Source organism: Cyanistes caeruleus, chromosome 5 (assembly GCF_971803275.1).
Source record: "Cyanistes caeruleus chromosome 5, bCyaCae1.hap1.1, whole genome shotgun sequence".
Classification (NCBI taxonomy): Eukaryota; Metazoa; Chordata; class Aves; order Passeriformes; family Paridae; genus Cyanistes; species Cyanistes caeruleus.
In genome coordinates this window covers 6,394,098-6,682,455 of record NC_141705.1, presented here as the reverse complement: position 1 = coordinate 6,682,455, position 288,358 = coordinate 6,394,098, and the positions used below count along the sequence as shown (strand labels likewise).

General features: G+C 43.3%; 1 protein-coding gene and 5 long non-coding RNA genes across 14 annotated transcripts in view; 1 reads left to right on the top strand and 5 right to left on the bottom strand.

Moving 5' to 3' along the window:
* The window catches only part of LOC147652900 (uncharacterized), an 8,612-nt gene extending 5,072 nt beyond the window's left edge, over positions 1 to 3,540 (bottom strand). Inside the window, exons 1-3 of the long non-coding RNA XR_015286821.1 lie at positions 3,392 to 3,540; positions 2,412 to 2,627; positions 1 to 345 (exon numbers count right to left, since the gene is read on the bottom strand). The exon at positions 1 to 345 is cut by the window's left edge and continues 5,072 nt beyond it. This is a non-coding gene — a long non-coding RNA (uncharacterized LOC147652900). The remainder of the gene's footprint in view (positions 346 to 2,411; positions 2,628 to 3,391) is intronic.
* Positions 3,541 to 46,563: 43,023 nt separating this feature from the next.
* On the bottom strand, positions 46,564 to 69,612 carry LOC111928289 (uncharacterized). 4 transcript variants are annotated; one of them, XR_015286895.1, is made up of 7 exons: positions 69,469 to 69,612; positions 56,709 to 56,879; positions 50,477 to 50,646; positions 49,381 to 49,406; positions 48,499 to 48,622; positions 47,806 to 47,934; positions 46,564 to 46,937 (listed from the first exon to the last, which is right to left on the bottom strand). It is a non-coding gene; the product is annotated as an uncharacterized LOC111928289 (long non-coding RNA). The 4 variants fall into 4 exon arrangements; XR_015286894.1 differs by lacking the exon at positions 56,709 to 56,879 and having other exon boundaries at positions 46,566 to 46,937; XR_015286896.1 differs by lacking the exon at positions 56,709 to 56,879 and having other exon boundaries at positions 46,566 to 46,937; positions 69,525 to 69,608.
* A 39,748-nt stretch (positions 69,613 to 109,360) lies between these two features.
* FGFRL1 (fibroblast growth factor receptor like 1) lies at positions 109,361 to 277,551 on the bottom strand. Of its 6 annotated transcripts, none has more exons than XM_086888654.1 (7): positions 277,130 to 277,551; positions 275,700 to 275,809; positions 195,963 to 196,235; positions 125,404 to 125,484; positions 120,412 to 120,696; positions 116,974 to 117,327; positions 109,361 to 114,136 (listed from the first exon to the last, which is right to left on the bottom strand). In XM_086888654.1, exons 2-7 carry the CDS (start codon positions 275,758 to 275,760, stop codon positions 113,727 to 113,729), a joined length of 1,464 nt encoding a protein of 487 aa, XP_086744780.1. In that variant the 5' UTR covers positions 275,761 to 275,809; positions 277,130 to 277,551; the 3' UTR covers positions 109,361 to 113,726. The 6 variants fall into 6 exon arrangements, with proteins under 6 accessions (XP_086744780.1, XP_086744781.1, XP_086744784.1 ...); XM_086888655.1 differs by having other exon boundaries at positions 277,407 to 277,551; XM_086888658.1 differs by lacking the exon at positions 277,130 to 277,551 and adding an exon at positions 276,530 to 276,616.
* LOC147652899 (uncharacterized) lies at positions 198,728 to 206,027 on the top strand. Its single transcript, XR_015286936.1, has 4 exons — positions 198,728 to 198,857; positions 199,214 to 199,327; positions 200,250 to 200,476; positions 205,225 to 206,027. It is a non-coding gene; the product is annotated as an uncharacterized LOC147652899 (long non-coding RNA).
* LOC111928294 (uncharacterized) lies at positions 228,841 to 232,306 on the bottom strand. The gene is made up of 2 exons (XR_002864011.2): positions 232,091 to 232,306; positions 228,841 to 231,350 (listed from the first exon to the last, which is right to left on the bottom strand). It is a non-coding gene; the product is annotated as an uncharacterized LOC111928294 (long non-coding RNA).
* LOC111928292 (uncharacterized) lies at positions 254,438 to 261,121 on the bottom strand. Its single transcript, XR_002864009.2, has 4 exons — positions 260,953 to 261,121; positions 258,065 to 258,171; positions 256,947 to 257,033; positions 254,438 to 255,075 (listed from the first exon to the last, which is right to left on the bottom strand). It is a non-coding gene; the product is annotated as an uncharacterized LOC111928292 (long non-coding RNA).
* Positions 277,552 to 288,358: the final 10,807 nt, after the last annotated feature.

Here is a 288,358-nt window from a genome sequence, read left to right as displayed (position 1 = left end):
TTTTTAAAGATACTCCCAAATTTATGGCAATTCCAACTGATGAGGTGATGTTGATTAGCAGTGAGTGATTGGTGTAATATTTCTGCTCTTCCATTTCTGCATATTTGGTGTGTGAGGTGACCTCCCTGTCTTTTGCCTTGGAAAAGGTCTCTTGTTCCCCAAGCTTCTTCCTTGGGGTAGGAAAATGGGATATTCCTTCCCATGAGCTCTTCAGCAGGTGCCATTTCACAGAAGTTCTCATTTGAGGCAGGAAAAGTGTGTTTGTCACGCTTTTGTGCTGTTATATCCAGGTTTAGGTATTGATGTGGTTCCCAAGATGGTGAGGATCTCTTGCTTTCTGCTTTCCTAAGAGAGAAAGTCCTAAAAGAATTCCTCCAAACTGGGAGCTCTGAGGTGGGCCTGGTGCTGACCCAGTGGGAGTTTGAAATGTGATAAAACCTCCTTGTAAAGCAAAAGTTCAAGAATCATTTACAAAGAAGCTACTGGAAAGACTTAGAAAAATCACCTTCCAAATGTTTATTATTTCTCAAAAGGTCTTGATAAATTTTTTGTGTGGAATAATTTATTTATTTTAAAAATGCAAATTAGTTGGCCAAAAAAAACTTAGATATTTCAGCTAAATTTATCAAAGAATTGCAATCGTTTAATATTTGGGGAATTATTTTCAACAGGCAAGCACTCTGATGAAGTGATTAATTTCATCCCAAATTTAAAGCCTACATTTGCTTAGGTGAAACTTAACCTAAACCTGCCTATTGTTCCCCTCTGACTCTCTAGGAAACTCTAGTGAGTAGCTCAGGTGAACATATTGACTGTGTAGATGTCTGTAGTTACAGGGATAAATCCCAGCTGCATCAGTCAATGGGAAAATAAGTCCCTTTTGTTTAGCAGCACATAACAAGATCCCAGGAGCTTACACATTTTGTTGAAAAAAGTCACAGGATGAGACAGATTGGGACAGATGAGGTTAAAAAAATTATTCAAGGTCATTTAGCAGCTTAATGGCAGGGCTGAGAGTGGAGCGAGGTCAGTGACTCATTCTTCCAAGCCACATTTCAACCCCTAATTATTTAGGAAGTTTCTTGGTGTTGGGCACGACTGAGAGAGGGGAAAGGCAGCCCCACTGCAAGGGGCTGAACTCAGAGGAGACAGGGTGCATGACAGCATCAAAGAGGTGAACAACTTCATGGTGATCTTTTGGCCCATTATTTCTCTTTGTGGGCATTTTAAAAGGAATGATTTGTTAAAGGGGACTTGAATGAGGCTGAGATGTAAGCAGAAGAACTGGCAGGATGCTTTAGACACAGAAGAAACAGGGAAAAGAGACATAAGGAAGCAAAGAGAGCAGCAACATGGACCATGAAGGAGTGGAAGGAGAGGATGATAATGAATTTGGAAGAGCATGGTAGCAGTCCAAGTACATACAGCAAAGACAGGGAAAGATTTAAAAAGGCCATTTGATAATTGAGTAGTTTCTGTGTTAAAAAGAGTTAAGATCCTGGAGATTAGAGAAAACTACAACTGTAAACAGTTCTTTGGAGTGTCTTTGAAGGTACAGCCCTGACAATTCCTGCAGGCTCAGAGCCAGCCTTCCACCCATGCAAGGACATGGAGCCAAGACTGTGCTTTGGGCTGTGGTTTTGGCTTCAAACTGGCTAGGACCTCTGTATGGCTTATGTCTGGCCTTCCTAAATGTTTACATTGAGTACTTCATATATTTAATTCTTATTCAAGAATATTTTCTGCAGGATGGTTGGAAAGCAAATGCATCTGCAAATGAGGGTTCTGCACATTCCTGCTACGAGGAACACTGTCAGGAAAGGAGAGAGTGGGAGCCCATGACATGATTTTGAAACTGAAACATAAGAATCAAAACTCACCTACAAGAGAATTTTATGGGAGAATTCAGGATTTACACCCAGAAACCACAATTGCACACACAGAAAATGATTATTTCCTTTTCCCTCTCCAGGAGGCTGGCACTTGGCTTTGTTGTGTGATTTCCTGGCACCTTCACATCCAGAAGGAAGACTGGCCCAGGTTTAGCACTAGTGAAGCTTTCCATAGAGCAGCAAGTAACTTAAATATGAACTCAGAAGAAAAACTGGTTAAGAATATATTCTAAGGTGTAAAACAGGAAGAGAAGGAAAGGCCCTTTATATCACTGAAATGCTTTTTTTTCAGATGATTTTATAGGCATCAAAATATTTTCTCAACCTCTTCCTGGCTGCTACTTGAGTAGTGGAAACTTATTCTCTGTGCCTGCCATTCTCTTTTGTTACTTGTAGTCACAAATACAGGGGCTGGACCTGGAGGGGGAAAAAAGTCTTCCTAATTCCAAAAAAATATGGACTATCTGCCTGCAGGTAAATAATGACCCAGTTTTAAGGACAAAAAAGGCATTTTCTTACCTGAAGGGAGATGCAAGACAGGTGAGAAGCAGCTTGTCCTTGGCTGAACAGAAGGGCAGAGGAACAGGGCAGCACCTGGGCAACCTGTCTCTCCTTCCCCTTGAGCTTTGGCCTTGTTCTCCAGTTTAGCAGCTTCTGCCTATGATCATTCCTGAGCCTGGCACCCAAATCAGGCTCACTGTTGTACACTCACTTCTTGTCCCTGAGGAGGAGCAACTTGAACAGGGAAGAGAGGGTCAGGATTCAGAATAAACACTGTGGGGATTAGATGGCAGCAGGTGAAAAAGCTCTGCAAGGCTGTGATGGTCCCAGTGTTGCTGCCTTGCCTGGATTTTGGTTGTTACCCCACACTGCACGAGCTGCAGAGTTAGATGAGAAATGGAAAGAGCAGTGTAACCCGAAGTCTTGGCTAAGGCATGAGCAACCCCAAACTTTGAATCAATTCTGAGCCATGAGTCCTGCCTTAATCCAGGTATTTGAGAAAATAAAATGAGGTATTTGGAGACAATGTTGGAAGGTATTTCAGAGAAGTGTTTTAACCTACAGCTCTTCAATTCCTCTAAGGCAGGATCAGTTGTTTTCATGGACACTTAAATCATTCCTGCCTCAGCTGTTTATGAGACCCTCCTGTGGTGGAGGTTTCACAGATTCTTGAAAAAGATTTCCTAGCACAAAATTAATCACAACTGAAGTCTCTAAGGGCAGCCAACCTGAAGTTCTCTTAGTGGTGTTGAAACCAATTACTCCTTGTGCTATCATCAGTGCACATGAAGAGCTGTTTTTCTTTCTCTCTCATCTGCAGCTGCTTTGTAAGTTCTCTACTGCTCCATTTCAGTCCTCTTATGTGAAGACTGAATAAAACATATTTCTGCACATGTTGTTTACTACAGCTCTGACTGTGCTTTGTGTCCTTTTCTGAGCACCCACAACTGGTCCAGTTGATAAAGCTGATTTAGGAAAGAGGAGAAAGCAAATAATACCTTGATATCCTCTTGGGACCAAAATGGATTGAACAAAAAAATAGACAGTAAATTAAAGAAGTCAATACCAGGCCCCCCTCACTGTCCCCCTTTTCCTCCTGCCCAGACATGCTGTGTACATCCGTGCAGCTCCTTCTCCTTTTACTCCAGAAGCTGTGGGGTTTGTCAGGCCTTTTGTGGCAATTACTTTAATTTTCTGAAATCAATGCACCTGCCAGAGAAGTGGCTTGTTTTACAAAACCATGGCCTATTGAAACATTTTAAGGAAAACAGTTGTTTCATTCTCTAAAGATAGAGATCTTCTCTTGAGTCAAGGAGAAAAGATAAAGGGGGAAAGTTTGACATTTGACTTCACTCTGGAATGCAGGTAAAGGCTTGAAATATAAACTCTGAGATGAACAGGTTTGATTAAGATATCATTTTAAACTACTGTCCTTTTCCTTATTTATTTGTAACTTTGAAAGAAAGACAAATAGCTTTATCTTTGTCATTGGACAAAAAAAAAATGCAAGCTGGCAGCTTTCACTGAGAAAGTTTGAGTGACTTTGATGGCTACCATGAAAGCACCACAGTCTGTTTGATCTTTTGTTGACTAACTGCAGGTTTGGGGATGTTACAATGCATGTTTACATAATGCAGGCTAGCTGCAAAGCCTCACCTTGGCTGAAAAGACACAGCTGGTTTTAAAAGCAAGCTAGGCCGGGAGATAAAGAAAAAGAAGTTGCATAACACGTTATGAAATTTCAAAGGTAATGCATGAGCTGTACAGCCAGCATAAAAAAAGACAAAAAGATCTTGTGCTACCAGAAAGGAGTGCAAATAGACTGGGATTTTGTGGAATCCCTTGTACTTCAAAGCCAACTTAGTGTTCAGGATAGAGCCAAAAACTATTCCCTTTGAGGATTATTTGTTAAAGCTAATTCAAACATCATCACCAAAGTCCCACACTAATCCTCCTCAGGAAAATGCTTTTACAGTTCCTTTCTTATTGCACTGTCCCAGATCCAGGCTGCTTCCACCAGCCAGATTTTCTAATGCTGGTGCTGAGTGAAGCCAGCTGTGTCACAGGGTGTAAGCAGCTCATGTCCAATGTCTGTCACCTGGATCTTTCAGTTCCAGTGTCTGGCCACCCTGTGCCAGTGCTGTGCTCAGCTGTGAGCAGCAATGCAGTAACAGGTGGGTTTAGAGCAGATGACCATTAGGTGTTTTTGCTGCTTCAGGGAAGTCAGACTCCTGGCCCAGCTGAGGCACAGGGACCTGAAGGCTGGATCATAGGAGCCAGAAACAAAACTGAAGTAAATCTTCTACCAGAAGAAAGTGGTAAGGACAGAGCTAGACCTTCAGCCCTGCCCACAGTAGTCTGTGGCTAATGCAAAGGGACAAACCCCTTAATTAAGCTCCTACAAGATTGTTCCTACAATAGCTTAGCAGAAATGGGTTGGATTAGTATCTCCAAGGGGTTGCTGTTGAGGTCCTGACATCCACACTTGCCGGGGCTCAGGGGGGTTATTTCCTTTGATATGCAGAGTGGTTTCCTGCACAGAAAGGTGCAGTCAGGAACATGGGTTGAAGTAGTGTCCAGAGGGTGTATTTGGGAGCCTCACATCCCTGTGGGAGAACATCTGGGGCATGCTGTAACAGAGGGCTTGATTTTGACTCCCACAAAAGGAATCTAAGACCTCTGTGTGAACTGAGCAACCTCTGTGAACTCTGTGGTAAAGGAGCAATGGGGGGTTGATTCCAAAGTGCACAACTGTTCCAAACCAAAATACCCATCTAATGTGGCCAATACTTACAGAAAGGGAAAGGGGCCAGCCCACTTCTCTTCAAAATACAGAATGTCCCTTGAAACCACAGTGGTGAGGTTTCTTGCCAAAGACTAAGAGTTTAGGTTTTCCCCTCCAGCCTGCAGGGGGTTGGACTTGATTTTCCTTTGGGTCCTTTCCAATTCAGATATTCTGTGATTCTAAGATCTTGGTATCAAACTGCAGTGGAGTGGAAGTGTTGCTATTCCCATGCATTGGTCCATGGCTGGAAGCTGTGGAAATCAGCTCATGCTATTCTACTTCACATCAACTTTACTGCATTGATGTTATTCCTTAAACAGCTGGTGCCAGAGAAGAGCACCTAATGGGCCACTGGGTCTTCTTGATGGTTTTGAAATACTCACATCCTTTTGCTTTTGAAGATACAAACTTTTCCATTGACTCCAGAAGGTTGTGGGATTTAGGCTTCACTTCCTGAAATAACCAAGAGAAGATACTTTGATTTTTTCAGCATTGATTATAAGTCACAACTGTTTATTCCATGACATCTTATCATAACTGGTAAAATCTTGGGTGTCAGTGTCCTTGTGCTTAACTGAATCTTTTGTGGATATAAGCTGCCTGTTGGTCCTTTCTTAAAAACAACAATTAAATTTAACTGTGTTCTTTTGAGGAAAAGTGGAATTTCAGAGACATCATATACTTTGTCCAAGATTCATCCTGAATCTTGTTGTGCAAGCGCTGACACACTATGGTGGTAAATAGAGAGGAAACAATTTTCCAGTTTTGGTGCGGGTTATTTTCAAATTTACTGTATAAAGATGAACCCACTGCTCTTAGCTCAATGGAGATGGCTCCCCTCCAGATGAAACATTCATTAAGCTCCATATGGACACTGCCTTGTTTGGGTTTGGAGAAAACCATCCAGGAGCTCATCAGGAATGAGAGCTGAGCAGTTCTTAGTAAAATTTCAGCTTGATCCATGGGCCAGTACAGGGCACCCCTTTTCAGAGTGCTCTCTTTAAATACAAGTGTTTTAATCCTTTTGTTGAACCTCAGAGGAAGCAGCCTGATAGCAAAAGCTCCTACAAAGTCTGTTATGAAAGCACTTGTGCTTCAGCCTTGGAGGCAGGTGGTGTGGAGAAATGGGGGTGTGCACACAGTTTGGTATTCCTGACATTCCTGACAGCAAAGGCTGAACATGGAGGGGTCTGGGGGATGCTGAAATCTGGGAACCAACTTTTTAACGAGTGTTGGTTCTTGTTTCCCTGGTGGACTGAGTTTAAATGTTGCTCAGTCAATTTTTGGCATGATAGTTATCATTTTCAGTAAGGACTTGGAGTGCTGGTTAAAACAAAGGGAATATATTTGAAATCCCTGTGAGAGGTTTCAGTGGTCACAGTAGACAAGTAGAAGAGTAAGGACAAAATGAACACCCATGAAAAAGCCCTGAGAATTATTTAGTTGAACTAATTGATACAGGTATTTTAAATTAAAAAATTAGTAGAAATGCCCAGAAATCTTTAAGTAATGGGGGAACAGGCAAAGGAACTTTGTTAAATACAGAGAATTCCTTAACTTTGCCAAAATTTATTTAATATAAACTCAACAGAGCTGTAAGTGTCTGCGAGACATTTCAGAGTGCCTTGGCTCTGCTTTCCAGTTGCTACGCCTGGCTGAGTGTGGAAAATACACTGGGAGCAAGGATTTCTATGAATAAACACATTTGTGTGAATTTGCTCCCATCTATAACTAGCTTTCACAGTGAAAATTGAATTCCGTTTCATGAAACAAAGTCTTGTTGCCTCAGGGATAAAGACAGTTTTCAGATTGCATTTCATAATTCAGTCTGCAGTAGACTGGGTTTGACCATGAAGACCCTCCTGGGGACCATTTTTGTCTTCATGGTCTGTGGGTTCTCCTCTCTGGGCAGCAACTCTTTATTCAGTTTCTGAAATAAGTGAGGAAAGAGGGGATGGGACCAGTGTCCCTGAGCTGGAAATGCCCAACTGATGTATTGTGAACAGGAGAACTAATTTCTGCACACTGCTCTCACTGGATTCCCAGTGGGCTGCCTTGGCTGAAATGTAATACAGTCGTAGCAATTGTAAAAAAAACGTGTCAGAAAACACCGTTTAAATTAGGTTCAGTTATGGCTTTGAAAGCAAAACACATCTTGCAGTAGTTCCTAGGTAGTCTCCTGTTCTCTGCAAAGTACAGGCTGTGTGAGGGCTCTGATATTCAGGGTTTTTACAGGAGATTTACCCCCAGACCTAATATTGATATATTTATTTAGATTTACTGATCTAAAACAGTAGATTTACTGTGCTGAGCATCTGCTTCAATAGCCTGAACCAAAGCCTGTGGGAATCAATGAGGAACCTCTCCTGCCTTCAGTCAGCTGTGGTAGAAGGCCTAAGAGAGACATCATGGGAATTCCTGAGCATTTTAGGTGTTATTTACAGTGGTCAGCTGCTGGGGTAGTGCTAAATCACAGAGTTGTTCATCTGCAGGGGAACTGAAATGGCAGTCTGCTCTGCTGCTCACACAGCTACAATACCTTTCCTGTTGCAATGATTCATGGCAGGTCAAGGGAGCATATGCAGTGGAAATACACTCCATTGTGTTTTATCACCTGACAAGTCTTATAAACAAAGGTTTGGGTTTTGTGGTTTTTTGTGGGTTTTTTTGTTGGTTTTTTTGTTGCTTTGGGGTATTCTCATTTTATTTTGGCTGATAGTTGGGTGGAGAACCAGAGTGTATCTTCTTGTAAAAAAAAATAGTGCTGGATGCTCTTTTCATCTTAAAATTTATTATATTTTTCATTTGAAGGCTGTTCCTGCTTACCTCTCCGAGCCCTGGTCTCTCTGGGGATTATGCTTGGGAAAGGAATGCAGCACAAGCCTTTCCAGGTCCCAGCGGCCAAACTGTTGTGGAATGGGAAGGGGACAATCAACCTTGCCAATGAATTTGTTTAACTAAAAAAAGAGCTAGATTTAGGTTTCAAGAACAGAAATCTTCCATCCATGGGGTGTTTCCACACTACTCCTGCGGTGCTGCTGTCCCTTGAGCTGTTTTCAGTGTTTCCAAAGCATTTTTTCACTCCTGATTCCTACCTGGGACAGTTTCCTGACCCTGTGCTTACAGCTGCCTTTCCCCAGGGAGAAAGGTCACCACAAGCTGCTCCTCAGGCAGGTTTTGCTCGGTCCTTCACCACCTGCTTAACCTGGATGGGAGCATGGTGCAGTTCTGTCCCCTGGGCCAGAAACTGGTGATGAGCATCATTGCCTGGGAACCTGGTGGAAAAAGGCAGCAAGACAACACATCTTGTTTGCCAGGAACAGGGGCAGGGAGGACCTCCACCTGCTCTGCAGGCACTGCTGTGAGCCAGCTTCACCTGCTTCACTTTCTTCTTGGCAAGCAGCAGCCCGTGGCCGTCTTGACTGAGATTCCCATTCAGCACCACGAGCTGCAGCACAGCTCTTGTGTACAGCTACAAATTCTGCTGTTCCTTGGGGTCTGGTTGAAGCACAAAGTACCACATGATGATAAAACTCTTGTCAGACACCCTCAGCACAGACTCTGGGTTCAACTTAATGCCAAGCTTTGTTCTGCTGTCATCTCACAAGGCTCAAGCCCTTTAGGAACTCAAGCAATGCAGCAAAAACCCACAATCATTTTCTTAAAAAGGTTTTATTTTTCCAAAAAGCTTACTGCCAATCTCCAAGTTCTTATGGAATAATTCAGGCATAAGGGTTTTGTTTCTAATTGATGTTTTCACCTGCCTCACATCATCTATTCTTCCCCAGTTATGTAAAAAACATGGTTCAGGTATTTCTGAAATGGAGGGAGGGAGGAAAGAAAGCCCGACCCAATGGGTTTTTAGCAGCCTTGTGGCTGTCAGACTCAGCCAGAGATTGTCAGCTCCCTCTCGTGGGTAGTGGAGCACTGAGCAGAGCTGGCTGGGGTTTCTGAGACAGCTGCAGTCCCACATCAGGACTAATTCATTGTGCAATGGTTCATCTCTGTGTGTGACAGCACCCACAGAGCAGGGGCAGATACCTGTGAGCACACTGCTCTGGCTGCTTCAGCCTTCATCAGAATATCTGTCAGGATCATAATTCCTACAGCAACTCAGAACCTAGGAACACTTTTTGTGTTGAGAAGCATGGAGGTAAGCAGTGAGTTCACGGATGAGGAGGATGGAGCTTAAATTCCCTACCACCACATATCAGATAAAATGGAAGTTTTTACAGCTCACAATATTAACTTGTAGACTCCCAAAAGTTATAATATCTGAAATCTTGATGGACCTAAAATAGAGCTTTGTTGAATGAACTTTTACCAGAGGTGCTCTGACTTCTCTTCCTCTTTGAGTAAGGTGATAAATCTGTGGGTAAGGATCAAAAAAGAGCTGCAGAGACCCTCTTAAAACAAATACTCTTAACTTCTAAAGACATGAGGGGAAATTAGCGGGTGCAGCAGTGTCTCTGAGGTCCAAAAGATTTTTAGAAGGTTTGGGTGAAGAAGTGGAAAATGCTCTTTTGAAAATCACAGCCAAATATGAAGGAGTTTCAAGGTCCATAGCCCTTCATTGTTGTAATATGAATTTGTGCCCAAAACCTGTGCTTGCGCACGGTGCCAGCTCTTAAGCCAGGCAAGGAATGTGGTGCAGATGCTAATGACATATTTCTACTGAAGCAAAACTTAAATATAATGTTTCCCTGACAGGTGATCAAAACATCTCAGTGACTATCAAACCCCATTTCCTACTGTCAGAAGGAGCAGCCTTATCTAGACTGGGAGCTATTAACACAATGTTATTGCACTGCTATTCACAGAGCCCAAGGGAGGACATAGGGGTGTTTTTTTTCCTTAAATTGCAATCCATCAGGTGTGAATGAAGATCTTTATCAACTGAAAGATAACAGCTGATGTCTTCCCTCCTGCTCTCAGACAGAGAAAGTAATATCTTACATAATGGAACAAGGGAGCTGTAGTAGCTCCGGTGAGAATAAAGAGAGAGGGAGTGGATCGTGTTTCAGGTGTAAGTGTTGAGCTATTATGTTTCACGGAATAATGATGTCTTACCCTGTAAGACAGAGTAGAAAGAGGGTTTTTATTCTGCCCTCGGGGCACGGCAGGGCTGTGATGACATTCCCATTGTGTGAGGGGACCGGGGGATGCAGAAGCCACAATCTGTTTTCCTGCTTCAGCTTATCTACGAGAAGGGGAAAAGTTAACACTCTGATAGTCAAGACGAGCCTCTTTGAACGTGGTATTGTTTTGGCTGGGAGAAGTAGCCCCAGTTAACTAAAACGACAGAGTTATTAGAGAGGAATGGGGTGGGCAGGCATGTCTTGCTTCAGTCAAGGCTGATCTTTGAATAACCAGCATGTGGGGAGGCTTTGGAATAGCTCAGGTGTCCTAGAAATGTCACCACAGCAGGCTGGAGGACTGGGAGCTTGCAGTCTTGCTGTTCTTCCTAATTATGCTTTGGTATCTTTGCTGAGGTGCTGCTCCAAGGCCAAGACAAGTCAGCAGCAATACAGGTCATGCATGCACTGGTGTCACAAAAATCTCATGTGGTTCAGACTGGTGAAGGAGGAAAGTGTGAGTGACCTGGGTTATCAGAACTGACTGTAGTGTTTTGGGTATATTCTTCTGCCTTTCCTCTCTGAATCTTGCCAGAAGCCAAAAACACAAGTCACTGCTGAAGCACCACTTGTGTGTTCACACTCCAAGATCAAGTTGTACCTGTGCAACTACTGAAAGTTTTTTTGCTAGATATTAATTGCTCTACCTCTGGTACCTCTAGCAAATTCTTTCACTGAATAGATATCAAAGAAGAGGTTGTGTTTTTCCTCACAAAGGAAGTGATACAAGAATGAGAATTTGTTCTGCTCTTCCCCACATGATGAAAGGCTGAAGTCAGTTTAGTGCATTACTTCAAAATAGAAAGCTTTCTTTTTGTTTCCTGAAATACTTGACAATTACCTTTTGCTGTAATTTACCTGTAAAAATACCTTTACCTGTAACTTGAGACCCTTGTTCACTTACTGAAATGAGGTGCATTTAAATACCTTTCTGAACTGGAGCACAAAAACACGTTTCTTTGAAACTGAGAGATTGAAGAAGTTCAAGGTCATCAAGTGGGTAGGAACACCAAAGCCCTGCTTTGGCCTTTCATCCATCTTTAACAAAGACCTCAGAAAAACCGATTTGGGTGCTAAACATGACTGAAGTCAATGTGGGAGCAATACACATCCAGGGAGTAGTTTCCTTCACGGGGCTGTGGATGTCACGTTGTCTGTGCACCTTTCTCTCTGAGCTACTTTCTGTCAGAGTAGGTTTAGATTAGATATTAGCAAGGAGGGTCCCTTCCAAACCCAACCATTCTATGACTCTATCATACTTCAGGGTATCCTTTTCCATCAGAGCATCCTGAGATTATCCAGTGAAAATGGGTTGCATCCAGCATGGCCTCTGCAAGATGGGAGCAGACAATCCCCTTCAGCCTTTTTGCACAAAAGTGAATGAGCCAAGATGGGAATGTTGGTGACTACAAGTGCCATGTGGTTCAGTGGTCTCTATTTTTTGTGCCTGCTGTGTTCCTCTCACATGTAATAGAGTTTATAGTGTAAAAAAATCTATTTATATTTAAAAATCCATCACCTTGACACCTTGGCAGATGGGTTTGGGGGCTGCCTTTTATACTATGCTTCTTAAAACTTGTCAGATGCTGCTTCTTCAGTTTCAGCCTTCCCACCCTTTCTATCCCCCATTTACTATCATTAACTTTGTAGCTGAATTGCCAGACATATAAATGCTATTTTCCATTAAGGTTGCCACATTACCAAATAAGTGCAAGTTTTAAGGAGGGACATGAATTTAATTCCTGAATACCAGTGAGACAGATGTTTATCTTATGAGGAATTAGCACTCAGGGCTTCCTTTCTCTTAAAACAAATAGCGGTGTTGCTGACATTCTTCTGTAATTAGTAAGTATCTGCTTGCTCTGTACATTCTTTCTGCTGAAAGTTTTACACATTAGGGACTCTGTCATTTTTGTATTCTGGAGCACTGTTTAATAGAGGAGTTGGCTTGCCAATAACTGCTTGTAATTTCTAAAATAAATAAATTAAATTAATTTCTTAAGTAAATTTTGTGCTGTTCTAAATGGGGCAAAAAACTCTTCTGAATCCAAAGCATTAGATGATCTAAGGTCTGTGTGGCTAGAGGAGTCTGCAGAGCTTTGCAGCTGGCAGATGTGGCCATCTGCTCCAGGGCAGCTGAATCACTTGCCTGCTCCTTTGACTGTGCTGATGGCACCTCTGCCTGGCCTGCAAAGGCAGCCTGGACTCTTCATTCACTCAGACACCTGCCCTGCACACCTAAATTAGGTACAACAGCTGAATTCTCCCTTAGTGGAGTTATTTGGCTGTTTCAGTGAAGGACTTTTGCAGTGCAGTGGGTGCTGAGACCACGCAGGACTGGTGGAGGTGGCAAGGGATGTCCTGGAGACCAGCTGGGCACTGCAGGAGCGTCTCAAGTGACACAAACACTGATGCTTGGCACTGGAATGGAGTGCCAGGTGCCTGCTGTCAGTGGGAAAAATTATACTCTAGAGATGCCTCTCTCTGTTGGCCAGACTTTAGAAAGCCAGCTTAGATTAGACTTCTAGCTTTTAGCTGGTGAAATGATTCACACTTTATGAAAAACTGGAGGACTAATGGATCAAGTGTGTAATTTATATTTGCATTGTAGAGACTCTCAGCAGCCCAGCCAAGACGACTTTGTTTTACAGAGGCTCCCACAAATGAAAAATGAGTATTTTCTTCATCTAAAAGCTCTAATACATTTTTATATGCATTTGCATGCTCAAGAAAAGTAAGGAACCATTTTAGTCTTCATCCTAGAGACTGAGAGTTGAAAGAGAGGTGTGAAGTGATTTGCCTAGAAAGACATAGAAAACTTTGGAAAGAACGAAAAACTTCACCTGGATTTCCTGTCCTTGATTCTATGCCTTAATCTCAAAAATGTGTTTTCTTCAAATAAAAGAGTTCTTAAAGCAAAATCTGAATATGAATCTTCTGTGGGTAAATGCATGTTCTCTACAAATGATATTCAATCACCAATGTTAGGCTTCTAAGAATAGATGGGTAACAAGAGAGAACTTTCCTTTAGTGGCATTATATGCAGCATAGGAAATGCAAAACTGTGCAGAAGTTACATGTATTTGAGCCTGGATTTCAACTGAATGGTTTAGATTTAATGAAGAAGAGTCTGGCCACATGTATGTATGCAGTGCCATGACCATCCATGATAAACAGATTGTATGCAGTTACTAACCTCAAAGAACATGCCCTGGAAATCTTTTGTCATGGTTCTGGCAGGATGCTGTACACAGGCTGACCTAAGGCTTTTGAGAATTATGTGCAAAGGTGACCTTGAAAATGTGCTGGGTTAGTATCTGATTATTGCAGTAAATAGTCAGGCCCTGTTCCTTGAGGTGCTTATGAATTTTATGGTGCCTTTCCTTTGAATTCATGTGAATTTCTTGTGATATACTAAAGCATCAGAAAACCTATCTCTTTAATTCTACAAACTCTACCTGCTAGAGTCTGAGTAAGAAAGTTTCAGGCTTGTGAGATCATGGTGTTTTCTGTCAAAGGGCACAGACTTCCTATGGTGTTTTAATGGATTTTTTAGTACTTTGCCCATCAAGCTGTATTTATGTACAGAACCACATTGGGAAGAGATCTGCAATTACAGAAACTGCCTGGCTAAGACTGAAAGATTTTCCAAGTCTGGAATTGTCTGTAACAGATTTAACCCTAATTATTTGTGAACTCTGATGTTAAACCTGAGGTTTACAAAAGTCAGTGTCAGAAGACCATTGATTTTGGTCAGGCTGGCTTATATTTTCTTTGTCCCAGGACTCTCAGGTGAATAATTTCCCCAGTACTCTTTATGGTTCTGTCAATGATGTGATTGATATCTCTGTTATATGTGCATGTGTGGGCAGCCCAAAACTACCCAGACTTGTATACTTGTTGAGTTGCTTGTTATCACCCCCTTTGTCTCTCTTCCCTTGGTTGCTTTCCTGCTCTCTCCATTCTACTGCTATAACTTTAAAAACTGTGGAGAATTGCCTCATTTCACTAAAAAACCAAGCACGGCACGAAAACTTTGCTTTAAGAAGATATAATATTCTCTAGTACATAAAAACCCCTAATGTGCCCTATTTTTAAAATACTGGCATGTATTGCTAAGGGTTCTTTCAGTATATCCTGGCATGAAGTGGATGCTTAACGCTCATTTCCTCTCATGAATCTAAGTATCAAACCCAGATGATGAAAGTTTAATCCTTTGGCCCAGGTACTGCTCATTGCATCTTAACACAATAGAGCCCATTTTCTATGGAGAAGAGGGAGTGAAAAATGCCTTGAACAGGGCTTCAGTGCAGCATCTTGGGTTAGAAAAGGTGCAGTTCTGGCAGATAAAGTTCCATTTCCAAGGCTCACATCCAGCAGGCCAAGACATTGCTTAGCAGAAAAACTACACTGCCTTAAAGCCATCTGCACAATTTCTTAAAGCTTCACTTCCCTGATGGATAACAGATGGAGAAGGAAATTTATAAGTAAAAGATTAGAGTAACTCTGTTTATAAACAGGAGTACTAATCACTCTGCCTTTGCCCTGGAGACCAGATTTAATCCTGAGGTTTAACTTAATGCAACTGTCTTGTTTCTGCTGCCAACTGAGAGCATTCAAACACTGCCATGATAAGGAATACTTTGGGATGATACAAAGCTAAACATTGCTTTGCAATTGATGACCCAGCATTTATTCAGTGATTACTCTCAACAAAACATGGTGAAGTAATGGACTGGGTAATTTTTGCCTTTAACATTTATCTCCCAGTGTTTAATTCTATTTGCTCAGCAGTTCTCCATTGCTTTTACACTATGTCAGTAGCACCTGCACTTTGTACCCTCACCTGATGGTTGTATTATTGAAATGAAAAGTGAGATGATGCCTCCAAACCTTCAAAACTTGAAAGGGCTACAAGAGAGAGGATGGCTTTTGACAAGGGCAAGGGGGAATGGCTTTAAACTGAAAGAGTATAGATGTAGATTAGATGTTAGGAAGAAATTCTTTACTGTGAGGCCCTGGAACAGAAGCTATGGATACTCCAACCCTGGAAGTGTTTAAGGCCAGGTTAGATGAGGCTTTGAGCAATCTGGTCTAGTGGGTGGCATCCCTGCCCAAGGCAGAAGGGTTGTTACTGGATGATCTTTAAAGTCCCTTCCAAGCCAAACCATTCTGTGATTCTATGAATAAGTCCCAGGGCTGTAGATTTGCAGCATGAGTTATTGGGTAGCAGATTTTCCACTCTCTGTTTTCTATTTTTATACCCCAGTTTCTGTGCTGTGTTCTGGAGTGTTGGTTAAAAGAACACAGACAGAGCAATTAAACCTATGATGAGTATTGATTTTTCAATTTGCTGCCTGAAGTGGAAATTAAAAAGGAAAATTGTCCCAGTCTGACCTGAAATGAAAACATACTAATTTTTCTCATGGAAAAGAAACCAACCACTGTGCCTGCTGCACCCCTGTTAAAACAAAGTACCTCCAGCCTAAACAGAAGAATTCCATTCATAATGGAATTTTTTTAGTCTGCAATTGCCTGTTGGAGCAATTGGTGAGACATACATTTAAGAAACCTCAACCTTTCTATTCTCCCTAGAAATAGTATTTCTGTCCAATTAATCAAAAGGAAAAAAATAGTGCAATCTCTGCTTATTCTGTGTGTGGGTAATAGCATGCTGCCATTTTGCTTTTTGTTTGGTTGGTTTTGGTTTTGTTTATTGAAGAAACCAAGGTTTATGAATCATCCAGGAGTGTGTGAGAATGTGGACATTTGAGTCTTTTCAAGGTCCTGTGTCTAGAACCAAAAGGAGCAGAAACAGAGTTCTGTGTGAAAATAGCTGTCCCGGGATGGGACAGAGGCTGCAATGTGAGCATGTTCTTTTTACATTTTACACATTTTGGAAAAAATCTCACCACAGACTATCAGCAAGACTGTGAATCCTATTTGACTATTGAAAATCCAACTCCAAGGCACAAAATAATGAGAAAGCAGATACCAGTAGTTGTGTTGCTCATGGAATGTGTTACCTTAAATGAGATTTGGAACAAATTAGTGGCTTTTGCTTGATTCTTGGAGATTGGCAATACTTGGCTGATGGAGAATTGTTCATTGGTTATGCTATCCCCTGGTGATCACAAACCTTTAAACCTTTACCTGTTTTCTTACTTGTTTCTTAAAGGATGGTTTCAGAATAGTCTGGGATATCTATGAGAGTAAAAGGCAAGGAAAATCAGATTAAATCTCCATGTTACAAAGCCACAGAATAATCTAGGCTGGAGGTCTGCATGGATGAAAAGAGATGTGTCCCTCCTTGTAAGCAGGAAGTTAATGAGCACACCCTTCAGACCTTTTTTTCCTAGAAAAATGATGCAATTTCAGTAGTTAATATATTAATAGTAAGTGCATATCTCACTGCTAAGGATTTCAAATGTCTCTTTATCAGGTAAGCTTTCACATCCAGTGAAGGGAACCTTTGAGGTTTTTCTTTTTTGGGAGAATGGAAATGTATATAAATATCTGGCTAAAATATTTCCTTTCTAGACTTGGAAAAAAAAAGGAAAAAAATTCCCACAAAACCCAAGTATGTCTTTGATAATCATGTTTATACAGAGTCTGAAGAGTAGTAGTTTTGTAAGAGAGATTTCTTTTACTGGACTTTTTCTGTCTTGCACATTTTCTCCTTTTATGAAGTGTGTTTCTTTTAGACATCCTGGTCTCATAAAAGCAGCTTATTTAGAACAGACTTGGCCATCTGGGACTGCTTTGCTATAGGCTAAGCTTAACTTATTAGGTATTGTCATCCAAAGAAAAACAAAGGGGCTACTAATGCATTTTTGGAAGGAAGGAAGGAAGGAAGGAAGGAAGGAAGGAAGGAAGGAAGGAAGGAAGGAAGGAAGGAAGGAAGGAAGGAAGGAAGGAAGGAAGGAAGGAAGGAAGGAAGGAAGGAAGGAAGGAAGGAAGGAAGGAAGGAAGGAAGGAAGGAAGGAAGGAAGGAAGGAAGGAAGGAAGGAAGGAAGGAAGGAAGGAAGGAAGGAAGGAAGGAAGGAAGGAAGGAAGGAAGGAAGGAAGGAAGGAAGGAAGGAAGGAAGGAAGGAAGGAAGGAAGGAAGGAAGGGAGGGAGGGAGGGAGGGAGGGAGGGAGGGAGGGAGGGAGGGAGGGAGGGAGGGAGGGAGGGAGGGAGGGAGGGAGGGAGGGAGGGAGGGAGGGAGGGAGGGAGGGAGGGAGTGCTAAATTCTGTCTGTGGAGCTGCTCAGCTTTGTTTGTCTGCTGAGGGGGAAGAGGAAAAGGGGGACAGAATGTAAAGTCACCCAAAAATGTGCTGCCTGTGAGTACCAAAAGGGTGAGATACCACATCTGCTGGGATGTGTTTGACTTAAGAAATACTTCCCAGCATCTGGAGCAGCAGTGGCTGTTTAAAGGAAGCTGTGATGATAGTTTCAGACACAAAGCAAATTCTCTTCAGTGCTGCAGCATTCGGAGGACATGGAAAAGTGATTGCTACTGGAGCTTAAACAGCACTTTCCTGGGTATTAGTGTACTTCTTGGGGAGCTGGCTGTTTTTTATGGGCAGTTGCTTCAGGTTGCTTTCCATCACCTTGTCGTCTCTGAAAAATCAATCACAGAGATTTAAAACCCAAATACCCAAGAAAGCACCAATGTGATTTTTCCTAGAGATCCTGGGCAGTCAGTACAGACCCTGCTGGCAAAGCCACAGGCAGAGCTGGGGATCACATCAGTTAATTTTTCCTTCTCTTTGCAGGACAATAGTTGTATTTATCTTTTTCAATGTGCAAGCACTATTTTAGACAGTGTATCATCTAGAAACACAGTTATTTCAAAGTAGGAAGAAATAAAGCAGTTTATTATATTAAATATAAATATCAGGTTAAAATAATAACCTGTTATTTATTTATTAAAAATAAATATCAGGTTATTCAAGCAGGACTTACCTGTCACTGACCCATGCTGGCTGGGCCTGATGTCCTGGCTCTCCTGTACATGCTGTGGGATCCCACGCCCCATGATCTGCCCCATGAGCTTTCCTGGCACATCGAGGTCCCACTGACAGGCCTGTAAATTCCCAGATCCTCCCTTCAGGCCTTTCTGGTGGATGGGTGTCACATTTGGTGGCCTCCAGTCCCCTGGGACCTCCCCAGGGGCCAGGACTGCTGGTAAATGATGGAGTGTCTCAGTGAGCCCCATCCATGAACTCCCTCAGTCCTCTAGGGTGGGTCCCACCCAGCCCCACAGACCTGTGTGTGTCTAAGTGATGTACCAGATCTCTGACCATTTCCCCTTGGATTATGGGGGTTTCATTCTGCTCCCCATTCCCATCTTCTACCTCATGGGGCTGAGTACCCAGAGAACTGGTCTTACAGTTAAGGATTGTGCCAAAGTATTTAATACCTCACCCTTTTCTTCATCATGTGTCATTGTGACTCCCCCTCATCTAATAAAGAAGGGAGATTCTTCTTAACTCTTATTTTCTTGCTGATGTATTTATAGAATTAGGTTTTTTAATGCCTTATTGCACACAAGTAATCTGCTTATTGCAAGAGTTTTGTCCTCTCCTAAAACAGACAGTAGTTTCTTAGATTAAACCTGTGAGACTTTAGAGCTTTTTATTTTTATATTTTTTGCTAGCAAAATGGCCTAAGTGTATATATATATATATATGTTATATATATTGTTCAGCAAACCATCCAGCTTGTTCAACTCTTTACTTTATAACAGACTTTTGGCCTTTGATGTACTAAAATCAATTACGATTCACACTAGTGACATTGGAGACATTTTAAAAGTGTAAAATTTAATATATTTATGAGGCTATCTGCATTCAGGCACTTTGTAGAAGCATGGGTGTGAGAATCTGGTCAGAAATATATTTTCCCTGAATCTTATCAGGATCTCAGGCATAAAATTCCTTCATTTCTACTGGGACCTCTGTACTTCTCGCTGCTCTCCCACATTCCCTGGAATCATTTCCCAGCAGTTCAGAAACAAGGTACCATTTCCTGCAAAACTGACCTCGGTAAAAAATATCTTTTGAGAAAAATTAATTGCTTCTCCCTGATGAGCCTCCTGATCCCAACATTCATTGCCTTTAGGAAGTGGGAGGGTTGTGGAAGGAAAGTATCTCCTGTTGGTGTGTGGTTGCAGCTTAACATGCTATGTCTGAAATAAAACACCAAGGGAAGATTTCTTTCTGCTTTCTCATTGGGGAGGGAAAGTTTTTGAGAAAGTTAGAGACAATACTGAGATTAGGCTGCTGTTGTTTCAGCTCAGTGGCAGACGTTGAAGCTTTGGCTAAAAGCCCATTGACAGGACCAGATGTTTTAGTCTTGCACTTCCTTTGCAATGGGAAATAATGAAAACTGAGCCTTGTAAACGGAACGGGACTTTGCCGATTTAATTCTTTTGTCGTGTCATTTTGATTCATATAATTAGAAAATCTCCCTGCCAGGGGTTCAGCAGGGGTTCAGCAAAACAGGAGCTTGTAAGGGAGCTGCTAATGGGGTTTCACAGGTGCCTTCTCATCTTGTTTTCAGTTCTCCAATGTCATCTTTAGTAGCTCTCACCCTGAGAAACCTATGGGAATCTATCAATTTTCCAAAGGTAATTGCTTTCTGGGAGTTCATTTGGTGTGGTGTGTGATACATAACCCCTTCCAGTTTATAGTGCAGTCTATAAGAACTCACAGAGGACTGCAATTCAAAGCTCAATGCTCAGAGAAGCTGATGACCTCCCCAGAGCTCTGCCCTGGGTGTGACGTGGAGCATCACTGCGCTACCTGGGTGACCTGGGTCACTCTTCACCTATTTTAGCTACCAGAGCATTCTCTGTGCGCAGTGCAGAGAAAGATGCTTCCAGGTGTGACATTTTTTGTAGGGAATTCCTCTTTTGGAAGTGTCTGTGCTGCCTGTGTAAAGAGTGTGGGCGGCTCAGACCATAACAGAGTGGGATGAACTCGGGGTCAGCTGTTCTCAACAAAACACAAGCATTCTTTTTTCCCCTGTTCTGCCTTGCACCTGAATATAAGTAGTTTTCTTCCTCTGCCAGACACACTGGATTTTTTCATTAAGTGACCTCAAATATGAGAAGTGCAGTGAGTTTAAGCACTTTTTCTTTTCAAACACAACCAAACCAAGAAGTTACCTAAAATGGTTGGAAACTGAGTTGGCAGTGCAAAAATCCCTGAATTTCTCCCTCAGAGCAATGTTTGTAATTTGTCATGGCTTTCTGGGCTTAGTTGAAGCTGCAACTAGAAAGAGCCATCACAACAACCTGGTTGGATCCCTCTGCTCTCAGTTTTGCCCAGAGCCTTCTGCTCTGAAACATTTCACTGCTGGGAGCATCAGCAGTGCTGCTTCCAGAACCTTGGTCCCACCAGCCTGAAGCTGTCTGTGCCACCAGTGTTGATGCTCTCAACAAACCCATAAATTCAGCACAAAAACCTTGTGCACCCTGGAGCAACAGCAGCAAAAGCAACAGAGATAGGGCCATTGTGAATAATTGAAGGGTAATGTAAAGGTAACAGATGACAGACACTTCATACTTTGAAGCAAGTAAATTTCCTTCAAAAATATCAACATTGGAAGCAAGATGGAATTATAGATATTGCTTTATCTCTGAGAAACACGACTTGTTTTTTTTATGTTTTAATGACCCATATGTAGTTTTACCTCTATTTCACTGTGTAGTAAAACCATTTTAGCAACAATACATTCCTCAGTAATTCAGACTTTTGCAGGCTGTACTGTCATAACAGAATAAAAAATTACAGCATTTCACTGCTATTAAACACAGTTAGAAATACGTATCTATTTCATGAAGTCAAGTAATATGCTAAAAATATGCCTCAGAATAACCAAATTGCTAAAATCTTGAAATAGAGGCAATAAAATGTAACAGATTTGAAAGAGGGAAAGGGCTGTAAATGAAAACCAGAGAAGAAGGCCTGCAGTAAGAGTATATGAGCACCCCCAAAGCCAAGCTCTGGTAAATGTTAACCATAGTTCAGTCTAACAGGCTGTCTCTTGTGATCCTAAGCTCGGTAGCTTAGATGAGTTATTGGAGGGTATGCTCTGATTAGGGTCTGTTTTGTGGCAGATATGAAGAATGGGATTTCCAGCAGTCCTTTAGCTCCCTTCCCTGAAAACCTTCAGCTGGCTTCAGTAGCTGCAGCGTTCAGTGGAGACTGAGGCTTTTGCTGTCTGCATGTGTTTGGCCACAATGGATATTTCTAAGGAGAGGATGCTAAGGACAATCAGTTATTGAGGCTTTGGAGTTTCCCTATTCTACATTCACATTAAATACAGCAAATAGTCCTTAGGGTAAAAGGCAAATTCTTCCATTAGCTCTGTGTGTGATGATTGTATCACTCATTTTATTTGCCTGCTTTCCTAAACACTTATTTCTGCTTGGAATTTGACTGCAGGACACTCGGATTCTCTGTGGCATCCCCTGAGGTCCAGAGACAAGTACCACAGTTGAAGAGGGTTTTTCTCCTGGATGTGAACACAGGGGCACATAGACAGAGGCAATTTGGTTGTGTAAGGGTTAGCATATTGTGTCCTGCACTTTAGGCACTATCATAATAAAAATTAAATAATAATAAACAGCAGCATAGTGTTTGGTAATCAGCATTGCCAATTTCCCAGATGCTGGGGAAGGAGGGTGGAGAACAGAGATTGATCAGCCTTGTAGTTATGTGTTTTAAGGTTAAAAAGGATCCAGATTTGTTTCTCCTCTGTTCTTTTTCATGACAGAGCCATCATATTAGACTGAGTAACTTCTATACACATCCTAGTGCCTTGTTTCCATGAAGATTGCAACATCTGGGGCAACCACCATTTCCTTTTGTAATTTTTTTCCTCAGACTCCCTCACTCTGTTAGATGATTGTGTCATATTTCTGTTGGGATGTCTTTGTCTTTAACTTTCAGTCATTCTGTGTTATGTTAAAAAGTCTTCTGAGATCTGATATATACTGTCTTTAAAGAAAAAGTGGTTTTGGCACCGAAGTCACACTCCACCCTTGATCTTCTTGAGGACTTCAGAACAGTGAGTGTCTGACATTTCTCTGCAAGGCACATTTTCCCAGCTCTCCAACTATCAAAACTTGTGTGTGCATCTGTGCTCTGAATTTTTGTGAGTGTGGTGTTGAAAACATGTGTCCAAGATTTAGTATTATATTTCTCACAAAAATTTTGTTTCTGTACATGCATGTGTAAAAAAATAGAAAGCTAAGACACAATATGTGTTAGGGACATGAAGAGGAAGTGAACATATTTGTACCTGTTCTACATTAACTCTTTAGTCCTAGAACTAAAACCTTTTCCCCATCTTAATCTTGTAGCACTGGATAAAAAGGCATCAGGCACTGTTCATTTTTACTGAAATAAGGAAAGCAATACTTCTGTCACATTCTTTTCCCACAAAAGTGTTGATGTTTTAGGACTTGCATCTTTCCACTCTTCTTTCCCCCAAGCAATTTGCTTAAATGATGTTTTGGCAGCTTGTGGTATAATCCAGAGTTTTATTCGAGCGGCTGACAAACAGTTGGGAGAAAATGGGCCATTGTGAAATATTCTACATGGTAATGTGTAAAATGTTTTCCTGAAGAGCTGGGCACCTGCCTGCTGGAGTCCTCTGTGATTCCCAGGAGAAAGCCACAGAAACAGGAGTCAGACTGTCGATTAAGCAACATTTAAATAACAGAAATAAAATCCTCACATTTTCGCATTGCATTTCAAAGAAATAAAGAAGGCCATAAAACTGTCCTCATTGCAGTGAGCTAACCCCATGTGTGGGAGCATTACACTGTTCCTTACACACAGTTTGGGTTAGAACATTATTGAAAATTGCAAAGCCATTTACATCCTGTCTGGAAAAGAAAAAAAAAAAAGCCGCATTTTTCTCTTTAATATAATCCAAAACATTCCAAACCACAGACAAATATAATGGCAACACTGACAGGCATTTACTCACATTGTCACTGGGGCATCATTAATGATTTAACTGCAGCTAGAAGTGATTAAATATGCTGCTTCTAATAATTTCTCAGGGTATGGTGGCTCTATAATATTCCACACAGGGACATTTCGGCACGTGTAAAATCTTATCCCTATCCAGGGCGTGCCAAGGTGAAAGTGATTTCTTCTATACAGTGCTGTAAGAGATGTGATTCTCCTTGCCAAACAGGAGAAGCAAGACTGAATGGGGAATGTGACTTTACCTCCATTAAATGCTTTAATTAGACAGACCCTGCAATGCTCTGTCTGTGCTATCCATGTTTTAGCAGAGATATTAAGAGATGGGAAAGAGGTCAAGGGAAAAAAAAATAGAGAAGATTTTATTGCAGTGAAATGTTTTTCACAGCCAAAGAAAATAATTTGTGATGAGAGATTTATGAAGCAAGTTCTTAGGTTATCAGAAGAAGACTGAAAACAAGGGTCAAGAAATGAAGAATTTCAGTCTCTATGTTCTTTCACACAGAAAAGTACTGAGACCAATCATACTTCCACTCTTATGGACAGAGAGAGACATGGGCCAGTTGAAGCCAGACATATTTTTACAGAAGGAAAATTAACTTTTGTGAAAATTTCCCATGCAAAATGTCTGGTTTCTCCACCTCCTGCCATTCCTGGGAAGTGACTTAAGCCAGTTCCTGCTGGAAGACCTGCAGTGAGCAAAGACATCACTGGACCCACTTGTGGGACAAGAGGGCAAGTGTCTGTGTCATATGGACACACTGATACAGAGGTGTTCTGCTCCCAAAGCCCACAAATGAACTGCAAACTTACTGCCTCTGCAGAGATCCAACACTTTCAAGCCATGAGGGTGCCTCCAATGTGGTGGTCAAATCCAGCTCAGGTCTGGGTTCATTCCCTTTTGGGAGGAACTGCATGGGTCTCTCATCACTGCAATGGTTTTAATATGGAGACCAAACGAAACTCAAGAGAACTTTTCTGAATACAAAACTTGCACATGTATCCCACTCCTTCATGATTATGGATTAATTTCAACATGGGGCAAAGGTGCTGCATTTCATTTGCCACCTCTTTACTGATCAACAGCATCCCACACACAAGGAATATGACTTAATTCTTGACCTAAGGACTTCTGCAGTGGCTGAGGCAATGGAAGACACAAGGCCATAATGACCTGTTTATTCAGTAGAAGAACAGTAGTTTCTTTCTGTCAGCAACAGAAACAGAAAATCTTTGTAAGTATACATGTATACAAGGCAACTGCTTCCAACCAAACAGTATGAGTGCCAATATTTAGAGATGGGACACAGGGCTGCCTTTTATTAGTCTGTTAAAACACCAATGCAGCTCCTAAATAAGACTGTTATTTTGGCTGTGAGATCTAACCAGAGAAATGTGCAATGAATATGATACTCATCCAATTTCTACATATGAATAGGGAGTAACTATAGCTCGGAACGAAAACATCCATGTAAGTGTCTGAACTTTGCAAGTGCCTATTTTATTTAAATATTTATAGTACTTTGAAAAGTGTTGGACCAGTGTCACACAAGCAGTTTTCCATGTGTCAGCCTGGGATGTTTCTAGACTTTGCAATGTCAAGCAAACAAAGAACACTGAAAACTAGATCCTTATTCACTTTCCCCTCTGCTGGAAAAAAAATTAAATAATCTGAATCAGACTTTTAAATGACAAATGAGATCTTCTCAAGGGACTGTAATATCTCCTTTTCCACGTTCCAGTCTGGGATCAAGAGATCTGGAAGATCCTGCTTGTACCACATCTGGATGATGGTTATATTTAGTATTTGATGGGTCCCAAATAGAATATATTCATATTTTATCATCATATATTTGGCATTTGCTGGGTGTCCATGCTGTAGTACTGCACACTGTGGAGCTCCAGGGCAGGAGAAGGTTTGCAAGGATTCACATAGGATTGACTATGCCTTGTACAGCTGTGCTGGTATGACACTGAGAAAGGTTGGGACAAGTCATGTTATCACTGGAGACATGTCCTGGAGCAGAGGTAGCTTGGAGGTGCTGCCCTGAGATCTAAACTCAGCCTGCATTTGCTCTGACATGCTGTGAAGGAGGGAAAACACCCACTTAAATTGCCTTAAAGCCTCACAAGTCCATAAAAATCCTGTCATTTTAATTTGAAATACTTTGTGGAATTAGGTCCTGAGCTCTTGATGTTGGCATTCAAACACTGGGCACATCAATGTTATTCATGCACAGTGATCCCGAGTTTGGGGTGGAAACTTGCACAAATATATTCTTATTATAAATTTGATATGCACTGCAACCCACAGCAAAAAATACACAGCTTGAGAGACCCTTTGAAAATGTGGGCACGTGTGTATAACTTGGCTGAAAGATCACGAAGGTGTTGGTACAATAACTACTATAAATATTTGAAAGGTGTCAACATCAGGGTCTTGATTTTACACACAGATTTCAGCACAATGTTTCCATTGATTAGCTGTTCTGTAATATAAACCTGTGTATGGAAAACGTATGCTAAAAAGAGTCTTATACAGATCATGCCAGGATTTCACTTCCCCTGCTTTTGTTGTATCACTTTGAGCTTACTAAACCCACTGGAAGATACAGATATTTTTATTGCAAGTGAAAATCAGGAGCTTTATGGAAAAGAAAAGAAAAGAAAAGAAAAGAAAAGAAAAGAAAAGAAAAGAAAAGAAAAGAAAAGAAAAGAAAAGAAAAGAAAAGAAAAGAAAAGAAAAGAAAAGAAAAGAAAAGAAAAGAAAAGAAAAGAAAAGAAAAGAAAAGAAAAGAAAAGAAAAGAAAAGAAAAGAAAAGAAAAGAAAAATTTCTGGACTGACTGAGGCTCAGAACATGATCATTATTTGAGGCCATTATTTCCTGGATAATACTCACTTTTGATTAACAAGTCAGCAATCAGCTTTAACTAACCCAACACTATTCAGGGTGTTAATATGCCTCATATGTGGATCTGAGCTGGAGTCTGTCCTGTCTAGAGAGCTACTTGCATTGTGTAGGTGTGCTCAAACCTCTTAGGAACACTTAGGACTTTCAAATCTTGGTTGTTGTTCAGGCATTTGAGCTTCATTTGGTGCTGTCTTTGTAACACCTGTAGGTTCAAAAAGCCACCTGTCACATTTATGGCCAAGGCAGGAGCACAGATCAGATCTTCTGAGACTTTCTTATGCTCCAACTCAATAAAGCAGTTCACACATGCTGCCTGGTGGAAAAGGGTCCTGTTAGTCCCATTAACTTTGTGAAGTTCTCTGTTTGAAGTGAGCCAAGTGCCACATCTCATGCTGTCCCTAATGGAAACAGGTCTTCAGCTGTGCTGTCAATTATTTTCAGCCTGTGATGCTCACACATATCCTCACCATCAATAAAAAGCATTTTTAATGGAAAATGCTTTCCACATGCCTGTAATTAGTGTTCCCTTTATTATAAAAGGATTGGTCAGGGAAATTTGGAAGGAAAAAAAAATAGGTTGAAAAAGATGTAAAAATTAGTACCTTTCATAAAGGGAAGTCAATTATTTGCCTCTCAGAAAAAAAAATAAATCATTAAAATAGAAAAAATAATTAAAGCTTTCTATTTGTACATTTAGAAATTGAGCCCACTCTCCTTCCATTTTGAACCATCTTCAGATTTTTATTTTTTTTTTTACTTTGTGTACAAGTAGCCTTTAAAAGTTTAAATTAAATTAAGTTCTCTAAAAAATATATTGGTCAAAAAAAAAGGTAATTTTTGAGATAATTTTTCACTCATGTAAAATCTTACAATATTTGAGGGTTTGTTCTGATTTGGGCAGAAGCATGTCTGGAATTTCCTAACTGCTTCACAAAGTGGAAGTTTGGAGCTTCTGTTTCCATACAGCTTTATTACAAAATTACTTAGTAAAGCCCAGAAGGAGGAATCAATGCATTTTTCAGTTCAGTTTCCACTTGAATTGAGCCATGACTGAAGCTATTCCAGGACAAATTGAAGAGAACTTCATAATAATGGTTTTGGTTAAGGAAAAAAAAAAAAGAAAATTAGAGATTCAAACTTTTTTACAAGTCCCATCCCTAAAAGAGGAAAAAACTCCTTACTAGTAATTTTTGTGCTATCATTCAACAGTGATCTCCATCTAGTGTTGTGAAACTGTAGATGAGGTTGAAATAAATGCAGACAGTTTATTCAGCACTGAAATTATGTCCTTGAAACAAAAATATTAAAGAACTAGTGATTTCTTTTTCTTCTTTGTTTTATTTTATCTAATAGAAGTAAATACCCCCACAGATTTGTACCCAGCAGAAATAGCAACCAGGTTTTACACACGCAGGAGAAATATTCCATAAAAGCATTTAATTAAGTTGCAAATAGTCTAAGGGTTGTTAATATTTACCCTGTAGAAGACTGGCTTCCTTTGTTTGCAGACCTCGATGTGAAAATTATTTTGACCTCACTGGGAATAATGGGGGTGATATTTGGTTAGTGGTGCTGGCACAGGGACATAACACAGGTGCCCTTTTACTGAGCTGGTGCCTGGCAGGGTGATGTGGAGAGGTTGGGAGGGTCTGACTAGTCCTGGAGAGCATCCCTCTGTGTGAGGGGTGAGGGATCCAGGGACAGCCACAGGCAGATGCTTTGCAGCTGCAGACTGCAAACCTGCTTGGACCACGGTAGCAGGCTTTAATTTAATGGACTCTTTTGAGGAATGTTATTTGTCTGTTAGCAAGAACATTCTCAGCTGGCCTCCAGGTGAGACCATGTTGTGCCACAGCAGAGAAAACCCCAGGTAGGTCCCTGTACTTTGAGGTGCAGAAGACAAACTGGATTTGGCATTTTTATGTGTGCTGTGTGTTCTTTCAGGTGGTTTTATTACTCTTGGAAGTGCCTCACCTTCCCATAAAAAGCAGAACTCCCTGGGCTTTGTGCAGGTGTTGGAGGAGAGCAAGAGTATCCCCCTCAGGCACTTCTGCAGCCTCTGTGCCCAGGGATTCCTCCCAAAACTCCAAGTTTTCACAGCAGGAGGACATGCTCCTGGTCCCACCACGCCCTGGGGACTGTCCTGCCACAGCTCTGGGCTGCCACACTCCTGGGGCTGCCCTTTCAGTGGGGCCCAAGGCAGTGTTGTGGTGCTGCAGATGATGTGTGTACTCTGAGACTTGTGGAGAGATGGCACCAACCTCTTGTGTTCACTCCAAAAGAAGCTGAAGACTTTTCCTGATCATCAGAGCAAGGAGAATACCCTTCTAGTCAGGGTAAAACAGGTAAAACAGTCTGCAAACGAGGCACAGGAGGTAGTGGAAGATATCATGCATGGCTTGGACCATTCATCCAGAGATGAATGAATAAATTCCCTCTTATGGAATGCAAGATGAGGATAACCAGGTGGATGTGGCTTGCTGAAGGGATAGAAATCTCTGATGGCTGATGGCAGTAAAGCTGAAATGATGCCACATCTGACCATGGCTGAGTGCAAACCCAAGTGTGGAACTGGCATTTGCTTTGTTGTTTTTTGGGTTTGTTTTTTATGTTTTTTCAAAGCAGCTGAATGCAGTAATTCCAGTTTTTCTTCTAAATCTTCAAGATTGCTTTCTAAATCTCTACAGACTGCAACAGGTACCTGGAAATGGTGCCAGTCACCATATAATATATGTAGCATTTGCTCTACTGGAATCTGCTCAGAGCTTAGCTGTTAGGCAATCCAGATCTTAGAAACATTTTCAGAGAAGAATATTAGCCTCTTTCCAAAATTAAACATGCACTTAAAATGCTGCTTTCAGATGGTATTTTGTTCTGGGGTTGAACTCCACAGTTAAATATGGTGTATTCTCTAAATAAGCATAAAGACTGGACAAACTTGTTCTGAGGAGTGATAAATCCTGGCAATAAATACCATTCCTGAGGAGAAACCGAGACCTTGCTGTACTCCAGAGGAACAGAAAGAGCAGGTCACTGGAAAATGTAGTAGGAAAAAATACATGGGCTGCCTTGGGGGAGAGGGGAAGGTGGCCCCTTAAATCCCTTCCTACTCTTTACTTCTGTGATTCATCCAGACCTGCCTGTAATGGGCTGTTGCATCGCCACATTGTTAGTTTAACTTCTTTGTATCCTGAACAGCCAGTGGGTCGGTAAAAGAAACTCTTTGTGCCTTCGGTGGGAGAGAATGGCACAAGGGTTGTTCTTGGAACAGGCCCAGGGAAAGTGTGGGGTGAGGAGGGAGAAGGGAGTAAAAGAAACTCCCCAGTAAAGGGAAAAGAAGGAAAAGAAAAAAAAAAAAAAAAAAAGGTGTCTGTTTCACAAACCCTGACCTTCGGCAGAACTGCCATTTCCTGAGACTGCACAAAAGGTACTGTTCTCGGGCCTGGCACGGAGGGATGGAGCCACACACTGCCACTGCCCCAGAGCTGCCTTCCCCTGGTGCCAGGGAGGAGCGGAGGGGCAGTGAGTGCCTGATCCTGCTGTACCAGCAGAGCAGTGAGAGATGGGCTGCAGTGAGAGATGGGCTGCAGTGAGAGCAGAGCTGCAGTGAGAGATGAGCTGCAGTGAGAGATGAACAGGAGTGAGAAATGAGCTGCAGTGAGAGATGAGCTGCAGTGACAGCAGAGCTGCAGTGAGAGATGAGCTGCAGTGAGAGATGAGCAGAGCTGCAGTGAGAGATGAGCTGCAGTGAGAGATGAGCAGAGCTGCAGTGAGAGATGGGCTGCAGTGAGAGATGAGCTGCAGTGAGAGATGGGCTGCAGTGAGAGATGGGCTGCAGTGAGAGCAGAGCTGCAGTGAGAGATGAGCTGCAGTGAGAGATGGGCTGCAGTGAGAGCAGAGCTGCAGTGAGAGATGGGCTGCAGTGAGAGCAGAGCTGCAGTGAGAGATGGGCTGCAGTGAGAGCAGAGCTGCAGTGAGAGATGAGCTGCAGTGAGAGCAGAGCTGCAGTGAGAGATGGGCTGCAGTGAGAGCAGAGCTGCAGTGAGAGATGAGCTGCAGTGAGAGATGGGCTGCAGTGAGAAATGAGCTGCAGTGAGAGCAGAGCTGCAGTGAGAGCTGAGCTGCAGTGAGAGCAGAGCTGCAGTGAGAGATGAGCTGCAGTGAGAGCAGAGCTGCAGTGAGAGATGGACTGCAGTGAGAAATGAGCTGCAGTGAGAGCAGAGCTGCAGTGAGAGCAGAGCTGCAGTGAGAGCAGAGCTGCAGTGAGAGATGAGCTGCAGTGAGAGATGAGCTGCAGTGAGAGCTGAGCTGCAGTGAGAGATGAGCAGCAGTGCTTGGCTTGGCTGGGAGTGGAAGGAGGAGCTGCAGTAGCCATCGCCTTTCACATGGCAGCTGGAAAGGGCAGCAAGCACAGAAGCTGTGTTGTCTTTGAACCTTGTAGCAAACTGGCATGAAGAGCAATAGGACTCAAGGGATGGTGTGAAGCTGTGCCAGGGAGGTTTAGGTGGGATATCAGGAAAAGGTTCTGTCCCCAGAGGGTGGCTGGGCACTGAACAGGCTCCTCAGGGCAGGGGTCACAGCCCCAGCCTGACAGAGCTCAGGGAGTGTTTGGACAATGCTCTCGGGCACAGGGTGGAATTTTTGGGATTTTCCTGTGCAGGGTCAGGAGTTGGACTCAATGATCATGTTGTCCCTTCTTGTCCCTTCCAGGGTGGGATATTCTGTGTTTCTGGGATTCTTTAGTGCTCCATGGGTGAATCTGCTGCAGAGAGAAGGAAAAAGGTTAAACTACTTGGAGTATAGAGAAGATCTGGGGCTATTCCAAGAGGAGCAGCCAAGTCAGATGGGGACCATCTTTCTGGAAAGGGAGTCCAAGCAGTGAATAGTCAGGGAGGAGCCTTATCAGTTCAGAATAACTTCATTCTCCCTGCCTAGGGGAACAATGCATTTATTTGGGTCAGCAGCGATAGTGCTAACACTGGGAAGGAAAGGTGGGAGGGAATGGCTACATGCCATGTTCCAACAGCCCTTCTTCAGTGCCAACAACGGACAATAGTGAATTTTTATCACCAACACTTTTCCCAGAAAACTTTGAGGGATGTATTTAATCCTAAATAGAAATGAGCCCTGAGGTGTTATAGAAATTGAAAGCTTCATGACTGAGAGGGAGCTGGGGGTTATAATTACGGAACAAACATTATCCCCAGAAAGACAATGGGGCCGGAAGCCATTGCACCTTGAGGGCAGCTGGGTCTGTCTTTTCTCCTTCAATCACTGGGCAAAATAATGTGCTTGAATAAGGGCATGAGTAGAATATCATCAGGAAGATCTCTCTTTCTCTGTTTCACAGAAAAGTCATTCTTTTCTACAGAGAAGCAGGACATTTCTTTGAGGGAGAGACACAGGCCTCATCTTTCCTTGATTCTGGATAGTGAGATCCCTCCAGAACATGAAGTGTCTCTGTTCCACTTCCAGCTCTGACTCAGAAAAAACAAATTCCTCATTGCTTGCAAGACAAAGAAAACAGAAAATAGTTCAGATGTCTTCCATGTTCCATATTTTTTCTTTTAGTGTGAATCCTGCATTTTTCCATGGCTCAAATTAATGGTGAACATCTGCTTGGCTAAGTTATCTGGGACACTGCAGGAGAGAGGGAAACATCTTGAGAGGTGTCATAATCTGCATCCATCATGTATGTAGTGTTGCTATGTTGTAGTTTCATAGTTTTTGCCAACCTTTTCACCAAAACCCAGAAACTGAATGGATACACCCTAATGGTGGGATCCTTTCCCAACTTCTGGATTTTAGGCTGCACTTACCACATCCTCATTATGCACTAAAATGAGACATGTCTGATTGTCTGCCCTGGTTTCTGGATGAGGGTAATATGGATAACTAGACAATTCAGAATGGCAAAATGGTGTGGAGCTCACCCTCCCTGCAGCTGAGACGAATCCAAAGTCAGCACAGACAGAGACTTGCAAATCGTCATTGGCACAGATATGCTAATTGTTATGAGCAGCAAAAAGTGGATATGTCTATAAATGCCAGATGGGAATTTGCCTGATCCTTCCTCTATTCCTCTCCTCAATTAGAGATACTTTTCTCCTCATTTAAAGCCTCAATAAGCTGTTTCTTGAAGGGAAAAGCTCTGTGTGTATCTCTTTTTTTTTTTTCATGACTCCAGGGCATCTGGACAAAGGAAGTTTGGTGAAAGCCAAGCTTATTTTGCTATTTGTTTTCCAAGTGTGTTGAGTTGTTAGCATTGTGTTAACAGAATGTTGGTTCATTCAATCAGTCTGGGTGTCTTGGCTTTAGTCTGTTCTGCAGTGTGGGAGAATGCCTAAGGAAGGTGGGCAGTAACCTACAGCAAGGCACTCACATGGGATAGGGAAAACCTGGTCTCCAAACCTTATTCTCTCCTTTGGCCATATAACTCTTGCCTGACAGGCTTTATTGCAGCACAGGTTCTATAGGACAGATGGAGCATGATCTATTTTTCCTATCAGGCAGGCTATTCTGTGTCTTGACAGCTCCTGCCAAAAGGAAAATAAATGATGGTTTGAGTTAATAAGTTTAGTGAGAAAACTAAATTTCATACAATAAAACATACATGGCCTGGGTGATGGCTTTTTTTCCAGGTGCTCATCTGGAGTTGTGCACAAACTTTGATTCCTTTGATCTGGAGATCATCCAGACCTTCAGAAAGCAGGGAAAGGCAGGAGTTCAAGTATTTGAGTGTATTAAACATCTAGGTTGCTTCCTGCTCTGCATGTCAGTCTTTTGGGGTCCTAAATCCATAGGCACCAGGGTTTTTACTTGGAATGGATCAGTGACACCCTGCTGTTCATTAATAGGGTTTCCATTATCCAAGTCTGAGTTTTGATACCCCTGGTCTACTGTGCAAGTTCATGTCACAATGCCTCTTCTGCTCAGGTACCCATTCAGGTGCTCTGAACTGGGTTTTTGTCACTGCAGCCTGTGCTTCCTTTGCCCAAACATTGCATTTCAGCTGACACTGATGCTAGAGCAGAAGCATCCAGCTCAATATCCCGGCTCTTAGTTTGGGTCCTTGGCACTCTTCTACAATTGCACACTAAGAAGAACCAGAGGCTGGGCAGAGCTGATCAGTCCTCATGCCTGACTGTAGCTCAATCTGCTCTCACCAGTTTGCCCTGCTGGCTCAACAGCTCTATCAGAAATCACATTTTGGGGCCTCTTTCATCTCCAAAACACATCATGAACATTAACCATAACATCCCTGTTAAGTACCATTAGGTTCAGTGGTCAAAATGTAATAACTTGCAGACATTCTGTTATCCAAGATAGCAGTTTCCCACTGTGAAGAGCTGAAAATAACCTGCCACATAGTGGTAATATGTATTATATCAGTGTTACCTTGTGAGACAGATCCTGACCAATATCTTAGGACATGCAACAGTATGGTGTCAGTATCCAGAATTGTGTTTCATGTCCAGACTATTAAAACCAGGTGCTTGACTATGTGAAAGCTGAATTGGTGAGAAGACAATAATTAAAAAAAAAAGGTATTTTTAAAAAACTATACAGGTAGAATAATTATTGCTTTTAATTTATATTAATTAAAAAATAACACGATTACATGATTTCATGCAGTCTTACATGTGGAAAGTCGTTGCCCAGGACCAAAGGAAAGCTGTAACACCAGAAGGGTGAATGCAGCTGAATACCAATGCTCAGCCTGGTCCTCCTGTGAGGCTGAAGTCTGATCTGAGACAACTCAGGCACGTGTGCAGCAGTATTCCTCACCAGGGACTCCTCTGAAGCTAAAACAGACTTTTGGTGCAACATGTAGAAACCCATCCTGAATGACACTCCACAAAAAAAAAGGGGGTTCAGCACTTGCTGAACAGCAAAACATTCTCCAGCTGGATTCAGCTCACTTCAGGCTGGCTGCTTTGAAAACCACGGCTTCTTTGATCCCAGTCTGAGCATTTCTGTTGGACCTCTGCTGTACAATGAGCTCGAGGTCAGTAAAACATTTCTCAGTTGTGGTGGAAGCATTTAAGTTGGAATTTGTTAAATCAGGGGCACAATTCCATGGGTAGAAATTGAACTCTACGTGTGACATTTCTCTTCTTATTACACTTTAAAGTATTAAATTGTGCAGGTTTTTACTTCCATTAAAAACAAGTTGCCAGATTTAGCATTTTGTTACTTTGAAGTCCCTCTTTTATTCTTCCCCAAAGGGCTTTAACTTTCAGACATGGTTATCCTTAAAAATATATTTTAAATGTTGGTTTTGAAACCTTACAAAGGATATGGCATTGGAGAAATTCAGGATGGAATGACTTTCCAGGGGCAACAGTCAGGGAACAGCAAAATATCTCCATTTTTCTTCCACCCCCACATTTCCCTTCAGTTTCCAGTATATTTAATTGGCCGTCAGCTCTTTCTAACTCCTGTACAGAGTTTAATGCTGAACTTTTAGATAAGCTTTTCTTAGGATTAGTTTCTATTGAAACTGGTTCCAGAGGATTTGCCCATTCCCAGCAGCAATCTGAGTTGCTGCTCCTTCACAAACAAAACCATAATTCACATATTAGAGCAACGTTCCTAAAATATTGAAAAGCAAGCCAAAATATTATAGATCAAAGTGTGATTAGTGATGGATAAGAGCAGTGCAGGCTCACTGTAAGTGCAGAGAAATGTGAAGGACACTGCTACACCTGATTTGCCATGTCTAATGCTACTGTTTTCCCCTGTCCCAACCACACAGTGCCTTTGAATCTTATTCCAGCTTCTTCTAATTGTTAAGAGAACACAAGACCAGGGATGATCCTCACCTTGCTTGCGTTACTCTCTCTCTTCAGAGAAGAGAAAAATCCTTCACTCTGTTTTTCTTACAGATTATCCTGGTTTAGCCCCAAACGTCTTGCTTCTTCTGGAAGTTTGGATATGACTTTCATGGAAATGACTACCCCAAAAATCAACTGGAATATGTGTGTTTGTGAGCCAAGGCATTCCACACAGTCTGAAAATCTCAGGTGCCTTCAATGACATGAGCATAAAGCCAGTGAGAGAAGGCAGGAAGTGCCATGAGCACCTGGAGTGTTCCACAGTGATCAGCTCCAAGCAGAGATTTCCCTTGCAGAGACCTCAGTGCTTGTGCCCACTGGAAGATGACCTGATAGAAAACTTAACTGGAAAATTCTTACCGTCACCTTCCTTCCCATTTCCTTTTTTCAGCAGCCCTTAAATCTTTGGGGGAAGTAGAAAACTTTGAAATTATCTACCCAGTGACAGGTAGATAATTCTGTCTCTTTGAAGTTACCACTGTCATTTTCTGTGCAATATTTATGAAAAAAAAACAAACCCCACAAATAGTTTCTGGTTACACTAAAACAGAAGAAACATTTCTAGAATCATAGAATGGTTTGGAGATGTGGATGCTATAGATAGAGTTAATTTATATTTCTTTAAAGATGAAATAAGATTCTAGAAGTACATAATTTTAATTATTTTAAACTCCCCCAAGTAACATACTTAGGGTTGAGGGGAATCACTCTGCTTGTTGCCAGTTCTCATTTGTGAAATATCTTTACAGACTTATAGTGTATTGCCATATTTTTGTTGCTTCAAAACTGATATTTTCCACTGGTTGAAACTAACCCCCAATTCAGAGAGCAACATCCCTGCTGCTCAGACTTGCCAAATCAAATTCCTTTTTCAAACTCAAAATAATTATGTAATCTCCTTCTATATCCAATTTTCCTTCCTCTCACTAACGTCCTCGGTGAGGCTCTAACAATAAGCCTTTCAGTTTTAACATTGTTTGACATGCACAATGTGGCACATGCAGAACTGTCCCTTTTGCCTTGGCAGTCCTTCAAAGCCTGGGCTGTTCCCTGGCTTCATGTAAAGTTTAAGTCAAAAGTAAATATGCCACTAAGTGTGCCTATCCTGATGGGCTAATGTTTTTGGGGGGTGGAATTGTCCTTTTCATGATGTTTTCTCTTGCTTGATCTCTGAGATGTCACAGATTGCAGGAACTTCACTTAAATATGAGTCTTTGAATTTGGCAAACTCAATGTGATATTAAATATGGCCAGAAGTGCTAAAGGAAGGTACAGATTAAAACTGTGCAGAAGTAGTTCAGAAAACAAGATAACATTATTCATATTGTTTTGTACAAAGGCCCTTTACTGCTTTCACAGGGGAGATGTGATTATTAACAATATTTTTCCTTATCTGAATATCTGCAATGCATCTCTTTGCTCAAGACAGCTTTCTACATATGCAGGAAGTGGGGAGGTTGCTCCTGGTTTGCTCACATCTCTGTTCTGCTGACAAATATCCTGGTATGTCCTTGGTCTTTTTTAACTGATCCACAACAACAGTGCAAATGCCTGAAATGAGTTTTTCATGCTTAAGTAAGGATTTGAGTATTTGAGTGATATGGAAAATGAGAAGAGTAAGAGAACTGAGCAACATGGGGGGTGTGCAAAGGTATGAGCAAGAGGAAGAAGGTGAAATGTGGGTTTTCACAGGTGGGAGAGCAAACAGCCTGAGGAAGAGTACCAAATGTCAGAATTTTGCTCTTGGAAGAGAGGATAAAAAAACCCCATGGGAAGTAGTAAAGGAAGGAGTTAGAGTTAGGGGAAAGTTAATTTTGCCTGAAGATTTGGAAGAGCAGTCCCAGAAGCAGACAGAGCCTTGGCCAAGCCAAAGGTTCTTGTACCAAATCTAAAAGAGAAGGCCTCCTATCACGTGCTAGGGACAGCCCACACTCCTTTGGGGACAAAATAGTGCCATCTCATAGCAGAACTAAGGAAGATGTGCTGTTCCTACCCTGGGAATGTCTCCTGCACATGAACACATATGAATGGTGTTCTTCAACAAAACTGAACTTCCTGCTGCCCAAGGTGGTCAAGAGACCTTCCAGAAGTGTTGAATGAGTGTCCCTGACAGGAAAGGTAAATGCAGTTATTGCACCAGGATCCAAATGCAGCTGTTCAGCCTCAAGAACCAACTTTGGATGAGGTCAGAGTTTTGTAGGATGACATGCTGGTTGTTATCATTCAGGATATTATCATCAGCCAAGGAAATAACAAGGTCTTTTCTCTTCTTCTTATAGACTCTGAAGTTATGATTGTGTTGTTTGGATGGTTATCTAAGGAGCAACAGTCAAGATTTTTTCTGCTCCCTAAGACTCAATCAACACAGAATTACTCCTTAAATTTATAAGATGGTTGTGGGGAGAAAAAAAAAATCAGCCCTAACTTATTTTAACTGTGTCTGTTCTAGAGTCTCTGCATGCTTAAATATACGCTCAGAACAGCTGACTTAAAATGAAATTGCTCATGCCAAGCCTTCGACTATGTAAATCTGCCACTGTCTGTAAGCATGGAAATGGCAATGCTGACCTTTCTCTTCCCTGTGTCCTCAACTACCATAATCTGCCATGCAGGGGGAATTCCATTTGCAGTTGCTGAGGACAGTCCCCATCAGATAGCAAGCGCTGGCTAATGAGCTATTACATAATCTCATTCACAGACACCATGCCAGAGAGTGTGAGGAAATGCTTCTGAGAAGTTTTCATCCTCAAATGCATTGTTGATAAACACCTAATTGTACCTTGACACAAAACAGTTGATAAAGGGCAGTGGGTACTTTCAGATGCTGTTTCCATTTTTCAACATGCTACTTTTGCACTTTTTCAAAGGAGCAACCAGGGATTTTCTAACCTTTGAAATGAAAAATACAGATACAGCAAAGTGGCGGATTTAACCTCTGAGCCAGTATGTGTTAATTTCAGCTCCTGAGAGTGTGCTGCATTGAACTGTTCTTGACAGATTTTAATAGGAATTTTTGACACTGTACATTAATAAATAAGTATTACCTTTGTTATTTTAAGTGCAGTGGTTTTCCTTAGCTGAGAAAGCCTGGCGCTTTCATTTGATTTATATGATGCTATGTTAAAAAAAGGTAGTAATGATACGTGTGTTATTCATGTACTTGGAAGTCTCAAAGGATTTTAAATATATCTTGACATGTATGCTCATAAATTCTATCTAAGGTAGACATTTTGGCAAACTGGATATGGAATTAATGTTCTTGAGACTTCCAAACACCATTGATCAAAAGTACTTTCAAAATTCTCCAGAATGCCGAACTGATTTCTTTTGAACCATTCTGTGTGGTCAGTGCACCATCTATCAAATTGTCTTCAGCTTGGAGTCGTAGTCTGTGGGCCCAGACTGCATTTCATTGCAAATTCTTCACTCCACAAAGGCTCAATTCCATCAGTTTGAGACTGAGCAGTTGAGAGTGAGTGTCTAATGAAGAAGTGAAACGTGAGTACAGAGCTCATTGTTCCAAATGTGCATCTGTTTATGGGCTTCTCTGGGGTGAGTTTTTACTCTCAATCCAAAGTGTGAAATGTAAAAGCTTTGCAAACAGTGTGTTTACTTTCAGTGAAAGCCACATGGTCTTTGTGGGGTGGATTTGGACTTGAGTCTATCTGGGAGAGGCAGAATCAAACACAGCAGTGGGCTGAGAGCAGGATTTTGGGTTTGCTTCCCCCTCTGTGTATGGGCTTAACCCCTCTGGGACTTTTTCTACAAATCTTCTGTAACTGTTAATACCATAGACTGTTTTGGGCACCAAGATTAATTTCTCCTTACTATCAATGTGTGCTGACAGCTACAAACATGGCCTTCAGGTAAGGGTGTAATTCCAATAATCATTGCTGCATTCTGGTCTACACAGCTGGCTCAGGTGGGGGCCATGAAGGTTATTTACCTCAGGAAAAACACATGACAAACTAGTATTTCTTTGGCAGAAAGAATTACTCTGGATGCAACAATAACAAACCAGAAGTCAGTGGCTTGTGATTCAAAGTCCTTGCCAGGCTTTTCTCACTCCCAAAATGTGCCCTTGTTATCCCTCCAGGTGTGCTGCAAAGGCTTCCTCACCTACTTTTTGATGCTCTCTGCAGCTTTTGGAGACCAGTCTGCTACTGACCCCGGCTGCTCATGTCTATACCACAGCATGTTTCCCCTGTAATTTAGGAATGATAGAGATTTAAATATTTATAATAGGGTTTACTCAGACAACACCCCTCCCCCCTGAGGTCATTCTAGCTCCCACTGATCTGGCCAAATATCATTCAAGCCTTCTTTCCTGGTTATCTTTTCAATGTGTGGGATAAGTTCTGTCTCTGGTGGATCTCCTTTGTTTCTCCAAAATCTGCTCATTTTGGTTCCTGGATCTAGTTTCTTTCCAGCAAAACTGTTCTGGTCTCTGAAGTGATACTCTTGGCTCTTGTGGCAGAAACCTGAAATAGTGCTGTGACACTTTTTTGGGTGACCCCACAGCATTAAGAGTCATCTTCCAAGCTTTATTCAGCCTGTTCTTCCTCATAACTCTGCCCACACAAAGCAAAATACCTCTTCTGAAAGTTCACTGTTTGAATGCGTGAGAAACCTTCTATAAACTGAAAATTTCTTCTTCAGCAGAAATGAGCATTTTTTCAGTTTTGCCATGTAGAAAGCTTGATCAAGATCCACACTTCTGTGTTTCTTTTCAGGAACCACATATGAGAATTTATGAAGGACCTGACTTTACCCAGCACTTTGGAAAGTGTTGTGATATATTTTACTGTCTTTTTAGAGTGGTGGTGTGTTTTTTTTCTATTTGAAGGAATGGAATATGCTGTTCCCAGTCTTTTTTGGGAGGCTTGATGCACGTAAACAGATGAACTGCTATTGAACCTTACTACTACATGATCAGCTTGCTGGTACAGAGGGAAGCATGGAATTTCTAGAAACACAGAATTCAATAAACCCAAAGAAACATTTAGAATTCAAAGTTTAAAAGGCTCAGGGGCCATCTCCAGTATTAGTGTACCTGTGTTTGCCTGTTTCTTTCCAGAAGTACACATGCTAGTGCTTACAGTGAGAGGACAGCATCAGCATATGAACAGAAAGGACTGTGAGCAGAATTTGATTTTTTCTGGGAATAAATTTCCCAAGGAGAGCTTGTTACTTTACCAGGCAGTGCCAAAGTCTTTATCAAATTTTCTCTATGATTTGTATGTAAAGTCAAAACCCTGTGTAAGCAAAAAACTCCACAGAAAACTGTGTGGTGAAAAGCATTTGCAGAGCTGAATCTTCCGTAGAACCTTCATTTTCTTCCTGTAAGAGGAGATTTTTCCTTCCCATTGGGTTTCTTAGCAAATACCTTTTTATCCTAACTCACATTTCTTTGCTCTCACCAGCGCTCTTGCTTGGCCATCAGAGATAAGCAATGAAGATACAAGGTCTTCTCAAAGACTTTAGAAAGCTCTGTGGTGTTATCCGGATTTCAAAAAAATATCCTAATGCTGGCCGGCTTAGCCATCCAAACCTGATCCATGGGTTTCACAGATGGGACACCCTCCTCCCCCAGGGTTGACAGTTGTCACTTTACTTAACTACAGATCTTGTTATGGTGTATTTTCTCCTTGTTTGGGGCATTTTCTAGTTTAAGACCAACACAATACAACAGGCAGGGTGTTCCGTGTTTCTAAAAGTGAACAGGAATCCTGTACCATTCCCTTAGATGGACTAGCTCTGCTTCAGGCTGAGTTGAACTCTGATGCCTTTTCAAGCCAGCTCCTTCTTGAAATTTTGTTTTCCTCTGTCCAGCTCTCTGGGTAGAAGAGAAGCTTCTGCTGAAGACACATGATGCTTTGTCTGGCCAGCCAGAGATATATAATGGTCTTGGCCATGAAACAAAGACATTTCATAACAATAACTTTTATCTGGTCCGTTCTCTAAATTTACTGCACTTGCCAGTTTTTCTCTTCTCTCCTTCTCTCTCTCTCACTTAAAAAAAGGGAAAAAAATTGAGTTTCATTGTTTTCCTGTTAGCTCAGAAGAGCTGTGAGCCAAGTTAGAGTCCTTTTGCTGTAGACACTTCAGGGATGGAACATCAGAGCTCATGGATACCATCTTCCAGCTTCTTTGCTCTCTCTTCCTGCTAAGGGAGTGTTGGCTGGAAAGCAGGAGGACCACAGTAACTTCTTCCACATTCTGAGGTCTCCTGGGCCTTTTTCCTGATTTAAGAGACATGTTTGAGTTCAGGCAAGCATCCCTGTGTCAGTCTTTTGTATCTTACAAGTATTTGTCTGAATCCAAGCCCATGTAAACTGAGATTGCACAAGACTCCTTGGACATCCATCCTGTTACTCAAGGTCTTCTCTCGTGCTCCCCCTCCAGCTGTAACCCCTTACCTTTCTTTGAGCTCAAACAGATTCAGATGAATTTACAGCTAAAATCAGTTGCTGTGTGCAGTGACTTTCAAAGTGGGATGCTCAGGGTGATTCTGTTCAGACATAAACCCCAACCAGTCTTTTGGGATGTGAGGTGGGCTGAGGTGTGTGTGCCTCCAGAAAAACCTGACCCTGAGCTGAGTCATGGCTTCTGTCCCGTTTGATTTTCACAAATAGAAACTGGAGTAGGAAGAGTTACCTGTGTCCTCTGAGTGAAAGCCCTTTACATCATCTGAGTCCGTCTTTCACTTATTTAGAAAGCTGGGTTTCTATTTTCTGTTGTTTCTTTTCAGCTCCTTGAGCCCATGTGTCAGCTGAAGTGCATTTATAAATCCCAGCATTAAAAGGTTTCCCAGTTGTAATGAGAAGCTTTGTGATCCATCATTGCTCAGTGTTGTATCAACTCGGAAGTCCCTCTACAGCTGAGTGCCAGAATCTATGGCAGCAGAGCAGAGGTAGAAGAATCATCCTACAGGTTTAGTTTTTTTCACTCTTCTGCCCTAAACTTGTAATATTGGCTGTAGTTAGCAAAAGGATACAATTTGACATTAATTGTTATTTAGTCTTAGTGCAGTTTTCTGCAGGGTTTGTTTCACATGCATATCAAAACTGTATTTATGTTAGGAGGGTTTTCTATCTGCTCAGCCACACTTCATTCTGCCCCCAAAGACATGGTCATATTTCTGCCTTTTCTGGGAAGCTACAGAATTTTGACTCAGAATCTTTATAGAGGGCTCCAGCAATTGTTTAGATCTTGTTCTAATTATTTTCTGGCCATTGTTGAGCTTTGTGAGTACCTCCATTGTTTGTTCCAGTTTGATTGCAGATATCAGCTTATCTCTTCTCTTCTGGGAAACTTGATTCCTCTGGTGATATTCGCCTGCCTCATAGCCAATATTTGTGGTGTGTGAGTTTGTTTTCACTGGAAGGAGAGATTGGTGACCTGTATTTCTTCAATGCAGTCATGTTTCCTTGTGGAGAATGTTAGCAGAGACCTGCAGCAATGAACTTTGTTCACAAAGCCACGTTCCTTCTGAAGTAATTCCGCCCCTTTTTGGTGGTTTGATTTTATAGGTGTTCTTTGTGGTGTTTTCTGCCTGCCTGCCACTGGTTGTTTCTGTCACTTGTGCAGGCACATCCAGGTCTGCTGTGCCATTAGCAAAATTTAAAGTGTTAATTCAGAGCCCAGCCAAACCACCAAAGACAGATTTATATGACATGTAGATTAGTTACACAAACATTAACTTCTGTTGTTAAATTAAAGAGCTTTTTTTTTCATCTCCCATTTATCTTGAATAAAATGTTTCTACCAAACCCATCATCTTCAGACAGGTTTGGAAATATGCATGTACCAAACATACTAGACTTTGAGACTGAATCTTCAGCCAAATAATGAGATATTTTGACTCCATCACAAGCCTTTATGCAGACCTATTGGTTGTTTGATAGTGCCTAAGGCTTAATATGCCTGATTTTTCCCACTTGGAGAAACTGAAATAGCAGTAATTAATTATTCAACCATCATTAAACTAGAGATGTTAGTGTCTTTGAAGTGCATTTGGGTCTTTCACTGTAAGTAATCCAAATGGCAAAACTAAATTAATTAATCAAAATGGTGATAGGTACACTTTTTAGGTTATAAGCAAATGTAGGCCTGGGTTTTGTTTGGTTGGGGGTTTTTTTCCATTTTATTTGAGCTGGAGGAGACACTGCAGACTTCAGTGGTGGCCTCTTCTTTCTGAGCCTTCAAGTCTTTCCTCACTGAGCTTGTGGGAAATCTGTTCATCCATTCATCTGGAAGAGAAATATTCAGGGAAATAAGATTTCAGGGACGTTTCATGTCTTCCCCCTTTTAAAAATGAGCAGATCTTCTCTGTTCAGGATATGCAGGATGATTATGCAGCTATCAAAGAGGAATTAGTTAAAGCAATTTAGCCAGGCAAGAGGTGAACAACAGCATCTTTAAATGATGGGGAGGTTTAGGAGTTTGAAGTAATATCTTTCCTTTAGTGCAAATGTGTGTGTCTCTTTGTAGGCAGGGAAACCAGGGGTGCTCTCTCAATAGTGTTTTCTCATATGCCAGCAAGAATGAAAATAATTAATGTATGGTTTATTTTCTAATGGCAACAGGAGTTATATTAAGCTTTGCATCTCTGAGCTGACCTGAGGGCTTGGACAGATGTCTGCTGATCCTTGGCAGATCCTTGATTTTGCAGAAAAGCTGTGGTGTGACTTCCCACTGGGTGGGTGGTGCTCGCTGGGGTCAGCATGACCTGGGCCACACATCCCTGCCCATTGGCCACACAAAGGCTCTTTGTCACTACAGCTGATGGGCTTTGTGCTTTTACCTGACAGCTCCTTCTCATGATCAGTCTCTCTAATCTTGACACTTGTTTTCTGTCTAATCTGAACAGACATTTTTTGTGCAGCTAGAGAAATACGGAGGATGGCGTTTTGCCTTCAGTTCATTGACAGCTCTGGTGCCACCCTTAATGATCTGCTTGAGGCTCTAAACTTCTTCTCTAACTTCTCTCCTCTCTCCTGTGAATATTTTAAATATACTTCCACTTATTTTTTGTCCCAGACTTTCAGCTTTATGTCTTTTTCCTTTTCTAGGATGTTCTTTTTCACTGATCTGAAAACTCCTTCTTTGCCTCTACTGTTCTCTGTTACTCCTTCATGCCCACAAGGACTCACTCACTTATCTGTTACTGGGATGTCTCTGAAACATCTTTCTTTATCCAGAATTATGTTTGAAGGAAACTGGCTCTGAACTATCACTGATTTTTCCCAAGGGGCTGGGACACATCCTTGAATTTCAGTCCATTTATTTCTCTCTCTTTCAGTGACGTTTTTTGCAGTAACGTCTCCCAAAACACTGATAAGTTTCTCTAAACTGCCTTCCCTAATTGTTTTCAGATATAAATTATCCATCTTAAAACTCACAAGTCATTATTAATTGAAGGAACTTTTGGCATGTAAAATATGATGTTTAAATGCTTAAAGGAGTCTGGCAGAACATTACTGCCCTACCTTTCCAAATGTTGCAAGATATTCTTGGCTTATAGCATATTATACAACAGAACCTTTAAACACAGATTATCTTTAGAAAGAAAGTCAGTGATTGTTGTCAAACCACAGTGATGAATTAGCTGAAGCTGATGAGATGCATTTGCAAAAGGAGCTGAGCAAGACTGGTGAGAAGCAGTCAGCCTGTTTGGGGAATAACAATGTTCCTAAAGAGAAGTAAACAATGCATGTGGTCCCACATTTATTGTTCTCTTGGAATGAATATTCTGACTTCAGAGTAAACAGAAACTCTATTTACATTATGGCTGTCTGCTTTTAATAGGGCTAACTGAGGACTTCTGCCTGTCAGTATAGCAAAGCAACTGGCCAAAACTGGGATCATGGCAAGATAAAATCAGTTTTCTATTGGAAGTCCTGCCATACAAGCAATTTCTGACCATTTCTGAGTGTTGCTCATGTTTTTCTAGGACTCTTACTGGCATCAGAAGACCTGTCCTGGGAGCAAAGTTAGAGGAACAGACTTTTTATGCCTTGGTTTGCTCATGTATTTTAAATAGATACTATCTCTGAGCACTAAGATTTTAGGCTTCCAATCCATGAAGAATGTGTCTTGGATGAACATTCCCATGCTCTTGTAGGGATATTTGTGAAACTTAAATAGACTTTAAAAAATTGTTTCTAACCTGTTAATGCTTTCCCAAATTTCTTACTTATCATTATAGTCTCATGATTTCTCGAAGGAAAAAGTGACAGCCCACTTCTCTTGCGAGTATTTAACAATTCTACGTTTTGTGTGTATTTAATCTGTAGATTAAATATGAGTCCAGACAAAAATTCCATTCCTGTTGGTGAGATTTTGCCCTATTGGTAACTAGCAGCTTGCCAAAGAATGTGGTGGATTCTTATAGTCTTTAAATCAGACTGAATGTCTTTCCGAGAAGGATGCCCTGAGTCAACCACAATTTATTGGAAATAATTTAGGAATTGCTGGGCAGCCTCCTCTGGGCTATGCTCTGCAGATGTCAGAGTAGGTGACTGCAAAGTTTCCATATGATCTTAAAATCTACAAATACATGGCTGATCTTTGAAATACCATGGTCTTAAAGAAGTTTTTCTTTTTTTCATCTGGGATGTTTTAAGATCTTTGATGTGCTAATGGTCCAAGTTGTCTGGCTAGATGATAAATCTCAGATGAAAGGAGTAGATGGTGAGTTAAGACTTCTTTCTCACCTCTGCTTGGGAGCTATGGCACATCTTAGTAACTCCCTTAATAAACAGTACGTGTTTTCAAGGGATTGGGCATGGTTTTAATTGCAGCTCTGTAGGAAACTGTTTTTCTGTTTCATGAAAGCGCTCTTGATTTTTCAAAATGTTCTCATCTCCACATGGCTAAATCGTTCTCACTCACACCCCCTCCCAAAATAAGGCTGAAGTTTAAGGCTCTGGGATTATAATGTGGTGTCCCTGTTCTGGGTCAACAGCAGGAGACTCACATTTTGTCTTCCTAAATGTTCTGAAAGAGATGGGAAAGGGACTATGGAGTCTTCCTTGGAAAAAGGCAACTTCTTGTTTTGAATAGTCGTTCAATTCTGGACCCTGAAATTTTCCCTGGAGAAACTGGCCCTTGCTTTCTGGTGAAAATGTGACGTCTGACAATTTGATATTTTGTGGAAGACACCTTCTTTCCCAAATATTGAAGTATATTGTCAGAAAATTCATGTCAAATCTACTAGCAATGATTATGAATAAAGCTATGCTTGGATATAGAGATCACTGAAAGCCATGGTGCTTCAAGAATCTCAAAAGCTTTGTGGACTACCAGAGATAACAAATCACAGCAACTCTGAAGGCCAGGATGAAAACACTACCAAATAGAATACAAACTGTGTCTTCTCCTTTAAGTGTTCACCAGTTTTTTAATGAGTATGTTTACATAATTTGAAACGAGTATTTTCTTTCAGTGCTCATGTATACATAGGAAGAAAAAAGAAAAGAGCAGAACTTTTTCTTCTCAAAATCAGATTTATTAAGTGTAAACAAATTTCCTTCTCAATCTTTCTGAAGCTGGCAGTGCTAAATTTTACCTTTGCAAAAAATATTTAATATAATGTGTGTAAATATTATGTTAAAGGATTCATGTCCTGTTTTAAACAGTGGCAAAAAATTTCCTTTCAGCCTTTAGGTTTTCCACTAATTTATTTCATATTAAATCAGAGCAGGCTAAAAAACTGCTGATCAGATCTTTACTGAGCTTTATTGTAATGTAGTTTAAGTGGATGCAGACGGCTGGTTTTTCCTTTTCTTTATTTCTTCTTTTTTTTTTCCCCCTCCATGTCTGAAATATTATACAGGAGACTGAAGTTCTTGTGGCATTAACATGAGAGTCTCAAAATGGGCTGAAAAATAAATATTATAAAAACATGTCATCCAAATCAAATACTGTGTGAATAAGGGAAACTGGAGAGGTTACAATTGCGGTTCAAGATTTAACATGCAAGGTACCTCAAAAGTTAGCTAAATACATTTCAGATGGATGTAAAATGCAGAGGAAATGTGTTAAGTATCTTCCCTTGGTGAGATCTGGAGCATGGCTCAAATGACACGTTCGAAGGTCAAGTCCCCACATGGTAGCACATGGGGTGATGGGAATAGGCTCAGATCCTTCTCTTGCTTCAACAACAGCATCCCCCTGGTAAAAAGGCCTGACTGTGCTCCACAATCCCCCTCGTGCTCATCAGCAACCAAAACCCCAAGGGTGCACAGGAACAATGCATGGAGCCTTTAGGTTTCCTTACACTAGGGCAAAATCTTTGGCTACTGACTGCTCATGGTGCTTAACTGTGTAATTGTCTTAATTATGCTAAATTGCACTGTGTAGTCCCTTAACAATTATGTGGGTTAGCAGCAGTATTAAATAACAAAAATGGTATAGTGTAGTCACAGCATTGTCTTGCAAAAGCATGAAAGTCAGAAAATAAGGGAGTCTGCATGGGTTTCCCTTGAGGAACCTCCCTCACCACTGCACACAACTGGCAGCTGCAGGAGACTTTAGCACAGAGGGTGATCATAATATCACTGATTTTGTTAAAAACTTTTGCTTATGGGACAGCTCTAGCAAAATGCTGACTTTGAAACGTTCACTAAACAGTGAATGTTTGGGCAAACAGTTCTCAGCCTGTGGTTCACCTCAAAGGGCTGATGCTGGCTACCAGAACTTGACTGAGGGGGCTTCAGCTGGTTTGGAGTATAACTGTGAAATCTTACCATGACCATCACAGAGCTGGCCCAATCCAATATTCCAGGATAGTTTCCATGAGCAGATTACTTTCAGGGTGCAGTTCTGTTCATCCATCTTTCCACATTGCTTTGCCTGGAAGCCAGGGACACAGACCCCTGAAAAGAGAAATGAGTCTTCCTCAGTGAAAACTGAGGAAGAGCTTGCTCAGTAATTCTGGGGACTAAAATCTCAATATTTTTGGCAAGTGTCTAGTCTGTGACACTGCTAAGACCTTCTTATTCACTGGTGCTGCAGACCAGTTTCCTGCCTCTCCTACCTAAAGCAACAGAGCTGTCTGGGGCAGCCTCTCCATACAGGTGGGCTCTTGCTCTCAGGAAAAGTGCAATTCCTCCTCCTTTTCCCAAAACATCAACCTGCTACGATACCTCCAATGTGGTAAACAGGTTCCCTCCCCCTTGCACTTTTTGCAATAGTATCTATTTTAATTTAAATATAACAATCACATTTAATGATGTAAAAAAGGTATATTTACAGTTTTTACAAAATAAAATAATAGTAATAGTAATAGTAATAGTAATAGTAATAGTAATCGTAATAATAATAATAATAATAATAATAATAATAATAATAATAATAATAATAATTTATCACATTTGGGTAGCAAGCTGTGAACTACAAATCTGGATTCTCTTTCATTCACAACTTTCCACAGGACTTACCAGAGACCTGCATTGTTTCAGCCCCTGTGGCTGGCAATAATAAAGACAGCAGCTCAGCTCAGCAACCAGACATGGGTACAAGCTTCAGGGAGTTACAGAACCAAGTGCTGTCTTTTGTACTGAACTGTTTGAAGTAAAAATAAAAATAAAAAATGGAGTATTTAAGTATTTGACCAGCTTTACTGTGAAATAATATTGGGAATGAATAGAAAGGAGCTTGTTCAGGTAGAGTTTTCATGTTCATGTTCTTTAAGGGGTTATGTAGGATCCTCTGCAGCTAGAAAGCTTATTGAGTGTCTATTTTTAAAAAGATATTTTTAAGTTATGTATATGAAATAACATGGCCACACCAATGAATCCCATCTTAAATATTAGTGAAGCATTTATGCTTGTTGTCCTAAAGTGCTGCTAAAATCCAGAGCAAGGCCCTTCTTGACTGACTGCCTCTGCCACTGAACCCATTTGTAGAAGCCAGGAGTAATTTATATTATCTCAAAGTAATAACAACTGGTGGAGAAATATTTTTTCACATAACCATCTGTGGAAAAACCAGTGCATTCCTCTTTTTGTACTCTGGGCTAACCCATAAATTAATTCCTTAGGTATTTATAAGGATAGCTCAGTGTGTGTGGGATTTTCTAATAAACCCTCCTAGACCTTCTAGTTTGGGTTTCCTCTAGTGAGGTGAGCACACATATCCCAGCTAAGCCATCTGGACAGACCCTGCTCAGTCTGAAGAATTTGACACTCCTGTAAGGTTTAAGCATTCCTAGAAAATTTTGGATTCCCTTACAGATTGTATTTACATTTTTTAATAGTGTGAGTGTAGCCAAAATGGACTCTGTCTGGAAGAGGTCTCCCGTTTATCAACTGAATACTTACTCTTTAAGCAGTGAAGAGGGCAAACGCTAGAAAAGCAAAGAAAATCTGTTTGAAAGGAGGAAAGAGTGGTATTTTCTTAAGCTGGCATTCCTTCTTGCATTTGAAGTCATATCTTATAAAATATATGGCCAAAGTTCAACATTATGTGGTTTGAGCTTGGCTTCCTTTGGTAAATAAGAGTATGTATTCAGTGGATGAACCTTACTTTAATCTCAAATTCAGACCCAAATTCCCTCCAGACTCTGGGGAATTGTCCTCTCAGGGTTATGACCAATAAAAGGAAAAAAGAGAGAGCTGTATGCAAAGTTCCAGGATGTGAGATTTTGGATTAAGGACATCTCTGTCATGGACAAATCATTCCATATAGAATCTCCAGAACCAACTAACAAATAAACTACAAAAACTTCCAAAAAATGTATTGCAAAAAGGAATGCTCTAATTTTATCTAGGAGTTAACATTCTAAAAATAACCCCAGTCTGTCTCCCTGGACTCACACTCAGTAGTGCTTCTAAAAGCACTCAAATAAAACTTTGCAGTTAAAGAATTGCTTTATCAGCCAAAATTATCTACAAGCAATTGAGGATTTTTCTGGTGAATAAAATATTGCACTGCAAATATTTGCTCTGCTTCAACCTGGCATCGTTCCTGCTCTGAATCTATTGACAACCTGGGGAAAAAGAGACATTACCATTTTGGGCTGTGTCTCAGTATACCTGATCTAGTTTATTCACAGAATATGTTACAGCAGCAATTATCTGTAAAATTACATTTGATACTTTGATAGAAGTACAACAGTGTGTCAGCTCTGTTTCCTTGCAAAAATTGCTTTGATGTGGACATAGAACTCAGTAAGTACAGCTCGTTTAAAGTCAGAAACTTTTCTCTGGTCCCAGCATTACTCAGCTTCCATATTTAATGTGTCCATTTTGACAATTACTGCTGTCCAAAAAGAAATTATAAAGTTAAGTTACCTGTTGATAAAACAATTTACATCAAAGAACACGTTCCTAGTGCATTGTAGGTATGGCTGGGGAGGGAGCGTGGGTGGGGAGCCTTGCCAGGATCCCAAGCAAGCATCACTGTGGCTCATCTCACCTGAAGTTTCACCTGTTTGTGTTCCTTGTTTTGGGGGTCTCCTGCAGGCTGTGATTCCCTCTGGGCTCATGGCAGCTTCAAAAGGATCAGTTGTGGTCAGCCTCAACACCTGGGGCAGTGGGTACTGAGGGGCACTTTGCTTTTTGCCTCTGGAAGGCACAACCTTCAGCCTAAGAGAGAGAAGAGCCTCACAGTCTGTGCTCTTTCTTGCCCTACCACTCTCAAAACTTAATTTCAAAGGGCTCAAAGGTTAATTTACTTGTTTACAGGAGATGTTTCCTTAAGAGAATGGGCTGAGTTTATATCTCACACCCATGAAAATGAGGAGTAATGGCTTTTGTCTTGGAAATCAGTTTATGCTGCTGCAATAAACCAGGAGTTGGCTACTGGGTTCTTTCCTATCATCATTTTAATTCCAGTACATACTTGTATGCGCTCTGCAGTAAAATTAGAGAAAAAAACATCTGGAAAACAAAATCATTACCAATTACAAATTACCAAACCAAATGTTGCCCATTGGCCCGGATTTCACACTCAGGATATTGAAAGCAAATGTTCTGGTGCTATTGAGATCTTGACATGTTTGTGTTTAGCTTGTTGGGTCAGCTGAAATTGCTTGTGTTCACAGTGATCCCAGATGAGAGATGCTTTTAGTCACAGATTATTTAGACTATTCTCAGTATGGGGTACAACTCACAGCTCCTTAACAGCATGACTTTCATAACAATGATATAACCCAACAGCAGGTCCTCTGACCTGACAACATGCCCCCCACCTCAAGGGAATCTCTGTAGCTAAACAAAATATTTATGAACTAGTGGGAAAACAGGAGTCACCTGCTATGGATCTGTCTTTATTTAAGGACAGACAGCACTCTGTGGCCTCTTTTGGTTTCCTGGCCTATTGTATTAGACTTGCTCAGAGACTTGATCAGAATCACAGAATAAGCTGAGTTGGGAGGGACCCAGAAGGATGATCCAGTCCAGCTCCTGTCCCTGCACAGCACCATCCCCCAGAGTCACACCCTGTGCCTGAGAGCATTGTCCAAACACTCCCTGAGCTCTGTCAGGCTGGGGCTGTGACCCCTGCCCTGGGGAGCCTGTTCAGATGTCCCTCCTGGCTGCCAGGGCACTGCTGGCTCAGTTCAACTTGCCCCTGAGCAGGGTCCCCGGGTCCCTTTCCATGGCCCTGCTCTCCAGCCCCTCATTCCCCAGCCTGTCCGTACATCCAGGGTTGTCCCATCCCAGGTGCAGAATCCGGCGCTTTCCTGGTTGAAGCTCACACGGTCGGTGATTGTCCAGAAAAATGGTGAGTTTGTCTGTCTGTGAAATGGACATTTCTTCTGGTAGGACACTATGAGAGACAGCGTTAAAAGCTTTACTAGAATCCAAAATTTTACATTGACTGTGTTCCTGTGTTTAATCAGGTGTGTTCCCTTGTCATAAAAGGCTCTCAGGTTTGATAACCAGGACTTCCCTCTCATGAAGCTGTGCTGGCTGTGATCGATCGCTGCATTGTCCTTCAGGTGTTTTCAGTACCTCCCAGAATAATCTCCAGCTTTACCAGGCACTGAAGTGACACAAACAGCCTGTAGATTCTGGGGTTCCCTTCTTGACTTTCTTTCACCAGCTGCCAGTCAGCTTCCAGTCAGAAATCTTATTCTTCATGTGCATCTTTGTCTGCAGACAATCCACCTTTTCCTTCATCTCTATCCTTTAGATAGTGCTTTGGAATTCCAAACCTGCTGCCTAAAGTAGGCTGTACCCATTAATATCTGGCTCTGTATTGTGTTTTTACCAGACACCTTTCACCTTTCTGGATGAGAGTCACAACAATTCTGGGTGTTGCTTGGTTTGGAGTTTTTGTCTTTGTTAAAATAATTTCTCTATTCAGGAAATACTATGTCAGTCTCAGTAGACTTGTAGGGCCTTAACCCAAAAAAGAAAAACATGCAGCCTCAACCACTCATAATCAGTTTAGCGGATCCATTACTCTACCAGCACATGCAAATTTGGTCAAAATGAAACACTTCAGAAAATGTATTGATTTTGTCAGCACTTTAGTTTAAGAAAATAAAAAGGGGAAAGAATTTCCGTCCTGTTGAAATGTGCTGTTTTAAAAATACTGCTATTTTGGGCTTGGTTTTGTTTCAGAGAAACTTTTCTTTGGCATTTTAGCATTGTGTTGTTGGGTGTTTTTTTAACAAAGTTGAAGTAAAAATCAGAAAAGAAGTGGTTTTCTTGAATTCTGAAACCTGCAGGTTTAATTTCAAAAGAAAATAAGACGCATATCTAGTTCAGCAGCAATCAGGACTCGTTTCAGCAGAGATCTACTCTAAGCCAAAAAGCTTAAGTAACATCCTTACCATCTCACATCCTCCAGCTCTGTCTGGGGAAAGTGGGACTGCAGGGGATTCAAATAACAAATTAACGTGGAATCATTACGAGTAATTTGAAATGAGATCTTTCTGCATGAACAATAGATCCATCTTGAGCCCCCTTCTTTCCCACCACTGTCAAACATGCTTGTTTTTATGAGGCCTGGGATAAAACTCAGTTTGACTTCTTAATAACATCTTTGTATCAAAGCAAGTGAATGTGGCATAGATTCTGAAGAATTACTATGTACATGCAAAATCTGAACTGACTTTTATGTCACATTTTTTCTTTCTCTCTGAATTTCTTTTCACCTCCCCTTTTATATCAAGATTTGAAGACTCTCAGTGTGAAGGATTTTATCTAGAAAAAGATAACGCATTGAAGAAAATGTGGGGTTGTTTAAAATTAAAATCTGTTGTTGTTGACAATATTTGATGAATTCTGACTGATCAATCCTAAGTGATCAGTTGTAAGTAAAGCATTCGATCATTTTTTCAGTCTCCACTGGGGAAAGTAGACAGTCATATCAGCAATATTTTTTCTTATGCCAACACAATAAAATCAGTCTTTAATTCTAATGTTAGAGCAAGATAGTTTTATTATTCTTAGTAACATAGCAGTGTGGGATGCTAAAGGACAGAAAAAATGAGTATATGAGAAGTTTGGTGTCCTTACAGTTCAAAAATGTCATAATTAGGAAAGTCCAGCAAGAACAAGATGGTTGTGTGTCATCCAATTAATGAGCAATTTAAGTGTAGTCACATGGATGTAAGCAAATATGATTAGGAGTGAAAACTTACCATGCCCCAGGAGGAATTTTGTTTCAATTCATAAAAGGAACTGGTTGTTTAATTATGAACACACAGAGGATCAGCGTTACAATCAGATTCACTATGTGTTTTAATTCATGAATCAAGCTTTTGTGTAACTGAAAAAAAAAAAAAAAAAAGTTGAGATTTAATTAGTGGCATGAGAGTTGGACAACCCAATCTCATTAGGACTAATCACTTTCCAGGAAGCACTGGGCACCGTCTCACACAGCATCTCCCAGAAATGATCACTATTCTGAGCAGGACTGAGCTCAGTGTTTAATGTTGCAGGAAGCTGTCATTAGCTGTGTGGGGAGGACAAAACAGGGACAGAAGGCTGCTATTCTCAAAGTGAGTGTGGCAACACAGGCTCTCACCGCTTCCTCTTGTTCATTAATCTCATGGTTTACCATCTCCTCCAGTAAAGGCTTGAACAACAAACTGGATTTTATTAAGAAGGGAAATAGCGGAGGATAACTCCAAGCAAACAAGGAACTTGGGCAGAAAGGAGTCAGATTTGGAGAAGGTGGTGCACAGATGTTTTCAGGAGTTAATACATTCACATTGGAACAGCCATCAAAGGAATCGTGCAGGGCAACAGAGGGTGCCATTGTGCCACTGTGCTACTGGTGTAAACTTTGCTGGGGATGGTTTCCCTCCCAGAGCTAATAGACAAAAAACAATCATATATACATTGATTTTTATATATTATATTCAAATAATATATTTATTTATAAATATTTCAATTTTTTTCATGGCAATAGGGGCAGAAGGACATCACATGTTTTCACATAAATATATGTGTGTGTATATATATGTATATATGTACAAATAAATGAATAATATACTGTTGAGGGGGTGAATAAATATAAAAAAAGCTTAAGTCCTGGATAGGCTATGATAAATGTCTTCAGAGCACATTCTTTCCTAACTTCATCTGCAATCCACCCTCTAATTTCTTGATCTGGCAAGATATAGGCTCCCAGCTGAGGCCCGTCCCTTCCCCTCTCGCAAGTGCTTTGTCATTGGAATATTTCCCCACAAGTCTACTCTGGCTCATGGTCTAGAAGATCAAAGTACTCAGTCATTGACAGCATTTGTTTATAGTAAAAAATGCCATAGCTTCATATCCAGATTTAGCCCTTGTCTCTCAGTGCTGTCGAAAAGGGACGTTTTTAGATATCGATGCTCATTCCTGCTTCTCAAGTTATCAGAATTTACAGTTGTAATGTTCTTACCAACAGAGTAGGCTATTTTTGGTCAGAATGAAGGCACGTGATAGACCAAAGCAATCAAGGCCCTTTACTTTATTAACAGGATGGTAAAAAATAGTCCTAATTAAATATTTTTCAGCTCTCCTAAACATTCCTAAAATAGCCCTTTCTGCAAGGGAAGGGGCATAGGCAGAGGGTGTGACAGGGCAGCGCGGGCCTCATGGCACTCCTCTGTCTGCCTGGATATTTCATAGCACTTGTTATGTGCTCAGCCCAACATACATCTGAAAAAACCTCTCCCCCCTGCCGTGTGCTCCTTCCCCACATCCCAGACAGGCACTTGCACACTCCCTGCGGGATTTGCTGCATGCAGCAGGAGACGCTTGGGGAGTAAAATCACCAATGCCCTTTAAATCACTGCAAAGCGGGTCAAGGTCTTAAAAGCTTAAGAGGAGAAGCTGAGCCGTGCAAATGTTGGTGTAAAAGCTCCATTGTACAAACAAGAGCTGCGTTCCAAGGATGCTGTCACCTTGGATCTCACTAAAAACAGCACCCCCAGCTCCTTTACAACTGCTGAGCTATTTAGACTGCGAATCCTCAGGACAGGCAACCTTTATTTTGAACCTGGTGATCCTTCAGGCTCACAATCCCTTCTCCCACCAGGACACAGACTTAGGTACATATTGTGTTGTTGCAACACAGATCTGAACATGAGTTTTGGGTTGTCTCTGTGTTTGAAAGACAGTAAAGATCCAGCAAATGACAGCTCCCATATATTCATATCTATTCAATATAGTTTTTTGAGCTTTCAGAGGGAGCAGCAATGAGATCAGCTAAGCTCCTAAGTAGTTTAGGAGCACTGAAGTTTTGACCCTGGAAGACTTTATTTTATAGAAGTACATGTCTCTTTTTGTATAGACCCAATTGGAATTACTTCTTTCTCCTGAGTTTTGCTTTGAAGGTGAAGAGGGTCAGGTCTGTAATAAAAATGTCTCATGGAAAGAGAAGTAGAATTTTTAGTGTGAAAAAGTCCAAAATGTATGCAAGGAGGACCCCAAACAATCAATGGTTTGGAGGTAGAGGGGAACACTTCTGCTCCTATGGTTAATGTCCTAAAAAGGACTGAAAAGCTTTCAAACTTGAAAAATACAGAAATTTTTGAACACAAATTAGAGTGATTAACTTCCAGTCAGCAAAAAACTCAATGTGACTAGGGAAGCCAGAAGATAAAGGTTTATTTTTCCACCATATGCCAAACACCAGCATGTGGAAGATGAGCTGTAAATCTAAAACCCAAGCTCCTGTGGAACAGTCTCTCTTGTTGGCCAGGACAAAAGAGAAAGCAGATTTGGCTGCAATGCCCTCCCTGGAATGGTTCAAAGCCAGGTTGGACAGGGCTTTGAGCAAACTGATATGTTACAAGGTGTGGCTGGGGGTGTGGAACTAGATGGTTTAAGGTTCCTTCCAACAAAAACCATTCTGTGATCCTGTGAAGCTGGTTGTGGAAAATGTTCACTCACATTTCTTTGCCAGCAAGAAGTGGTTTGTTGGGCCAGTCAACAAAGTGACTACTGCCACACCACCACTGAGCCACCAACATAACCCACAGTGTGAAGGAGTAACCATGGGGTTTTTTCTGCTGATCATCTTGAATAAAACTTGTGTTGGTGCCATGGAGGCATGAACCTCCACCTACTGTAAATTCATAGGAGCTGTCATGATCAACCAGATTTTTCTTTGGAACAAAGGGAACTCCCCCTTTGAAACCTTTATAAGTTACTCTGGTGTCTAATGTTGCCACCCTCACCCTTTCTGTCCCCTCCTCACCTACCTTTGATGGTGAGTCAGGTATTGTTTGGACGACTTATACACTCCTAATTCCTCGTTGAAATCAGCCACAACAGGTCAGCTTCTTCTTCACCTGAGCACATTGTGTGCACAAGGACTGATAGTCTTGCTCATTTTCCATAAGCTCCACGGAATTTACGTTCACAAGTGATGTCTGAAAACAGTGCAGTAGCAAAGAGTCACCATGGTCCCTCTGAGCCAGCAGCAGGAACAGTAAGTACAAGGTAGAAAAGTGACATCTTCTTTGATATGCACCCTTGAAAGAGATCTGAACACCTCTAATGTTTCCCCTTGCACCTAAAAATTCCTTGAGGTCTGAAGTGCCCAGATTTATTCTTTATAAGTGTTTAAATTCTGTTTTGATATAACTTTTCATCTTCATTTCTGTCTTAGTGCTGAACCAAAAGTGGAGTTTCTATCCTGTGGAAAGTTTTGCCATTTCACGTTCTGTTTCCATTCTCAATCAGAATTAAAAGAATGTGGTTAGAAATTCCAGCTTGGAAAAAAATCCCTCACCCCTGTTGCCCATCACCTGAGCCAACCACATTTAAGTAGAGCTGAAATATTTTTGTCAAACTGCTTTTATTTCCTCTTCCTATAATAGATAAAATAGTTTTAAAAGTTTCTATAATCTTCTTAAATAAGTTAAATTTGTCAGAAGAATTTTTGTTTTGACAGAACAGTATTATTTTAACAAAAGTTACTAGTTATAACAGTTATAAGCTATATAAATATAAGCCATAATCTAAGTCTAGTCTTTTCCTTCCTTCTGCCAAGTTCATGAGAACACAGACATGGAGGAGACCCACACTCTTCTTTCTAAAGGTCTTTTTGCCTCAGCAGAATCTTTTGCCACAAAAAATCTTTTGCTGTGAATGAGGCCATTCACTGATCTTAACTCTCTTCCCCAGCAAAAATAGAGTTCATGGAGAGTTGTTCCCCAAGGGAACCCAAAGGGGTTTGTATAGTTGGGGAAACAGCTGGCTGTGGCCAAGATGCTCAGACTTTCTTACCTAGACAATTGCACCTTAACTTGAAACTCTATCACTTAAAACTGCGCTTAGTCTGCCGTGCTACACCCATCCTATGATCTGGAATACCACAAAAACCCAGACAAAGTGGTGTGTTGCCTCTTCTGTAAGAAATGCTGTGCAATCACTTCCCAAAAGGGCTGCTGTCATTCTGTGCAGAAGCACAGTCAGGGTTGTTTTCTTAATCCCAGAGCTATTCTTGCCCCTGCCCTCCCATCACTGCAGGAGAAGACCGGTCAGGAAAAACAGAGGCTATGACATGAAACAATTGCACAGCACTGCACTTACAATTTTCAAATGGGATAGCAGTAAATGACATGAACAACCTACTAAAATTGAAAAACTACAGTTACCACCAGTTTTTACATTGGTATACTTCATCCCTGAATATACATCTGAAATATACCCAGATCATTATGCTGCTTCCTAGTAGCACAATGATTTGGCCTTTTTGCTCCTACAGTTGAGAGAGACAGCTTTATCCTAACTAGAAGTGAGAGGAAGATCCAGATAATTTTTCTGAAGTAAAAGGTGTTTAGGAAATCCTCTACTAGCCATAATCATGAACTTTTCCACCACATTCAAGTTAAATATTAGACAGCTGCTGTTACTACTGAATAGATAGGGAAAAGTGTACTTGACCTTGATCCATCCATGTATGTGCTTTTCCCACTGATAATCCTGGAGTTTCTAAGGTGCTGAAGTGATACCTCTGTGCTGTACTGTGTGTTCCCCTGTAAAAAGGGTCTCTGGTGGTGAACCTTGCAGGCCAACCCCTATCACACACACTTAGCCAAAGGGTCAAACCCTCTGTGACCAGAGCACAGGGTCACAGAAACACCTCTGTGAGTCTGTCACTCCTTTAGATAATTATCTGTTGGATCTTGAAACTCTCAAATCCTCTGGGGCTGACATGCAACAGGAAGGTGGTACCCTTCCCATCCCATCTTTCAGCGGGGGATCCATGTACTTTCTCTGGAAGATTATCCACGTGCCGTTGTCCATCCCTGCATTAATCACATGCCATTATCTAGCTGCCATTGGCTGGAGTCCTGTCTCCAGGGTCTTTTGGTGGGAAAGGCCCCAAATGACCTAGGTCAGGATCCAATCTCAGTGTAAGAAAGAGGCTTATCTCAATTCCTCTTGTTTCAGGCATAGTCCTTCATTTGACACACATGGAAGATGTTTCAATAGTAATTATCATCCTCCAATGCCAAAGTTTGCTCCATAAATGTCTCTAAACCAGCTGTTTAGCACACTTTCTCTTCAGCCCTCTCTTTATATGTATATTTGCATGCACACAGACACACACAGTTACATGCAGCACGAGACCACACACTGCCTAAACAAGGCTGTGTTGTGTTTTTGCCGCATAATACAGTAAGAGTTAATCTCATCCTTCAAGACACAGCACTTCACCCAACTTTCTGTTCTTCACAATTGCTACATGACCTCCTGAGCTGTGGGAACAGCCACAGTGCTACACCACGAGGCTTCCAGGTACAGCTTCCAGGCCTGGGGCAGGGGGAATCCCTGCTTGCTCTGTGGCATCTGTCAGCATATTGCCACAAGCTTTCATTCTATATTTATGAAAAGGTGCTGAGGCACAGCAGGCATTATGCATGATCTTCAGCATAAAAAAGGATCATGCCCTTATCAGTTTCCTGCAGTAATTTGCTAAATGTCATTGGTGTTACCCAGGTCTCATTCTGCAGAGCCCTGGCACGGCGTGGTGCTGCTGAAATGTGGTGCTGTCCTCGCACCCGTGTGTTTGCTCTGTCATGAGATCTCCCAAATGCTGGATGTTTGATAGGCCAGTTAGCTGCCTGAATAAATATTTTCACTTTCTTTTAGTCAACGCTGGAGCCAAACATTCAACTGAAAATAGCTTGGGGTAAGCATTGTTGGTTTAAAATTAATTTTGTAACAGATTCTGTTTGTGGAATCATTGATCAGTGTTCCTGTGCTGGCTTTGAAAACAAAGTTTAGAATATTGTAGAGTAAGAACATTTTTACCACTGGAAGAATTATATTTTAATTGTGTCTATTTTCAGAAGGCTATCCTAAACTGTTCATGGAAAAGGAAAGCAAAACATTCTAGCTCAAAACCAGAGATATATACCTCTAATAGGGATTTAATTTTTTTACCTTAATGGCCCATTTTACTTACTACCTACATTTTCTGAAGCCTAAAGACATTGTAAATTATAAAAAAATAAAAATAAAAAAATAATAAACTTCACCAGCTGCAGATCAGAGTTTTAAAACCTAAGAGTTTTAAAAATAAATAACAAAAAGGTTAGATCCTAGTTTGGACGTTGAGTTATTTTTGACATTATTTGATACAAGAACTCAACATGGATGTTTTTGAAGTATGGTTCTCGTTAACATTTGGATAGAGTACATTTCCTTTTCTTGATTCAATCATGAAAAAATTCCACTTACAGATAGTCCATACAATAGTGCAACCTCTTTCACACATTACTACATCATAATCCATTTGGCTGCACTTGCTTCAAACAGGTCCACTCTACCCATATGGCCTGGCTTTATTATTTCTTGCTCCCATCTGTTTTACGTTATCTTCTTTGGGCTGTGTTTTACTGAGAGATGCTCCTCAGCCACATGCAGAAAAGGCTGTTTCTGAGAGAAAATGTGAACAACAGGGGATTTTTATGCTCTCACATCTGTGGGAGTTCACTGGAGTCAACTGAGCCTACTGCTGTAGATTTTGGCTCTGCAAAGTCTGTTAAAGCCCATTTTGTCTGCGTGGTCTAAGATTTCATTACAAAACCCTAGACACCTGGTTTGGAAATCCTTGATTCATGTGAATATTCCTGCTGAAGAGCAGTCCTGCTAAAAGATGTCTTTTATTTTCCTTTTCCCATTCACCTGTTTCCCTCCTCATCTCACACACTGGGTCAGTGAGTCCTGACCATGTCCCACACCCTGGAGAAGCAGAAGAACCATCCTTGCCCCAAAGCTTTGTCATCCTCAGCAGACAAGTTAAGTCAAAATCGACAAGAGATTTCTACTGTCTACCCCAGCTTTGATGAGTCTCAGGTTGGGCTGGGAAGCCAGGAGGAGCAAACTCAGCTCACAAGACCTTCCCCTACCCTCCAGCCTCACTGCATGCTCATGGAGTGGTGGGACCATGGAAGTCACTGCCTTGTTAGGAAGTCCACAATCTTCTCCTTTCTTGTTCTCTCCTGAAACTTGATGTTCCTGACATAGTGATGCCACTTGACATTACTGATCCCTCCTAAACACCTGCTATCAAATGCATCAAATCTTTTCTTGTCAGCTTGCGTAATGCCCCAGGTCTTTGCAGCATCGAGCAAAACTGATACCACACAGCTGTTGTAGAGCCTTATTTTTTGTTTTGCGGACATGTCACTGCCCCATGCTTTTGCCCTTGAATTTATTTGCATTGATATTCACCTTATACTGGTCAGGCTTCAAAGGACACTAGATGAAATCCAGGCAAAGTGGTCCAGAGTACTGGAAATGGGAATAAAATATGAACCCTGCCATGACTGCAACTGACCTAAGAGAGGAAAGACAAAGCCAATATTTCCTTTCCTCCATAGACCCAAAGTCATTATTTAATCAAAAGCTTTGATGTTTATTTCCAGTAAAATCTTCAGGTTTTAGGATTTTTCTTTTAAGGTGATCACTGGCCTTTGGGCTCGCCAAAGATGAGCCAGAGGATTTTCAATTCTTGTTGATACATATTGTCTATATGAATACCTTTAGAAAAGGAGGACAGAATGAAGCAGATCTTAAATAATGTGTTAAGAATGAGGGATGGGTTTTCTTTTTCAGAAGTGAAAATTCGTGATGTTACTAAATTTACTGAAGTTCTGCACTTCAGAAGAAGTGAAAAAATAACACAGAGAAAAAAAATTGGAATTAAGAACTCTGTGCAAAATTGCTTTTGTTTCTCCAGAGGTTGCAAGACCATTTATTGCAATTTTTAAAATACTTTCTGACTTTTAAAATTTACCTAAAGAATGTAAAAGAAAACAGACATACCTTGATCGCCTTGACTTTTAAATTAACCTTTCCTGATTTATTTTGTCTTCTGTTAAATCTTTCTTTGTCTGAGTAAGTGTGAAAGAATAGAAAGGGGTGTGTACATTCTTCCACAGTATTGAAATAATTTGTAACAAATGTAAAAAAAAAAAAAAATCTGAAAAAACCTAGAGCTGGTAGAGTGCATTTTTCTTATATGCAAGTTCAGGAAACCTCCACATGGCATACATGCAGACTATGCCAGCCCATGTAGGGCACCACGTCTACTCAGTAAAGGTAACATTGTCACAAAATAAAAAAAAGTTTCTTCCTAAAATTATAGAATTTGATGGAAAAAAATATTAATGCTATTTTAATAGACATGGATATAGCACAGACATGGACATAGAAGCTTATAGTGAGCATAGACCACTAAAAAAATTAACCTATTCCTCAAAATTGAAGAGGATAATAATAATATGAATATATAAGTTAAAATAATATTGAAAATACAGTTATTAAAAGTAGAAAAATATTGAAAAATAAAAAGCAATTTAAGCACAAATATGTGGTTTCATTTTTTATATATAACATGTTTTTGTGATAATACGTATTTAATAATACTCTTCTGATATAATAAAATAATATATTTATTTTTATTATAATATATTTTTATAATAATAATAATAAATAAATAAAATACGAAAATTATTAGAACAAGTATATAAAATAATTTTCTGTGAGTAGTTCTATATTACTAATTTTAAATTGTAACATGTTTATGTAGTATAGTACTGCATACATTATATATAATATTGTTAGCTTTTAAATGTAGGAATAAATTCTACATTCAGCACTGCCACATTTCTGGTGATTATCATAAGACTGTATAGAACTTGGGTGTAGTTTAATTTTTTTCCAGCTTATTAAAAGTCATGTGAACATAAAACTATTCTGCTTCAGATTATAATTTTGCAATTTTCACCTAAATTTTATTAATTTAGACCAGGTTCAACTTTTATGAGAATCCTGAAATATTTTTATCTTCCACAAGAATAATCATAGCATGAAAATAAGACATGAAATCATTAATACATTCAACAGTTCAACATGTGAACCTTTCGTGTGACTATTTTTCACTTTGCTTGCTCCTAAATCTGCCTTTATATTTTACATATCTAAAAATAAATGAACAGAATTAAATACAAAAAGCACATTTGAGAAGCTATTCCTTAATTTCTAGGTATTTAAATGAATTTAAGTTGAAAATCATTCCAGTCTGATCTACAAAACCTCTGTAGAGCAAAGATTTCCATTCACAGGGGCAGATATTGTAACTTTTATGGTTGTTTCTAGATTTTAGTCCCAAAGAAGACAGAAGAAATAGATTCATCACTGCTATAGGAATAAAATCTGACCATAAACAGTTATCAGTTCTCATATTTTTATTTTTTTTTCTGGAAAGTGCTCTTATCTAAGGATTTAAAATATTTACTTCTTTAAAGTCAATAATGTAAAAAAAAAAAAAAGGAATAATCTTGATCAGAATTTTAAAAGTTGTTCAGATATTTGAGTTACAATTTTAAGTAGCACTTGTTCAGGGGGAAAATATTAATTTCACCACAAGGAATAATATGAGTTACCAATACTGCAACTCTGATTTGCACATAAGTACACATTCTTTCTCTGTAAATAGTGTGCTTTTTTTATAAAAGTGGCATTAATTTTTCAAGTCTACCATATTTTCTTTACAAAATAGGACTCTTGTTAATTAGATTCTTAAATCCCACCTCAGCTGAATTTGCTTTGAACCCGACAGTAGCACCGTAATGACAAAGAACATTCTAAAAACTTTAAAACGTGGGCTGGACACTGTACAGAACATGTCCCTTAATAGCAACAGTGACAGGAGATAGAGGTGCCTTTCAAATGTCTGTTCATTTTGCCAAGACCATGTCAAATGAACTAAAAGGGGACAAAGTGACAATGGGCCTTTGTGTGTCTGAGGCCACCTTTGCTGGGTAACGAGCAAACAAATTCTGAGCAGGAGTTACCTGTGTAAAGTGCAACAACCCAGGTGATTTTAACTACAGCTTCAATAACAAGCAATATGACCTTTCTTCACTGTAAATCATGAGGAATTTTTTGTCTGGATTTTTTAAACACCTCTGCTTTATTATTTTTTTTTTTAATTTAAGGACTCTGGGACATGGCTAGAAAGAGCAGCACATCCCTGGCCCAGCCCAGATGCCAAGACTGGTTGCAAACCACCCACAGTCTGGAAAGAGGTCTTTGCATCCAGCAGGGCTGGGGACTAACTCAGCATAGAGAGGGCAACAGACAAACAAGGTAAATCCCACTCCAAAATGAGGGAACAGCACAGTGAAAATGATACAGTGGGTCAAGAAAAAGACACCTCACTCTCCAGTCCTGGAGGATGACTGAGCTGAAGTGACTGCTCCACCAGTGAGATGAGGATGCTGGACTTGGCAACACGAAGCTCCATGAGCCCAAGAGTGGGCAAACCTTACTGCCATCGGAAAAACTTTGATTTCTTGCAGAAATGAGTTTGGAAACACATAGACATATGGACACTGTGCCCAGATTGAAAAATTTGATCCAGAATAACATTAAAAGAATGTCTCTGTGTGGGGAATGCAATATTGTCCAGCTGAATTGTTCCCCAGGGCAAGGCAGTATGGACAGGGCTCCTCTGAAGGGGCTGCTGACCATAAGGGTGTTTGGCTGAATCACTGCCCTCCTCCTCGTGGGATGCCCTGCCAGCTTTGATCTCCGGATCCGATGCCCCCGTGGCTGAGCAGCTGCTCACAGGGAATTTTCCAAGAGGGCTCTTGTCTCTGAGCTCGTTAGCTCTTCTGAGCTCATTAGCCCTTCCTCTTGGCTTGAAACACCCAAGCCCCAGTGACATTTGCTGCTGGCTGAAAAACCCCACCCCTTACTTGGCTCTTCTAGTGGAGGATGAGATTAAGAGATTCATGGCATAATACAGCCTTGTGGGGACTTTGGATTGACAGCTGGAGTAATTTGGGGAATAATGCCATGTGTGACAATTTTGACTTTGTACTTTGCACAAGAAACCTTGTCAGCTAGAGGCAGATAAATGGGGTTATCAGCTACAACACAAAAACTTGGTCTTACAGTTGTTTTTGTTCCATGTGAATAAAGCCATAAGACATGTTCAGGCAGGTATCACCCACTAAAGAAAAATACAAAGCTTTGCTATCTTTCAAACTGCTCGGACTTTGTCTTTTCTCTATCCCAAATAGAAATATTTTAATGCGGTTTCTAGTTCTTTTATTTCTTTTTATTTACCTGAGAGGCCCATATGGAGCTACTATGAAGCATCCCCCACTGAACATCCCCCCACAATGAACATTATTGATGGATTGCAAAGAAATGCCATAAAAATGGGTCCTAAGGTACTGTAGCAGAGCAAAAGACAATGAAAATTTAGCTGAAGCAATTGGAGCAGATATTGTCAATGCAGGAAAAAAAATGCCATCAAGATAAAGCAGCTCAGCACACCTTTACTCACAGCTACACCATGGATTAAAGTACATAGAAATATGGATCTCCAGCTTCATATCCAAAATCTCCTTCCCTATCAATATCCCTTAGCCCCGTACCCACCAGTGTCCTCTCCCTGTGCCAAAGATACTGGCAAGAGCTGAACCTTGGCTTTACTCCATTCCAAAAATCCCATGGAACTGAGAGAAGAACAGAAACTGGCTACTGTCCTGGACCGGGAAGAAAGCTCTGAGGTCTGAAAGGAGCAAATTTGGTGCCATTACTCTTAAATGCTAGAGACACCAGGGTCAGCAGACTCTGGAGAGTTTGTGGAGGAATTTTGAGTGAGTTCTGCACTGCAGAGCTTACTCAGGTGGACAGACTCATTAACAACAATAAACATCCCATTTCCAGGCAAGGCTTGTAAAAGTACCAGGCTAATCACTGACTCAAAGCTGAAGTAACATTTAAAAATCAGTTTTCCTGCACATTCATGCCAAACAAACCAGATCTGAGTTTCTGCAGACACTCAGAAGTCTCATTTGCAGTTTCTGGGCAGCAGGGAGGCTGTTACACAAACAGCCTTTGCTACAGCTTCCAGTGGGCTGAAAACAGGCTTTTCCAAACCATTGCTGAATGCTGCCCAATTGCATTTTGCCTCCCTGCTTATTTATTGGTTTACATTAGGTGATCCTGCTAGTGGTGTGGCATTGTATGGGAAGCATTAAAAGGAGGGTCAGAAGTTATCACAGCTCTCTTATCTCGTGGCCATCATCATTTCCCAATCACTGCACATCTGCCTTGCATTTTGTGAATTTTAGCACGTTGAAATCATTGTGGCTCAGAAAAGCTTTTCTGGAGCCTGCTTGGTTGCTTTACACGCAGATCAGTGCTGGTTCATGTCCTGCTCTCCAAGAGCTCAAGTACTGGAGTTACCTTGCAGTGCCATTGACACAGGAGGAATGTCTGAGTGCTGGAGTGTCTGCAAACCCCAGACCCTAAAGCTGAAGTGAGGCTGAAATGCACCACCAAAAAGGGGTCAGAGAGAAGGAAGGACAGGACAGAACATAGCAAGTAGTGAACGAGTTCAGGCTGCGAAATCAAGTGTTACTATTTCACTTATAATAAAACAATAAGGAACTTTTTGCTGAACAGGTAAGAGAAAAGACAGAAGGGAATACCAGCTTTGAATCAAATTACATAATTCTCTCCTGATAATAACAAATAGTTTGTGTTGGAAATTAATAAAAAATGCAGCAATGGAACTAAGCAAAGAAAAAATATAGTCATGATAATGGGACAATTCTGCAGCATTGACTGGAAGATATTACCAAACTGATTGACACTGATTTTAGACACTTGCTACAACCTACAGCAAATTAAAAATAAAATATCACAAAGTTTGGGTTTTGGAGAGAGAACAGTAGCAACTGAGGCACAGCAGTTTGTACACATGAGGCTGGAAAATAATTTGGGGCAGGGCTTTGTGTTGTGATATATTTCTACACCTGAACCCTATTACCAAGAAATATTATAAAGTCATGAAAAGCTGGTTAAAAAAAATAAATTCAATTTTTTTGAAATAATACTGTTGAAGACCTGCATGCTCAGGAGTACTGCTGCTCGTTCAGGGTTTCATTTGAGTTTCCAGGATTAGAGACAGAGCAAAATAAGCCCTTCCATTACCCTGGGCAGCCTGCAGTAAACGCGAGGGTGACTTTCTTTTGACCTGCTGGTCTTGATTTTGGCGTCATGCCCTGACTTGAGTAAACGTGACTCACTTGTTTTCTACAAAAATACAGTTTCTGGTTGTTGGGTGATTAACTATTTGTCCTTCTGCAGTCCTTCCTGCTCACCCTCAGTCCCACACTCCAGCGTGGCAGGAGGGATGAACAGTAAATTTGCTGGAACAACACCGCCAGCAAAACCAGCACCCTGTGACTTGCATATCCTAAAAACCACAGTGTACTTATATTTAAATTTAAAACCCACACTTTCTCAATCTGAATGATTGTCATAACAGAGACACCGAGGAGTTAATGCTGAGTGTGGCTCTGGATGGTGTCAGAGCCTTTGATACCCCATCCTGTGTCACTTCAGGGGTTCTGAACCCCCCATTTGAGAGCCCGTGGGGCTGGAGCTGATGAGCACAGCCAGACCCTCGGCTCCTGGCATCAGCAGCTGCCAGAGAAACCCAGTGAGATGGGGATGGGGAGAGCAGCAGTCTCTTGGAGGGAAAAATGCCTGTTTGTCCCAGCTGAAATGCTTTGCAGCAGCTCTCAGACTTTGACAGCCGCCTGGGGAAGCGTGGGGGGAATTTGGGGAGATCCAACCACTTCACCTCTCTTCTGACCCCAAAGAGTCACTGATGTGTTTGTGCATAAGGGCCAGAACGTGCCCACTGCAATTTCACAAGATATTTTTTTCCAAGAGGAGCAGTAATCTTGGTGTCTCCATGCTCTGGGGATCATGTCTGGATGCCCTAAGGGACTGAACATCAAATCTTTGGGTAATCAGGGGTCAGCACAGCCAAGCAAATTCAAATCTTTTCTCTTGTTTGTTTGGAGGGTTCCTCTTTAACACAGATCCATGACACTGCACAGTTTAGGTGAGAAACTGCCAGTTTCTGTACATGGACATAGATCTCCTAGACCTTATCAACACGCTCAAAATTAGGTATTGTCTTGCTATCTATTCTTTTCTTTCTACTCTGTGGGGTTCTTCTAATGCCATAATCTTGTTTCTGAAAATCATACTGTTATTTTACTATTTTAAATTGCTATATAGCCATGAATACAAATCTATCTATTTCCATATTATCTGAGGTATTTCATAATTTTATAATCTTAAATTATTGCTTTCTTTGTAAAGACATCATCTCAGACATAACTGAATAGCTGAAAAACAGCATTTTAAAGTTAGAGCACTTCAGGGCTTTTTACCCCCCTGTCTGGAGCTCTCCTTCTCCTTTAGGTAACGTGCCGGGCAAGTTGCTTATAACTTTTCGCCCTTCTTTTTTTTAATTTATTTTGCAGGACTTCAATAATTTATTTTTCAAAATGTTAGTGTGAAGCTAAATTTATTAACTTTCTTTTGGGTGATGGAACACAAACTGTGATCACTTACTGAGCCTGGCAATCAACTATAATTTGAATATAATGTGGCCTCAAAATTAATAGCCCTGAAACAAATAAGAATAACAGACTCTAAAAAAATTACCAGAATAGGAGCCCAGCAGGCTCTCTTTAAATGTGTCTTTAAAAAAAATTGCATACTAATAATCCTATTATTCACTGGAAAAAAAGAATATCTTTCTATGTTTATTATATGCCCTGGAAAAGCTGCAGACTTTTACAATACTGCTTCTCACAAATCACTTCAGTTTAATGATATTACTGTACATTTCATCTCACATTTGAGTAAATATGTTTATTTCGTCCTGGAGAGAGATTTTATTTTAACTTCAAGATTATAATTCCTTACAAGTCTGTCACAGAACAACATGAGCTCTGCCAAATGGAAATACATAGCCCCCCCACCCTGTATGTTTAAAAATTAAGGATTTTTTCCTCCAGCCCAGAAAAACTGTTATTTATTCTGACAAAGAAGGGAAGGACACTGATCAGAGACAATAAAGTTAACTGCTGCCTGAAGTCATAAACATCTGGTGGCTATTTTAATTGCATTGTGAACTAACCACAAAATCGTCCACTAAAGAATAAAAATATTTCCCCTGTGCAATACTGTATTTTAGAATTCTTCTCTTCTGAATCAACGTCAGACCTGATTACAGCACAATGAAGTCTGTGTTTCATGCCTGCATTTTCTTGAAAACACCACACACTCTTATTACAATTGCAGGATTTCTCAAAGCATCTCATGCAGACAAATTTTTCAGGTTACTTCTGGAAACACTGATTAGAGATAAAATATAATGCTTAAATCATGTAGTTTGCTTGCAGGTAAGTCAGACATATCAGTATGTCTGTACAGAAATACTGGACATTAGAAAGCACACAGACAATCACACAAGCACACAAATTTGTGTATATGAGATATCTGTGTGTATATATATATGCATACACACACAAAAAATGCAGATATTCAGACATATATATGCATATACATGTATATATAAGAGGAATTTAAGTAAGTAGTAATACAACCTACCTAAATGTGAATAGAAATTGTTGTTAATAAAATACTTGCATGAGTTGTACGAGGACCTTCTAAATGTCTGTGCTTCCTGGGGAGACCAAATGACCTCTTTTTTACAGATACCAAGATCAAAGCTCTTGGTTTAGATACTCCAGCTGTCCCTCTCGTTGGCATTTGACATGCAGCCCGGTCCATTTAAAATCAGGGGGCATGTAAACATTTTAACCCTTGGCAGCAGTATCTGAGAAAGATGCTGGCAATAAATGGTCGTAACTGCCTGGGCCAAATCACATTTGGTGTCCTCCCTTTGAAGTCCATGCAGGCACTGTACCCTATGGTTTTGACAAAGAGCCAAGTCCAAAAAAAGGATGTAGGCTCTCGAAGCTGTCCGGATGTGGACTTTGGGATCCAGAGTGGCTCCGTGCAGCTGAGCAGTTGCCTCTGAGCTTGCCACAAGGCTCCCTGCCTGACCTTGGAGGCTTTTTTGCCTTGGCTCTGCGTTGGTGCACTCCCTGCATTGCCCCAGCACTCAAATCCCAGCGTTTTTGTACAAGCACAGGGGCACCTTCATCCCTCTTGAAACCTCCTTTGGTGGGTGTGCACAGGGGTAACACATGCTCATAGGATTAGACTCTGCTCTGAATTTAGTCACAGCTATTTATTTTATTTTTTTTTCTAAACCATTGCCACAGGAGGGTGCCATTTTTCTGTTTAAGCTCCAGTTGGGCCACGGGGTTCAAATATTCTGGATCCATCATGCCCCAGGAGAGCAGGAGGTGATGGATGTGAGCCCAGGACAGGTGTCCTTGCATGCCCACACCCCTCCCACCAAAACCAAATCAGGCCCGTGGAGACAGATAAACAAACAGCATCAACAAGATCCCATGGGTAAAAGTGCTACTTCTGATCCTCACCTACAGTTGTTTTCTGTCACATTTTGAGAAGAGATAGCAATGGAAAACCAGGACCCTTCTCTTCTGAAGCCCTGCTTTGGAAGAGTGAGTCTTTTCTCTCTCTCTCTTACCAGTCCTTGGAGAAACAGTGGTGAGACCCATCCTATGTGACCCCAGAAGGTATTTGGCTTCTGCACTAAGTACTCATTGTCTGGAGAAAGGATGAGCTCCACACCCAGATAAAGTGTGTCTCATGGGCTTGTGTGTGGCCTGAATGCCATTCTCCCATGCTGAGTCCAGCTGCTTGACCCACCTTCATTTTGGGCTCAGGTTCTTAAATATGCTTTCCTTTAAAATGCCAAAGTGTTTAAAGTGCCCCAGGACACCTGTGCAGAAGCCAGCTGTGGTGCAAAGACAGGCTGATGTGACACTGGTTATCAGAAGTTAGAGCACACCTGTCACACAAATGCCTCATAAGGTGGTGCAGAACTTGTTCAACACCACATGTGGCCATGGGCAAGAGGAGCAGGGCACTGCAGGCAGGGGCACATCCCTCCCAGAGACACTTTCGTGGTAAGGAGGGTGCTGAGAAGCCAGCTCTGATGGTTGCTGTCTGGCACTGGAGTGGGGAGCTGGATGAGTCGCCAGAACTGGTCCTCAGGGAAAAACCTGAGAACTCATTCACTTCTTGGAGAACACTTGATGTAATCAGATGAAATGGCAGAAATAATGCCAGTGGCAGAGCCCCAGGATTTCCCCTTCTCTAACTACCAAAATTTCTGCTGCATCCACTCATTTGGTTTCTCCAAACATCTGAGTTTCAGGCCCATCCTCCTCCTTGCTCCTCCTGGTCGTATTTTCCTTGTGGACAGCCACTTCCATGAAGGATTTGCCTCCTCAATACCTTCTTTTAAAAGTTAGGATTCTAGAAAGAGATAAAACAATCTAACTACCCCATTTCAGAGTTTAAACAAATACACTTGGAGCTGCAGGATTTGGTCATTGTTAACTGGTTGTAATTGTATCAGTGCATTTATTACACTTCCAGATGATGTTACAGAAAACTATTGGAGAAGGATTTCCTAATAATGCAAGCATAGATGGAAATATTGAAAGAAACCATGTCCAGGACTCCTATAATTAATACAGGTGTTTGTAGTCAAGGGATTGAAGAAATCTATGTAAAATCTTCAGTATTGGTGCTGTTTGAGAATCACTGCCTAACCAGAAAGGCTGGAACATGGATTCCAATCCTGCACTCCCTATCAGTTGCTGATATGGATCACTGGTCACAGCTCTAATTGACTGATTACACAAAAGCTCTTTCCAAAATCAAGACTAAGCCTCTACAAAGTGTGAGCTGCAGTTCCTAGGGACTGGCTCCAACCAGAGCTTCAAATTCATGTAGAGTCACCAAAATTGGATTTGCAGCCTGAAAAGAAAAACTTGGAGGATTTGTCCTGTGCATTTATAGAGTCTGAAGGAATAATGGATAAGACTAGAACAGCCAGATGAAGCATTAATAGCCATGGTGTAAATCAAGCAGCAGTGTTTAAAAATATATTTTGTGTCTGGCTTCAAGTAAAAAAAGGGATTTAGATCAGAATTTATGTTAAGTTTGGAAGATCAGCTTTTGATTTGCTGTTAACGAAATTCAGATGAATTTCAGGAAAAATAATAGCATGAAGTAGCACACCTCTGGAATATGATTTCAGTGATGGGGCTGTAAGCTTGTTTTCCTTTTACCTCTTTCAAAACAAATTAAATTAACTGGTGCTGTACCTACTTGCACCATAATCTCAAATTTAATTCTGCAGATGGCCTTGAGACATCTTTTCATCTGTTGCCTTGAAAATAGGAAGAAAATTAGAGGCAGAGAAAAGGAAGCATAATCAAAATTCCTGGTAGCAACTGAAGATCTGACTATCAAACTGCTTCATTGTCACAATTATTTAGAAACAAGCCATCTCACTTCCAGGGTGTGCTATGATCTCATGTGGCAAATGGTAGAATATCAGATCAGGAGAACAGAATGTATGTAATAAATAAGTCACATCAAGCACAATAAGATTTTGTGTTCTATTTATGCAGCATCACACTTCCTATTTCAAGAGAGCTAAGGTATTTTGGAAAAGACCCTCAGAGTTTTCATGGACATTTCAGCAGACCAAGAACAGATTCCATTTTACCACTGCATCCTAATAAATTCTACTAAACCAATGGGTTTCTCCTTCTCCTTCTCCTTCTCCTTCTCCTTCTCCTTCTCCTTCTCCTTCTCCTTCTCCTTCTCCTTCTCCTTCTCCTTCTTCTTCGCCTTCTCCTTTAAAATTCAGAGAGAATTTAAATGAGTTAGAGTAACAAGGAGTAAAATTACCTTCCTGTAAATCTTTGATGACTTCTCATTTATGGAAAAAGACAAATGTAATTTGGGACAGCAGATTTGTATTAGAATTTGAACCTTTACAACTGGAATGTCCACAATGGGTGGCAGCTGAAAGATCTGTTTTATAACCCCAACACTCCTTTAACAGCCTTACATGCAATAATTCCTGCATTCAATTTCCTGTACATGTGTACAACAGCTTGCCCAAGGGAATTGGGCTCCCCTAAAATCCTTCTTTTTCTGAGCTGTTGCAATTTCTATTTACTGGAGGAACAAAAAGGAAGGGAAAAAATCCTGTTTAAAAAAACCCCTCTCTGTAAGTTCCTGTACATAAATACAGTAAATACTTACTGTATTTATGAAGCAATGAACAAGTTTGCATTTCTTGCTTCCAGGGAAATGGAAAAGATCACAGCGAGATCCCACCAGGCTGCTCCACAACTCCAAGGAGGACAAGCCCTCCTCACTGTGAGAGCAAAGCTCTCCCACAAAATGTTGTATTCCCCTTTCATATCTTCCAGTTGAGAATGGAAGAGGAAGGGGAAAAATGAGTTAAACTCAGCTCTGCACCTATTGGGGATAGTCCTGAGCCAGCTTTGACATGAAATGGTGAACATGTCATTCGGTTTTAAATATTTATCTTCTTCACAGTAGAGCTGCTCTGTCATGGCACACACTGTATAACTTAGAATTTATTATTTGGCATGGGAAATCATAAGGAAATCCTTTACTTAACAATGGAAAGTGTTTTCAGCCCATTTAATAACTGACACTTCCTTGTCTATTGTTGTTGGGTTTGATGTGGGAGCTGCTGGAGGGAATCAGGAGCCCTGGCTTTGCCCAGAGGACTGACCAGACAACTGATAAATCTCCTCTGGATGCATAGTTTGTTCAGAGCATTAAAAATAAATCAGCTACTGAACTACATAAGGAAATTGTATGCACTTGGTTATCTCTGTTAACTAAAGCTCCAGGCTTTTGGAGCTGGCATTTGGCAGACAAGGAGTCTCAGTGCTTTCAGGAAAACCATTTACGCCCTGTTCTGGGCACAAGCGTCAGCCCCACCAGGGCTTTGGAGGGACATGTCATGCAGGGCTCGTGGGCTTGAGGTCATCTCTCTTGGATAATAGTGCTGCCATCCAGAGTGGATGGCATCCACGGGTGGAGGTCATCTATATTTAAAGTCTGTGTGTGCCTATAGCTCCCTATCTGTATGTATGAAGCCCATAATATTTAACAGCTCCTCAGCCTGAGGTGTAATACAGGTGTTAAAGCTTTGAGCTGAGACTGGATCCATTTTTGGGTTTGTAACAGACACCACCTCTGGCTTTGGAACAGTCACATTCTCCTGGAGAAACTCAAGGACCCTTTGCCCACTTTGGAATGAGGGTGGTCTCCTGGATGGGTGGGCACTGCCAGGGAATTGCACGTGCAATTGTAACCAATTATATCTATTATATCTATTATATAGATGGTGGTAATAACTTTTTGCTTTTCTTCCCATTCTTTCAACAGACAATAACCACCTTAAAAATCATTTGACCAGGAAATGCTGCTCGCTGCACCCAAATACAATAAGAAGTCAAACAAAGCAGTCAAGATACTAATCAATTTTTCCAATTCCTTTAAAAAAACTTTGAGTTGTGTGGCAAAATAAACTCCCATCTGGATAATTTTTGTTGACACAATAGTGTACATTGTGTAGAGAAGCTGCCTTCTTTGATTTGTAAAAGGTAAATGGTTCTCAGCTCTCCAGCTGCACTATCAGGGAGAGCATTAGCGTGACTGCTGTGCCATTTATCTCCTGTGCCTCCTGACACGTCCCTTGTCCTGCTGTCACAACAGATATTACTGCAGCTGGAGACACTCTGCAGTGAGCACAGCAGCCCAGAGCAGGCACCTCCTCTGCTGCAAGAGGGAACTGGGAGGCCTTGCACATCCTGAAAATATAAAAGGTTGTTGTTTCTCCTTTACCTCCTGAGAAGGGAAGAGCACATTGACAGAACCCTTTATACCACAGAAACTGCTTGTGCACCCTGGAGGGGCACTGTTCAAACACTCCTCATTGGTCTGGACCAGAAGATGAAGAGCAGTATTATCCATGACTTTTTAAAACTATTTTTTTCAGCATTTTGGCAGCTGTAAAGCCACATAAGACTTCTAGCTAGCCAGTCACAGAATCACAAACTGATTGAGGCTGGGAGGGACCTCAGTAGATCATCTTGTCTGAATTCCTTGCTTGAGAAGCAGCATTTAGAGATGGTTGCTCAGGATTGTGTCCAGAAAACTTTGTGAGCATGTCCAAGATTGGAGACACCACAGTGTCCCTGGGCAACATGTGCCAGTCACCCTCACAGTAAAAAAGTGTTTCCTGATGTTCAGAGGAACCCTCCTGTGTTTCAGTTTGTGCCCAGTGCCTCTCACTCCTTCACTACCAAAAGAATCCTGTCTGTCTTCTTTGCATCCTGCCTTCAGTTATTTATTTATTGATATTGATTTATTTATGTATTGATAAGAACCCTCAGACCTTCTCTTCTTCAGGCTGAACAGCCCCATCTTTCTCAGCCTTCCTTCAGGAGAGATGCTCCAGCCCCTCCAGGCTTTTCATGGCCCTTTACTTGATTACCTCCAGAGATGTCCACTTCTCTCTTTCACTCAGGAGCCCAGAACTGGACCCAGTTTTCTGTGTGTGACCACACCAGAGCTGAGCAGAGGAAAAGACCTTTAAGAAGCAGATGGTCCTTTCTTCCCTTTCTTTATGCAGGCTTTCATTTGGTGCACTTCAATGATAAAAAGGCTCTAGAGTGCCAAAAACTTCTCTGTCCATAACACTTGCAAGTTGTCAGTCCTCTTGCTATGAGCTTGTTTTTCTTGTCAAGGACAGCGCTGACCACTTGTGTTGGCTGAAGAACTGCAGCACTTGGTGCCAGAAGCAAACCTGCAACTGGATTAGTTACATCTGTTGAGCCTTAACACCAAAAATCTGCCTTTGCAGAGGCACTGGAATACAGCACACATCCCTCTATTCTGCCCTATCACACCATCACACAGGTCTGCATTTCTGTGGTGGTATCCATGCAGTCAGTGTCAGTCCTCTGCGTTATTGGGCTCAGCATCACCAAACCCCTCCAAAGCCCTTACTGCAGGTCAGAATTCAAACTTGGGCAAGATGGATTTATTTTTAAATTTTTTTTTTCCTATCCAAAATGTGTTAATTGAACGCTCCATTCAGATGATCAACAAGCACATTTCCCAGGATGGATGTAGGCAGCACAGGAGCAGAGCTGGCTGCTCTCCCACCACCTCACCTGGAGCCACCAGAGCACAGAGGCTGCAATTCCATCAGGATCCAATTGCTGTCTCTACAGTTTTCACAACTTAAAGTGCACAGATTTGCTATACAACCATATAGATTGAAGATGTCAACTTCTCAACCACCAATTTTCTGTCACCAGTCAGTCAGTGTAGCACTGAGACTGGACACATATTTACTGAAAGCTTAAAGGTAGATTAAAAAAAAAAAGGCAAAAACCCCACCCCATCTTGATAAAAATATTTATTTCTGACTCTTAAAACCAGTATCCTGAGAACTATAAATATATTGAGCAGACTAGGTCCTGCTTAGGAAAGCAGCAAGAATTAAAATGTCTGAGTAAGTGACAGGCACTAAACATCCTTTTGCTCCTAGGCCTAAAATGCAGTTGTTACAAGGGACTGACAGCAGACTTATTCTGGGAATCTATTTCTTTAGTTATTCTGAAGTGTTACATTTTGTTCTGGATGTGGATGCATCAGTGAAATCAGAAGGGACTTTTCCACAATAAATTAAATCTTAATGTCCTTTATAAAGCAATAGGGAGGGATGATGCACAGGAAGGATTTATCACAGTTTGGTTTATTTCACATTCCTTCTCAAATTCTTTATATATTTATGAGCAAATCATCTTATTAATACGAGACTTTATTGCCTAAAATATAAAAATACTTCCTTTCTCTGCAATCCTTTGTGTCTCTTGCCTGTTCAGCTTGTAAATTTTCTCTGTGTAAATGCAGTGTGTAGTACCATTACCAGGACTCCCGTATTAGATGGCAATTTGAACACTACTGCAACATTAACTGCAGCCAGCTCACATTAAACCACCATATATTTGGTGTGGAAATGACAGTTTCAGTGAAATTAGGCGAGAAATTTGTCCAAGAGTGTTTAGCAGTGGTTTAGACATGAATGTCCTTTTTATGTAAAGCGACAGTTGGAAGGATTAAGATTGGGAGGTTAATCTTTCCTAATGGCTAACTCATTGTTTTCTCATGATTCCAAAATTCTTTGGTAAGAGAAACGGTCTGGACAGCTCACCATTAGCAATTTTGGAATGGAAAGTTAACCGCAAAACAGTCAGAGCTGGATTTCTTGCAAAACTCACTCAAAATACTGATTTCCTTCTGAGTCTTTTCTTCTAAAGATGCCAGACACATTCCTATCCATGTCCAACAGCTCTGTTCTCTGAGGCAGGAAAGCTTACACACACACACACAAACACACACACACATATCTGAGCAGAGACACACGCACATGCAGGAGAGGCAACTGAACACCTCTGCCAAAGGACACGTATGCTGGAAAATATATTGATTAAATAACTTGTTTTCTTATCACAGACTAAGAACACTCATCCTTTGTCAGAGGGACTGCTCATAGGGGAGGCTAACATCGAAGTTAATATTGATTAATGAGAAATTTTAATGACTTTTTTTCTTTTTTCCTTTGGTTTCTGAAACGGGAGATCATTCCAACAAATACTTGGGAAAGAAGGCAATTGTGCTGCTAGGCCCTCCCAGAAGGAGAATTACTTTCTGTCAGAGAACTGGTGGAAAGCAAAGAGGGAAGGTGCTGTGAACACATTTTGACTTAAATTCCAATGTCTGGAATTTAAAATTAAATCTCTTGGTGTTCTGCTCATACATACTCATTTCAAATCTGCTTCCAAACTCTGTTTTTAAATATCGTTCTTAAATCCAGCTATGGAACAAGTTAACAAAACATTTTTTATTTCCAACAGATTTCTACTTGGTCCTTCTGAAACGAGTTTGTGGTTTAATTTTGTGTCCATCAGACACCCTGTCCATATGTATTTCCTCTGGGACACTTTTGTTATGTTCATGCCATTTGGTGGTTTCATGGCTGTGAACTCAGGGGGCCTTGGTCCAGCCTGAGTAAACATTCTGTCACAAAGATCCAGGCACTTACAGTCAAATATAGAGAAGTCTGGGATTTTTAGGGGGAAAATCTTTCATATATTGAGGTTCTGATGACTTCAGGGCATCTTATGTTCAGGAGTGACCCAGCATAGAAGATGCTGCTCAATTTTCACATGATTAGCTCAAACCAAATATTGAGGGGCAGGACCTACCTAATGGCCCTGCCTTAGGCAAAATCTGCTCAAAAAAAATCTTCTATCTGGTGATATCTGTGGGGCACAGCACATAAATGGACCAGTGGTAGGCCAGGGAAGGGTGGTCTTGCAAATCTGCCAGGCTACAGAGTTGTGGGATGACTTTTCTGAGTCATGCTCGAATTCTCATATTCTTCCATCCTGTTAGAAGTGAAAGTCCTGTTACTTGGACTAAATTATTAGTTAGGCTTCCAGATCCTAAACAATTATTTTAAAAGGGCTATCTTGGGTTATTTATGGCACAGCTGCAATTAGAAATAAATGGCTATAAAAGTGTCATTGTTGGTATCTGGTTCAGGAGCAGCTTTCTTTTCTCTATTTTTTTTTTCTTCTCTCTGTTGTTGGGGAATTTCAGGCTCACAAACTCAGCCAGGGAGCTGAGATTTAAATGGGGTAATTTCTGGCTCAATAACCATCAGCAGTACTGAACTTTCCATCAGATAGACTCCTCCATCTAGGCACAGATTTATATTGGTAGGATCAGAGCCTCAAGCATATAAATTCTTTTGAGGCCAGTACTGCCTATATTTATTTTTTTAAAGTATCTCACTGAAAGGGGCCTTGGAGCCACATTATATTGGAATTAAATGTTATTTTTAAATCAATGCGTTCCTGAATCTTTTATGCCATTTTGGCCAACCCTAGGCATTACTCTTGATAGAAAAACAACAATTTAATTTTACTGGTTAAATCATTCCTGACACCTTTCAATGCGGCAGTGACCAGAGATAGAGAAAATACAGCAACAAAAAGTATTTGAAGCTTCAACTAGGAAGTCCAAATTAGGAGGAATGGATTTTGTGCCATACAAATTTGGTTACTGCAAGTTTGGGACTGAACTGTATCATTATATTTTATAGTACTATAAAATGAAAAACTGTTTTTAACGAATCCAGTTCTAGCTGTCCCTTTTGGCTTGTCAAGTCCAAGCGTGCTGTGCACAGGATATAATTAGCTTGATGCACAAACTAGTGAAATAAATGGACTTTTAATGAAGCTCAGGGTGTGCAAAGAAAAGAGTAGCCAAAGCAAAAACAAAAGAGCAATAGAGCAGGAAGTCAAATAAAATTTCTTCTTGCAAATGACTTTTTGGCACTTTTTTTCTCATTTTGTCTCTGGATGTTTCTTTTTTTCTCCTCCCCCCCTTTTTTTTCCTTGATTGTTCATAGCTTCCAGGAGGGCAAACTTGCTGCAGGCACAAATGTCCCTGGTGGGGTGAACTTCCCATCATGTCCCAAATGGCTGCCATTTCCTGGGCTCCCTCAAAAGAAGCAGCCTTGCCAGCTCTCTCCTGGCCCGCTGGCTTGCACCCTGGACTGCTTGGGGAGGGTGCCTGTTGGCCAAGTGGGCTCCAGGCTGAGCAGGCTCAGCCTCAGGATGGGAGTCAGGACCTCTGAGCTGCCCCCTCTTCACTCTGCAGTAATGTCAATCCATTTTCTGCCTTATTTTTTCTTTGGAAGTGAAAGAAACCTCCTCCAGATCCTGGTGACTTCTGATTCTGGTTCTTCCTCTGCAAGAAAGTGCAAGTTCAGTCCTGAACTTCGTGATCTGTTTCCTCAGGAACTGTCATTTCGAGAGGAGCTTGTCTCGAAAGTGACTTTAAGTGACTTCAGTTCTTAAGTGCATATAATTTGTAAAGAGCACAAGTCTCATGCTGACTGTACACATCCTGTGGATGTTCCTATTGAAAGGCCTTTCTCCTTCCACAATGCACTGAAAAAGGAAATGAATCACAAAACACCAGTCTCTATGAGCTGGGCAGAGTGCAAGTGTCTCCTTATCTTTGTTCAAAGAAACTTTTGGCTCTGAACCCTGGATCATTTGAGCCCATGGCTTCCTTTCCACTGCCTCCAGCAGCACTGAGTTTGCTCTTTTGGACATTTATGGTGTTACATGGAACTAAGAGTCCTGGCTGAGCCAGGAGAAGGGTCCTGAACAGCCCATAGGGTCACGGGCTCTGATTCTCACTTAGTCAAACACACTAAACAACAGCATCAAAAGCTCGTAACAAAGGTTGGAGGTTAAAAGGACTGTCTGCCTGTTTCACAGAAATCCAAAAGCAGTTGTGCAATTGCAAACACATTAAAGTGTGAGTCAGACCAGCATTTGGAGGGAGAACAAATCCCATGGTGGACAGATACAGTGAGTAGATGGATCACACGGCCCACTGCCAACCTATACTGCTGCTATTTTAGGTCTCTGTAAAACCACACATTCAAACCAACTCTTGTGCCATGAAGTGGAATATAACTTCCCTTTATGTTGGGGTTTTGCCCCAGAACTCATTATTTCTCCTGCTACACTCACATTTTCTTACTTTTCTATGACTCAGCTCCCATTTTTATTAACACTGCCTACTTTTCCTCTTTTAAGCTTCCTCTTCCTCCCTGCTCACACCTCCTCAATCCCAGTGCTTGAAGTTACTTTCTTGTTACTTTCCCATCAGTTGGTATCTTTCTGACCAGTCAAACAAGATATTTAGGATCTCTGTTGATTTCTTCTCACCCAATCCCACACCATGTTTTATTCAACTCAGTGCCAGTATCTGTACTCAATTATTTGTGTCATTAACTGGCCTGGTCTGTGTTCATATTTGTGCTAGGGTTTTTTTTCCAGTTCAACCACTACCCTCACCTACCCAGTTTGATGAACTCTACCTTTGTTTTTTCTAAGGAGCATCCTTGTTAAAGGCTCTTTTCCTTAACACATTTGTGGAAAATTAATCCATCTGCTAAAGACCTGCTTTCTTCACTGGAAAAATGAAGGTGAGTGAAGGCACCAATGAAAGGTTGTTTTTAAGGCAGTATTTGACCAGTCACCTACTAACAGGTAAAGTCAGCATCCCCTTGTTATATGCAGCTTGTGACAACATCTACAGCAGTCAGTATGTGGGAGAAATACAATTTCAGCTCTAAAATTTTACACACTGCAGTTATGAGCTATGAAACTATGACAGGCTTCCACCCAAAAACAGCTGGACTTGCTTGTGGATGAAGCAAGCCCTGTATTTTACATCTATACTTGTTTTATCTACCATAAGGTAAGGATTTGTGGAAAATAAGTTAGTCACTGCATTAATATACAAAAGCCTGTTGCTATTATCCCAAAAAGTGTCATAGAAAGTCATGAAATTATCACACATATCCTATGATCCATTTGCATGCAGATTTTCAAGCCCAGCTTGGCATGTTTGCTTGGAAAATGTGAGGTTTCACGTGAATGAGCCATTTAGTAGTTAAAATATTGCCTTTCCATAGAGCAGGATTAAATGTGTCTTGGATGTCAATCAGCTCACTCGGTGAAGAGAAAGAACAGACCAAGCTCTTGGAGTGTTAAAAAGCTCCTTAGCTGCTATTCACCTTCCTGCTTTCCTTAAGCTGCCAGCCTGGTGGGGAGCTGGCTTTTCTCTCCTTGCAAAAACACTTGGACATGTGCAGTGAACGGCTAGAGCAAAGCAGCTTGCAGCCCAAGCTTCTTCCCTTGGAGCAGGACTAAACTCAGTGGAGACAGAAATGAAAAATGAAAGGTTAATATTTTGGCTCCAAAACCTTTCTGGCAGACTTGAGATTACCTTTGGATGTGTCAAGAAAACTTTTTGGGACAGACACCAGAGCCAAGCATTTCTGAAGTGATGAGCAGTTTTTGGGAAACTCAGCTGTGCAGTGTCCAGCTTGAGAAAGAGGGATTTGGTAATTCACCTTGTGAGAAATCAGGTCCCTTTGCAGGGATGGAAGGAGTTAACTCAGTCCCCCACTTCCTACACATAAGAGGAATGAGCAAATCCTTCTCAAAGTATTTCTCCCCAGCAAGACATCTCAGCAAGACAATTCTCATTTCAGCATGAACGTCTGGGCCACGTTATCATTTGAGATGTTTGTGTGTTTCTGCTATTGAGCTCTAATTGCTTTCAGTGAAATCACTCCCAGTGGAAAATCAAGAAGCTTTTGTCACTTACTTCAGTTGCACTGAGATTTCTAACATGTGAGAGCTTCGATGTCAGCCTGCCTCTTCAGAAAGGCCTGGGAAACCACGGACATGAGGACACACCATGCCTGAGCATGCGTTAATCAACCAGACCTCAGAGTTGGCTTCATTCAGGATAAAACTATTCTCCCTTCCCTACAGGGAAAATTAGTTCCTCACTGGAATCTGTGGGGTAAATAGAGTATAACAGAAGAGAAAATCTGTCTAAAAATCAGCCTTTTAAGTGTATTCTGATTTTATGGACATTCACTCAGATCTGGAGTGTGCTGAAGACAAAGACTCTGCGGCTTAGAAATTGCACTTAAAATGTGAAGGGAGATCTTGGTAATATGGGACATAAAACTGAAAAAAAGCAACTTAAGCATTGCCATGCAGTTGGGTACATAATTCAGCTGTGAATCCTCTGCTACTCTCTCTTCAAGGCTGGTCTGCCTTTCCTCCAACCCTCTCATTTAACCACAAGTTGAAAACACACACCTGAAACGTAGATCAAATCCAAGATTTGAAAACAATATTCCTCCTCCAGCTGACCTTTTGCCCCCCAGCCTGATGGATATTTGACTGTGAACAGAAAGTGATAGGACTTACATAGGGTGTATCTCTTCAATAACCTAAGGGTTATCTGGCCTGGCAAACAAAGCATGAACTGATAGTCCAGCCTCAGATGAGCTGGAGGGGAGGTTCTCTGCAAGGACACATGTCCACAGCTGATCTCAAAGGGACCTGTCCCAGTCATCTGAACATGCCTTTGCTCCATAGGTAGGAGTGGGAGAGGAATGGCTCTTCTGGGAACCCCATGAGGTCCATGCATGTTTCCAGGTATCTGAGCTCTGCCAGGTCTTGGCAGGTTTGCTTAGCAATTTTTCTAGCAGAAAATTAGGCACCTGCTGTGTCAGATGGCAGCTGAGAGAAGTTTGGAGCCTGTGTGCTGAATTCAGGCACCTCATCATGCAGACCATTTCCCAGGGCCTATCTGGAATTTAATTCCTTCATTTCCCTGAAATGCTGCTCTGAGTTCAGACTCACAAAGAGGCAGAGCTCAGATTCAGATGGTGAAGCCTCAGGGAACTCTGCACCAACACGTCTCCATGTGCTGTGGTCCAGAGGTGTCCAGCATCCAGATGTGCAAGATTCACACTTCTTCAAGCTGGCTGTGGCCTGCCCAGCACTGTGTGAGCTAATTATACTTCTTTCACTGAAAAACATTCCTTCCACTAGCTAATCAGGGCAGGGATAGCTGCATCTGTTGATTAAGGAGAAACCTTTGATTAATTGATCCTTTGTGGATGGATCAGGGCAATAGCAACTTGGTTATTGAAGGAACACACAAGCTTCAGACTCCAAGTTGGCTACCTCCCACTTCACTACACCCTCGACACTCAGCCTGTGTGAGCCTTTTTTCACCCCCAGACTTTGGCAACAGGGCAACGGAAAACAGAACATTTTCAGCATGTAGGAGTGTTTTCTCTTGTCATGACACTATTTGGGATTTTCCATTTGAGCTTGAAAAACAAACCCTAAACAGAATTTATTAGGAAAATAGTAGCTATGAGGTAAACTTGCATAAATGAACGCCAAGAGGTCAAACAGACGACACATGACATTTTGATTGAATATTCTGTGTGTTCCTAGAAGCAGTGTGAAAACTGTCTCACTATTTGCTGGAACATTATAGTGACTGGGGAATAGGGTGAGTCCAGAAAGTTCCTGAAAGCAAAGCCTTATCCTGCTCAGTTATTACAGAGGCCTTTTCTTTATCCACCAACACTGAATGCTCCACATGCCAAGGCTGGGAATTGCCAGGGGATGCAGAGACCGGCATGGCCACGCTGTCAGCAGGAACCAGAGGATGCAGGACAGGCTGGTGGTGCAGACATCCCTGCTCCAGCCTGGGTGGAGAATAACTCTGATTTTTCCCGTGCTGCTCCCAAATTAAGCAGTCACAATTCCTCCTGAAAGCAGCCCTAACCACCCCACCAGTGTGAGAGATTCTCGGTCACTTCTGGTGAAGGTGCTCTGTTCTCATGGATGGGGGCAGAAATCCACTCAGCCATCAAGAGGGGAAGCAAAACTGATGGTGAAGGTTGAATTTGAGGAAGAGGAGGGTAACAATCCTTCCTTCCTTCAAGTGAAGTCCATATCACAGAATCATAGAATCGTTAAGGTTAGAAAAGACCTCTAAGATCATTGAGTCCAACCATTAAATTGTTAACTGATTGTTTCCCTCTGTAATTACGAACTTTTCTTGCACATGCTCCTCATCTTTATATGATACTCATTTTTACTCTTGCCTTGTTTGTTTTTTTTTTTTCTGGATCTCTTTCTAGAAATTAAGCATCTTTAGGCTGAGTGTCCAAGTTTCTGAACTTTTCCAATCTAAATCCTTTATTAGTTCTAGCTCTCAACCTCCAAATATACCTGAACATTTGGTAATTAGAGTCCAGGAATATTTAATTCCATCCCTGTGAAGAGCCACATCTGCACTTCTGCAAGACAAAAAGAGAATAAGTGCCTGGTTGAGGCATCTTTCAGTGGCAGAATCTGACGCCCAGATGTTGTACATTTGTGATGAGGACTCAGTTTTAACTTCAGGGCTTTAAAATGTCAATTTTGGACAACTGTGTCTAGCCACTGCTGACACAGGGTAGCACGGAGTTCTAGGACTGAGATAAACAGGGTAGAAGAATCCAGTCCTCTCTGCTCTCTCCCAGCAGAGCCCAAATCCTGCCTTGGGCATCCTGGCCAGATCTGACTAGTGTGAGGAGGCATTCCTAGCAATGCCACAGCAGATCCCAACAAAAAGACAAATAGAGGTTAAGGCAGCTCCCCACCCTCCCATTCTTTGATGCTGCCCCCCTCCCCATTCACCCACACCAGCCCTTGATGCAAATGGGTCAAGACTCACTCTCCATATGGGGCAATGAATGCTATTTTTAATTTTTGAAAGTTAAACCATCTCTGAAGCTGGATTAGTGGTGGAAGATCCCCCTAAACTACAGGCACGTAAACTGAGGGTGGACAGCTGCTCTGACGTTCCTGGCTGGGAACCCAACCCCTAAACACACTGGATGCACATACATGGCTTCTTAACTGCCCCTTTTGTGCCCATCTGTCACGATGGCACACTGCCTGCTTAGAAGTTGGTCAAATCTTTGCCCTTGGGTAATACACCAGGCAAGGATGGATGTATAAGGTCAGTCTGCATGTGGGGGCAGGAGATCTCTTCCCCAGGAAAGGCCTTCTCCTGCTCTGCCTGAACCTGGCAGCTTGGAGTGGTGGTACGTCCTTGCCCTCCAGGTACACCTGGAGTTTGATTACTGCCCTCCCAATAAATGGGGGAGCCAAGGAGAAGAAAAGAGGCCTGGAAAGTTCTGGCTGTCAACAATGAGCCAGGTTGTATTACAGAACATTCCTGAAATACATGCAGTCACCAATGGGGACATCAACATGATGGTCCCACCCACTGCAACTCTGCAAAACAGGCAACAGGACCAGGGGACAAATCAAATTTCAAAGGATTGCGCACATCTGAGCCCAAGATACCACTTGTACATTTGCCTCAAGAAGAGAGCCAAGGGACACAACCCTTCCTGATCTTTAGGAGGGTACACAGTGCCCTTTCACATGGGAGCACGACAAAGTGACTATGCCAGTGTAAAGTGGGGATTTTCTTATGGTCCTTTCAGATGCATTCATTTCCCTTTGTATAAAATGGGACAACCCACTTAATTTGAAGACTGAGGGCTTTATGGTCTTCTCTTTCCTCTTGACCAAATGATTTTTTGTCCCAGAAGCAAAGATCTTGAGTCTGTAAGACAAGTAATTTTTGGTTTGATGCTGAAACAGACATGCAGTGATCTGCCTTTGTATTTGTAAAACTCAGAGACCTCAGCTGAGATCTAAGCCCTGGTCACTCTTCAGGACAGCTTCTGTCCTGGGAAGCACAAAGTATAAAAACATCATATGGACGAAGGAAAAATAATATCCTGCAACTGACTACCAGGAATTGGATAAAATGGCTTATTTGTCCTCACAAAGAAAAGTTTTATTTTGGTAAAGCCAATGAGATAAGTCTTCCTTTGTTAGAATCATCTCAAATGCCTTTGCACCACTTCAGGCTGGTAAAAATGCTGCTTTTGCTGCTTTTGTCTCTAAACCTTTCCCAACACCTCATGATTATATTTCAAGTTGATTTTCTTGGTTCAGCAAAAACTTAAGGAAAAAAAAAACCTGTTTTGGTGTCACCTGGGAAGTTGTCCTCAGGGAAATGATTCCCCAAGATCCAAGATCCTGGTTCAGGACGGCCAGGAGCTTGTTGGACCCAGTGCATGGTGCCAGTCAGGCTGCTACAACCCTCTCACCCACTCCACTCTCCCAGTAAATCTTCACCAATTTCCACACTGCAAAGCAGCTTCCAAACCCTGTGCGAGCTCCGGTGCCCAAATGGCCACAGCGGGTCAGTGCACTCCGGCTCCTCCACCCCATGGACAGGCAGCTGGCAGACCTTCAGAGGCCATTCCTGCACGATGATACACATGTCCCCAAGGGTAGGGCTTGGAAGGGTAACTGAAGGTCTGGATCCCACTGAAATCCTATAGTCTCCTTGTCCCCTAGGCTTCTACATAAATTGGGAATAACAGGAAATCTCTAGCTTAGAGGAGTGCTGTGAGGCACTTGGATGCTGATGTAATTACATCTATTTATGTGCTTCAGGTGGATGGATCTGATGTATCACCCGTGATGGCCCTCTTGCAGTCCAAACCAGCCTCCAGCCTGTGCACACTTTGCTGGAACGCTCTGGCCCCTATCCCATCACTAACAGCTATTTAGAGTGCGCTCTGAGACTCTAGACTGAGGCTCTCTGGTGGAGCCTCTATCGTTCACTCACCAGCATGAGACAACATTTTAATGAAAGCACACATTTTTCTCACCACCAGCAGTGAGAAGCCTTTGGTGTGAATTCCTGTCTCTGGGATTGTGGTGCAGGGTGCTGTCCCACAGACCTCTGAGTCTGGCTCAGCCCCAGGAGCAGGAGTGGACAACGTGTGCAGTTTCTGACCATAGGCCATTTCCCTCACTCTAATTAAGTCTGACAAGCCCAGTTTCTCCTTACACATTGAGCTCATGTGTTCCCATATGAGAAAATTTTATTCCAGCTGCCATTGTATAATCAGAAGTATTATAGGTTTTGTTCTTTCTTGCCAGGTAGTGTTTTTTTCTCTAATTGGATCCATAAGAATGCCCTTACCTCTGAGATGAGTCAGACTTTTGCCAAATCTAATGTCTGCAGAGGGGACCTAACCTCATTTATACCTTACAAAGTCGTGCTTTGAATCCAGCAGAATGATTTTATCATTGTGTTCTTTGGAAGAGTGGTATGAGGTGGAAGCCACCTAAGTGACCTCATAAGTCCTAAGTAGTTAATGACAAAAACTCCTCTTCCCAGAGAAATCTTCCTTCAGCGTTGTGTATGCTGACTGTACTTTGTAAAATGCTGATCCTAACAGGTGCCTAAACATCAGTGGCTGCACACCTTGCAGGTGAAACAACCAGAAAAGTGCCTGTTGTGCAGGCTGGCAGGATTCAGCTGTAGGTGAGACACCTTGGTGTCCCGCATGTTCCAAGTTTAGGTGGTTGTGCTCAGAGTGCATTTTTTATATATGTACATACATATATATGTATAGATAGATATAGAGATAGATATGTACAGGCACTTTGGTGCCCAGTAGGCCATCCTTAGCTCCTCACAAAACATGTGCCAGGAAGTTCACAATAGATCTATCCCAGCTTCTCAGTCTTCCAGTGTCCTTAGGCACAAGGAATATTCGTGTAAAGGACCCTTCCTTGCCTGTGATGGTGCCTCTCTGTGTCTTGACTGCTGTGAAACTCATTTCAGGTGAAATCTGGGGTCATTCACACATCCAAGTCCCCACAAAAATCTTGTCCCCAGACTTTATCTGCACACACAGACAGCAGCTGAGCCAGGGCTGGAGGATCTCACTTTTACACTTAGGACTACAGGGAGTTTCCTATTCATTTGGTGGAGTGAAGTCAAGAACACAGATAGTTCTTTTCCAAAATGCCTTCTGCTTGTTAAATCATATTTTTATTGGCAGCTGAGGGCCTTTGACCCCTCTGAGCAGCAAGTTCTTTCCAGAAGAAAGCCTATATCTCGACTGGCTACCACACAGAGATCACCTCTTTGTTAAGAAATAGGTAGAGCATGGTTAAAAACAAAAACACAAAGGAAGCTGGTCCTTTTAGGGTAGGAAGTCATGGAAATTCAGCAGAGTGAAGTCACTGAAACACTGTTGTGTACAGTGACCTGAGAGAGGAGAGGCACAACACAAAGCTGCAATGTGATGCTGCCAGGTAGTTGCTGGGGCTGAAATCACTCCTGAACCTACAACCCAGGGAATCTAAGACTAAGGGCTGCCAGTGCTGTCTGAACCCTTTCTTCAAGATTTAAATGCCAAACAGACCTAGCAAAGCTTTTTGAGTTAATGTAGGTTTGAGGAGCTCTACCCTACAGAACACTTGAAGGCAGCTATGCTACAATTTCAGGCTGACTATTGGGATGACACAGAAAGAAAAGGGGAGAAATACAGGGATATGTCCAGGATGTCTGCCTTACACAATACCTTCCAGAAGAAAGGCCAAGATTTCTAACTTCTTGGACATACTCACCCAAAAACTTGCCAAAGCTTTTCATTCTCTGTGCTGTGAACAGGAATAAGGTAATGGTAACGGGAGGTGAAATTCAATTAGGTGGAACAAAAGGGACCTTTTATGGATTTTTCCATCATAAATCCTTTACTCAGATTTTTTTTTTTGGGGGGGTGGGGAATCATACTGTTTAAAGAAATGAGGCATAACTTATAAACCAGTAACGGTGATTAAATAAACATAAATCTGCACTTAGTGAAAATCTGGTGCAAATGCAATAGCAGCACAATCTGCCATTGTCTTTTTGCCAGGAAGACTGCTCAAAAGTAATGGGTAAAAACCTACTCCTATTTAGGCATCATCCAGGCAACAGATGGATGCCAAATGGCATTTGGGATTTTAAATCACTGTCTATGCACTAAGTTCAATGAATCTCAAGCAAGGGACCACTTCCATTCCTTAGAACTACTGCACTTAATTCATGCTGACTTCCATCTTTTCATATCCCAACATGATGAGGAATTACAAGGCATAAATCTGGGCTTTTTCCATTGATACTGAGAGGATGGACTTAATGATGTCAGGGCAGCTGCTGTAAATTTAGACCCTGAATACTCTCTTCATTATATTATTTTGAATTTTTCCCTGGCACATCTCAAAACCTTTTAACTACATAAATATTGTCACACTGATGCTTTTATGCCACTGCATAAATCAGTGGTGCTTCTACATCACAAAACCTGTTTTCTTCTGCCCTCAAAAACCTCAAATAGTAAAATGAGGAAAGTGAGCATGCAGTATCCAGTATCTAGGTTTCCTTTCCTTATCCTTGGGCTATACATCCAGAAAGAACAGGGTCATGATCCCACCAATAACTACCACCTGGGTAGGTGACCCGGTTTTTCCTGGTGGTGTGGCCAAAGGCAGCGTGGGATGTCTAAAGGCTTTGGGGCTGCTGGCACTGGAGAGTTTTCTCCCCTCCCTTCGAGTAGGCCCCTACTGAACCAAGGAGGAGGATGAAACTATCATGTCCTACATCCCACCATCCCCTCTCACATTACTCCAAGATTCTTCTCAAAAAATCTTTGTCAGAGTCATGGTGTCTATGCTCTCCTCTGAAGCCTTCATAGCCATTGGGTTATAGATTTTTCACTGCAGCCCCAGCCAAAGAAAAGGTCCATTACTCAGCATCTTTTTCACAAACAAGGCCTGCCACATCCCCAGGCACTGCTGCAGACATGGAGATGATATGAACACTGGATCTGTTTCTTCGGGTGGTGAATGAGCTGGAGCCATGGACCCCAAGAGGCGTGCAGAGATGTCCCTTCCAACTCGAGATTTTCCATGATTCTATTCTTATCTCCATGCTGGATCATGATATTCCCTGTCTCCCTCAGGAGAAAAGAAAATGGGTCCTTCACTGATTAGTTAGCTTAAAATTCTCTTCCCTGAAAAAGAGAATATGGCAACAAGAATGTCTGTCTTCTTGTAGGGTCCAAATCCCTTAGGTAGAGCAGCCTTTAGACACAAAAATAGCACATATGCTTTATTACAGAAAATCACATCCCACCCACTTCAGAAGAGGGAACCACATATTTTTCCTTTCCTCCAGAAGCCCACAGCAACCCAGGCCTTGGAGGGAGAGGATGTGGCCACACCAGTCACCCACCATCAGGCAGCATTTACTGGTCCTGCCCACGGACATGCCGGTCACGAGTACGCAAGAGCTCGGAGAATGGCCCATGGCAAAGTGTACAATTTAAAACCCATCCAGTTACATTCTTGGAAACATTCTCCCCCCAAGTCAAAACAAGAAAAATATGTATTCCAAACACCAACAAAAGGCACAAGGAATTGCTTCACTCTTCTATGGCTCCGGGGTTGCAGCATGGCCAAACGAAGAGGGAGGCATGGGAAGGGCATGATGCAAAGCTGCAGCCCTTATTGTCACCTCAGGGGAGGTTGGAGGGTTCAAGGAGGAGGTCACAGCAGCAGAGCTCTCCTCAGCACATCACCTATAAAGATGGCAAGCTGACTTCATAGGACTCAGTCTTGCTCTTAGTGAAATCAGTGTCAGGGCTTCTCCTGACTCTTACTGAACGAAGGTTCATGCAGTGATCCCCGAGTACAGCAGGACATCAGCGTGTCCCCAGTGTCCAGCTGTCCTCACAGCAGCACATCTGTGCACTGGTGACATGGTGAGTCCAGCACAGACACAATTATACACCCACACATTCACAGATGTTACATCTGCAAAATAACTGTTTTTAAACGTGATGATGGAAAAGAGCCTTGTATCTTTAAGAAGGTGGAGGCTTATCTTAGAGAAACAATGTTGTTTTTTTTCATCTTTTCAAAGTGTGAACAAAAGAGTGGTAGGTTGAATTAATGTTCTTTTTTGCAAGGGTCATTATTTGCAATTTCAAGAATAGAGATCTTAAGACAAAATCAGATTCAACCTGTTCTTTAATCAGCCTTTCTTAGAATTTCACTTTTCTTTGTAGACATGTCCACTAGTCCTTAACCTGATTTATGTGATTGGTCAATTGTGAGTTAATGAAGGGGATAAAATGTTTTCTGGAATGCTAGGATAATCAACAAATAGCAATGACCAGTAACTGGACCACAGCCAAGACAGGAACTTAATCCCCAGAAGTCCAAGGGTATTGTGAAGTTGCACTGAAGTGGGAACTGAAAGAAACCAGTTACATCATTCCATTTGCTTTCTTAGATTGGGACAAATGCACTCACTCCAGAAAGGATATTTGAAGACTTATTATACAGGGAGAAAACAAGCTAGGAAGGAATTTCTCTACTTCTAGGCAAATGTGGTTTCAAGCTCAGTTTAAGGGGTTTAATCCTCTTCGTTCCTGGCAGCATATTACAGTTTGATGCATTTGGTGCAGGTTGTTTCTCTCAGAGGTCACAGACTCTCGTCCAACACCTCTGCCTTCCCTAATGATGCAGAGCAGCTCCCTCACCCTCTGTCAAACATCTTGCCTGAATTCTCAGTGGCAACACAACAGCTGAATGGTTCAGCTGGAAGGATTAAAAAGGTGGGTTTAAAGTGCATGTGTATCCTTTGAGTACAAAATTTAAATTAGAATACAGAGACACTCTTGCTCGCTGTGCCGTGGATTTCATGTAAAGGTCAGAATTCATCACTGCTGGAGCCCCACTGAATTAACTGGAGAATGTATGAATGAATGAATGAACTTGGAGCTATTCAGTAAAGCCAAGCTTTCTCAGGCTGGGTGTTTCTGGTTTAGAGCACACACCTCAGGACATATTGTGGAGGAGAAGGGAGACAGGATATTTTGTTGATCACTGTGAGGTTGTTTAGTTGAAAAGTTGACACGATGCACAGGAAGCCCTGATCAAAGCTCACGAGCTCAACAACTCAACAGGGACTGAAGCACAGCACCTGCAAGACAACCAAGAACTGACTTACCACACCTTTGGTGGGTGGACTATGGGCAACATATTAGTGATGGTGAGAGCATAAAGGGGACACTAAAATATCCCCTCTGCCTGTGGTAGGTGTCACCAGCACTGAGGAGCTTGCCAGGAGGAGAGGGAAGACAACCTACCTGCCCTTGGCCTCTGGTTTTAAGAACTTAGAGCAGGTTCCCAGTGAACACCATTTTATATGTACCAACAAAGAAGTTTGTTGACTCAGTCCTTGTACTTAGACTGTGCAACACATCTCCCAGAGGGGATTTTGGGGATACTGCAGGATGACCCCTTCAATATCCTGTCAACAGCCAGATGTTCAGTAATGTTTTCTCAAATACACATCATTTCAGATCTTAGATCTTGCTGGAATGAAGGAAAAAATCCTACAAACAAACTGAAGTGGCAGAAACTCTTCACAGACTTCCAAGCTAACACCCTTCCATGTGTTTCTGTGCTGCTTAGGATCATTTTTCTTTCAATGAGTGGTTAATTTTTATACCATTTTAAGGATATTTCTCCAACAAGAGGCCCTGGAGACCCCATGTTGCACATGCAGGTGGATTGTGGGTTTGCAGGGGAGAGGACTGAGGTTTATTCGCCTCATTTGCACCTCAGACAGTGGGTCCTGATTTCACTGCTATGCCTAATTCATGTAATTGATGGGCAAATAATTGAACAGCTTAAAATGCCTAGGAAGGCCCAGGAGAAGGTTCATGTGGAGCCATTCCTTCCCTTACAGGAACAGTTGGGGTCTGTAATGATGTGAGTGTTGAAGGGAGCAGGAGATGATGTTTGTGGTAATGAGATTTCCAGAGTCAGAGGCCAATGGGGAATCATAACAGAGAATGAAGTGAGCCATGAGGAGTGAGAAGAGATTAATTAGTGGTAGAGAAACATCCCCTTGGGACAATTCAATAAGCCAAAACCCTCATCTATGTAAGAACTGTGTTAATAACCCGTGGCAAAGCACCGGACAGGCCAGCACCAAGGTCTGCATCCAAATGTAGAAGCTCTTGGTCAGTCCTGGTGACTCTTGGTCAGTCCCTTCTCCCTGTCTGGCTCTGACCTGAACCTGGACTACTCACCACCCCAGGCTGAGTAGCCATGAATGAGTCAGGCTCCTCTTCCATATCCTCCTTGCTCCTCAGCACCAGTTTCTTTATGCCTTGCTCTATTGCTTCAACAGTTTTACCTCTTCATTAGCATTTCAGCAAGCTAATTGCTGTTCTCCCACGAGCTGCCTGGACAAGTGTATTGGCCAGGCAGCTGCACCTCTCTGGTGTGCAGGGATTTGTTGATTAAAACAGTTACCTCATCCAGTGTGACCCTAGGAGCCCCAGCTTCCCTTGCTGCTGATGAGAAGCACATGTTGGTGGGTCTGGAGCGTTTCACAGCAGAGCTCATCCACAAGACAAGGGGATGGACAGCAGGAGGGTGCTGGCAGTGAAAATTACTTTTTGCCATGGGTTCAGGACAGATCCATGGGGACTGATGGCAATCAGCATCACAGAAAACACTGCCACTAGCCCAGGATCCCATTTAAGGCAAAATTAATCAATAGATGTCTTCAGAAGACAGGGTCCTTCTAGAGAAAGATTGAAAAGGATGGTGTTGGCTGGGTGAGGTCTGGGAAGTTGAGGGAGAAGAGGTGGTACTTAGCTCTAATTTGCTAAAATAGACTTACAAGAATTATGATAGAAGTGCCTTGGGGAGAAATAGATATTAAAACTCTTCTCATCAGGTTTGTGTGTGGTGTACTAAGAGCATTTACTTACGTGTTGCATAAATTCAGGAGAGTTCTGTCTGCTCCATGTATCAGAGGTTTCAGATGAAGCTTTTGCTACTCATCTGCTTTCCAATGCCCTGAACAAAGGTAGAACTCGTTAGGTTACAGCCCAAGGTCCTCAGCCTCATCTCCACACAATTTTAATCACAGAAAAAGCTTGGAAGAGACATCCAGAAAGGTTTTAATTATTCATCTTTTGTCAGTCCTTAAATGCCATATTAAGATATGGCCTATTAAGGTCTAATCTGAATTGAGTTTAAATCAGGAATACAATTGGACTCAAGATGCACCTGGGGAGGTTTAGATTAGATAATGGCAAAGATTTACTCATGGGAGGGATTGTTAAGCACTGGAACTGGCTGCCTAGGGAAGTGGTGAAGTCACCATCCTTGGAAGTGTTCAAAAACAACGTGGATGTGGCACTTGGGGACATGGTTTAGTGCTGGCTTTGGCAGTATTAGGTTACTGGTTGGACTCAATGATCTTAGAGGTCTTCCCCAACCTTAATGACTCTATGATTCTATTAATTTCTCTTAAAGGCAATAAAAAAAAAAGCTATGTCCGTTGAAAGCTCAGATCAAGGTCTGATTCACCTATTTCAGGTCTCTTAAAAACCTCCTGTTGGTGATTTTCCCATCTATTTTCTCTCCTGAGATTTGGATCTCGGGTGTCTGCAGTACACATCACTTAGGCTGTAGGGTCTGAAGCTGAACAAAGCACTCCACAGTCTCAGATATGCCTCTCTCAATTAACACCATAAACTGGAGCTGCCAAGCGGTGACTTAATAACACATCTATTAATAGTGACGGTTATCACGGAAATGGGAAGAACAGCAGACAGACAGAAGAAGGAAAACCATATTAAATTAGACTTTTCTCAGAAAATACACTCCAGTTTACTGACAAAATACAGTCAGTATAGATATATACTGATATATACAAAATATAGATAGCCTACAGACTTATGGCTATGGTTCCGTGGGTGATCAGTCTCCCTTCAATTTTTGCACAGGAAACAGCTTCAGATTAACTTTTCAGGAGTGATAACAAAAATTATTTATTTCTACATGAGCAAAACCCCACACTGGCATGTTTATGTATTGCCATGGGCAAAGTGCCTTCGAAACAATCAAGATTATTCTCTTCTCTGAGCATTGTGCATATCAAAGGCTGGTTTTGTTGCTTACTGGGTTATAGCGGTGTCGATTATTAAGTTTGAAACAAAATCTCAGGTAACATAAATATTCAGAAAGAGCAATTCAGGGGGATTAAACCAACACAGGGCTGAACTCTTGACAGGATTTACCCTGTGTTGTTATTTAACATGCAGAGATAGGAAAGCCAGACTCAGTAGGGCTGTGTTGATTAGTGCCAAAGACTAAATGTGCATATGAATGGTACTAGATTCACAGGAAGGATTTGAGGATCAGTATTACACCCTTTTCCTAAATCCTAATAAGGCAATTCCTGAAGAAGGTAGTTCACAAACTCCAGCACCCTGAGCACAGCTCAGCCTAGTGCCTCTAATAAAAAAATTAAAAAATGCTGAGTGGGATAAATTTATTGTGGATTAACAGCTGGAATTTTTTTTGTTAAATCTAAACACTAAATCAGGTCAGTAACTCCTCTCCTTTTGCTCAAAGAATACTAAAATTGAAGTATCTTGCACAAAACTCTCCTGCCCCAAATGGTAACCTACACATCTCTGACATAAGAGACCTCTTTCAATGTCCACACCCTGTGCTGAAGACCATCTTACAGCTGGGCCATTATATCTTCTGGTGTAATTACTAAGGGCTTTTTCTGCAGAGGGGAAGGGGGTTTGGTGTGGTGAGAAGAGCAGGAAGAAGGGAAGGTCTCTTTGCAATAGCCCATGGAACATGCATTTCTCACAAGCTCCTCCCATCTGTGGCCTGAAGAAAGCCCAAACCCCAGCTCAGAGCAGGGGGAGGCAGCTTTACGTGGTGAGCCCTGGGCTCGTACACAATGAACTCTATTTTGGATGGAAAAGCTTCAGCTCCAGCTCCAGAAACACGCTGGCGTCAGGGGACTGACCAAGTTATAATTGCATCTCTTTGTGTTATTGGTCTCTTGGCCTCCCTAAGCTGAAGCAAGCTACATTTGATTTCTTTGGCATCATCCAGAGTGTGTTCTGCCAGCACTTTGCCCTCGGTGCCTTGCGTAAGCCAAACTGGCCACTTCTGTGACCTCTTGTTCCTTCTATACATGGAACATATTTCAGTGAATTTATAACTCCTCAAATAAGGTCTCTTTTATTCTAATCTGAATGCCCTGTTAACTTGTTTTTGGATCCCCTCCCAGTCTCCAGAATACCTGGTGCTTTATATTTTGGGTACACCAGACTGCCTGCTGCTCCAGGTTGTGACAGAGAGTGTCTGGTTCATATTCTTCTACCTTGAGATGTTAGATTGTTAATTCCAGTTCCTCAACAATGCTTTAAAAGAAAAAAAAGGAGTGGGGAAAGAGCATGAAGTCACTGAAAAATTTCACATCAGCTCACATCTGTTGCCTTACCATCTAGCAAAACAAACCTCTTGCTGGTCAGTTCATCCTGTCCAGCCCATGAAAGTGAACAGATTTTGAATAAAAAAAGCTCAGTGTGAGTTGCTTCCACACAGGTCTTAGGGCAATGTCTCAGGCATGAATCCAGAGATGAGAATCTCCCAAACAGTGCAGGAAACTGGCATGAGAAAAGCCACCTTTCCTGGAAAACTGCTTTGTCAGAATCCAGCCTGCTCAGAGGAACATTTGGGGAAGGAACAATCTCCAGACCAAACATTTAAAAAATATACTTTTCAACTCTGTCTTTTTTTTAATTTTTTCCTGAAATGAAGAATTTATTTTTGATTCTAAAGGACCTTTGAAACTGCAGTACACTTACACTTTTCAAAAGTTTTTCCTTATCTTTAGATACCAGAATTTAAATAATTCAATTGGCTCCACATGCTTCAGATTAAAAATTTCTGTGGAACCAACCTGAAATTGGAGGGAGAAAGTTGGGTGTGGAGAATTTCACTTGTTCTTCTTATTTATTACAGGACAGGAAAAGCAAAATCTCTAAAACCTCTCACAGCATGGGGAAAATTTTCCTACTGACCTGTGGTGCCAAGTTCTCCAGGCAGAGCTTCTCTTGCAGCACCCAGCCCTTATGAAGGTTTCCTTCCATCAACAGATGGAGAGAAAACATTTCCCTCTCAACTGGAACATGGTCTGGAGGGTATAATGAAAATTGTTGAGTAGATCAAGCCAAATGATCAACCCATTCTCTCATATTCAACTCAGCTTCCTCCAAATTAATTTGGGGTTTTTTTGTACATCTCCTGCTTAGAATCAAGCATGAAAGCTGTAGCTCCTCTGGTGGTCAAAGAGAAGGATACAGTTATAGTAAATTGTAGCAACTGACCCCAGACTTCCCCTGCTTTTCATGCTCTTATGGCTCCTTTTGACTTCTCCCACTGTCACTGCCTTTGGTCATTTATTCATAGCACTTCACCCTAAAAAGGCCTCTCAGTTCCTGAGACAGCCTCTTGAGTCTCCCTCGTCTGCAGATTTTCCAGTTGAAGCATCCCAGACCATGCCAAAGTTGATGATTTAGAAAAGCCTCCCAGAGAGAAGATTCAAGTGTTTCCCCTGTTCTCCCCCCATTTCTCTTCACACTTATTTTTTTTTTTTTTTGGTTTGGACTCTGGGCTGTATCATCTTTGCAGCCCAGGAAATTATCCAAGAATTCATCATGTGGGTTCCTAAGTTTCTGTGCCATGCTCTACTGTAACAGTAAGGAGAAAACAGTGATTTCATCAGAAAAAAAAAGGAAGAGGAGCAGCCCTGAGTGCTTTTCTGGTCCTCTTCTCTTGTGATGTTGGTATGTGCTTAGCAAGGGTTACTGGATACTCAAGCCTTCAGTTTCTTTATGGACATGACTGATGAGTTTCCAAAGGGTTGTGAAGTCTTGGAAGTGTGGACAAGGCTGTCTGCCACCCTCATAGCAGAAGCACCCTCAAGAGCATGAAAAGCTGCTAGAAAGCTGATGTCAGTCTCTTTTCAGGTGTTACCACAGAAGCATATGGCTACTTTAGTATTTTCTTTCCATCCTGAACTTTCTTTTGCACAGATAACTACAGGATTTGTTTTTTTTTTTTCTTATTGCCTGTCCCAGGTTTTCAGTCAGAAAGAAAGTGGCTTGTTGGGAGCCAAGGAAACATTGCCAAGAGATTCACCAGCTGAGAAACAGCATCTGGAGCAAAACAGAGCCCCTACATCTGATGGGGCAGTGAACAAGGGAAGCTTCTCCAGGTAGCAGATGTGACTGGACACCCCCAGCTGTGCTCCAAAAGTCCTGCTATATTTATAGAGGAGGAGCCAACGCTGTGTAAAGTGCCATCCAGTGCTCTGGGAGCAGGGGCTGCTCACAAGACATTCATAATCCTGGGCAGGGGAGAAGCTGAGGTTCCCACAGGAGTCCTGTGACCAGCACTGGTCAATAAGGAAACCAAACACTTGACCTGTCCTGGTCACTTTGGCTGGTCACAGCACCAGCAAGGTCCCACGAGCAGCAGGAAAATATCTGAAAACACATCTCTAAAATCCAGCTTGCTTTTTCAGCTCTACATTTTCTCCTCTGCAGAGAGGGGACTTCTCTGGGCACTATGGCAAAGATGATCCCAAAGGGACAGCGAAGTGTGAAAGCTAAAAGGAGGTCAAGAACAGAAAGAGATGGCAATTTGGGACTGGTCTGGACCAGAACTAAAAGACAATTTGGAATGGTAACCTTACCCTAATCTCCCAGGTAAGGAAAATATCCAGGTTTTACAAGTAATCCCTGTTCAGAAATATGAAAAATAGAGATTTGCAATCAATCTATCCCTACATTTCACTGATGTTCTGAAACTTAAAATAATAGCATGTAATCCCAAGAGAGGAAGCAATTAGTAATTATGAGGGCAATATAGAAAACACATGTAAAAGAAATCCCAGTTCTGGGGTTTTTTATCCCTCACAAATCATTCCCTGAATTTTGTATAGGTGATATTTATTCATCAACCTTCAATAAAGATTTTGAGTGGTAAATGTCAGGATGCCTGTGAATTTCTCTGTTAGATTTGTCTAGATTTCCCAGCAAGAGGTGACCATGCTGCCCCTTGCAGTGCCAGTACCTGCACAGGAGGACAGTGGTAAAATGCACTGTTCTGCAGCATGAGGTGTGCTAAAGGCTGAATGAAATTATTCTCAGAAATGGGTGGTTAAAGAGATTCGAATATTTTAAGAAATCTCCAGTGGCTGCCCCATGTATTTGTCAATAGGATATTTCATTATTTGTGGGTTCTGGGTTTCTTTGGGAACCTGATGAACTTGGAGAGACACAACAAAATGAGGCCCTTCCACTTGGGCCCACAATGGTTTTGGTCCCAGGCACTTCACTGTAATTATTTCAATGCCAGAAGAGCAGTGATATCATGCAAAGACATGACAGATCACACTTTTCTCATATTAGGAGAGAGGGCTGGAACATGTGAGTATGTGTACAGGAGTCTGTTTGTAATGAAACTGCCATTATGAGGCCCTTGTGTGCTTGCAGTCTCATTTCATTGAATTAAGAGTGCTCACTTTTCTTAATGCTTGCTTAATGTGTTTACTTAAATATATTTAATATCCCATGGAGTCCTTTTCCAATTACTGATGGAGCTTTTTTAGAGCATCATAGTGGCAAAGCTGAATAAGATACCTGTGAAAGACATCAGACATTTTAACATATTGAAAGCACTGAGAGGTGTAAGAGGGCAGTGTTCAGTTTAGTAATGAAAATAATTAAATGAGGAAAACCTTTGGGACACACTAAAATAGAGCAACCAGACAGGAAGGTAAGAAAATTGTTCTGTGTACCCAAAGGGAAACAGTGAAGGGGGCCAGTTTATTTTTTTTCTCATGTTGCTCACTGTGGAAATAATTGATGCCCAGCTTGGAAAAAAATATAATAATAGTACAAGATACTGCTCTCTGTGCTCCCAGTTTGCCATCTGACCTCATCACTATTGTATTCCTGGATGCAAAACAGCTCAGTTTCAAGGAAAATACTGAGATTTCTCAAGAAACCCTATGACCTGGTAGTTAGGACAAGCTCTTAATCTGAAGGAAAGGACGGTATAGTGCCTCTTGGCCACAAAGATCACCTAAAATCTCCTATTTCTCCCTAGAGGAAGTCAGTAGCATGCAAGCAGCAGGCACTGCAAGGACAAGGGCAGTGCTCTCCTGACCACGCTCTGAGACCTTCTCTGGGAAGCTTTGGATTGTTCTGGCTGATGGCAGAGACTCCAGCTGGGACATCAGCACCTGGCTTCACCACAACAGGTCCTTCTGATCCTGTTTGAGGAGTACAGGGAATAATGTCCTGAAATTCCTGGCAAATTTCTTGCAGCCATTCTCATTTCTAGGTGAGTGTAAAGGAAAATCCACACTCTGTAGCCTGCAGGAAGAGAGGCAGAGGAAGAGGCTAAAAGCCATGAAGAAGAGACACCAAGAAACTGAGGATCCATCCTTAAATTGCAGAAATGGTGAGGGGATTTTGAAATCACCCCTCCTGTGTTTCTGTACTGGGAGTCTGGTTATTTCTGCTGGAGGTATCTCTGTGTTGAGAAAGCAGGCTGTGGTGGCAGGGACACAATGATCTCTTCAGAAGGGTCCCAGCTGCCTTCCCCTGTTCAGTGTCACTCATACTGCCAGGCCTGGGGAGCCACTGCTCATGCATGCAAAATCACTCTTTTTAATTTTCTGTTTCTGTAATATGACCTATTTCTGTACTACATCTTCATGAAGCAGAGCTGTCTGGAGAACATCTGTTGCAGTCCCAGCTGTTCGGGTACTTCCTCTGTTTCAGCCCTGATATGTGCAAATACTGACAGTAACACATCCCCCAGTTCCTCCTACAAATCCTGTTTCTCTGTTCTCACAGGGAGACGGGGGAAAAGAAGAAAAAGAAACTGTGCATGGTTAAATATTGGCTAGATGCCTTATTCTCACCAAATCGCACCAGTAGGGTCATTGTGGACTGACTCATACCAGACAGACAGTAAAAACCATCCCAGTGTTTATTCCCTTTGGAGCCTATATAATTAAAGCTGCCCACCTGCTGCTGAATTTTGCTGTCATTTTTTGATGCTATGGGCAATGTGATACTCAGTTATTATCATAAACTATGTTAAGCTCTACCCACTATGGGGTTTATGACAACAATCCTTGAGAAAACTGTAATCCTCTGTGCTCAAGTATATCTCCTTGTTATAATGCTTATGATTCTTGGCTTGAGATGATGGCAGATGATGGCCATGAAAGACTTCCAAATATGGGTCCTGTCAACTTGCTCTCTGCCCAGCATGCCTGCCTTGGATATGTTAGATGAAGCCATTTCCAGCCCATCTCTTGCAGCACAGCCGTCATTCTTGTTCCAGGATGCATGACAGGGATTTGGTAGCCTGCCCCAAGGGAATAGTGCCCCTCTCATCTCCAAACCCACCCACACACGATCCTGCTGTGGGTCCAGAGGGAACCACAGTGGCTGCAAGGAGGTGGAGGGGCTGGGGTGTCACCTGAACAGCTCTTCTGCAGCTTTGAAAGTCCCTTGTCTCTTTTCCTGCCTGTCCACAGCACTTGTTTTCATCCCCACACAAGGGAAAACCTCAGGATGCCTGGCTGAGGGTGCTCAGAAAGTCAAGATTTGGAGCAACTCACAGGATTTGGGATGGAAAATTTGCAAGGGCTGCAATGTACAGAGCCCTTCTCTCACACTTTGAGTGAGAGTTACAAGCACCTGATTGTCACAAAAAAAGGTGACAAAACCTCTGGGTGTGTTTCCAAAGGAAATGCTGACTGAATTTTCAAAGAAAGGTTGGACAGAAGAGCACTCCAGGCTGTGGGCTACAGGCAGACTCATGGAATTTGGGTGCTTCCAGTTTTAATATTTTGCCTTTGAAAAATGGGAATTATTGACTATTCTTCCTTACATACTGCACAGGCATTGCCAGAGGCACAGACCAAAACACATCTCCAGTGCTAAACATTTAATCTGCTAAATTTAAAATAAAAATCTGGCTTCTGAGTTCCAAATACTGTGAAATATCCTAGGGACATTGACTAAAAGTACTAAAAATACTACCAGAGGAGAGTTTAAATATTTGACAGTCTTGGAAACACAAAATTGCTCTACTTACTGACCAACACTGGTGACACTTATATTAACCATAATAAAATCACTGTAACTTTATCAATAAATACAGCAGTAATAGGTTTTGTCTCTGTAAACTCTCTTCATTGGTTTCTGTAAAATGAAAAAAGCATCAGGACCATGTCTTTATATTAAATTATTTTTAATGGCACACACACTGAAGATTTTGAAAATTCATATTTTTCATGACCATTTTTTAGAATTCTGAATAGCCAAACATTAAAAATTTAACATATAGTTAGAAAAAAAATCCACACCTGGTATATTTGTCCCTGTACCGATATCTTTAACCACAATCTCAACAATGAAAAACTGTCAAGATTAACTATCCAAATGTGTTTCCTGGACAGCCTGGTCATCCATAATTTTTGGAAGCAACCACTTCTCTTTACTGCCAAAATATTGTCTATCATTTGTTGCCTGATACTCCTGGAGGGACTTAACAGTGTTTAATAAATAATTTGAACCTGCTTGGTAAAACTTCCATTTTATGCTAGTTGAAATGTAAATTATTTATCATGATTTCCCCCCTCCTCAGTTTTCTTAAGGACAACACATGATCCTGGAGAGAAGCTTCTGAATGCTTGACATGCATGAGCTGGAACCACACATAGCTGAATTTCTCTGGTAGCTATAGGACAAAGGTTGGATGTTGACACATATTGCATAGTTCCTCCAGGATGGTACAAATTTCCCCTCACATTTCTCTTGTACGTACTTGTCCAGAAAATAAAGTAAAAGAATTATATACCACAGTGCTGATGACAGCAGTTGTCAGAAAGCTGCCAGCTTCTTAAAGAAAATGAGCTTGCCTCCCAAAAAGTCCAGCATAAGAATCCCAGTGACTTCCATGAAGCCAAGTTTAACCCAAACCACCCTGATGGCCCCATCCAGCACCTGGGGAAACAGCTTCACCTTTTAGACAATGTTTTGGGAGAAAAAAAGGAGAAGACCCTGAACAGAATAACAAACTGGCTGTGCCTTCCCCTGACTGAGAAACTGGGCTTGGAACTTGAGCACAGCCTCCCCAGTGGGGCTTCCAGTATCCCCATTTTGCCACCAGCTCTAGTTTGGGGATAAAATTGATCTTAGTCTTGCTTTGCTACTACTAATGCTCTGAAAGACAGAAAAACATAGAATCATAGAATTGTTAAGGTTGATAAAGAACTCTGAGATTGTTGAGTCCAGCCATGAACCCAGCACTGCCAAGGCCACCACTAATCCATGTCCCCAAGTGCCACATCTACGTGTCTTTTGGCTTCCAGGGATGGTGAATCCATCACTGCCTTGAGCAGCCTGTCCCAAAGCCTAACCCCCCTTTCTGTGAAGAACTTTTTGTAATATTGAATCTAAACCTCCCCTTGTGCAACTAGAGGCCATTTCCTTTTGTTCTGTCTCGTTCCCTGGGAGAAGAGACCACAGATGTCCAGTGATTTCCCAGTATCAAAGCAAGCACTGCTGACATAATGAGGAAGGTGATGGCTTTGGACGGACATTAATTTGGTGAATGGATCCAAGTTCAAACTTCTGCTCTTCCTGCTCTATAAAAACATTTTCATTTACCTGTACTTCAATGTCTCTTCTATGCAGTGAGAGTGGTTATTGTTATGATTCACAATGACGAAGAAATGTTTAGTGATCAAAAATGTGTGAAGACACTGGAAATGTAGAGTTACCATTTACCTACACAATGTATATCATATTTTATCATAACATTATTTAATGAGTGGATTATTTTTAAGTACTATTTTGACATTGATTTGCCCATGCAATTTTTTAACTTTTGGTTTCTGGGTGTGTTCCAGCAAAGATGGAAAATCATTTCAAATGCTGCAGGGACTGGCACTTTAAATGCTCATTGCAGAGCCATGTTTGCACAGAACTGTCAAGGAACCAAAAAGCAAGTGCAAACAGAGCTGTGCTGACTTTATGACCCCTTACAAATCTTTTCTGGCATATGGGAGTATTAGGCCTTAAGAACCAAAATGAGCGAAAAGTGTTTTATCACTTCTCAGTGATAGTGGGTTGAACCTGTCCTTACACGCAGCCTCGACCACAAAAGCACTTCTGGAAGGGAGTTTCAGATAAACATCAAAACTCTCCTCTTGTGATGTCAAGTGGGAGAGCTCTTTGCTCCCACTGAACCATGGCAGAGGCCAGCTCGGGTTCCCCAGCAGCCCAGGGCTTTGGCCAGCAAACAGCTGCTGGAGCCGAGCGATGAAAGCTGGGTCTTGGACCAGCAGGAGATCCCACCCCGCACTCCTCTACCCTCTCATCATCTTGCTTTGTTTCCTATTCCTACAGACAGGGAGAGCTCAGGGGACCACCAGCCTCCCAGGCTGCAGAACACAGCAGCAAAAGGAAAGTCATCTCTATTTGCTGACATCTCTACCAGGTTTGGGCAAAGGTAACAGAAAGGGACACTTCACCAATTTGCTGCATATTTCTGTATTTTTTTCAGTGTTGTATTTCATTGTCAAGGCCAGGTTCATCCTTTTGTCTGATGGTACCTGGGTAACAAACTCAGCTTATCTTGTTGTCTTTAGTGGAAGAGGAAACAACACTGGGGGTCTTCTTCTCCACCCAGTAACCAAACCACCTTTGGGAAGTGCCTGTTTCTCTTCCCTGTTTTAGGAAGCTTATGATTACTCTGTTGTTAGTTTCACCAAGTCGCTTAAGAAGAAAGATGAATCTAAACTTTAAAACATCTTTCCTTGTCTTTGCAAGCCAGGCAAGACACGAGCACACTTTAAATGAAAAATGTTCTGCTGTGCTCAAGAGAAATTGCCTGTTACACAGTGGGCACTGAGTGCTCTAGTTTGCCCTGGGTCTGAGGAAGCCCCCACAGGTGCTCCAGCTGCCTCCTGGGATCCAACACATGTGGAGTGGCTAAAGCCTTGACTTGACTTGACCCTGAAAACCTCTGGTGACATGACACCACTCCCTCTCTTTTTTAAATTGCCCCTCCCTACCATTCATGACTCCTCTCTTCACATTCACCTCCAGTCTTAGACAGCATTAGTGAATATATTAGTGTATTCCATTTTCAATATTAATAAAATTAATATTGGGTTGAAGCTGTCCTTGCATGCAGGATAACATTTATATTTAAGTAACACACTAAGATTTGCCTTAAACCCATACTCAGGTTCTCATTAGTATTTCAGATCCTAGCTCCCATTGGTTCCAGGATCCTCCATCCTTATCTCTCTGATTAAATCATTATCTTTAAAATCCTTCACAGTTTTCAACCCAATAATACAGCACAGGAAAAAGTGGCTGTAAGTTTCATGAATATTTATTTTTTCAGCAATAAAGGAGCAAGTTTACCCAACAGCTTTTCTAACTGATTGTCTGCAGCATAAGGAAGCTATGGCCACGTTAACGCAAGCAGTAGTAGTTTATTGTTTTAGTAGACACTTCTTTTTCCTTCCTTTTGAATAAATACACCGCAGGGTCTGGGAGGACATGTGCCAAGAGCATTACTGGGCGCAGCAACAGCCGAACAAAGCGCAATCCTAATCATAACAGAGCGAGCAAGTATTGTTACAAATGTTCTCTTTAGTATGGAAATGAGCCAGGGGTAATAAAAACACCATAAAAACGTCAAAATGACCGATCACCATGAAGCACTCGCCTTTTTACAACCAAAACTTGCAATGAACTTAGAAAAAATCCTGCATTAAGAGAGATGCCATTTTTACTTAATGTTATTTTTTGACTTCTCACTTCGCTGCACAGTTAAATGATTGCAGAAGAGAACTTCAGAAGGGCATCAGTAAAGACCTGATTGATATTAAATGGCATTCGAGCATGATGGTGGACTCTGGATGGGAGCAAACTGTTAACCAGGGCATTAACATTAACACTGTTACTGCCTCTTTATGAGAATATGGGGCATATTTAGGTGCTAATTGTTTGAACAGCAGCAATAACACATAATGCTTAATAAGATACAATTGAAGAACTGTGTAATTCGTGTAATTCCATCAGAAAACGCTCAGGAACAGCAGCTTGACTTTAATTACTCAGATCAAAGGAAAAAGGCATTTTGAAGTCTGGACTAAAATGTTATTTATTACTCCTTTCACTAAAACATAGATCAGCTCGGATAGAAATAGCATTTTGGACTGGATTTGGTTAGTGAAAATGAGAAAAAAAAGAATATTCATTGCCTTGCTGATGTCCATGCATATTGGAGGATATGTTAAATCCTAATTAGAGCAGACTGGCAGAAAGGAAAAGGAAAAAGAAAGAAAGAAAAAATGCATAAGTTAAAATGAGGACAAATAAAGGTCATATCTCCATATATTGCTTGCAAAGACCTGAAGCTGGTAAACAAACACAAAGGTGCCTTGGCTAAACAAAACTCAAAATGGGCATTATCTTTTCTCCAGACTCCATAAATAAATAAAATATATGTGCCACCTAACAGTCAGTATAACACCAGTGTTTTAAAAGTGGTTTTATCAGCCATTGCTTCCTATTTCCAACTACAGCAATCCACATTTTTGGTGTTGGGATTTGCTCGTAGCTTTTTTATGTTTGTAGCAAACTTTTAAAAGCTGAGAATTGGGTGAAGTAATGCTCTGCTGGTAAGATAAGGTGAAGAGAAAGTCTATACCTACAGCTCCCTACACACTAGCATTTTCTGCCAGGTCCAGAATACATAACTGACCTGGCAGGTGGCCTGGATGCATCCCATCACATTTGGATGATGGATCCTACCCCATCCCAGCACATTTGGATCATAGATTGACAGCATGGAGTGAGCTGGAAGGGACCTTTAAGGGTCATCTAGTCCCACCCCCTGCAATGAGCAGGGACACATCTTCAACTAGATCAGGTTGCTCAGATCCTGTCCAACCTGGCCTTGAATGTTTCCAGGGATGGGGAAATCCCTGTGGATCCACCACCTCTCTGGGCAACCTGGTGTTTCACCATCCTCATAGTAAAATAATTTTTTCCTTATATCTAGTTTGAGATTTAAAGATTTAAAGGGCAGTAAGTAAGTAAGGAAGGGAGGATACTAAGAGGGTGTAATTGGTTGGTGGTCTTGCAATTTATCTCACTGATTTGGTTCTGTCTTGGTGCTCCCTGCAGTTACAAGATCATCAAGGTTGGAAGAGAACCTCAAGATCACCCAGTCCCACTGCCAAACCAGCACCACCAAAATCACCCCTAAACCATCTCCCCAAGTGCCACATCCAGTCACCTCTTGAACATTTCCTGAAAGAGTGACTCCACTACCTCCCTGGAAAACTGACTCCAATGCCTAATCACTCTTTCAGTGAAAAACGTTTTCCAATTATCTAATCTGAACTTCCATGGGTGCAGTTTAGGCCATTTCCTCTCATCCTCATTGAGACCAACCCTCACCTCATTCCATCTTCTTTTCTGGTAGTTGTGGAGAGCAGTGAGGTCCCCCCAAAGCCAGCCTCCTCCAAACTAAACCACCCTGTTCCCTCAGCTGGTCATCAAAGGACAGGTAGGATGACAGACCCACCCCAACACACTGGATGACAGCCCCTAAGCCGTGCCAGCACATTTGAATGACAGACCCTACAAAGGAGGGGTGTGAGTACACAGGGGACGCGCTGCTGTTTGCACAGAGCTGCTGTAAATGTTGGTGCAGAGCCCCGCTTTAGGTAAATAATGCCATGGCTGCACCACTAAGCTGGGAAGTGCTGGGATTATCCTGCCTGGAGGCAGCTGGAGCTGGGTGGGCAGCCTGGCTGTGCAGCCTGGCTGTGCAGCTGTGTGCCCATCCTTGCCGTGAGCTCACTCGTGCAACCACGGTGCTCGCTGCGAGCAGCAGAGCCATGTGCAGGGACATGCTCCAGCATCTCCTTTTCTCTGCAGCTCAGCTGCATTTCCTTAGGGCCAGAAGGCACCACTAGATGACCTCATCTGGACTCCATGAGTCCCTTTATCCCAGTAGCATTCCTAAAATCTTGCATTCAGCCACACGCTGGCCACAAAGCACCCAGCACTGAAGATTTTGAGAGATGTAGTGTCTACCTCTTCCTTTGACAGCTCCTTCCAAAGTGTGTGCATTTCCCATTTATGTGTGTCTGGCTTCATACTGGGACCATTAATTTCTGCCTCATCTGTCTCTGCCAGCTGGGCCAGCTGGGAAAAGATGTAAAAACCTGGGAATGGCTCCATGTGTCCGACTGGTTTCCCACTGGACACTGCAGGGATTTTTTTCCCACTGGCATTTCCAAGAGCTGGAAAAAGCTCTGCATGGGTAATAATTCAACAAATGTAAGGGTCTTTTCCAATGATTCCATGCTAATCATCAGCTCTGAGTAATCTGGAGTCCTGGGCATGCTCTAAGTACCTAATGTACACAGAGGTGCTGCCCAGGTAGGAAAGCCATTAATGGGAATTCCCCATTAATATCTGACCACCTCCCATGGTTTCTCACCTCTGCATCTCCCCCAGGTCTTTATTCCAATATTTCAAATCTCTCAAGAGTTTCAGAGAGCCACAGAAATGGAGTCAACAGAGAAATACTTCCTCATTCCTACCCCAAGTGTGCAATTTCTGCACAGGGATTTTTGGGTCAGAGACCCAAGTCAGGTCAAGATGAAGTTTGTGTGAGGGCCAGCTTTTCTGAACTTGAGATGTCACAGCTTGGACATTTGCTGCCACTGGAATGAGTAGTGAGACACAGGTTTGCCTCAGAAGAAGTGGAGGTGCTGAGCTTGACCTTGAAATCCCTGGTCCACTCCAGGAACCCCAAAATTCCATCTTGCTAATTAAAATTTGGCTGCTAGTGCAGTTATATCATTTGGCTGTAGAGGTGAACAGATTAAAAACTGTCCTTTTTCACTAAATACCAGAAACTGTTCCCAAATCATTAAAAAAAATAATGCCTCTGCTTGATTCACAGAACTCACACAAAATATCAGACCAAGCTGTGGCACACAGGTAAATTAACAATATTGTCTGTTTTGCCCTGCCAGCACACACTCCTGACGTGTGCTAATACACACACAAACACCACACAGAGCCATCTTCCCTTCAAAACACAGAACTCTAAAATACATTAAAACAATTCCAGGCATTTATTGCTTTCTTTCTGCAACTTTTATTACAAAGCCACAGACACACTGTGCCATTCTGTCTCCTTTGATGTGTTCAGTTATTGTATTTGTCACCAAAAGAAAACCACAGAACACTTTATCTTCAATGTCTGATAAGTTTTCAGTTTGAAAGGGACCGACCACAGAAAGGTTGTCCATACAAAGTTAAAAAATGCCACGCACAAACTGGGAGGTAAAGCCATGTTTGATCTGTAATGCAAATAAAATTAACAAAGATAGTGAGTTTTAGGCCTAAAATTCCTTTGATCTTTGAAGCTCCATGGTTTTACAAGTACAACTGCCTTCTGTATCACAGCCTGGCATGTACATCCATATACCTATATGTATAGGTATAGAAATACATAAAATAAAAATCTGTGTTCAACACAGGGTCAGTTACCACAAATGAGACAATGGTTTTCTTTGAACACCCTCTATTTAGGAATGAAGATGCATCCAAATCTTTTCCCATTGAATAAAAAACATATTCATACACAAGTATGACCTGGTTGGATTTATTTATACTACGGAAGACTTTTCAATATATGCAAGGCACAATCAAGCCCTAAAATTCAACGGCATGCAGAGTGACTCAGAAAAGGTCTTGGAGATACCTTGTGAAGGAAAAATAAAAGTGTGACATCCACCCAGGCACAGCAAACCAGCACAAGGCCCAGACAAAAAACACAGCCTCTCCTAAATAGGGCACGTGATGGCGTTTCCATGGGGGGAAATTTCACACCATTTTTGGTGGTCAAGGTGGAGCAGATACCCAAGGCAGGATGAAATCCCCATGCTTTCTGCAAATCAAGACCTTTATAGCATCTCTCATGGTGCATCCAAAGCCAGAGCTGCATTCTCAGTGACACAGCCGAGAGCTGCCGCTGCCCTGGGCTGATGCATCATCCACCCTGGTGGTTTAATGCAACATTTGCCTTTGGAGAGCTCTGTCAGCAGCACTAGAGATTTATCTTTTGACTCAGGAGCTTTCAAGGGCAGGAAGAAGCCCCGCCTTTCACTTGAGCCATCTGACAAAATGTGAAGTTTTTGCCTGCATGATACAGCCCTACAGAGATGGGTCACAAAGGGCAGAAGGCACTGGTGGAGAGCCGAGGCACAGCCTGGAATTCTGTGCTGTATGGGAAACGCAGGAGTGTGTCCCTTAATCCTCTAACCCTCTCTCTGAGGCTCAGAGACACAGCTGCCCCTTGAACTGGTGCCATTAGAGAATCTCTCAGGGTTTGCTTAGGGTGAAGCCCACAAAGCCAGTGCTCACCCCTGGTGTGGGTGTCAGTACTGCTCACAGGGCATGGGTCTGAAGTGTCACCTCGCTAAACACCGGCCCAGAGGGCAGAGAAGGGCCAGGAGCTTACAGGGAAATCCTGCCTTTTGCCATGCCCCTAATGCTGCTGGAATGTGCAGGAGTTTGGGACACACTGCAGTGTATTAAGTATCTTCCCACAGGCACAAGAGATGAGATGCAGGCTTTAGTTTCTCTCATGGAAACATGCACTTACTGCTTCCTTGAAATAAAGGTGTCCTGAGTGTATAGAGGCTTTTTTATTTACTTAATTTTTAATGAAATGACTCTGTGTACTACAGACATCAAGAACACCTGCCTAAATCATGCCTTATATCAGTGCTCACACTTAAGCTCCTCTCAGCTCTCCCTGAAGCTGCGAGGATGGGTATAAAGATATCCTTAATCTGAATTTTAGGGACTTCATAAATTTGTGTTGAACCCTCCTGCTGAAAAAACTAGCAATGGGTTGCTTTCTTACAATCTCTACAGGAGGACCATCAGGAGGGATGGTCTTCCTCTAGGGGTTATTACATGGATAACCTACTCCTAAGGCAAGAAAGGGACTTTTTGGAGCAGAATGTATTGGTGAAGAAAGGAGCTGACGTGTTTCACTGAATCGGGGCCCCATCTCGCAGCACCACGGCTGAGCAAACAGGGAACTGTTTGGTTTGCTGGTGATTCAAACAAACCACCAGAAAAAAAATCACTGTGGGTCAACACAGAGCAAATACCTCCAGAAAGAGAAAAGCAAAGCCTAAAGCACAGCTTTGTTTCAGATTAAATAAAGTGTTTCACTTTTAAATGGAGCAGCTGGTTTGGTGAGGATCTCTTTCACAGAAGAGGCTTGAGAAGGAAGTAATTCCAAAATAAAAATTAGCATCTCTCAAATTTTCTTTTCTTTTTTTTTCTTTTGTTTTTAAACCACCAAACTCTAAATGAAAAGAATCTAAATGAAAATTCAGTTACATCATTGCTGAATCTGCCTTGCCCAAAGAAAATTCTGGCCCCTGAAGAGCCTCTCTGTGGTGTGCAGCAGAAGGAAGGTTCAAGCCCCCTGATGGGGAGCAGCTCCTGTGTTCTCTCCACATTGTGCCCAGCTCAGCCTCCACTGGCTCCTAAAGCAGCTACAGTTACAAATTAAGAGTTTCACCTGCATTTCATGATTTCCCCTTCCAAGCACCCTGAGGCCAAAGTTCCTTTTATAGCCTCACAAATTATTATGCTTCGATTTACAAAATTTTCTTAAAAAAAGCAACCAATCAAACAGAAAAACCCCAGACCAACAAGCCACTGCAGGGCTTAAAAAACTAATGAATCATCCTCCCCAGCCCCCCCCAGAAATGCATAGTGAAACAGCTTTCCCTGTGAGAGAAGAACTCTGCTACTGAGGATGGCTGGGGTCCATGAGAAGTGATCTGCAGACCCTGACAGTCAGAATTTGGACAGTGGAAAAGGTCAGTTTCTGATGGACAGGATGGCACCAGCAGCACCTGAGCTGACAGGAGATGACACCTGGCTAGTGTGAAAAGGCACAGAGACAGGTGGCCTCCAGGTTAGGAGAAGCACAGTTGGTCACAAGCTCTATCAAGTGTGTTCTGAGCATGGCATCTACAGAACCTGAAAAAAAAAAATCTTTATTTTCTTTGATCAAAAATACATATAGAAATGCCTGTTTTGAGGAAAATATCATACATTTTTTTTCTTGTTTAACAAAATAAATTAAATATACATGACTTCTGTTTAAACTCTATATAGAATTACAAACGTTTTATATTTTGCAATTGGATTCATTCCCAGTCCATATAGGTATTTAATATGGTCCTTATTTATTTTCTCTTCTCTTTGTTTTAACTGCTGTTTGAACTGCAATCTTTTATCACTTATGAAGCGATATCTGAGGGGAGGGGACAACCACACACAACCTAGGTGGATATTTCTCAAATGTAATTTTTTCCTACAAGATTATTTCATTCTCTTTGATTCTTTGATTCTTACTATTTTTTCTAATGCTTTCATGTATTTTGCATTGATGCAGAAAATCCAGTAGCTTGTCACTCTAAGCCATCAGAGAAGGACAGTGTGTTTTGCTTTCTTCACCATCAGCAGTTCAATTATTATTATTATTATTATTATTTCTTAAATATAAATATAAAGGTGTTCTGTACAATGTTCCTCTTTCCTTCTTTCCTTTTTCCTGGCAGTGGCACTGAGTCCTAGGACCAGGGGAGCGGAGCTGATCTGCAGAAGATCCCATGAGAAACAAGATGCCTTCACCTTGCAGAAACTGAACCAACCAGCCCGGTTAGCTGACTGAGCTGACCACGGCTGAGAAGCACGTGGCATTTCCCCTTGTGAACAGAATTGGTTTTTCCAGACCCTCTTGTGTTATTTTCTTTCCCTGGAAGACATGAATGGGTTACATCTTCTGGTGCTTTGGCACTAAACCTCAGGTACGTTAGAGCTGGAGTCACTCAGAGCAGGACAGGTCTGGGGGCTTCCCTCAAAACAAGAGATGCCCAGCAGGAATCCAGGCCCATCCAGAAAAGTACCACACACACCTCTTGCTCTACCTGCTCCTTTCAGTAACACAAGGAAGGAGGTGGTGGTTCACATCCCTGTGTCCCATCTCACTTGCTGCCACTTTGATTAAAGTATCCAGGAAGGCTCTGCTGCTGGCGACAGCTGCCTCTCTGCTGTGAATTGGAGTTCCTTCATTATTCCTCGGCTACATCCTGATTGCAATAATTAAAAAAAAAAAAAAATCTCTTTTCTCTCTCTGTCTTTCTCTATTATATATATATTTATATAGATAGATATAGATATATACACATATATATATACACACATACACACACACACGCATATACAATTATATATATATGTATATATATATTTAAAATTACATATATAACTTTTTCTGTCTGCTTTGCCTGTTGCTGGCAGTGAGAGCTGACCTGGAGCAGTCTCTGCTGAGGTACCACGAGGAAAAGCCCAAAGGAGCCGCTGTACACGGGGCCAAGCCTTAGCACTGGTACTGGATGTGCTGGTGCTGGTGCACTTTGCCCTCCACGTGCGAGTGGGTGTGGGTGTGGATGTCCGTGTAGATCTTTGGGTACATTTTGGAGGCCATGGCAGGGGCCAGGGCGGGCCCTTGGGACAGTAAATGCTGCTGCTGGGCCATGTACTCCTCGTAGTTTATGGAGGAGATGCAGTCTTTGTCGGGGAGCTGGGAGACGCAGATCCTGTCGCGGGGCGGTGGCCGGTGTGTGGGGGCAGCGGCCGGAGGGGAGCACGGCTTCTTCTTGGACTGGCACAGCCACAGCAGGATCGTCCCGAAGATGAAGACGGCTCCGGCGGGGATGCCGATGATCACGGGCCAGGGCAGGCTGCTGGCCGAGGACGGGGGCACAGGTGCGCTGGGAGGTTTGGGATCTGGGCGTGGTGGCAGGGGAGAGACAGAAAGAGTTAATTAAAGGCAGGCAGAGCGGATTCAAAACAGATGTCACACTCGGGCTGGCTGCTGCACAGGCTGTCTGGCAACCCTGCCAGACCAAGCAACAAGGGAGAAATCAAGCTAACACATGATGTTTGGTAACTGCTTTGCTTTTTGGTGCTCCTGGAAGGACAAGCAACTCATTTTCTCTGGTTTAGGGGTCAGGAGGGGACTCTTTGGGGGATTTTATAACTCTCTTATCCAAGCTTTAATGGATACAAGACACAGAGCCAGCCTGAGAGAGCTTCCTAACACTCTCACTCTATGACAGAGTGGGCTTTGCTGCCCAGACTGGAGGACACAACACAGGACACGTCAGTAAAGCCTCATTGTCAGCAGCCCAGGAAGCACAGTCAGGTTGTGCAGAGCCACAGCACGCTGCCCACCCACCTGTGCCAGGTGTAGCTCTGCCTGCAAGGGCTCCAGACACTCTCTAGCAATCCTGCCTAGCAATCCAGGAGATACCCAGCAATGCTCCACCATGGCAGGGAGAATGAATGTGGGGTTTTGGAGGCATTGTCTTGACTTTTTTGTGTGGTTAGTAGGAAGGCTGAAGGATGGGGAAAATGTAGGTGAGCTGGTGGCCCCTCCTTGGTTCCCAAGCCACAGAGAGATGAAAATTCATTCAGCATTGAAATGTGTCCCCAGCTTCCTACACCAAATGGGCTCTATCTCCACCAGTCTCTTTGGAGCTGCTGCTGGTTTCTCAATGGCAGTAAATTCAGCTGCTAGAGGAGACAAGATGCTTTAGACTTCTTTCACAACTACCTTCTCCTTTATCTCTCTGCAGTTGGCAGTCAGTGGCTATCCCTGGATAGGCACTCGTTTCTCAGTCTGATCTGCTGATTTATAGACCCAAAAGGAGTCCTGGGGTAGGATTCTAGCTATGAAAATCTTTCTCTAGATAGCTTCCAGCTGGAATATCCAATGCCTTGAAACATACCCAGGCACAGAATTCAGCTTGCAGGGAGACACCCAGAAAACTTCAAAAACCACAGGCTATCTTAACCATTCAATATGTTATATTCAAACATGTATCACTTAACTTTCAAATTAAACTTCTTTAAGACACTAATGTCTTTTTCCCTCCTTGACAAATAATTCTATGGGTAGTTTGAAATGTTAAATATATACCATGTGGTCTCTTTGAAGTTACAAGGACCTATACTTTGACCTCAGTAGATGAAATTTTGATTCACCAACACTGGAAATTACAGAATAATTTAGGCTGGAAGGCAAGTCTGGTCCAGCCCCCTGATAAAAACATGACACGATCAGAGAACTGATCCATCAGCTGACCATGAAAACAGAAGTCTTCATGCTGGTTGGCAGAAATCCTGTGCTGGGCTGAAAAGAAAGTGTTTTGATGTTCATCCATGTTCCTCAGAGCTGTCAATGTCAAATCTGGTAGACTTAAAAGCAAAATGGTCTTTTTTAACTCATGGCTTTACAACCACATCTTTGCATCTTAGTGCAAGCTGGGTTCTCCTTCTCCATCACTGCCAATATCAACAGCCCTGCAGGCTCTGGTTCTGGCATGAGGCCTCACTACAGTCCCATTTAAATCCATGGAAAGTCTCTCCCTGATTTCAGTGGGAGCTGGATCAGACTCTCATAGGTCAGAAACTCCCAGAGGCTTTGAGTTATATCCCACCCATGCTGCTTCTTCCTTGGTATTTACAGGCCTTTCAGTTAGAGTGTAGTCCTAACTCCAAAATGTTTTATCAGGGTAGAACTGCACAGTCAGAAGACAAAGGAGCAGAAGACCAGGCCAAGATGGTGTGTCTCAAAACAAATGATAGAGTCTCAGTTGGATGTGGCCACCAGCTCTGAGGACTGGGGAGGGAAGGCAGCAGCTGTGAGTTTGGTACAGAAGCCCCAGGGGATCACTGGATAAAAAAGTAACTAATCATTCTGGTTTTCACACTTATTCATTTAATTTCCTTGTGACCCAGACAGTTTTTATTCTTTTCTCATTTTACAGGCCTGTATCATTGTTTCCTTTCATCAGCAAAAGCATTATAAATAAGGGCAAGAGAATGGAGGAATTTCAGGGAATGAGGTTGCAAACTGTGCTGCTATTCAGTTCCCCTTTCCCATCCTGCACCCTGTCACTGTGATTTAGTGATTCTGCAACTGCAGTATGTTTTCCCAGCTTGCTCCTTTTTCAAACAGGAGCAGATAATTCAATTTATGTCACCTGGATGACTGAGAGGCACCTCAACAATATCTGTGAGTATCTGCAGGGAGGTGTCAGAGCTTGGATCAGGCTCTGCTCCATGATGTTGTGCAACAGGACTCAAAGAAAGGGCAGAACCTGCTGCCCAAGAAGTTCCACCTGAACGTGAGGAAGAGCTTCTTTACTGTGCAGTGACTGAGCACTGAACAGATTGCCCAGAGAGGGTGTGGAGTCTCCCTCACTGGAGATATTCCAGAACCATCCTGACACAATCCAATACCATGTGCTCTGGATTGACTCTGTGCATGCAGGTTGGACCAGATGACCCACTTTGGTCCCTTCCAACCTTACCTAATCTATGATTCTATGGTTATTCCCCACAAAGGGAGAAAATGAAATATCATCAACAGGATTTCAGCAGGGACTTGCTTAAATCAGGGCTGATTTTGTCCCCCATTCACTCTTATCAGAACTGGGCTATCCTAAATCAGCACAGCATCACAGAGGGCCAGGGGAACAGTGGGCAGCAGTAGTTGAATTAATAAATACCATGATGCAGAGGACTGATAACAGAGGGGGAAAAATGTCACAACTCACCTGGCAGGACTGTGAGAAAAGCACTCCGGAAGCTGTAGCCCATGGTGTTTGCCCCGAGGCAAATGTACATCCCTGCATCCTCCTCCTTGGCTCGAGTAATCATCAGTTTGTTCAGGTAGGACCCATCTGGGCGGGACCAGACCTCCCCCGTGGGCAGCACGACAAACTTCTGTCCCCCGACATCGATGGTGGAGTTGTACTTGCTCTCCGTGCCGTACTCCACCCTCTTCAGCCACTGGATGACGGGTTTGACGTCGCTGCGCACCTTGCACTGGAAGGATGTGGTCCCACCGTAGTCCACCGTGGTGTTGACGGGGTGTGTCCCTGTCAGGATGGGCTTGGACCTCGTCCTCTCTGCACAGAAACACAGGGAGCTCCATGGGAAAAGGTGTTTGCCAACCTCTGTAACTTGTAATTGCAGAAGCATAGGGAAAAGGTGTAGGAGGGATGCAAAATCATAGTCTAGTCCAATTCCCGGCACCAAGGCAGGCTGAGATTTTTGCAAACTTCTCCTGATACACATTTTTCCAGCCTCTGCCAAAACCTCCAATGGTAGATGCTCTCCAAACAACTCCTCCAGTGTCTGAGTCTTTAACAAGTCTGTTCTCATGCCCAACCTGAATCTTCCTGATTATAACAAGGAACTTCCTTTTCTACCTGTATCAGACCTGGAGAAGAAAATGGTTTCCCTCTGAGCCCTTACATTTTGGAAGACTTTCTTCATCCCTCTGCACACTGAGCAAGTCTCCTTCCTGTGGTTCTGTGATGTGTCACTTACTACCATGACCAGCAGGCTGTAATTTACAGGTAAGACAGAGCCCTTATGTGTTTTCAGACACAACCCCGTATTTACAAATACTTATCTGTTAGGAACCCACACCTGCTGGCTACCCTCAGTTTGGGGATAGTGAGGGGTGGGGTGAGACATATTCTTTCTCCCTCTGGCCTTCTCAAACGTTCCCTGTGGACAGACAAAATCAGGTGGGAAAAGACCCCTTCTTTCACGGACTATGGCAGGCTGTGGATATTCTCATCTTTGGTCTCAAAGTCCTTCAGGAGATACCTGTCACCTCTCAGGCTGGGCCTGGAGGTGTCCATGGGGACCAAACTCTACTGGGAGCAATTCCATGCCATGTCACCAACTGCTGCAAGAGCTGAGACCGCAGACACTGCCCATGAGGAAGATTTTCACTTCATCCTCACCTCCCTGCTTTTATCATTCCTTTCTTTGGTATTATCAACACCATACTCACTATGGAAAAAAAAAAAAAAAATGGTGGAGGATGAGCTCAGAAGGCTTTTGCTTTTCTAGCCAGTAACAAAATCTTTTCTTTCTCACAAATTATTTTTGCCTCAAGTCTCAGGCAAGGTAGGAAACAAGATGGAAGGAAAAGAAATCACACTGAAGAGGTTCACAAGACCATCCTTTCCAGCATGATCCTAAGTCTAAGGTTGTGTCAACACCACATAAAGTGAAAGGAAAAATGTATGCCTCATTCTGAGGAATGTTTGGATTTGTTTTTAGTGTTAGGATCAGATAAATCAGTCACAGTTTCCAGACAAGGAGGTACTGCAAACCTCTATCTTAGGCATAGGAGAAATTATGGTATCACAGTGGGTGGTAACTGCTGGCAATCATCAACTCCTTTTGATGGCAAACACTGTTGGACTGAGCATGCAACAAAACAGCTCCCACCAGCACTGGCTTTGGAGTGAGAGGGAGGAACAATGGACCCTCTTTCAAAAACTCGGGATATGTTCAATATTGAGGGCTCTAAAGATGTGCTTAGGAAACAAAAATACCACAGTAGTCTCTGTAGGTTTTGCCTTGGGACTGTGAGCAGCAATCACAACTGGGGAGACTGATATTCAGATAAGCAGGACTTAGGAGTAGAGGCTCAGGGGGGAAAAAAAGGAGGAAATTGAATAAAACCTGTAATGCTCCACAGAATGATGTTAAAAATAGAAAGATGTCTGAAAACTGCTTAATGCCCTTATCTCCTTGACTCTGGTTCCAGCTTTGGTTACTGTTTTTACTCCTAGCCAGCAAAAGCTAATGAAAACAAAGGTTACATACATCTTTAAGTTGATAAAAACCAAGATAAATAGGGACACAGAAAGGGGTTTGTTCCTGGTGCTGTCTGGTTTTGATGAAGTGAAAATGCCACAGCTGCCATTAGGATGGGCCTTGATTCATTTCCCTGCCTCTGCTCCTGGTTTTAGTGTAAACACATGTTTTTACTGTCTCCACACAGCTGCATCTTTATCAATCCCAGATGTCCAGCAGGTTTGTGCCTTCAGAGCCCAACAGAGCTTCCCACATGTGCTTTTAATTCCTGTGATTCTAGAGAAAGGACTTATTAGAGAACAGATCTTTACCTTTAAGAGAAATCTTTCACACTGGGATAAACTTTCTTATGCTAAAATGCACAGACAAACAACATGCTTTCCAAGTGACTGGAAGTAGCCCTCCATGCCCCTGCTCCTCATTAATGAGGGCTATTCAATCTTCCCTCCACTCAGCTCATCTTCTCCTCTTTCTTGAGTTGGTTACTCTGTAATCATTTCCATGACAACTTATGATGATGTCACAGGCAAAGCACAATGATTTAAGAATAAGAGCTCTTCTCTGGTAAACTTAAGAAGGATTTGAGCATAATTATCATCAGAAATAATAGGGGAAACAGAAGATTAGAGAGCAAGAATCAGAACGGCTAGATAGTAAGAAGAGCAATTTACCTCACCACAATGCAGGGTAATCCCCCACAGCTCATCTTCTAAGGATTGAATCTTTAAAGCTATGTAGGCATCTAAAGATACAGACAGGATCCTAGTGGGAGTTTTTATGGTTTCTTTTTTTCTAGTAACTCATTTGTACCTGCCTGGACCTTCAGATGGCCAAACGTTTTTTAGAATCTGGCCCTAAAGCCTTGTCTGGTTAGTCACTCTAATCACAGGATTTCTGCTAATTCCCTTGGGAAACTTCTAGATTAAATTTTTAATTGACTGATTTCACCCATTCTGGCATGCTAATCTGGGTTATCCTAGATATTCCCCCCCACCATGGTACTTGAAAGGGCTTTCTCTGTTAGTTCTCAGTCTGTCCTTGAATTGGCTCTCCTGTAGAAGACTGAATTGGGTATGACTTTCACCATGCAGGTGCCTGTGGACACAATTGTTTTCCAACAATTTACCTCTCCTCATTTCAGCTCCTCAATTGTCCTCTCACTACTCTCTCTTGCCCAGGTTTCAGGCTCATTCTAGAGTTTCAGCAATGTTTTCTCTGTACGTATGTTTTCTCTGATGTATTTAGTAATTCCCCATTTCCATGTCCAGCCATCAACACTGCACACTTGTTGCTCAGTCAACACTGTGTTGACTGAGCCAGTCCCCTTCTGAAAGGCCCCTCTCTGCTCTCCCTCCCACAGCTGCACTTACGGATCACTTCAACTTTGTACGTTGCATTGATTTCTCCAACTTTGTTGAACACCCGGCAGGTGTACTTCCCGCTGTCCTCTGGCTTCAGGTTCTTCAGGTTCAGTGTCCACTTCTTCTTCTTGTTCTCCCCGATCTCCTGGGGAGTGAGGGGCTTGTTGTCCTTCAGCCACGTGATGTCAGGCCTGGGGTTGCCGCTGGCCACGCACTTGAGGCGGATGGAGCTGCCGACGGGGCGGGCGATCACCCTGCGTCTCATCTTGGCAGGCTGAGTGAACCTGGGCCGGGCTGCAAAAGGCATCAGAATGGACTCTGGTGAGCACAGGACATGAGCAAAGAAGGAAACTTGTTAAATCTTATGGCCAGATTTGCTTGAGAGGCAGCCCCATACACACCAGTGTATCACTGTCCCTCATACCAGCTCAAGCTGTTTTCCTTAGAACAGGTTCACCACCCAGACCGATGCATTTGAAGCTCTACTGGACTGCCCTGGCCACTGAATGAACTTCTGCATAGCACAGCCCCAGAATCTCTGTACCTGTAAGGCAATTGCACCAGACCATCTCACAAAATAATACCAAGATCACGCTATTGCAGCTGAAGGCAAAACGCGGCCCCATAATCACACAGTAATTGTTACCATATTCCACAAACTCCTAAGCCAAGACCAAAGGAAAAAACTCAGATTTCTGTCACGCTGACCATTTTCTCAATTTTTTGCTTGTCACATGAAGCTTCATTTCCTGAAGATGTTTTGCCTCTTAGTTCTCAGTGACTTTATCGGGACTTAAGAAGAGTCTCTTTAATACACAGGGAAGTCTTAGAAGTGTGACAGACTTTTTGTACATTGATCCAAACTTAATTGTATGCAATTTTTTCAGCTCAAATTTACACTACATTCATGTTGAATGGTCCAAAGAAGCAAAAAAAGGAATGAAAAGACCAAATAAAATTCCATGAGTTTGTTATTAGATGATACCCCATGCCAGTCCATCCCAAAACTGGGGAGGAATTCTGAAGCAATAGCTGCTGGCGGATAGAAGCATGGGTTAAATCAGTTATCTTGTTTAAGCAAAGAAATCACCAATATTTCTACGAACAGAGACAAAAAACTTAGAGAAATGCAAGGCCCTCACCTGGTAAAGTCTAAAATTTAAGGAAGAATTTAAAAGAAATAACAAATTTCTTACGGTTACTTTAACTACACAATGCCAGTCCAGGGGCGCTTCTAACTAAGCCCATCCTGCTGGAAGTCAGAAAAGACCTCTGAGATGATTCCAACACTGCCAGCTCCACAACTAAACCATGTCCCTAAGGATCATATCTACATGATTTTTAAGCACTTCTAGGGATTCCCTGGCCAGCTACAGGATGGCCTAGTGAGACTGCCTATTTGACAGCCATCCCTGCTGCCCAGGGCTGAGGGCCAGAAGCTCTGGGATGTGCACTATAGTGGAGCTTTCCTGAATGGAAGAGGCTGGTCTGCAGCCTCCTATCTCCAAGCACCGGGGAATGGCAGCCACTGCCCTCTGAGGTTTGTGAGCACACCCCTAAGCACTCACCCCCCTTCAGCCTTGGCCAACGTCCCTCCCTCTGGGAAGAGGACACCCTTCGGCATACCCCTCTCCGCAGAGTGCTTTTCCGCAGGGGAAACCATCTGTCTCCACAGCCTTCCCTTGCCCCCCTTGGCTGTCATTTTGGGTCCCAGCCATTTCATGTTATTTCAAACTCCTGCTCAGAAATGCTTTGCTCTCCATGCAGAGGCTTTCATGTGTAATCCAATGAACCGGAGTAACTCCGGCACTGGAAGTCTTTGCCATGACAGCTGAGCAGCAAGTGTGACATACTAACCCCCTCCACAGGTCATGGTGCCTGGATTGCTGGGTGTTCCCTTTGGGGTCTGCTGCAGGAGGCCCCCTCACAGCAGAGACAATCCTCCTTCCTCACAATGGACCCTGTCAGAGCTGCACACTGCGGGCAGCAACATCCCAAATTTTCGTCTGAGCCGAGGGAGACGCGCTGATAAGGGCTGTCACTGTGGAAATTGAGAAAATGTCTGCAAGGCTCATGGAGAGGTCAGGAATCAGCCATGCAATGGGTCTGAACAGTCTCTCTGTAATATGGCAGTAATTTACTCTGAGACCAGGAACTCCAGGTCTAAGTAGAGGGGAGATCCTCATGGACAGGATTCCTGAGCTGGGACTAACACACCAAAGAGCAAGCTGGAGTCAGGACAGTCACACTTCCCCAGCAGACTGAAAAGTCAAGTGAGTGACTCTGAACTCTCAGAAGGACTTGCTGGCATCCCTGCTCAGTTGAGGGCAATAAGGGCATTTTAAGACAGAAACTCTTTCCACCCCAAAAAAGCAGATATTTAACATTCTGGTTTTCCTCCCACTGTGACTCCCATGAGCCTATCTGGAGTTTTGTATTCACTCCTCACACATGGTTGCTCAAATACATACCAAACTACAGGTAAAGCTACACTTCTTTGGATCTTTCAGCCTTCCTTTCTTTTTCTGTTTAAAAAAGGTTAAGTGATCATGTGGTCTCAAAAGCTACTCCAGGCTACGTGCAATATGCTGAAACCAGATCCCATTTACACAGTCCTGAATGTTTCCTTGACAAAAGCCTGAATTGGACAAGTTTAGAAAAGCCAGTTAACAAAAAAAGGAGAAAGAGAGAGACACACATTAGAGAGAAAAAGAGCCGCAGCAAGCACAAAGGAGAAGAAAGAGGAGAAGCAGCACTGTGAGAGACAGGAAGAAAAGGTCTCTTGAGTTGATGCTAAATGTCTGTCCCCAAATCTGTTCCATTTACAGAAGTTTTGCCTGTTAGAGTGCCAGCAAAGGCCATTACAAAGTGCCTCTGTGTTATTCACATGCTTGTTCTCCTCCACATCACTTGGCATTTGCTTCATAAACATGAACCACACATTTTTACAGTATAAATTATGTCCCACTCAAGAGCAAGGGAAAACACAAGTGGATGGGGACAAAGAGACAGTGTTGTGTACAGGTTCCTGGCTGAAATGCTGTTGACCATGAAGATTTATTCAAAGCTAATGAAAATTAAATGCAATGGAAGCTTGTCAGCACAAAGACCTGTGAAGGAATCCATTGGTGTCCTCTCCCTGTGAGACACCTTGAGAGGCATGGATGGGTCCCTGAGGCTCCTGTCAGACACTGCTCACACAAAGGGAGGTGATAATCTGAAAAATGCTGTCTGCTGTGATGCAGCACCAGTACCTCCATGTAGTGACAGTCACTTCCAGCTTTCATGATAATTACAAAAAAATGTGTCTCAATAGGACTATGTATTGAAATACTTTCAGCTCTTCTGGTTAAGAGCTCAGTCAGTTGTGAGAAGACATGAATGGGGGTCTCCATCTTTCCCCACACCAGCTCCCTGCTCTCCCCAGAGATACCACTCTGTGATGGTAGATAAAAAGTGGAGCTTTTTTTTTCACCATGCTTCTCCTCTCACATTCATCCAGGGGCCCAGGACTGTGACAACACAAATTGCTTCTTCATCCATCATCCTCCAGAGACCTGCAGACACACACTGACCCTCCCTGCACACCAGCTCACACCAGCAATTTACTGGTGAACAGTGCTAGACTGAAAGGGTGCCACGGCCAGCCCCAGGCATTTCTCTGCTTGGGGTGAGGAGAGGAGACAGGAGGGATGGGAAGAAGAAAAAGCAGAGGTTCAGGAACACTGAACTGGGCCAAGGCAGCACCGAGTAAGACACAATCTGATACAAGATTGTCAATGCCTAATAATTTGAGTAGGATTTACATATTTTCTTCATAATATTACTGTTGTACTGTTGTATTAGTCCATCATCCAGCAGCTCTACCAGGAGCACAATGGTAATGAAATGTGGAGATGGCAGATTTGTACTAGCTGCTGAACCCCTCCTGAAGTACTTCTAACCTGCAGTTATCCAAGACGCCCTTGCTCCAGCTCTAAAATGTTATCAACCCTTTCCAGAATGAGTGGAGGTTACCTTTCCCTCCCCAAACAAGCTCAGTCTGACATAAATATTTAATTCAAGTGTAGCCTGGACTACACCACAGCACACCACATCCCTGTTTGCTAGCTGCTGAAGAAAACTGGCCTCAGCTGAAGTGGTGGGGACTCATACAGAGAAAACCTGTCCACCCCTACCACTACTGTGAGGTTCTCCCTGGCCACAAATGTGGTACAAAACCACCTCTGTATTATAAAACTGAAGAGAGGGATGTACTGCCTGAGCAAAATGAAATGCTGTGCTTCATCCCCTGAGCTCATAAACTCACATCACACTCCTGTCAGTAATGGCCAAAAGCTGTTTGGCATCAGCCTGACAACTTATTGTCCTTCAAGGAGTGCTTGGACCAAACTGGGCCTGCAAGTTTTGCAGCGATTCAGAGCCGGTTCCAAGTGAGATTTTAGCAGCTCCCCAAAGCTCTGCAACAGCAACAAAATCTGCCTGAACATAATCCATAGCTTAAAGAAGTTCAGGCAGGTGTCTGAAAGAGAGGGTGATCTTAAAAAATACTCATCTTGGCTTAGTGCTAATTCTCCTGAAGTGAAGTCAGACCTCCCATTTGCCCTCAGTCAGAGCAATGTTATGTTGGCACTGAAGACTTTTGGAAATATTGCTGTAAAAGTCAATATACTTTTTACAGGGAGTCTATGAAAGCTGTAATAGCTGCACATGCAGAAGAAAAGTCGCTGCCCAGAAAAACAAATACAAGGGAGAACCATGCTGGGGTAAATGGCAGGGGGCCCTAGGGCCAGCCACAGGCTGCATTTTGCAGGACCCTTGGATGGGATCCATTCACACCAATACATTCAGCTGACACTCTGTTTATTATTTGACCATATGCAGGGAGAACTCACTCCAGTTGCTCTGCCTTTCCTCTCCTTCAGCAACTGAGAGACGTGCCACATGAACAGCACTGAAGCAAGGACCGAGGAAAACCACAGAACACACGCTGCTCCTTACCCCACTGCTTCCCAGAGTGATCTTCATATTCCCCATTGGAGCCTTCAGGCACCTGGCTGTCCTTTCCTGAGCTGGCATCATCTGTGAAGGAAAGGTAAAGGAAAACGTTATGAAGGTCTCCTGCAGGATGACAACAAGAGTTTGCATTTTGTGCTGGAGACACCATGCAGCTGAAGCAAACTCAACATACAGCAGGCATCCACGTCCTGGCACCTACAGCCTGGCCAGTTTAATGAACAATTTTGTCTTCTGCTTTATGAGCTTTTCGGCAGGCTACCAAATCAATGGGAGTTTAATCAATGTTGCCATTAATAGCTGACAAAAGCCTCTTTGTTTGTGTTTACAGGTTGCTGTTCCTTAGGAGGAGCTGATCTGTGGTACCATCTATTCAAATAATGGTATAAATCAAAATTAGAGATAATGAAACCTATGAGATGGGGGGAGACTTCAATGATGAGGCACACAGAGCACAAGCAGTATGATTGTGGCCACTAATTCACCCTTCTGCTTCCATACAAAATCAGAAAAGAAAGCAGGTCTGGGGTCAAATGAGCTCTCAAGGGATACTGAATGCAAATTTATGGCTGGAAAAACCAATATTGATTTGAAAAGCTGCTTTGGGGTGTTTCTTTTTAATTAAGACCACTCATCCACCTGTATCAACACACCACTTTGTCCCTCATCACTCTTGTTGTCTATATCACTACCACACAGCAGTACCAAAATCTCAGCTCTGCCCTGAAGAAATAGAAAGCTCTACAAAGTGAAACCCCCATCTCCCCAGCAGTCCCCACCTCCAATTGCTGCTGTGATTTGGCCACCTGTGAGGTCTCCAGGAGGGCCAAGGGGGCAGGAGAGTGCTCTGAGCCTCCTTCTACAACCTGAGTGATACTGGTGGCCTCACACCTCTGCAGCACACAGATGTGAAAGTTTTTCCTCCTCCAGCTTGACCTCTACTGCACAAGTGCTCAGCTCTGAGCAGCCTCTGACGTAGCAATGGCTCACACCAGGAGGGAGGTGCACCTGAGGCACCCTGGGCACCTTCACATGATGCTGCAGCAAAACATATTCTCTTCTAAAACTAGTTCTGTGCTCTACAAGGTGGCACAGCCCCCAAGGGCAGCTGCATTTCAGGTGACAGTCTGGACCAAGAGCTCCTCAGCTCCTAACTTAAGTGCACTGAAGTGGGTGAAAATTTTATTTTCAGAGACAGGTCAGGTGAAGGCTAGGAGAAAGTTTGCCTCAATGAGGAAAACAATGGTGTAAAAAACACAAACAAATAAAGACAAGTAGAAACATTCTAAATTAAGGAAGGAATGCCTCCAAATGCCCAACTCCTGAAACTCATAAGAAAAGGGTCTTGTGAGCAAAAGAGAGGTAAATTATTTCTGTAATCTCTGCAACAGAGAGGAAAAACTGATCTGAGCTTATATATAAGCATGCCTTCCTGAAAAGGTACAAATAGTAGAACTTCTCCTTAATGTTGTTTTACAAGTTGAGTTGTGCTCAAAATAGTATTTAATGTGTGAAATTGTGTGCAGTCTTTGAGAGAGAAGAATGGAGAGAAGAATGTGTCTAACCCAATCCTCACTCCAGGTTCTGCTATTTTGGAATATCTCTTCAGCACAGGACATTATATGCCAACAGATAAATAATGATCTGCTCTCATTAGCCTAGTCCCTTAAGCAGAGAGGCTGCAATGCCACATGAGTTTGTCCCCCTTCAACACTGAGAGATTTTTCTCTTCTCCTTTTGGCTATGTACAGCTGTCACTTTGAGGGGAAAACTTTCTGGGCAGCAGTGCCATGCTCAAACCTCAGCAGCTCCTCCAGCTGACTGCCCCATCCCACCTCCTGGCACCCTCTGTCCATGGCTGGACACCCTGAGCCTTTCCTGGGTGCCTCAGACCATGGACATGCCCAAAACACGGGCAGCAGGGTGAAACAGGTCCCACTCAGCAAACACCAAGTCTCACAGAGAGCCTGAGTGCCAGAGCACCATCCAGGCTCTGCCTGCAGCCTGTGTCACAGAGGGGACCAGTGCCCCCTGAGCTGCACTTTGCAAGTTTATTTTTACAACCTTGGCAAACCAAATGCAGGGAATGCAAAAAGACACATTATACATGATGGCTTGCATATGATGTTTTCTCCTTTCAGTCAAAATACCAAAGGGACTATCTCCTGGCACTTGTACAGTTTTTCTCATAAATATCATAGTGTCACGAATGAACTCTTGGATACTGCCTGACAGTAAATCCCTCAGCACAATTAGAAAAATGTATTGAAAAGGAGAGGAAGAACTGTGGTCAGAGATCTGGGATTCCTGTCCATTGTTAACTGCTGAATATCATAAAAGTGGTTACGATGTTCAAGTGGTGATGTTCTGTCAATTATACCTTAATCCTGCTCAGTTTGATGTACAAAGGGCAGACTATCCCCCTTGCCTGCTGCCTCATGTTACAGTAAGTCAGCCCCTGTGCCCTCCTCCTGCCGACACACAGCCACTGACTATGGACTCCACACCTCCTGACTTGCTGCCAAGCTTTTGATGTAAGGAAAATTGCTCAGAATCCGTTTGATCCTTTGAAGATGTATCGTCAGTTGTTATCCCAACAAATTGCTGTGGAGTCACCTACCAAACCCAGAAGAAACATTTTTGGGGAAAGGGATCAGGATGACTTATGCCACCATAAATGGCTGATGGAATAGACAAATTGGTGGAGGAGCAAGACTGAAGTAACTGAATGCATTTAGGCACATTAGTTTAGATACGCTGGAAATTGCTTCACATGTGCTTGGAATCTGGTAACACTAACAACAATAGCTGAAGTCTTGAGGTGGGGAAATGCCATAAACATGGCAACTATTGTAAAGCAAAACTGCTCCTTCCCATCCCCAAAGCTGCTCATGGGATGAGGGATGTTACAGCAAACCCTTCCAGCTGCCACGTGCAGTGAACTGGGTTCCTGCCTTCCTCATATCTCAACAAACTCACACGCGGCAGCTGTACCAAAAAGCTGATTTGTGACATCCAGAAACTGGATGAAGCTCATTTGGGGAAGATTCCCTGGTGCCCCTGAGTCTCCAGTTGAACTTAAAAAGTGAATGAGGCAGTGAAGTAGCCAGAGATATAATGATAAATAAATATAATCTAATCTGTGATGTGAGTGACGCAGGGTCAGGGCTCTCTTCTGCTGCATTCAGAATTTGAATCTCCCCTCTTGCACCTTGGGTGAGTGTCTTAAGCTCTGACCTGTGGTTACAAAGAACCAAAAAAGAGCTGCTTTATTACTTCAGGAGAGAGATAACTCAGAAACACCCTGAGGATGGAAGGCCCCTGTCTAATTCAGACATCATCAATATTTGACTTCCACCTCCCTCAACCAAAGTCAGTATTGTGGCTGCGTGGAGTTTGTTTCTCTCTGCTTTGAACAACTTTCTTATTTTTTCAGTTTTAGTATCAAGTGGTTTCTAAGGATAGAGAAACACTTTTATAGTGTTTTACAGGGGTCTGTGATGCTGAAAGCAAAGCTAAATTTCCTAAAAGCTCAGAGGCATCCGGTTCAGCCCAAACCTGCAGTCTGAAGCTTGCTTAATAGTGTCAGATCTGAAGATCTGCTGTTTGCATTTCACTCCAGCTGTCACAAACACAACTGGCCTGGCAGTATTCTTCTTAGACAGAGAGAGGACCTGGAGAAAGAAGCCACATTTGGAAATATATGAGCAGCATACAAAATGGTGAGTTAGTAGCAGAGATCACAAGTCTTTGCTATATTCAAGAACTGACCTAATAATCTGGTTTCTTATTCATGCTCTTGTCAGCTCCCCACAGAGGTGAGCAGTTTGGGGTGATAAGTACATACAGAAAAATCAGCCTGCAGTCCAAGGGCAGCAGGAACCAGCTATGCAGCACTGCCAAATTTGCTGCCAGCAGATTACCATGAGAGGCAGTACTAAGAAGGATGAACTGCTGAAGTTTCCTACAAGCTCCCTTTTCTGTGACCTATATTGGAAGGTCATCCTGCACTGGACTTCTTGGACAGTATCACACGCTTAGGATAGCAGCCAGTTGGAAGATGAAGTGGAAAACCTGCCTTGAAAAGCAATCACTGACTAATTTTATGTCACGAGTATCTGATGCTAAGAAAACATACACATGATTTAGGTGTCCTTAATGTACAATTTGGCTCCATGGTGTTAACAGAGCATGCTGGCTGGTCAAGAAACCTGAAGGGCAAGGCTCCAATATCGTGTCAGGTGACAGACTTGGAGACATGGGACAAACTCGTGTAGGCTTTTCCCCTCCAAATATCGCACGTGGCCATGCAACAGGGCTAGGATGGACACAGAGGCATCAGCCCTCTCTTCAGGAATGTCACCCCAGTGGCATCATCCTCAGCTGCTCTCCAGCCATTGCCTCTCCCTTGCTTCAGGATCTCATTCCAAGCTGGCTTTCAGGTCTGAGATGTCACAGGGCTGAGATACTGGTGGCACTGGGGAAGAGTGTGGTGTCCCAAAGCAGGCTGGATTTCTGCAGGAAAGGGATTTCTGTATGTAACTCCATCAACTGACAAAGCCCACTGAGGAGCCTATGGGACAAAGTCTGCCACATCAGTGGGGATATGGTTACTGTTTATTACCATAGCAGAATTGTTCCATTCCCTCTTAAAAGTTAAAGCACATGGAAAATTCTGCATAACGGTCCAGCTCTGAGAGCAACTGATGGGAAATATTCAGAATGTTACTGAGTCAGGATCAAATTTTGTTTACCCACAGGCTCTCCATGAAGGCCTCATGTTTTATCTGAGAGGGTATGACTGGTTTTCAGGCCAACACCATGTGCTGAGCATCCAACCACAACTCAAAACAACAGCCCAATTTTTGAAGCAAAAATCTAGCCATCATATTTCCCTATGATTCACAAAGTTGCTTCAATTTGTTATAATGCAAGGCCCGTCCCTGCTCTGACTTGATGGGACCAGCTTTGGAGTCTTTGATGTCAGACGCCTTGAAAGCCCCATTTCACAGATGAGCCAGCTTTGCATAAATAAACAAAGTGACCTCTGAACTGGAGCCTGAGACCTGAGCACACTTCAAAGCACTGGGGGAGGCACTGGGGGGGCAGTGGGGAATGAAGCGATCAGCATCCATCATTAAGGCAGCCCCCTCTCCACACTGGTGCTGAACAAGGGGTGTAAATGAAAGGAGGGAGGCAAGTAGGGAGGGAGTGAAATGAGGGGGAAAGTGATGTAATCCAGTCAGGCTTGAACAATTATAATGAGGCCTTCTTCTTCTCCCATGGATGAATGAAAGAAATCTCTCTGAGCTCTGGCTTTAGGAGCTGACTCTCACATTTACCCAGATGCATCATGTTTGCACATCACATTTGCTCCCCAATATCCTTCACTGCTGCAGAAGTCTAGGGGAGCGACCAAACTCAAGTTGCTTGTGGGAGATGGATCTTGGACCCTTCCAGGAGTTAAATCAGAACTTTTCCGTTGAGCCTAACCAGGAAAACTTAGACCATAAGCTTTGAACAGGAAAAGATTTGACTTATTTTTCAGCAGCCTCGAAGGTGCAGTAGACGGCAGATAAACACACACAAAAGTGAGTGCAGTCTTAAAAAGTAGGTCTCTGCAGTGTAGCTCAGATGCATTCAAGTTTTCCTGTAATACTTGCTGGAATTTAAAGGGAAACACAAGGCAAAGATCAGTCTGTACTTTGGCTTAGAGGGCTTTCTGCTACCCTGGCTGGTTTATCTGATGCCCAGATGAACGGTCCATGAGGTACATGTGTAGGAAGGCAACAACAACTTTATCTCTGGGATATTACAGGGATTAAGGCACTTGCTTTTCCCAGATCTCCTTAATGTGGATTAACACTCCAGGTTTCGTTAGAATTTCAGCTGGTATTAATCCTCAATGGCCAGGGAAAAACAGCCCAACCCACTGGCTAGCACAAACACATCTGAGAGCTACCACTGCCAGCTGACAGGGTTTTATTGCTCATCTTGTAATATTTGGGATGTTTCTGGAGGACCTTGAACATGATCTTGACCTTGAAGTCACTACTTTAAAATATAAGGGGTTTTTTGTTACTGAATAACAACTCAGCATCTGTGATTCCGAAGAACTCTGTGCAAATGCACTCTAAAATCTTTGGCAAAGAGAAGCAAAACACTAATTTTTGAGTTCTTGTGATTTTTCAGCTTGTTTTGTGTTTTTTGCAAGGCCTGAACTATGTCTTCAGGACCCTTGAGACAGGTGGATCCCAAGGATGACTTGAAATCATTAAGATGCAAAGTCTTCGCTTTGACTAATTCTGAATTTTTACCATCATTGAAGTCTAATTTACCAAGTGTCCACTCTGAACCCTCTTTCCTGCCAGAGAAAAGGACCAAACTCCAATGAACTCATCCCATTGGCACAAACCCAGCATAAATATTAGATGCTATTTTGAATGTTTTTTGTAGATTCTCCATTACACCTCCCAACTCATGCTCACCATTCCTTGACCTACCTGTATTAACAGTGTCACCTACTGTGTTAACAGTGCTGACGTGATGAAAAAACAGGAAATGCTTTTAGAGTTTATGTGGAAGGGTTCAGTGAAAGCAAATGTATCAGGAATATTTGGATAAAAAAGACCTCACGGAGGAGCCCCCTCTCCTTGGGTCCAGTCAGAGAAAACCCCTCAAGATGGAAAAGTAGAAAGCCACTCAGAGGAGTACACAGTCAAGGAACTGCTTTTCCATTAAAAAAACCCCAGAAATCCAAACCCAAAACCAACCAAACAACAACAACAAAAAGAGAACAAAAACAAACAAAAAATCAAAACCAAAGAACCCACAATAAAACCAACATGAAGTAAAATGTTACTGGCAGAGAATTTCCCTCTGTGACAGGCACTGGAGACTTTTCTACCTACTGCCTTCAACTGCAGCTGGGCCAAAAATAACCAGAGGTATTAAAACTGGAAATTTCTTGACAATAAAAATAGAAAAAGCATGTGTTGGTGGCTTTTTTGGTATTTTCAGGTCTGGCCATTTTCATGAGAATTTCCATTCAAAAATTTTCATGGATTTCACTTCAAGCCCAGGGAATCTGTTGTAAGCAGGATGCTTTGCAAAAGGAACATTTGCAGGCCACCTGCCTGCTGAAGCACTGGAGGGACTGCACAGACAACAGACAAAAGCCCTGGCTGGGTAATGAAGAAATGAGGCTTCTGTCCAGAGCTGCATCAGTAACTCACATTTCTAAGTTGGGATGATGTGCAGGCCCATTGTATTACCTGTCAGTGACAAAGCTCTGAACTGGTGGTTATTGCTGCAGCCCACATTGCAACAACAGGTGAACATAATCAGAGATGACAGCTTTGAGATCAGGGAAGACTTCACTCTCTTCCACAGAATGAGAAAAAGGGGGACTATGGGGTAGCACAGACTTATGAAAACCAGTTTATTTTACAGGCAGGTACCAATCAAGCTCCAGCAGCACAGAAAAAACAATCCTACTTTCACTGAGCGTTTCAGCAGCCTGGAGAGAATCTCTCACTTATGTACATAAGCTGCTACCAGCACCTGAACTAAACCTTTTGTTACCAATTCCTCCTTAATACTGCAATCTCTGCTGGGAGACCAACACACATATCCTTGTTCTTGTACTCCTGCATAAAGAATGCTGTGGCTTATTGCTTGGGCTTGATTAAAAAACTTTGGTATGGAAATGGATTATGTATTTCCTTAGGTAAATGTGGAGAAGTGGAACTTCAGAAAAGTGGGGTGTTTTAAGGGTATAAAGAGATTAATACATGAAAAACTGAGATGAGAAAACTGAAGTCTTTAAATTGAACATATAAGAAAGCTTCCCAAGAGGGGCATCCCTCAACTTGACTATGGAATAGTCTCTCAGAGGAAGACAAAGAAGCTCTATTTCATAGAATTATAGAATGACTGATTCCAACTACAAACCTAACACTGCCAAGTCCCTCTAAACCATGCCCCTAAGGGCCACATCTACAAATCTTTTAAATATCTCCAGGGATGGTGATCAACCACTTCCCTGAGCAGCCTGTTCCAATGCCTGATAACCCTTCACTTTCCATTAAGAAATTTTCCCTAATATTCAGTCTAAACCTCCCCTGGTGCAACTTGAGGCCATTTCCTTTCATCCTGTCCTTGTTACCTGGGAGAAAAGCCTGACCTGGCTACATCCTCCTGTCAGGGAGTTGTAGAGACTGAGAAGGCTCCCCCTGAGCCTCCTTTTCCCCAGGTTAAATACCCCCAGCTCCCTCAGCTGCTCCTCACGAGACTTGTACTCCAGACTCTTCCCAGCTCCACTTCCCTTCTCTGGACATGCTCCAGCCCTTCAATGCCTTTCTGCAGTGATGGCACCAAAACTGAACACAGGATTTGAGGTGTGGCCTCACCAGTGCCCAGCACAGGGAGACAATCACTACTCTGGTCCTGCTGGCCACACCAGTGCTGACCCAGGCCAGGACCCCACTGGTCTTCACGGCCACCAGGGCAAACACTGGGTCATGTTCACCTGGCTCTCAACCAACACCCCCAGCTCCTTTTCTGACAGGCAGCTTCCCTGCCCCAAACTTTAGAACATGTAAAATTATAATGATTTAGCTGTGGCTGAACTATAGATTTTACAATCCCATTTGCCAAAGTTGGCTCATGTAGTTCTCAAAGAGAGCTTTAGTAACTCCTGGAGTATGGCATGATTGATTAGAAAGAAAACACACAACAGAAAAGGATGTTGGTGGAAAAGGAGTCCTTGAAGATCATGAAATGCTCTCTTCTGGCTGTATCTATACAGAGGAATTCTGGAGTTCTTCTGAGTTCATGCAGGATATGACCTGTGACAACCACACTCTCTCCTCCCCTTCTCTGTGCTCACGACTCTGTATCTGGTTCAGATCTGCACCTACTTTATAATCCTCCTTCCCCAATCACTTTCCATAATGCTGTAGAGGAAGAAGCCTTTCTGAAAGTGCAGCTCTTCCTTGCTCCTTGTGGTCTATTGCTGCCCACAGAGCTCACAGAGTTATCTGAGACACATTCTCAGTCATGGCTCCATCTGCACATGGGGATGCTCCAGCTCCTGCTGCAACCACACAAAGAACCACAAGGAGAAACAGCTGGAGTTTTTCACTCAACCACTGCAATTCCCTGGCCTGCCATTACAACAATTACATTACAAAGGCAATCACAGCCCTTCCGCCATTCTGACTCCTCCAGACACCAGGACCTCCCGCCTGACTTCAGGTCTCCATTCCATAGGGGGCAAGAAAACAATTCTTCCTCCTTTGTTGTTGTTGTTGAGGTTGCTTTTTTTATCAGCATGCTCCAGCACACACAGACAGCAGCCCCGAGAGCTCTGTACCACAGGCACCAGTCTGCGGTCACAGTCTTGATCTGCTACTGCAGAGGATGAAAGGGAGAAGAAATCAGAGAACAAGATGAGTGGTTAGGCTTCTGCCTTGTCCCCAGCACTTTCTGAGCATGAAACAGCAGCAAAAGACAGCAATTACCAGCCAGCTGTTCCAGGCCCAGAACGAATTTGTAATATTTCCCAGTATTTTTTAATGCTAGCATCAAGGCTTTTTTAGAGACAGGATCCCAGTACATGAAAGGATGTTCACAGATAGCACAGAAGACAGACCCTGTTGAAAGAGTTCATTGCCTGTGTAGTGCAGGAACAGAGTGGATGTCACACATATTCCTTGAAAAACACATTTTTAACATCCACCCTTTTTGGCCTGGGGGGGGAATGATGAGGGTCTTGCACTTTATAGAGTTGAGAAGAAAAGCTTCATTTATAACACCAGCTGGGCTTTTTGAATTATAACCATTTCACTGCAGTTGTTATTTATAAGAATAAATCATTAGTTACTTATAGAAAGTTTAAAAACACTGAAGAAGAAATTTTAAGTGTTATCTGACAAATAAGTCTAAACAGTCCTTACTTTGGAAACCTAACTCTAGTGCTCAAGTCCAGAGAACGAAAAGAAGGTCAGGGTGACACCTACCTCTCTTCCCTCACTGCAGAAGAGATGATGGCTACGGAGAGAGGGTGCCAAAAGCGAGGTGGTATGAACACTCCACCCAAAAACACAGGCCAAAATTCCATCTTCAACAATCCCAAATTGCTTAGGGTTGGGGGAGGGAGGCATGCCACTGAAAGGACTAATGCAAGGTTAATGATAAGAAGAAGATTACAGCAGAGCTGAGGATAAACTGGTAAGATCTGGCTCCCAGCCTTCTATTTTAACCACTACACAGCTGCTGTCCCCCATAAAATTACACCTCCATCACTCCTCTCCCTACTAGCACTGATTGATGTTTATTATCTTCTTCACCAAAACATGTAGAAACATCATTGATAGGTGTTCCATCTCCCTGAAAATTGACATGGCCTAAATAGGCCAGCAAGAAGAGATTTCCAGAGGAGCTGGAAGGAAAAGAGAGGTCACACATGTCAGTGACTGAGCACAAGCATTATTTTTGGATGGCATTTATAATCAAACAAAAATAATCAATGGTACAGTCCCGTGCCTTCCAAACACTGAGATAATTCCTTAGTGTGGAATTACCCAATTTATCACAATGAGCTGGGAATTGCAATACTGGGCTTTCCAGCCAGGAATGTGGATCCAGCTGTTTCTTCCACCCCAGTATGAAAACTATTGAAACATTCTTTATGGGCTTACATATTTCATAGTCTTCTGGTAGAAAAGTAAAAATATCCCCTGTGGAAGAAAAGGAAACATCCTATGACAATTACCAAATGAAGCAAAATATCAGAGAGGACTGCTGATCAACATCTTTAATAGGAAAAGTGTGCTTGCTTGAGGTGAAAAATCACACCTCATCAAGACAGGTCAACAGGCTATTACGGTTTAACTTTGATTTCAAGAAATAGCAGCACCTATAAGTTGTACAAGTGCTAAGACATCAACAGAGGATGATAACTTTTAATTGGACATTGCAGAGAATATAACAGTCTAAGTGTCTAAGATGTTCATTATGTTCAGTGGGGCACAAGAAATTGTTAGGGAATCCTTCCTCTCAGATTTCAGAAGAGAACTACTTCAGAAACCAGTCCATATATGTAAAAAATACAAATTTTAATATGTCATTGGCAGCATGTCAGTCCCCCCATCAGTCACCATCCCAACTTTATACTCAAATCTCTTTTGATAAATAGACTTTCTAAAGGTTAGGTAAACCACTAAGTCAGAAAGTAAAGAAAAGGCATTTGAAAGAGTAGAGAGAAAATATGAATTTTAGCTTTTTAAACTTAGATTTATCTTTTATAAACAAGATATTTTTTCACACAACTTTATGCAGTTGTATAACAGCAATATGGAAGTGGTGTAATCTCTCTGACCACTACACTTTACAGCATGACAATAAGGTAAAGAAACTGAGATTTTGGGGTCAATGAAAGACAGAAAGTAGCCTTGGTGTCTGATGATATCAAGACTTGCAACTTTGCCCCCATATGCTGTTAAACACATGATTTTGTTAGTGAAGTGCCATTTACCTTCTGCATAATGTTGAATAAATTATACGTATATCTTTAGGTCATTATCAGGATAATAATAAGCTGGTTTTAGCAGCAAAATGTTACCAAATTCACAATTTTGTCCAAGAACAACCCCGGACAAGTGGCAATTTTGTTGGCTCCCAAAACAAACTGAATACTTGGCACCCTACCTAACGTGAGGATTACAGTATATTACACAGGATAATGCTGGCCTGTGTCTTGCCAAAATTAAACCTAACCTAATTACATGGAGTAAATTATAGCCTTCCATGCGGGGTAAAACACAAATTGTAAAAATGGTTGCTCCACAATTAACTATATAATCCCAATGCTGTCATTAGAAATTTCTAAAACATGCTTCAAAACAATGACTAGCATAGTAGAGTCATTCCTGTGGGATGGAATTAAATTCCTTTGTGTATTTTTGCATTTTTTTTAATGCCTGTCCTGGTACTTGACCAGCCTATAAGAACAGCCATCATCTTAGGATCAGAAAGGACCAGAGACAGAAGCTACCTAAGAAAACACAGAATCATAAAATCATAGGATAGCCTGGGTTAAAAGGGGACTTTCAAGGTCATCTAAAGACATATGAAACTCAAGATTATTTTGGGTAGAATTCAGCAGATTTTGAGTGCTCAGTAGCAAAGTTACTGCATTTTTTTTCAGAGTGAGGGTACAGCTCTCCCCAGTACTGAGAATCCTCTACAGTCAGAGACACAGTGTGCATATCCCACATTAACACACTTCACACCTTGAACCTCATTTAAATGCTTCACTGAAACCAAGCAAGGGCAGGGAGTCTTCATAACAATATTGGTTTGCAGAGAGGAAAATGCATTGAGGAGACAAACAAGGGCTGCAGGTGGAATTCAACATTTGTCAATGACCCACAACTACCTAACACCTAACCAGAGTTAGCTGTCACCTAGGACCTTGCCCAGATGATCCATAAAAAACTTCTTCCAAGAGGTATTTCACCCTCTGATATTTAGAAGCTAAAGCAGGTGCAGTTTATTAGCTTCCTATGCAAGTTACCCCATATGGACTGCTCTTGGAGAGCACTGGAAGCCACAATCTGCACCACGGGGGCAACTGGGAACATTTAAGTCCCATGTGCAAAAAACAGAGAACATCTCAGTATTATCTGTGGAAGGGAAAGTTTTTTTGTTTTTTTTTTTTTTACTAGTAAACAGTGCTTTCTCTAAAATCTCTAAATATTTACTCTAACAAGCACTGCAGTTTACACACCTTATTTTTTTACTGTGATAATGCATTTTATTATTAACACACTCATATGAGCATTTCATACTGAATGTATTCCACACGCTGTTGGCTATTTTAAACAACAGATGTGAGAGGGATTTAAATGCCAATTTTAAAACTGTGCAGTTGATTGAAATCCTGTGAGCCATTCATAGATTGCCAGATATTCTATTTACATGATTCCTCCCATGTAAAATACTTCAGGGAATACTCTAGACTCTGGCATATGGTTTAGAATGATGATGACTGATGTTGGAGATGCCACACAGACAACAGGACATATTATCTGGTTACATCTGTGCGTAAAATGCTTGGAGATTTTTTGATGGAAGGGGTTATGAATGTGTGAGGCTGAGATGCTGCATTTATGTCCCTCTAAATCATGCTCAGAGATAACAAGTAGTTAGAGCCCTGTCAGTGTAAAAACAAGCACTTTTATGAATGCATTTCATTGCATCCATGTGCAGTTATCCCCCTGGGCAATTATGACTTGTGGGTGAACCTTGAAAAATTGGGGAGGATCGACTGAAAAGGAGAACTCCAGTGCCAAAACACATCCAGAGCCTGAAAACGGAAACCTTGTGAGAATAGCCTGTGCACAGTCAGATTGCAGGGCTTACTCTTCCCTCCTTCCAACACCGGGGAAACCCCTGTCCATGCCACAAATCTGACTGACTTCCACTTCTGCATCTGCAGCCTCACAAATCCCACAGGCCTGAAACTCCCACGCTCTATAGCAGAGGCCCTGCCTGACAGATTACATGCAAATGTTCCAAATACATCACAGGCTATAGCAGAGGAATGTTCACAGTGCTGCAGACACACTCAGGGAAAAAAGAGATCCAGCAAGAGCCCTCGGTGCAGTCCCCAGGGCAATACATCCTGAATGAGGAACTCTATCGTGTGAAAACATTCCTAATAATTCCTTCTGTTTTCATTAATAATATTAAATTTCCTGCTTCTGGGGTATCTTTTGTTTTAACAAGCACAGCTTTTTGTCTCGTCTTCTCAAAGACTGCGCCACTGTAAGTGTATTATTACTATTTATGCTGAAGTCCTTTAAATGGGCCAGGCATCCATATCCAAAATCAGAAATTTGCAAGCCATAATTTCATACCAACCAGATTAATGTGACACCTGAGATGTGTTTTCTTTCAAGACACAGGAGTCTGAGTGGCTGAAAGTATCAAAAACACATGGAAAAATTGTCTTTCTGCTTCAGAAACATACGCAGTGGATTCTGTGGTGCTCCTGATTGACCTCTGGTTATTTTTTCTTGACAAAGAGTCAACTAAAATTTGATAATTGTAATAGTCCAATGGTTTGAAATCACTAGAAGAAAAAAGAAAAAAAGAGGTGTTTTCTTACTATCTGATATACCTCATTCTGGCCCAGAAATAATTAGGGGTGGATAAATTATCTGGCCTGCGATTTTCTCTGGCATATTATTTTACTCATGTCTTTCTTCTTCCTCTGCAGGGGGTGCTTGTGGTCATATTGTTCTTTTATTTATGGCTCACAGCCTTTTTCAGTGGCAGCACGCACACCCAAGTGCAGGCCCAGAGCCGGAATGCAAATTCCTTGGGAGGTAAATGGGAAGAGAAAAACGTCCAGACCGTGGCTAATCTTTACAAGGATGGCAGTTTAACAGAAATCCACACCCTTAAAACCCAAAACCGGGGAAACAACAACGCTCAATTATAATATCATGATTTGGATGTTTATGAGCTTTACATATAAAACCTGTGGAAGCCTAATTGGTTCTTTTGAATTTCTGCTATAAAACAGCACCTGTATCACCCAGCTGATGCATCCCCCGGTTTATTTTGCCCAGTGGTGACTTGCTTCCACCCCGAGTCGGTCGCTCCCAGCAGCGCTCTCTGGCTCAGCTTTCAAGCTGATTTCTCTGACAGGCTGGCAGCAATAAAATAATTCATTCCAGGGGCTGAGCGAATCTCCCGCAGCATACACTGCGAGGATCGCCTGGCAGCAGTACAGGGGCCTACGCAATGGGAAGCCTGGGGTAAACCCTGAGCTGGGACGCCTGGATGCCACAGGGAGGAGGGAAGGCTTCGGTAATTCGACCAGGAATAAAGGCAGCCTCATGGCAGTGGGATGGGAGGAACGCCAGAGAGGGGCTGCTCCAAAGGAGATTCACTGAAAGGAAGAAGGAGCAACCACAGAGAAGAATATTTTTAATAGAAGCAGAATTTCTGTGAGAAGAAGCAATGGGATGAAGCCTGCAATGTGGCGTGGGTCTGTGTATCCATGATTGCTTCTGGAAGCACAGGGAAGATAACTGAGGACAAGTCAAAGAGCCATGCTTTTGCAATGACTTGATGTAGTTTTGTCTGTCTGGAAATTCTGGGAATCCACAAGCTGGAAAACAAATAACCCTTGTGCCAAATAATATGATGTAGGAAGTGTCGTAACTCAAAAAATCTAAAAAATACAAAACAGTGCTACTTCTGTTCAAAAGAAAAAAGGTGAAGTCAGAATGTAGGAAGAGCATGGGGTTTTGGATCACATCTGTGGATGTGGTTTCTCTAAGGAAAAACAGGCTTGAGATACTGCATGTCCCTGTGGAAGCCACTGGATCTCTGGATGTTCAAGGCAATCCTATATATCAGTATGACATGGAATGAACTGCCCAATATCTCACTGAACAATCACCATCCTGTTGCAAGGAAGTTTGATTACACTTCCCTGTGTACTCCCAAGCCAACCCCATCTGGGTAGAGATTTGTCACTGTTTATTTATTAAACTCCTGGAGCACGATCTGCTCTCTGATCCATTTGAAGGCCAGGAACCTCACTGTCTTTATGCCCTCAAACCTGTATTAGCACAGCCCCAGCTGAGTCCCACTGCAAATCAGAGTGATTTGGGAAGCTCCCTGTGTGATAACACAGCAGAAAAACAATGTTTGACTGTGCTGCCCTTGCTTTTTGAGCACTCAGAAATCACACTGCTGGAAAACTCTCAGCCTCAGCATGAACCTTCCTTAATTTGACTCCTGGTTGGTGGAACCATAATTTGTCAGCATTTCAAGTCTCTTCAAGAGGCCTCCTTGTACCAGAGAGAACCTCCCCTCCTGCACAGCACAGTTGGTCGAGCTCAGAGGGCAGATTTCCATTGCTTCCATTCAAACCTGCCCACATAAAGTTCCCACATAAAAATCCTTAAGGATTCCCTGGCCAATATCAAGTGCCTGGCCTGAAGCTGGGATGGCTCTCCACTGACCCTGGGAGGTGATGCACCATGCTGCCCCTTCCCAAGCAAAAGGCAAAGCATCCACACTGCCAGTCCAGCAGAGCAGGCTTCAAAACATGACATTCAATCCCATATTGAAACCTTCCCGTTGAACTGCCAGGCAGAAGCTGGCAGAATTTAGGATTATGTTTCTAATTAAGCAGAAAATTGCTTCTATTTTATTTCTAAGCTACACATTACTCAATTGACCAGCTATTCCAAATGAAAACTGCATTGGAAAATTCCCAGAAACTGAGGTGTGGCATTCATTCTGTATAAAGCAGAGCAGAAGGCAGCTGTCTCCCTTCTATAGCATGAGCAGTTAGTTGGTGCCCAGAAGTCTTAAGAAGATTAAATATCACCTTAATTTCAGAAGCCTTCTGCTCTGGCTGTAAAAATGCTGTAACTGCAATTATAATACAAGCAATTGTAAAACCTCAGTTTGGCTTGGATTAATACCACTGCTACTTTATTCCACAGGGAAAGTAGAGCAGTGAATCTGATGTGCTATCTCCTCCAGATGAGAAGGGTTAATTACCCAATATTCATTACGGCAATTGTAGTTTTGCTTGCTCAGTGGAAAACATTGTTTTCTGCTTTACAAACAATGGGTTAATCTTATCAAAAGGGAAAAAAAACAATCTCTTGAAGCAGACTTTCTTTTTCCATTAGCCTTTTTGAAAAAGGAAGAAAAGTGGAAAAGCATTTTTGGCTATTAATTGGGAAAAAAAAAAGTTAAATAGCTATTTTGGGGACAGTAAAGCTGGGTAACATACCCATGTTTGTAGGTAAACACACCATGGATTGATGCTCAGGACACATCTCAGAAGAGGCCTTCAGGGGCTGTTATCTCAAAGCTATCAAAGCCTCTTCCTTTTCTTTAAAGGGGAGATGTGGAGCAGACAGCACAGCACCAGCCAGGCTCTAGGCTCTCCTCCACCACTGGAGAGGTGACCTCCCCTGCTGATGGCCCAGGACCTCATCTGTGAACCCAGGAGCAAGGGGTTCCCACCAACTGGGAGTAACATGAGGCTAAACAGAGCCAAATTGTGAGCCTCTCTGCTACAGGCTGGGATGCAGAGAGAGAAGCATGTTGTTTTAGTGTGTATAACTCACTCAAATTTACCATGCAGTTTCGGCTTGCAATCCCATATTTCCTGTCCTAATCTCATGCACAATGTGGGTTTTGTACTGTTAAACAGTTTCCCTGTGGTTGCTCCACAGTGATGGGCAAATTGATTCCTGTATGAAAGGCCAGACTCTGTTTCCAGATACTTTCAGTGTTTCCACTGGTCTGAGATGGGAGTAGCTGGTGTGCTCAGGAACAACTGCTGGAGGATAAGGCACAGGTATAAGGCACAGACTTCTTCTCAGTTCCCCCAGTGCCTCTGACTGAAAATGAGGAAGATACTCCTATTACTGCCTCAAAGATTTTACTCATACTAATATTAATTCTGCCTTTTCTGCTGTTGCCAAAATTATATATTCTTTGGGTAAGGACTGCACAACTGTTCCCAACATTTTGTGCAACAGCACCCCTCTACAAGGAGCCAGAAATAAGAGCAACATTAGCACTCCTTTAGAGGAAAGGCTAAATACAAACTCCTTTTTACAACCTGTGCAGCATGACAGCAACATTATACAGCTATCACAGGCCTGATCAAAGGACACTAAAGTCAATTCAAATGTTTCATTGGCTTCAAAGTAGAATGGATGAAGAATATTAATGTTTAAGCGTGGATGTGAACAACACTGAAAGACACAAAAAACTGAAAGTGGTCTCCAATGACATCTCCCTGAAGGGCTGAACTGTTCTCCATTATATATTAAAGGATTATATCAAGACTGAAGAAGTGCCACAAAAAGGAAAAAAAAAAAATGGCCATGGAAAGCACAAACTGTAAAAGGTCTCAGGAAAAGGAACAATACAAATTACTTAGGAAAAAAGCCTGGATAAAATTACCACCTTCACCCTTCAAAGTTGTTGCCTGAAACCAAATCTAAATCACACCTTTGCTGCACAGGGGTATTGCTGGATGGGAAGGTGAAACACCTCGTGAGCAGCTGCAGTACAAACAGCAGCAGTGAAAGATGCAAACCCATCTGCTTAGGAACATGTTTGCCTTAGGACAACATATGTTTTGTAGGTTATTTGTGTGAGTTCTTTGATACCGGATTTGATCTACACCTTGGGGTATTTTTTTTGAGTTTAACAAGGCCTTATGATAAATCCTGATCCTTATATGCATTCAATTGACCCATAGGCAATTTATGCTGGAATTTAGGGAACATTGCTTTAAAAGTTATCTAGTTTGCCTAAATATGTTCTGGCCTGCCTGCACACAGTGGATAAGCAGACCCAGGTTTGTGCTTCTGTCATGTAACCAAAGGTCAAGCTTCCAGCATCCCCCATCAAACCAGATGGCACACAAACAGGGTGCCACTGGGAAAGGGACTACCCCACACCACATTAGCACTTCCTGGCCCTGTTTCTCTGTGCTTGTGAGTTCTTAAAACATCCTTGCCATGGCCAAAAAAAGTGTATTTTTCAGGAACCTATCCAAACCTTCCTGCCTTCCAGAGCTGGAGAAGCAACAAGTGTTTTGAGCTCAGCAGCAATTATCCTGCTGGAATGGTGGATAGTGTGAGGCCACTCCAGCACAGGCAATTCACCTGATAAAAGGGTGACAATCCTGCAAAAGGGACAAGGAGACAAGGTTCCACTGGGAACAAATGAAATGCTGTTGAAGATTGTAACTCAGCAAGTTAGTGCTAGTGAGAATGTATTTATTTAGCCAGCCTTACCCCATGCAAGGAGAGAGACTGGACACCTGGTGTAACACCTCCCACCTTTGCCATTTCCACAGGGTAAAAGGTAAGTTGAAGGGCTGCCTTTTCCAGCAAAAACATTGCATTTCACTGCAGGTCTCAGCTGCTGGTTTTTTTGATCATACATTCTCAAGATCTAAGAGCAGGAACTGGTTATTAAAATGGCAGCAGCTATGACTGAACACACTTGACAAGTGCAGCCAGGGAGGGTGGGGAGAGCTGGCTTTTATGTCATACAGTACTGCTTCTGAGTGAGGAAAGTGTAATTGGAAATAAATTAAAATTAAAAGGAACAAGCTGATCAAATACTAAAATTGTCATCAAGAAGGAACTGATATAACCATCTGCAGTGCAGTGCCTTGTGACACAGGAGCTTTGCCCCATGAAAAGCAAAGGAGATGCTCTTGAAAAATGAGCTAAATGCCTCATAACTTACAAAACATAAAAGCAGAGATACCTGTAGTGTAAAGTCACAGCTAAAAACGTTTTCAGCAGCAAAGCCAGGCCCACAAATAGCAGGATAGAATACAGGTTTCTTCCTGTGCTTCAACTGTTATATAAATATATATAATAGTCAGTGTGAGAAGTCAGTACCTGCCTCCACTCCTCTCTAGCCAAGCTCAGAGACAAGTGAATGCTCAGAGAGAAGTGGGGCATCAGTGAGAAATCAACTACACAAAGACTTGCCTTAAATCCACTGGAATAATTTAGCAGGTCTAAAGGCTCTGATTCACAGTTCAAGCAAGGTAAGATTAGAGAAATTCTACAGAAGCCAAAAAATAGCAGAAGAAAGCAAAAGAAACCAAAGCCAGTGGAGTTGCTCTAGAGGAAAGGCTGTTTGTTGTATTGGCTGCCTGTAAAAGCAGCCTCTTTCTCCAAAAATTGTTGGCAAATAACTTCCTAATATTGCAAAAAATATCTTTCTTTATTACTGCAGAAAACATTGGCAAGGTGAAGAAGTTCAAGACAAACTTTCCACTCCCCAAACTCCTCACCTCTATTATAATAAATTTCCTATTTTTCAACAGATTCTGTCCAGAACCAGATAACCTGGGATTCTTGGAAAATTCAAATCTATCTAAAAAAAAATGGGGCAGGTCAGACCTGCCCCAGACATTTATCAGCAGCAATCATCTGCCACTGTGTGCAGATAAAGCAGTTTTTCACTCTGGAGCCCTGTACGTGGTGGGCTCCCTCAGCACGAGCGTCTATTAGCACAGCACGCAGAGAGTGCCGCGGCACAAAAGCGGAAGGATTATGCTACAAACAGCTCAGCAGCCTTCAAAAGCCTTCACTATGGTAATAGCCTCCAAAGTGACATTTCAGAGCACCAGTGGCACCTGGTCCAGCTGCTCACAGCTCTGCTTCCATCCAAACCCCTCTGTGCTCATCTCCCCACCCCACGGGCCAAGGTGAGGAGCGCTTGTGCCTGCCTACTCAGTGCTAAAATTTATTGGTCAGGCAAGAGGAGAGGACACAGGATTCTCCTTTGGTTTCTTGTGCACATTCTCCTCTACAGCTGCTGAACGTAACTTTAGCAAACATCAAGGAGAACAGGAGGCTTTACTGAATTAAAATATTTAACATACTGGCTAGTCATCATTCCCTTTGAAACCAATACCCATCTGGGATTTGACTTCATGAAGACTGCTAGAGTCTTTCCATGCCATGTCCCAAAAAAGTTCAGAAGGGAAGCACATTGTTGTATACTTTATGTAGGCCCACAGAAAGATTTGGTTTGGAGTGCACATGGACACAAAAGCTTTTTATCTCCAAGGACCTAACCTTTGATAACTGTCATTGCAAGCATTTTATTTTGCTCACTTAAGTATAGCTATCAATAACTGCCTTTTGCTCTGACGGCAAACGTGGCCTGCTTTTCCAAGCAAATGAAAACAAATTAAAGACTTAAAACACCCATCAGTTGTTCACTTTCAGCAATTTGATCACTATCTTTTTTTTTTTTTTCTTAAATTTATTTCCAGAAGATCCTTCAGGCCAGATAAGTCACTCACTACCTGCAACTCTGCACTGCAGTCCACAGTGTGTGTATTTTTTGAGAGCTTCAGTGAAATATGAGCAAGAAGCACAGATTAGAATCTGGCCTGGAATTACAGTTTGAACTCTGCAAAAACGGATACAGCAGGTCAAGTTCTCCTCTCAGTTACACCAGAGCAGCATTCCAACAAAGAACAGAAAATCCATGGTTTTTTGCCCTCAATTTTTAGGTTATTTATACAACCTAGAATGATAGGGGGGTAGAAGGATTAAAATTATTTGTGATAAATCCGTGGCAAACTGCATGTACACAGCTCACTGGTGCATCAGCTGAATGCCTGACTGAGGAATAAAAAAGTGAGACTCTGTCATTTGTGAGAAGACATGTAGGTGTTAATGCCTGGCAAGCCCTATGCCTCTCTGTGGCAATTTCTGGAGCCTGGGTGAGTGTAGAGAAAGCTCTCCAGGCAGCAGAAATTCAGCTGCAGCAGCACAGAGCCCAGCAGGGTGATTTTACTCAAATACTCAAGATGCCTCAGTTATTCTGATTTACTCTGCCCAACACACAGGCTTTCACACCACCAGGGCTAGGTGGATGCTGCTCCCCAGCAGAGATGGTCTAATTGCATCTGTCAACACTGAAGACAGTTGTGGATGCACACTCAAAAAAACAGTGAGGAGAATTTGACATTTACCTTTCTATGGAAAGAACTGACATAAACACAGAGGTAAAGAGAACCCTGTGCAATGCAGCCTGGGGAGTGCTCACAGGGAGCAATGCAAGGCACTTCTGATGTGCATTTGGTGAAAACAGCATTTGGGGGCACAGACATGTGTGGACACAAATGGGTGCAAGAGAGTTCCATGTGAGGAAGGGAATGGGGCACTGGAGAGACAGCATTTACTGGCCCTGCTCCTCCACTTGCTTACAGTGGGCACACACCAGGGATAAATTTCACCCTGTCATTCCAAGCAGCTGGCCAAAACCATAAAGCTGCAATCTGTAAACTTGCTTAGACTTATTTTTTTCCTTGCCTCCCCCAAGTTAATAACTCCCCCTCACATACACACATGAACATTGTTCAGAAATATTAGCCATTTCTCCCCTGCTCCAGCTCTGCTAAGTCAGGTAATCGAAGCTTCAAAGGAGAATCACAGTTTAATGGAGCTGTGCTTGCCAAAGAAGACAAAGGACTTTGATTAGATTTCTTCCAGCTTATTTACATGACTTATCTTTTTATAAATTCAACTTCCTTCCAAAGTTGATAATGAGATGCCTTGGAAAAAAGAAAGAAATGGAATGGTTTGTTTTGTCACAAGACAAGTGATTATTTTTGTGATAGACTATGTCTGGTGTAAAGTTCAAAAACAATGGAAGTAATAGTCTTTAGGCAAAACACATAACTGTTCCTGATAACAGTCTGAGAGGAAAAAATAGCAATTTTCAGAATTCTGCATAATAGCATGGACAAATAACCTTCCAGAAGCAGCTGTCATGGTTAATTTCTCCTCGAAGATATAAAAACAGGGATGGCTTTTTGATTAGATGTTATTCATAACTTTTTTTTTTTGCATTTAATTTCCTTTGCCTGAGTAGAGAATGGACATTTCTGAGACAGGAGAGACCATTAACATACTAGATTAAAATGTTTCCATGCATTTCAGCCCCTGTCATTCTGACTTGAACAAAAATCTATCCAATTTCTCCACCGTGGAGTCCTCAGAAAATCACAGGCATGCTGATATTTTCCTAAATTGGCCTATAAAGTGTGGCAATGAGCCTTGTAAATATTGAGATTTTAGTGAAGGAAAAAGAGTAATTGCATAATTTGAAATGATGATGGAAGTTACTTTCTAGGTAATAAGGGATACAAAAATAGACAAGGGGATTTGCCCTGATTTTCTATTCAGCAGCTGGGATGCATGGGGAAGACTTACCCAACAGAACAGAAGGATGGGGACAGATGATCAGAAAAAGGATGGAGCAAAGCATCCCCCTCTGCAGGGAGTCAGCTTCAACACTTAAACTAACTGCCTCTTTATGGTTTTCATAAAACCCTGACAATTAAGTACTCACCCAGGGCATCTGACAGTTTAATCTGGGGGTCTACCCATGTGAATTCATCCCAATTAACTACCACAGTTAAATAGTGTCTCAGTTGAGTCTAAATTCACTTGGGAAGCACTCACTTCTGGCCCCAATCTTTTCCAATATATACATCAGCAAAGAAAAGGTTTGAATGCTTGAGTTTTCCTAAAAAGAAAATATATATATATATATTCCATGTCATTAAATAAAAACAACATTAAAGCAAAACTATGTGTGCAATAATTAAACAAAAATAAAAAGCCTCAGCATACTTGAGCAGCAAACCTATAAATAGTTTCCAAAGAGATTCTCAACATTTCTAAAAATAAAAGCTGTCATAATAAGAGCATGTTGCAATAGCAAATCTTTCTGGAAAAAGTTCTGAACCTCGTGTCTGTGAACTAAGAGAAACTAAAGCAAGAATTTTTACAAGTCACTTGACTCAATATTATGGTACATTAACCTTGATTTTTATTACCGCTCAGCATTTTTGCTTTTGAACCAGACCAAGCCCCAGAAATACTGAAGGATACACATATATGGGGGAGGGGAGGAGAGAAATGGGAGGATTTGGGTTGTAATCACTGAAAAAAATGCAGTATGAGTTCTGTGCTAAAGACCTGAGTGGGCTGTCATTTTGTCTGACTGATTGGCTCCATCCATAATTAAACCTGAGCTTTTCTCCCCACGGGCTACGGATCCAAACTCAGCTCTGAGAACCGTGCAGGAAGCACAGCCTGGGGTGGGGTGTGGGCTCAGCCTCACTCCATCGAGGCTAGGCTCCAGGAGGAAAGTAACTTGCCAAAACTTCCATTTAACTGGCCACCTCTTATTCAGTGGAATATCACATGTTTGCAAATAAAGTTGCTAAAATTAAAAAGTGTAACTACTCTGCCTTTGCCCTGATGGGAAAGGCAGATGATGCCTGTAGCTCTTACCCACCACAACTTTATTCTCAATTTATGCACCACCCCCTGTTTTATGGTTCACCCTGCAGTAAGATACTGGAAGTCAGAGCTGCTGATTGCCAGTATGAACCTTGTGCTGATCTTTATAGTGCCTTGTACCAGTGGCTTTTGCTGGAAAACAGTTTGGAAAATATTGGGCAATACTCTCCAGTCATTCCAGGGGGACCACATGAGAGCTCTGAATTAACCTTGGCCAAAAAGGAAGCAAAAAGGGAAATAAAAAAAGTAAGTGAAGATAGCATTCTTGATAATCCCTTTAATTTATGTGCCTAAATCCTGCCCTCTGATAGAAACAGGCGACCCAGCTGCTAAACAAATGCTTGAGCAAAGAATTTGGCACCCACATTTCTAACCACAGGTCATGGCAAAGCAAATCATCTTCGCTGCCCTGGAAAAGGTCATTTCCCAAAGATGCAGAGCCCCATGGCTGTTCCAAGGGGGCCAGGACACCCCAGAAGCCCTGTGGCAGAGCACAAAAGGCAACACAAAGTAAGGGCAAAATCAGTTCATCTCAGTCTCTTAAGGCAACTGTGTCATTCGCATCCTTCCAGGTACGATGAAGAGCTGCTCGTGTTTAACAGAATGAGATGCCAGTGGTGTGGCCAGTGCCCCAACCTTTCATCTGCCTCACCAGGAGTCTAATGGTCTCATGATCATCCCAGAACCTTTCCACTTTGTAGATTTAAACACAATGCAGATGCCCTTTCCCACCCTATGTTTGCCTCCCTCCTGGCTCAGACACACCTTTGCATTTGTCAGCAACCACATGTCAGAGGGTTACCATGGGACTCTTCTAGAACAAATATTTGAATTGTGATTTCTAGTAACAGAGAGCTCCTGCACTGATTTGTGAACGCTGTTTTTCTAGACCATGTAAGATCACCAGTAAATGGGAAGGTGCCTTCTGAGGAAGCCAAACAGCCTGGAGCAAACACACTGGCACCCAGAACAAGGAGCCAGCACAGCAACAAATCAGGACAGATTTCTTCAGCCAAACTGACATGAGAGTGGTTCAGCTGTGGCTCACCTCGAGTGGAAACGCAGCATACACTGAGTATTTCAGTGATGTGGTGAATGCAGTGAGGGCAGAAATGCAAGCCCAGAGAAACACATGCTGGGTTTACAGGAGAGGCAACACAGTCTCATCTCAGTCAGCCTCCCTCAACTTCAACACACCTCCACCTATCCAAATATTTTTGAAAAATGCCTAAACTACCTAATGCTCAGCTGTAAATCCCTTTACCCATAGAAGTGTGCCTTTACTGGCCAGGAAATTGCAAGTGGGTATGCACAGGTGAAAATAAACAGCTGGAAATTCTAACTTGAGTTTTTTTGCATTACTCATTTGTTGCTCTCTCATTAAGCTAAATGATTCAGATGCCTTCCTGTATGCTGGCTGGCGTGGTGAGGCAGTGAGACCGGACCTCCAGGCCCACCAAAACTCCCACTGCTCCAGAGGAAATAGCTCTGAGAGCATCTGTGCTTGGAGCTGATTCTGGAAAAACTGTTTTGCCGACAGTCCCATGGCAATATTCTCATTCACGAGCTCTCAGTCCAGATGAGGAATAACTGGTGAGCTCAGACCTCTGGAAAGAGGGGTTTCCACTCCAGAATTGATGTTTAACAATGAATTTATGCCAGAATATCTTTTCCAGAATTTCCAAGCGAGGGAGGCAAAGTGGGCTCCCTGGATGGCTCTCTGTGCCAGTGAGACCTGCAGTAATTCTGCATTTGATCATATCCACCTGAAAGAACAAGAACTGTTTTGACTGCAAAAGGAATTTTCCATAGGAACAGCAGGAGACAAATCATGGAGCCTAGACTTGACTGTTATAGTGGCCAGTACTCATCTGAGGTTCCCAGCAAGGACAGAGGGAATTTACCTGCACACAAATTTCACATTTTGACCCCAAGGGACTATTGATACCAAATGAAAAAAAAAGCCTTTCTGCCTCCAAAGCAGAAGCATTTGGGAATCGAGGGGAAATCTGAAAGCTCCTAACGAAAGGAAACTTTTCTATGGAGAAACTCCTCCGTGCAAGCAAATTACAAGTGGAAAAATATCAAAGCACTGGAGGGTTTTATGCAACAGTAGCCAAAACCTTGAAAGAAAACATTGTTAAAGGTTCGGTTTTTTCTCTTTTCTTCAGGGGGACTGTTTCTTCTGGAGTGGCCTACATTCTCAGGCCTGAATGCTCCCAAATTAATTGCTTTGCGTCCTCTTCCCTCCCCCATCCCTTTTCTTTCTCTCTCTTTAGCCTAGTCCCAAGCCAGTGAAGCCTTGGCCGGGGCTTGTAATGAACTGGCAGAATGATAAAGAGATGCTGGGTGGAGGGAGGTGGGGGACCCAAAGCCCACTAATAAGACCAGGATCCCCTCCTTACGCCGTGCCCCACCGCGGGGAAGCCATTAAAGACCCACAGAATAGAAGAGAAAAGGAAGAAAGTTCTTACAAGGAGCCCTCCCCTCCCCGGGCCCTCAGCAGCGCTTTTTGAGAACAGAGCTCTCGACATGGCTAATCCCTCCACCGCTTAATGAACTACAAGCTTCCCTTTCACTCGGACAAAAGTTTCTTTCCTTTCTCGAGCCTAATCGCAGACAAATGGTCCCCCCACCACGATGCCTGTTAAAAACCCATTCCCTTTTTTGAGGCTGCGAGGCAGGAGGAATGCCACTGGCAAGAATAGGTACCCTTGAAATGAGCTCCTTCTGCACTTCTGAGAGAGATAAGTGGGAGATGACATTGGAGCTATAATGGAAAAAATATTTTCACAAGGCAGCATCTGTTGTTTCAGTGGATGCAGCCCCGTTTTTGTTCCAGAATGCTTCTGTGCATCTGTCTATATCTTTTCTGTCAGTGAAACAATTACTGCCTGCCCGCCCTCTCTCCACACACACATACATTACTGGTAGGAATGTTACACGGCTGCACAGTAAAGCTGACACAGCCTGTGCCGAGTTTTGCACGGACAACAACTTTCTGCAAGGAACAGCTTTCAGTTTCCTTCCCAAATGAAAACACAGGCATGACTTGTAGTGTTTATTACTTCACAATGTGTGGGGTGAGCTCAAATAATGCCAGTTCCGTACAGGAACAGGGAGGTACGATGTCTGACTGCATACAGAATCCTTGAGCATCCAAATTTTATTTTGGTACATAAATAATTACCCTTATTCCAGGATAATAAAGTGTTTGTAGTGTTCACTTCTGCTAAACAGAAACGAAACCAGGCCATTTATTTTGGTAATGACCTTCCAAATATAGTATGAATCTTTTGTGTTGGATGTGGTTTTAGATGACCATTCAAGGTTGTTTTGTGCAGGTTTACACCACACACCAGCATTAGACCCGGGAATGTGCCAGGTCTGCCAAGCCTCTCTCCAGAGCTATGTCCCTTGTCTCACACTCCTGTGTGACAAGATGTATGGGCTTTAAACAAGTAGGAACTGTTTGAACATCTAATCTGAACTCCCATCTAGTCAGTGCTGCTGTATTTGGCAAAAGCATTTTCCAGGAAAGCTTCCAGAAATAAGCTGAAGACATCAAAAGATGGAAAATCCATGCTTTCCCTCAGCAGTTTGTCCCAGAGGCTTTTCACCTCCACTGTCTGTCTAGATTCTACCTTGCTTTTGTCCAGACTCACCTTTTAGCTCTGCTATCGGCTTATGCCTTTCTTTTCCTAAATTACAGAGCTGTTTAATATCCTGTATCTTCCGCCCATGAAGTACTTGCAGACTGCAATTAAGTCACCTCTCAATCTTCCTGTTGATAAGGTTTACAGCTGAAGGTCTTTAAATCTCTTCCTTCAAGGCCCTATCTTCATCTTGTCAACATATTAGTGACTTTTTGTATAATCCCCATGATATATCAGTGTGTTTTTTAATGCATGGGCCTTTGGTTGTGTTTAACATTCCTCTGTCTCACCACCGCTGCTCACATGGCAAAACAACCTCTCAGTCCTAACACACAAGACCACACTAGATGCACACATTCAGTGTTTCCTTTCCTCTTACAAACCATCCCAGCAACAGCAACTGCAGCTTCCTGACAGGCCCCTGAGATACCCAGAGCTTTGGCAATGTCACCAGCAGCCCTGAGCCTGTCTGGGAACACACAGATGAATTTTTCCCTGCGGCTCTTGCTCCTGCTCTGCTCTCCTACAACTACACTTCTGCCTGGGCTCTGGACAAACCCAAAAAATGCAGAAGCAATTGAGGACAGTACAAGCAGGACCAGTACCACCTTCAGAGATGTGCAAGGTGATTCCACATCACCATGGAGTGCAGAACAGAGAGAAGCTGAAACCCACTGGTGCGCAAGCTAGCTCTGTGGCTTTGAGCCCACCTTGAACCACCACATTTATCTAAAACAGGGGTGATGACACACATTTGGATGAATGAGGCTTTAAACTCAACTAGTAACAGCTACACAGAACCAGGGAAATGCGTTTTTGACAGAAGAGGTCCCTTCTAAGGGCATTTCCCATTACAACAACATTGAATTATGGCTCTCCTAGGAGAAGGTCTCCCCATTCCAGTGGCAGAACCCCCCTGATATCTGTGTTACTCCAGGAGCACAGAGCTTATCATCACCAGCTTGCAGCTGAATTCACACCCCAGTCCAGGTGAATCTTTGCCAATGTCTCCAAAGCACACGGGCTATGAGAAATGACAAGCAGTAGTACTTTCAACCACACATTTCTGACTCCCTGGTGCAGGCTCAGTTTCAAAGGGCTGGATTCTGCTCTTATTTCTCTCAAGCCTGTCTGCCCATTAGTACTTGCAGGGTCAAGCATGGGAGGAGGGGACTTCTACTCAGAAAATCAAGCAGCTACAAAACAAAAGGAATCTCGTTCAATTATTCCCAGCAAGCAGATTAAGCAATGAAAGCGACATATGAGTCTTTTGTGTGGTATTTTTGCAATTATGTTCATTTTTCCTACATTACTAATATGCTACTAGAAAGCAGACACCAATAATATGAAAACAAGGCAAAAACATAGAGCCAAGAAAGGGAAGAAACAGTGGAAAATGCAAAACAGTAAACTATTCCTCTTAGCATTTGTTAAGTATCTATAGCTGGGTCCCTAGACTCAGGCAGCATTGAACTAAGAGCAAAGCAGCAGATGGTGATGCAGCAGATTAGAAATTGCTAACAACTGCTTGTCTGGAGAGCTTTGCTTGGGATTATGGACTTGATGGTAGAGTAAAAATCTGTAGTAACAGTCATCAAAATGTAGGCATCCTTGAAATGGGAAGGGTCCAGGATTCATGAAGATTTAATCTGCCTGTGTGTACTCTGCCCTGCCAGTGTTGGAGAAAGCAGATCGAAAGGTTTTGTGAATGTGTTACTAGAAAAAGTAACTAGATCATGTTACTGTTGTGAATCAGTGCAGCTGTGCTGGCACCAGCAGATCTGAGTCAAAATGTACTATCTGAGAGTCAGGCTCCAGAGACCAGGGAAAACCTCACAAAAATAGCAGTCTTTTAAAGGATTTACGAAAGATTGGAAATTAAAAAAACCATCGTGGTCTATGCCTGTTCTACAAGGAAAATCTAAAATAAATTTTCTTTGTTGTGGTTTGGTTTGGTTTTTTTTTAAAGACCACTTATATCTCTGAGCAGCTCTGACAGGTCTCACAGACCTTCTCTGCCCTTTCATAGAGCCTGGTGTGTGTGCTGAACTCTCCATGTATCCCTCTGGTTTCTGGCTACAAGAATTCAACACTTTTCTCCTCAAGGGTTGGTAAAACAATGTACCACATTTGAAGGATGATCATCTATACTGTTGAGTGCTTGAAATAGTGACTTGCAGCACAGCAAAAGAGAACAGAGAGCGCTGCCGCACTATTTAGTGTGTGGTGAGTGTCTAAGAAACTATTTCATTCAGAATTTCATTCACAAGGTCACCCTCATGTTAAATGGTTCTCAATTAAATTCCTGATAACTACCAGCAGCTACTAGTTTATCAGTGTATCTCTAACTACAAGGTGACAGACAACACACATAAGCGTGAACTGAAGAGGGCAAAGGCACTGGCTTCCCATTTTACTGGGTATAGCCTTTCCCTTGTATGACCAGAGGTATTTACAGAGCACAAGTCAGATGAAAGCTTGGGAGATGAGAGCTACTGTATCAGGATGGGCAAATGTGCATATATTTATCCCCACAGTCCTCCCAAGGACTCCCTGTGCCTTCTGCAGAGGATAGAGTTTCTTTACTGGGTGATGTCCAAGCATCAGCTTCTGCTGTTGGCTTTAATTAATGAAATGCTCTGACAATAAACTGCAGCAAGCCACATGCTGCACCCACCGTGCTGAACCAGTGCGTGGTTTGCACACGCATTTTTGAAACCACATTTTCCTTGATGTGCCTGTAATTTGACTCAGTGGGTGAGTGCAATGTGCACTAGATGAGATGGGAGAGTCCTTCACGGTATCACTCACATGGCCAAAGATCTGAAGCAAATCTATTAAACACATTATGTTATTCCAGATATTTAGCTGTGGAAACAAGATCAGGACCTGGCTTATGATCACAAGAAAAAAGCTCCTTATGACCTTTGTCTTCCAAGAGCAAAGGGGAAAATCTGCCACTCGAACATATATAAGGCTTACTGATATAGATTTCAACCTGGAGCAAAAAAACCCTAATGAGTGGGCCAAATGTTAAATCAAAGTAAGTATTTTACAGTAGTTCAGATCTAGGGTACCAGTTGTCAGTTCAACCACATATTGACCTCTTTCTATTCCAGCATCTTCCAACCAGAGCGATGCAGGATTTCCAGTCTCTCTTTGAGAATGCAAATCTCCAAATAGCCTTGGAGTTTTACTGTATAATATAAACATATATACACATTTCAGAATTGCAGCTTTGCCCCAGTATAATCCAAATTAGTCTACAAGAAAGTATCTTCAAAAATTGTACTTTTAGAAGTGTGATAAAGGGAATCCTCTCCCATAAGTGCTGCTCTGCATTCATGACAGAATGCCAGACCTCAGAAAGAGTTATCTTCATTGTAGAGGGCAAAAAAAAGAAAGTGAAATACCTGTCTAGTTTAGCACTATTTAATGCCACATATATATACATATATATATATACATATATATGTATGTATCTATGTATATATGTGTATATATATGTGTATATATATGTATGTATATATATGCATATGTGTGTATATATATATGTATATATGTATATATGTGTATATATATATGTGTGTGTGTGTGTGTATATATATATATATAGTGTATCCACGCAGAATGGTGTGTGTATTTATATACAATTGTTTCATTTGACACGATTTTCCCTCAGTACAGGTGCTCCAAAAGCTGGCATTTTCATGCTGTGTTTGTCAACCAAGTAAGACTTTACTGAGAAATAAATAATGCACATGGGCTAGGATTTTTCCAATATGATTGGTGACATCAGCAGCAAGACCCGTCACCACTTGCAGCCATGGGGCAGAGCTAGTGGGTCAGATCCTGACATGCAGTGTACCCCACCAATGCACACTGGGAGTTGTGGGGAGGGAGTACTCAAGAGTTTACTTCCATTTCCATGAGGAATAAACCTTGGCTAGACCGGCCAAGGTAAATATTGGCCTGCCCTCCCACCTGCCACAAAGGTCAGGGCTGGTGGGGACCAGCCAAGTGCTGGCTGTCATCTGCTGAACGTGTGCCATTCCCCATGCAGACGAGGCTTTTCCAACACACAGCTACAGCCAGGCCTGGCAGATGCTCTTCACTGGCGATTCCAGCACTTTTGCCTTGGCTTGGCTTCTCCCCTTTGGATGGGAGTCATCCTCAGCTGCAGACAGGCAGACGCCTGAGGAGGGTCTGCCCTGCAGGCAGGATGTGACCCATCAGGGATGACCAAGGGCTCCCTTTTCCATGGCCTCCAAGCCCACAGCCCAGCCCCAGGAAAGGGACAAGGCTGTGGTGCATAAGGGTGCTGGATCTACCTCGCTCCATTCATCAGATGAAGGTGTGAAACGTGGTCACTTCATCCACTGCAGAGACCACAAGGCTATGAAAGAGCTGGCAAAGTTCCCTTTAAAGCTGCTGCTCCTTGTAATGAAGGCAAAAGGAATCTGTTACAGAAAAACTCCGATTATAAGGGTCTTTCTGCATCGAAAGAAAATGTAGTAACTTTGTTGCTTCCACAATAAAAGCAGGAAAAGAATCACTTCTCTGGAGATACAAATTAAATTTTTGTCCTCTTTGCTGGTAGAAAGGGTGAAGTTTCTCTCATCTGCTGAGCAAGAAATTTGTGAGTTCCCCCCTGGTGTAACACTACCCCTCTCTGCCATCACAACAGCGTAAAGAGATTCTAATTACTGCCCCTACTTGCTCTGCTTACGAGTTTTGCCTTAGAAGACAGGTCTCCCCTTGGAGATGGTTTTTACTGTCAAATCCCTCTTTTCAGTGCCACACCCACAGCACAAGATCACAAAGAGAGGGGATTGTTTAAACACAAAACCACAACTGTTTGATCACAGCAGTGCTATCACTTATAAATGCTGCAGAATCTTCCAAATCTCCAGGTATTTATCTAAAAAAAAAAAAAATCTGTTCCATGTCTTAAAGACTTTATTCCCTCTTCATCAAAGACTTAACTTAAATTTGGAAAATGAGAATGGCCCTTATATACATAACACATATAAATATATTATACTGCCCTTTCCATACATTAGAGATCTACTCAAGCATTGGCTCATGCTGAAATTCTAAATTCAGGATCTAAAAAAATCTCAGATCCAACAGAACTAAGGCAAGTTTACAGTATCAATAGGGTAAACTGCAGCAGAGAAATTAGGAAGCCCTTTCTTCCCTGAACTAAGCATAAATTCTAGCAAAGCCCTTCCTTCAAGTTAAATGGCTTTCTATCAGTACTTGTGTGTCATATTTGAACCAAGCACTATGCAAACCTTTAAGTTCATTGAACTAAACAAGGAAAATGGAAAAAAATTAGAGAAAAAATACACAAAATGTCTTGAAATAAATAACTGTATGGCTATAGCCCAGTGACCTTACAAAGTCGTATGTTAAAAGTATGGAAGAGCAACTAACATAAAGCTCTTGAGAGAGATTTGAGAATTGAACAAACTGAAGAGTGGAGAAAAACATGTAATTTCAACATTTGAAGGTTCTTGCTGCATTATTAGAAGCAACTTAATACCTTCTTGAGCTGACTCAGAACATAGTAAGTTGAGTCAGATTCAGCAATATAATATCTTTTGAATTATGCGTACGCAATTAAAATTTTGTTGGGATTTTGACAATATTTTAAAGAGAATCAGATATTTTCTGAATTATTATATTTATAATGTTTTAGAAATTCCGTTTTTCCACCAGAAAAAGTTGCTAAGAAAAGTTTCCAAATGTGTTGCCTAACTTTGTTGGTTAAGGAAGCAGCCATCTTTCTATTCACTGGACACTGGGTCCTGCTTTGAGCTCTGGCTCTTAGATGGTCCCTTTCTGCCAATATAATTAAATACTAGAAAAAAATACACTCCCACTGCCTTGTTTTGCAACAGCTTTTTTGGTTTCTTGTGGCATATTACTTTCATCTCCAAGCCATAAGTCAATTTTACTTTCATGAAGCTTCTTGCATTGCCAGATAAAGAACTTGTCCTTGGATCACAAAAGAAGCTGGCAAGGCTTCCTACCCCTGGCAAAACTTTACTAAACATGGCTCAAATGCCAAATTTACTATGAAAATACACAGAAGAGAAGACTCACATTGATTTCTTGTACTTTAGCAACCATCAAATAGGTCTTCTGTGGCTAGCAATCCACAGGCAGGGGGATAAGGGTTGTGTTTTACGCTGGGCTTCATTCTCATGGCACACACCTACTCCTCCAGGCAAGACCAGTCATTTTCTGGGCCTGAGGGAAAGTATTTGACAGTAACTGATGAGGATGAATGGCTCCCGTGTGGCTCCCCGAGCCAGCGGAACACGGTAACGCGCCATCCAGGATTTGTAATTCCGCAGCTTAAAGCACATTAGGAAAACAGCCCGATCGATAAACCCGCCACGAACGCACAGCACATCGCTGCGTTATCGCACGAGTGGAAACAGCAAATGTGTCAGTGCAGTGATTGTTTGATGTGAAACCATGTGGAACGCCTCATCTGGAGCGCGGCCCGGCCGGCCCCTGTGAAAGCGATCCTCCTTGCGCCATGTTAGCGAACGCCGGGGCGTGAAATCCAACCTCCATCTGCGCTGCCGTGCTTTGTGCCCGCTACGTGTCAGAGTCTGTTTTTATTTTCTGGCACCTTGAGCAAGTGCTAGAGACTCTAAATAATAAGTGACACACGGACACTTTGTTGGAAACAAGCACCTGGGCTGGGGCACGGCATTTATTAAAGCCTGACACGCTCACCCTCTGCGCTCTTTTGGTCCCTTCTTTTCTTTCCTTTACCACACGATTATTCATGTGCCTACTGGCAATGTGAGAAATGGAAAATGCTGCATGCCCCATTGGCCAAACAACTGGACCATGGTTCCAGAAAAACTCTCCTCTTTTATGGTCCCTTTCATCCTTTTACACAGCACACTGAAAAAAACCACTGGCACACCTTGGTCGACTTCCTCATTAGAGAAGACTAGGAACTTGTTTTTTCTTCACTGCATCAAAACCAGGGATGCCATACACAGGTGCACTCAAGCTAAAAGCGTATGTATGTTCTGCTTTAGATGAGAAAACAAATTCCAGGGGAAGCTAACTCCATCTCCATGGCTTTATGACAAAATGCAAAAAGCCTGAATTTTTGATGCATGTTAAACTTCAGAGAAAATAAGAACAGTAAGTGTGCACTATGAATTATGTTTTGAGACTTGTCCTCTGCAACTAACTGCATGACTAGGGAAGTAAAGGAGAAGGCATACTAGTTAGTCATTTCACAAACTCGAGGAGGTTACCTGGCACTGAAATTTGTGTTCTTGTAGAAAACAAATTTACCTTGTCAACTTGACTGGTCTAGTCTATGGCATCCTAGTTTCTAGTACAGAGCAGACAAAGGTCTCACACTTCACAAATGAAGAACCTAAACAGCTTCCACATTTAAGTGCTTCTATAGGTGATGAGGCAGCAGGAACAGGGGGATGCAGAAGACTTGTGCTGGATAACTTGTGGGTGATCAGGACATTGTCAGCAGTCTCACTCTCCATAGCATTTCCTGGACTGAACATCTACCATCCTCCATGGAGAAAGCTGTGCCTGCAAGGGTGGAGGGACAGTGATGGCCATGCCACAGTGCACTGGGTAATACAGGACAGGATAAACATTTCCACACCATGGGAAAGAGGAAAAGAGACTTAGAGCTTTTACCTACAGCAAGCTCAGTCCAATGGGCTAAGGACAGGACAATCCCAAAGACATTTCAAGAACATCTACTTTTACTGGCAGATTATCCACTGCCATTAACAAAGACAATTATTACTCATTAAACTTCTAGTAATAATATGTGTGGATTTAATTTTTGGGGTGTTTGTTTGTTGAGAAAAAAGACACCTCCAGGGATTACTGGAATAATTTCCCTGGGCACCTCATGCTGCCTGACCTTCCTGGTGGCACAAAATTGTCTTGGCTAAAATGATGTGTGAAAGTAATACCAAAACATTAAAATAAAGCAAACTTAAAAACATTAAAATAAAGCATACACACACACACACACACACACACACACACATATATAGGTTCCCTGAAAAACAGGGAGAAGATTAATGATGAAGAATGTCATTAGTCTTTAAAAAACACAGGCTGCAAAAAAGTCAAGTTAAAGGAGTGGAACACCAGGGACTCATCAAGCCAAAATCAATAAAGCAGCAGTTAAAAATCCATTTACAGTTCAGGATAAACCTTTTGCTGTGTGGGGAAGGAAAAACCATCAGTGGTAGCACAGAAAAGACAGAAGCAAAACCAACTGTGGAGAATGTATAGCCTGAGGAGAGAGATGACAGAGTATAAACTGCATCACTGAGTGAGCAGTAACCATTCAGCAGGATGATGCAGGGCACATCTATGTGAGTCTGGAAGAGAGCAAAGCTTCAGGCTGTGAGACTCACAGCTCAAAAGCAGAGACTGCAGGATGACCAGCTCAACTTGGATTCTCAGACAAAATATGTGGCAAAACTGGCTAATGCATTTTTTGGACACAAGGAGAATCCAACATAAAAGTGGGTAGGCGATCTGGCTGTATACACAATAATATCTGAGACAGCATCTGGGTCCAGACTCGATGTCATGGCTCAAAAATTAAATTTAAAAAATGAGACCAAGAAAAAAAAAATAAAAAAAGTGTAAGAGTAAGCCAAAAAAAATTAAGAGAATAGGCGGAAACACTTGTAAATGTTAAAGTATTCAATATTTCCCAATAGTCAGAAAGAAGGCTAAGAAGTGAGTTAATCCTCCTTAAAAGATAATACTGCATAAGCAACACATAAAATTGGTGTCTTTGCAGTCTTGGTGAATGAGGCAAAATATCAGGCAGTGGTTGGTGGTGCGTGTTAACAAATGGCAAAGGAGCATTTGCAACATCATTCAGAAGCATCTTCACAACCTTGAGTAAAGAATTTTCCCACCTTTTCCTAAACACACACCTAGATGTAGAGCTGTAATATGGGACCAAAGAAGCCGACTCTTCTTTCCAGCAAATCTTCTGTGGATTCCTAAACCTGTCATTTTTCACTAACATTAACCTCTGCAGGTAGCAATGTTTAACACTAACTTTTTTTTTTTTTTTTTAAGAAAAAGAGGGAGAAAAAAACCTCTCAAAAAAAAAAAACCCAAAAAACCAAGCCCTAATATTTCACCATTTTTCAAACAAAAATGAACCAGTGTAGCAGAGGTAGCAATTGTGATGACATTTGAGATTAGCCTATAATCCTGTTTCAATCTTCCAGCTGGAGAGTGGAGACTGCATGATTTGAAATCTGTGAAGTTATTTGATTTTAAAGGCTTAGCAGGCAAATAAAAGACAGTGTAGGCCAATGAAATCAAATTTACTCTACGATGTGTAGTATGCTGGATCCAGATTTTATACATGTCCTCTGTGTGCTTACTCTGATATAAACAGTTACAGCAAAACAGAAATATGTGCTGTCTGTGCAAGATGGACTGGAATTCTGTCCTTGCTTATGTCTGATTTGCTCACACAGAAGTCAGCAGGATCAGCCAAAGGAAGAAAAGTTCTCAAGGCAGAAGGTATTCAACAACAACAACAAAAAAACCTAAAAAAATTTGATCATGAAGGAAGAAAGGTCATGGAGAGCAGGGTATGCATCTTTATATTCTTTGTATCACATTGTAGTGTGTGACTAGCTCTTGTCCACTAACTTAATCAGGAAGACATATTTTAGACAGTGACAAGCAGGAATGAATACAGTCAGTCTTGTTTTCACCACAGGATACAGAGATTGGCTTTGGATGTCTTTCTGAAACATTCATTTGCCAGGCAGAATGGGAGCCTGAGGGCAGAAGACTTCAAAAAAGAAAAATACATATATTCCAGAAGTCATGTAAAACACAGGGCTACACTGTCAGTTAGTGTAAATGAATGTAACTCCACTAATGAGAAGGAGCATCTACAGTGTAAGCCAGAGGAAGATGACAAACTGAAACTGTGCCCTTGGTGACATCTGATCTATTCACAAAAATATGCATGCCTTATGGGGCAAATTTTACTGTCAAGATTGTTTGGGAATGTGGGCAGCTACATCAGCTTGGAGAATCAGGACGGGCAGGGGGAGTGCTCTTGCATAAAAAGCAAGATTAAACATCTCGAGAAGCAAACTCCCCCCTCAGTTGCACAGAGGACAATTAACCCCTCTGGAGCTCTGCTTGAGATGGTCATCCCAGCCCCCAGTTCTCATCTCTTGTGGCAAAACTCACATTAAAGCCATGTTCTCCCAACACTGTGTTGACACAAAATGTGAGCAACTTTGCTGAAATAACCATCATGGCCATTCCACCATGAAGCTGAGCTGTCTGCCAAGGGGAGTGCAGCCACAAAGAGGGAATTTATCTGTCATGAGTGGCAGCGTGGTCCAGTGCAGAGCAAATTCCTTGTCATTTACACATATAGCTTGTCATTTACACATATAGCACATTTTAACCTTAGCATAGTCACTGGCAAGTCAACAGTAACAGAAGGGGCGGGGGGAGGATGATTTATTTTTCCTTCCTCAGCTGCAGAGCAACTGCATATTTTCCTTGTCAACAGCTGTGGGTCATATACACTGTAGAGATAGGTAGAAAGATTGGGAAAACCCCACCCAATGAACAAGATGTAGGACTCCCAGGAATCATTATTACATGCTGAGCATGCCAATATAATGCTATTTGCAGCCTGCTCTCTAGGTCAGCAGAGATTCCAGCATCCTTTGTCCAAAACAGTTGTTCCTCCCCTGGAGCATGTGCAAACCCCTGTCTTTCTGCCACACTGCCAAACCTGATGAAGGTTTTAACCACAGAAGGATGAACAGGTCTCATGCACACACCTGGCTGAAACCTGCTCTTCACACTGGACTATCATCAGAGCTGCTGTCTATCTGGCCACCTCTTTGTCATAGTAAATAATCACTCAGTCTGTCCCAATGAAAATTAAAAATGTAAATGACTGTGAGGGTGGGGAGGCCCTGGCACAGGGTACCCAGAGAAGCTGTGGCTGCCCCAGCCCTTGAAGTGCTCAAGGCCAGGTTGGATGGGGCTTGGAACAACCTGGGATAGTGGGAATTGTCCCTGCCCATGGCAGGGGGTTGGAATGAGGTAGTCTTAAGGTCCCTCCCAACTCAAACCATTCTTTGATTCCAGGGTTTATAAGAATGCCATTTCAGCTTCCACACTTCAGCTGATGAGGGGTAGCTCATCAAATGGCAATCATGTTGGCACTGTTCAACCAAAGCCTGGGATTTTAGGTTACCTGAATTCAGCTGTAAATCCACTATCTGCTTACTGATACAAAAACACAACTGCATTCAGACTCAGCCCTCTGCCTCAGCTTTGATCTGGGTAGGGCAGCAAATACTGTCAGCTGTCTGTGGACACTGAACACGAGTGCTGACCTAAACCATCTGAGACTCAAATTGTGTTCAAAAAGGTATGTAAGTCATTGCTTCACTCTAAAAACTGTCTTGAATTATTACGGCACAATTAATATTTGTGTTGTGATAGTGCCTCAAAAAACTCTCTGTCAGGTCCCTGCTGTCTGCAGAATCCTCCCAAGTGGCTGAAGCTGGTGAGAACAAGAAATTAAGGTCAATTATTTCAAGTTCCAGTGAAATCCCAGAGAACCTATTTATTTTAGAACCTCAGTTTTAAGCTGACTTTTTCTGTAGAGCAGCTCAGCAGAAGTTGAGGTCAGTAGAAAGAACTAAATTCAATTTTCCACTTTCCTTCTTTCACCAGAGAAACTTCCCAGGGAAAAATAACAGTATCTGAGTGTCACACAGTTACCATGTTATCCAAGTTTTTCAGTCTGAGATTTCATTTCATGTTTGTAATACTGGCTCCATGAATGGCTCTTGGAGAAAATCATGTTACAAATACAAACATATCAGAAACAAATGCAGTCCAGCAGGAAACCATTTTCCAGGTGGAAAAGTAAGCACCTAGAGTACCCACAATAATTTTAATATTCACCTTCATAAATAAATAATATAAAATATTAACTGACAATCATAGCAGTCCTGCAGCCAGGCTGAAATCTGATTTCAAACTAAGCACTATGGAAAAGCGAGCAGCACTGCTGGCATGTCCACAACACAGGTTGGAAGGAACACCATAACCACTGACTGACACTTGACTCCTTCCCAATAACCTTCAAGAATTGCACAAAAACAACATCTTGCTGCACCCACTCTCCTTCCACTCCCACTCCATGGAGAAGAGCATTGCATCCTCCCACGTGGACTCAAGTTTGATCCTGGCAGCCACACTGATGAGAGCAAAAAACCACAAAGAATTCTCCTCTCCTGGGCCAGGCCCTGAGCTGTGCCTACGTGTCTGGAGCCAGAGAGTTTCCTGCCTGGCTTTCACAATGCCAGCTCCTCTTTTGTTGTGCAGCACGTCTGACACAAGGAGCTGTGGATCTGCTTTCATTCCCAAAGAAAGATCACCCACGGAGCCTGGGGGGCAATCTCCCTCTTTCACTTGCTGGGGTTTATGAGGGCTATCTTCCAGTTTGCACAGCAAACACATCCCAATCCAAAGATCATTCAAGTCAACAGAAAGGCTCCTCTTGACTCCTCTTGCTGCCCTGGAGAGCAAGGAACTGTAGGGCCAAAAATAAGGTCACACAGATGACACGGCTCTCACCCCCATCCCCATCCTCATCCCCCACCTGCTCCTCCAGGTCACAGCTTTGTAGCCACAGGAAGATGTTTACATCATGGACCTATTGACACAGGTCAGAGTTCAAGGAAGCCCAGTAAATCATGAGTCTGAATAGGGTAGGGCTGGGGCCAGGTGGAGGAGAGAGGGGAAGTAATGAGAGCAGACCCATGTCTTTGAAGAGGAACAAATGTGAATGTTTACAGTCCCCCTGGTGCATTCTCCCTGTGCTGAAAACATGTTCAGACGCTGGTTGGTTAATCAGCCTTCTGAGAAGTTGTGCTGAATGGCAAGGAGTTTATTCATGCCATCAACAAGATCTCTGCCTATGCTACTCTTTAAAAATTCCTAGTGGTGTGGAAGGGAGCCAGTGCATTAGTCCTGTATCTTCATATGCACTGTATCAAAACGTGTATCAACCATGCACTGTGTAGTCCAACAAGGTTGGTGAAATCAAACTTAGTTCTGGCATACTGGATTCTTCTTAAAAAGCAGAAAGGAAAGAAAGCAAACAAGACAGGGCTTGTTTCTGCACTAAACCACAGTAAATAGCTTGACAAGGTTTCACAAATCTTCTTCATTTATCGTTAATCTGAAGGCATCTTTTTTTCCCCAGCAGAGGTTGTCAGATCCAGCTCCATTTCTGGAGCTACAGCATTTCTGGGTTTCTTATGCAGCCCAGAGGATATCAGATATTCCCACTGTCTGTAATTACTGCACAGTGAATTAGCACTTCACCCTGTCACTCACTGATTTCCTCTGCCTCATTAAGACTCCAGGAGTGTCTGATGAGAGCATTTAATTAAAGTGAGTACAAACTGATAACAAGGCCTTGTGATTTTTTTGTCCATCTGTTTGTTGATCAGTAATTAGCAAACTCAAGGGGACAGTTAAGGACAGAATGAGTGGAGGGACAGTAAATAGAGAGAGTCAGAGTCCAGGTGTGGGACATTGACCCAGCAAAATCAATTTTCACACCGAGAACCACATAGCAAGGGTGGACACAATATTAGAAAAGCTTGACCTTTCTTCCTTTTAAAAACATGTTGTCCATGTTTGAAAGACACCTGAAAAGCATTTGTGAGACAGGACAGTGATGTACACAGGCTTCTAAAAGGAGGTGTGATCTCATGACAGGCTCCATCCACTTAGCAAACATAATCCAACCTGTCTTCAGCACAGACTCTTTACTGTTGCCTCATCTACACCAGAAACATTATACTTGCACAGCTTTATTTCCAGACCCTTCCTTGCTCAAACAGGCACAGAAAATTATCATATGGACCAAATCCTGCTATTGTTAGTAAAACTGATTTATTCCAGCTGAGCAGGTGGTCTAAGGTTTCATTAGAAAACCTGCAAGAAAGTCCCAGCAGATATTCACACAAAGAAAATGATGCCCAGGTAACAGCAACCCTCACTTGGCTCTCTGGCCATGGCCTTGGCTGATATCATTGTTATTAGAAGGCTGTTTCAGCAAAGAAACCATGTGGGCAGTCAGCCTCACACTCCTGCAGCTTTCAGGGAAATCTCCTACTTGTTTTCAGCCTTTTTAAACCACAAACACTGCTCCTGATCAAGTTTCTTTATACACTATAAAGGCAGCTACTGCATTTTGCAGCAGACAGTGGTGGCCTGACTTTGCTGTTCTACAGTCAGACAAATTCCTGCCCACAGAAGCCGAAAGGTTCCTCTCTTGAGGCAACCACAGAGAAGTCTGTGGTAACAGACAGGTCTTTCCTACATAACCTGTACATTTAGATGTTGTAGCTGAAGGTCAAGAGAGATCACAGGCACACCTGCACCACCACCTACCACATGGCATGACACATTGCCTAGATTCTTCACTGGAAATGCAAAAATCTTAGTTAACACAGTTTCAGATTTCCAGGCAACCACACCAAGCACAACCAGGAATGCCCAACCACTCACTCCAGACCTTGGTGAAGAAGAGGGTCAATTGCCTGAGGTAAGCCCTAGTATTTATGCCTGACTGCAAACACACAGAGAAAGCATCTTGAGCGATCCCTGAGAAAAGTCCTAAAAAAAAACATTGCTGGCTCCAGCTCTGGCAATGGGAAGACCTTGCTGTGTGAGAGATACGCAGAAGGCAGATATTGAAATAATTGCAATGTCTCAGAAATAGGACAAGAGGCCTCCATTTTTTTGGTAGGGTCTACTGGATTGGGCTAGAAAATAGGATAATATGAATTATTCCATGAAAGTTACAATTTTCCTTATGGCTTCCTGAATTTTTTGGGGTAGCCTGTTAATTTTAACAATGTAGGACCACAGTCATTCCAATGACTGCTGGTTTTGTTATTTGTTATTTACTCTGTAGCTATTGCCCAGAGACTCCATTCAGGGCAGGAGCACAAAGCACAAGGTGACATGGTTATGCAAACAAGTCTGATGTCTGGTTTGTGAAATGTTATTATTATCTTGTTGTTAGGTAATTAACCATAAGATGCAATGATATCAGTCATCCTTCCTGGCACCTGTCTGGCCACAAGAGTGATAAGCGCAGCCCATGGTTTTGATTTTAGTAAGGGACATGCTCAATTCCCTCCTCTGGCTACCCAGAACAAAATACTTCAGTCCTATCTGCATAGGAGAAAAACCTTGTGTTAACAAACATAATTATCAGCACAAAATATGACATAATTTGTCCTTCTGACCACTGATTATTGCTTTAAAAACACATTAAGTGATTTCAGGTGTTTCACAGAAGCCCAAGTGAGTGACATGTTGACATTTTTAACTGTGTTGAAACTGTGTTGGCTCAGGCCTTCTGGAAAGTCAAGGACGAGCTTATCTCCCTACCTGTATAAAGTAAAAGTAACTACCTTTTCTTTTTCAAAAATAGTTTGTACCGTTTGGTTGTTGAATTCTCTGCTGCTTTCCACTCCATTTATTCTGAGGCTGCTGCAGGTATTTTTCAGGACCCTCAGTAAGAGACAGGTCTGGATGAGCACACGGTGCTGCCCGCTGTGTCGAGGATGAAGCTCACCAGCTGCAGCTGCTTGACTTTCCTAACACCATCCCATGATGCAACGTCTCCTGCTCAGAAATTACTCAAAAATCCCCACTTACAAAACAGGACACAGGAAGAGTGTTTTTTTTTAGGACACCCAGGACAGGCTGGCACAACCACAGCTCTGTCAAAATATGTGTCCCTCTGTGGGCATAGAAACACTTCTGCATGGTTGAGTGAAACGACCTGACATGTTCCAAATAAGCACCAGCTGCAATTTTCTCCGTATTTTTAAAATTATATGTGGCTCTCTTAAGAGCCTGGCAAATTGTCAAGACAGCCCCTAGCCTGGTGCAATTTAAATGTCCTTAATCCAAATGGTATAAAAGGAAACAGTTACAGAAACTCTAAAAATAAAGGATGGTGCTGGGTTGATGGCTTTCTAAATATCTCTTAAAATCCTGGGGATGCTTTCTGTAGACTTTTATTTTCAGGCAAAACTTTAAAAGCCTGAGCTGCCATCACTTTCCAGAGGAGCTAGCTGAAAGGCTATATTTAGAAGATCTTGTCAAAAAAGTTTCCTTTAAATCAGGCTGCTTAGTCCTACCTACAAAAATATGTCATTTTTTACTCATTTGCTTTACTCTTAGCTATTTCCATATGTACACATTTTTTAAAGGAGAGAGACGACAGAGCTACCTCCTAAACTTAAATTAAACCATCATAAAAAGCCTGCAGAGAAAATGCCAGCTTTGTGACTAGTAAAAACCAACACAGTATTTTCCTGGCACAGTGCAAATGACTGATCCAGCGGTTGTTATCTTTGAAAAATGCTCAAACTATGAAATTCTTGGTTGGTTGGCAGTTACCAAAAACTTGTGGGCAGAATCTGGCTTATGTGATTTGAGCACTGCTTAGCATCTGTCATGAGAAAGCCTTAGGCTGAGTTTTCCTCTTTTGCAGAAATGCCATGGAACATGGAAAGAAAACCTGAAAGCACAAGGAAGAAGCACGTGAGCAGAACAGCTAAGATGCTACTGCTGAAGTGTTCTTCAAGTGCCTTTAACCATCACAAATTAATATGATCCTGTCTTCTTGGGGGTGATTAGATGACCTCTTTCTGTAAGTCTTTTCCAGCTCTTACATCTATGATTCATCCCTCTTGGGCAAAACATAAAACCAGTATGCTGATCATCCATCATCGTTAAAAATCTCATTGCAGTTTTTCAAAAAAAGCAAAGGCGTTTGTTCTAGCCAAAATTCCAATTTGCCTAATTACTGTACACTGCATACCTAAAAAACTCCCCTTGGTTTGAATCACAGAAGCATTGCTCTAGAATATGTTCTGATCAGAGGAAACAACCTTCATTCTTCACTTTCTTGAAGACTGTGCAGTCTTCTACCCGAAGTGGATCTAAAATCCTCTTTACACACATTCTGTGTAGTCCTACTTTGTAAAGCATCATACAAGATACTGTGCAGGAGAAAAATAAGCACTGTATGTGGGGCAAGCCATGGGAGTGTAGAAACAAGGACAGAAAAACATCTTGCACACTTTGACATGACTTCTTTCTGTTGCAAAGCTAAAAACTTCCATGGTGACTTTGGGGCACAGACTTCCCAGGAGATCTCACCCTATCCTGGTCCCTCATGGATATCAGCTTTTCTCCACCTCCCCTGAGCAGGGTTTGGTCAGAAATTACATTATCTAAGGAAGTATTCCCCTTGCCATTTTTTCCATTTTTCTTATGGAAAAGTGGTGGTTTTTTTTGGTTTTTTTTTTGTTTTGTTTTTTTTTTGTTTTTGTCACAGAAACAATATTCTCACAGAAGATTCTGGTTCAAAATATAGAAAACTTTAGAAAAGAAAATTTAGGGCCTGTTCTCAGAATGACCAGTGCTCTAGTCTTCAAGGGCTTACAGTGGGAGGTGAAGGACCAACTTTTGCTACGATCCACCCAGAATGGAGAGGCAGAGACCCTCAGCTGCAGTCCTAATGCTGCTGGCAGCTATGGAAAGGAATATTCAGCCACTGCAGCCCACTCTGACAGCAGAGTGAAGTCCACTGCTGCTCTCACAGCCAGTGAATTACATGGCACAAACCCAGCCACACTTCCCATATGCTAAACAGGGACATTTACTCTGTTTTCAATATGACAATATTTCCTCTGTGTTGTTGTTAATGAACCAGCACAGGCTGGGGTCCAGTGCTTTGCATTCTGTGCAGAGTATCTCTGTTTCAGGGAATTCCCAAGGATCAAACTGTTGGAGTCTGGGCACTTATGCCAGGGGAATACCACATTATGCTTCCCTGGGTACCCAGTCCTGGCAGCCACAGACAGGAGATTGTGCTGGGCACGTCAATGTCCTGATACCCCATTCCTAAGGCCAGCACATAAGACTCCATCTGAGGACACTAACTCAGTGAGAGTAAGGTGATAATTTGGTTACCAGCCATTGTACAGATAATTTCACAGCATAGCATCCTCCAGTAGAGATTCTAACCTCAAACACTCCTCAAAAAACCAAAATCCATAGGGAACAGAAATTATATTTAATTCATTCATTGTATTAAAGCTATAAAGGTTGTTAAATCCTAAGACCAAATTGCTGCTGTAGAGGGCCAACAAGATTTACATCACCTTCATTGGACTCACACACTCTTAACAGACCCTTCTGGTCTCTAATTTAACAACAAAATATGGAAAAACCCATGCATGTAAAACGAATTTGGACAGAAAAAATCCCACAGAAATAAAATACAAATTATAAATGGAAAATAACCATCATAGTCAGGGTTTACTTTAGGCAGCAGAACTTTCTAAATTGTAAAAAGATTTTAACTTGCCTATTTGGTCCAGGTCTGTCTGTGGAGGTACCCTTGTCCTGTGTATTCTCCTCTTCACACTGAGACATTCTAGTTTGATTTAATATACTTTATAAGCCCACCTTATTGGAAAATTTCAACACATGTCTTCCATATGAGTTAGAAAAGTTTCCTGAGGCACCACTAGATCTTCTATCTGTGTGCAGGGGCAAACCTGACAGTCATTGTTCTCTATCAGGTGTATGCGTAGCTAATAGGAGAAAGCCAAATCAAAAGGGGATACTGAATTTTTGACAGTGTGTCTACCTCAAACTAGCAGAATGAAATTAAAAAAGAAAATATTTGGGTTCCATATGAGAAAATAAAAAACGCCAAACCCTCTCTTGAGAAAAATAATATCTCTTATTAAGTTTTGGAAACGAAGGACAGACTTTTGATTATGGCACCTGGACTTGTAACACAGGAGCTCAGTTTCTAGTTTCTGTACAAACTTCTTTTGGGACTTCAGGCAAGTTCCCTCACTCAGTGAAATGTGACAAGGGCTGTCACTCATAATTTGTCTGTGCAGTTGACTTACCCTGTAACATCATAGGGGTGAGGTCTATTTCTTGCTACACGTAAGAAAAATGACCAGCACAAAACGGCTTTGCTTTCTGTTGGCACCTCTGAGCACTCTGACATAAATGAGGAATAATCCCAAGGTATTTAAAGCTGCTTGGGAGAAAAAGAAAAAAAAAAAGGCTGACAGGGACAAGATAGTAATTAAAAAAAAAAAAACCAAAAAAACCCCAAAAAACCAATTCTGAGGCAGAAATGTAGATTTCATAGCTTGGAACAGGCAGTAGATTCCTGGGATCCTTCTATCCTGGCAGATCCCCTTTCCTCAAGGAAAGGTCTATGGTATCACCTGCCCCATTTTCACCCAACAGACCCAACTGTCTGCTGCTGTTTACCATGGGAGAGGTGTGAAACAGCACAAAGAAGATAACTCCATAAGCCCCATTCCCCCATGGTGTGAATCTTGGATCCTGAAAAAAACACATGCAAGGTTTTTTCCGCAGATAGAAAGCAGATTTCAAAACTGGAGAATCAAATTCAACCTTGCTATATTCCCAAGGAAATGGACAACCCAGGCTGGACCGAAGCTCAAGGGACTGCACGAGGCAGCTTTTTATCAATGCATTTCTGCCCATCACACCACCACACTTCAAATTAAAGGTCTGCAAAAGCCTCCACTGCATAAACCTCTATCAGGTTCCTCATACCAAACTGCAAGTGACAGAGAGATGTAAGTAGAGAGGGAGGGAGGAGAGCTAATGCACTAAGGAAATCAAATGCTGTGCACAACTGACACAAGCACTAAATATTTACCTCCATTTAAAAACTTCAGCTATTTTCCTTTTCAGTCCTATCAAATCACCTTCCTAATCATACACACTTGTTATTTCTCCCCAAGGGCATGAACTCAGCTTGTAAAACATCTACTTGAGGAAAAGCAAAGTGTTGCTGGTGTGACATGAATTGCTGTGGAAATGCTGCTCAGGGTCTGGCCCAAGGGCGAGCTCGTGCTGTGGGCTCAGGGCAATACTGCAGGCACGGGTCTGACTCTCACTCCTCCCTCCCTCTGCATTTTCTGATCAGCCCTAACCCTTCAGACCATCAGAACACACATTTCACTCATTTCCTAAAACATGAGAATTCTAATGAAAACCTCAGCTCAGCTGCTTTTACCTGAGCCTGAGATCTGCCACTTGAAATAAAGGGACTACTTTTTCAATTTCTATTACATTATTTTTGCAAGGAAATTATTTTAGCAGAGGCCAAGCAAATGCTGAACCCTTTTCAAGCTGTGAAGATCCACAGGAACTGAAGAAGTTTTCTCCCATGACTCTTGCATTGTTTTACACAAGGAAGGATGACAGGAGGTCAAAAACAATGCAGGAACAGGAGCCTTTGGCCAACTTTGTGTGCTGAGGACTAGGAAGTCCCAATACAATTTGCTCTGCATTATACACAGTAATACAGATTATTTTCAGTGTCCCAAATCCTGCTCCACCTCCTCAGGACAGTCTCTAGAGTAAGAAAAAAATTGCGTTAAAATATTTCACCCTGGCTAAAATGTTAAACCAGGCTTCCTTCCACCACTCAAAGCTCACTGAAAAAAAATAAGCCCCAACCTTGCTGCAAAGACAAAAGCCAGAAGAAAGTCTATGAATTATCTGACATCCAAGACAGAAAGAAGCTTTAAAGAAATAAACTGCTCTGTCTCAAGAATTAGACATAGAAATTAAAAGAAAAATACTTTAAAATAGTCTTGCGTAGTTTAAGTGTGACTCTGCACTAATGATGTTCTTAGAAACCTCATTAAAGAACTGCAAAGTACTATTGCTGCAGCATTAATAGCTTCATTGTTGTAGTATAAATAACTGTGTGAAATAATTCCAGATGTAATGCAGATGGAAAGGAAGAGGGTGCCTCACACCCCTTCAGAACTGTATCTTCAGATGGCTCTTTCCAGCTGAAATTTCCCATTCTGTGTCCCAGCAGTGGAGGTCTGCAGTGCCTTACACACTGGAAAAGCTAAAATGAAGCCCACAATGAATAATAGCACTTTTGTTTCAAACATTCCCATGGTTTCTTTAGAGATCTCTCTCTTCCCCTACACAGATTCTATATTTTGCTGACTTTTCCTTATATTTAAACATCAGCCAGTGAGGAATTGGCAACAATTGTGGGACAATTACTTCTTCTCATCTCCTTTTCACTGGGGGAAAAAAAATAAAAAGAGGAGAAAAAGAATTTAAAGAGATAGCCCGTGTGGTGAAGCCTAAACTGCAACCTGCACATTTTGGAAAGCATGAATCACAGTGTCATAGGATGGCCTGGATTGGAGGGGACCCTGAAGAACAGCTGCATCTATCCCCATTCAGCCCTCCCAGCATCCTCTGTGGGCATGGCCAGAGAAAAATCACCCTTCTGCTCTGGAGAGGGTCACCCTGGTTAGATGTCCCTCCTCCCTCTGCAAGTGGTCAGAGGTGATGCTTCACCTCCACAGTGCACAAGGGACTTGGATCAGCATGAAGGAAGAAGAAGGGATGAGGACAAATAGATCTGGGAGCCAGAGCAGCAGGAATGACTCACTGCACGGAAAAGAAGGAAAATCTTGGCACAGGGATCTCTGCCACCTTAGACTCTATGGGTAATCACTTGGTCCCTTTCTAATCTTTCACACAAAACTCCCTGGCACAAATTGTCTGGTTTATTCACTTTCCTAACTTATTCTCTTCCATCTTTCCTAATACCAATGAAAGCCCAAGAGTCCCAAGAAACAGCTTTGCCACTGCTTTAACATGAGCACGCTGCTTGCACACAGGAATGAGAATTTAGCCTGGAGACATAAACCCAAATATACAGCTGTGTATGGTATGCTGAAAGCTAACCCAGCACAGAGAGCTGCTTTTATGGGCAGGATTTGTTTTTCCAAATGGGATTTATTTAAAAGAAAATTGAATGGTTATAAAGAGCTCACTCTAACAATAACACAGAAAATGAATCCAGTGTTTGCTGCCGGCTTTGCTTCACAGTACAATCCAGACAGAGAAATCTTCTTTAGAGGGTCCTGGCAGCAATGACCTGCCCTGCAGAGCAACCCTTGAGGAAACAGCTGGGTAAAAACTGGGACTCTGCTAATGACTGAAATAAAGGCAGGAATTTCACTGGGGGAGGGTGCTGCAGTGACAGTGTGAGGAAGTGACTATGGGAACACCCTGCTTCAATAAACCTTTTTCATATCAATAGCATGGCAAGGCTCTAGGAGACACACAGGACTTTGCTCTCCAGGAAACTGCTGGCACATTCCCCATTTCATCATCTTCATGAGGGCTAGGACTCCTTAAGTGCACAGGTACCTTAGCTTCTCTTGGTGCTCCAGCCAGTATAAAACTTCCTCTGAACAGCTTTATTTCAATTTCCATGGTATTTCAGTAACTTCTGTGGGTCCCAGAGAAGTTTTTATCAATAAACCCCTGATACTTTATGTGTCAGCATAAGGTGTCCATAACCTGCCCCACTGAGTTCCTTAAAAAGAAGCACTCGGGACCTTTTAACCATCAGTCTCTTCAAACCCTCTTTGCTACCTGCTTTTCCCAGTGCAGGACAATGTGCTGCTGCTTCCTTTGTCCTGCTAGTCTCCTTCAGTATGAATCCAAACAGGCACTACTCCCAGTCACAGCAGTTTATTTGACTGACTGAAGAACAGAAACAAAAATGGTTCAGAGCTGTGCCAGAGAAGGCTTATACGGGATATCAAGAAGGATTTCTCTACCAAGAGGGTGATAAAACACTGGAACATGCTTCCCAGAGAGCCAATGCCCAAACCTGCCAGTGTTCTAAGAGATGCTCTCAACAATATTTTAGCTTTTGGTCAGCCCTGAATTGGTCAGGCACTTGGACTAGATTGTTGGTGTAGGTACCTTCCAATCAAAATAGCCTATTCTATTCTATTCTATTCTATTCTATTCTATTCTATTCTATTCTATTCTATTCTATTCTATTCTATTCTATTCTATTCTATTCTATTTTCTATATTCTATTCTATATCCTATCCTATCCTATCCTATCCTATCCTATCCTATCCTCTTCATTAGCCATGACCATTAATGTGTCTGATACTACTTGCTTCAGAATTCAAAATATACTTCAGTGACTAATTGGAGAGACCATCTGATGTCTTTCATCTGTGGCACATCAAAGACCTTTCTTCTCCAGTTAGGCACTGGTCTTCATTCAGTCCTGTCCAGGACAGTGAGCCATGCACTGTTGCACACATGTTTTCAAGTCACAAAGCAGAGAGGGTGCAGAGACAGCTTTTACAGCTCTTACTGGAAACCTATTAAGGTCATGATATTGAGAAAGAGCACAATATGGCCTTCATATTTTAAGCTTTGGAAATATCAACCCTGGAGCTGAAAGATTATTTATACTGGAAGCTGACTACCAGGCAGCTGCCAGGGCAGAGCTAATCAAGGGACTGACTGGTCTATTAACCCTGACATATTCCCCAGCCCATCGTCTCCCCATGGCCTTCCATGGCTGCTTCACAGATAAACCAAGAAGTTCTGATGAAACACCAGACACAACTGATTTTTTTAACCTGTCCCAACTAATTCCATGCAGGGAAGACACAGCTGGTTACTTAGCTCTTGTAGACAGAAATCTAGAAACGTGGATTAGTCCTGGGAGAACCTTTCCAGACTCTCCAAGAGCTTCATCAGCTTTTCCACCCCAGAGAAACATCAGCTTTCCACTCCTCCCCACTGATGCTCTAGTTTTAATGCAAATTAGCTCCCAGCATATGCCATCACTGCCCAAGATCTCACTCACATTTCAAGCACACTGGAGCATCCTTTCCTTCTCCTGCACTCCAAGTTCAACACTCAGCAACCATCCTGCACCTGAACTAGCAGCCTCCATCACCTCTATCTCACATTGCCAAAGCTCCATCTTTTCCCCAGCAAACCTTGAGGAAGGATATCCTGATTAAAAGAGCCTGATGCCCCATGCTAACACAAAATTTATCAGACTCCACCCTCCTTTATTTTTATTTATTTATGTATTTTTTTATACTTATTTTATTTGTATTTATTTTCACATCCATAAGTTGACTGTCCTCCTGGCCTCGAGTTGTCTTAGATTGAAGTTAAGATAGGATATTAAAAAAATTTCTTCACCACAAGGGTGGTCAAGCACTGGACCAGAGTTATTACTTGGATTCAATAATCTTTAAAGTCTTTTCCAGCCTAGACACTTCTATGACTCCAGTTTGGAAGAAAAAGAAGTCTGAGGAGCAACTCAACACTCTACAGCTTCCTGAGGAGGGGAAGTGGAGAGGGAAGAATTGGGCTCTTCTTCCAAGCTGCACCAGGGGAAGTCTAGATTGAACACTGGGAAGCATTTCTTAACCCAGAGGTTGTCCAAACACTGGAACAGGCTTTCCAGAACAGTGGGTGATGCCCTGAGCCCATTGGTGCTTGAGACATTTGGACAATGCCCTTAGCACCACACATTAACTTGGCCATCCCTGAATTCCTCAGATGACAACTGCAGGTCCCATCGAACTGAAATAACCTGTTCTATTATTTGCTATCCCATTCTGGTACAATTTGCAACGTAAAAATTAAGCAGGGTGTACGGATTATATGACAGAAGCAGATTTCTGAGACTGCTGTAGACAACTTGCAAGTTAATGTTTCTTTTACAATTACATTGGCACATTTGCTGAGAAATCCACTGTTACCCACTGCTAAGGAAAGCCTGTCAAACAGCTACCAGTGTTAAAAAGAGGAATTTCCCTTACTTAACCTTTTGAGGAACGAGAGGTTAACAGAAAAGGTAAATTGTAAATCTTTCCAATTTAGAAAGTGGGACCATTTCAGCAATATTTTCAAGGAAATCTACGGCCAGTGTGTTCCCAGAATTAAAATGGAAAACCTGACACCTTTAACAATTTCCTGCCACTGTATAGCTGTCAGCATTGCATGGATTCCATCAACCCAAAAGTTAAGTTTCAAGGTTAGGAAACCTTTGCATTCATATGCTTTTGGGTTGTTTTTGTACAGTTTTCTTCCCTCTGCAGCCCCAAGATACCTGGCTGAGGAAAGGCAGCACTGTGTGTTTTTTACGGGTTCTTCCTTTCCCCATAAAACAGGATGCAATAAAGACCTGAGCAGGGGACGTTTGGACCACTCCCATAGCTCAAATAAGTTTCCCTTCATGTCAAGTCACGAGACACAACTTTCACTGGGGCTGTGAAGAAGCAAAGTGTGGCTGCAATTAAATCCAGATGACAAAACACAAACCAGAGCCCCTTGATGATGAACACAGTCCCTCTAGGAGTACACGTGAGTCGAATATAATACTTAAGTAGAAAGTAATAACCAGTGGCACACATAGTAGAATGGTCTGCCTAAATGCAAGAACCAGGATTAAAATCCAGTTTTAAGCTCCTTGCCTTGTGTCCAGTATGCTGTGCCACCCCTCTCTCTGGGGTAATGTGCTGACCATAATTCAGATTATGGAGGACTGAGGTGAAGTTACATCGTGCTGGGTTCACACCACTCATGGATGCACACAGCTTTTACCAGCTTATCAGCCTAGATAAACTTCTTGTAAAAACTGTAATTTCTCTATTTCTTGACATGTAAATCAAAGTCAAATCAGTATCACCAAAATCACAATGAGCATTGAGAGTCATCAGCAAGGAAAAAGACCCCAATATTTTACTTCTCTTTCCTGTTTATTACAAAAGAAGAAAAAAAAAAAAAAAAAAAAATGCTGGTTTTCTTCTGAGGTGTTCTAAGGGTGTATTATCAGCTTATTTAATCACTGTGAAGATGTTCACATGCCTGTGTCTCAGCCAGAGATGCTCAGGACACCAGAACACAACAAATTATTATTTGATCACTTCTAATAACAATAGCAGTATAACATCATAAACATGACCCAAAAAGCTCTCCAAAGCACATAAATCACTGAGAGGAGAAAAGCAGAGGATCTAAGAGGAAGGGAGCTCACAGGAAAGGAAGAGACTACGAGTACAGAAGATATTTCTATGGTGTTCTTAATTATTTTACCCCCACCATCCCCTACAATATGCTGCTTTTAAATTTTCTTTTCACAACAGAAAGAGCATTTGAGACAGGAGCAGGCATTTGGTTCAGCTGTCCACTCTCAGCCCTGCAAAACCACAGGGCACTCTCTGTATTCCCACCTCCACCGTGCTGGGGAATGACATCAGCCCTGCTCCAGGGAGCTGGAGGGCCAACAAAAATAACTGTTACTGAGCAAGAGCGCTGTTGCAAGGAATATTTTTGGAACTGTACTCCACATTCCTCCGAGTCCCCTGCTTCCTAGTCCAAACATATCATGGCCTAAAAATTCCTCACATTTTCTGTGCAGTGTTTCCTTTGGGCTCGCACAATGGGGCAGTTCTTCTGCTCAGCAGCAATAGTGCTCTGGAAAGGGAAGGGAAAAAATAAAAAAAGGCTGGAGCACTAAATAACCCTAATGGCAACCACAAGGGCCACATTGTTATTTTTAGGTCAGAAAAATGATGCAGAAGGAAACAGAGTCACCTCAGAGGTACCTTCCACTGGCCTTTACTGAACAAAAGGCCAAAGAATTTGGTTATTTCTTCCATGTGGTGGTAAGGGGACTCACCTATGTTTGTGGTGAAGACACAGCTATTTAGTGGGGTTTTGCATGGAAGAAGGAGGCCAGGAGGATGTGGCATCTCCCTCTAACAGCACCTCTGGGACTGTGCAGAGGTAACATAGACCCAAAGACTCCTCATCACTGCAAGAGGCACAAACCAACAGAGGCAAGTTCTAGGTTGTGTCCAGGCTGTGCAGCTGCCATTGTTTGCCCAGAAGAAAAGGCAGGAGGGCCTCCAACATCCCACCCAAGCGACACTGTATGATCCCTTCCACTCCCACGTCTGTCTGTGTACTGCCATAAGGTCTTTTTGGAGGCCTCCTACCAGAAAATAAAGGAACTGTTCAGAATGTGAACAACTATAAATATTCCAGCCTAAGCCAAGCATTGGAAAAAAACCTCTTATTCCTTCTTCATATGCATTTCTACCAGTTTCTTTTCCCTTTCACTGGAAGCATGCCATTTTCCTTATTATCAAGATAAAAGTCATGGCTGATCTTGCAGGGAGCAGTTACAAGTACCTTCCAACCCATATTCTTCTCCAACCCTGTCACAAGCAGCATGATTTTCCCAGTCTTCATACCAATTTCTAATTGAACAGAAACAGGCTATTAAATATGTGCTTCACTAGCCAAGAGTTTCATTTTTTAGCTGCCCAGATAAGAAAAAAAAAACAGAGGAAAAAAAACTAATAGGAGGCATAAAGAGGCCACTTATTCTACCAGTGTTCTGCACAAAGTTTAGAAACTTCCTCTACCTTTTAGTACCTCTTACTCCATCAGTCCTTGATCAACTTTATCTCTTCAGACTCTAAAGTCTGGGACTTGCTTTCTGCTGTGCCCTAATCTCCCCACGCATAGTTGGGCCTGGAAGCATATGTATTTTTAAAATAATTGTATTTTTAAAGGTATTTGGATTTGCTGCATGTCCACAAACAGGCCAATTCCCATGAAACCATTTTCAAATACAGGGAAAGTAAAGCAAATTCACTCTTTGGGGTGTTATAACTGAGAGACAAGGAATAGGCTGGGGAAATCAGTATTTAAGTGGAACTAATTAGCAACAACTAAAAGCTAAATGACAATGTAACCCACAGCCCCCTTGTGGGATAGTCTAAAATGGCTGTGTATGTCTGAAACATTTCAAGGACTTTTATTATCTGTTTGGTCTACCATTTTCACAGCTCAGATAAATCAGTATTTTCTACCACAGCATGCAGCTTGGTGCCCTGCAGAATAATTCCCCAGCCATAAGTTCCAGAGATACAGAAGCACACAAAATATGATCTCTTTTACTAGGCTAATAAAAATCAGAAAGTGTACTGTATAAATTTTATAGACCTCAAAGGTCTATCTTCTATAGGAAGAAACTGGGACTCTGAGCTACTGTCGGGCACCATAACACAGAGAAAAATATTTTATCGGCTGCTTTCAAAACCCACCAGACAGAAGTCACCAGCAAAGCAAAATAACACAACCATAAACTCACCTGGATCTTTCCTCTCTGAGGAGCTCTTTGGCATTTCTGTTTCCACTTTCAGATTAACGCTCGCAGAGCCACAAGGGAAAAAGGGCCAACCAGCAAGGAAAATACTTCTGCCTCTTCGAGCCTACCCCGAGCAGGCAACTCTATACGAGGAGAATGCAAAGCGCCAGGGCTCTGCACCGCCGTGCTGAGCCCGCTCTGCGTCCTCAGAGGGGTCACGGCTCCCTCCAGCTCAGCCGCTGCGGCCGCTCAAAGGCGCCTGCTCCCTGCAGAAGGTCCTGCTGGTTCTGTAGGGTGATTCAGGGAACCTGCTTGTGATCCCTTCCTGAAATGCACCGGCCCTTGAGGTGTTACAGTGACACTGAGAGTGCTGGGGTATGTCAAGGACAGCCCTCGTGGCTGTGCTGCTCCTTGCTGAACCGGATACAAGAGATGGGAAACCCAAATGCCTCCTGAAAACTCATTGCCCAGCCAAGGTGATCTCCACCTGGGTACAGCTTCTCCACAAAGTGAGGGGAGCAGAGTGTGAAAACACAGGAGGGAAGAAAATAGAAATATTCATGCCATTTTTTTCCCCAGGGAAACCAAGGTGCTGAGCTAATGCTTCTGTAAAGCTGAATGACTGGGCAAAAGGTGGGAAGAAGAATCCCTTGACTGTCAGATTGGTTAAAGTGGGAAGATGCTGAATACTGGAGATCTGTTGCAAAGGAAGACAAGTGTATTTGTTGTGACTGGCTTCCATTTATGTAATTTGCAACTAATCTGGCAGTTGGTCTCAAATTCATTAGCTGATTTTCAATGCTTCTGACAAAGGAACAAACACAAAATCCTTCCCTGGATTTGTGGAGTGGAGGAAAACTTCTGTAACCTTGACAGGTTTGGGGGAGACAGAGAGGGAAGAAAATATTGAGATGAAGTTCCACAAGTGAGATTAACCTAAGCAATCTGAAGTATTCTGCACAGGAGAGGCAGAGTCACACAACCATCTTAGCCTAGGTTAGTGAGATGAGGAATCCATTCCCACAGTCCAGTGGAAAAAAGCAGTGGGTGTCTTCAGCCCAGCTTTAGTTCTAGTTTCAGTGCTAAAAGACAAATCAAATTGATCTGGCTCGTGACTTTGACATTTGCTCTGCTATCAGCATCAGCTCTATCTGATAGGATGACACTGCTTAAGCTGTGGTAGCCAGAGGAAATCCAATGCTAAGGAAATGGACATTCATTTAATGTTTATCTAGGATCAGCTCCACCAATGAATTCCAGATGTTGGCTTTAATTGTCGCATTCTGGTATGTTTAAGCAGCAGGAGCTCGTAAGGCCGATTTGTAAATCAATCTGGCAGACTCGAACTGAATCCCATCTCTGCCAGCTTTTCTAAGTCAGGGGATGCTCTTAAAATGTTAAGTACTTAACGTGTCTGCAATGCAAAAAGAAGGAAAGTTGTTTTTTTTAAAAAATCCATCCCCTAATGTTTTTCTTCTTTTTGCTCCTGTCCTTCATTTCCTTCCCGTAAAACTGCAAGACTTGCCATTCCCTTCAAATGAGCCCAGTGAATTTCCAGATGAGTCCTAAAGCTAAGGAAGAGGATCAGGATAAAGGTATCAGGATGCATTCCTGCAACACAGGTGGGGCACCCTGCTCATCATTCATGTACATTCCTGCTGAGTAACTCCACCAGCTTCCCACCACAGCAATGGCAACTGCATGCATGGACTACATCCAACAGCAGCGTTCCTGATATGTGAGCCTCCAGTTTTCATAAACCGGAAAAAAAATAAATTTGATTACTGCAACCTTGGGACTGTCTCAGTTCTCAGCTTCCGTTCTCCTGCTAGCTTTTATTTAATTGCTACAGCTGACAGCCAGAGGTGGCACAGAAATGGCTTTCCTATTCTGAATCCCAAAGCATCACATGAGCTCCAAGTCAGACACCAGCAATCCTTGCAATGGTTTTACTCCCAGCATGACTTCACACATCAGCTGAATGTGCTGGACTATTGTTAGAGGATTGCTTATTGCCACAGCCAACTTATCAGTCAGGCCTTGCTTACAGGAGAGAAAACTATTCTAAAAAACAGCTTTTAAGTACCATGTCCCTGCTGACTAGGGCAGTCACTATAGCCCATTAAAATTGCTTTAGAAACCCGTTTTCTCAATTTCCTTTCAAAACACCTGCTTCTGAGAAAGCACCTCGGTATTCAACACATGTGAACCCTACTTACATTTTCCCAGGAATGTGTGCTTAGTACACACATTTTTCAAGAAGTGTCACTGGATGGTTAGGTAAGGTTTCAAAAGCTTTCAGCAGTGGCAATATCCATCCCATGGAAGTTCATGGGAATTCTTCAAAAGGGGTTGACTCAGCCTCGGCTGACTGCTTTTGAAAACCTCCCCTTTATCTTCTATCTTTGATGGTCCCAGAGATAAAATGCTGAAAGTTCAGTTTACCATCCTCCTTTAACACTACAGGCCTCTAAGTGGGGTCCACTTCTCCCCTCTACAAGAACATGAAAAGCATTTCACTCATGGCCTGAGTCATCCTGTATTTGAAGAGAGGCTTGAGAAAATCAGTGGCTAAAAAATCCACCTACAATTCAGAGCAGAGACCCAAGTATCAGCAAAGATCTGGCTCTATCACCTCCCTTTAGCCATGGTTTAGCATTTGAGGCTGGAGAAAAAATCCCACTGCATTACAATGGCAAATCCCCCAAACCAGGCAGGGTGAAGTGAACAGTCTTGAAAATACCTTCCAAATCCACGGGGCCATAAACAAGCAAGGCCCAAAAGCAACGCCATCCCCAAAAGTTAAATCATTATCACTGCGCATCCTGCAGAGTGCTGGGGTGGCACCAGGTGTCATGTCACATCTGTAATGTAAAAAAGCAAGTCAGAACTCCATATGGGAATAAACAAACTGGTTATTTCTCCACAGGAAACAGGCTCCCTGTACCAAGTGTCATAAAATCTGGTACAGAGCTCCAGGGAGATAGTTGTCAATAAGAAAAGCAGTAAAATACTCTAAAAAAAGATTACAGCAGAACTAACAGGAATGACATGCAGGAAATTTGTTGACTTTTATCCCTCATGTCTGTAACTATTTTTGTGGTCTGTAGAATATGAAAAAAAAATGAATAGATTTGGCCCAAAACACAGAAGAGTGCTTTGTCCAAATACGAGGTGGGAAGGATCAAGTGAAACTTTTTTAAGAGTTTCCCCTTCAGGAGATGCCAAGGATATGACATGGCTTTGGAGGAACAGAGGTGCTGTCACAGGATCTGCAGTATTCCTTCCCTTGCTGAAGATGCTGAAGAGTGGTAAAAAATGTCACTTGTGAGCAGTGCAGTGTGCAGCCCATCCTCCTGATTAGTGTGGAGCTTTGAACACAGGCAGGGACAAAAATTCTGAAGTTAACACAGGTCAAACAAATGAATAGCAATAACCCCATACAAGGCATGACTTGTGTATTTAAGATTTCACAGGCTAATTCATAGCTGAGTATGTCTATGATGCAGCTTTTGCCTAGAACGAGGGTAAAATGTATCCAAATCACTCCTTGGGATATGAGATACACGTGAGTGCTGGAACTACTGAGGATGTTCAGTGGCCAAATTCCTCTCTCATGCAATTCCACCCATCTACTCATGAAAGATGTTGTTCTTTTGTCTGTTTATCATGGCAAGGTCTCCAGGGGCCACCACAAAATTCTCCATAATTATCCAAGGACAGAGCACCCAGAAAACAACCTCATCTTTTCTGAAGGTCACACAGGCATGTTTTTACAATCATCTTGGTCAGAGTTTCTCAGACACCTCTCTAGAGGCTCTAAAACACCACCCCAGAGGAAAGGGGTGATGGAGTCCCTACAGAGGAAGCCAGTGTGAGCAGGACACAGTTCCCACAGTCCAGAGCATGCTGAGCACCTTGCTTGCATTTTAAGCCAGACACAGACCAGCTGCTCAAAATTCACCATCAATATTTTCACTTCCCAGAAGAGAAGGCTGCTCCATCTTCCAAACCTCATTTAGGAAAGGGATTAACAAAACCACACTCAAACCAAAGCAGCTCACAATAGACCTTGGATGATACAACCCTCTTGATGCTGTTGCCACAACCTTCTCCTGGGTTGGAGTTTCTCCTGCCAAAACCCATGCCAGGGCTACCAGGAGGAGCTGCAGTGGGCTTGCAGTTGTCAGGAGACGCTGCAAACAGAGCACAAACACTGGGCTGTGCTGGGGACTGGGGAGGCGTCGTCCTTCTCCTCCATGAGATTCCTGGGATTGTTCAGCAGGGAATCCCAGCCTGCATCTGAAGTGGATCCAACTCCCCAGTTCCCTGCCAGTGACCAAGGAGGACTGGCCTCAGTTCTCCTCTCTCCTGCCAGCTGCACATGCAGCAAAGGTGAGGTGAAGATCCTTGCCTACTTCAGTGCAAAGGTCACCATAATTTGTTCCAGTTTGAAAAAAAACAAAAACAACACAAAACCAACATGCCAGGTCACACAGCTTCTCTTTAAGAAGAGAAACATTCAATATTGGACTGAAGAAAACTCAATGAAGAATTTGGTGGCAATGCTTTTTCCAAATCACAATAGTTTCACAATGGAGGATTCAATGCCAAATATTTCAAAGCCTTTTGTTGACAATCAAGCAGAAAAACTGACTCAACTCAACAGTTCAAATGACTTGACTACGTTTTTCAGAGAAACAATGAACTGGAAGAAAAAAATGCAATTAAATTCCTATGTATAATCTCAATTGTGTGATAAACAGACTTAGTGGCTTGGTTGGCATGAAGAGATCAGAAAACCCTCCATATTTTTCATTTTTTGCTCTACATCCTAACAACCTTCAGTGCGTCTGTAAGAACTTCATATACACACACAGGAACAAACACATCTGAAGCAAGATCAAAGAAAAGAAGAAAATAAGAAAAACCATCGACTGCCTTTGTTGCACTGGATCATTGCAATGGAAAATAAAATAATTTGTTTCCCTTTAATTTACATGAAATATTTTCTGTACAGGCCTGTTAATAATTTAGCTTGATATTAAACAACAGCATTGTTTTCACTGTTTGTCTCCCTATTGTTCTGCCACTTGCAGTAATTTAAAACAACCCAGAAAAATCACAGACAGATGCTTTGTGCAGAGGACAGATGTGCTGACCCACACAGCACTTTAACAGCTACGCCTGCAAAGTGTGTTTATGTTCTTTGCTTCTTGCTGCATTTTAAAAGAAAGACTTCTTTAAAACATTGACTCCAGAGCTGCAAAATACATCACGGGAGTAGAAAGTGAAGGGGTAAATTCTGTGTTATCTGATTCCTTAGTTTACTGCTTATTTCTCCCCTCTTTTCTTTGGCTGCAGTGTGAGGACAAGGTTCCATCCCGCCAGTGCAACCAGAATAAAACTGACATTTTATGAGTGGAAACAGCCCAAGGATGGTGGCTTATGCTCTTGACATCCCGACATCTCAACCTCTGAAAGCAGCAGTGGCGCTGCTTCCAGTGGCTGCAGAACACCTTAAAAAGCAGCACAAGCTGACAATGAAAATAAACCACGGTTGCAGCACTGCTGGAGTCTGGCAGCCCTTAACAAATACAGCAGCGTCTGGGTGTTAAAATACATAAATCTGTCATCATTACCAGGCTAAGGGGTCGTCATCCTAGTCTCAAAATAAAAGAACTGTGCATAATCAGTAGGGCAGGGAGTTCAGAACAAAGTACGCCTTTTACAAACTCTCAACTGCTGATAGATGGATGTTTGCAAGGGACTTAATGTCTTTAACAGGGTACGTTTAAGAAGGAGTGTAGGTTTCAGAACTCCTGGGATTAGTACTTTTTTTCTCCTCTTCTTTTCCAATTTTATTGCCAAGAAGTGTATAATGTAAATACTCAGGTCTTCTGACTATGAAACCCACATTATTATAAAGAAGGAAGAATCAAAGCCTTCTAGCACAATGATATTATTCATGAAGGAAAACACAGAACATGTTCCTCCTCTCATCGAACAAAAATAAATTGGATTTTAAAATAGGTCTATACACTAATTTTCAGCAGTTTTGTTGATTTTTATTTTCCTCTTTTCATCTCTTTCTTAATGTGGATGCCAAAGACAGCACAGGAAAGGCAGAGAACCAGACCCTACAGGAATGTAAAAACACAGCTCCTCAGCAACCATACATTTTAACAGGCTACATACCTACATGCATGGATCAAGAGGAAGCATGTGAGCAATTGGTGCTGTGTACGTGCACTTACACATAAAAAAGCAGTCTCCAAAAACAACATTCAAGCTACACATTATAAACTGATCCAACTTGGCATTGGTAATTCTATAATAAATATTCTACACTGTGCTTTAATTTACAAGTGTGCCTTTTGGGTACTGCTCAGTTAACTGATACCAAAGGGAAAATTTGGCTAAAACCCCATTTTTTGTGGTATTTACTGGGAAAACTGAGGACAACAGAGCTGTGTGGTGGCACAAGGGAATGGGGCATGGTGCTCTGGCACAGATGCCCTGGAGACACTGTGCCCATGAAGCTCAACACAGCTTCAGTGGTCCTCTGAGTCCAGTGAGGCCATGCTAAATCCTTCACTCCCAGCCTTCAGCAAGCAGCAGAGGGAGGAGAACAACTTCCAAGGAAAAACTGTCAGGAGTAGGAGAGGACAGCAGTAGCTGAAGGAAAGTTGACAGAAACTTGGAGAAGATAAGTCATCTTGGATGCTTGGCTAGGTGGTAGATATCTCAAAGCTGCTGATGCCCAGGCCTGCAATTAGCTTGATGGCTTCTCATTACTTGGGGTGCTAGTAATTAAAAGACTCCTAACTACTATTCCGCAGTCACAGCAAACCTTGCCTGGGAATCCAGACCACCTCTGGAAAGCCTGCCTTCCACACATACTGATCACCTGCTTGGAGCAGGGACTGCCTTGGCTTCACCCACAAACTATTTCTCAGCATTGTGGATATGCAGATGTGGACAAATCTCTGCCTGAGCACAACAGGATTGCACTGTCAACAGAGAAATCCTGCCCACTGCCCATATGGAGGATTGCACCATGACAGCTCTGATTAATACAGTCAGAGGCAAGAGATGTTTTTAGCCTCAGACAAACTGACGAGAAAAACCCAACAGGAACACCACAAACTCGCTGGGATCAGAGCCTCCTTCTATTAATATCGTTTAACAGAAGGAAGCCATAAATTGCTCAGATCAAACACGGTTTTAATGTCAGCCTGCCTGGTATTGTGTGTTGCTTTCATTCCCAAACAATATTCATGCAGCAAGCAGAGCTGCAGCTTGCTATTTGCACGGGTGTAGCAGCCACTACACACTCCAAAGCATCTGCAAAGGATTGTGGGCTAAATGCATCCATATGTCCTGCATGCCTGGGATTTACACAGGCTGCAGCTCTGGTTTGCCACAGTCTGCCACAGGATGGAGTATGGGGGGAAATTATATATCCATACATATATGTATGAATTTCATGCTTACATCCATGGAAAAAAAATCTTTTCATTTCCTTTAAATTGTGAACAGGTGTTGTCACCTTCTTAACTTGGCTTCTATGTTACAGCTTCATGAAGGGGAAAAAGAGATCTACCCGAAACAGCGAGGCTTTTGTCAGCCAGAACATGATGTATTGATAAGCATACTATAAAGTTTGTTATAAAATCAAATGAAACTAATAAAACCAAACAAAGATCTTGTAAAAACTGTGGACATTATACAGCATTAGCACTGAGCTACATTATGGATCTGGACTTGGAAGAAACAAAACTGCTGCCCAGTTGTGGTATTTTCCAGCTTTTTACACCCATTCACCAGGACCATCAGTCAAACCACTCAGTGTTACATTTTTGATCAGTCATTTTTAGGATAGTTACAGCCAATACTGGCACTCACATCATCACCTCTTTATGGAGGAAGCTTTTCAAGAACAAATTGTTATGAGCTATTGTGACATCAGTCTAGTGCAGCACTCATCAAAATGATGAAAACTAGTGAAATTGTTTCCCTGTAGCAATCCAACAATAGTCACACCTTTCATTTTGGCATATTTCTTTATCCTCCTCTCCTCTCCCAGGACAGCAGACATTTTGCAGGACTCAACATGCTGTATATATTGGACAGGGAGTTCACTGGACTCTGAATAGGATCTCTCAAATGAGGAGGAAGTGGAGAACCCCTGAAATTCAGGGAGTAGGAACACCGTTTTTAGATTTCTTTTCACATGCTTGTGCTGTCCCTGAGCACTACCAAGCTCGGTCAAGGGTGTGTGTCTTTATGCTAATAAACACTGAGAAGGAAGAGCCCTTGCTTGGGTGAGGGCATCATTAGTCAACAATGAGTCATTTCCAGTGGAAAAGGAGCTTCACTTCCAAGGGAACAGCTTTTAGCTTTGAGTTTGCAGCAAAACATGAAAATACTGACTCCTCTACTCACTGGCATCCCTTCATGCTCATTTCCAGTCTCTTCCCACAGGCTGGCATGCAGGACTCCCTCACCTGGCAACACCAGGAAGGCAGCTCTTGTCAAGAAGCAAACCCCTACCTACACCTCCATGGAGGGTGACACGGTGGGTGACACCACACATTGACAAGAAGTCCTTGTGCAATGATTCCAATGGCTGGGTCTTGGGAAGGATCCCCTTTTCTGCCCAGCTCCCAAAGGCCCAAACAAACCTGATCTTTAATTAGCAACACAACTATTACTAAGCATCGGTGGCTATGGCCAGATCCTCATCTGGTGTTAATCACCCTGCGTGTGCACAGGAGGCCACCAACGTAGATCCAGCTGCTGGACTGGGGCCTTAACAAACTAAACATGAACTTTGTTACTGTTTATTGTGACAAGGAACTCTTCATTTCCATATAATGACTGACTAATCATCATTAGCCATGATTATGTGCCCTGTGATTGTGTTAATGGTCCCACACTGGATGGACTGCCCCTCGCACTTCATGTTGAAGTAAATGCAGTAAAGACACTTTGCTAACCCTATACCATGATCAGCACAGGCTATACCCCCTTGTTCTCACATGCAACAACTGCAGATTTTCTCCCTCTATTTTTGAAGTGTTGACTCATTTCAATTTTTGCTTAGCAGACCCTTGGTGCACACATTGCTGACTCAGTGTTGATTCACATCTTCTTGCTGAGCACATCTCTCTCTGCTCCCCAGAGCTTCTTAAGAGGCCAAAATCCAAACATAAATGAATTTGTCATGCTTTTCCAAGATGGCTGGTGGCACCTGACTCTGGGCTAGAAATGTTTTCTCAGCTTTTGCACTGTAAATGAGTTCTGAGACACGGATTGATGACTTCATTGCAGAAGTGTAATGCAAACCATGTTTTACTGTACTTGATTTTTTTTTTCACACAGTATTTTCTACTACTACAAGCAGAAAAAGAATATAAGAATAAATATCCATTCAGACAAGGCCATGAATTTTTTCAAGATACTTACACTGACTGTTTAAACAAAAAATGGTTATTTTAATGCAGATTTTTCACACATGCCTGTTATCAAAGAGCTGTCTTTGGACAAGCTGTAAAAAAGCATAAAATAGCAGCTGGCTCAGCAGGAAAGCACTACTTTAAAGATAAATCATCTGATGTCAGGGCAGATTCTTGAAGCAATCAATTGTAATAGACAGACAGCAGACATTTAACAGCAAATTTGATTTGTCTGAAAGTGAGATGTAGCTCAAATTCTGAACAGCCCATCAGTGGTTTAAGACAACAAGCTGCACTCTGCCTTCTGTTCTCTGCATCAAGACTTTATTACTCCACAGTCCAAATGGGGCCAAGTGGCTGTGTGCCTCAGAGGGCCAGGCACCAGAGGGGGATATGAATTGGATAGATGATGGATTCTTCACCAAAATATTCCTAAAAATAAAATCAATTAAAAAATCCAAAGAACACAATAAACAACTGCAGCAGTCAGGGACATAAGGCAAAAAAAAAAAAAAAAGAAATTCAGGAGATGTTGTTTCTTGGACTTAGATGTTGATTATTTTTTGTGCTGAGATGCACCCAAGCAAGATGTGTCCTTGGCAGTTTCCAAACACCAAGTGAAGCAAGAAGGTGACAGCCCCAAACCCTGCTCTTGCTGCTGTCTGGTTGTTTTCTTTCCTTTGCTACAGAAAGCAGTAAGAAACATGGATGCAGATGTGAAAATAGAGACGGTTTGATCTTTCATCACCTGGTTGAGCAACTGATGCAAGAAGTATTTACTGGCAGCACCTGTAGCAATAGCCCCACATGTTGTAATGCTGGCACACCTTGCAGGATTTGGTCCACAACACCTCTGCAAGTGAAAAGTCCTCTGTGTTGTGTATTAGTGAAAGAAGTCATTATGTTACAGCATAAATATTTACCTATAGTCCTTCCTACAGCTGTTCACAAACAATATTCCCTTCAGAGAATGTCCAGACTTCTGGAGCTCAGGATAATGTTTATTATTGCAGAGAGAGCAGTAATGGAGGTCCTCCAGCACTTCCATGTTAGAATACTTTGTTTTCTCAGTTATTTTTAAGTCAGTAAAAGCTCACCCACTTGGGCTAAGATTTCCCAGGGAGGGCTGCAGTGTGGCTCCATGTGTGCAAACTCCGTTTCTCCAAGCTGGCCACAGTTCGACAGAGGCTTCAGTTACACCACCACCTGCTATTTTTTTTCTGCAGAACATGCCTCCTTTCAGCACACAAGGTGGACAGTTTTCAAATAAGGAGTAGCTATTCAGCACTTTCTTTCTTCCTCTTTGGACTTCAGTTTCTTTTTAGAGCACACTGGCAAGGAATTTTTTAATTATGCAGTAAAGAAACCGCAGGTTTCAACCAACCATCTATAAATTAAATAAAGTTACTTTTCACACCCTTAGAATTAATTCAGCTGAGGGAAAAAAAAGATAAGATTTCATGGGCATCATTTTAAATATAATTTTTGGGGAAGGTACAGCACATTTGTTTTGATGAGCCGCACATAATTCTCCAAAATAAGGAACCATTGTACTTAATAACTGCAATGTAATTAAATACTGATTAAAGTTCCTCTTCCAGCATTTGTAAAGCCGTCTGCAGTGTAATTGGCATCCCAAATCTTGTGGTGAGCCACAAAAACTATTAAGGATAACTAAGAGAGGAAATTGTAGTTTTGACTTATATTGGTAATCTGCTTTTACTGGCTTACATTTCATGCAGGGCTGTATTAGAGCAGGATTCCTTGGATCTCTGGGATCCAGGCCCTGCAGTCTGAGAAGATGGGGAAATAAGCAGGGCAGAAACCAATTGCTACCATCTGGGTTGGCAAAGCCTTTGTTGGAGAATGAAGATCAAAACCCTAGAATGAGAGAAGACTCACTTCCAAAAGAGCAGCTAGGAAGATGCAAGATTAGGAGGAAAAGATTTTAGTATGTGCTATGAAGGAGGAATAGTCTTTTAGGAAGGGATTTAAGGGGCTTAGACTCAACTCTGAGCCTCAGCTCCTATTTTATGTGGTCTTGGCCTAATCACCTGGTCTCTCTTTATCTCAGCTACCATCTGTAAAATCACTGTAATCCGTCTCATCTGCACTCTCAGACCGAGAGGTTCTCCAGCCAGGCAAGCTGTAGTTTTGTCTACCAGACATGCAGAGGCACACCTAAATCTGCTCTGTCCGTGCACTGAGCTGGCTGGCTGCAAGCAAGATCTGTCCTGAATCCACAAAGGGACATTCAAACAGTCTTACAGCTGAATTATTACATCTCACAGAGTCCAGCCAGGGAGCTCATCTCTGCCACGTCTGCTGGACCTCCACCAGTTCTGGAGGATCCACTAAACCTTTTATTCCTTTGTACAATGTCCCAAAATTTTGCTGGTTTTCTATATAATGTTATGGAATACAGTGGCTAGTAGAAGCTGAGATTAGTAAGAGTTACACAGCACTGAAAGCAGGCAAAGAGGTTGGATACCACTGAATTTAGTCACAGCTCTCTGTAGGATTTGGGTAAACCATCACCTTATTCTGCTGCAGTCTCTATGTAAATAACACAGGAGTGACAGCTCCTCACTTGCCAGTGGTGTGGCAGAGCTCAGTTACAGTTATACAGAATAACTCCAAAACCTTTCAATAAACTACTGAATATTTTCCAGATATTACTGATTAAATTTCCAGAATGCTCTCATGTCAATATAAATTATATTTGTTGAAGTCCTAGTGTTTCATGAATCATTTAATGCTATTCTAGATCTAATATCTTAACCACCTTGTCCGTGTCTGACACCTGTGTGGTTTTACATGTTTGGTGTTAGCAGTAAAGCTGGAATAAGAGGGGGTTTTGTCCTTTGAAGGAGTGGGAAAATAGAGAAGCCATATGGTTCAAAAAAGCCTAATCAAGTTTGTGCTTTCCAGAGCACAAACAAAACAGCTCCATCAATTTGATCTTCGTCGTCAAAACTGACATGCAGTTGGTTTTAAAACACTGCCTCCTTCTCAAAAACCAACAAGGGATTGATTTTCTCTCAACCACAAGTATTTTCACCAAGATGAACACGAGCATCTGGTCATTGCATTAAATGTCTGGGTCCTTTGAAAGAGTAAGTCAGTGATACCTTGTGTTTACTTGCAGAGCTTGACAAGAAAGACACAAGGGGAACATTTGTTTTCAGGGGAAACCGCCCAGTGAAAAGCAATCGGTTTGAAACGCTACATGAACACAACTGTACCACTAGAGACAGGGGACGTATGTAATCCATCAAAAATGGTCTGAGCAACAAGAATGCACAAGGGCACACTGTGAGACGAGGAAAGAAGGTGCAAAATTGTGTAAGAAGTACTGGGTTTAGTCAGTATTTACAAGGATGTGTGGAAGTGAATGATACCTCAGCCTGTATGTCTGACACAGGTTTAGGGTAAAGTTACCCTTTTCTTGGCACTTGGGGATCAATATTTGTTTGTATAGGGCTCAATCTCACACCCACAGAGGCCAGTGGGAGCTTACCACTTCCTTCCATAGACAGATACCTGATGAGGCTCTAAATAAATAGTGTTTGTGCCCAGGATTTTTCAGTGCCAAATATAATGAACACTATTGTTCTTAACACAATTATATTTGATAACCCAATTTCCTTGAGCAACTGAATGGGAGTTTTTGACCCAATCTTTCCTGAATTCTAGTCCAACTTTTATCCTTTGCCTCCTGGCTTTTTGCTTTTATTTGCTACCAAGAGTAGGCAGAGCCTTTTTAGACTTAGAGATACCTTGATGCCTCTGCCCTGGAATAATGGGATCTGGCTTGAGCTCTATAGAAGATACAGGATGACAGAGGAGATCAAGGACTTTGGTAACCTCCAAACACTGCAAAAGCACAAGCTGGACTGAAGCAGTCTTCTACAGCATTCCTTTCTCCACTACAGAGTCTGGAAAGCACATACTAAAGGAGTCTGTATGGACATGACTCTGTAAGACTATTTCCACTTCACCCTGTTTGTTCAGCATAGCAAAGAGAAATGGATGAATGTGATTAAGAAAGAGGTGAACAAGGAAAACCAAATCCTCAAACTACAAAACTGTAAGATGACTTTCGCAGCTCTATCCCACTGATGCTACAGGAGACACCAGAGGGTTTCCCTCACAGAAGCATCTCTTTCCAGATAAGATATTCACATTCTGGTCCCTTTCTTACACTGGTTGTGCAGCGAAGTGCATTCTCCAAGAATCACCCTGTTATCGGGTGATAATCCTCCATCAAGCAGCACCAAGTGTCTGCTATATGCCCTGAGTCCACAGCAGCTTCCCCTCCTGCTGCAAACAGGAAAAAGGAGAAGTAGAACAAAACCAGGCCAAGAGCCAACCAAGCAGGCAGCTGGAAACTGCCCTAAACTCTGTCCTCACTTCCACCTTCACAGAGAAACAGAACTTTGTAGACCAGATGCTCAGGATGCTGATCAGGCAAAAGGTGAGCAAGATATCTGATCTCACCCCTGCTTTGTAACCCTTCCCTTCACTCCCTCGGCATCCTCTAGCGCACTGATTTTTACCCAGCTCTTTTTCTTCTCCCAGCCAAGCACCAATGAGCACATTTCTGTGGCAGCCTCTGCAGAGGAATCTCCGATTAGCCAGAGAAATGTCTTTGGGAGCCTTTGGGAATGCTCAGCCCAGCAAGTGGCCCCAAAATCTCACTGCTGGGCCAAGCAAGCCTTTTGAAAACGGTCAAAAGCATTGTCAGTGAAACCCATGGCCACTGAAACAGTGCCTGAAGCTTTTTTAATCCTGCCTTCATCAAGAAGATTTCTCAAGAGCCGAGCATCTCGCCAGCTCAGAGCTTTGTTTCAACCCAAATATTATTATTCCTGCAGACACCATGCTTTGCAACTGCTCAGCACATGGATCTCCCCGCTGTGCGTTTTCATACGGGTGCTCCAACATTTGTTTTGAGAGGTATCCTGTTCCAACAGCAAACATAAAGATCAGTGTGACCTCTCCTTATCACACAGCTTTTCCTGTGTGGAATTCATTGTGATCTGGACCCCAGTGGCTATTTCATCATTTCTGTTTATGTGTAACCTTTGGCACTCCGCAATCTTATCTGCCTGCAGCCGGCTGCAGCAGAAGATGCGCGGCAGCACAGCCAGCTCTGGCAATCCTCAAACACTGCAAGGGGCCAGCTAAGAGTGGAGTCAGTGAATGATTGGCAAAGCAAATCTGCAGTCAGTGACAGCTACGTGGAAATCAGCTCTCTCTGTCGCCCCAGAGGAGGTTATGGCTTTGCTGCAGCTCTACTCACCGATGACGATGAGGGTGTAGTTCACGTTGGTGCTGCCGAAGCCATTGGTGGCTTTGCAGATGTAGGTCCCTGCATCTTCACTCTCCACCTCTTTGATTTTCAGCCCTTGCTGGAGGATTCGGAACCTCGTCCAGCCGCTGTGGATAGTCCGTCCGTCCTTCATCCACATGGTGAGGGGTGGGGGGTCGCCTTCCACCGGGCACAGGAGCTTGATGGTCCTGCCCAGCCTCACGGACTGGCGGTGAATCACTTTATCAGCGATCCTTGGGGGGCCTAGGAGAGAGCAGAGACAGGAAAAGATGTTATGACTTTTGCCAGTGACACAGCACTGATTCAAAGCCAAGTCATCAATCTGGCCATTACACTGACTGCTATACAGAATAAAACGTTGCTTACCAAAAATCACTCACAACCAAGGCCAAAAATGTTGGCAATTACAGAGGGATACAGCAAGACCTGAAGCTGTAGCCTTGCCATCAGCAGCTCACACTAACCCACCAGGGAAGCTTGGTTCTGAGGCTCTATTGCTTTTCCACAATTTCCAGCAGTTTCCTGTCACAAGAAGGAGCCCAACAGACAAACTGTTCTGATGTATTTAGTAACAAAACTAGTTGTTTTAAAGTTAACACCTATACTGAAGGCAAAATTAGTAACAGGAGTGGTACTTACAACAAAACACTGCCCCACACCCACCAAATGTTTTAATTCTTTCATGTTGTATGCACAGTAATTCCCTTTAATAGTCACCATAAGGGCTTTATCTGAGACACATAAGCCTTGCACAGAACATTCATTGGGTAGTGCTTCAGTGAAAGATACGGCTTAGCCTGACACGTTAACACTGCTTATAGTCCAAAAGAGGATATTTTTATTAATCTCCTTAGCAACCCTGCCGGTTTGACCCACCTGACAAATATTTGCTCTTTGTAAAAGGTGATAATTTCATACAAAGGAAAGTGTCCCTGGAATGTCAGAGTAAAAACACTGTTTGCCACATGATAACAGGATGCACTTGGACAGGCCAACAATCAGGAAAAAAGAAGTGATAAAGACTCCAGCAGTGGGAATGGTCTCATAGCTGAATTCCAACTGAAATTCCTTCCCAAGGCTCTGAAAAGTTGAGTTTTTTTTCCTGCATCAGCCTTTTCTGCCTTTTCATTAATTGCACAAGTTGTCTACACAGATTGCAATAGCAGTGCTCTTCCCAGAATAGTCTATTAATGGGTGTGATAATAAGTGCCCCGCTCTTGCACAAGGACGAAATGTTTTGCTAAGGATTGCTGATGCTGAGTTGCACCCAAAATCCACAAGATGTTTGTGGGATTTGGAACTGTTCCCTCATATTTTACTCCTGTTCCTAGTGTTTTGAAGGATTGGACCCACAGGGGATAAACTACAGGGCTCGTATTTGCACTTCCTCATGACTAATTCCTATTATTTAAAAGTCTGCCTGATTTTTCCTCAGCATGACTAAGGCAGTACATACAGTACAGCTCCTGAATGACTCCAGAGCTGCAGTTACAGTTACTCATGTTGAATCACACCCATGAGTTTTGCAGCTTTGCTGGTGAAAAGAAACGCTGCTCAAGCTGAGAACAGAGTGGTGAACTAGCTTGAAACTTATTAAAGAGTTTAACTAAGAGGCTGGTTAAATCAATGGGTCTTAGACACACTCAGATTCTGATGAACTTCTAATGACCCGAAGTAAGGACCTTGAGAGCACTTATTCTGAAAAAGTCAGAGATAACAAAGATAACAAAGAAGGCAAAGATAACACCCACCCCTTCATATCTTCTGCAGTCACCTGTGGGACAGCATCTCAGAGGTGATCATATCCTCCCATACTCCAAGGGAACTGGCAAATACACCATGAGAAATACTGCCTGTCCAGGTGTTTTTAAGAATTCCAAACCACCCTTCTATTCTTCACCTTGTGAGATTTCCAACCATCTCTGTGGATGGAGAGATAACCCCAAGACCTTTTGAATACTGGTCTGACACAAATTGCGTTGTGAAATATTTTGAAGTGAAAATCTAAGGAAAACGAAGAGGGGCTGTGCGTGTTGGCTTTGATAAGGTAGAATTCACAAACACTGAGTGAAATCCAGCCTGAAATTTGGCTACACTTCCCTACATGATGCCCTCACTCACTGCAAAGGAGCTGAAATGCCCAGACAAGTCCACAGACTTGATGAAATTCTGGGTTGGCCCTTGGAGAGGTTCTTTCTGACCCACAGCCCTATCAAATCAAGCCAAACTTTAAGAGTAGTTTCACTGCGACCTGCTTGTGAGCCAGGATACCACTTCATGCATATTCAAATGACAAAAACAGATCTATAATTAGTACTGGGGAAAAAATGTTTGGTGCAGGGCAAGCAGGGACAGTGGAGAGAGAGCACCCTCCTCCCAACTTGTAAGTCTGCTGTAGGCTCCTTCAAAATCCCTTTCCTTCCGACATTCAGGTTGACTCCTGATGAATTTTGAGACCTGGAGGAATCAGATAGTTTCCCAGTCACGTCATGTGCTTCTCTGGGGCAGGCTGCACAAGCGGTGCTCCTGATGGCACCGGAGTTGCCTCTGGACCTGTCACATGTTTGGGTCAGTGGTAAGCTTGGTCCTCCCAAATGCCATTTTCCTTTGACTGACCTTTCATTCTGAGGAATTGTTGGATCAGTCCCTGTCACAGGATCTATCTGCAGACCTTTATGACATTTTGAAAAGGGTGCGTTTCTTAGAGCCATTCTGCCTAAAAACATTAGCCCAGCTCTTCATTAGCTCCTCCAGCAGTGTTCTCGGGAACAGGAATAAAAGTCTTCCCTCACTCTTTTTTCCTGCTGTGAATTTTGCCAGATACAGCATGCACTTCTCAGCAGTGTACAGCTCTAGGCAAAGACGGTAAGGCCTTGTTTCCATTCTTTCAGTGCTGTAAATATTCCCATTTTATTACCTATCATCTTTGCATTAATAACTTTCTGCTCAAACTGTACTCTCTGGAATCAGTGTTTTGATGTAAATATCAAGCACCATGATAATTATTACAATATCATAATTTCCTACTGTGTTTACAAAGAACCACAATATAATTCAGCACCTTTACATATGTCAGAGGCTTCAGATGCCCTGGCAAGCCAGTGGTAGCTGGACATCCTGAAGCTGGGCTGTAGCAAGAATAAAATGTTGATATCATCAGGGATGTCTGTCTCTCTCATGTACAGGCATTCATTGAATCTTATTTCACCACATATCTGTAGAGCCCCGCCTTGGGACTGCAACACTGACGGATGAATGCTTTTCCAGTCAAGACACATTTGGCACATCTCACCACTCTGCACCATCAGAGGCATCAGGGGAGGCAGCAGAGCAGGGTAAGTTTGTTTTGCAAAAAGGCCCTCTCCAATATCCTCTGGGCAATGGATGCTACTGACACCTCACACACTATCTAGGCAAAAACACCTTCCCCCTTCTGAATCCAGATATTAAACTGCTCAGCACCACTCAGGTTCTCTTGGAAATGAATGTCCAGTTCATTATAGCAGTTCCATCACCTGCTACATGAACAGAGCAAAAAGATGTAGTAGAAGCATGCTGAGTCTGCCGATTTCCTGTGCAGAGCACGGTTAGTGACAGGAGCTCCCCACCTTCCAGAACTGGCCCACAATGTGCCAGGGGGTGGCCAGGAGAGCAGAGTGCCCAGTTAGCCCTCCCAAGGCGCTGATTTTGGAGTGTCCCTGGTGTCTGACCCTGCAGGGCTGGGGCACGTCTGTGCTCACAGCTGAGCACGGCGGTGTGGGAGCAGAGCCCAGGACACAGCCCTGCAGCCTGGATACATTTCTACAGCTGCTTAGCGAGGCAAAATCCCAGGAAAGCACCTGCTGCTTCACCTACAGCTGCCAGGGAGGTAAAAACAGGCTGAACCCTGGTTGTAGCCACTGACTTCCCATCCCACACTGCTGCCGTGTCTGTCCCATGCTCTAACACAGCACTAAAAGGCAGATGAAATTACCCCTCAAGCAGCCAGTGTCACGATCTCTGCCATTCCTGGACTCCAGCTTTGTGTCGTGTGTGAGCAGAAATTATCTAATTAAGTGCAATACCCTATGCCTGCTCACTATAGGGCTGCTCTTGCCTGGCTTTTAGGCAAGGCAATGCCCCAAGAACTGGGGAGCAACACCATGAGGGATCATTCTGAAACCTGAAAACATTTAATTAAACCACACTGTTAAAACAGTGAGCTCATATATTTACCAATGCAAAATTAATGTTAATATATATAATCTCTCTGTCTAGGGGGAATGAATGCTGTGAACTGCCATGTGCCTGCACTCACGGACCAGAGCTCCAGACTGGATCCTTTCAAGGTGGAGTAGGAGAGATCAAGTACCCTCTGGCCCTGAGTGTAAATCCTGGAGGAGTCCCTGCACTGTGCTCCCCCCAATTTCCTAGCCATTAGGCAGTCATTCTTGGAAATAGCAGCTTTTTTAAGTGCTGAGAATCTCCAATCTGTGATGCTCCTGGTAAGTAATTGCACAGCAATTACTTCCTGCAGCATTTTTTCATGGGATATGGAAGAAGGGCATGAAAAAAAGGCCCTAGGTGGACATTACATCCAAGATTTTTTGGCATTTTTGTAGTCAGAAGGGGAGAGGGAACTCTTGCAGTTTTCCACCAGGCAAGGACAGCTCTCTATGGCCATGGGGCACTGCTTTTTACCCCATCACAGAGAAGAGGGCGCAGCTGGTTCTGCCTGAATAGAAGGAGTTCTCTCAGAAAGTTAAGCCCCACCTCAACATAAGCCCAGTGGGGGCAGGTTTTCATAAGTCTCCCTTGCCCTCAACTCAATAATTTGAGGGAATAAGTTCTTAATACTCTGGCTGAGGGAGAAGGGTGGGATTTGACATCTGTGGATGTGACTCGGAAAGAAGTGATGGGAATGCAGCTGCCTCCCCCCCGTGCTTCGTTGTTATTCTTTCTCCCAATACAAACTAAATATAACTTTGCCCCATAACATTCAAATCATTTTAGTTACTAGCAGGGATCATGCCTGGAGTTCCAAGGGCCAGGGTGCAATCACGCTTAAAATATAATTTAAACAATCCAGAACCTACATTTTCCACCAAGTTATTTTCTTGCTTGCAGTTTCCCCATCTGCAAATACACATAAACACAACCAGAAAGAAACCAACAAGCCCAGCCAGATGCCAGGTTTTCTGTTCAAGATCATATAAACCCAGTCAAACATTAACAAGGAAATGCTGTGATCACCTCATTTGTTTTAAATATTTCTGCTCATATACATGCAGACAAGTGTGCAGATTTATTTGCCTCATTTACGAATACAGGCAACTGGAATCCCCATTCTGTTCCATTATATAAAAGACAGACCCTACACCTGTCTTACTGAACAGCTGGGCAATTTTCAATTTATATCCACTATCCTACACCACAGAAAAGCCCCACTTGCTGCTCTGCTGCTGACACTGCTTTACTAGCATTCCTGCTCTCCTCCCCAGTGCCTTGGGAAGGGATAGTGCTTGCCATTTCTTGGCAAAAAGACTTATGTAAAACCCAAGAAAGCCTCTTTTGCTTTAGCAAATAGCTATTTCCGGGAAGCAGCAAAAACAATTTCTAGTAGTGTATTTAAGACTCAACAGTGGAATAGCCTGGAGCTTCCTGTCCATATTTCTCACAGTCAAAAACACACACACATGTAATTATATTTTCTTGGGCTGCATTGCAAAGTTCATGCACTCGTTCAACTCATACATGTAGTAAACATGATTTACAGCTCTGTGTGAAAACCCTCTAGATATATGGTGTTTTGATAGTGACTCAAACCCAGCACTATAATTTAGTAACACCTAGCAGTGAAAGCTAAATGATTTCCCACTCCACATTCCTAACTTTCCATGAACCCCTTTTTACTGCTAACCTGGGGAGGAGATACTGCTTCTACAATTGTTTGGACTTAACCCTGCTATTCCTTCAACTAACCTGCACACTGACATCAAGCTTCACATATGGTGAACGCACCAGCACTGACCCACGTCCTGTGAGACCATTTGCCATCATACAGTTCAAAGTGAACTTTATTAACACATTAAACATAATTACAAAGAGGAAATTCCAAGGAAGGTCAACAAGCCCGGACAGTTTCTTGGAATGGAAAGTAATTTATAATATCCACATACTGTATTGTAAAGTTTATAAAGAAGTTAAATAAGTTTTAAGAGCCCCATGGGTTATGTATATTTTATTATTTAATACCAAACACATTCACTTTCCATGTAGATAAGATTTTTTTTGAAGTGCTGTGTTAGCAAATTAGCAAAGTAATTTACAATGAAGCGCCCAAAGAACCCATCAACACATGGAATTAGCGTGAGGGGCTGGGGTACCAGACAGTGTATGTCCAAGGAGGAAAATAGAGCTAAGCACAGAAATGTTTCATTGAAACAGTGGGATGAAGGAATTGGACAAAGGTCACCAACCAAACTGCTCATTTGGTGTAAACACAAATCTCTTACACCAAAACTTGAGCCAACATTTGGCCTTCACCATACTCATCACTAAAAAACCTGAGCTTCTAAAGTCTTTACTGCCAGGGCGGTTTCCCATGCTTCAAAATGTCCACAGGCAGCTGGAAAGGTCCACCTAAAATCCATGTTGGAAACATGCATCCAGAGTTGCCTATCTTGGGGTACCTGCTGCTACAAAGCTGGGATGGACAACTCCTGCTTACAACCAGAGTTTAATCTTCTCTACAACAGTTTAACCCTCTCTGCAAGACCAACATGAGGATTATGCACTCACACTCTCTGCACATCATTATTACCATTATTTGTATTGGGATTTGGGCTGTAATGAGGGACCAATGGACAGAGGCCTGGCTCTACTAGGACAACTCAACCAAGGAGCAAATCCCACAGGGAAGGCTTTACAAAGCAGTGTTGGGAACAGTTTCAATCAACAGGAGTAGGTGTTCCTGAAAGAGAGGAACTCTTGGCTCTCTGCACAGTTGGAAGCCATTACATGGAGAGCAGAACTGATAAAAATGCTTTTTGAGAGAGATAAAAGGATGAATGTGTTGCCCATGTATCCCATTAACTAATGGAATAAGCAGTTCAAAGGACTGGTGAATCCAACATCTTTTCATATTTTCAAAACAAAACAGTTTGCATTTCCAAAAGGTGTGTGTTAGCCAAGTAAAGTAGGGGTCAGTGTGGGGGTAACTGGTCCAAATGCTTTGGTATGTGACATGAGGAGATGAGATTAGATGAGCTAATGGGTCCTTCTTGGCTTGAAAACATAGGCACCCACAGACAAAAACAATGCTTATCAAAAACAATCACAAGATTAAAGAAAAAAACAACAGCATCTCTGTAGAACAAAGACTCTGAGCAAGGAACACAAAAACACCACAAGTATTTGTTGACCAGTCCTGATGGCTGGTCAGGCTTAGATTTGGAAATCATGGACTGTTTGCTGGAGCAAGCTCCAGGCTTGGGATGCATGGCTCAGCCCAACAACCTGATGGAGAAAACAGCTTTACAGATCCATTTCACAGCAAGTGAAGTGCCAGATTTTCCCTTTCTTGCCTACCTCTGTGATAGGAGTTGCTTTCCTGATGAAATGCGTATTTATTGATAGCACAAAAAGTACCTGCCATATTTTTACATGAGTAATAACTAGCCCCTTGGGCGAAGGCTGCCAGTAAATTTCCTACTTTAGATGTTCCAAAACTAAGAAAAATAGAATATCTGGGAAAATGTTCCATTTAATTAAGTGCCTTGCATACACATTTCACTGACATTTAATAAAATAGTTATTGTATGTTAAACAATTGGCACTTGATTATTGCTTAGATTTATTGCAGTTCAACAACAGTAGATGAGATACATATCTCTTAGGTGGTTTCTAAATCCTTTGAGCACATGTTTTCAATAATCAGTTGGTATTTATTTAACATGAAATTACCATCTTATTAAATTAAATGTGCATGGGTGACGTTCAATTTCAATTGTTGCCGAACGTTTTTTCAGCAGCAAAAAACAGAAACTTTATCCCTCAGGTTTCGAGGTAGCAAACGCAAAGGAGAGTTAGGATTACTTCAAATTACTTTTGAAGAAACAGACTTCATATGCTGGAAAGTTTCTAGTGTGAAAGAAAAGATATTATTTACTGTTTCTCAAGTGCTGCCAGTGGGCTTAGAGTGGGCCAAAGGAGAGGACTAATATTCCTACTCAAATGCTAAAATTATTCAGGTATGCAGCTCAATGGATAACCAGAAAACTTCTTTTAGAGAAAAGTACAACAAAGGTGTGTTGGCACACACACCCACACAATCTACCTCTTTCATTCCCATTCAAGAAATTAAGCCCATCTAAAAAAAATGGCATTCCTAATTTGTTGTTCCTAATTTCTTATTTTTTCAAAAGGAGTGCCCTGAAAACATGGCTTCAAGGTTATAAAATTAGAAGATTTTTCTTTTTAGTTTAGCTTCCTGTTTCCAGGAAGGACAAACTGCCTATTTCTGGAAGAAACCTAAAAATCCTCTGGCTTGAGGGAGGATCCAGAACCCAACTAAAATTCCACAGCCCCAACCTGTTCTCTCCAAACCTAACCCAAACCTCCACCACAGGTCACGGAGGGACCATTCCTGCAAACACAAGACATTTGTTTGCTTCCCATAATCTCTGGGAAACAATCCAGTCAGGCAGCCCTGAATTACCTTCTGGGGTGGACCTACCCAAATTTTAACATAAATACCATTGTACTATGCCCTTCCAACTGTTTCCCAACCATGCAAATCCTGCTTCACGAGCCCAGTGGATTTTCCAGCCAAATCGCCCACATCTTTAAGACTTTCAGTAAAATAAACCAAACACTCCACAAGACTCAGTTTAATTCACTTTTTCTTGTAATACAACTCCCCTTCAAGCCACCAACAGCAACCACATTCCAAATCCCCAGGCTCCAAAGATAGGTCTTTATTTCTGAGACAACCTGCTCTGATTGTTGTTCCCTTCTTTGTCCCTCCTCCCTGCATGCAGCATTTTGTCACCTATCCACTTGATTTGAACAGCTCCTAGAAAACAGGATGCCCAAGTTCACATTTGGTGACACAGGTTCCCCCTGAACTTTGGTAGTCAATGTTTAACCCAGTCTGAGCACTGTGCAGGGTTTAATAAGTAATTAGACATTTCCCTTATAGACAGGCACTGTGCAACCAGGAAATTGTAAGTGTCATTGTTTGTGTCTGCAGGAAAACAGAAACCACGATGGTTGACTCCGTGCCACACACAGGAACGATGGGAACACAGACCTTTAAACAGTTTGCCTTCCTGCTAGTCCACAGCAGCAACTTTCCAGCCATAGACTGACACAGGAGCCTTTTTCTCTCGTATCCAAGGATTTTGTTTTCCTCAAAATATTCTTAAAAATCCTTTTTACCAGAATTCGCTGTAAGGTACAAAACTGGAGAAGACTTTAAACTCTTCCATCCACTGCTGGTTCCTACTGGCCTTTCCCAATAGCCAGGATGGATAAGGTGTGATTAGTGCCCTGAGGACTCAGAAGAAAACCATCTAGAACGCTCACTCGTGATCATGAGACGCTGCCAGAATATCCCTAAGCCTTCTGCTGTTGGGGAATCAGTGGCAGTGCCCTGCATGGTGAGGCTGCTCTCAGCCCTCGTCCCTGGGGGGCTTCTATGTTTGGTCACCACAAAAGCGTGGTAACAACTGTTTGATGGTGACCACAAAGAGATAAACATTGTGGTATTTAAGAACTGGAGATATTTTCAGAGGCTTCTCTAGAACAGAAAGCATTTCCAGCTGAATGGCTGCATAGCAGGCTTGATATGGAGCCTTTGGCAGAACTGTTTTTCTATGAGAAAAAAACATTTTTGTCAAGACACAGAACTTTACCTGGTTTTCTCTTTCAAAGAGTTTTTCCTGGTTTTCTCCCCTTTTCAGCTTGAGAGATATTTTGCGTAATAATTTTGGCCAATCAGAGTAAAACATAGGCAAGCAAAAAAGTTGTGATTTTAAAAATATATTGATTAAGCAATGGTAATATTTTTTTTAATTGGTTGCTGTGTTCCTAAAATATGAAAATAGTCTTTATTTTAGACAGTAATAAACAAATATATATATATGTTTGTGTGTATATTTATATATATAACTTGTCTTGCTCTGGAAGAAAAATTAAAAGTAAAAAAAAGAAAATATCTTGTTCCAAAAGAAAAATGCAACACACCTTTAAGTCAGCAGCATTTTAAAATCCTGCCTGAAACCATTCACTGTTGCCCTACCAAAACCTCCCACAGTAGGTATGATAGGAACTGGCCCTTTCTCTCTGAATTAAACTCTCATCATAAAGGTCTACCTTATGTGTTCCTACATCAGTGTCTTAACCTGGACCAAAGACATGCTTTAAAATTAATTTTTTTATCTTAACCACCAATTATATTTTGCTTCACATCATTAAGATGTTTTGGTGCCTGGACTGAGTTGCTTTGGTTTGAAATTGAGCTGCAAGGGGCATTTAGTTCTCAGGATCAGTCTAAAGCTATTCTGAGGTGAAACACTCCTTTGAAATGGGGGTGCCACATCCTCAAAACCAAATGTTTTGCTTTATAGATCCAATCTTCCCAAACCCCACCAGCTGCTAATGCAGACAGTCAGCAACTGCTGCCTGGGTCCTGGGAAAACAAAAGCAGAAGCTGTCCTCTGGCACTTCCATTAATGAGCACTCAATCTACATGATCAGACTGGAGCTGATCCAGAATAAACTCACAAAATGCCTTTAGTGTGAACATCACCTCCTCACCACCAAATACTTCACTTTAAAGCTTTGTTCTTGTGCCATTCTACAATCTAGCTTATGTACACACCTGTACATCACTTCCAGGAGGGGAAAATACTTGAATGCACTTTAAAATAAAGTTTTACCAAGGTTGATTCATTGAAAGCCTACAATTAAACTCAAGAGACACCAAGTCTCCTGCATAGGGAAACTATCACTGAAGTCTTAGAGCATTCCCATCTGGTTCCTGCTCTTCAGACATTGAAATGCACACAACCTGATGTAAAATCAAAACACACTCACCAGGACAGAGGCAAGTGCAGCTTTCTGCAGCCTGCCTTCATCTGGGAGAGCTTCCAACAGACCCACTTCCTCTGCCCCTCCTCTGGTTTGCTCACAATAGGGCTAGTGCACTCTTACCTGGCTTTATTCATTTTACTATCAGGAGAGAGTGAGGACTTGTTGTTCTGTCAGACTTACTATGTCCAGTTGCACCCCTAAGACTGCCAGAGGCTGTGATGTAAACTCCCGGGACTGTCCAGCTTCTAAAATCAGATAAAATCATATTTTAATTTAATCTGGTATGTCCAAAGGTTTGCTGCACTCCTTGCTGCTCAAAAGCTGCTTCACATCACCTGGAAGAAGGTACTCCTCCTATATGTCTATTGCACAGGAGTGTGGCTTGTGTCAGGATGAGTGGTATTAGCAAACCAGCACCTAGCAGTGGGTATATTGTCAAAACTGAACCATTGAAAACAAACATTTAAAATATAAATCCATTTAGAGTCTCCAAACTATCCAAAGGATTTGGAAATACTTCTCCTTTGCTGAAGATCCCACATCGCCTGTCTTTTATTCCTGTACATTTGTATCAGCAGCAAGAAGGTGCTAATTATTAAATAATACACAAACAAACCACCAACCCCCTGCTCTTATCACAGCCTGCTGCTTTATTTGAGCTGCCCAAACTTCAGCAGCTACAGAGACACACGGGAGTTTTGCTGACATTGACTGCCCCATGATTTCAAGTGACGCCATTCCACTGGCGGGCTGTGCACTGGAACGTAACATCATATCCAGCAGGTAGATAGAGCCACTGGAATATCAATTAATGTGCAATCCTATTACCTCAGTGTCTGGTAATGTGCAGCCCCAGCTACCCTCCTGCAAGTGGAAGGGGGAGAAACCTTGAGAGCACAGGTGCTATCTAGGAAAAGCTGTGCACAGAGAAATATTGTCTGGCCGCGTGACTGCGGAGCTGCCCCGCATCCCACGGCGCACGGGCGGGTACCGGCACACGCATGGGGCATCAGCTGTCAGCGGGAATTCCTGGCTGAACACTGAAGTGCTGCCACAGCACTTCACAAAAAAATGCACATGCGAGCAGCTTGTCCACTTGCATGAATGTTTCTGGGCTTCCCCGTTCACAGAAATAGGTTTTACTGTTGAAGTGGTTTGAACTTGCTCTTGAGGGAAGCCACGTCAGGAATCACTCTGTGCTGCTCACTGGCATTTCTGAGCAAGGAGTCAAGAGGTCACAACCCAAGGTCAGAGAACAGCAGACATGCAGGATCCCTTGCTGTACCTGAGGCTGGAGAAATCAGCACGTTCCTAATCAGCCTCTAATCCCCTAATCTTTATTGTATGTGAATTCCAACCCCTTCCCAATGTCTGCGCCATGGTATTCTCCAATCTGATCACAGTGAAACCCCACTGGAAGACTCATCGATAAAAGATGGAAATGTGTAAAATTGATTTGCTGTATATCACAGACAGCGCCGCAAATCCCTCCAGGGATCAAAGAACCGCCATCAAATAGCAACAAATAGAGAGCTGTTAAAAACACTTCTTATCTAACAGTGTGACTATTAGATGTGACTATTTGACAAAAGACAAAATTCACTTCCGAAGGGAGAACAGTGCTGCATTGTCTGACTGACAGGAAAGGATCAGATCATGACTAATGCAGAACAGGCAGTGTAAGAAAGGTCATCATTTAAGGCCAAAATTTCTCTTGATGGGAAGCAATAATCATTGCTAGGGCTGAGCAAAACACTTCACCTTTTGGTCCTGAGCTCAGTCCAGCTTTACCTGAAATGGCTCCACCAAGAGGGTCCAGAGCTTTGGCCCACTGTGAACAGTTTGGACTCCCTTATTATAAGTACAGCAGTTTTTAGTGTTGAACACAATGAAAATTTGATAATGCTTCTAAAAAATAAAAATACCCTGGCAGGCTCTCACTCTCCTACATCACTTTCCTATGGTGAATGTAAGGGAAACAAAGCCTCCTTCATGTAATCCACCAGAAGACACAAAAAAACACTAAATTAGAAGAAAGCAGAGGCCAATCCAACTCCTGTGTTTCATCTGTTGAGGGGAGTTTGCCAGAAGTCACAATTTTAATTTTAAAATCTTGTAATATTAGGTGCTTGTTTCTTACAGTCTCTTTTGTGAGGGCATAATCCGAAGGAGAATCTCCTGTTTATTTAAACATGAAAAGAATTCTGTGACCTTTGTGATTGCGGGGAATCACTAAATGCCCTGAAAACAGGGAACAAATAAATAAAATCCAATTTGTTGTAAAATTCAAGCTATTTCAGCCAGAGTACTGGTTTTTGTGGGGTTTGACCGGGGAGTGTTGAGCACACAGGATTTGTAACGTGAACATTTCCCACGGATGTGTCCCATGTGATTTGTTTAAGCATCTCTATGACATGCATTAACTGGCTGTGGGATCCAATAGCTGCAGGATCTGAAATAGCTTGTGCTCCATTCACCATGCAGGAGATTTTAAGCAGGTGTCTCTCCTAGAGAAACTGGTACATTACAATCAACAGGAAGCTGGCTCATATTCCCAGATGTTTGTCATTATGGGAAGCAGGGAGATGTGAGGGTCAATAAAACCACACTGCTATTCTTGCAGCACCTAGAGTCCAAGAGGGACTTCAGTAGCTCAGCTCTGCCATTGATAAAAGTTTTACAAGACCTCTGCTCCAAACAGCCCTGAAATCAAAGGTCTGTTTACTTAGCCTTTGCTTGCTGGGCTTTAGGATAGTGCAAGGAAGATCAAAGCAGGGACCTCGTTTAACATGTCCAAGTACACAACCAGCAAGTCTGTTTATGTTGGATTCCTACACACTGAGAGTGCTGCTGTCTGTCAACACTTCAGGCTCATTTTCAGCAATACTGGGTGAGGAGGGAAATATTCAGAAAGACCCCACAGATTTTGGTCCTGCTGAAACAGAAGTGAAAGTCAGAGTGGAGAGGTCTGCTTGTTAACTGTGACTGCCAAGGTCAAACACAAACTCCTTGCAGGGAAAAGGAAACCTTCATAGGTCAGAGATCTCTGGTCCCTACTGAAGGGCTCCACCATTAAAATGCAGATAGAGTCTGCACAAAGAGCTGGAAAAGGATTCTGGCTCTGTATAATTTGGTTCTGTACCATTTGGTTCCATATTATTTTTTATTGACAATGCACAATGAGATTCGGCTTGGAGCTGGTAAGGGATGACACCCTGAGCACCTCATACACAGAAAGAGGTGCAACAGCCACCAGCAATTCACATCTCCCACTGATACCCATACAACCAGGGATGGGGCAGTTGGTAATGACAGGTAATTTACTAACAAAGCTTAGTTTCCAATGGCACTACATTCTGTGGAGCTATTTCCCAGGGTCTGTTATGGGGCAAGAATCTGATGACATCTTCATTTATTTATTTGCTTGTTTGTCACTCCTGCATTAATGTCTCTCTATTTAGAAAATCCATCTGTATATTTAGAAAAGGCTGAAGATTTGCAATGGCCTTTCCCCCAAGCATGGTGACAGTGGGATGCAGAACAATTACAATCCCTTCTACATGACTTCCCATTTTCAAAAAGTTTGAACTTAGTATCTCTCACATCACCCCTTCTCAAACAATGTGTGTGAAATTGCCTTATAGGCTTAAAAGCTACTGGAAGGGATGGAGATGGATTGACCCTCAAAAAATGTCACCACATGAATTTCATCTCTTTAGGACACCAATGTAAAGACCAGCCAGACATGGATAGGTATGGAAAGGGTGCTCAGAGAGAAGGGGGCAGCTGGTATTTAACTTTGGAAGCAGGGCTCTTTCTATGAAAGATTTATCTGAGGATATAACCCCCATCTGGTATCACAGCAGAACCTCCACCAGAAAATCAAATAACAAATGTTGGGATGGATCCACTTTATGCTCGTTCCTTTTACTTTTCTTTGTCTTATTTGAAGTTTCCTAGGAAACCCCTTTCATGTTCTGAGCAATGCTGATCAAACTAAATAGAAACTTGGGACCTGCAAGAGCCTGTAACCAGTGTTAGGAAACCAAGTCTCCCAACAGAGCTCGCTCTGGAACTGCCTCCTGCAGCTGCCCTGGAGCTCCCTCTGAGATGCCCAAAAAAGCAGAGACAAGGCACTGGCCCATAGATGAGCCCAGAAGAAACAAATTAGTATTTACCACTTCTTCCCTTGGCTTCACAGAGGAGTAAAACTTTTTAAGTTAAAAAGCTGTAAGGAACATGTGGAGGAAATCTCACAAACTGTGGGCTGGAGGAGCCCCATTAGGTCTCATTCCCATCCATCTCTCTGTACTATCTGCAGAAATGGCCCTTTAAAACAGAGACAAATAAAAGGGAAGAGAATTTAATGGATAAGGTACTTTCTTAGGTCGAGTCAGAGTGCAAGGGTCACACAAGGTAGCAAAGTGCCACAAATTGCACAAAGCTGGGGACACCTTCCTCTCTTGAGATGCTGTGAGGACACACACCAGATTGCCAGGCACCCTGTGATCACAGGCAGATGGGGACCTAGATGGATATGCAGGTCTTAAGACTCACCAAAGAATCTTCACAGTTTTCCAGGGGAGATATTTTCCCTAACACAGCAGTACAGGCAGTTTTGCTCCACCTTATTCCACTGCCTCTAGTCAAAATCCTCATCTACACTCCTAAACTGTTCCCTCCCCCTCCTCCTGGCTCCAGTATCCAATCCCTTCATACACTTGCAGACAGTTATTGTCCCCTCAGGTGTCACTTAGCCAAGCTATACATATACTTACAAGCAGCTCTTTTAATCTTCTCACATAAATCAGTCCCCCCAGTTGTCTGATACGATCATCTGGGCCTGTCTCTCTCTGTCTGGACGAAAACCTTGCCTGTCTCCCTGACATCTCCTGGATGTCAAGCTGTCAGCTCAAGCTCAGAGCTCTTAATCTTCCTCCCCCTCCCCACCTCCTTCCTTAATTGCTGTGGATGGACACTGCTACTGTCCCGCCTGTCGCTCAGGCCCACAGCCCTGGTGTTATTTTTTGCTTTGCTCTCCCTCTAGCTCTCCCCATCCTGGCTCAGACCCTGAGCTGAAGTCTTTCTGCAGCTCCTTGATAAGCCCAGCTCTGGCTGCCCGTCCACTCACTTGCAGTTTGCATCCAGACTCCCATCATATTTCATCAAGACTCCTCTGCTCCAGCCTTGGCAAAGCACGCTCTTGCCTCATCCAGATTAATTTTATTCTAGGCACTTCTCTGGCCACTTCTCCCTCTCCTCACATCTACCTTCCCTTTTCCCTGCCACATCAACCAGCTGCTACTTTTCTTCACTTTTCATGGCTCCTCCTGGCCTCTTCCCCATCACTGTTCTATCACCTCTTCCTTACCAGAGGTCCACCCCCTTCCAGCTGTGCCAGATGTCCAGGCTCTCTCCTGCCTTTTTACCTTCTTCAAAGAAAATAATCATAGGTGTTTCCTGCCTCGTGTGGGAGCAGCTCCCCATTGGCATTGGCTATCTCCCTGCACATGCCCCCCTGGACCAGAAACCCACCATCACTGGTCAGCAGCCAAGCCTGGCATCCTGCTGCTCCTCATGGCCAACACCATCACACAGTTAAAAACTAGAAGAAGAAGAGATTTAGATCAGATGAGAGGAAGAAATTTTTTACTCATCATACACTGGAAGAGGTTGCCCTGTTAAGCTGTGGCTGCTGCATCCCTGGAAGTGTTCAAAGCCAGGCTGGATGGGGCTTGGAGTAACCTGGTCTAGTGGAAGGTGTCCCTGCCCATGGCAGGGAGTCTGGAACTAAATGATCTTTGAGGTTCCTTCTAACCCAAACCATTCTGTGATTATAAGATTTTACAATCTCACTGCTGCTTTGCTCCACCCATCTTCCTGCCATCCTCCTTCATCTCACACCCGCAGGTAGTTCTTCAGGCACAGCCTTCTTGTGTTCACACAACACCTTGCACTGTGGGGTGAAGGTCCTGAGCACAGCAGTGACACACACAAATCATGCTAATCACAACAGCTTCACTAGCACCTCTCTGCTGATTATCCTCATTTCTGCATCCATAGCATTAACGTATAATTGCATTTTAACAAGCTTCATTAGCACATTGCCTTAGTAAAGCTTAACACAGCCCAAGCACCCAAGGAAACCTCATGGTGCTTTTCTGCTCAATATAATTTTCAAGGCTTCTGTAACCTGATTTGTTAGGAATAACCTCAGGGCTGTGAAGCTTTTCTTCTGCCATCCAGTAATTAAGGAATAATTTGTCACGGAGCAAGTCAAGCTGCAGGGCAGGAAGGCCCTGTGCAGTACAATGAAGCTGTGCAAACCAAAGCCCTGGGTACAGGAGCAAAGCAATCATCCCTTCCCTCCTTCATTAGCCAGGAGCTGGTGCTCAGCTCCTATAAATGCTGCACAGACCCTTCAGTAACACAACTCTTGCTGCAGGCAGAGAAGTGCCTGTGTGTACCCTGCCAGCACACACTGGCTGTGGCTCTGCCCCTCCTGTACTTTTTCTGGACATGGTGCAGAAAGGTAAACAGCCCCTTGCCAAACCATACTGTTGGCATGAGCTGTATGATGGAATAGGATTAAGAAACAGGCTGCAAAGCTTTTTTAAGAAAGTTTTATGAAGCTCCAAAGGATAACTGAAACTCCATTATTTTTTTTTTTAAATAACCAGCCTGGGAAGAAAAATGTAAGTAACTTAGAAATACGACAGATTGAGCACAGGTAATACATTTATTGAATATGATGGGTATTTCTGTCTGGCTAAACCTTTTTTAGCCTTAATACTTTTTCCAGTTATCTCAGTCACATAAAAGTCAAACACTTTCCCAAGCATTCCTGGAAAGATGCTTCCTGTTTTGGTGAGGAAGAGAGGGTATTTTTAAGTAAAAAATGATCTGACTATGCTGACTGTGTATGAATCCCAGTCACAAAACCAGAAGTACTTTCACAGATGGAGGTTGTTACCTGATTTTTTTTCCCTTAACTTCCATAGTAACCAGATTAAGGAACTGCTGGCAAACCTCAGTCACATTTCCAAAGCAATACGTAGGAACAGTGTGGCAGGAATAGAAAGCTATAGAATATCAACTTCTACATGGCCCCAGACAGCTGTCTGTGAAAGCAGAAATCATGGGGTTAATGGTTCTTTTATACTTTTCTTTTAGTACTTGCAGACAACTGAAGACTGGTATGGAGATCATTGATCATTGCTGGAAATTCTCCATGCAGAGAGACACGCTGATCTTCTGAAGTGTCAGCAACACTCAGTTCCCATTAATATTAAGGCAGCTCAAAGTTGTCAAGCATTTTGTAGGGTATTCTAAATTTGTAGACAGATAGGCTTCCATCTCACTATAAAACAGGTTTTCCTTCAGAAAACCCCTCTCACACCTCTATTTATCCATGCTTTGCAATTTTCCAGCTTAAGCACATAAAGAAGAAAAAAAAAAAATAACCACAGTTGCCAACTATCTGGTATTACAATAGTTGATTCTTAAGGAATATATACTTCTCACATCCTACTACCATTATTTTAACATTCAGGGGTAAAGGAAAAACTTCACCCATCCCCACCTTCTTCCCCCTTAACCAGACAAATAAGGCATTCAGCTTGTCTGAATTTAAATTTTTATTGGAGCTGGTCCAGCAACCAGAGCGCATTGCTAGAAGCCAAGGTCCCGCTTCCTTCAATACACCTCCTTCATTCTGGCTCCCTGCTCTTGTACAGCTTTGGTAATCTCAATCTGTGGTCAGGGATAGGATAAAATTTCAGCTATTTCCCCCCTCAACTGTACAGAGCACGGCTTGCTCTTAAATCAAAAGCCCTGCACCCTAAACCTCTGGTTAAATACTTAACTATAGGCAAGTCTTTGAAATCATCACAGGCTTCTTTTTTTTCTTTTTCTTAGGTATAGTGCTGAAAACCACAGAAGTGAACCAAGATCTTGGGAATATCAAAGGAATTCAGAGGCAACTGGGAGCAGGGGGCTCATGGGGTGGCTCCCCAGTGCTTTCTTGACCTGATCTTCTGAAACAGATGGCATTACCAGTCCTCATCAAAAATGTAAAATTTCCGCCCCTTTTCTCTAGGGCACGAGAAAATATTGTTAACTTTTCTGGAAGCATTAGGAGGAGACAGTGACTGCAACCCAAGCAGAAGCCACTTTTCTGTCATTGCCTTGGTAAATGACCTCCACCTTCCTGCACAGGTTGGTTTGGGCTCCCACACACTTTCTCCTGATGTTTAGGTTTTCCTCTCTCAGTACTTCTCCTTTTTTCCTCTCATTCCCTCTTCTCTCGACAAATAGCAATTCAAGAACCACAATCACCCCTTCACTTGGCTTCAGGTCTCTTGCATGGGCTAAAGTTACCTCCAATTCTCCAGCATGGTTTGGGGAATTTATTTATATTCCGTGTTCTGCAGATAGACCCCATGTCTTGCCAAGGGCTCTCATGGGTATTACAAAAGGAACACTGACAAATATTTATGGAACCTAAAGTGAAATTCAAGACACTGCTAAAATAAAGTTTGCTTTAGGTTTTTGGGTTTTTTTTTAATTCTCCTGAAGAATTGACCCGGCTTTCTTGGCAAAAAGACTAATCCAAATGCTATTGGTATCTTAACAGCTCATAAGAACCACATGCTTCAAATAAATCCATTACTATCAGACATGCTGAGTGGTTCAATTAAACAAATATGAAAATAGACACTTCATCCTGCTTTAACTAAGTGGGATCATTTCACTCCTGAATCCAGAATGACAATGAAAATGATACAGTATTTATAGAGCAGCTTTTTATCCTGAAAGATCCCAAAGGATTACACAGACCCTGCTTCACACACTACCGAGATGCTGCCACTTCCAGGGAGGAACACATGAGCTGTCCCACAGCCCTGAGGAATGGCACATGGCAACTTAGGCAGAGGAGCAGAAAAGAATTCCACATTCAGCTGAAACTATAGAAAGGAATTTAAGCAAGCAGAATGGAGATTGTTTAGGCTGGAGCACATCCAGCACAGAGGAGGTATAGTGATCTGGTGTTTCAAATACAGAAATTAAGGCAAAACAGTAAAAAAGTGCTGGTTCAAACTATCCAAAACCCAAAATTTAGGGAAGAAGGGGAAAGGCCATCTTGAATATGAACAAATCAATTCCTTCTGCTTCATTTGTGCATGGGAAATTCTCTAGAATATGTTCTTGCTCACTGTTCCCTTCAGGAATACAAGAACCTAAGGACTAACAATACTTTACATAGCTTCCTCACCACGTAAGGATGACACAGGACACCCTATGAATTAAAAAAGGCTGCTTCAAAAAGCTTTGTCTGGTGGTTTCACACACATCAGAAAGAGGAAAATTCTGGGTCCATGTACATCACACATCGACTGCTGACAGAATCCCTGCTGGCATCTCTGCCCTGTTTCACATCAGCTGCACTGCAAATATAACACAGCCCATGGAGAGAGAGAGAGGCTTGCCCAAGGCTGCCCTGTGAGTCTGTAGCAGCAGCACCAGGAACGCAGTTTTGACTCCCAGTGCACTGCTGTGACAACCAGGTGATGCCTCCCCACTCCAGGGTAAATTCCCTCCTGTGAATCCATGGTCTGGCACGAGGAGCCCAGCAGGCCTCAGTGTACCAGGTCAATAGGTGGCCAAAAATTTTCCAGTAGAATTTTCTTTTGTGCAAGACAGAAAAGGAAACCACTGATTTATGGAGCAGCAGCATGGCAGGTCATGGTAAAACAAGGAAAATCCATCACTTTAAGAAGTTAGGGACACGGTGACATGACATGAAGTCATGTGGGCACACACCAAATGTCAGCTGCAACTCTGAGGGTTCCAGCAGGAACAGGAACCAGCTCAGCGTGAGGAGCTCAGCCTGTGGAATCAGAGAATCAGAGTCACAGAACAATCTGGGTTGGAAAAGACCTTCAAGATCAAATTCAACCATTAAACCAGCACTGTCAAGTCTACCACTAAAACCATGTCCCTACATGCCACATCTGCACATCCTTTAAATCCACTCAGGTATGGTAAAGAGAAACATCCCTCCAGCACAGAAGTGTGAAAGAAATATAACTGTGCCATGAGAGTTTTTCACCTGGCACACAGACTAGCACTAGCATGAGTCTCTGTGCAGAACAATTAGCAGAAAGCACCAGTCTTACAAAGCTTCTTTCTTTTTTCCAGTTCATTTAGCCTGAAGTAGAGCAATCAAGACTCTTCTGGCAGGACATCACATTCTCAATATGTAACCACTTAAAGGAAGAGGACAGCTATTGCAGACAGATGTCCCAGGAGAAGAAATCATTGTACAAGTGAAAGGGATTTCTTTGGAGTGACTTTCAAAATAATGTGAAGCTGCTCTATTTTTTTTCCTCCTCTATTTTACTTTTTCTCTTTTTCTTTTTTTTTTTTTTCTCTTGTCTTTTTGTTTCTTTTTTCCCCCAGGACTGTACTACAAACCTTTCTTTTTCTTGTCAGCAGTTGTTCACAATCCTAATCTTCTGTGGTTTCAATGACATATGTAAGGCAGATAATCATGTACTATGAGGAGGAAGAGAGTGACTCCATGGCTGTACAACCTCAAGGCACTATTTTTTTTCCTGGAGGGATGTGGAAAGAGCAAAATGAAAATACTCAGACTTGAGATATGAGCAAAGAAGGGAGACGTGGCATGCTGTGTAAAGGAGAAGACTTTCAGTGGCTCTACAAATTGCCAACAGATAAGTCTATTCTCTTATTTATACTTATTTTAAGGTGCTTTCAGTGCTCACAGAACTCACATCACTGACAGCAGAGGGGAAAGTGCATCTATACAGAGATTGTGCATTTCTCTGCTGTGACAGGGAAGCTGCCCTCAGGTATGACAGAGGAGGAGGAGGATACAGAGTTCAGCCCTGTCTGGCTTGAGATCACACAACACACGGGACAGCAGAACTCCAGACCCACACGGCATTGCAGAAAAGGGCTGTGGGATAAATCATGGCTAAACAGGTAAGGAAAACAGGTGCCAACTCTGGTTTGGGGAGGTGCATTGGACTGAGGCCACCAGCTCTGCTGCTGTTTTGGAACAAGAAACCCTCTATTTTCACCCTTGAGCAAGAGCCAGGTTGGACTAAAGGGCAGCAATCTGACCTGGAAAAATCTCTGTGCAGCAGCCTTAAGGCAAAGCAGCCCACACAGCCCACGGGACCGAGGATTTCGCACAGAAGTGACTCCAGCCCTCTGTTCCTGTGTGAACACGCTGCTCGTGGTGAGTAAGCCTGTGTCATCCTGCAAGCCCAGGGTGTTAGGAACACACCCAGCTCCAAAATGCAAAAATGATGGTGAACATTTGCAGTGCCACTCTTTGAACTGCAGCGCAGAGCTGTGCACAAAGCCAGGCGCCTGCAGGACACGGCAGAGGTGTGGTGCTAAGGGCTTCTGCACGGATCAGCAGCCAAAATGTGTGCCTTGGAGAACCTCTGGCTGGTGTTCAGGGAAAGACACCAAGCCTGGCAGAGAGTGTACCTTCTCTCCCCCCCTCTCCCAGGGCTTTAGAAAGGTACACTGTGCTCTGGCTGGTGCTGATGCACCTCTGCTGATACACCCACGCAGCAACTGCACTGCTGCTGCCTGCAGAGCCTGAGTGCTCCTGCTGACCTCCCCACCCAGCTCCTCTGACCCTGGAAATGCCCAACAAGCCATCCAGGCCGTGCTAAAATGCAGTGGCTGTTGCTGGAAATGAAGGCAAAGCGTAAAGGGCAGAGGCAAAAGAGGATGTTTAAACAATGCAACAAGTGACTGAAGAGACTAAAAATTATTTAAAATCTATTTTTATAAATTAACTGAGATTATTGCAGAGCTTGGCATCTCACAGTCGGTTCCTCTGCATACGAATATGCACGCACACATGAACAGCATGTAAAAATGCTGCATTTTATCCCATCTCTTTGCACATCAGGACGTGACATCAAAAAATGTGCAAAAAATCCATGTGTGTATTGCCACATATTTCATGAAAGTAGAACTTTAGCACTGTATTAATGAAATGTGTGATGTTACTCCACAGCCACGAGGGCTCCCTCTCTGTGTCATGAAGTACATGGCTATTTTAGCACATGCAGAGCCTACTTTCTGCAACAGCATGACATCACCAGCCCCAAATTCAGAGAATAATCATGGCCTTGTCTACACTGCAAAAACTGGCCCCATAATTCAAAAAAACACACAGTGAAGTTCAGCCAGTAGCAGCAAGAGCAGTGCTCTAATGCAACACTGGACTCAGCTGTTTTTAGTGTTGGATCATCTAATTCTGCTCAGAGTGGGGTAAGAAAAACCATGGGGAAAAGCTCCCACACCCCAAAAACCCCTTGCCATTGTCTAATTGTGGCAGCCATGAAGAAAGCGAAAGAAAAATGGTTTCACAGTCCCCAGATAATTCTGTGCAATATCAAAAGAAAAATTTTATTATAAAGAGGGGCAACAAAAAATAACAAAAAGTAAGAACCTCAGCATTTTCTTAATTTTTTTTCTTAAAATATCTTTAATCTGAAAACATTTTTCTATCTGATCACGTTCTATCAACAGTTTGGGAATGTTTCATTTCAATCCTGGCAGCTGCTACTCATTTTTTAACTTTTCGAGCTTTTTTCTTTATAAAAAGTAACCTAAATTGTAGATCAAACCCAAACTATGCCAAATCAGACAATCTTACATTTCATTTGAAGAAAGTAAATGGCAATCACAACCTCCCTGGGAGACAATTTTATTCCTACCATTCTTTATTTGTACAACAATTAGCCTTTTTCTGATCCAAGATAAAGTCCCCCAGGCACAGTTGTGAAACATGATAATAGCCGAGTGCTGGGTTTTTTAAAATGAACCTGATGAATGACCAAAATCAATCATTCCCTCAAAACTTCAGCTATGATGAGCTGGCATCTTGCACTCTGCAAGTGTTATCTCCAAAATTTCTCAACTAGACCCAAGGGTGATACAGGAGCATCCTGAACTTCCATGTCTCGTAGCAGTTCATGGGTGTTATGTCATTCCATGGTGCTTCCACAGCTGTGCGCTGGAACAGCCACTAGCTGCTCCTCTTAAACACAGAATACGTAAGATTTCATGCACATCAGACTTTAAAAGGCAAAAGTAACCCCTTCCCCTACATGGCAATGTCAATGAGAAAAGAAATTAAGTGCATTCTTGCACACCCAGAGCCAATGAGCTGTAATGCAGGGCAGCACACCAGCTCCCCACGTCAGCCAGCGAGGAAGAAACGCACCGAGACCTCGTGCCAGATGTGCCTTATCATTTCACTGGTATGCAGCAATGGATGAACACACCAGTAAATCCACCCCTTCCTTCTGGTAAGTCCCTATCCCTCAATTCCCTTCCAGGGAAAGTGAAGCCACTGCAAAGTGACCTCCCTTGTGCAGGCAGCTGGGAGGCTGCCCCGAGCAGAGCTATCTGCGTGGCCTCCAGGATCTTCCATTCCTCTGCACATGTTGCTCCTGGCATCCAGATAAAAACAGGGAGATGACAAAGCATTTGTGTCTGGAATTCCCTGAATTTCATTACCAACCACCAAGGGCTTTGCCAGGGACAAGCTCTATGGCTACTGCACAGCCATGCTTTTATTTTGGGGTGCTAAAGGTCCATTCACTACCTCTGGGGAGCCTTGAGTCACTCTGGGGAGCCTTGGGTGACACTGGACTGGACTCATGCAGACAGCTGAGACACGCAGTGCCACAGCACTTGTCCTGCTCTTGCAGTGTTTAACCTATGTCAACTGCTGCCATCTCCTTCCAGACCTGGCAGTGACAGTAATTCAGTTTGGGGAGGTGTGGGATCTGCTCTCCCTCCCCACCTCCCTCCCACATCTATCCACCTTCCCTGCTGCTGGCTTATGTCAGCCCAAAACCTTCTCTGGGGAGGAGGGACAACAGCTGGTTCTCTCCAAACCATCTCACCCAGTTAAACAAAAATCTACAATCCATGTTTACATGCTTTTATAGCAGATGGGGGCACAGGGCCGAGGAGGAGTGACCTCACACTCCCTTGGCTGTGCTGACTTTAAAAAATTCCTGAAAAAAGGTGACTGAACAAGAAGGTGCCATTTGTAGCCCTTAGTTTACAACAGCAGAGCCAAGCTGGTAATTTTAAGGCTTACATAAAAACCATTCAAGATGCCAGCTGTGCTCTTTTCACCCAGAGTTAATGGTATTTAGTATGTTTTCAAGCAGTCACAGTTTCTGGAGTCATGGGATAGCACAAAAGGATGAACCTTAAGGAATTTTTTAGCTGTTGTGTTGACAAGCTTGTAGAAAGCTTGAGAATTTGAACACTTAGCCAGAAAACAAGTAACCAGTGTCTAAATGCAAATTTTTAAATGTCTTAATATCCTTCTGAGTATTGGAGACTGAGTCATGGTTCTGGGAAGAGTAACATTACAGCTTTATGGTCTGCTGCAAGACTTGGCTAGGATGAAATCAGAGGTTTTCTGTAATTACTTGGAGCCTCTGTTCCCTCTGTGGAGGGGATGGTCCTCAGTGAGTAGCAGAGGATGCCTGCCTATTAAATTCACATTAAATTAATAGAATTAACTGCTTAACAGTCTTCACAGATCAGGACAAGGCAACTAATTTAAATGCCTGTGCAGATTTAGGCATCTATTATTAAACATTTGAGTTTGAAGGCTTGGACCTCAACTTCTTAATGTTGTTTCTTCCCTTTAACTTAGGTCTAAATTTAAATCTCTATCTCAACCACAGCATTAAGAAATTATTCTAGTGCCTGTAAAGTAACCTGAAACTGAATGAGATGAGCAGTGGAAGAAGTATTTTGTACCAGGGGCATAACAAGGTAGTATCAGAAGAGCAATTCTGAGTAATTCTTAGGCAATCCCAAGTAGAGTCCCTCTAGCAAGACACAGGCATTGCAGTGTGAATCTGAGATCAACAGATCAGCACTTGGGCAGGTCAGGGCTTTAGAGGCTAAAGCTGACACAGATCACTCAAAGACAACATGTCAACTGTACTTTTTCCTGTCCCCTGACCTTCCACCCTCTCCTCTCCTCCCAAAACTTAAGCAGGCAGCACTTCTGGAGGAACTCTGAAGGAACAAAATAATTTTCTGATGGTCACAAAGCAAAGTATGACAGGCTGAGGTACATGGCAGGGATTCCCCTTCCTCCCCGAGCCCTTTCACCCACAGATCTGCAGAGCCCAGGCTCCAGTGGCTCCAAGTGCTCTCTGTACTATTGTTCTCTGTAACCCTCATGCCCATCAGCTTTTAACCAGGACATTACACATTTGGGTACACCCCCTTATCACCATCCCACACAAAAGCTCCCCTTCTCTTGGAACAGAACCCTCAATTCTGCATCCCCACAGCCTGGTCCTGCTGTAGCCCCCTACACAGCATTCACATAATCCTTGTTATTTATTAACAGAGCCATATATTTCCTGCCAAGTATGCTTCCCCTTCACACAGCTCATGGGGCCATTCAGCTCTTTGCCAAGCAAACCTTTCAAATACATAGTGTTAAAACTAAAAGGGCCCTTGTAGTTGTGCAGTGTTGTGAGGAGAAATGTTTCTTCCCTGACACACGTTGTAGCCCAGGTACAGCTCCAGCCTTACTCATGGGGAGCCAAGGGCTAAGTAGGGATTTTGCTGCTGTTATTCCAGGGCACAGGGAGCAGGGTGGGGGCACAGGTCCATTCCCAAGAGGACAACTTGATGGCCTGGATGTGGCAGGGCACAGTCCACCCTTATCAGCCAACAGTTGGGAGACAGCATGGATTTAGACCTGGGTTAATCACACTGGATGATTCTTGATTTTGCAGGAGACATTGCACTCAGCTCTGCAGAATCCCTGCTCTTGGATCTGAAACTGCTCTGGGAAAGGGGCAACAATCTGACAAGCCTGGCACAAAGTGCTTCACAAAACTCAAAATTTCAGGCACCACTCACCTGCAAGCCCTCACACAGCAGCAGCTCAGCCCGTGCAGGAAGGGATTCCTTTCCTGTAAAACTCTCCAGTAAGAATTATCAACCTAAAAAGCTCTTACACAGGTAGGAATCTCAGCAGGACCCACCAGGCTGCTTCCATTGTGCAGGGAGAGCAGGAGGCAAATGGCACTTTGATTATCAGTCATCTTCACTACGCTCACAATCAGGAGCGGGGAGGGGGTTTTCAGTAGCACTGGATGGCCTGGCAAGCACGACTGGTGCTGAAAGACGAAGGGACTTTTGCTCCCCAGCCAGCCAGCAACTTCAAAGCCTTTTTCATTCATTGCTGTTACGGCAGTACACACACACACAAACTGCTGTTAAGGTATCACCAGCCTTGGCGGAGCTCAGAGCTGCCTGACGCAGCTACAGCTGCCTGCTGCAAACACAGGGCAGACAGATTTCTAAAAGGGTTTTTATCCACACACAACTAATGCTCTGTGCCCAGCAGAAACCCTGCAGAAGGGACCATGAGAGATTTTGTGCAGCACATTATGCAAGAGGTCGGCCGAGATTACAGCCAACCATTTCCAGCTGCCTGCGTTTCAGTCAGAAGATGCCAACTTGAGGGGAAGCACAAATTTGGGATGAAAAGATATCAAAATTGATCTACTGTAAAAAAATGCTTTAGGACTAGGATGGAAATTTAAGTTTCTCAGAACAGCCACAGCCTAGATCAGAAAAATCTCATTGCAATAAATCTGTGTCAATAAGACTTAGGTATTTTCTCACAGCTCTAATGCACACACAGATGCACCTATACAGCTTTTCTCTCTTCATGCCCTGAGGAATATTGACTTTATCAGAATAATAAAGAGCTCAAATAAGTGAGATTGGGTGAGCATCACTTCAAACTAGCTTGGCTGGTAAGAACTAACTTCCCACCCACCCTAGTGATTTCCCTTCCACAGAATAGGCCGGTGCACCTTTCTGTCTCTTTTGGATTTTTTCCCTGTGAAAACATCACCTAATTCAAAAATACAATGATAAAACTGGAAAGCTTTCTTGTGAGAAGAAAATCCAAATGATCCTTTTTTCCTTTAGAATCTAGGAAAGATGTTTCTCACTTCCAAAGTCTCAGGCTCAAACTCTACAGTGGCTTTTATAGGGGAGCTCCCTGCAGTATCAAGCCCAGTTAAGGTAAGATGCAACAGCTAAGTGAAAGTCTCCAAAGGAGAAAGGGTGAACCGTGAAGAAGAGCACTATTATAATTTTGTACCATGAGAAGAAGAATAAAACAGCAAAACACATTAAAACTCTTCTTAGCTTGGTTGTTGCTTGTTAGTTTTCCCCTGAAGCGTTAACAAGAAGAGAAATGAAGATAATTGTCATGAGGTTTAAGCCCATGGTTCCCTTTAAAAAGAATATTCACTGTCTTCTGCTCTCAGTAGATTTCCATTGAGCAATTGAAAGATGCTGTTCTGAAAGCCAGGACTCAACCCGGTTAATTGTTACACCTCTTTGTGTTGCTTTTTCTTTCAAAGGTTTGCAGGAAGGAGCCTCGGGGCTGCAACAGATGTCACGAGCCACTTCCTACAAATTAGAAAAGGAAAGTCACCCCCTCAGGTTAATTATGGGGAGAGGCCACACACGGAGCTGTGTAATGAGCCTGTGGGATGGAGAGAAGGCAACTGCTTCATATTGGATTTCAGGAGGCAGAGCATGAAATCTCTGGTGCTGACTGCATGCTTTCACACTGCCAGAGCAATGCCTGCTGCCCGGGGAGGACACAGCTCCTGCCTGGGGCAGGGAACAGAGGGAAGGGAGGACAATGACATTGCTCAGCCACCCTCTGAGGACGTCTCTTCGCGTTCCTGCCCTCCCGAGGCACAGCACAGGGACTTTGCACCTGCCTCCCTATTTACACAGGTGCAAGGTACTTAGACAGCCATAGCCTAAGGACCAAAGTGTAAAGACAGGGACTTGGCTGACCTGGATGTTGTTGTTTTCCTGGTGGGATGAATAGGCCAAAGTCCTTTCATCTTTCTCTGCCTCATTTCCCCATCTATATAATGGAGATGCTGGTATTTATCTTTTTCTTTTTCTCTCTATTTTTTTTTTTTTTAATGAAGTGGCTCGATTTTCACAAAAGGAAAAAGCACCAGAACAATCCTAGCTAACATCATTACCAAAGAGCCCTGTAACAGCACAGGTTATGCCTTTTTTCTCTCTTCTTTTCCACTCCCCCCAACCCCAACAGGTTCATGCAAGCCCATCTTGTTTCTTGAAACTGTGTCCTTAGGTATTGAGTCACTTTAAAAAGTCACAGATGCTTGTTTAAAGTAAATTTGTGCACTTAATCAATTGTAACTCAGCCTTGAACATCAGCTGAAGAATCAGCCTCACGTTGCCTTCCACTAAAATATACATTTATGGTCAGGTTAGCATGACCTGACAACAAAACCAGCAAGGACAAAAACAACCCTGAATGCGCCAGCTAGAGTGCTAGAAGATTTATTTTAGTGGGTGGGAAATGGCTTGATGTTTATTTAAACTATGATTCGCAGATGGGGGCCAGGGGGTGCTTAAGTGACAGTTAATGGGTTAGTCTACAAAAAAAGGAGAATCTGGGCAAAAAACTGAGCTACAGCTTCACGTGGGAATGCATCTCCCAGAGGAGAGGTCACTGGGATCCAGGACACGCTGCACAGGCATAGCTGAACCTCCTACTGCCAGGATGGCCTCGGGTGGTTGTTCCTGAAGAAGCAGGGTAAGTAACTGTGTGCTTCAATGAACTCGTGCAGTGGCCAGGAGGAATGGAAGAGGTCAAGATTTTCAGGCCAAGAGGGACATTCTGTTGACATTCCATCTCGTGGGGGAAAATAAAGTGAAACGTTTTGGGTTCGTTCCAGTGCAGAACGGTCGAGGGTTTTTTTGGTGTCAGAAAAGCAATGGAAGATAGATCTGCCATCCTTTGGGCAGCTGTAATAACAGCTCCTCCTGTAGCATCTTCCCACTTGGGTGCACATCACCTCTGATGTATTTGTTGATAAGTCAAAGAGGCTCAAAAAAGAGGCTAAGAAGCAAAATTTGAATCATTTCACATCTCTCATAAAGCATGACCAGTGCAGAACAACACACAGTGCCCACTGACAAAAACACTGAGCACTGCTTTGTGGCAGTGGATGTTCATCAACAGCTCTCTTTTCCAAGTGCACAGGAGGATGTTCACACTAAAAATGACTACTGGCCAGTGAATGTTAGATTCCAGTGTTCCAATTTTTCTACACTCAGAAATCCAGTCTCCAGACATGAACAGACGGTTTGCATGTCATCTTACTCTCCACTTCTTCAAAAACAAGGCACGCCAAATCCACCCTAGCTTCAGCAGGTAGATGAGAGGCTAAGAAAAACTGGTTTTCTTGAGCAGGATTAGCTTGAGGTGCTTCTGAGATAATCTGTCTGCCTTTCAGGCACTGTCTAAATACTCAGAGGCACCCATTTGTCATCACTGCTGCATTATCCCTGCCAAATGCATCGTCCTTGCATGATGGAGCTACCTGACCTGCAGGGTAGGAGTTTGCATGCCTCCTACCTTGCATGTGCTACCTCCTGGGGAGGAAAAACACGGTTTGTGGTCTGTCTGTGACCAGCTGAACAGCAAGACTGCTCAGATATTGCAGGGAGACACATTGCTGAACTCTGATCACTCTGTCCCAATGGCCTAGAATGGCACAAGCTGGGTTTCAGGAATGTGGACAGTAGATCCAAAAAATGACAATTCAGCAGGGCTGAAGGAGCAGTTTCAGTTTCTTGAGGCAGATAGGAGGGGTACAAACACCACCTGGACAGTTATCAATGTCCTGTTAAGAGCAACAGGATGGCAAGGCAGCCTAGGAAAACTAATAAAAACACAAGTCCTGCTTCTACGTGTACCAAATTTTCTTAGGCTCAAAGGGTTTCTCTAAGATTTGAACAAATAATAGGATCAGAGGGTTTTGAGACGCTCCCATCGACTCACATAAGGAGCTTGATTCAGCCCCCAGTGCAGTCAGTAAGTTTTTTAAAAAGAAATCTCCAACTTAAATCCAGCTATTGTGATTTACACCAGCTGAGGATCTCTCACCCTGCCTGCAATGGGAACATGACCAGGCTGCCTGCCAGCACTTCTGGCTTTGCTGCAGTAGGAGTGACGTTCAGGTATGCGTGACCACTCACCATCAGATTTCTTTACAATGACAAGCTTTGAAGTCAGAGCACTTTGCTCTCCTTCCACAAACCATTTTCACTCAAAACAATAACTATTTAAATGGGAGCCTCACCAAAGCCATTTCAGATTTTTTTTTTTTTTTTTTTTTACTTCTTTGGCAGTGGTAAAATATAGTTAAATCACAAAAAAGAGACACCTGCATCATAGGCTGGATATCCCAGCACTAAACTACTTCCATTTACTTTCAGTGCTGGGAGAGAAGACACCAGTGGCTTCACCCAATGTTACACTGAAACCTAGAATAAAATTGAGCTAATTACTCTCATTGCTGAAAATCTTGTTACCCTCCTCCCTACAAAACCCACTAAAAGTTGTCTTTTCATAGCCAGCGGGGCTGCTAGAGGCTTGAATGTGATTTGTGGACCTCATCCTGCCTATTCAGAGCAAAAGATAACACCTGCGGGAAGCAGGCAAAAGGTTAAAACCTGGTACCTCTGTGTTTTCCTAAGTGCAGAGCTTGGCACCAGAACAGAGCCTGGGAACAATGGCAGGAGCATTGTGCCTGTTTTCTTTTCCCTTAAAGTAACATTTTTGCTGCAGTGTCATCTTTCTGCTCAGCCAAGCAGGCGCTCTGGGTCAAATCAGCTGCGTGAGCCGTCAGCAGATTTTTCTGGCCCTCTCAAAAGATCTTCAGGCATTGTCCTAAGAAGCCAAATCGGTGAGAAAACAGGAAAAAAAAAATAAAAAAAAAAAAAAGAAAAGTGGACAGACTGCCCACACGTTTTACCGGTCAGGCGCTCGCATGACTGTGAAATAATCAGCATTCTTTTGGTGAAATGCAGCAGCTTTAAACCAGCAATCTGGCTTCGCTCTCTGGAAAACAGTGTGCTTTCTGGAAAAAGCTAAACCCAGGGTATTACAGCCTGACAGCTTCAAAATTCCTCAGACCTCCCGCAGGAATCGCTCACAAAAGAGCAGGCTGGATGTCATCCACCCATCCCAGGGCTGGATGTCAGGGAAACAGACCCTCTGATGGAAAACCCTAAGGGAAGGCATAACTTCCACTTACACCATCTTTTATGTTTTGGCTAAGTGGCTTGTTTACAGTTGTTGGATTTAGGCGAGGAAGGCTTCACCTCTCCTTACAGTTTCTGTAATGCAGCTTTGGGGCCTGCTGGGTCACTTCCCAAACAGAGAAAATAGGAGAGATTTTCCTAGAGTTCTTTCACACATTTTGGCAGGGATCCTGCAGCAGCCACGGACACAAACAGCACAGAGGACAGTCCCACTTTCACAGCCCTTTGCACAAACCATACCCATTTCTGGGAGGCACCATGCACCAACTCTGCAGACAGACAAGAGGCACTGAACAAAATTCATCCCTACTTGCCAGGATTTCCATAAATCATTAAAAAAAGGACCAGCATTTTTAATCTGAAGCAGCATTTTTAAAAATAAATAGCATTTTTTTAAAAAAAAATTTCTATACAAAATTTCTTCAAGGGCTATTGCTATCCCAAACAAAAGAAACTGAGGACTTACACATGGCACTTCCACATATAACAGCTACCACAGATCCCTGTGGTTGTGGTGAGAATCAACAGATTGCTTAAATTGATGAAGACAAAAGTTTAATTGCTCATAATTTTGCCACACAGAACCATTTGGGCTCAGACTTTCCAATGCCTGGGATATATAACTCCATTCTTATGAGAGAAAAATAGGAGACCATCTAATTAGAAATTCTATGATTTGGCATATTCACACATGAGCTGAATTAAGGCAGAAAAGGGCATCTTCAATTCTCTGTTTTGCAGCCTTACTAAATTGTTCAATTTAATTTTATGTATTTGTAAATTTATTTAATTTGGTAATGTGATGGTAAGTGAATGCTAATTCCTGGTACTTGGCGAGCAGAGGACTCAATCATTGTTGTGCATTAAGTAACAGAATATGGCCTTAATTTCTGTTTGTATGGTACTAGAGGAGTAGCCCTCAAGCTTCCCTGCTGCCTCTTCTCATGTGAACTTCCTGCAGCCTGGACTACAGTGAAAGCCAGATAAAATCATTTCTAAAATGGGACGGAGGCCTGAAATGCAAATCAGGGGAAGAAGTCATCAGAAAAGGGGTCTTCATACAGATTTGGTAGGTTATCAGGTCTTTACCTGCCTGGTAATCAATCCTGGTGCCTGATCAGCTCCAGGGGATGGACCCAGGAGGAGCACAAAGGCTCTTTATTCCCTCTGCTCATGTTGTGACTCTGCTGTAAAGCCTGGTTCTCTGGGAAGGGCAAGGTGGAGCTGGACATGGGGCCTATCAGGTGACGTTAATGTTCAGTCAAGATATGGACCTTGTGTTTGAATGAGACAGACAGTCTTTGAAGAACATAATCTGTGTTGCCAACAATGGCTGGAGTGAAAGGAGCTCGCTCTGGTTACCTCAGAGGATGGACTGGTAAAGCAAAGTTGGATTCTTATCAAGATGTTGGGTTTGGGTTTTTTTAATCATTGATTCATATGGTAATGGCTGTGAATACACAATGCAAGGTCTTCAAAGGGAGGAAACGTAAGAAGGGTATAGTTTCACCCAGTTCACATTAAGGTTCCACACTTTTGTCCTGTGTGATTTTTTTTTAAATACATAAACCCTGCTATCCTTGCAGGGACAAATTCTATCCATGTATTTTCAGATTCCCTCCAATTCCAGTTGGATCCAGGCTCAGCAGCAGCAGTGAGAAGCAGCAGCTCTCCTGGGGTGCTGTGTTTCTCAGATTGACCTTAGCTCTGTTTACCCTTGCTTCCAAAGTTTGGGCCAACATCTGCTAAATAAGCTGCTGAGTGCTGGGGCGATGGGGACAGGGAGGGGGGTTAAAAACAAATGGGATTGTGCTGAAATGAGAGAGGAGTGAGAGGAGCTCTAGAGAGATTGTTGTGGGTCAGCACACAGAGGCAAATCCCTTTGAATCAATAGAAAACCATCTTCTGACATCTCTGACCCAGTTTTCAAGCATGCAGAACATAGCTATCCAAAGTTCATGTTTCCAGTTCCGATTGAAGCACTCTCCTAATACCCAGACAAGCCACACTGCTCTTTCTTCTGTTTCATCTCCATTTCCAGCACACTGGAAATACCCATGCAGCCAGTAGTGGCTTCACCCATACAGATTGGTTAAGGAGGGCAGTAGCTTATATTCAAGACAGCAGAATCTCTTTTCTCTTCCACCAAAATTCAATTTAATCATCCCAAGCATCATGGGAAGCATGGGGGATAGAAAGATGTTTTCAAAGCTGATGGTGTGTTCACTCCAACACATCACAGTTTAGACCCTCACTACCACCAATCACAGCATTTCACAATCACAGCTCCTCCCTGATACAAGAGGTGTCTGACTATGTCACTCAGGACTCTAGGTCTGTGCAGTGGCCTGCACAACATCATTGGAACAGGCTGCCCAGGGAAGTGCTGGAATCACCATCCCTGGAAGTGTCCAAAAGGCACGTGGATGTGAGGACGTGGCTTAGTGGTGAACACAGCATGGGTGAACAGCTGGACCCAGTGATCCTGGAGGTCTTTTACATCCATAACAATTCTATGGTTCTATCCTGTGCTTGTGCTTCCTTAGGCTTTTGGCAAGGGCACACTAAACAAAGTTCATCCCTCCTGGCAAGTGTGAGGACACTCAGCAGGGATCAGATATGTAGGTATTGTCTCACATCTACAGCCTTCCCAATCTGAAGATCCCTCCAGCTAGGCCACCATCCAGGCACTAATCCTCCCCTTATTTACCAGCAAAGTGCTCCTTAAATAACTATATCCTCAGGATTCAGCATATGCCTTTAAAGCATCAGGATTAACATCCCTTAAAAAAGAAAAACTGGGTAATATGAGAGCAGATATTCCCATTATCAACATATCTACATATTTTTTAATCCCAACCAGCATCTGGTCCTGGTATTATCTCATGGCAGTATGTTCTAGAGCTTATCTGGAATAACTTTGCTTTTCAGCACCTTCAAAGTTCCCTGAATATTTCCTTGTTTGTCTGTCAGGCTGCTTTTGGCTTTCTGGACAGCTCTGTTCATACTCAAAGCATCCAAGAAACAGATTCCAGCTCCTCTAAGACACTGAAAAGAAAAAGAAGGCAAATGAGGCTCTCCTGGATGGAAAGCTATTCCATACACAGCATTAGTGAAATCAGCACAGTGTCATCTGAGGTGAGCACAAGACCAAGAAAACAATCTCAGTACCTTACAGGCGTCTATAGCAGATCTTGAAACCCTGAGAAATCCAAGGTGGCTAATTAGCCAAGAAAATTGGGTAAAATGCAACATTTCTTAATCAAAGATGCCAGCTAACCATGAATCTGCTTTTGAAATGAAAACTAATTTTCTACACCTTAGAAGGTGGTGCTGAGTTTGAACAAAGCACCATTGGCTCCAGCCAGTCACACAGAGAAACTGGGTGGAACTCATCTTGTCTGAAAGAACCTCACTGAGACATGCTGGGAATTATCAGTGAGCATGGAGAGATGGGGACCAGTAAAGTGAACTGGTCAGTCCCTGGGCAGGAATCCACCCAATATCAAGAAAAAATATCAACCTCTAGGAACCTTCCCTAGCAGAGTTCTTCCAAAAGGATCCACAGGGTAAAACTTGCTAAGGGAAATCACTAACACTTTTGGCAGAGCATAACACAGTTTTTAGAAGCTGGAATGCTCTGTCTCAGAGTCTCCAACCACCCATTCACCACTCCAGGCACAGAGCTGGATGCCACAACTCTGGCTGATTAGAGGTAACCTGCCATTTTCCACTGGAAGCATTTATATGAAGCATCATTATTCTTGTTTTACACCTGGGAAACTCACCCACATGCTGGTGATGGCAAAGACAAAAGGGACTTCTCTCAGATCAGTCAGGAAAGTGACTGATCAAAGATTTAAATGATGGTTTGTTAAGTGCCAGATGAGAACAGGAACCATCAGTCTTTCTCTCCCCATGGTTGCACCCTTAAATTCCTCTACTGGAACAGATCTCACGTGCATCCATCCTACATTGGGACATTTAAGGGTTAAATAGGGATAACAAAGCATTTTCTCTGCTTGTGGTATAACATTCAAAATCTATTACAAATAAAAATTACAAAGGAAGCTCTACTGATAAATGTCACAGTGAGAACTCCCTGAACTACATTTGTAGTCAAAAACAGCAAAATAGCAATCTAAGTCTGTTCAGTTCACCTTTAAAACAAGAAAACTAGAAAAAGGAGGGAGTTGAAATCTGTGTCACTTGATAGCTCCTGGCAAACTCTTCCTGGCTTTATGGTTATGCTTCTAAATCCTCTCAATTTAATGGTGTAGGTTTCCCTATTTTTAGATCACAAATTAAGGCAGCTCTGCTTTTTCCCCTGCAATATTTTCTAACCAGACCACGATTATTAAACTTAGCAGGCAAAGAAGCAATAGCGCCCTTTAAATAAAAAAAAAACAAAAAACCAAACCACTGTACAAGCAGAATAACCACATGGCTGGAGAAAGAAAATCACTCCCAGGGGCTGACAGACCTCTTGAGTTTCCACTTCAGTGGCCCAGGAGGCAGCTCTGCTGCTGGGACTCCCGAGGTCCCGGAGGTGCCAGGACCTTTGGCGACCGACGGAGGAGCTGCCTTGGCACAAGGCTCCCCTCCAGCACAGGTCACCCACAGGTCTGCGCTGAGTGTCAGCCCACAACACTTGGGCTGGACTGTGACCAAGGAGCCCCCAGTTTAATGCAATCCTCAGGGTGAATTTGGCACCTTGCTGCCCCTCATCTCTGCCCGGCTGCAGTGGGGCTGGGGGTGTCTGCACGGGAGGGCACGCTGTCCTCCAGATTGTTTTGAAACAACAAGAAAAAAGCTTATCATAATCCTCCTGGCAATTACAGCCTGGCTGGCTGCAAAGTGCAATGCATTTATCAAAACCTCCTTTGAAGGCGCTGAGGGAAGTGAATTTGAAGCTGTTGGGGACTGCAGGAGTAAGAGAGCCCAGCTGCTCCCGGGGAGCCTGAACTGAGGCGAGGGGGCAGAGGGAGGAGGGAGAATTTCCCTCTCTGGGACATGCACGTTTCCCATCAGCCTGTGTGGATATTTCAGGATAAATAACACGTTATCTCTCGCCGTGTGTCTCTCGAAAGCTCCGCCGATTACAGCTGGCACGCTTAGGGGGCTCTTCCTGCAAACTCTGCCAAAAAATTAACACTCCTGGAGCCATAAATCATCCCAAACCAGGCTTCTTCTGCTCTCTTCCCCACCAATGTGAGAAAAACCCAAACCCCTCACAAAAAAAAAAAAGAGAGAGAGAAAGTTGCCAGTTTCATGAATGTCAGGAGGACAAAACTGGCAGCTTTTGCCATTTTTAAAACATGCATCAGCATGAGCTTCCCAGAGGCAACTCATACACAGCAATATGTTGAAGGGACTCATCTGCCCTTGCCATACACTGAGGCTCTGGTACAGTAGCGTGAGGCAGGATTAAAACAAGGTAGTCTTGTAAAAACCATCAAAAGTAACAGGCTGGAGCACAGTTGCCAGAACCTCTTCTAGCACAGACTGGGTGCTGGCATCTGATTAAATTCTCTAAACCCCTTTATTTTCCAACCTGGTGCCCGCTGCTCTCTCTACAGCCCTACAGACCTCTGGACATGCTTTTCCCTCTCCCTGCTATTCACAATTACAAGTCTCCTTACAGGGCAGGAGGAGGAAAATTGCTCATGATGCTCTCTCTTCTCATCTGCTTCTCTCTGTCCACTGCAGGCATCCAAACCTTGGCCACAGGACATCCTCCTTCTCTTGGAGCAAGATGATGTTCCCACTGAGCACAGACCATACCCCTGGGTTTTTATGCTGTAATGTAAGTGCTGTCCCTCCAGCAGGCAGGGAGGTGGATCAGGACACCAAACCTCCCCTGCCTTAGGGGAAGGAGCTGTGTCCAGCCCATGGGGCAGCCACCCAAAACTGCTACAGCTCTTTGCAGAAGCTTTTTGGCACACGCAAGCCCTCAGCACAAAAAAACAAAAGGGGTATCAGAATAGGGAGTGAAAGCCATGGGAGAATGGGAATAAGCAGATGGGACGGTAAAGATGTATTAAAGATTAATTAATTTGCCCCGAGCAAACTGTCTGCACAGAGCAGCACCCCTGTGTCATCTCCCTGCATCTCCACATCCCCTTCCAAAACAGCTTTTCTCTTCTGCAAGGCTTTGTTCATACAAAACCACTGAACAGTCGTTGCCTTGAGTATTATTTTAATCATTCCCAAATGCCTTTCCTTCGGAGGATTCCTGCAGAGATCCCAAGCTGGGTTCTCCACCAGAGTAAATCAGCCCAGCTACTGTAGCTGGGCTGCTGATTTAACATCTCCTAGGGACCCACCCTCCTCCCAGCCAGCTCCACTCCCTCTGCTCACCCTGCACAAGCCTCGTCTCAAAAGCTCCCGGCAAAACCTTGCTCTGCATCCTCCCCTACACAGGGCTATTCGTGGGATTTAAGGAATGTGGTCAATATATTGCAATGAAAAGGGGCACTGTACCGAATTTATAGATGGGAACATTGCAGGGATGAGAGCCTGGGTGTAGTGGCCTTCCATCTGTGACAATGTTACGGGGGTGACAACAGCAAAAACACTTTGATCAATCCCGGAGTACAAACGCAGGTTTATATCCTTGCCATCTGGCAGAGTATCATGTTAAGAGCTGAGCAGACAACAGTGGCTGCTGCTACACAGTGTACCATATACCAGTAAAAGCTGAATGGATCTGCAATAGAGCACACTTTAGAAATAGCTGTGAAAGGAAAATCTAGGCCACTAAGTGCTGTTAGAAACAATGTCCTTATATTTTTTCTCTTTCCCTTGCTATTCTCCTCTCTCTTGCTTCTGCTCTTGGGATTCCTCTTCCCTCCCTTTTCCCAGCACTGGTGGCTGCACAGAAAGCTATCAAGTGAAATGCTGAACCTAAACTAAAGGTTGTGTTCATTTAACAAGCATTAAGTATGGGTCAGGAGGGGCAGAGTGGCAGCTGCCCTCACAGCTGAGGCCATTCCCCCTCCACAAATGAAGGAGGCAAATGTGTGAAGCGCAGCATCCCCACGAACAGAGGAGGTGGCTGCAATCTCTTCTTTCCTGCTTCTTCCTCCCCTACTCAGCATGAAGGCAGACCCACATTGACCCAGAGACCCATGGATAAAACCTGGGACTAGTGTAATCATTGTCTTTTGCACTTCTGCAGAGCTTCCTCAGCACAAGACGCTTCAGTCGTTCCCTGAGCCTTGCCCAAAGCAGCTACAAACTCCCAGCTATGACAATCCACCACTGCTCAGTGGTGAACATCCTCTGCAAACATCTCAAATGCAGATGTCTCAGCTCAAATGCCTTTTCCTAGAAACTAAGTGGACACTTCACTGCACTTCTCACATGCCAAAAGCTCAGACACATGCATCTGATGGGCATCAGGAGGAGCAAAACCTTCTTTCACTCACGAGTTCACCAGAGCTGAAGGATATCTGCCCAAGTTAGTAGCAAAGGCAGCAAGAGATTGGTTCCCAAAAGTTGGTTTCAACAACAAGACCACCACTCCTGCATTATTTAACCTCACAGGCCATAAACCTCAACCCAAAACATCATTCTTCACACCAAGCTGTACAAAATATCTCAGACACCAAATCATCACACAGAACTGCCAAGGGGGACTCTGCAGTGACACGCTGGAGAAAACACCGTGGACAATGGCACATCTTCCATGGGACCCCATGGGATCTCTTCTCTGTTTTGGTATGCACTTCCCATTAAATGAGTAAGAATATTAACCAGCAATTAGACAGAAGAAAAATTTAGCCTGCCAGTCAGGTCTCATTGTTACTAAGCTTTCCTATCAGGAAATAGAAGGGTCTCAGAAGGGAAGCAATGGAAATGATCACTCAAAACAACTGAACAGGCTGCTAGACTAGACACTACAGGCAGCAGTCCTGACCTGGCAGGAAAACCCAATAGCCCTATTCTTCCTCTTTGGCATCTGTGATCCTACAATTGCTCAGTCATTTCAATAAATCCTTCAGCTCCTCTGTCTGGTTTCATCATTTTATGGGCTCAATTCTCAAAAGAACTCACTGCCCATCATTCAGGCCAGCTTTTCATCTTCAGCTGCAACTGTGATCTTCCCAAGTGTGCTCAGCACCCAAAAGCCATCTTTGCAAAGTCCCAGGGGCAGGCATTACCTTGCCAAGACCCTGAAGCACTGAGTGCCTATTCCATGGCTGCCTAACTCTTCAACAGGAAGAAATGTCTGCATGATGCTCTTATGGATGTTCACACTGTCAAAAGGGCTAGATACTATTTTCCCAAAGTAACTTGACCCATTTAAAGAACTTCTCCAGGGAAGCCAGTTGAATATCTCTGACATCTGCACTACCACAGACACTCTAGTATTAACCATTCCCTTTATCTCACTATATTTTTGCTGATAGCTGAACTATGCAGTGCAGTGGTTCTGGCATCCCAGCAATGGCTAGTTATCAGGAGCAAGAAAGCACGAGGTCTGGGAACTCACTGAAAACATTCAGAGGCGATACATGAGGGACTGGGAGAGATTAGACAGGGCTTGCTGGGGCTCCAGGAATTCCTGCAATTCAGGGGTTACGTGGCAAGATTTCTTTTTTGCATGGGACAGCAGTAAGAAGCAAGACAGAATTTCCATTTCTCTTTAAAGCTGTTTTCCCAAAACCGTCACACATATACAGCTTCCCCTGGTTTTTCTCCACTGTTTGAACCAGATGGGGTACCCAGGGCAAGTCCCTGGATTAACAACCCTCATGTACACTGGAGAGGCTCAACCAGGCTCTCGTTTCACCGGGAGCTAAAAACTTTGGAGCCTGACTGACAACATCCACAGCTGCCTGCCTGGCAATTCACCACTTAGAAAGGGCTAATTAGTATGAGGTAATTAGTTTCAGGCAAAGAATGTTTGAAAAATAATCTGTGTAAGGTCAGCCATCCCACGTTTTGTTCAACATACTTTTTTCTTCTCTGCTGCTGAAAGAGATCCCAGAAAGATGATGTAAGACACCTAAACCAGGCAGATGCTGGAGATTCAGAGAATCAAGTGTTAAACATACTAAAATGCCTAAAGATGCAACTTCAACCCTAAAGGCTTCTGATGTAACAGGCATATAAAATGTGAAAGTTTCATGGATGATGCTAATTATCCTGAAAGCTAATCTCCCTTTCCCATACGCCTCCACACCTAGGTTCTTGCTTTTCCAGGGGAAAAAAACAAGGCAACACAGAAGTGATCCAGCAGAAGACAGAAGTGCTGACAGCAAGGTCTGGCCAGAGTTGTGGCTGAATTCATTTGCCACTGGGCTCCTGCCCGGTCATGGGGCAGCTGTGAAAACAAGGCCATTGGGAAAGCACCACGTGAAGCCAGAGTGGAAATGCCAACACAACCCCAAAGCAACAGCAGCCAACCTCAACCACAGACACCACAGTGGCAGCTTTCTTGCATTGTTGTTGTTTTTCCCTAAAATAGCCTGTAAGATAAACAGAGCCAGTGATTAGCTAAGTGCCATCCTCTCTCATATGTGCTTGGCCATTATCTGCTCCTGACACTTAACATCTAATTGCAGAGCAACACCCCAGCAGGACAGCCTGTCCCAAGAGGGACTGAATGGACTGACTGGAGACTTAAAAAAAATGAAGGGAAAATAAAGCTTGTTGGCATATCCAAGAAATGAAAAGGTTGTACTCCAGCAGGGTTAGCATGTCAGAATGGGGATTTCAACAGCAACAGCGCTGGAGAGGTTGGCTACCTCTCAGAAGCACACCCAGATTCCAAACTTGGGTCTGGTAAGGTTTCCCAGCCACAAAAATAGCCACATGCTCCCTGTCAACAAGACCTGGGCTCTTCCCTCTTTCCTTCCTGTTTATAACACATCTTCTCAAGGATGTCAGCAGAATCAGCAGCTCTCTGTGCTCCAGAGACAGCGCCTGTCTCACCAAGTGAAAAATCTCCACAGGAAAAAAAAACAACAGGGTGAGGTAGAATTATCACTCTTTTGCCATCTTTTTTTTTTAAAAAAAAAAGTCGTTCATTTCAATGATCCTGTTTGCCAAGCAAGCATATGAATAACCTGATCAGCACAGTGGAAGAGCAACATACCAGCCCTGTGGGCTCTGGGACTGACAAAAGCCATCCCTGCCCTGAATGCAGGACTGAGTCCCCCATAAACATGACACTGTTTAAGTGTTTGTTGAAAACAGAAAGGTATCATATTTGAGAACTTCATGTTTCCCATGCTGGAGAGAGAAAAATATTTGGGCAGGGACAGCAAAGGGAAGGCTGTGTGTCTCCACAAGCACCACAAGGAATGCACAAGCACACGCAGCACCAGCTAGGGACAAATATGTAGCCCCCTTTGTCTCTTTTTTCTCTCAGTTTACTCTTATTTCAACTTTTTCCCAGGAAGAAAGTTATAGTTTATCACCCATCCAAGATGCAGGGTCAAGTGTCTCTCACTCTTCCTCTTCTAAAAGGGAGAATACATTTCATTCCAGATAAGAGATTTGATCATGGGGATCCATATCCTGAGCCAGCAACCTGAACTCAAGATGAGGAGCACCTCACTGTCCTACTCTTCCTGTGTCTTGGCCTTTTTGGAGACATCCCTATTTACGTTTTCTTCTTACACAAGTATGTTGGTCTCAATAAAAGTACCCAAACAATTTCAGGAAATCTTCATTTCCCAAGAAATATTTCCATCAACTCTCGTGGTAACTTAACTTTCCCTAAGTATGCACAATGTGAGCCCAGCTGCAATGAGTGTGTTGTGTAAACCTGGTGAGACTGCTGAAGTCAGCAGATGTGGTGTGGGTTTGCAGTGCTCTCTTGGAATGAAGAACTTTGCCTTCCATTTATCACAAACTTCCTTGCTAAAGAAACACTCTTAAAATGGCATTCACATTTTCAGTAAATGCTGTAGAAAAAGAAACAGAAAAGACCATCAATTACCAGGAGAAAAAAAAAAAAAAACTCCCTATGCATTGGCAAAAAAAAAGCCTATAAGCCAAGTTTTGCTGTTACATTGACACAAAGTTGGACTCATCCTGATCTTGTCTTTAACATGACTGCACAGTCACTTTAATTTAAACAGGCAGCACAAAGCTGTTCTCATGCAAATAATATACAAATCTGCCATGATTTGGTAATACTTAGCTTAATTTGACAGCTATTCATACCATCAGACAAGTATTGATTATAAATAAAGAATGAGAAACTTGTGTTTAAATCCTAAGCAATTAATAACTAAAGACAGACAGAGGCAGATGAAATCTGTCAGAACATGGAAAGGATCCACTAATTGCATTGCACATAAGTTGCAAAAGTAGACAGCTTTTACTGCTTTTCAGAAAGACAGACTTACAAGAGAGGTTAAAATGATGATGCTTATCTGTGGCTGCAGCTCCCCCCTGAACAGGACGATGCCACATCTGCCAGGCACCTTTCAGGTGTCCTATCCCAGCTCCTCTGTTCCACAAGGGAAGTGGGACATGATCAGCATCCCCCTCATACTCAGATTTTCATCCTGTTAGTCAGGTGACTTCCCTATTGAATTAACTTCCTTTTCTTTAATGTCTCTAAGGCTGAGCTTTCCAACATAAGTCCCATTCATATTTAATCTCTACCTCTATTTAACTTGTCAAGGCTCTAATAAATAAGGACAGCACTCTTGGCTGAAGGCTTTCCTCCGATCTGCTTGGTCCAAACAGGCCCAAAGAAGAGGATATAAACCCCACAGTTCACATCTGGGAGGATGCAGCCAGCAGCAGGGCATGGAGGCACCCCAGCTACACATCACACCCACCACAGAGCCATGGAATCTGAGGGTGGAAAAGACTTCTGAGATCATCCAGTCCAACCCAAGACCCAATATCAGCATGGCACCACATCCAGTCTCTCCCAACACCTCCAGGGATGGGGACTCCACCACTGCACCCCTTCAGACTGAGACAGCAGGCTCCAGCTCCCACCTTAGCCTTGCTTGAAGGTCACAGCTAAGCCCTGAGAGAAGGAAGAGAACAGTCACATGGTGAAAATGGCCACTACACAGGTTAAGTAAAAGCAGTTTTGAGGACTGCAGGAGGCTGGGATGCTGGGTTCACTACAGTCTCCTCTTGCCTTGGAAAGAGACCACTTTAGAGAGTCACTCCACTTGTTCTTTTCAGGAGCAGGAACTGACCCCACTCTTTTGGCCCTCTTGGAGCTGCTTTGCCTCTGAGGCCTAATTCATTAGTGCAACTTATGCTGGCAGAAATCCCATAAACACCAATTAAATAAAAGTGGCACGTGACAGGACAAGAACTGACCCTGGCCAGAAACACCATAAAGAAAAGCTCCAACTGCAGTGGTTGAGAAATCTGGCTTTTATTTGACCACACTTTCATCTCTTTTTTCCCCCGAAACCCTTGGTGTCCTCACTGCTCGCAGCTCAAGAGCTGGACCCCGGTCACCAGGACCTTCCCCCATCTCTCCTCTGTCACATCCTGCCACAGGCCCCCACTCCTGCCATCCCCACACACTCAGGGCACATCAGCCCTTCCCACCTTGTGTGCTCCATCTGCCATGTCACACCCTGCCCAGCCCACCACCAGCCCAGCCCCTCGCACACTGCAGCAGTCCAGATCACTCACTCACTGACAGAACAAAGAACAAGCCCTTCTCTGCCTCAGCTGCCGGTTTTTCCCCCCCAAACCTCCACAGCAGTAGACATTTATCTGAAAAAAAGTCACCTTTGAAGCCAAAACCCATCTGGGGGCTGGATGCTGGGAAGAGGGGCCCTTTTCTGTCCGTGCTGTCCAGACGCTCCGGCAAGCAGCGCTATCTCAGCTTGGCTCCCTGCTCAGCCCCAGGAAAACGTGGCTCCCCTCTTGACTTGCTATTTAAAACCTGTCCCAAGACTGGCGCACGGCGGTTTCAGATTAACGAGCTGGAGCCATCGGGGGCGGGCAGTGTCCCTGTCCCCTGCCCAGTGCCAGGTGCCCCCACAGCAGAGCTCCTGCCTCCTCTGTGTCACACCAGCCCATTTAGTTACTGCTGGCTTTGACTTTCTGTTTAATTTAAGGAGGATCATTCCCTAAAACCCATCAGAAGCTCCAGCTGCAGGGGAGTGGAGGCTCAGTCGGATACAGTGCATAAATTTAAGGGTTTACTGCATTTACACATCCCCTCTCAGCACACTTTACCAGAATAGCTCTTTATCTGCAGACATGGCTCGTTGACCCAGGCTGAATGTGGAGCCTGTACCAGGGTGAACAGCAGAACTGAAACCACTTGGCTCCCTGAGTTGAGTCCCTCCTCCCAGCCTGCTCCCTCTCAAGAGCTCACAGCTGCCCAGCCCGCTGCTCCGGGCACTGAAAGCCTCCTCCATCAGGGGCTGGCACCAGATGGGTGTTTTGTTTCACATACCATCTCAGAGATTTTGAAATATGGACCAAAGTGAAACAGCATCAACACCTGAAGTGTGGAAACTGTCTTACAAGGAAAATCTTATTTTCCTTTAGAAAACAATGGACGTGTTGGAGCGAGTCCAGAGGAGGCCCCAAAGATGATCTGGAGCATCTCTGCTATGGGGACAGGCTGACAGCTGGGGATGTTCAGCCTGGAAAAGAGAAGGTTCCATGGAGACCTTCTAGCAGCCTTCCAGTATCTAAAGGAGATTTATAAAAAACACTTATAAAAAAGGATCTTGGTCAGGTAGGTAGGACAAGGGGGAATGGCTTTAAACTGAAAAAAAGAAAAGGAAGAGAGACTTAGATTAAATGTTAGTAAGAAATTCTTTACTGTGAGGGTGGTGAGGGTCTGGAACAGGTTGCCCAGGCAAGCTGTGGATGCTCCATTCCTGGAAGTATCCAAAGCCAGGTTGGATGGGGCTTTGAGCAACCTCATCTCATGGGTGGCACCCTTGCCCAGGCAGGGGGTTAGAATGAAATGATTTCTAAGATCCCTTCCAATCCAAGGCATTCTACAATTCTATGATGATTTCAGTAGGATTTTTTATGTCTCAGGTTCAGTAAAGCCCATACAACTCTGGGAGACGCTTTAATTTCAGTGTGATAGAATTAAAATTTCTGAAGGAAAATAGTTATTTTCCTTTTTTTTTTTTTTTTTTTTACTCTTTATATCACAGGTAACATAATTATATACACAGAAGACTGTATATTTATCATTCCTTGATGCCCAGGGCAGTCATTTGCAGTGATGTAAAACAGGTTAAAGCCCTGTCACATGGACACAGTAAGATTTTACATGACTACTGTGGCAGCTCCCCCAAGGTCCCTGGCAGGACCAGAACCCCAGGCTCAATGAAGTACAGTGCAAACACACAAAAAGAGAGAATGTCCAAAAGAACAGACCAGAAACAAAACAGGAGGATGAACAGAACTACGAAATCAATTTGCCACAGTTCCACAGGAGATCAATTCTAGGACCAGGAATCATCCCAAGGGCAGGACACACCAAGCTTTGCACAGGTTTGCACAACTGTAAGCGAGCAGACACTTTAAAATCAGACTCACCACATAGGGAAAGATGGGTTTGGGGCACCAAGAGTCGAGACATAGGTGCCAAGAGCCTCCTCTTTACAGCTCACAGCTGCACCCCTGCTTTCTGTGGCAAATCAGCACCAAAAGAGCATCATCACTAGACAGTGACATCATTTAATACCTTTGCATTCTTAGTGCACCTGGCCAAGAAAAACAGCAAGCATTCTATGTTGATTTGGGATGCAGGACCAATGCTCTCAGGATTTAGCTATACTGCAGGATGAGAAGCCTGGGGAGACCAGTGCTGGGTAGAAGAAAAGAAATAGCCAGCGAGAGGGTTAACCTAAACAATTGCAAGAAGACTGACAGTGATGGCCCTTGGTGATAAAAACCAGGTGCAAAAGACAAAATTACTTTAACACTCAGAAGCAACTAAAAAAAACCCACAGGAACATGGACAGACATTTATGTTATCCTTGTGTGGACACAAGGCAGCAACGTGCAGAAGGTGAACAGCTCAGGCTGTAACCATCTGAAGGGCTCAAGTGACAACCCCCAAAGCTGCTGGAGAAACTCAGCTACAGTGGGTGCAGCCTCTCAGCAATCTGTAGGCCCATCTTGGTATTTCACATTTCACACCATGGGATGTGTGCTCCTTTCCACACACCCAGAGATGCCAGCACAGCAATGAGGTGACATCATGACTCAGGCAATGCCATCAAGTCACAGCACCCAAAGAGAGGGACTGGAAGCTGAAGGGACAACTTGCAGAGCTGCACCAACTTTTCTCCCTCCTGATGCTGTTGGCATATACTAAAAATACATGGCTGCTGTGGAAGATACTTGAATGAAAAATAACAGGATTTTTATTCTAACCCTAGGAGCTGCATGGCTGAAGTCAATGACAAATCTGGTCTGTGATCCCTACAAGACAAGTCACATCCTAGGCTAAAAAGCCACCATCAGGCCCAGCAGAGCTGTGGGCAGAAAATCACCATGACCTTCAAGTCCATCACCAGGTGCTGGCTCTTTTGTGTCCCTTCAGATTCAGTTAAGGAGAAAAGGCATTAAATCCCCAGCAGATCTGTGGTTTAGGACTCCAGCCATAAAAAGGGAGGGTTTGCCTTACTTATTTTTACATTCCAGTGATATATAAATAAAGAATATAATCTGCTTTTGAGGATTTAAAATCTATAGATCTTGCTGTCCATTTTAAGGTGCTTGGCTGGAAGCAGCACTGGATCTGACGTGCCAGGTTGATTTTTTTCCCCCTCACCTAATGTTTTAGGGAAGAAGGAGCACAGGAACCAACCTCCTGCACTCAGGCACCTGTGTATAGAGGCAGTGCCTTCCACCCAGGGGTTGGTTTGTAACAAGAAGGAGAAGAAGAGAGAGAAACTTCTCTCCAAACTCGCACACCACCTGTCCAAGAGGTCAGCTTGCCTCTGGCTGGCTCTCTGGCACACAACACAGTGGATTTGGGCTGTGAAACTTGCACGCTGCAGTGCATCTGTAAAAATAACAGCCACCACAAAAAGGAAGGGGGAAGGTCCGGGTATCCTGCAAAATGTAACTAGCAGGAATTAAAATGTAAAAGAAACACCCTCCGGGGTCTTCACAGAAGCTGTAAACCCAGGGAACTGCTTTGCCAGGTGTTACTGTGCAGCGCCTGCTGTTAGAAGTGACTCTCTGCTGGCACCTCGCCTGCCCCATCTTCCCAGTGCCCCTGAGCCCACTGGGCAGGCAGTGCTGAGCTGGCCAGCCGGGGAAGTTATTAGCCAGCCCTGCTCAGCAAGGGCAGCACTGGCGCCGGGCTTTGAGCAGCTGAATGAAGTGTTGTCATTTCCCAGCTGGGAGTGGGAAAAAGCACAGTGCCGCTTCCTGATGCTGTTATTTTATTTTGCAGCGGCTTCCCCTTCCCGCTGTCTGAATGTCACAGATTACTTCACTGCTGTGCGAGCCTGGGAGAGGGGAGCAGAGGGGGAAGGGAAAAATCTGGCAAGTGCTTCCCAAGCTGCCGGCATCCCCCATGCCCCAGCACAGAAAGCAGAGGCTGGAAGGGATGGGTGGCAAGTTCACCTTTTGGGAAGCAAGAGCCAAGCACAGGTCAGTAACACACCTGCCATGGTCTGCTAACACCCCCAGAGCCCACAGCCCTCACTCCCATCTCTTTAACCCCTCTGCACTAAGGCTGGAGATCTCTTGCTGGCTCAGGAAATACAAGCCCCAGGCTGGCTGCTTTTTGGAGCCTGTCAGCAGCGCTCTTTTGTCAAGCAGAGGCCTTCCTGTCGAGTGATACAAAGTGCTCGCTCTCCTTTTCCCCTTGGGATCCGCACACGCTTCCTCCCAGCCTTTGTCAGCCCGAGGGAGCGGGGCAGCTGGCAGGACTCCCGAGAGCCTGGCAGAGAGGGACAGCACTCTGCACAGCCCACAGCTCACCCCTGCACTGCAAAGGGCCTGGCCAGGGCAGGCACTGGGGAATTGGGGACACCAGGCTGGAGAATGGCAGAGATCAGCAGCGAGGGTGATCAGAACAAGCGCAGCCACACCATGATTTCATACAGCTTACACAGAGATCCATCCCACAGCAGGACTCAGGGTCCAGCCAGGGCTGGAGTGAAGCTCTGAGAGAAATAACAAGAATAAGAAACAAAAGAGACATGGCATGATTTCCCCAATGAAACAGCAGTGAGAATGTCAAGTGAGCAGCAGCAGTGAGAAGGTCAAACTCTCGCAGCACACAGGAGAAGTCTCTTTCACCAGAGCATCCTTGTCCTCACTCATCTCTGAAATTTTACCTAGCCATAGCCCTGTTTTGGGAAATTGATTCCATATTGGCAAATTGACACAGCTGGGGTAATGTAACACTGAGCTACAATGCTGTCACTACCAGCCAGGTCATATTCTCCTTCTCTTGCTGCTTGGTTTGGTGGAAGCTCTTCCCTCTGTGCCTTGGACTTGTAAAGCAGGGACAAGGGTGCCAGCTACCTCTGTAAAGCATTTTAGGACTTGTCCACTACAAGGTGCAACACCCATTAATTTCAGCAGGACTGCTGCCTGAATAAGGCAGCACTCAGAGCTCAGAGGGTAACCTGAGGCTACTAAAATCATCCTTTGTTTTCAGACAAAAAGAAGATGCAAATGAAAGTATTCTGCCTAATTTGTTCATTCTGAACAAGATGAAAAGGATAATTAAACAGCAGAGATCAGGGCAGCATGAAATACCATCTTGACAGTCTTGTTTGCAGGTTCCCCATATAATTGTCATGTCAGAAACAACTGTCATATCTACAACACCTAGTAAGAGCTGTGTATGAGGAGCAATTAAATTTAAAACATTTGTGATTTCTAAGCTTAAAGAGCACATTGAAATCCCTGCAGAAAATGCAAAAAGTTAGACTTGATGGCAAAATTGTCCCAATGGCAAAAAGTGTCCCAGGAAAGCCTTTTCTGATTGCAATAGAGGTCATGAATCACATTCTCTGAGGGAAGGGTAGACCAGAGCAGGGCAGGGCAGGAAGCAGGTGGGACCACTTCTCTCCATAGCAGAACCAGCTTGTGGAGGCTGAAAGTACCAGTTTTAAACACTGCCAGCTCCAGACGAAAGTACAGATAACATTTGGTCATGCACAGCACCGCTCCAGAGTAATTCAGGCTAGAAGGCATCCACCAGGACACAGACAAGCGGACTTTAAGCAGACAGGTTGCATTAAATCCCATGTCAACACGCAGCCTCAGGCTCTGATGTCTGGGTTGAGTGAGTGTAACTCCCCACTGATCCCTGGGGCAATGGAGAAAACACTATCCTCACATCCCTCAAGGCACAAAGAAAATCTTTTCATTCTCACTTCTTTTTCACCCCTCTCAAAGTGATGGCATTCCTCACCAGCTGTAATCAGCACGCACACTCTCCCAAAGTGCCATTTAATACCGTCACACAAAACTGCTGTGTGACCCACTTTGGGTTATTATGTGCAATAATTATAAGACACCACAGTCCTGGTCTGTCAGGCTCCAGGAGGCTTTCTGCAAGGGCATTCCCTCAATTCTCCCTTCCTGTGGACTCTCAGCTTCCTGCCTGGGAGATGGACAGCATTTCTCTCCATCACATCCACCCCCACCTCCACTTAATTTCATGCTTGGACTGTGACTACACTAACAGGGCATATCGAGTTTCTCCCTCGTACACTGATTAAACCGACATGGTGCTTTGCACAGTCTTTCACGGACTCCTTATCTCAGTAACAAGAGGGAGGAAAAAGCACAAGGACAACTCTGAGCGAAGCAACACTGTCTCCTTTCCTGGCACTGGCAGAAGTCTCTGTTGGAAATGCTGCGCACCCTCTGTCAGGAAGCTGAGAGAGAAAAGCTACGACAGCTCAAGGGCTTGTCAGGGCAGGCCAGTCCTGGTTAATGGGAAATTCTGGAGGTCTCTTTAACAGTGTTTTGTAGCCTTTTCATTCTATGCTTCAGCTGTATCAGATTGAAGAGGTGGGTAGAGATCAGAGACTCAGAGAGGTGGTGTTTCAGAAATGTCTCTGCTTCTGGGAGCTCTGCAAGAGATGCCCAGGAATGGGCAGTGCCCTGCCTTACCTCAGTGCATGTTTATGGCAGCCAGGGTAATGGCTATGGCTGCAGAGCACTGAAGCCACAGCTGAAGGGCTGTCACTTTCCATCAGTCCAAAATTCACCAGTTCCATTTTTACCAAATTATTTTTCCCAATAGTGTCTCGTCTTCCAGGCTTTAGTGTTGTTGTAACCTAGCAAGCTTACAAGAGCTTTCTGTCTTGCTTCAGAACTAAAAAAAATACTTAAAAATATGAAATGGAGGATTTTAATCTATTCCCATTTCTTTGATTTTTCACAAGAACATAAAAGAAGGGAATATTCCAAGGGCTACAATAATTAGAAGGAATTGCCATCATGCCAGGATAAATCAGTGGTAGAGCCATGGATAGAGGCAGGAACGGAGAACAGCTCTCCTGGCTCCAGGGCCTTGAGTCACTCCAAGCATAAGACATGCAGAGCAGCAGAAGACACACCACATCATCCATATGGAGCTGGCACATAGGACCCTGAACCTATGGAATGCCTATATTCCTGTGGGCTAACAGAGCTTTGGGAAAAAGTCCCCATGTACCACTCATCTGTGTTGGGAAAAGCAAACAATAGCCCAGATTTCCCCAGTGCAGCTGTCCATGTTCAGGCCAGCTCCCTTCAGCATCCCTGTACCACGAGTACAGCGACTCTGCTCATCTCATCACAATAAGGCATGGGGACAGGTCAGATGGTTCCCACACCAGGTCTCAGCCCACAGCCCAGCACACCCTCATCAAGGACTCCATCTGACAGGTTCTTCAGGCAGCAATAGAGCAACAAGGGCACACACTATCAAATAATTTGGTCCCAAATCAAAGACTTCATCAATCCCAGGATTTGAAGCTCTGAGAGACCTTTGGAAAAGGCATTACTTTGCTTTTCTCTCTTGGCTTGTTCTTGGGCAAGAGCCAACTATGAAACTGTTTTGGTACCTTAAGACTTTTCATTCCTCGAGGGTTTGTGAAGCACTCACATCTCCTTTCAGCTCCTCCTAGAACCATTCAACACCTTTGCAAGTTCCTTGGTTTCTCAAAGGAGCCAGCATCTGCAGAGCCAATTATGGGAGAACACAACACAAGTGTAAAAGAACAGACTCTGTTTCCAACACACTTCAGAGCCCATTTGCTTAGAGAACCTCCAAATCCATCACAGGTTTGCTGCCTTCACAGGCAGCTGCCTTCAAATGTCCTTGCACAACCCTTGCAAAGAGGGCAGCGCCTGGAAGAGGAATGGGAGCTGATTTCAGAGGTGGATTGATTACCTGGACACACCTCACTGATGTAAAGGTTCCAGCTCCATCTTCAGCTTTTCCAGCAGACCCTTTGTCACGAAAAGCTATGTTTGAGAGAGACTTGTTCCACTCACACAGACCCACAGGTGACATGTGCAGTTTAGAACAGGCTGTTTTCAGGAGGGTATTTCCTTTTTGGCTTGGGTTTTTCGATGGGACCATAAAATCGCTGCTGATACCACAAGTGAGTGGAGCTAGGCTATCATTACAGATAGATGGTCTGCTGGAAAGTGCTCTCACACAGACACATAAACACACACACACACGTGCATGCTGAGTTTGGCTGGGCTGGCTAAAACACCACAGCACTTATTGCTCCTTGAGGCCTATGAGTTCACTTCCAGGCTCCCAGCCAGCTTGGAAATCACATAACCCACGTGAGCAGCAAGGTTGTAAGGAGACATTTGTCCAGAAAAAAAAAGTTCCCGAGTGCTGTTCCCTGCCGGACGCATCTCAGCAGCCCTGAAACCGAGATAGCAACTAGTCAACACTTTGGGGACTATCCTTGGTGAGGTCAGCCAGAAATGATTGCCCCTCATCACGAGTGAGAGGGCTGCCATGCTGGGGATAAAGGGAAAAGCACCTCCTTTTTTGCAGGGAAGGCTCTTTTTTGCAGGGAAGCACAGAAAATTTTAGTCATGCTCTAGTGCTTTTCTGTCAAGTAGAAGGGCCAAAGAGGCATAAAAAGGGTGTAAATCATTCCTGCTGTCTAGAAAAGACAGTGGAGCACAGGGCACCTCTCAAGGACCTCCTTGCAAACACTAGCCCAAGGGACAAGGGCAGGATGCCAGGTAACCTGAGGATGGCAGAGTGAAGAGGCACGGAGCATCACTGGGTGGCCCCATGTGGACCACAGGGCACCCCATGTACAGACATGCTTCTAAAGGTGACTGCAAACCACCACAGGTGTCCTTCCTCCAGCAGAGTAACACACAATGGACAGACAGCAAGGCAGAGAAATCAGTCTCAGAGATCAATCTTGATACAAGATCATGCTGGTCCTTCAAAAACCCTTCCCACTCTGTCCTCTCTCCCCAGCACCTGGCCCATCAGCTTCAGCTGGATCACAACGGGGTGAGAAGTGGTTCTGAGGCATGAGGGGGGATTAGGCCACTTTGTCAGGCCAAATTCAGATACCCCACAAGCACATGCAGCCATTGTGCACGGGAACGGGGATTTGCCCCTTCCTATGGGGATGAAATTTATGCTAAAGACAAGGTAAAGTCAGGGCAACCCCCTCGTGCATCATGGTGTAACAATCTGCATGAAAACACAGCTATTGATATAATCAGGTTTCCCATCCCTAACATTCTTCTTGTTCTTCTCTTGCTTTAATTTTTGCTGATAAGAGGTAGCTCATTATTTGGGGGGAAGGGGAGGCTGCCTGTGTTTTTTTCACATTAAACTGTGGCAGCGGTGTGCACTTCCCCCCTCTCACCGGGTAAGCTGCAGCACAAAGGCTTGGGGCTGATCTCACATCCTCTGCAACAATTAAAAGTCAAGGCCAGCAGCGAAGCCAAAACTTGACACGCTCTTTTAGAGAACAAAGGTCACTAGATTGAAGTCTTCACTCCCTGCTTTGGCTGAAGCAGCATGAAACATCCTCTTCAAAACCTAAAGCAGTTGAATCTTTATCAGGTGATGATGGCTTTTTGGAGAATAAAGACAACTGACCTCTGTGTCTTCCCTCCTACTGTTCCACAAGAAACCTTCAGGCTGCCTAATTAGTAACAATCATTTTCCAGTAAGTGCTCCTGCCCCATGACAGCCTCATCAGACACCAGGTCCAGAGATAAAGCTCTGATGGCCACTGAGGGCTGGATGGTCACAGCCATGGTTGGCTCCAGCTCCATGGGGAGCAGAGCAGGTTGAGGTGGGCACTGCAGATGTGCAGGTGTGACCTCCACAGCCAGGAGACAGGGGCTGGAGAGGACAACAGCTGGGCAGGAAACGAGCCAGAGAAAGGCTACATTAGAAACCACAGCACTCTTAGCGTTTTTTGCACAAATAGCACTTTTTGGAAGATTAAATGAAATAAAAAGTCATTACATGGTTAAATGGCTAATTTCATGGCTACAGTCATAAAGCTGACAGAAGCCAGAGCCACCACAGGGAGGCCCTGTCCAAGCCTGACAGCATCAACACCCTCTCAAGAGTGAGGCTTCACAGAGTAATTTGGTTTGGGCTTATTCAACATCAATCCTCAGAGCACGTTGCCTGGTCAGCCCAGGAGTTTCACTCTTGAAAGGGTACAAAAGATAGACTCAGCCATCTTCTTGCTCATCATGGTGTAGGACTAAAATCCATCCCAGACTTTTGGAGGTCCTCCCTGCTTGCTGTCCCATCTTAATGCTCCCTGCTTTGCCCAGCAGAGTGAAATCCTTACGCAACTCAAAGGTAACCTCCAATTCCAGGACACTTTATGTGACTGGTGAACAAGGCCTAACATGATCCCAAGTCCAACTTACCTGGTCAAAACAAGGATGACCCAAGAGGCAGAACCTGCAGTGCTGACCTGAGATTCCCATGGGTTTCATCCTACTCCTTCCACTGCCTGTGACAGACTCTGGGAGTGCAGACTGACTGCATTTCCCCACACACTTCAGTTCACTTCTAGCACAGATTGTGTTCCAGCAGAGAGCATTCCCAACATCTCTCTAGCAGACAGGGAAAACCCCCACAAAAAAGGGTATTTCTGGGAGGTGTTTCCTCCTATCAATCTGAAGAGCAAGAGGCATTTCCCTATCATTAGCCCAACAAAAATAGAAAGCACAAGGCACCACAGCATCAGATCTCTCACTTCCATGAAGAGCTCAGGCCTGGGATCTTCCCACTCAGGCTCAGACTGCAAAGATGAAACCAAGAAACCCCCAACAGCACCACAAAAGCATTTGGATGCCTCTATGAACTTGGAGACATTTAAATTCAAAGCAACAGTAAAGCAAAAATCAAACTGACTCCTTCCTCCCCCCATTGTGTGGTCATTCCAGCGTGGTGAGAAGGAAGATTCAGGTCATCAAACCACCTGAAAATACTCTGTTGCATTGCTTCTCAGTAGTGCAGTGGGTCTGACTGGCCCAGTGCAGGCAGGGAAGAGTGAGATGGCAGCAGACAGCCAGCAGCAGCAAAGGATGCGGGGAGAGAAGGGCCTCCAAAACAAAACTCAGTGGAAAATACCATTTTTATATGAAACAGCCTCTGCTGACAAAAAGTTCTTTGTCCCAACACAAAGAGCATGCTTCAGGCATGAGTTGGTAAGACAGAATTTCCCCCTTGCAATTCCCTGCTGAAGATACACTGCAGAAGCCCGTACTGCCTCCATGTGCCCTACCTGCTCTGGGGTTAAAAGAAAACATTTCCAGTCATGTCCTTACATAAAAAAGTTCTCCATTTTGTCCACTGATCTACTCCACCTTTGCTAAGACAAACCCAAAACCTTCCTCCAGTCCCACTGAAGTGAGAGGGGCTGCACTGCTGGGACTCAGGCAGAGCCACTCTTCTTCTCAAAGCCTCACCTGTGTTAACTAAGGCTCAGAAAACATTTGGGAAAAGATGATGCAGCTTTCAGCAGGCCATAAAAATTAACACCTTAAATTCCAGCATGTAAATTAAGTTTTAAGAACTGTGTCTCCCAGAAAAAACAAAAAAAACTTAAGTATGGGGGGGAAAACCTCAAATTTTTGTCATTTTTCTTTCATGGGACATGGATGATATTCTAAAAGATTAATTGATAGAGTGTAATAAATTGTATTTTAACTCAATACTGTCAGGATCCTCGATCCAAGATATCCCAAGAAAACTGGAGTCAGGTTTATCAGGCATTAATTACCTACATTAAAAAAAATAATCTCACCTCTTCCTAAAAATCAGTGATTAAAAAAAATTTGATAAAGAAGTCATAATGGATGAACACATGTATGTATTCACCCTGCTCCTTACTAACCACAGCTCCTAATAGGAGATAATGGAAGCTGCTTTCAAATGAAATGTCTAAATGGGCCTAGAGCTTGTTTTCTCCAAACTCAGCCAGGCATTACTGCTGCCACAGCCACTTTCAATCAAGCTTTTACTGCAAAGGAAAACAAAGGAAGAAGTTAAATCCATGGGAGATTTCCAATGAATACTTAAAAATCTTTTCATGGGACAGAGTGAGGGAACTCTGTACCAGCAATGACCTCAGAAATCTTGTGAGTTCACTCCATTGCAGGCTGTTCTCTCTCTCTCCCCTAGATTTTAATTAGCTAATTCAAGGCCTTCTATGGAGGAGGAAAGAGTAGTGCTTAAGCAGCAGAAAGTTCAGCTGAATTTGCTGTGTGCTTGGAATTTAATAGACAAATACCAAGATCCTTTTGGGATCTGTCATTTCCCACAGTTAAAGGTGGATTACACACAGCCACTTGGAGCCTTTCAAAGGACCAGGGACACAGACAGTGTCTTCTTATATCAAAAATATGCTGAGATTTGTGTGCCATCCTACACCTTCCATGGGGAGAGGTGCTGCCACGGCGTTCCCCCACAAATCTGAGTGTGCAGACACACAACACACACCCGAGCCATTCTCCCTGTGTGCCTGTTTCTCCCCCCACAAGCTCTTTTCACCCGCCTGAGGAACAAAGCCAGCGGCTCAAAGATCCAGCAAAAGTGCCTTGTTACGCAGAAGAAAGAGATACTTTAACTCAGCTGTCAATAAGTTTTGCCCATTTACATGTGTGCAGAACACTTTGAATAAATTACGTTTCCAGGATTTAGCTCCACGACAGTGGCCTAACAAAAGGAGACTTACAGCTCCAGGGGAGAGGAGGGGGATGAGGGGGAAACACATTCTGCACAAGACAAAATCCCTTCCAGAACCATGAGGGCAAACTGGGTTGGCGTTTTCCTTTGACGAGCACAACTTTTACATCATTTGCAATCTATTTTCAGACACATTTTCTGCACTTGCATCAAGCACAGAGAGTGGCTTCCACACATGGTCTCTGTGGGGGTGAGGATGGGATGGTTTTGTTTTTTTAATTACAGACACAGCAAAAGTAAAAACAATGGGGGAACCATGGGGCGCTGCTGATGTCAGGTGGAACTGTGCCCCTCGGGGGACCAGTTTTACTTGGAGAGTGAAATCTGCTGTTCCAGCTTTCAGCAGAACCAGCAGCCAACAGAAGCGCTTACAAGACACTGGCTGGGGTTTTTGTTCTTATTTTAAATATGCACACATGTGTCCCCAGGTGACTATTCCAAAGAAAATTTACTTGTGGGGAGTGAAAGCAAGGAGGATGCAGTCTGCTACATCACTATTGGGCAGGAAAAGCAGCTTTCTCATGGACCAGTCCTCCAACACCAGGGGAATCACTTCTGCATTTTCCTGAGCAAGACACCCTAAAGAGGAAAAACTTACTGTGGTAACATCAGTTGGATTATTATGACAAAAACTGGGAAATTAACTTTCCTGCTTATTGAGAGAAGACTACCAGTTATAAGAGTCTCACCTGTACCCTTTACTTGCCTGCAGGGAAATAATCATATAGAGAGATGCTAGAACAGACTTAATCAAACACAGGTTAGTGCCCCCATAAGAGATCCAGCAGATGAAGCTCCCAGCTCTGTGCCAGGCAGGACAGACCAGCCATTCTAATGGCACATGCTGATCCTCGCATCCTTCAAATTGTGATGCCATGAAATAAAGCCTGGCTGCCTTCCAGGGTTGCACTGGTCACTGACTTTAATAAAAACAAGTGAAGTAAAATAGATCCATGAGGCTGAGAGCTCAGGCAGGTTGTCCACAAAAACAGCAACTGAAAATATCCCCAGCTGACAGACTCCACTGGGCTTCGAGGACAGCAGCTTGGGATGGGCAGCCAGAAAGAGCTAAGGACTACCCAAAACCTCCCTCCTCAAAGGCAGCAAACATGAATTCCTGACCTCCCTGATATGAAAACCAAATACACTGAAAGCAGGAGGAAAGGAAACCACCGACATCACAGCTTCGTGTTTAATATCAATGGGAACACGGAGAACCTTTCTCCACCGCTTCAAACAAATGAGTGACTCATTCCCTTCTCAGCAGCAACCCTCACAGCCACTGCCAGCCAAAGAAACAACGTGGAAAAAAGAAAAATCCATGTCAATTAGGTGAGTTCTCTGCCCCCAGAACCCACCAGCGAACGGTGCTTGACAAATGATACAGCAAATTTCTCATCGTCCAAAATACCCTCTCTGCAATTACCACCCAGAGCCAGTAAAAACCACTGCCAGAAGCGTGCCTATTTCCATGCTCTTAATCTTATCTGTGGAAGAGGATCCAGGGCATCAGCTTCACTGATGTTTCCAGGAAGAGGAGCCCTAATCAAGCATTTCTGCCCATGAATAACAGACAAGGAATGTCTCCGCTTGGCCAGCAGTAGCCTGTGAAAAATTAAAAAAACATTGTAAAATCGGCTTTGGAAGCAGGGAGAGCTGAGGGGTGACTGCTGTCTTATCTCCACTAGCACAGATGCTGGAAGGACAAGGCTGACCCACAGACAGCTGTCGCTCTGAGACAGCCTAACCAAATCCACAACAGAATGGGTCTACAATCCTGGGTGCCATCACCCAAAACGGAGCTCTCTGCTAACATTTTTTTTCATTAACAGAGCTGTAATAATCACTGATTTTCTTAAAGCTTCAGATGCTGTTCAGTGCAGAAGTTACAGTCAAAAAACACCCATGTTTTTCAGAGAACTCTGAGCATGCACCAGGAATAGTCAATGGATCAGGTGTGAACCTGAGACTAGCTAGACCCAGACTGAGGACTGGCCCTTTACCTCTGGAAGGTACCAAGTGGGCCAGGTTGACTTTTACTAGAGAATACCCCTGCAAATGTTAACAAGTCCTTTTTCATGCCAGCTGGCTCTGCTCATTCCCAAGCAAACCCCACGATCCCGCATGCCTAGTGGAGAGTCCTGAATCTGCCAGGAATAAATGATGTTGGAGTGCCTGTTCCCAACAAGTAAAAGCACTTCCAAGTGCATATGTGCATGCAGGTTTTGCCATGACACTTTCTTAGAGATCTGATAACACACAGCAAAGGGTCAGCAGTTCTCTCTGGAAGGTTGTGTTGATATCTGCTGCAAGATAACGCACCCTGAAGTCAAAGGAACTTACTTATTTTCTAGGCTCGTTATCAGTTGTTATTGTAAGTAAAGCAGTACTATGTCAAATGCCCCTTCGTTCTGACCTTCCCATGGGCAGGACCCACTAAGATCTCACAAAATGTGAAATAATCATTAATGCAGTCTCTGGCAGTGTTAATAAATCATACAGCTCAACAAAGCCATAAAACTCTACCAAAGGCACACCAATAAACTGCACACTCGAGAACCATTCCACCCCCAACCTCTTCCCTCACATTCCAAAAATGCAGAAAAGCAGCAGTGACGTTGGCTCCATCCTCTAATCCCCAAATCCCTCAATTACACCCAGGGAGCTGAAGATAACACAGATTTAAAGACCTAAAAGGAAGCTTCTTTCAGAGGTAGAAGAAAGGTGTTATATCAACAATCCTGGGTAATGGATTCATTTACCATGACACTTCTCCCTGTGCAGACAGGCAGGCAACACAATGTCTACAGACATTATGCCTCCCTTTCAGAGAGGGGTTTGCTGGTACCTGAGCCTTCTGCAATGAGCTGAATCTTGTGCCATAAGGAAAAAGTTTTGCCTGTGCAGGGAAATGGACTGACTTACATATTAATCCTTCTAACTCTTACTGAAGCCTGAGGGTAAATTCACATATATTGGCTTTAAATTAGCCTTTCCTTTTCCACTTTGAAGAAGCCATTCCTGATTTACACTAGAACACACTCAAAACCAGATCCCATCCTTCACCTCTAACTTCTGACACACAGAGCAGAGGCACCTGAGGGGTCCCTCATCTCTCTTTACAGGAGGAAAAGGTCCTTTTAGGGCATGAAGCATCTCGATCCCACACAGGTAGAGTGGGATAAATAAATCCTGCTCTGCAGCACAGCAGGAGCTGGAAGAGCTTCTCTTGTTCCCATTGTCAAAGGGACCGCTGGGGCACAGAACACTTTCTGCTGGTGGCTTTTTCCATCTGCTGCCTTGATTGGATGCCCCCTTTCATGACAGTGGGACTCCAGGCCATGGTGTCCATCTTTTCCAGTTCACACGAAGCAGGAGCTGCTCTATCAGCCCTGTTTCAGGCCACGGTGAAGGCCACCAAGTCCTCTGCGTGCGTCACCAGCCTTGTCAGCAAGGGCAGGATTTGCAGCACTAACCCAGAGAGGAAGGTTTTGCTTCCAGCTCCTGATCCACCACCCACAACTCCTCCTCCTGGATCCAGCTACAGTCCCTCTGCTAGGACTCTAAAAAAAAAAAAAAGTTGTTTTCAGGGTCACTGTGAAATGATGTTGTTTTCAGCAAGCAGAACTGCCTGAACCTAATTTACTGTACATCCTGTCTGTGCTTCACAATGAAAACACCACACAAGGTTGCAGGTCAGACCTCTGAGCCCCTCCTGCTTGTGATGCTAATTCCTGCATGGTGATGAGAAAGCCCCAAGGCCTATTAATCCTTCCCACTCTGGGGTATAAATTGATCACCAGGAGGAAAGAAAACCACTTCTTCCCTTAAATACATATTACACACATAGGAGCAAGGAGCTGGTGTGTGAAGCCGCCAGACACAGCTGCTTTGTTGACAGTGACCAAAACACATAGGAATACATATCACAGGAACATCCTTGGATGTTTAACCGTGATGTGTCCTCAGGCACACCTGGCAGGGAGGAGCTGGGAGCTCTGGATAAGAATGGCTGAGAATATTAAGCAGCTATGGAGTGTGATAGAGTCTATTCAGCTCTAAAACTCATTGGAGGGGAAAAAAGCTCTGTGGGGACTTGCCTGTGATTTACCTGTAGGCTTTAATTACTGGCACTGCATGCAGATATGCACAAGCTATATATGACTATGGCAGCATCACCATTAGATATCCCAGAAACTTAAATATGGCCAGGACTCAGTTCTTGGGTATATCTAAACTGAGGTGTCAAACTCTCATTACTGTCTACAGAGAGATGGTCAATACTGGCTCAATGCCCTACTTACCAACACCCCCATCAGCTTTGATGGCAGCTCAGACACTGACACATAAATGATTTTATCCATGAGCTGAACACTTCTCATGGTGCCTTGGCCTCAGGCTGCAGGACAGCATCCCCATGGAGCCCCATGGAGAGGACAAAGGGGTCCCCTGGAGCCCCTTCCCCACTTGCACCCACATCCTCACACTCCCCAGTGGTGCAGAGGCTCCCTGCCCACCCACAGACTCAATGTACCAGCACAGCTGGGTCAGAAAATCGTCTGCAGACCTGCAGAAGCAATGGGATTAGTTCTACCTGAGCAGGAGCACGGGGAGGGAGCCAAGCCCGTGGGTTCCTCCGGACTGTCCTGATGCTCCTCACAGGCAGAAGACAGCATGAGAGAGGAGGCAGTGAGGGGAGCCCTGTGGGCAGGCAGGAGTTTTCAGAAACGCTTTTTCATTCTCACTAAATCCTCTATCCAAACCTTTCCCTTTTGCTAAAAGTCTTTGCAAACACTAGCAAAACCTTTCCCGTTAATCTTTCTCCATCTCGCTAAAACAACACAGACTGTCTGTCTCCAGGGAAGGCTGTCACAGGATATGGGGGAGGAATCTATCATTTGTAATGTACGGAAATATAACTTACATATATCAAAGGCATTTGCTGCAAAAAAAAACAAATACGCAGCAGAGATTGGGAGGCCAAACCCTCATTGCCTTCAAGCTACTGTGCTTAGCAATTGTGTGAGCAACAGCCTGAGCAAACCCAATTAATTTGATTTGTAGATTGCACAGATTAGCAATTGTGTTCCAGTGGTAAATCCCACAAGGAGCCCCTCTTGCTTACATTTCTGTACAGCTCCTCATTTGTTACCCAAATATGTGAAGGCACCTATCTAAATCCCTTCCATTTATTTACTGCCAGGTCTGTAGCCCTGGCTCCCAACAGCACCTCCCAACCAGGATCTGTCCAGATCTCTGCAAACTTTAGTTCTGAAAACTCTCCAGTGTCCATGTCAGGAATATAAGCAAAAACCTTGACCCTGAGGCACTGAGTGGCTCAATAGAGCTGTTTACAGACAGTCTGGAACACAACTGAACTGTCTGTAGGACACTCTTTCTGCTGGGCTTCACCAACCATGCCAGGTTCTGCACCCTCCAACACCTCTGGCTTGATCCAAATTTAACATTCAAGCGGTTCAGATTCAAATGTGAGACCCTTTGCATGGTAACAACCCAAAAGAGGGCCATCTAAGCAAAAAGAAACACCCGAGTCTGAAAACTGAAAAATGCTGTATGACTTTCGGTTAGAGTGAAAATTATTCTTTCAGCTTTATGAGCAGTTATCTCTCAAGTAAAAATGCCTGATGAAGAAGTATATAGTCAAACCTTCATGAGATTCTAGTAATGTTTGCTTAAAACCAGAGATGTCCCTTTAAAATGAGGTTTGTGAAGCTAAAATGAAGTAAAACCAAAACAAATAAACCAGTGACGACAGAGGGGTAGGGAAAGCTTTTTTCCTAGGTTTTTAGTACTGTATCTACCAAAGAAACATGTTCTGCTGGTTGAAATAAGAAAAGCAAGATTCTACTGATATTGACTGGATTTCAATATTTCTAAAAACACGAGCACTTCATAAATACACTGAAATATTCTGTCATCGCCAGACAGAACATGCCGGTTTTCTATAAATATAGACATCTGGCAGTGGTTTCTTCTACTGCTACAGATTGCTGGTGTGAAGAATGCTATTTTGTAAGCAAATGCATGTTGGAAATTAATTTCGTATGCAACAGGTTACATTAAAGAGCAAGAAAGATTTGCTGGGCAGAAGCACGTAACAAAACCAGTGTTGCCATGCCGCTTCTGACCCTCTCTATGAGGTTTGTGTGTCATGCCTTCACAATACTGTAGGCATAAAATATGCTCCTCCAAGCAGTGCTCTGAAAATTAATTAAAGCATGCCCACAAACTGCATTGAAATTTGAAAAGGGGACTTAGTTTGGCGTTGTAATTCCAGCCATGGTGAAACGCCACTGACAAAGCGATGAATATTAAATATCAGCAAGTAACAGCCTGCTTGGTACAAAGCACCTGAGGGGTACCACAGGCAGCAGCCAGGTATATAAAATCCAGTGCTGCAGGGCTATGCCATGAGTTTTAGATGTTCCTTTTTTTTTTAAATAGGATTTCCAGTCATATCTATGTCCTAATCTGACCCGTGGTACAACCATCCACAGAGTTGCATCAGACAGAAGGCAAGATATTAGGAAGAAATTCTTTCCTGTGAGGGTAGTGAAGCACTGGAACAGGTTGCATCATCTCTGGAAGTGGTCAAGGTCAAGTTGAGAGGGAAACCTAGTGGAAGGTGTCCCTGCCCATGGTAGGGAGTTGGAACAAGAGGGTTTTTAAGGAGTCTTCCAACCCAAACCAGTCTAGGATTCTATGATTCTACAAAACTGGGGACACATGGGGTCATTACAAAGAGGTGAGCATGGGGGCAACACCTTACTTCACTAAGGTCTCTCACCTGGGCTAAAAATGATCCCTAATATCTCACTCAAAGGGGGACAGAAGACATCTCTGTGTAAGGGCATGGGCTGTTTTCCATCCACATCTGCTTTGCTCTACAGACTCCCTATTACAAAGTTATTAGCATCAGCAGATAGATCAATTTCTGACTGGAAACTTTTCCCTTCTGGTTAACATAAGCCAAGCGTAAACACTCCCTCAGAGGTTAACAAAAGCCAGCAGCCCAAACAGGGACAACTCTGCAAGAAAAGGGGAGTGGGAGTCAGGGGGAAGTTGAAAAGACAATTAATCACAGGTTTTCATACACCTTTACACATTCCTGCCAGTGATCAGGCATTTAGAGTGACTCTGTATTTCTTCTCACCCCCTTTAAACCCTGTTTTAGGGGGAGTATTTTCCAAGTGGAGACATCAAAACAACAGATCCCAGAGGCACCCTCAGCATCCAGGCTCCACTGCCCACCTTCCCCACTCCCTTCAGTAAACACCACTAATTCCCCAGCTCCATCAGACCTTTTTTTCCTTCCAAATCAACCTAAAAGCATTTTGCTACTAAAGACAAAGAGAAAAGCAGGGGGGACCCACTAAACCCAAAGTCTCCAGACAGCTCTCAGCGTCTGTCAAATGCTTGCTAAAAAATCCAAATAAAGAAAAACCCGAGCAGCCTTGATACCTTGTGTTATCTTTGCAGGCTGGCTGCTGCCTTATCAGCTCTGACAGAACCCAGCATGTAAGAAAAATTCAGTAGTCTTTGGGTGGAAGTTAGTTCCTAAAAAAAACATGCAGTCAAATTGCTGGAAGTTGGTGCAAGAGGAGAGGGTGAGTGGGTAAGAGATGGTCTGAAAGCCCCCACTATCGTCTTGCTGTTCCCTCTCAGGAAATACCCTGCCATGTAAGGTTTTTAATTATTTGTTCATAATTCACTCCTCACATTTCACACCCACTGCACAGGCCAAGAGCTACAAGGGTGAACAATGGCTCGAAACGCTGCTTGCTCACAGTAGGAATGAGAATGGAATGGAATTGGGAGAGAATCCAGGTAAAGTCACCAGCTCTTCATACCAGGTTTTCAAGCTCATCAGAAATGGATGAAGATATTCTGATCGCTACCGATGCTGGTCATAAATGCCACTGTCCTGATGGGGAGGATAAAGAGGTTTTGTCCTCATCTTCACTTCTAAAATAGATGCTCTTTTTGGATAAAGTCTCCTTGGAAGAATTTGGATGTTAGGGAGCACTTCTTTCATGAAAAGCAAAAGTTCTGTTTGCTCTCACACCCACCTCACCGTGCACTGTGCATTTTGGCAGCCACCTCACACAGGAGCTGGACTTCTCCTGTGCAAACACGTGAAGGTCCTGCTCTTGAAAAAGTTATAGAATAGTTACAAAACACCTTTGCTTGACATTAATTGATGGGTAGAAGGAGTTAGCAAGAGAAGAGCTGTCTCAAGGCCAAGGGTTGCTTTTCAGAGCTGTGTTTGTAATGCAACAGAGGGAACAGCTGGGGGAAGGAATCAGCCTTTTGTCAACCCCAGAGGGAAGGACAGACAGACAGACATTCCCTGGGGAGCTGCCCTGGCATTATAAGCCACTCTGATAGAGGGTGAGTGGCTTTCTACATCTGACCTGACCCTTTCTCCCTCTGAGAGTTCTCTCAAGTTTTCCTCAACAGCTAACAAAACCTGAAGTGACACAGCTGGGCTCCCAGAATTACCCCTTTATTTTATTTGCAAGTTTTGCCCAAGATAACACTGCAGGGCAAGCAGAGGAATAAAGCAAAGGGAACTCCAAAAGTGGAAGGCCCTCAGCAAGTATTTCTTTAAGTACAAGCAACCCCCAGGTGCTTGAAGTATATGCCTAAACATTTGGAAAAATGGTGTCTGAGAACAGAGACTTCTCTAGTTGCAAAATGGCATTGAAATCCTTGGGTTTGGACCTCCCCTTGTGTGCCTCCAGTGTTGTGCTACATGGGTTTTATTGGATCCAAACTGGGATGAATTCAAATAGATGTGTCATACACTATTTTCCGTGTTTTATTTGACTTTAATTACTTCTTAACAGTACTGCTGTTTGAAAAATCTTTCTCAATTGAGGGTGTTGGTTCTGCCTAGGGCTGCCTGGCCCTCTTCCACTGAAATGCCCTTTCAACAACCACCAGAAGCTTTTGCAAGGAAAATGAAATCTTTTGGAAGATCTCTTTTTCTGTAACTGTGTGAAAACTTGTCTCTCTCAATTCTCTTTCCTTCTCACAGATTCTAGGTTGGTTGTTTTTTCCACCTCTCCAGAAGGTGGAAACCTGTGGTGGGTTCCAGCAGGCTCTGGAACAACACCTGGGAGCAGTCAGACCTTTTTGGTGGCATAGATGAAAACACTTTGATGATGACGAGGATGCTAATAACAGTAATAACGCTTGAATAATCTGTGTCATTTTTTTTTCCATTCCAGGACTTTTGATGGTTGTTTCCATAAAAAATAAGCATGGTGAAATGCCATCTCCCCCCGAAGTCAATGATGCCTTGTGCCCAGCAGAGAGGGGACAACTGAACTTGCAGTTCAGGCAGATGAACTGTGGTGGGTGTGCAGTGCAAGGCTCCAGCCTGTGCGTGGACAAATGTTTGCATCTGTTTCACCTTGGGCACTGAAACAAGGTCTGGGGACAGAATTATTGGCCTGGTGGGTCGGTATTGTAACAGCAGCAAGAAATCCTTATCAGGGCAGCATCTGCTTTGTACAGGGTGCAAAGGTACCTCAGCATTCTGAAGGGAGAGGCCCTCTGTCAGAGGAAAACAAAGTCTCTATCCAAAGAGCTGCTGCATTTAACACTGTAGCTGTCCTTCCTTCTGAGTTTGACAGCCCTTACCACAACAGCAGTGCTTTGGTGCAATGAGGACTTCCAGGCACTAACCCCAATCTAAAAAAATAATAATAATAAAATCACACCAGCTATCATAACAACTTTGCCTTATGCTGTGCTCATCATACCAACCAAAGCCACTGCTCACTTGCTGACCTCCTCTCCCAGAGCAATATTAAATATCTCAGATGTTGCCATCCTCCTCAAGCTCTGTCTTGTAAATACCCCCCAACACATGCCACAGACAGAAAGCCCTGAGTCAGTTTTAACACAGGGTTAATTACAGCAGAAAACCTGTTCAATTACTTGGTAGCATTTTTCATGTCTCTCAGACAAGTTACTGGGTTTGCAGTTTGGGGTTATTTCCCACTTCATAGTATCTGCCTTTCCCTCGCAGAGGTAAAAGGGAAAGCACCTGTATATACACAAAGAAAAAGATCCAAATCAAAGCACCATTAAAATTCATTCAGGGTTATTCCTTGCTGCTGTTATTTCAGTTAGTGTCTGATAACCAAGCTGTTCCCTTTTTTTCTTTCAAACACTTGTCTCAGTTAAAGTCTGATGCTGTTTTTCCTTCTGGAGAAAGAAACCCCAGAGATGTATTTTCAACCTCCCGGCTCAGTGTTTCCCAGTTATTTTAAATCAGGGACAGTTGCCAAGATTCACATTTTTCCCCTCACACTCTCAGCCTAAAGCCATCACAGATCCAGGGACGGACCCTGGAGTGGTTTTTACAGCACTGTTCCTGCTGTCCTTCTTGCAGCCCATGAGCCAGCATGGGAACCTACACTTGTCCATCTCCATTGCCCAAGAGGGACCCATTGTCCAGGTAAGAGAAGGTTTGGCAGATTTTAAAACATATTTAAGAAAAAAAAAAAATAAACTTTATCTTTCAATAGGTAGAGTTATTGAGTTCCAGGTTTTGATTCTCACACCTGTACCTGAGTTTAGTCTTCCAAGGCAGAGTAACCCCAGGAGCCTACACATGCACCAGGATTTTTTCCCTTTTTAAATAAGCTGGATCAAGAGGCAAAAGCCACAGTTTCTCCAGGGTGCTGGGTCATGTTTCAGAAGGTTAGACATGTGTCAATCATTCCTGGACAGAACTCATGCACCACGTCTCACTGGCCAACATAAACAGCCCCTTCCAGAAATCCCCTGAAAGTGTTGTTGATGCAGCCCTGCTGTGTTACCTGTTTAGCCTGCTGGCTCTGTTACTCTCCTTGGAAAAATATTTTCACCCACAGGGAATATTTTGCCCAAGCTGTTTTCTCTGCCTTATTTCTGCAATCTGCTGAAGTGGTGTCAGTAGTCAGAAGTTTTGTAGAGACAAAGCCAAGCCTGAGGAGAAACTTGTGGGTGACATCCCTCATTCACCTTGTCTCCAGGGTGGATGGACAGTGTGCCTGGAGCAGGGGGAACACCTGGTCACCAGCAGCACTGGTTGTAGCCACCTTTGCTGCCCACTGTGCTCCTCATGGAGCAGCTCCTTCCTTGCAGCAGGCAATGCCATAGGCAGCAAACAAATGCTGACAGAATGAACTTGCCATTTTCCATTTCACCAAAATGATCCTTCTGCCTCAGGAGACAGAAGCAGAGACAGAGGAAGGAAGGTGTCACCCATTTCCCTACAAAGTACTCCAGATTTCAGGGGATCACTGAGACAAACAGAAAACTGTCACTATGCAGAGTGTGAAAGAAGCAATCTCCCAGTGCAGAAGGTCCAGCAATGCACTACCCCTGAGCTGAATCAAGAGCCAAATATGACTTTTCAGTCTTCACATTCACTGCCCCCAGGCTATGTTACATTTTGTCCTGTGGACCTTGGTGCATTTGAGATTCCTAAAGAGTCATTTTATAAATGTTCCCATAAATATCCAGTCCTTCAAAGTACTGAGCCTTCCTGCCATAAGTGGGAACAGAAGAAAGGACTTGCTGCCTGTGGAGACACTGTGATATTCCACAAGCACAGCCCATGCTCCTCTAAGAATTTAAACCATCACAATTTTTTCCAGGTTGGCTTCCTGCCCAAGTTTCCTCCCCAAAACATCCACAGCAAGGTCAGAGGAGCTCTCCCCCAGCACAAGGGAGTTACCAGGCTGGGAGCAAAGGAGGACAAGGATGGGCCAGTGAGGGGGTCAAGTTCAGTCATCTTCAGCTGCCATGAAATCACACCTGAGAAGGATTTACTGCCAGCATCTGAGCGGCTGCAGTCAGGCAAAGGAAGGGGGGTCCTATTTGTGCATCTAATGACCCAACTTAGCAGGACAGAAACCAAGTGCTTGACCTTTCTCAACATCATGTGAAGCAAATGCTCCATATGACACGGCTCCAGCATTATCTACCAGGCACAGGTGCACGACTGCAATTAGAAATGACCGGCATTTCACACATAACAGCACCTTTCAACCCAACTCAGCCCATCCAAAACCACTCTGAGCCTCAATTACCATTTTCTTCCCACCCAGCCTCCCCAGCTCCTGCAGCACCAAATAATTCCCCGTGAAGTCTCACAGCTGTTATTTGAAAATCAAACTGGAAGTCGCGACACCTCGCTGCACGCTGGTGGATCTGAGACTTGGCATTTGGTTTATCCCGACACCATTCCTCACCCCCATCCCTAAACCAACTTCCGCGGAGAACAATGCCGCCCGTCTGTGTCCACAGCAGATTTATTCCCCCCTTCCCAGCAGCTCACAACGCCCACACCTTCAAGGGGCAGTAGCTGCTTGAAGCAAAGGGTTCCTTCTGGTTTCTGGAAAGAAAAGGCTGCCCTCTATAATCAGGGTATTGTTCTCCATAAATGGAGCCAGACTCTGTAAACACTCTGCGCAGCGCTGGGAGGGAGAATGCCAGCGTGTGTATACATACATGTGGGGAATGTGTCTTGTTCTAAACAACAGTAAATTATGTTAATTCATTTCCTCTGCCTAAACAGTGCTAATAAGCTTCGGGAAAGGAGGAGGAAAAAGTAAACAAGAGTCCATTACAAAAAGGTGAGGGGGAGAGGTAACCAAATAACTCCACCAAATGTCTCCTCTGTGGAAGGACATTCACGTTACAGCTCGGACAGGCTTCACACAGCCCTCCCTGCGTCCTGATGGAGGTGGAAATGGAACAGCAACAATTTCTGTCTTTTCTTTCATAAGGTTTCAGCCTGTTTGCACGAGTTCAATCCTGTGAAATGGGAAATGAGCCCCCACCAGTGCCCTGATCCACAGCGACTGCATCCCTGGGGGCTTTGCACTGCATGTGATGCGAGCGCTCCGGTGACCAAAGCCAACACGAATAGTCAGAGCCTATTTGTGATTTTCTAACAGGAAAATAATTTCACTAAGCAAACTGCCATGCTTTGACTCAAAACCCTGATTAGCACAGTTTGAAAACAGGGCAGCATACTGTTCTGGGAATTAACTTGCTTGACCCCTAGTCTATAATGGCACTCAAATAATCTGTGAGTCAGACCAAGTTGAAAAACTCTTGCAAGACCACACTGAAAGAATTTACTGGATTTATTGGATTTTCTAAGATAAAAGAAAAATAAGCTTGGAACTCCACTTTGTCTGTAGCCTTCAGAAAGACAAGCTTTTTCTCCTGACAGTATCTAGAAGAGGAAGACTGCCTATGCTGAGAAGCACTTTTGGGGTCTCTTTTTAATGTACTGGAAACTCTCAATAAATAGTCATAATTATTACAAATATGCAGGCCAATTGCTATGATTACTTTTGAGCAGCACCTTGCAGTACCTTTCTTCTTTGCTATTGATGGTAAAGGACAGATTCCTAACCCTGTGAAACTACAATCCTCCTCCAAATAGGAATACTCAAGGGGAGGAGAGCCCTGAATTTAACTTCATTTTAAATATCCAGAGGCTACTTTACCAACTGCATACAAGGACTCCTAGTCTGGTGTTTCTAATGAATTTCCAAGGACAAGAATAAACCTGTGTACATCACCATCACAAAGTACTGCTTGAAATCCTCCAAATCCTCTGGCCTACTCCTGTTTGAGCAGGCAGGAAATCAGGAATAGCATTCTGCCTTAGGAATACAAGCAGGACTTTGCTCTGGTCTAGATAAAACACTGACCTATCCCCATCTTATGGTTTCTGCAAAATGCTCTCACCAGTCTCTACTACTTCTTTATATCCCAGAAACAATAGCTGTGTGCTTAGAGCAGTGGCAAACACCTTGAGAGAACAAATCCAGCAATTAGCAATCAACTGTCCAAATCCAGCTCCCTGCATATGCAAATATCTCCCTAACAGGTTTATGACTCCTTGTCAATCAAAAAAGGCAAAGTAAACACCTGCTTACTATCCTGGCCATGATTAAGTTGAAAGTTTCACTCTCATTAACCCTTAATGAAATTAGCCCTGGCAATACTGCATTCCTGATTGGTTGGGAATAGCAGGGAGGAGGAAAGATACTCATCAGCTCTGATCTGTTATTCTAGTTTTATATTAACTATTGCAGATTGTGATGAACCCTCCCATGGCATGGTGCCACCCTGCACAGAACTGAAACTCAGCCTGGTCTTACAAGGCTCCAGTTTCTGCTCTCTGGTAGGATTAGATATTTAAATCCTACTCACACCTACTCAACCACAACTCACTGAACCTAAAGGGACTATCATTCTGTAATCCAACGCTGAACATTAAAATATGAAATGACTTATCAGAGCATGGAGCCTGATCTCCATACTCTGGAGGAGCTGTCGACTCCTCCCCAGTTCTTCCATTTCAAACTGCCCAAAAATACATGAAACACTTCCCAGTATTATTCATCTGGATAAAGAGGCGCTGTTATCACCTCCAAAATGTTGTGTTCCTCTGAAAAAGAACAGGGAAGATTTAGATTCACCTAGAAGGCGAGCAAGGTGGCTCACAGCACCCTCTCTCTGAAGGGTATCCACACCCTGCAGAAGTTAGAGCCCCCAGTTTAACACTGACTGGTCAATGGCAAACAAGCATCCTTCCTTCCACAGAGAGTCTGGAGTATCCCTGGGGAGAAACTGCACAGTGTTCCGAGGTTCATCCTGTTACTCATTAACCCTTCCATCCTTGACACACAGTTCATACACCTGTAGCTCATCTGGCACTTGCCATTGCTTCGCCAGCAGTTACAGATCTGTGTTAACAGCTCTGACAACAACCACTGAGAAAAGTAACTTCCTCTGTTACTCCAACTCACACAAATCTATCAGAGAGGAAGGAGGAGGGAGAGAAACCTGTTCACAGTGCTCCCACAGCAGCCTAACTCCAGTAGTTTGACTTGTGCTTTGAGAGACTGGTGAGTGTGAACAGCCTTCCCTTTTCCCTCCTTTGTGGTTGATTTGGCCTCACCCCATTCACTTCTGTCTAGAACAAAGGAGATTAAAATCCATACAAAGCAATAGTAGAACAGTAGCTAACACAACAAAAGAACCCATTATACATTAAAAGGCTTTTCCTCAGAGTCACATATTGGTCAAAAGCCAGTCAAGTCTGACACCTGTACATGGGGGCACCTGGGAGGACACAGGAGACAAGAGAACTACACACAGACTTGGAAAAGCTGCATCCCAACATCCCCTTCAGAGCCACACACTGCCTGCTCGAGCTGCTCTCCCAGGCACCAGCAGGCCTCAAGAGCAGGGATACACCAACTAATCTGGACTAAATTTTCTCTTGGAGGTTGGCTAACACATTTCCCTCTCCAGCTTCTTCCCTCTCCCAGTATCCTGGTTAGAACTCACAAGCCCAAAGTCACCACAGAGATGTTGTGCCATTCCACACTAATACCTAACGTAAGGTCATCAGTTCAGGGGGCGTGTGGAGCAAGCCCAGCAAAGAGAATATGGATTTTTAAAAATGTCTATTGCACAACTTAAGTCCACATTTCCCCATTTGTCTGCTGTTCCTGTGTTTTTATCTGACAGGCACAAATACTGATGGCTCCTAAAATACCCACCCAAGTCAATGTCACCCAAGTGGCATCTAGGGTATGACACCTCTTGCATTACTCACTTGACAGGATACCCAGGATTGTGTGAATCTCTCATGAAATAAATTTGCCACATACGAGAAGAAATTATTTTGTGTCCCATCAAGCTGGAAACAACTTGTAGAGAAGCTGAGCATAGTGGTGCAGCCATCCTGAGAAACATTAACCTGCTCCAAGGAGTCTCTGTTCCCAATTTACATTTTTCTTCTTTCCTTAGTGAAGCTCAAAATTAAATTTGAACACTTAATGGAAGAAGTAGCCTGGAGTTATTGGCTGAATTTCTTTGTGAAAATTGGAGTAGCTGGGATGAAATAAGAGCGTCAGGTTCCTCACAGCACTACAGGATGCTGTGTTTCTGCTGCCATACAAAGGAGACACTGAGTAATCAGAGCAACCAACCAAACTCCACACAGCCCAGGTTTACTTGACTGGGAAGGGAGGGGGAGGGAAAAAAAGATATCAGAAATGGAAATGGATTTGGCAACAAACAGCATACACTCACTTACTAAACAACACTCAGGCAAGTCTTTAGCCCCTCCACACCCAGAACACGGCCCGCAGGATGGCTCTCTGCCTTTGGGGATAAACCTCTCTGCAGCAACCCAGAGTTTAAACAGTGAATTTCCAAATCATTTTCAGCCACAGAAGCACATGCTCCCCCCACCAGCCAGAGTTGGCAGTCAGTAGCAGCAAAATGTGCTTTTCTAGAATAAAAAACATGAGTCCAAGCCATGCAGTCCAGCAAGTGAGTGACACCCTTGGCCCACATCCCCTCTGCTGTCACACGTGAGGTGGGCATCACAGCTAATCCCAGTAAGTCATCCTTCAGGGATGGATCCAAAGCCTATGGGAGTGAGTAGGAGTCACAGCACCAACACTCAGGCTCTGAATCAGGTCCCAACCTGTCACAACTGGCATGGCTGCATCTGCTTATCTCATACGACATCAGGACAGCACAATCAGATGAATCAAGCTTGCTTTTGGAAATATTTTTCTTTTACCATAGTACCACAGTTGCTATGAAAGAGCAGCAGACTGAACAGACTTGCATCACACAGAGGCCTTTGCAACTTCTGCATTCACCACTGGCTACACTCTCAAAAAGTCCCTTATATGACCAAAAATGTTTCACATTGTTGAAAAAGGTTAGAGCAGGTGAGCACAGCTAAGTAGGTTTGGGGGCGTTATTATTGGAGAAAGCTCAAAGTAAAGACTGATTACAGAGAACAAGATAAGGAATAGAAATCCAAATTTAATGTTCCAAACAATATGAAATCCATTTTAGCTTGAGCAGCCCACCAGAAAATACAGGAGAAGATCAGATGAAAGACAAATTACTTGAAACAAGACAAAATGAGGAGGGTAATGAAAGAAGTGTGAGAAAACAGCATTTCCACCAACTCCTGAAATGCTGGAATATATTTGTACAGATCCTTTTGGCAGCATGGTTTTACAAGTCACTGCAGACACAAGCAGGAGCTTCACATCATAGGAAAATCAGCTGCACTGGTTCAAATCTCACTGAATAACTAAAGCTATGACTAAAAATTGTTGTGCTTTTTTTATATTCATCCTAGGCACAACAGGATCTCTGCATTATTATTTTCCTCTTTCAGTGGGAATTTTTATCTCTTCCAGTAATTAATCCAAAAATGCACAGGCAGACTCCACTGCACTCACACTATTCCATGATGAGTGTTCTGTGCCCAGATGTATCAGCATCACTTATGGTGAGGTAGACACCCAAAAAGGAATTATCAGAGAGGATATTGGAAAAGATCAGCTCTATCAGCCAATTCATGTCAAATAAAAAACTTCAGCTTTAGCTAATAAACTGACACCAATGGCCCCAAATCTTGAAAAGGGAGTTCCTACTTGCTAGCAAGTGTCACTTCTTTTTCAATTTCAAATTATATTCTTATCCTGAAAAAAACCACTTTCCTGTAATATCTCAAGCACCACCTCATGGCACATGAAGTTGCTCCTGTGGCTAAAACTCAGGCTTTGGAGTCCAGCCTTTGCTGTGTGCGAGTTCATCCCAGAAAAGACACATTTTGATTTGCTGCTTGCATCTTTTAATGAAGGTCAAAGAAACATATGGACTCAGAAAACAGAGTTATAAAAACTTTAGGGAAAATCTAGATGTATTTGAGCAATTTGCTGAATTTTGTAATATTCCTAATTAAAAACAAATAAAATCAACCCTAATTTTCCAGTATGACGCACGCTGAATTTTATGTTTAAACTCAGCCACAATTTAAAGCAGCCAACAGCCTCAGAAGAAGGGAGGAACCAACGTTTAAAAAAATAACCAGGATTTTCTTAGATCGTCATGTTGACTCTAGGTACAAGTCATGCTGACAGATTATTCATGAGCAAGCTCCCCAAGAGCAAAATCCAAGAAATGCCCCAAACTTCACCAGAAGATGTGCTGTGACTTCCATAAAATCTGAATCAGGCTGTTAGATCTGAACACGCTTCTCTTTCACAAGCGAGAAATTACCTAATCGTTCTATCTGGAAACAACCACTCAACAAGAATAAAGGTGTAAAGCAGAAGCCAATAACCATCTCTCTCACATTACCATTATTTATCTTTTCTGTGCTTACTGAAGGACTCTTATAAACCCCAAAGTTACAGAATGGGAATTCTGTTCATCAGAACAAAGAACTCAACTTCCAAGAAAGAAAAAAAAAAAAACCATCTCTAGCACCCTATTCCCTTTCCCTCAATATTAAGAGAAATCAAAATGGCACATAACATTATTTCTGCATGAAACCATTGAATTTTGAGGCGGCCCAATCAGCAGATTCCCTGTAAAGCAGACACCAAGCAGGTTTGCAAGCCAAGGTCGCACAGAGAAGTGCCAGAACAGAAAGCAATTAAGGTCCCGTTCTTCCCCTCCCTACGCAATGCACCGAAAATGAAATCAACATCCAAACTAATTAGTTTCCAGCAGAATATCAGTTTACTTGCTAACAGGAGGGTGGTTACTGCTCTTACCAAAAACTTCTAAACATACCATACAAAATCTTGCTTAAGCCACAGGACCAAGCCAGGCACATCCCAATGTTACCATATACGGTCACCAACGCGAATATGATGGCAACTTGACAGATTTGGAACAAATATTGCGTTGTCTGTTACTGAGATAACACAGGCAGGAAAATATCAGATTGTATTACCTGTGTCCAGCAGGAGGTGTGGCGTGGCAGGAGCTACACTGCTGCAGGACATAGTCACTAAAGGTTAGTGGCCCAAGATGGCATTAACCCCCGCAGAGGACGGCCAGGGCAGGCCACTGAAGACTTTTATGCCCACTATGGGACTGCTTAGAGAGAGCAGGAATGGAGTAACAAGAGGGATGAGCCGCTGGACCTGTTATCCCAGGTTCAGAGCAGACATTATCCGTCGCGGCTGGGAACCAGGCTGAAGCTGCTGCCCCACGCCTTGGCTGTCAGCTGGAAGGCACAGTCTGTCCTAGAAAACCACAGCACACAGGTTTTGTGCTCCAAGAATGGGTTTTGAGAACACAGGCTTTCTAGTCTTCAGCCGCAAGGGAAAGAAGGGGCTTGGATATCTATCAAAATAGCTCCCAAGGAAGACTTTTTTGGTACAGGCTCCCTTCAGGAGATCCTTAGCCTGAAATAAGATTGGCCACTGAGAGCTATTCCTAGACTAAGTTTTTTGGAAGGGTTTTTCCAGTGCATTTGTAGGTGTACACAAGCCCTCAGTCAAAGCCTTTCAGTGTCAACCCCAAAAGCATTGGTTCAAACCCAACCAGAGTTACCTCATCCCCCATCCCTTCAAACACAGACAGTTCTACCACCCGCACCTCTAAAATCAGACCTGATCTCCGTTTTACCTTTCAAAGGTATTGCTTCTTCCTTAAGAGTATATATTGGTTTGCTAAGATATTCCCTTTTTTACAGAGTTACATCTCAGTGATGAGATACACTGGTGGGACAGAGCCAGCAGGCACAGATCTGACTCTGGAAAAATTCCCCTTTTTGCAGGGAGGCGGAAAAAACCAAACCTGTCGCATAAACCCAATCAGTCATTCCTGCAAGGGCCCTTTGCCTTAAAAGGTGTCACCTAAATAAAGATGTAAAAATAATACAACGTAACATTTAACGCAAGATTGCAGCTGAGAATTCAACTGTCAGGAAATATCAAACGTGCTGGAGCGCGTGGGCAACTTAACTCTGCCCCCTTGTGCAGATGCACCACGGCACAGCCCTTCCCCGAGCACGGGCACAGCATTCAGCCGCCTCCAAATGAACACCCTAATTACAGCATCACCTACTTTTGCCTAAAATGAGTAGAAAAGAAGGACCATCACCTTCCCAGAGAGTCTCCTCAGCCACCTTCCTCACTTGATGGCCAGCCAGCAAGCACCTATTAAACTTCTGGTGCCTCGGATCAGGAGGTGCTGGCACACTTTGGGCCACACACGTCTCATCTGCAATCAGGACACAGATATTAAATGCTGTTTGACCAAAACAAAGAGCCCTTTTTCCTCCAGAGAAGAGCCTCACGACCTCAGGCTGAGATTTGGCTGAAGGACTGCCTATAAAACCTGAGCGACTGTAGCAGGTAATGTTTACACATCTCCAGTGGCCAAAGCCCTCGTATGAGGCGTTCAGAAAAACTCTGCAGGTACATGAAAAGCCTGGCACATTTTTCCAAGAACCTGAAATTATCCCAGTGTAAACACCTAACAACTGGAGATACTTGTCAGCACAAAGTTTCAAAGTTCTGGGAAGTGTCTCATCTCTACTCAGAAGTTTGATCTTCCATCTACCTCCTTTGCTATCAAAAATGTTCTCCTCCTTAAGGAAGTCTAAAGCAGGACTTAAATGTCAGAATTTTGTCTCTGTTTTCACAGCAATGACTCCTTTTTCTTCTCTACTTCCCCTCTCTTAAATCAGCCCATGAATGAATGACATTTTTCATGGGTTTGGCCTTGGCTTTTAACCTCTATTTCTAGATAATTTTAAATAATCAGAACCATCTCTCCATACACTTATAGGATGAGTTTTTCCAGCTCTAAAAAGTGTAAATAACCCAATTACCAATATGATCCTATCAAAGTTCTATTAAAAAGACCTTTCCACAGGAAAAATAATGATGCCCTGAAACTACTGCTGTTAATTTTCTGTCACTTCTTCACATGAGAACAGCCCACAGCGCTTCATTTTCCAGGGGCAATGAATTTACGAGCAAGACAATTGCAAACCAAATTTAAACAGGGTCAGCCAGTAAAGCAGCCGATACTCAGCTCACATCAGAGACAAGAATCTTTTTGTCTTCTCCTGCCCACTTCAGATCTTTTCCGGAACTCCACCAACTTCTCAGGTCCATTGCAATAAAATACATCCATGAAGTCATCTTAATTCATACACTGCTGCCCATCGCCCACAGCTTAAACTGAGTCCCCATTGTAAGCCTTGCCTGGAATTCAGACTTGCAGGAATTACAGCCTATATACTGTTTTCTTTTTCATTCAGCTTCCAGCCAAATCATTTTATAGTGCTTTTGCCTCCATAAAATATTTGCTTGAGAGCCAATGCCAAGAAGAAAAAAAACGCAGTGCACTAAACCAAACTTGGGTTTTCAGAGTAATGCTCCCCTTCTCCTTTCCCACACTCGCCCCCCAAGATTTATTTTTGGCAAGTTACAGCCCAAGTGAAGGGCAAGTTTAAACCTTTTAATTCACGAGTCCATCACAATGGGTGACTTGAAGGTCTTGCAACAATTCACAAAATTCTGAGACCACTGGGAATTGCAGCTGGAGCAATCTGCATCCTAAAGTTGTACCCCCATTCTCCTGGAACAATTCAGCCCCTACTTTGTGACCAGGGGAGCTGAGAGCCTGGATTTGCATTCAGGCTTTCTAAGGACAGCACCCACTGAGGTACAACACAGGCAAAAGCGCAGGAAGCGCCGCTGCTCCTCACACTCTGATCCCAGAGCTTTGCTAAAAGCACCTTGACGTAAAGAAACTTCTTTTTTCCTACCTCCATCATTCCCAGGTCAACGTATTTCAAGTTTGCCTCTGGAAGTGTAACCTGTTTATTGAAATCCGATCAACTGCTGGAGCCTCAGCACTAAAATACGCTCTCGCTGTTGGGAACTGTCATTTGTCTGTCACCAGGGAAGTTAATGGATGTGTTTGTTTAGTTTGTAAGTGGGGAGACACGGGGCAGAGGCTGGAGCGATTACAGGAGGGGAGAGGTATTTCTGATCCACAGAGGAATGCAGTAGCTTTTCTTTAAAATTGTCTGTGTACTCTTACACAGACACAAGAAAAGTTCACCTGTGCCTAACAGACCTCAGCAAAGCCACAGTGACCGCGCTGCATCCCGAACGACGGCCCAAAACCATGCAGGTAAGGAGGCACCACACATGGGCACGAACCTGCTCCTCTGTGCAAACAGAAAATGTGCAGGGGACGAGTCCCTGCGGACAGCAGCTCCCCTGGGGGGTCTCCTCCGGGGGTACCGCGGGTGTTTGGGGAGCCCACAGAGCAGAGGGAAGGGGAGAGTCACAGGCTGATCACACCGAGCGCCGTCCCCTTACCTCTCGCCGAGTCCGAAAATGCAATTATCCCTGCCAGAAGGAGCGCCAGCTGCAATTCCATTTTGAAAAGCAGATCCCGCCGTATCGCACAGGGTACTGTCCTCTCAAACCTGGAGTCAGGAAAAAGGAGAGCAAAATAGTTACTGGGGGGGAAAAACTGAATGACTCTCAACTTTGCGGAGTTTTAAATCCTATTGAGAAGGCTGACAAGAAGAAACAGCAAATGGAAGAGCAACATACTTGTAATTCATTCCTTGGTGCTCAGTAAGTAAAACTTTGCCCTCCTCTCTGCTTTAGTCTGATATAAATCAAGAACCCACTGAGGCCAGTAAGCTCCTCTAAGTTTACAGTTAACGCATAATTCTTTGGTATCCTGTACAGAACCAGTCTGGAAGGCAAACAAAACGCTAGCAAGTGGCCATAAAACAAGATTTCAGGTTAACAATTTGCGGAGGAACTTGATGGAAGGGGGGAGGAGGAATGTTACCTCTCCCATCAGCAGCCCAGGAAACTTTGTGTTGCTGCTGCAGTGCCCCTCAGCCAGGCTCCGCTCTGGGTACGCGCCTTCCTCCACTCCGAGCCTTCTCTGCACAGCACTGATTCCTCCTTTCCTCTTCTTCCCCCCCTCGCCACGCTCCCCCCACCGCCAGCCCCACTTGTTTCCGTGGGCTCCAGAGGTGCGTCCCAAAGCGCAACCGCACTTAATTACCCAGATTCTTGAAGATGCCTTCGCTGTGATACGCACACCCGGGGAAGATCAGGTTTACATTAATTACACCCTGTTCTCCTCCTAAAACTCTCACTCTCTAAACACTGTCTGGATTCCTCACCCTTGTAAACTCCCCGGTTTAAACACCCCGTGCCCCCAGGACACACAACAACCCGCGTACAGCATCCAGCACAGCAAGCGCGGCCGCTCGGTTCGCGGCGGGCAGCGGCGGCGGGGGGCGGCGGGGGGCGGCGGGGGGCGGCAGGGCTCTCCTCCCGGGGCTCTCCCGGGGCTCTCCCCCCGGGGCTCTCCTCCCGGGGCTCTCCTCCCGGGGCTCTCCTCCCGGGGCTCTCCTCCCGGGGCTCTCCTCCCGGGGCTCTCCTCCCGGGGCTCTCCCGGGGCTCTCCCCCCGGGGCTCTCCTCCCGGGGCTCTCCTCCCGGGGCTCTCCCCCCGGGGCTCTCCCGGGGCTCTCCTCCCGGGGCTCTCCTCCCGGGGCTCTCCCCCCGGGGCTCTCCTCCCGGGGCTCTCCCCCCGGGGCTCTCCCGGGGCTCGGCGGTAACGGGATATTCGCCGCCGAGACTCGGGGTCGCGGCAGGGAGGGACGAGCGGGGGGACACCCGGCGTGATGCCACCTGGTGCTGCGCTGGCGGCTCCCAGCTGTGCGCTACGCGGCCCCGGCGCGGTGTCCCGGCCCGGGCTGGCGGCTCGGGAGACACTTACCTTGGCTGCTGCCGGGCTCTAACACCGCGCTCTGGAGCCCATCCCCGCCGCTCGCCGCCTCATGCCCTCCGCGGCCCCGGCGCCCTGCGGGCGCTCCGCCGCCGGCCTCTACCTCATGCCCCCCTCCCCGGGTGCCGGGGGCTGCCTGGGGGTGCCCTCCCCACGGAGCGGCTCTGCCCCTTCACCGCCTGTTTAACAACCTCCCCCCTTCGCCCCCGCGGGCGATTTTTTTTCCACTCGAGAGTTACGGGCGAGGAGGTCAGGGAAAGGGGGAAACCTTGTAAATTATTTTTTTCCTGCTTTCCGGGCCGGGCTGAGCGTGTGTGTGCGGGGAGGGACAGCGGGGACCTGCCAGAGCCTCCGGGGCTCCGCGCCGCGGGATGCCCGGTGATGCCGTCCGGCGGCTCGCCCAGCCGGAATCCCGTTTAAGGAGCGAGGGGAGGAGGGGAAAGGGGCTGGGGAAGGGGAGGGGAGGGGGGGGGGGGAGAGCCGGGGAGAGAGAAACGGCGATAAAGCAACTTTCCCTGCAGGGCTTTGTGGCGGTGGGGGCCGAGCCGCCGCGGAGGGCGGCGCGGAGCCGCCCCGCTCCAAACTTCGCACCAATCCCCGGGAGCCCCCGGCAGCCCCCGCCCTCCGCCGGCCCCGCTCCCCTTAACCCTTTGCGGGCGGCAGCGGCGGCTGCGGAGCGCTCAGCGCCGGGAGCGGGGAGCGCGTCCCGCCGGCCCCGCCGCTGCCGAGCCTGGCACCCCCGGCCGGGCTCGCCGTGCCCCGGAGCGCTCCCCTCCCCTGTGGAGACCTGCGAGCCCCCCTGCACCCCAGAACCCGTCCCGGCCAAAGCACCCCTGTGCCCAGGCCGGGAGAGAGCCCCGGGCCTGGGAACCCACCGCGCAGGCAGCGGGGCACAGACCGGGGCAGCTGCCCCCTTTTCATCTCTCGGCTTGGCTGCAAATGATGCCAGAAAGAAGCTGGCCCGGACTAAGCTAAACCAAGTGGAAAATAAACTGTGGAGATGTCAGCTCCTTTTATTAAGTGTTACAATTATTTATTATTTACTTTCAAACATGACTCGGCTGATGCTTCCGCTCTTACAGCAAATCGCTCTTCACACAGGATCAAAACCAACCTGGCAGAATTCACCAAACAGACTAAACAAACGACAAGAAAAAATACTGCCTCGATAGCTAAACTTTTTGTATCTCAAAAGAAACATCGTTGCTGTTAATGTTATAGCTTCTTAGATCTCTTACTTGATAGGCTCCAGCATGAAGACCTCGTTGAAAACAAAGTTATCTCAGTGCTAGTTCAGTGTGATAGGCAGCAGGAGAACGCCTGAACCCAAGCCAAGAATTAGTTTGGACATCTATCTTATCTATTTTGTTAGGATTATGAAATCACACCCTCTATTTTTATTGTTTTTACTAAATATTTTTACTGAGTGGTTCCTGACAACATTAAATCTTGATACACAAAATCAATGTGAAAAACATCTAAGATTAAACACATAAACCACTTGAGCCAGAAACAAAGTGTCTGACAACACTGTTTTTGTATTTTACATACTTATATCATCATTTTTATCATTTTATCTGAGAAATCCCAGATGGACTCCTCCTCCTAACAGGCAATAACTTCAGCCTCATTGAGTTCAAAGACAGTGTTGACTGAGGGAAACCTTCATGGTCATGTTCATGCCATGCCTTCTGATAAAATCACTCTAACTTGCACCAGAATGAGAGCTCAGCTTCATGCTACATCTCAGGGGATGATGTGTAAAACACCTCTTTGTAACATTTTCCAGCCATTTCACCCCAAAGGAGTCAAGGTCTTTGTCCCAAGGACATCACCACACAGGTGATCCAGCCATAAATCTATCTACACAACCCCTGTTTCTGTGCAGACTGAAGTCCAAAGCAGCCTCAGTTCTGGTGCAGATGTGGGACATTGGTTCACAGGCAGGTTTTCCACCAGGACAGAGGGACCTGACTGAGCTCCTCCTCCTTGTCTTGTTTTTTCTACTCATACACAGAGACCGAGGCTTAAATCCCAGGCACACCATGACTATCTCATCTCAGACTGTCTAGGCTCGAGTGAGCTCTCTGGGCCTCAATCAGCTCCGAAAGAAAAGACCTTCTTCCAACCCAGGCTGTGCCCAAGCCCAGCACTGAGCACCCAGCTCAGGTTGGAGACAGAGGATAAAAATCCCCTGATGGATCCACTCCTTCCATCCTCACTTCCTTATTGAAAATCACATCTGTGCCTTTGGAGGCTCTATCTCCCAGACTGAGAATTTCTCCTTGCAGTACAACTATAAAGCAGAACAGCTTCTACCAGTGTGAAATTCTGGGAGATGAAGGATTACAGAGGTGGTACACAAGAAGTTAAAAATTAGTCAGGTGCCTCAACACCTTCAGGTGCCCTTTAAGCCCCTTCCTTCGGCATACAGAAGCTTTTTAAAAATCTGATTCCAAACAATGTTGCAAAGGAATTACACAGGGCAAGGAATGGAGCCCACAACTTCCATACCCCAGGGTAAAAGTAACCGGAAAATAAACCTTTCTGACATCAAAATGTCAGCACTATTTTATAATTTTATTTTTTTTTTCAGGGGCTTGTGAGTACCTGAAAGGAAGTCTGAAACCATGCTGTAGGCTTCATCCATCTCAATCCTAATACCATAGCAGAGGAATAAATGTAAAATATTGATATAAGAAAAATAATTAATATTCCTGAAACAGCCCCTAGTTTATGAGAAACAAAATCTCATGTTGTTTTCCCAACACTTCTACCTAAAAAAGGAAACATGCAGAGCTGTGTTTTTCTTCTGGGCTGGCTGTAATTTGCAGGATGATTGAGTAGTCTGAAAGTCAACAGCCCCAGTTTGCTTCTGCACCCCACGGTCCTGAGACAAGGCTGTGGGAAAACAGCTTTCTGGAGCTGAAAAACAAAAACGAATGCTAAGCAACAAAATACGTGTCTCCACATGGCCTGAGAAGCAGCCTAACAGTCCATTTGTATCCCAGTTGTCCCCAAAGCCCTGTTTCCGGACCATGGCTTTTCAAATTCTGCATAGCTGTGATGGTCTAGTGAACATCCATCCCCAGAGTGACTTCCCTTATGTCTCCAAAACCACAAACTGGACTTTTTCCAGCTTTTTTACCTCTTTTCTCACAGGAGCTGCTCACCTCCACTATCACAGAACTCTATTTTCCCACATTTTCTCCCATCCAGCCTCATTGTTTGGCCTTTTCTTTTCCCCTGGGGATGACCTGGGAGACACAGAACCTCCAGACTAATTCCTAACCCGTTCCAGTGATATTTTTGTTTTCCCCAAGTGCAGGTGGCAGCCACGCAGCCGGATTCCCCGTGTCACCCGGCACTCCACGGTGACCCAAGTGACTGTGGCTGGCAGCAGTGCTGTGCTGGAGGAGCACGAGGCCCCATGGCACAGGTCCATGGGGACATGCCACCGGGGCGGAGGGCGTGTGGGGCTGGGCGGCTCCGCGCAGCTGACGGAGCACGTGAAGGTGATGGAAGGGCATGACCAGGATTAGCACATTCCCTCCACCGGTCCATGCGGCCCTCCTCTGGTTACCCAGCCACGTGGGTTCAACCTGAGCATCCCTCCCAGATGCCTGGGAAAGAGGGCTGCTATGGATGCAGGGAAAGGTGAGTGATTGATGGGGCTGCTCTGGATGCAGGGAAAGGTGAGTGATTGATGGGGCTGCTCTGGATGCAGGGAAAGGTGAGTGATTGATGGGGCAGAGGGTGAGTTTTCCTGGGTGGATCAGTTCTGATAAAGAATTTGGTGTGGGACAGGGCAGCACTGAAAATGTCCCAGCTGGGAAGACAAGGATCACTAAGTGCATTTTTCCATTTGCACAATACCAGAGTCACTGTGCTGCTCCGTTTGGGTCTACAGTGAAGCCTAAAATGGTGTTTTTCAGAGAAAGCAGTGTTGTATGAGAGCAGAATCACTATTTTCACTATATGTGGTAACTGAGACCTAGCTATAACCTACAAAATATTCTGAGGTGATGAATGGGCAGATGGAAAGATCAAACGGGGTGATACAGTGCTGAAATCTGTGTCACATGTAAATGTAGATTTAGTCCCTTAGAGTAGTTCTGCTCTAAGTGGTGTTGCAAAGAAACAAATGGTTCATCATATGCATACAGTTCACCTTTATACATGAATCATGAATGCCAGTGTCTGACAGAGGAACAGGACAGTGACAGGATTAGATGTCCTGTCATCCAAACCTTGGGTCCTGTGCAGAATGCTGGGAGGTCCCACTTCCCCATGGCCATTGTTCCATGGTTTTCATGGCTTTCCACAGGCACAAATGATCCCTCTGCTGCCTTGTGGTCTCTGTGTTGGTCTGAAGCACCACCAGGAGAGAGTTCCCAGCCCTTTCACCAAGGTCTGGTCATACTACCCAGCCTCACTGTGCCTGGAGAATGTGCTAAATTTGCACATGATGGCATCTGCAGGAAATCATTTCCACCGTTCCCAGTTGGGCAGGAGGCACTATCTCTCTTGGCCAGCTTAGGCACGCTGTGTCAGCGCTCCCTGGCACCGGGGAAACGTGACAGCCCTGAGCAGAGTCCAAGAGGTGCTCGGGGAATGCCAGCCCAGCCCAGCCCAGCCCAGGAGGATGCATCTCACTGGCAGTGTGAGTCCCTCATGCTGCCCTCCCAGAGGCTGCCAAATGTATTTCAAGGTCTCAGTGTTTAGGACACTACTCAGCTGCTTAGCTCATGTCTCCAAGGGGGGTGACAGCAGAAGACTCCTTGCTCCAGGCTCAGCTGAGCTCTCCTCCTGAAGGCAAAGCTCACTTGTGCAGGAAAGACAGCCTCCCAAAGCAGCAGCACAAAGTACAGACCAATATACCCTGGGTGACAGCTTCAACCAACCTTCTCTGCTCCAAAAGGATATATAAGGAGGTCCTAGTATAATATAACACTACAATCCATGCAAAATTCTCCTTCCTTGCAGGAAAGGTAAGAAAAAGGAAGACAAGATCAAGTTTAGGTCAAGCAATCCAGATGGAAGAACACACAGAAGCTTTGAGACACACAGGGCCCAGACCTGCTTTTTCTGACTTCTCTCAGTAGATCTAAGAAAGGACACTACATCTCCAACAACATCTGATTCCCTTCTAACCAACAACTACACCATGATCTCAGGAATAAACTGAGCACCATTCCCATACTCCTGGAAGGAGCTCACCTGTTCAAGATGAAGAATATGGTATTATGGCAGACTAAGCCACCATTTGTTTAAAGGAGTTATACTCCTCCTTTTGTTAACTGTATCTCATTCCTCTTTTTCATATCCCTTTGCATCACTCTGTACCTCTTTCCACTCTTAAATATTTGCAGGCAGTTTTGTAACTCTGCGGTTGTTCAAACTACAAGTAGTTAAAGTTTCCAAATGTTCTCTATAAACACATCCTTCCTCAGGCCCCTTATCCTTTATATCACTCAACACTGGTTCCTTGGAGTCAGTCTGACACTGATGTATGAAGGATTTGATTTTGCTTTCCTTCTACATCTGGCCAGAACAAGAATAATCCCACTGGGGCCATTGGAATCATTCTAAGTGAGAAAAAAAACCTGATCAAACCAACAGGCTCATATGAGCAGCCACTATTCAGTCCAGGTAGGCTGGGCTGAAGACTGAAAATGCAAACTTTGAATCAAAATATCTCATTCTGGGAAGAGACCACAACTTTGAAGGTCTAAATCTCCTCTAACTGCTTCCTCACATCATCCTCCTGTTCAAGGAAATTTGTACACATTGATGCTGGGTTTAGCAAACAAATGTAGCAAACATGAAAGAAGAGTTGTGAAAAATAACAAAAAAAAAATAAAAATAAAAGCACCCAATATCAACAGACAGAATGAAAAACAGAAATGTCAAGTATTAATTGCTGAACAGACGTGAGGAATGTTAAGGGAAACTGTTTGGAGATTTATGTTCCAAAAAATAAGACAACTTCCCAAACTATTTCCTTTCAAATCTCTCAGCATTTTCCATAAATTCCATGTGCATGTGTGGTGCTCTCTGATAACATACAAATCTGCATGCATAAACTGTTTTGAAATGTTTGTACAGTTTCATCCAAAAATATGACTATATGTTTGTGTTTTAATTGTCAGCAATGGCAGATTAGGCAAGAGCCACATGCATCATGTCAGGGGCACTGACTAAGTTTAGGTGGTACAAGCACAACCTCCCCCCTTTCTGGCTGGGTCTTGATAACAAAGAGAAACCAAATTATCTGAAGGACAAACCTGCAGTAAAGCAGCAGCACAGCCCCTGCTCTCAGTGGCTGGGGTGCTGGCCCAGACAAACCCCCTGAAACCAATAAAGCCATTTCAGATTCATACAAGTGTAACCAGGAGAAGAAATTTGCTGATTTCCAGGTCAGATGTCAGAGTTTTTGCAACTCTGCAAAAAAACTAAGCCTTGGTGGGAGGGGGGTAGATGGGGGCAAGAGGGACTGACACTTTACCTCAATCAGTGTGGTTTGAAATGTCTTTCATTTATTAACATTCTTGCTGAAGCCGAACTTTAGTTCCACTCAATCAGGAATACAAGGCAGCTGCATTTTCTGGATGGGAACACCACCAAAAATATGTTAACTATACAGTCGACAGCTATGTCTTGTTTACTCTCATGCATAAAAACCACACGGAAATGATCCTCATAGGAAATTTCTATCCATATGCAAATAGAAACAATAGGGGAGACTGGAATGGGATACTTGCTGAGAAATGGGGTGGGAGAGCTGTGCTGCCTTCTCCCCAGTGAGCATCTTGTTCCAGCCTGCCTGGACTGGCAGGAGCTTTGTTTTGCCCAGGGTTTGTCTGAGAAACTCTCCTTCATTCCCTCAAGCAGAGATCCAGCCAGGGCTGCTGTGGTACAGAAACAGAGTTTGCAGGGAAGTTGCATCCATCACCTCAACGTTTTCAGTCTAGGACATTCCTCTTGGAGATGCAATTTTTCTGAAGCTTGTGGATGGCCCTCGGCCCATGCAGTCACACCACCACAACGACTCAGCCGTGGTTTTATTCCTCATGGGGGATGAGCTGCCTGTGGGGGAAACCCTGAACTCAGTGGGGACTTCTTGGCCCTGCAGTTGCTCAAATGACCTTGTCCTGGTGTTGTGCCCATGGCTTCATCCAACAGCACCATTGGGGTGGCTGGGTGTGCAGGGGGGGAGGACTGACACCAGGAGGACAAACCTTGATGGAGCTGAGGAGCTCAGCCCGCTTGTCCACAGCCCAAGGAGGATGGATACACAACCCAGCATGGCATGGTGCACCAGACACTACGTGGGGAGCATCTGGCCCACCGTCCCCAGGCACAGGGAGGGTTAAATATTAACCACACCGAATCTGCTCAGCCCCTTGGGCTGGGCAGCAGCCCCCTCAGCCATCCCCAGCAAAGGGAAGAGCAGAGAGCACACTAAGGAGCCTTGGAAATATGCAAGGAGCTGCCAACGTTTGCTGCCAAACACTTTTATCTTTCGACAAAGATAAATCTGTTGCTTACTTAACCCAGCCTTTATGAAACTCACAGTTCTGGGTTTCCAAAATAACAGGAGCAGAGCAGGGCTGGCTGGTGTCCTGGTGAGCAGCAGATGTACACAGGGCAGAGAGAAGGTGACAGCGTATCTCATGAGAAAAATGGCTGGGTAGTAAATCATATATGATAGAAATAAATAAGAACTTAACCTCTATGGGCCAGAGGACGTATCTTCTCATGTTTCTGTAAAGTGCAGGTGTCTGTTTACCTAAGAGAGCTATTAAGATATAGTGTTAAAAATGAAGAACAAAAAAATCTGCTACTCAAAAAGAATAACAAACATAAAAATCTTGCATGGCAAGGCAGATGTAATGCAATAGTGAGAGAGCAAAATGTGACATAAATACATAAAAGGGTGTCCTTGGCTATTACATCATTTGTGATCCAAGCCCAGAGGGAAGAGAGATGTTGGGACACAAGGCACAGCACCCTGAGCTGTTCAGAGCAGTGCTGGCTCTGAACTCCAAGGTCTGCTCACTGGGGTGCTTTTATCCATGTTCTACACAACTGTGAGTTCAAACAGATTAATGTCATCCCAGGGTTTGGAGATTTGGTGGGGCCTTGTGGCCTGCCTCCTCCACGAGGTCCTACATCTGACTGACCAGGCATTGCCTGTTTGCCAAAGCTTTTGTCAAATCTCAGGCTTCCTGCAAAAACGAGCCGGACTCCACTCTCATTTTCAGATCATTTGCTTAGTTTTTACAGGGTTGGTGTTGCAAAACCACTACAACTACTGGGAATAGAAACTCCTTTTTTAGCTATAAATCTCACTGGTCCCAGGAAATACTAGTTTTCTTTTAACACTACAGTTATTATCTGGCAAGAATATAGCCCCTTACTCTGCCACCCCTGACCCAGGCTGAACCTGTTTGGCCTGTGTTATTGTGCTAGTGTAATTCAGTGGAAAAGAGATTGGATTAAACAGGCAGCTTTGGAGAAGTAAATAAAAGGAACAAGCTTTAAAGAGTAAATAGACAAGTCTGGGTATAATGGAATAACTCCTGGTCGTGCTAAATCAAAGAGAAAATAATGCCCTCACAAAAATCTGTACACGGGTGTTTGTCTCCGCAAGAAAGAGAACCAACAAAACCCAGAGGGGAGCAGAGGATGCTCTGGGGCTATCCACAAATCCACACTAGAAACAGTACCCAAAAAAAGGAAGGAAAAAAAAAAAAAAATAAATAGGTCATCTCCCCATAGCAGTAAAACTTGTGCTGGGGAAGAAACCACACAATTTCTGAACGATCTGCACAAGTTTCCCAAGATGAGTGTAGAGAAAGCCAGGTTGGCTCCAGGTAGTTTCTCACTGATTCTAGATCAAATTTGTTTAGCAGCAGAAATATTTTCTTTCCTCACTGCCAGCCCTGCAGCTCAATCTGGAGTGGCAGGTTGAGTTCTCAGCTTCACCTCCCCTTTTCCTTTCACACTTCTCTAACAAAGCCAGGAGCATGTTTGATGTTTGAAGACAGTAAGGGGATTTTCCTAGCACAGGGAATCCTACAGGAGCAGCCAGCAGCTTCTGTCCAAGCCAGCAGCACAATGTTCTAAGGCAGGAGAGAGGCCTGGGAGGATTCAATACTCCCTGGCAGCCTGAGCATGAAGATTCCAACTTTGGGAATGGTGAGCTGGCATCATCAATCAGCTCAGCTGTAAAGTCTATTGATTTGTCTTCCTTCACAGGCTGTTTTACCCCCAGCAAAAAGTTGAGAAGATGCTGATATAAAGCTCACTGCATTCTCCCCCTGCCTATCAGGAGTTTGTACTCCAGGAATACTGGAAGAGAAACGGGGCACTCAACTCTCCAGGACCAAAATAAGAAAAAACATTTGTTTGCAAGCCAGTGGCTGATTCTGGTTGTGTTCACTCCTGTATAATCCATGGTGGATCCTGGTCTGTCTCCAGCCCTGGGTTGGCCTGCAGAAAGCAGGGGAAAAGATTTCAAAATCAATTCTCATACTGCTCATACGAGCATTAAATATCCAGGAGGGGTGAAGCACATGTGGAGTCACATTTCAGAGCGACATTTCCACATTTTCATGCAGTGGCATCAGAAAAAGCACACTGTGCATTACTCAGGGACATTTGTTTCCCATCAGCTGCAGAGGAAATTCTCAGCACTTTAAAGGTGTGAGGGTCCTTCCCATGGGAAAATGGGACAGTGAATCTGGTAGCCAAAAATGAAGTTCTCTTCCTCCTTTCTACAGGGACAGCGACAGGGCTTTAAGGAAGAGTTTTGACAAAATGCAACATTGTTATATGTTGGCTCAGCTTTATGGATGGATTGCCTCTCCTCTGCTAATAAGGGAATAGGGATCATCATTTCAGCTGAAAGACATACAAGTGCAGGAAGGCTAAAAATACACAATTTTATGCAGGCATTTTTCTAACCAGGCCCTAAGTGTCTTCTTCATAAATCATTTGCTATTATGAAAAGGGTAAGAATGTTTGAACAATTCAGAGTCCTGATGTGGCCATAAATTGAGATACCCAGATTACAGACGCAGCCACCCCTACTTGAGCATAGCACTTAAAGTGAATAAATGGAGAGAAGGAATTCCACATATTGTAAAGTTATACAGTGCAAAAGAATTCTTCAAGGAATACGACATCCTGAGCCTATGACAAGGAGGCCATCCAAGCCAGGCATTAGGGGAAAAATGAATACATTTCAAGGCCAGGCAGAATTAGCAGGATGATCAGTCTGAATAATCCAAGGTGCCTAAACTCTGGTGTATTTTCCAATAAAGTGGAGTAAGTGAGACTCAGTTGTGTGATCCAGCACCAAGGTGAGGGAATTGGGTCACAGACACCAAATCACCTGCATAAAAGGGTTCTCATGGCACCAAATCAGAAGAGATTCAAAAGCAAAGAGATAATTAAAACTGCAGGTCAGCATTTCCAATCACTGACCATGACTCCTGGGGGAAGAGCCTGCCAGTGGTGTGCTCTGGCAGGACACTCAGCTCTGTGAGCCCCTGTGCATGGGGCAGATGGGCCCAGTGCAAGGAGTGGCCCACAAGAGCTTCTGCTTTCACCAGCTGAAACTTCTTTACAACCAGTCCTGGAGGAGAAAACTCTTTTCTTTCACCTGGCCAAGATTTACTCCCAAAGTGTGTTTTCCCAGAAAAGTTGCAGGGCACAGTCTTGTTGGCGCTGTCTCCAAGCAGCACACAAGCTGTGCCTCATGAGAAGCCCTCTGGAAGGTGCTTCAAGATGGGCTGGTGGAAATTTGGGTGCAGGGCTGCATGACTTGAAACTCAGGAGCCCAGAAAAAGAGCAGCATCCTTCAGTACAGACACAAAGCTTTGTCTGTGAAAGATGGCTTGTCAAGAGAATGTGGAACAGGAGAGCATTCGGAATGGTGTCTATAAAAAGAAAATAAGAAAACCCTCCTTTTTGAGGAGAGAAACATTATTGCTAGCACTTGTATCCTTGTAGAATTACTTTTCTTAAACATAGGTCCATGCTGTTCCAAAGATACAGCCCAAGAATCTTAACCTGGCATGTGCAAGAACATCTTAGTTATTAGTAGCTACTTTTTGCCCAGATCTCAGAGCTGTGACTTAATAGTTAAAACATGTTTATTGGATCTAAATACAGCCTTGTGGGCCACTCAGAAGTGACACCAACCTCAAA

Excerpts from the sequence above, each read along its gene's own strand:
- FGFRL1 (XM_086888658.1), bottom strand. The coding sequence starts at position 276,594 with ATGCTGTACGCGGGTTGTTGTGTGTCCTGGGGGCACGGGGTGTTTAAA. Across the intron at positions 125,485-195,962 it reads CTACACCCTCATCGTCATCG|ATGATGCCAGCTCAGGAAAG; the intron begins GTGAGTAGAGCT and ends TTTCCTTCACAG. Across the intron at positions 120,697-125,403 it reads TCACTCTGGGAAGCAGTGGG|CCCGGCCCAGGTTCACTCAG; the intron begins GTAAGGAGCAGC and ends TGCCTTTTGCAG.